At 39.8% G+C, this 266,091-nt stretch overlaps 3 protein-coding genes and 3 pseudogenes across 41 annotated transcripts in view; 4 read left to right on the forward strand and 2 right to left on the reverse strand.

Moving 5' to 3' along the window:
• The window catches only part of DENND6A (DENN domain containing 6A), a 57,504-nt gene extending 36,156 nt beyond the window's left edge, over window positions 1-21,348 (reverse strand). For 2 of the 3 annotated variants that reach the window (XM_032411549.1, XM_032411548.1), the window contains exons 1-4: window positions 21,061-21,348; window positions 7,009-7,047; window positions 6,869-6,911; window positions 1,849-1,961 (exon numbers count right to left, since the gene is read on the reverse strand). In XM_032411549.1, the coding sequence (XP_032267440.1) occupies window positions 1,849-1,961; window positions 6,869-6,911; window positions 7,009-7,047; window positions 21,061-21,300 (435 nt within the window). In that variant the 5' untranslated portion in view covers window positions 21,301-21,348. Of the gene's footprint in view, window positions 1-1,848; window positions 1,962-6,868; window positions 6,912-7,008; window positions 7,048-9,676; window positions 9,901-21,060 lie in introns of those variants that run through there. The other variant, XM_032411550.1, reaches the window with a different exon arrangement.
• Window positions 21,349-41,680: 20,332 nt separating this feature from the next.
• On the forward strand, window positions 41,681-42,452 carry LOC116637078 (annotated as a pseudogene).
• Window positions 42,453-67,821: 25,369 nt separating this feature from the next.
• LOC116636954 (translation initiation factor IF-2-like) lies at window positions 67,822-68,720 on the forward strand. The gene is made up of 2 exons (XM_032412148.1): window positions 67,822-67,837; window positions 68,063-68,720. Exons 1-2 carry the CDS (start codon window positions 67,822-67,824, stop codon window positions 68,695-68,697), a joined length of 651 nt encoding a protein of 216 aa, XP_032268039.1. The 3' UTR covers window positions 68,698-68,720.
• A 169-nt stretch (window positions 68,721-68,889) lies between these two features.
• On the forward strand, window positions 68,890-220,897 carry SLMAP (sarcolemma associated protein). Of its 37 annotated transcripts, none has more exons than XM_032411553.1 (24): window positions 68,929-69,148; window positions 135,211-135,364; window positions 152,026-152,098; window positions 155,534-155,570; window positions 157,208-157,270; window positions 160,723-160,818; window positions 161,072-161,143; window positions 162,451-162,591; window positions 163,707-163,844; window positions 165,137-165,305; window positions 165,392-165,442; window positions 165,925-165,975; window positions 170,537-170,599; window positions 183,903-184,016; window positions 189,097-189,177; window positions 189,462-189,521; window positions 202,466-202,588; window positions 203,639-203,713; window positions 206,378-206,698; window positions 207,144-207,261; window positions 211,355-211,526; window positions 215,410-215,544; window positions 217,513-217,602; window positions 218,984-220,897. In XM_032411553.1, the coding sequence occupies exons 1-23, from the start codon at window positions 68,951-68,953 to the stop codon at window positions 217,594-217,596; spliced, it is 2,589 nt and encodes an 862-aa protein (XP_032267444.1). In that variant the 5' UTR covers window positions 68,929-68,950; the 3' UTR covers window positions 217,597-217,602; window positions 218,984-220,897. The 37 variants fall into 37 exon arrangements, with proteins under 37 accessions (XP_032267466.1, XP_032267444.1, XP_032267451.1 ...); XM_032411560.1 differs by having other exon boundaries at window positions 135,211-135,358; window positions 183,903-183,962; XM_032411551.1 differs by lacking the exon at window positions 217,513-217,602.
• LOC116636887 lies at window positions 105,683-109,689 on the reverse strand (annotated as a pseudogene).
• Window positions 138,524-140,597, forward strand: LOC116636668 (annotated as a pseudogene).
• Window positions 220,898-266,091: the final 45,194 nt, after the last annotated feature.

Genomic DNA, 266,091 nt, shown 5'->3' on the forward strand with positions numbered 1-266,091 from the left:
TAGCTTGCCCAAAGGGGAAATAATTATAACTAAAGTACTGAAGTCAGATTTTTCCCACTATAATTTACTCAGCTTATGTTCTTTATTCATATTTGTACTAGTTAATGGAAGTCAGGAAACAATAAAATTCTGTTTCCCCCAATGCTGTATATATATATTTTTTAACTGTGCCTACAAGCATGAGTTAGGGGTCAGTCTTAATAAAATGAGGTATCCTAATATAATATTTCAAGAGAGAGAGAAAAAGGAGTTAAGTGCCTATCTGAATCTTACAAAGCCAGTTCTATTTTTACCTAATAAAAATGAAACACTGAAATGTTTATCAAAATATAATTTGAAAGTGACTACATTCCAAAAAACATAAGTTTTTGTATCCTAATGAAATAAACTTTGACCCAGTTCCTAATTGGATTGTTACTCTTTGCTCAAATATTTATTGACCACCTACTTTGAACAAGGCATTGTGTTAGAGAAGTTAAAAGATGCTTCAGATACAGTTCCTGAAGGAGCTCATAATCTAAAGAGGGATAAAAACAAAGCTCAAGGCGGGTATATAGAAAGCACAAAGTGTTACAAGGAGGCCAAGAGGGAAAGGATTACCTCTGTCTATGGGGATCAGTAAAGATTTCATGGAGGCAGCTGTTTTTAAATTGGGCATCGAAGGATGGATATGATTTAAACAAAGACAAAGACATTCCAGGTTTAGAGAGCCAGGAGTTTGAGCAAAAATAAGGAGAGACAGAAAAATACAAGCTACCTCAGGAAATAGCTCAGTTTGGCTAAAATATGGCACCTGTATAGAAAGGAGATAAAGCTGGAAATTGGAAAGGTAAAGGTCTTACTTTGGAAGGCCCAAAAAGTGAGGATGAGGAAACAGTACTATCATTAGCTCTTTATTCATTAAGCAACATAGTCATTTTATATTTATTTTTATATAATATATATGTATACTTTAGCTAGCAACACTGTGTAAAATACATCAAAAAAAACCCACAAAAGATGGGATATCTTTGGGCAAATTTCTTATCCTCAACAGCCCTCAATTCCCTTATTTGCACAAGGAACTCTCTCAGAACACTGTAAGGAGGATTAATGAGATAACACATACTTATTAATACAGTGCCTAGAACATAACAAGCTCCAATAAATAGTAGCTATTATTAACAGTTGAAAGAATATGTCAATACCAATATCAAAAGGTCATGGAAAGGAGTAGATGGCTATAAGACATTTCGAAGGTAGTATCTTTGCTAACTGGGAGAGGGTTCCTGTCATTAATGGAACCAGGGAGGTTAACTGTAAATGCTGATTTCAGGCAAATGATGTTATACTGGATGTGCTGATAGGATATCCAGACGGAAATGTTCCTCACGCAGTTAGAGATGGAAATGTGGAATACCAAACAGAGACCTACCTCTGATATCACCTGAATTGCTAAAATTGTCTTTAATAAATAATAACTGTAAAACAAACTCATTAAAAAATCAAAATGAGACAACTATAATTCTATCATAAAGTAGGGAATCTTCAACTTGAGTGATATTTACTGGTATAGTACCACCCCAACTCCACATCTAAGCAAAGAGTTATTAAAAATTGAGGGAAAATCACCTCAACATTCTAATCAATTTCTATACTTCACAACAGCATTATGTGTTTCAAGAACAGTAACTTTATAAAGTCCCTTTCTTTCACATGCTGAATCCTTATAAAATGGACTCACTTAGGAAATCTAGCAGTATAATATAGTAATAAGATAAAAACAAAATATTTCTGAATGCTATAAGAGGTAGCTGAGTTCTAAAGTTTCCTCTCACATGGACATTTTTCTATTACTACTTTTCCAACCTTTAAGTAAACTGGTAAATCTTTGTCATAATGATCCAGGAGACAATGCAGTGACACCCTCCTCCCAGAAGATTGTCGAAATCTAAAACAAAACTGGGTATCTCCAAGACAACCTAATGAAAACAAAAATGAAAGTAATTAAGAATAGCATAGTATAACATTTCTTTATCCAGATTCATCAAATGTTAGAGCCAAAAAGGTCCTATGAATTGTTTAAACCCATTTTATCATGTTTTAGAGAAAAACAGGAGATCCTGAGAGTTCAAGTGACTTGTCCAAAGCCATCTTTGCTGGTTAGAAGTAAAGCCATTAGCAAAACATACACCTTAACTCCTAGGTCTCTTTACTATTTTTCCTATTCCTATTTCCCTCATTTAATTAAAAAAATCTTTAAACTGTTTGCATGTAATGTTGACTCACAAACATAATAATGAGAAAAAGAAGCCAAATACAAAAGAACATATACTGTTCAAATCCATTTATATATATATATATATACACATATACATATATTTTTAAGCAGGCAAAACTAAACTATAGAGTTTAGGGATGCATGGTTGGGTGATAAAAGTATAAAGAAAAGAAGACACTTATCACTAAGAATCAGGATTGTGGTTGCATTTGGAGGGGGTGGGAAATAGTGCTTAGGAGGGGACATGAGGGGGCTTCTAAGGCGCTGACAATGTTCTATTTCTAGACCTTGTATGTGTTTTACATTTCACAATGAGAAGTTTCTTTTAAAAGACATAATATAGCAGAATCAGGAAGTCCCCAAGTAATAGATCCACTATTTTCATCATTTTAATTTTAAAAGTTTTTGATTAATAAAGTTTTTAAACATTAATCACTTCTAGCAAACCTCTTAAAACATGTAAACTTTACCTAAACTGTCTGGCAGTAATTACAAAAAACCATAAAGAGTCTTAAAAAGTAAAAGACACATTAAGTAGCTTGTCACTGAAATTCTTCCTGGTTATTATATTTAGAACTAATAAGATTAAACTAAATATGAAATGTGCTCAAGATTTTATTACTTACTATTATACAAAGAAGTACTCATATTTCCTTAGCACATGAAGTTCTTAACAAAGGAAGCAGAAACCTGATATGTTTAAGTTTTTAAAAAGCAACTCAGTATATAAACCTAAATGTAATCATAGAAATTAATATTTCTTTGGTGGTGGAGGAAAGAAACACAGGGGACTGGAGGATAGGTGAAGTCAGTTTCTTTACTTGTTACAGTAGTTTAAAAATAAGGAAAACATGTGAAACTGAGATAATGGAAAATACTTCTAGCATTGTTTTAGTTCAAGAGATGTATAAGAGGGTTCAATTTTTCCCTTTAGAAGACATTTAAGTATTGTTTAAAAAAAAAAAGAGCCAACAGACATGAAAAAACACTCATCATTCATCATCAGGGAAATGCAAATCAAAACCACAATACCACCTCACACCTGTCAGAACGGCTAAAATCAAAAACACAAGAAACAACAAGTATTGGTGAGGATGTAGAGAAAAAGGAACCCTCTTGCACTGTTGGTGAGAATGCAAACTGGTGCAACCACTGTGGTAAACAGTATGGAGTTCCTCAAAAATTAAACATAGAACTACCCTACAATCTAGTAATCACACTACTGGGTATTTACCCAAAGAATACAAAAACACTAATTCAAAAGGATATATGCACCCTTATGTTTACTGCAGCATTATTTATAATAGCCAAATACGGAAGCAGCCCAAGCGTCCATCAACAGATGAATGGATAATGAGGATATGGTGTGTATACATGCACACACATACACACACATACCACATCTTGCACATTTATATACACAGAATGGAATATTACTCAGCCATAAAAAAGAATGAAATCTTGACATTTGCAACAACATGGATGGATCTAGAGAGTATAATGCTAAGTGAAATAAGTCAGAGAAAGACAAATACCATACGATTTCACTCATATGTGGAATTTAAGAAGCAAAACAAACAAAGGGAAAAAAGAGAGGGAGAGAGACAAATCAAGAAACAGACTCTTAACTATAGAGAACAAACTGATGGTTACCAGAGAGGAGGTGGGTAGAGAGATAGGTGTAATAGGTGATGCGGATTATAGAATACACTTACATTGATGAGCAATGAGTAAAGTACAGAATTGTTGAATCACTATATTGTACACCTGCAACTAATACTATGCTGTATGTTAACTGTACTGGAATTAAAATTTAAAACTTAAAATATTTTTTATTTTTTATTTTTTATTTATTTTTTTTTTTTTTAAAGATTTTATTTATTTGACAGAGAGGGACACAGTGAGAGAGGGAACACAAGCAGAGGGAGGGGGAGAGCTAGAAGCAGGCTTCCCGCTGAACAGGCAGCCCGATGCGGGGCTCGATCCCAGGACCCTGGGATCATGACCTGAGCCGAAGGCAGACGCTTAACGACTGAGCCACCCAGGCGCCCCAAAACTTAAAATATTTTTTACAAAAGAAAAGAAAGAAAGAAAATTCCACCGAGAAGTATACACTAATTTCTCTGAGACACTTAATAAGATAGAGCAGGAAAATGCAATGGCTCATAGTAACAATACAGATTTATTTTGATGAGATTGTAGGGTATCAGGAGTGCCTTGCCCTTCCTAGATACCATTTTCTGCATGGCAAATGTAAAAAATCTGGTTGCGAATCTATAATGTCTCCTTTCCTATCGTGATAATGGTGAGGTCAGGATGGAGAACAGATAAGGAGTTGATATTTCTTTAGTAACCTTCAGTGTGTGAAGAGACAGACCCCTGAAACATAAAACAGGAACCATTTACCTCAGTTGACAAGGCTAACATGGCTAAAGCCTTTTTGACCTGGTGAACTATCTTCCTGACCAATTCTATACAGCTTGTGGGTGCAGCTGGTCAATGGAAAGTTCTCACAGCATACCCATGATTTGAGAATGGAGCCAGGTGGATAGGGATTTATGGCTATGGGAGTTTTATTACTTCCTTTTCACAAAATTCAGCATTCCTTGCATTTTCCAGATGCTATATATCTGTTTCTTAAAATCCAAAATTTGGCTCCTAAAGATAAAAGTCACTCAAATACAACAAGATATTGAAACCTAAAAACAAACCAAACAAAATTTTTTTGTGAGGAAAGTCACAGGATCTAAAGGTCTGTGTGGATAGCAGGTGGAGGAAATGGAGGATTGGCAAGTCATTCCACTGGGAATCCCAAAAGCATTCTTCTTTATCTGTATACCAGAGAGTCTAAATCTTGTTTTACTTTTTTAAAGTGTGCACCATGGAAACAAAACCTAGATTATGATTCTTTCCTAAAGACTACTCTACGTACCTGGATTTCCTTCCATAACAATAACAGCTATTTTGGGAAAAATTAAATCCACTTCAAAGTTGGCACAGGAATCCCAACATGCATTTCATAAATATATAAGTGAAACAAACTGGATAATCACAACTGAGACTAGCACTCTCAAATACATATAAAACTCACAGCCTATTGTTGTCTAGATTAATGTTCATCTCCTAAGACGGCAAGATGTCTGTTTTTAAGACCTTTTGTCAATTTTATTTCTAAGTATCCACCACACTTAAAGTAAAACAAACCCTATTTCATTTGATGTGCAGCTTATAAGGAAGGCATTACAAAACATCTGTACGTCACTCAAGTGCCTAAAATACTGAACAAATTCTGATTTACATGGATTACACTTCTAACAAAAAGGGACACAGGGAGAGACTGACTACAAAACTAAAAATAAAAAAGGCTACCCAAACAGCATGTAATTAGCTTCTTAACCTTGAAGATCATGAGGGGAGGTGAAAAAAAGCCATGAAAACCAGCTGTGATCTGAAAGAGAAGAGTGTTCAGTGTAATCCACCGTGCCTCCAATCACGTAAAATCAGTTCATCCTGTAATGCATACAACTCAGCTTACCCTGAGTCCTGGAAGTCCAATCCAACACTCACTATATTCAGAACTACATGTGTGGACTTTGTAAGGAAATGAGGAATGATCCTATAGGACCTCTCTATCGTTATTTCATTAATAGGCAAACATACTAAGAGATTCCAATAATTCCAGGTTAGAATAAAAGCCCTACTGGGATCTCTCAAAGGCTTTTTTTTTTTTTTTTTAAACCAAGACACCATTTCTTTTTTACATAATTCCTGAAAGCTGAGTTGCAAATGTATAGGAAAGAACTCTGGAAGCATTTATAAGGTAAGGAGAAAATATTTTAAAAAAATTAAAATGTCAAATCTCCCAAATCAGATTAACTAAACTAAAATGACAGGATATTAGAAGTAACCACAAAAGGAAAGGGAACTGGAGTGCCTTTGCTTCATAGGGTTCTAACTGTGTGTGGTCTAAGATGTGGAATGTTCTGGTCACTAGAAGCCTGAAAAGCTGTTTTGAAAGGGAAATATAAGGGGTAACCTGAAAGATTTCAACAATTAGGACCACACAAAGGGAGAGTTTGAAAAAGACCAGCAAAACCAAGCTTAGTAATAATAGCAAACACTTACATGTTGCTTTTTATATGCTAACCACTATTCCAAGTGCTTTACATATGTTAACACAAACTATTACAAGTAATTGATGGCCATGCTTCATAACCAGATTCACCCTGTTGTGTGTGTGTGTTTTTTTTAACTCACTGCTTTAACAGAGTTCTTGGTAAGCTTCCAAATCCTGAACTGAAAGTAAACTACTTACTATAAATCCAAACATACCAATGTTGCTGGTTTTCGATCTCTTCACTATTGCAACAGTTTATTGCTCCTTGATGTTTTACCTCACTACAACATAACAGTTATTTAAAAGTTGAACCAACTAAAATCAAAAAGACATGACTGGCATCATAAAACTAAGAATTGCAATCAATGACTTGTTAGGCTGAAATTGAGTCTGCATTCTAATATTCTATTTCAATCCATTTTCATATATTAAGGTATAATCAATATCCTTAGTATAAAATTCAACAAAAATACCACATGAAAAATAGTTACCTGAATTTGAATCTGGAAAAGACAAATAGCAAATATTGGTTTTCTGAAAAAGAAAACAAAAGCTATATATGCTGACACACACACCAATAAAGACAAATAGAATATAATAGCAGACTATACGGAGCAATATTTTTACTTACTTCTTTATCAGTAAGTTTGGAATGTTGAGGATAAATTACCTGGAAGAAAAAGAATTAAATCTTGTTAGACAAATATACTGAGTATATATTATAGACATTAGCAGGTACTTCTAATGCCAGTTGGCTATGGTCAAAAGTTTTAAGAAATAGTTCACAAACTTCAATAATGACACATGGCAGAAGCTGGGAGAACTAAGTGGGATTTACATTAGGAAAATAATTTTCTGAGTCAAAGTTACCTCTAAAAGAATGGTGAAATCTTGGTTTATCAAGAAAATTTACCACATGAATTACTAATAACTTAAAGCTTATTGCGTCTTTTCTTTGGAAACCTAAAATCTAAAGAGAATTTGATCAGCTGGGTGCTACTCAAGAAATAATGATTTTCAATCGATTCTAAGAAGTAATGTGAATCACCAGCTACTTATTAAAAGAAAAATTGAAAGGAGAAAATAATTATCCATAGCTTAAGAAATCTCAAAGACTATCTCCCACCATAAAGTCTATCCTAATTTCCTCCAATTCCTTTAAATAATCATTGCATTTTCTTAGGACAGGTCAGTAGTGATCACAACCACCTTCTGAGGGAAACTCCTGCCCCACAGCCCCTGCAAAGGAAGCAAGAATAGGCCAGAACAGCTCCTGTCAGAATAAGCACTAGTAAACACCAGACCCAAAGGCAGCAACTCTACAGGCCAGTCTACCAACTACCTAGATGTGGCTGGGTGTGAAAATTCTGCCCAAAAGAATACCAGTGCTCAAGTGGACCAATCCAGACTCTCTGGGGAATGTAAAGAAGAAATGAGATTAAGAGCAGCAGGTTAGTGGCTGATAACAAAAAGGGGAGAAAACAACACAAAGAGTAGCTAAATTATGTTAATGTTGGGTTGCTAATGTCGGGATCCATGACTTCCCACTTCTGGAAGAATTCATGAGTTCTTCCCATTTCCCAGCTGCCCAAGAGCCTAATAATCTTCCATTTCCAGATACAGCATATAGTAATATCACATTATAAACCGTATTAAAGTGGTTTCACACATTTCTTTCACTTAGTTAGTCCTCACAATAATAGACAAGGCCAATAGTGGTATCCCCTTTGTATATATAAGAAAACTAAAATAAGAAAAAAGATGGGGAGAACTAATACTTAATGAGCATCTTCTGGAGTTTTTAATTTTCACAACAATTCTGTCCATTTTCCCTGTCTTTACAGAAGAGGGGGCAAGTTCATAGTAGTTAAATAACTCTTCTGAAGTTTACCTGTTTAGTAAGTGCCAGAGGTAGGGCTTGAACTTGGGCCTGTCTGATTCCAAAGTACACAAGCCACCATTCTTCACTCCACCCTTAGCAGTGATCATTACTGGGCAATCACAGCCCTCTTTCCTTGCTAGCTAGGATGTGGCATATCATCTTTCTCAATCTGGGGCTACGGGGAGGGTCTAGAGAGCTGATATATTACATGAAAACCATCTACCATTTCTAGAATAGAGAATGACACCAAAGCCAATATTCTACTTACACTGCTTTCACATTCTGACCTACCTAAATTAACCTCTGTCTCCACAATTCATGAAGGCAAGAATCTGGTCTGTTTTGTTCACCACTCTATCTTTACACCTAGAATAGTCTCTGCTGCATAGTAAACACTAAAAATATATTTCTTCAATAAGTGGATATACCCTCAAATTAGTTCAACAACTCAATATTTAATATGTAATTCTTTTTCACGCGTACATAGATCTCCCTTGCTTCACCTTGAGACCATTTTACCTTGTTACCTTTAAAGTAGAAATGGCAAACTTATAACCTATTTAGCTTTATTTTATGAAAATCTCATTACATGTAAATTATACCAGAGTTATCATATTGGTAAATTTAGTGGCCTGTAGTAATAGCTTTATCTTAGACTCTAAACTCAGTTTTATGTTAGTGCCCTTCAGATTTTTCTTTCCTGAAATTAAAATATGAACTCAAAAGCAAATATACAAAATTTCATTTTTTTGTTACATAAAGACTTCACAGTGGTTACTTTGGACTTTGGTTTCCTATGGTTTAAAATACCAGCATGACAATATAGAAAAAAATGTTGGTAAATTTTACCCATATATATGAGTACCTTAAATATATATAACATGTGTGTATATATCTGTGTGTTTGTGTGTGTGTATTTAAGGGGCTTATGTATGCTATATATATTTAAGTAAGCTAAAAAGATGTTAGAACTACATAACCTATCAAGTCTGCCTTTTAAAAATTCTGTACTAGATTGTCAAACTATTCTAGAATTTCATTTTAATGTACCCTCTTAGGACTGCCCAGTGTTTTATTTTGGAATAGATACGATATTCAAAAAGAAGTAATGTATCTTTATATGCTATAGGTATGAAAATGTCCACAGAGTACTTAAGATCAAAAAATAGAAAAAAAAATCATAATTTTAAAACTTCAATTAAACTCCCTAGGTAAAAAATTTTTTTAAAAACATAACCACTGCCAAGTATCTCAAACTGCACAAATTGCCACAGTTACTAGATTATCTATGTACATACTTTATCTTGTAAAAAAAAAAAAAAAGTATAAATTTAAGTATGGGCAATCAATGTTAGTTTAGTCAGTTAGCTCCTGATAACTATACAGGCATTAATCAACTGTGGATTGGCCCCAGTACCTGGAGACGCCTCCCGCTTGAAGTTTCCTCTCTCCACAGCTCAAGTCCAGGCATCTCTGTCCCCCAGGCCACTGGCATTCCTGGGAGGCATCAAAGGGGGACAGAGAGCATCAGCTAATGTCACCCTGGTTCTGTTACCTATGTTAAGATCTTCCATATTATAAGAAATAAGGGAGAGGTGGCCAGGTAATAAGCCAAGAAAAAGTAAGTTTTATTTGATATCCTTATTAAGGCCTAAAAATGATGACATAGCATAAATATTTCACATCATGATGTAATAGGAAAAAAGTACCCCAGAAAAAAATATTAATATATCTACTGGAAAATAATATTACAAAATGTTTTAAATCAGGTTATTCTCTTCAAAGGTATGTCTACCTGCCACTTGCCCCTGCACACCCTAACATTCCCACCTCAGTGTAGGATTAATTACAGCCCCAGGAGAAAGAAAATTAGGAACACCAGTTAACTTACTGCTACCACTTGGACATGGGAAAAATTCATGCCTGCCATGCATCCCACTTATCTGTGAATGGGTGCCTGCCTTTCGCCATGTCACTCAGGGTCTGTTTCCATTGCACAACCCTACCTCGCATCTCAGGCCCAGCAGAGACTACATCCCAGGCCATCCCAGGCCTGCCTTGATCTTCTACATAAATATTAACTCACATATAAACATCATCAAAACATAATTAAAAAGAGGATTAATTCCAAACCTAATAAGAACCCTGGCTGGCTCTCAGTCTGTGGAGTGTGCAACTTTTGATCTTGGGGTTATAAGTTTGGGACCCACATTGAGTGCAGAGGTTACTTAAAAATAAAATCTTATTTAGTTACTTATTTTTAATTTTTTTAAAGTAGGCTCCACACCCAGCATGGAGCCCAATGCGGGGCTTGAACTCACAACCCTGAGATGAAGACCTGAACTGAGATCAAAACTTGGATGCTTAACCAACTGAGCCACCTAGGTGCCCAAAAATAAAATATTTTTTAAAAAATTATGTCTTCAAAGATTGGACAATAACACTCATTACAAACTGAAAATGGAAACTGTTAACAGGCAAAAAGATAAGTCTACATTTTTCAACTGGTTATGTATCATATAATCTTTAAAATCTGGCTGGAAAATATTTTAAGATATATTAAATATAATATCTCTTTTAAAAGGCTTTTTAATATGAAAAATAAAGCAATGACACCCCAGTAGCAGTAAGTACACCTAACACTGAGATGCTGATTGCTAAATACCATTCTGCAATAAAAAGAATCAGGGCTTCTTAGGGAGGTAGCTGATTACAGGGCTGGGACAGGAGAAATACAAGATGAGCCTGGAGCATCTTGTGGTGCCAGAAAGGAAAAGTTCAAAAAAAGGAGGGGGGCATGATTAAAGGACAAAGGAGCCAACCTAAAAAGGTACCAATGCTCAAAGCTGGAATGATTTGATTAACAAAACAACTAATGATAGTACTAGATTATAACCCAAATAATAAGTATCCTTGAGTCCATACTGATATAGATAAATGGATGGATGGATGAGAGAGAAGGGACAACTCTTCCTCATAAAAGAATTCCAACTAATAAATATAGGAGTAAGGAAAATAAAAAATCACTATTAGAACACCAGAATAATAATTGCTGCAGGTAAGATCCACTTATGGATGCTAAATTAGCAGGCAAAGTTTAGAAAACAAGATACTGCCCAGTTTCAATCTCTAACAAAATAAACACTTATTAATTACAAAGAGAAAAACAGTAACTTTATAGTGGATAAACATGGCAGACATCATCTCAACCAAGTGATCAAGGTTAAAATCGCCAATAATGACACATTTTAATTTTAACATCCTGTACTTCTTAATATGATGTCCTGAGAAGGGCACATCATATGTGGGGTATTCTTTTTTTTAATTAAAGATTTTATTTATTTATTTATTATTTATTTGACAGAGAGAGACACAGTGAGAGAGGGAACACAAGCAGGGGGAGTGGGAGAGGGAAAAGCAGGCTTCCTGCTGAGCAGGGATCCCAATGTGGTGCTTGATCCCAGGACCCTGGGATCATGACCTGAGCGGAAGGTAGACGCTTAACGACTGAGCCACCCAAGTGCCCCCATATGTGGGGTATTCTTCCCAGTAATTCATAACCTCAGACTAATCATGACAATGTACCAGAAAAAACAAAATTGAAAGACATACTACAAAACATATAAACAGTATTCCAAAGTATCAAGGTCATGAGAGACAAGGAAAGATTGAGGAACTCCACAGATAGAAGACGACTATGGAGATATGATACCTATATGCAATGTAGAAAACTGGACTGGATCTTCAAACAGATAAAGCACATTAGTAGAAAAACTGGTGAATCCCAATAAACTCTTGTTTAGTAAATTGTATCATGCCAATGTTAAATTCTTAGTCTTGATTATTGTACTATGTTTATGTAAAATGTTAACTTCAGAGAAAGCTAAATGAATTACTTATATAACTCTATGTAAGCCAAAAATTATATCAAAATAAGGTTTAAAAAAAGTAACACCTCTACTTCACATCATATATAAAAAGTAACCCAAAGTGGATTAAAGACCTAAATGTGAGAGTTAAAACTACAAATGTCTTAGAAGAAAACACAGGAATAAATCTTTATGGCTGTGGATTAGCCAATGGTTTCTTAGACATAATAAAAGCACAAGCAACCAAAGAAAACATAAATTGGACTTCATCAAAATTTAAAACTTTTGTGTTTCAAAGAACACTACCAAGAAAGTGAAGACAACCCACAGAATGGAAGGAACTATTTGCTAATCATGTATCTGATAAGGGTCTAATATACAGAATATATAAAGAATTCTTATAATTCAATAAAAAAGTTAAATAACCCAATTTTTAAATGGGTAAAGAATCTGATTAGACATTCCTCCAAAAAAGATATACAAAAGGCCAATAAGCATATGAAAAGCCACTTGACACCATTAGTCATTAGGAAAAATGCAAATAAAATTATAATAAGATGCCATCTCACATCCACGAGGATGGCTGTAATCAAAAAGACAGACAAGAACAAGTGCTGACAAGATATGGAGAAATTAGAACCCTCATACATTACTAAGGGAAGTGTGAAAATACAGCCACCTTGGAAAACAGTTTAGCAGTTTCTCAAAAAAGTAAACATAGTTACCTTATTACATAGCAATTTCACTCCAAGACAAGTGAAAACATATGTTCACACAAAAACTTATAAATGAATGTTCATAGCAGCATTATTCATAATATCCAAAAAGTAGAAAAAAATCAAAATTTTCATCAAATGATGAATGGATAAACAAAATGTCGTATTTCCATTTACTGATATAAAATTCAGCCATAAAAAGGAATAAAGTACTGATACATACTACAACATGGATGAACCCTGAAAATATTATACTAAGTGAAAGCCAGACAAAAAAATGCCACAGGCTGTATGATTCCATTCATATGAAATGTATAGAATAGGAGAATCCACAGAGAAAGTAGATTAGTGGTTGCCAGGGCCTGGGGGTAAGGGGCAATGGCTCATGACTGAAAGAGGACATAAGGGAAATTTCTGGGGCAGTGATACTATTGTTTCGTGATCTCTAGGGTAGTGAAATGGTATGCTCACTTTATGAAAATTCATCAAACTCAGGATTTATATGCTTTTCTACGTGTATGTTATACTGCAATAAAAATGTTTACAAAGTGGGAAAAAATGGCCTGACCATCACAATACCAACACAGACTGGGCCTCAGTCTAAGATTCCAGTTCACTCAAGATCTAAACTAAATTATGCTACTGGAAAATGTAATCAGTTTGAACATGGAATGGACCATGAAGCATTTCTCTCTAATAAGAGTGAAGTTTAGATACAATTGTCCATGTTTCACATCATTCATCATAGTAAATACAGAAAACATAAAGTACTTGTAAATGGACTAACTGGAGAGGGGAACATCCCAGATTTCTCCACATTGGGATTATATAAATAGAACCAGAGATCAGTAGCACTGAAGAAGCCCTTGTACAACCTGGGAGCCTAAGCTCAGATCACTAAAGTTTAACTCTCAAACCACAGAACTACGTCAAGCTAATATGAAGTGCTCCAAGTTCACAAGGAAATTTAAAGGCCATTATTAGTACCTGCAAACACTCCTATTATAACCCCCATTGTTTAATGGCCTACCGTCCATGCCAGACTGGAAGCTCAATGAAGGGAGGATTCTTCAAGGCTTTATCTCCGGAACACAAGAGTGTCTGGATATGGTAGTTGCCCAATAAATATCTGCTGAATTGATAGCTCAATGAGACAGTCTAGCAACATACAGTTACACAAAACATCCATTTTGATTAAAACAGTAAACTTGCTGAGGATCAAATACTGGGGTTATGGAGCACCCAGTTTAAGAGGGAAAGAAACAACCCTTCACACAACTGCCTTCACCCTTCTCAAAAAAAATAAACAGAAACTTTGCTAAGATAAAGAAAACTGTAGTGACTACCTCAGGCTCCACCCCGCTAGGGGATAAAGGGAATAGGCAAAAGGCGGAAGTGAAAAAGAAAGGGGAGGGGCGCCTGGGTGGCTCAGTCGTTAAGCATTTGCTTTCAGCTCAGGTCATGATCCCAGGGTCCTGGGATTGAGCCCCACATCGGGTCCCTGCTCCGCGGGAAGCCTGCTTCTCCCTCTCCCACTCCCCCTGCTTGTGTTCCCTCTCTAGCTGTGTCTCTCTCTCAAATAAATAAGTAAAAATCTAAAAAAAAAAAAAAAGAAAAGAAAAAGGGAAGTCAATTCTCCTAACTGCTCTTCAAAAAATGGCACAGAAGTTTGCCTTCACCCCACAGCAGAGCTGTATCTTCAATTTGTGTGTTTGCTTTTAAAGTGTGGGGCACCTGGATGGCTCAGTCAGTTAGGCATCTGCCTTCAGCTCAGGTCATGATCTTGGGGTCCTTGGATCAAGCCCCCCGTCTGACTCTCTGCTCAGCAGGGAGTCTGCTTCTCCCTCTCCCTCTGTGTTCTCTCCCGCTCAAATAAATAAATATAAATAAATAAATAATAATAAATAAATAAATAAGTGGGGGGGCTGAGATCAGTAATCCAAATGAAATCATGACTCACACAATATATTAATGATAAACTGTCCTGCTTTTTATAGATTAATTAGGCTGAAATTATTTTCAGCAAGAGGTGGAATACAATCTATATGTACATACAAATAGGCTATGTCATAGATTATCAGCAAATGAAACCTAATAAACTTGATTTCCAGGAACCGCTTTATTTTTAAGTTTGTTTTATTTATTTATTTATTTATTTTTAGTAATCTCTACACCCAACATGGGGCTCAAACTCACAACCCCAAGATCAAAAGTTGCATGCTATTGTGACTGAGCCAGCCAGTTGTCCCCCTAGAAGTGCTTTAAATACTTGTGATTCACATCCAAAACTGTGGGCTTTTTTTTTTTAAATCAATTTAAAGCAAAATAATAGGAGCAAGAAAATAGCCAAGAACAGTCCTACACTGATGACTGAACGTGCAAGGACACTATAATAAGGGACCAACATTTGGGCATGCATTAATTCTTACACGCATTCTCTCTTAGTACCTCCAACAACACTCTAAGGATATTATTTTTCCACTTTATAGTTGAGGGAAAGGAGACTCAGAAAATTGAAGAAACTGGCCAAAAATCAGACAACTAGCAGATGTTCAAAACCCCACAGCTTGTGCTCTTTTCACTAGAGGGAGAGGGACAAGCAGACTCTACACTGAGTGTGGAGCCCGACTTGGAGCTCCATTCCACCACCCTGAGATAAAGACCTGCATCGAAATCAAGAGTTGGATGCTTAACCAACTGAGCCACCCAGACGCCCTCCCCTTTTTAAAAAAAATTTATTTAAAAAAAATTATTTATTTAAAAATTATTTTTGTTTATTTTTGTTTATTTTTTTTGAGAAGGGAATGCAGTTGTGTGAAGGGCTGTTTCTTTCCCTCTTAAACTGGATGCTCCAAAACCTCAATTTTGGACTGAAATTGTCCAAAGAGTTGATAGGTAAAGCTTTCAAGGGCGAAAAACTACTAACAATGCCTCAATTCTTATAAAATCAAGGACTAGAGAGGTTCAGGAGGTGACCTCAAATTACAGAAATGTCAACTTCCTATGACATTCTATAAGTTCATGTGATTTTTTTCTTAGTTTTAGAGCAGTGTTATTTATTAATTATATAATCCTTTTTTTTTTTTTTTTTTTAGTTTCAGAGGTAGAATTTAGTGATTTATCAGTCACATACAACATTCAGTGCTCATTAGTTCCAGTGCCCTCCTTAATGCACATCAACAGTACATTAAAAGGATTATTCACCACGACCAAGTGGGATTTATTCCTGGGCTGCAAATCAATCAGTGTGATACACCACACTTATAAAAGACAAGAACCTGGGTGCCTGGGTGGCTCAGTAGTTAAGCGTCTGCCTTCAGCTCAGGTCATGATCCCAGGGTCCTGGGATTGAGTCCCACATCAGGCTCCCCGCTCCGCAGGAAGCCTGCTTCTCCCTCTCCCACTCCCCCCGCTTGTGTTCCCTCTCTTGCTGTGTCTCTGTCTGTCAAATAAATAAATAAAATGTTTAAAAAATAAATAAATAAATAAATAAAAGACAAGAACCAGATGATCCTCTCAATAGATGTAGAAAAAGCATTTGACAAAATATAGCGTCCTTTCTTGATAAAAGCTCTCCACCGTGTAGTTCATGTGATTTAAAGGCTCTCAAAAATTCCTCTCTCATTCTCTCTCAAATAAATAAATAAATCTTTAAAAAAAAAAGAGGGGGGCGTTTGGGTGGCTCAGTCAGTTAAGCGTCCAACTCTGATTTTGGCTCAGGCCATTATCTCAGGGTGGTGGGATGGAGCCCCAAATCAGGCTTCACACTCAGTGCAGAGTCCGCTTGTCCTTCTCCCTCTTTTCCTTCCCTCTTTCCAACCTCCCCCCTCAAATAAATAAATAAAATAAATAAATAAATCTTTAAAGGTTCTCAGAAATTCAAAACATTTCTAAGATGTGTGTACTGGTAGCAAATAACTCTCTACACTATAAAGAAAAAAGAAAAACCACTAAATATCCAAATTAAGAAAAATGGTTAAATAAATTGTTCCATAAAACTGTACTTACGAAGAGTCTTTAATGATCTGGCAAATTGTTTATGAGAATGTTTATCAATAAAAGCAGACTCTGGGGATGCCTGGGTGGCTCAGTTGAATAAGCATCTGCCTTTGGCTCAGATCATGATCCCAGGAACCTAGGATAGAGTCCCACATCGGGCTCCTTGCTCAGTGGAGAGCCTGCTTCTCCCTCTGCCTGCCACTCCCCCTGCTTGTGCTCTCTTTCTCTCTGACAAGTAAATAAATTTAAAAAAAAAAAAAAAAAAGCAGACTCTGATTGTAGACCTGTTTGGGGGACTGCTGCCCAGCCCATGCTTTGGAAGTGTCCCCTCCTTTTACAAGTGGCCACTACTGTCCCAAAACGCTGTCTCCTGACACAGATGACTGAACAAAAGGGAGCACCTGACCCATGCTGAGCCAATCAGATACTCCAGTATTTGAATTAAGCTTCAGCCTGGTTCCAGAATACAAAAGTAGAGTTTGGCTAAAATCAGTATCACAGTAATCCAAAGTCAAGAGAAACTGGGGAGCAGAAACTGAGACCCTTGCAGAAGAAGCCAGCCTCAGCACAGAGAATGGAACAGGCTTGCAGAGAGAAGCGGAGACAAAAGACCACACAGCTCCTGAGAAACAAAGGCAAAAAGCCTGAGGCTTTCCAAATCCCATGAGGTTCATTCCAGCTTCCTGCAACTGGGTTCCAAGAGACTCCTTACAATCAATCTTTTCTCTTAAATTTGAGAGCGTTTCTGTTCCTAACAATCAAATTAATTGACAGATATGAAATTATGTAAAAAAGAAAAAGCATTAACGAAAATGTCAACTATTAATAGCACTTGTTTCTTAGTATAATTATGAGTGATGTTTTCTAATGTTTATAATTTTCTTTCTTGCCAAGTTTTCAACAATGAGCATATTATTACTCAATCAGGGGAAAAAAAAACTTGAATAAATGAGGCAATTCTGGACTCAGATAATTAAGGCTTTACTACATAATCAGGTAATTTTAGAGCTGGAAATGACTTAAGAGTATATAAAATCCAGAGGATTTGTAACTTTGTTCCAGAGGACACACGGAATCTGTGGTGATGCTCTAGGGCCACTTTGTGGGAAAGGGAAGAAGCTGAGTACACCTCCTATAGTCAACACCTTTTATATTTTCTTTCCAACTTAAAAGATACCCTTCATTGTCCCCTTTACCAAGGACAGGGCCTAACAGACATTTTATGCAAAACGGGCCACTCCCCTAACCACACAGGTCATCGGATTGTTTGCCCCAAACCAGGCCTGAGTACCTTCCTCTGGTGTCTCTTCATTGAAGGGGCTGAAAAGGGCAACTTCTCTACCATAAAGATTATAGAAGCTAAGGAAATAAGTTGCAGGGAGCATGAAGCATGAACAAAATCCCATAAAACAAGAGCATAAGCAAGAGACTTCCAAGTTATGGGCTCTAGCCATTTTATGAAGCCCCAATAGGTTTGTACCTTGAGTATCTTGAAAAATCTATTGCCTTACAGCAAGTTTCCTTTTCTGCTCGAGCTATAGCTTAGTTTCTGTTGTCTGCAACCCCATACACACACACAGGCCCCATCTCAACCATGTTAGCCACTGAGGTCCCATATTAGATTTTTATTTACACAGGGAAAAAAGTTCCCCTGCTTTAAAAAAAAAAGAAAAGGTATTGCTTCTACTAGCACAACTTCATTTTACTAGTGAGAAAATTAAGGTTCAAAGGCCTTGTCTTTACAAAGCAAGTTAAGGATTCTCTCCACTGAAAATGAAAAAGGGAATTTCAATACTTCCCAAATACAGACTTACATAGGTCTTACTGAGTCACAGATACTGTTCCAAATGTTTCACCAGCATTAATTTATCTAATTCTCACAGCAATGTCCTGATGCAAGTACTGTTACAGAGGGAGTGTGACCCAAGCATAGTGATATGCCCAAAGTCACAGACTCAAATCTAGGCAGTCCAGCTCTGGAGTCTCAGTTCTTGACTGATATGCTATACTGTCTCTTTGTTAAGGATTTAAGCTTAACCAAGTGGTACTGTTTATGCATTTGTTTAAAATGTGCAAATGGTACTTTCTGTCACAACAGATTCTTACATCTCTTTCAACCCTAAAATTCAAAGATGTGATGTCACAGGTGGCTTCTAGGATATTATAGTCCAAATTTAGTTTTTACCTATTCTTTAATTAATTTCCCTTTTGAGTCTCCATGGTTATGCATTATAGGAATTGGGGCTAGAGCTACTTTATGTCACTTCTCCAACAAAAGTCTACGTTCACGTTCTTGTCCCATTACAGCCACCCCACCTGTCCATTTTTGGCCTGGATAGGGCCATATTACAAAAGTGACATGTATTTTTCAACTATTTCATTATATTCATTACTAATTTGTGTTCCTTTTTCTTCTTTTAACAGTGGCAAGGTACAATATTCTACATTTCTCACGAAAACGAAACAAAATTGTGTTGCAACCCATTTAATGTGTTTATCTTTCTTTGGATCCTTTATTAGGGAATCTTCCCCACCCTCATCCTATGCCTTCTAAAATCAGTGATTCTTAATCTGGGAACAGTGGAAGAGAAGATCCACAGATGACCCCCAGATAGTCCAGAGAAGTATATACACAATTCTGTATTAGCAAGCATTTTTGTAATGGAGTTCATATTTTTTAAAAAGATCCAGGATGCAAAAAAAGTCAAGAACTACTGACCTAAAGTAAACTGTTCAGTAGCATATCCCATGGGAAATGAAATTCAAAGTAAGTCCTTTAATGATTCACCTTTTTGTAGCACCTCAATTATGCTAAATATTGTTTATTTGGTCAGAAGAACATACTTATAAATTATGTCCCAAATGATGAGAGTCTACAAGGATCTTCTTCAGTTACTTTAAGATACAATCAACAACAACCCACTCCGAGGTTTATGGTTAAATTGTATTTTACTACATATATAACTTCAGGTTAACATGTCAATGTAAATGATAGATGACTTATAAATCTCTAATTCAAAGTCTTTGGAAACTGTTGTTTGCCTCAATAAGATAAAGAATTGTTCATGTATTCATTCATTCTATCAAGTACGTATGGAATACCACTATGTACCAGGCATGGCATTTGGCCCTATCTGCTTCTGTGATTTATTCTTGGTTCCCCTCTAAATTGTAGTCTAAATCTACAAATACAGGTTAAAGCATTTTGTTCATATTTGTATGCCCAGCAACCAGCATAATGCTTAGATCTTAGTGGAAACTTAATGTGTATTGAATGTGTGATGATAAAACAAAGACAGGTTGAATACAAAAGCAGTAGCTTCGCTTTAAGAAAAACCTCCCTGCCCAATTTTCATAGCTAACTCATGCCACTAAAGTCTGAATGAGGTGGTTCATTAAAATCTGTCATCATCACCAAAACAAACAGACAAAAATTTTCTAAACATACCTCCTTCTAATAAGGTTTTCCTTGGATACAATGACAAGCCATGTCTTATGCTACAAAAGGGACCCTAAACAATGTCAAGAATAAATAACATTCGAAGGCCTTTCAATAAGGCACCATAAAGATGTAAAACTTGAATGATTCACAAGCAAGATGAACTATGAAACTATGTTCATCTTGATAACAGCTTTCAAGCCAACTGTTTCAGAAGCAACATCAAGGAATAATAGAAATGATTTAAAAAAGAAATACTAGAAATGAGGAACAAAAGGGGGAAATGGAGAAAATCATGCTGAGATAAGCATTTCGGCTCAGGCTGAGTGCAATGCTCTCAGAATTACTGGAAATGGCCAAAACGGTCTCGGAGTCTAAAAAGTTGGTTGTGTGAGGTTTGGCTATTACAGTTCACCATATGTCAGGGGCATTATTCGCGTCTTCAGCAAGTCCCCAACATCCTGCCTGCAGCCTTCTCCGGGTGCCGCTAACCATTTTAGTTACTCCTGTGACACCGGGTTAAAAACAAAATCAAACAAAAACGAACCTCAACAAGTATTTAGGAGGGGCCTAGAGACTACTTTTCACCCCTAGCCGCAGCCCACGATCCTCCCACGGGAACTGCCAATGGACCGCAGCCCGGCCCGACAGGCGGAGGGGCGGCCGGCCACGCCCGGATGAGCGGCAGCCGGGGTCCGCGGGCCACACGCTCTGCTGGGGCCACCCAGGCAAGGGGACCCGGACGAGGCGTCAGGGGCAATGTGCGGCCGGGCCTCACCTCCACGGCTTGGCCCAGCTCCAGATCGAAGCCCACCACACACACGCAGTGCAGCCAGGCCGAGAAGCCGTCCCAGCGCAGCAGGCCCCGGCCGCGGCCCTCATCCTCTTCGTCGTCCTCCGGCGTGCCTCCCGCCGCCACCACCACGGCCGGCGCCCCGCGCTCCTCGGCCGCCGCCACCGCCTCGTCCAACGGCCCGCGGGAGCCAGGCCCCGAGGCTGCCAGGCCTCGCAGAGCCATCCGCCGCCCCCTTGCTGTTCGCGCCGCCTACACTGCAGACCGCGCAGCAGAGCGCCCCCGGCTCTGCGCAGGCGCAGCCGCCGCTGCCGCAGCCGCAGCCGCCGGGGACGGGCTCGGCCGGGGCGGGGCCAGGGCCGGGGCGGGGCCGTGGGCCACGTGACCCTGGGAGCCCGTCTCCGCGCTGGTGCACCTTCGTTCCCGGGCAGACGTGGGGTTATCTTACTGGCGCTTGACTGGGATTGTGAAGCCAGCCCTGGCATCCTTGTCTTAAAGCTCTTCAGGAGTGGTTTATGAATGCTGATACCCTTCTTCGCAGTCCAACGACCAGGGGAGGAATTATTCTTGGAATGACACGTTCATAATTATAAGGTATTATTAAATTACTACCCATGGTGGTAACGGTGGTTAACATTTCCTGAACACTCACTCTGTATCAGTTGATGTGCAAGCAAGTACTTTACAAATATTTACTCTGTTGACTCTTCGCATCATGACCAGTAGGTAGACTTCATTATTTCTTTTTTACAGATAAGGAAATTGAGATTCTGAGAGGTTACATGACTAGCCCAACAAGTACTACAACTTTGATGACGGCTTTCAGTTCACTCTCTCCGTCTGCTGATTCAGAGATCTGTGCCTTCACTTAGCTGTTCCCTCTCCACCAAGGTCCCACCCACCTTTCTTGGCCTGGTTTCCTGTGACTCATTCAACACTCACATATCTGCAGTGCTTTCTGAAGCACCAGGTTGGCCTCCACAGCAACCTGTAGATCAGTCTCTCTTAGCAAGGGCCTAGTCTCAGGCAGCTTTGTGGTTGTGGTTGGTGTTTAGATTTTATTTTATTTTTTTTCTAAAGATTGTATTTATTTATTTGACACAGAGAGACACAGCCAGAGCAGGAACACAAGCAGGGGGAGCGGGAGAGAGAGAAGCAGGCTTCCCACCGAGCAAGGAACCCGATGTAGGGCTCGATCCCAGGACCCTGGGATCATGACCTGAGCCGAAGACAGACACTTAACCACTGAGCCACCCAGGCGCCCCTAGATTTTATTTTGTTTTTTTTAAAGATTTTATTTATTTGTTTGTCAGAGAAAGAGGGCGCAAGCACAAGCAGGGGGAGCGGCAGGCAGAGGAAGAAGCAGGTTCCCTGCCAAGCAAGGAGCCTGATGCAGAACTCGATCCCAGGACCATGGGATCATGACCTGAGCCGAAGGCAGATGCTTAACCGACTGAGCCACCCAGGCATCCCCTAGATTTTATGTTTAAGTAATTTCTACATCCAACTGGAACTTACAACCCCAAGATCAAGAGTTGCACGCTCTACCAACGGAACCAGCCAGGTGCCCCAAGAAGCTTTGTATTCTCAGAGATCAGCACAGTGCTGAGCACCCAGGAGGCACTTGGTCTATTGAGTTATTACTGATTATTGGTCCAGTGTGATACTACTAATTAGGATTTTATTCAACACCTACCATGCAGAGTATAAACAGCACAATGAAAGTAAATAGGAAACACATAAGAATACCCCAATAGAAAAATGAGTAAAAGACAATGGATAATAACTCACAATAAACAATTTTTTTAAGAAAATCACAGTTTTCATGCTTTTACACACATTATCTCATCTAGTCCTCCTAGCAACCCAAAAAGGCAGATCTCATTATTATTCCCCTTTTTACAAGTAAAGATTCTGAGGCTCCATGAGATGATGATGATGCACAGCCAATAGGTGGCCTAACGGATTTAAACCCATATCTCTCTGAGTTAGCCTAAGCTCCTAAGCATTTTGCTGCAGTACCCAGTCAAATTTACCCCATTTGACAAACATTGTTCTGTATACATCCTTAAGATTTTTATTTGGAGGGGCGCCTGGGTGGCTCAGTCGTTGGGCATCTGCCTTTGGCTCAGGTCATGATCTCCAGGTCCTGGGATCGAGTCCCGCATCGGGCTCCCTGCTCCTCGGGGAGCCTGCTTCTCCCTCTCCCACTCCCCCTGCTTGTGTTCCCTCTCTTGCTGTGTCTCTCTCTGTCAAATAAATAAATAAAATCTTAAAAAAAAAAAAAGATTTTTATTTGGAGTGTTAGCATCAATATTTCAAGGAAAGGGTCAAGTATCCTCAGACATCAACAGTGATGTTTGCTAGAGCCTATTTTTAGTACATAAGTTGAACTAGGAACAGCATTAAAGTTAAAAGCCAAGTCTGTGGCCAAAGCAATCTGCCCTCCTACTCTAGAGAACCACTGTAGTTAAGAGAGAAAAACAATGTTCTGCATTTAAGTTAGTCTTTAAACCCACTATTAGGAAAGAACAGTAGCTTTTATTATCAAAAACAGAATTAGGGCACCTGGGTGGCTCAGTCGGTTAAGCGTCTGCCTTCAGCTCAGGTCATGATCCCAGGGTCCTGGGATCAAGTCCCACATCAGGCTCCCTGCTCAGCTGGGAGTCTGCTTTTCCCTCTCCCTCTACCCCTCCCCACTGCTCGTGCTCTCTCTCTCTCACACACACTCTCTCTCAAATGAATAAATAAAATCTTTAAAAAAAAACAAAATTAAAAAGAGCACTGGACTAACAGTCAGAAGTGCCAGGTCCACCCATAATCATGGTAGGCAAGCTGCTCTAAGACTCAGCTTCTGCACTGATGAAATAGGAATGATCATTCCCAGCCTACTCATCTCACTGATTGTGGGGAAAAGCCAAGCTATCTCAATGCACGCATTTTATGGGTGCTACCTCATATAATAATTAATAAGCTTTAAACACTACTTGTTCCACAGGGCTGGCTCTTCGACATGTGGATACAGACCGCCATTCCTTGAAATGCTGTTGCATAATTTGAATTAAGAGTAATCTTGTGAGGCGCCTGGGTGGCTCAGGTAGTTGAGTGTCTGCCTTCAGCTTGGGTCATGATCTCCAGGTCCTGGGATCGAGCCCCTTGTCGGTCTCCCTGTTCAGCGGGAAGTCTGCTTCTCCCTCTCCCTCTGCCTGTCTCCCTGCTTGTGCTCTCTCTGTCTCTGTCTCTGTCTCTCTCTCTCTCAAATGAATAAATAAAATCTTGAAAAAAAAAGTAATCTTGCAAAATGTAACAACATATTAAAATGAAAACAACATATTAGGAGGACTGTAAGTTTGATGAGAAAGATAGCACACCAGGGCTCTAAAGCATCTTAAAGGTGGGAAAAAAAAAGATTTGGTTTGCTTTGGAAAAAACTAGCAAACATCACTAAAATCCCCAAAATCCACAACCACTAGGAGAACAGAAATTGCCTTTTGCTTTTTGTTTCTTTTCATCCTCAAAACTTTCATATTTGACCTTTGCATCATCAATTTTAACCTAGTTTCTATGGTTAATACTTACATGGGGCCTAAGGGGAAAAGTGCTAATACTTCCTTCTTAAGGTTCTGCATTAGAACCTTTGATTCTGAAAGGATCTTGGATCAGGTCATCTCTCCAAACTTCCCATCCTATTCATGAATCTTTTGATGTTTGGTTAGCCAGCTGCCATTCTAACATCCCTTATTAAGATAAAGTCACTACCTTGCAAAGCTGCTATTTTCTGGATGTTCAAAAGGGTTAGAAAATTCTTCCTTTTATGGAGACAAGATCGATCAGCCACTTTGTAATGTATACCCCTTGGTCTAAGTTGTGCTTGCTGAAATTACAAAGAAGGATCCAACTCTTGTACGTGATAGCCCTCCAATTATTATTATTATTTTTAAAGATTTTATTTATTTATTTGACAGAGAGAGACAGCAAGAGAGGGAACACAAGCAGGGGGAGCGGGAGAGGGAGAAGCAGGCTTCCCGCCGAGCAGGGAGCCCGATGCGGGGCTCGATCCCAGGACCCTGGGATCATGACCTGAGCCGAAGGCAGATGCTTAACAACTGAGCCACCCAGGCGCCCCAGCCCTCCCAATTACTGAAAATGGTTATCCCACATCCACATGCCTTCTAGTTTCCAGGGTAAACTCCCCCAGTTCCTCCTACTATTCCTCAAAGGATGTAGTTTATAGGCCATTCATCATCCTGTTGCCCAACTGGGGCATACTCCAACTTGTTGACATCACTCTTAAAATGCAGTGCCCAGGAGGAAACCCCATCCTCCAGGTGTGATCTGACCACCGCAAAGTGTACTATGGGACTATTACCTTACTTGTCCCAGCCGCCAGCCTTCTATTAATTCTGGTTCAGATCACATTTGCTTCTTTTGGCAGGCAGGTCACATCACTGGCTCAGGTTGCATTCACTGTCAACTAAAGCCCTGGGTCTTTTTTCATACGAGGAGTACTTAAGTCAGGGCAGGCTGCTTTAGCCAAGAGTATGACTGGATTCATGGCTCTGCTGCTCTTCTAATATTACCAACAACACTGAGCACAGGATTAAAAACATTCCAAACTTCTCTATTCACCCCAACCAAAGTCTTGGCATTTCAGCAATTTTTATAGTTTAAAAAAAAAAAAAGAAGGGGTGCCTGCGTGGCTTAGTTGGTTAAGCGTCTGACTCTTGATTTCGGCACAGGTCATGATCTCAGGGTTGTGAGATTGAGCCTGCTTAAGATTCTCTCCCTCCCTTTCCCTCTGCCCCTTGCCACTCCCTCTCCGAAGGAGGGGGAGGAGGAGGAAGAGGAAGAGGAGGAGGAAGAAGAAGGAGGAGGAGAAGGAGAAGAAGAAAAAGGAAAGGGTGAGCTTCTTTAAATAATGGTGTGAATTGCAATGCCAGATATCTGGACTTAATTTTACCGAAAGGGAAGGAGTCCAAGTGCCCTACATATCCATCTACGTAGGCAACCAGAGGACTTCCCTCTTACTTTTGAGTTAAATGCTGCTGCAGCTGCTAGAGCATAAATACACTTGTGATGGCAAGAAAATACACAGAGAAGTACACAGAGGCTCAAGTGCCAGTGTGTTATCAACAGAGAATGGGGTTTACTGCCACACATCTCTGAGAGGCAATAATGCCTAACTACATGTTTAGAAGAGAGAATCCAGGCAAAGAAGACAATAAAATACACTGTTGGGTGCTTCCTAAGTAGTGTTGGTGAAAGCTTAGAAAAAGACTGTGAAGAGCTTTGGGTTTTGTCTTTACCTTCCCAGTATCTCCATGATGCCTAGTACATGAGAGGCACCCAGTAAATATTTACTGAATGGATGAATATACTTTAAAAATCTCTAATTGCTGATCTCCTCTTTTATAGAGTTTTCCTTTCATGGTCAGTATGAACACATGAGAAGTTAATAAAAAAATGTTTCTTAAATGTAGCTCACTCTAGCTTATGAGAAATAAAGATAGTAACATCTTGCTTATTTGAAGATTTACTTTTCCAACTGCCTGACCCAGTTCGTACCAGGAGACAGGTTTAGAAAGCCCAACTAGCAGTCAACATGCAAGACAGAAAAGGCAACCCGTCAAGTTCATGCTCTTTAATCAGAGGTGTGAGACCTTCACTCATAAATTATTTTGTCTTAATTCACACAAAATTCTAACAGGTATGCTTGCCTATCTTCCCAGCGTAAGCAGCAAATAAAGAAAGTGAGGAGGCTTGGGGCTGAGCATGAGGAGAGCAGAAAACAAAAGGCTTTTAGGATAATAGAATGGAAGGAAAAGGAAAAAAGGAATCAGAAAACAGAAGAGTTTGGAAGAATACACAGTAAACTATTAACAGTGGTTGCCTCATGGGGAATAACAATTGTGGGAAATACAAGCGCTGGTAAATAGAAATAGAGAACTTTGCTTTCTATCTTATACAACTCCATTTTTTTAGTTAGAGAGGGAATACATTGCTTTTGTAACTAAACATTAAGAGACAATAAGAGTGTAATAGAGCTGCTTATAAAAGTGAAAAATTGGAAATCACCTAACTGTCCAACAGTAGGGGATTGGCTGAAAAATATCATATATCCACTCAATAGACTAATATATAGTCATTTAAAATGTTACAGAAGAATACCGTATAGCAGAAAAATGTTCAACATATATATTTTAAGTAGAAAAAAGTAGGTCACAAAATGAAATACAGTGAATGATCCTGTTTTAATGGACTATATGCAAAAAAAAAAAAAGAAAAAAGACACTAGAGTTGATACAAAATATCCAGACATAGGAGAAATCTTCTGCTTGGAATTAAACATTTCTTTTTCTTCATCTGTGTAATATCTAATATCTCTATAACTGAAAGCTTTTCTATAGGTATAATGAGAAATCAGCTAAAACAGAAGGGAAATAAATTACAATGGTTTCACTAATATCTTTGTGGTAGAAACTGCTATGCCACTATGATGATTAATTTTATGTGTCAACTTGACTGGGCCACCGGATGTCCAGATAGTTGGTTAAATATTATTCTGGGTGTGTCTATGAGGGCGTTTCCAGATGCGATTAACATTTGAATTGGTAGATTTGAGTAAAGCAAAGTGCCCTCCCCAGTGTGGTGGGCCTCATCCAATCCATTGAAGGCCTAAATAGAACAACAGAGGCTGAGTAAGGAAGAATTTGCTCTCTGCCTGACTGTCTTTGAACTGGAATATTGGTCTTCTCTTGCCTTCTGACTCAGACTGAAACTGCATCTTACACCCTCAACTCTCCTGGTTTTCAGGTCTTTGGACTAGGAGAGAAACTATACTTTTGACTCTCTGGGTCTCCAGCTTGCCACTGCACATCATGGGACTTCTCAGCCTACACAAGCACACGGGTCAATTCCATATAATAAATATATCTCCCCACCCACCCACCCAGGATATATGTCCATTCTATTGGCTCTGTTTCTCTGGAGACTAAGACAGACTTTGGTACTGAGAGTGGAGTGCTACTATAACAAATAGCTAAAAATGTGGAATGGATAATGGGTTGAGGCTAGAGGAGTTTGGATGTGCAAAGAATATGGCTGTTAAGGGGAATGATTCTTGTGAGGGCTCACAAAGAAAAGAGGAGAGCTGGAGAAGAAGCTTCTGTCTTTTTAGAGAATATGTAAATAATCATCAAAAGAATGTTAATAAAATATGGATGGTAAAGGCCATTCTGGTGACATCTCAGAGGAAAATGAGGAACATATGGGACAACGGAGGAAAGGTGATCCTTCTTAAAAAATGGCAAAAGAACTTGGCTGAACTATATTTTAGTGTTTTGTGGAAGGTAAAACTTGCAACCTACTGAGGAGATTTCTAAGCAAAGTATTTAAAGGGTGGTTTGGATCCTCCTGACTGCTTATAGTAAAATGCAAGAGAGAAATGAATCAAAGGAATTGTTAAGCAAAAATTAACCAGAACTTAAAAGATTTGGAAAATTCTCAGCCTATTCATACTGGAAGGAAAAAAAAGACAGAGAAAGATTGTTCTGAAGAGAACACTAGCATGTGACCAAACAACAGTTTGATTAGTATGGATGTGAACCACAGACCTAATCAGTCACCCCAACACAAAGTGAAGGAAGCCTATCAGACTTCTTAGCTCCTACAGGGCTGGACCATAGAGCTCTGCAGGTGCGAACATGTGCTATTCTTTAAGACAAAGAGAATAACCACAAAGGTGATTCAGAGATCATTGGGGCTGCCTCCTCAGTTTCAGTGTGTGTGTGTTGGGGGGGTCGGGTGGTAGTGGCTACTGTTTCAGTTCACTACACCAGATAGCAGCCACCTGAAGCCTGGGGGCAGGGCCCCCCAGAGCTTAGGACATGCGACTCCCACCTGGCAAAACTGCAGAAGCACGACTACCACCTCATTAGGTCTGAAAGCAGAGCATCCACCAAAAAGGATTATTCTCAAGCCTCAAGATTTTAATGTTATTTGCTTTCCTGGGGGTTTTAGAATTACTTGGGATCTGGCACCCTTTTCTTCCTTCCAATTTCTCTCTTTTAGAATGGGAATGTCTATCCTATGCCTGCCCCACCATTGTGTTTTGGAAGCACATAACTTACCTGGTTTTGTAGGTTCATAGCTAGAGAGGAATTTTACATCAGGATGAATCATATCTCACCCACATCTGATTTAGATGATGTATTAATGCGTCTTTGAAGTTTAGACTTTAGGATTGATGCTAGAATGAGTTAAGACTTTGGGGGCCATGAGGATTGAATGAATGGATTTTGAATGCAAGAACATGAATTTGGGGGGCCAAGGGTAGAATATAAATGTCTGTGTCTCCCCAAAATTCATATGTTGAAGGTCTAACTACCAATGTAATGGTATTTGGAGCTAGAAGACAATTAGGTTTAGATGAGGTCGTGAGGTTGGGGCCTCATGATGGGATAGTGTCCTTACAAGAAGAGACCAGAGATCTCTCTCTGCTATGTGAGAACACAACAAGAAGGGGGTCATCTGCAAGCCATGAAGAGAGCCCTCACCAGGGAACTAAATCATTCAGCACCTTGATCTTGGACTTCCTAGCCTCCAGAACTGTGAGAAGTAAATATCTACTGTTTAAGCCACCCAGTCTATGATATTTTGTTACAGCAGCCCAAGCTGACTTACACAGCCACCCAGTATCCCTTATCCCCCTATTCCTTAGGAATGCAGCCTAGTTTAATTTGAAGTAGCACTGAGCACAACTAAAATGCTGTTTTTCTCAGCCTCCATAGAAGATATATGTGACCATGTGATAGACAAAATGTATGTAAAAGTGTTGATTGGGGCATCTGGCTATACTCTTTAAAAAGCACAGAGAAGGGGCGCCTGGGTGGCTCAGTCGTTAAGTGTCTGCCTTTGGCTCAGGTCATGACCCCAGAGTCCTGGGATCAAGCCCCGCATCGGGCTCCCTGCTCAGCCAGGAGCCTGCTTCTCCCTCTCCCCCTGCTTGTGTTCCCTCTCTAGCTCTCTCTCTCTCTCTCTGTGTCAAGTAAATAAATAAAATCTTTAAAAAACAAACAAAAAAAACCCACAGAAAAAAGTAAATAAACACACCAAGCATTTCTTGCCCTTTTGTACTCTTCTGTTTTCTCCTACTACCAACCTAGACACGAAGGTCAAAATTCCAGCAGCCATTTTGGGACAATGAAGAAAATATCAAGAGACTCACATCCATAAGGCACCAAACCAATGCCAGCAACAACCTGTCTCTGGACTTGTTAAAAATTAACTCTTATTGGGGCACCCTGGGTGGTTCAGTCAGTTAAGCAGCATCCAACTCTTGATTTTGGCTCAAGTCATGATCTCAGGGTCATGAGATCGAGCCCCGCATTGGGCTCTGTGCTCAGCACAGAGTCTGCTTGGGATTCTCTCTCTCCCTCTCAGTCTGCCCCTCCCTCACCCCCACTTGCATTCTCTCTCTTAAAAAAAAAAAATTAACCCTCATCCATTTAAGCCCCTGTAGTTAGAACTGTCACTTGCAGCTAAATGTAATTCATAACTGACATGAGTCAACTTTCACATTAAAGCTTTTACAACGTACAAAGCTACATCAGAAAGCTCAAATGGGGACGCCTGGGTGGCTCAGTCGGTTAAGTATCTGCCTTCGGCTCAGGTCATGATCCCAGGGTCCTGGAATCGAGCCCGGCAATGGGCTCCCTGCTCAGCGGAGAGCCCGCTTCTCCCTCTCCCTCTGCCTGCTGCTCTGCCTACTTGTGCTCTCTATCTCTCTGTCAAATAAATAAATAAAATCTTTAAAAATAAATAAATAAATAAAATTTAAAAAAAGAAAAAAGGAAGCTCAGATGTTAGAAACATATTTGTGTTTAGAGTTGACTTCTCAGTTAATTACTTTTATACAAAAACAGACCAAAAAATAGTTTTGTTTTGTGGAACAAGGCTTTGTTTTTTGTTAGTTTTGTTGTGGATAACCACTGCTCCCACTTGTCCATCATCCATTGTACCTTCTTCTGCCTGAGAGTCCCCAGTTTTTCTACAGGAAGCCACACTACCATCATTCTCAGTCCATGAGATTCAGGAGGAGGTAAATGCTATCCCTGAACTCCAGTGTGGACACCCAACCCAGTCCTAGCCAATCAGTGTATTCCATATACCTAGAACAATGATAAGTACAGGCCCATCCTCATGCATGACCCAATCAAACAGTGCAACTTAACGCTGGAAGTCGTTTGACCTGTTCTGAAAGAGGCACTGTCCTAACATCAGGATTGCTGAGAGGATAGAATGTAAGCTTGGAGCTGTTAGCTGCTTTATCACTATAAATGAAGAGCTGGACGCAGAATGGAGCCAACAGAGGAAAAAACAAGAAATGCAAAGAGTAAGACTAAGTCCTAATGACATCATTCAGCCCTGGATTCAGCCAAGTCTGACCTTTTCAGATACATGAGTCAAATATATTTTCTTTCTTGGTTGAACCAGTATGAGCTACATCTTCTGACATTTGCAACTATGAGAGTCCTGACTAATATAGTTACACATGGTAAATAATCCTGAATCATCATATTAGCCTTTTCCCAACCACATCAAGTGCTCATATGAAATCTCCCCTGTAGGTTTATTTACCAAAAAAGCAGTATTATGGCATACTAACATAATGCATTGCTTCTAGGTTTTTATATTATAAAATAACCTATAAATTATTTTTTTTAAGATTTTGTTTATTCATCTGAGAGAGAGAGAAAGGGAGAGAGAGAGAGAGAGTGCACAAGGAGGGGGAGGGGCACAGAGTGAAGGAGAAGCAGACTCCCTGCTGATCAGGAGCCCAATGCGGGGCTTGATTCCAGGACCCTGGGATGACCTGAGCCAAAGGCAGACGCTTAAGTGACTGAGCCATCCAGGCACCCCTCTAGGACCTTACAATTTAACAGAGCAGACAAAACATTAATGCTAATAACAGTTATACAACATTCTCTGAAAATTAGAGAATAATAAATAATATCTAGGGGAGTTTTAAAAAATTCTGTAATATTATTACAGACGCTGGAGTTCTTAGAGATCCAACAATTCTTTCAACACATGGTTGAGGAAGCTGAAACTCAAAGAGCCAGTGACTTAGTTCCCATGGCAAAATCCCGCTAGAAGCCAGACCTCCTTAGACACAGTCCAACATTCTTTCTTACTACCCCACCCTACCTCTGTTAGGAGAACAGCAAAATACTAAGAAGTTTCTCCAACTATAATTTTTCTTCTGTGTAACCTAAAGAGGAGAATCTCAAAGACCACACTAAAATAAGTTTGATTCTCTTTTTATCATTTACAGAGGCAAAATAGTAAGGCTCTGCCTCAGTTATCAGAGTTTGCCTTCAATTTCTATTGTGGTTTTTCTCCCATTGACTTTTGTTTTTTGTTAGACTAACCTTGAATGTGTAGCATTCCTGCCTGGAAAAAAATTCCAAACAGCTTGTTTTGAACATGTTTGTTGTCTTCTGTATTCTGGGCAAACTAACGGAGCCTGATAACCCATACTAAAGGAGTTACCTAAGTTAAAATTAATCCAGAAAGTCTTCTTGGCTGACTTCCCAGCCAGGCAGTACCAGCCTGCATAAAATATTAGGACACTGCAAACTCTAATTCTGTTGTAAGAGTTGTGTCTAAGGAAAATAAAGGAAATGCAATGATTCCAAACTGGACTGCAATTCCTAGACACCCAAGAATTTCCAAAGAATACTAGTTCTCATTAGAAATAATTGCTATGGCCTATGGCACTAGCGGCCTGATGGCAGCGCATCTCTTCTGCTCTCGGAAGAAATAATTGCTATGAAGTATGTATTTTTGCAGTGTCACTGAGGTGGGAACCCCCTATGAATAATTTGAGAAAGTGGATTACAAATTTTGTTTCAGAAAAGAACAAAGTCAGAGGACTCATTCCCTGATTACAAACCTTACTATAGAGCTACAGTTATCAAAACAGTGTGGTACTAGCTTAAGGACAGATGTATAGACCAATGGAATAGAATAGAGAGCCTTGAAATAAACCATTGCATATATGGCCAGATGATTTTTCAACAAAGGCACCAAGATCGTTCCATAAGGAAAGGATGGTCTTTTCAACAAATGGTGCTAGAAAAATTGGATACCCATATGTAAAAGGATGAAGGTGAACCCTTACTTTACACCATATACAAAAATACAGTTGACCCTTGAATAACACAGGTTTGAACTGCATGGGTCCATGTATGTGTGGATTTTTAAAATAAGTACAGTACTGTAAATGTATTTTCCTTAAGATTTTCTTAATAACATTTTGCTTTTCTCTAGCTTACTTTATTGTAAGAATTCAGTATATAATACATATAACATACAAAATATCTGTTAATCAATTGTTTATGTTATTGGTAAAGCTTCTAGTCAACAGTAGGCTATTAGTAGTTAAGTTTTGGGGGACTCAGAAGTTACATGTAGATTTTCAACTGGTACCCCTAGCCCCCATGTTGTTCAAAAGTCAACTGTAACTCAAGGCGGATCAAAAACTTAAACATAGGAGCTAAACCTATAAAGCTCTTAGGAGAAAATATAGGAAAAAGGCCTCATGACATTGCATTTGGCAATGATTTCTCAGATATGACATCAGAAGTGCAGGCAACAAAAGAAAAAAAAGTAAATTGAACTTCATCAAAATCAAGAACTTTTGTGCATCAAAGGACACCATCTACAGAGTGAAAAAGCAACCTACAGAATGGGAGGAAATGTTTGCAAATCATTTATCTGATCAGAGCTTAACATCTAAGAATATGGAAAGAACTCCTACAACTCGAACAACAACAACAAAACAAACAACACAATTCAAAAATGGGCAAAGGACTTGAATAGACATTTCTCCAAATAAGATACACAGATAGCCAATAAGCACATGAAAAGTTGCTCAAAAACATTATTAATGAGGGGAATGCAAATAAAAAACACAGTGAGAAACCACTTCACACTCACAAGAATAGCTATTATCAAAAACAAACAAAACCCAGAAAATAACAAGTGTTAGTTTTGGAACTCTTGTACATTGCTAGTGGGAATGTAAAATGATACAGCCACTATAGAAAACAGTATAGAAATTCTTCAAAAAAAAGAAAAGAATTACCATAATACATAATCCATACATAGTCCAGCAATCCCACTTCTGGGTATATACTATTCAAAAGAATCAAAAGCAGGAACTCAAATGAATGTTTGTACTTCAGTGTTTGTAGCAGCATTATTCACAATAGCCGCATTGTGGAAGCAACCCAAATGTCCGTCTATATGTGAAGGGATAAACAAAATGTATATATATACAATGAAATATTGTTCAGCCTTAAAAGAATAAAATTCTGGCACATGTTACAACATAGATGAACCTTGAAGATATTATGCAAAGTGAAATTAAGCTAGACACAAAAAGCAATGATTGTATGATTTCACTTAATAGGAGGTGCCTAGACTGATGGGGATGGAAGAGAGAGATTGGGAGGAGGAGGGAATGGGACATTATTGTTTAGCGGGTACAAAGTTTCATTTTGGGATGCTGAAAAAGTTCTAGAGATGGATAGTGGTAATCGTTGCACAACAGTGTGAATGGACTTAATGGCACTGACCTGAATGCTTAAAAGTGGTTAAAAGGGTAAATTTTATGTTACATGTATTTTAACCACAATAGAAGAAATTTGGGCTTTAGGCACATAAGTACACTGAAAATAATTTTTAAGAGCCAGATTTGCTAATTTGTAGGATTTTTTTTGGAGGGGGTGTCAAGCTTTAGTAGGTTCTTTGGAGTTCCATTCGTTCATTTTCAGTATATGCTTTGAAGTTCCATTCATAAATACTCATTGACAACTTGCTGAGTTTACAAAAATGAGCAAAGCAGACATCATTGCAATCACAGCAAGCTTACAGTTTATCGGGCGAAACAGGTAAAAAGAAAGTAAACAAACAACTAAAATAACGATGAGTTGGAGTGCATGGGTGGCTCAGTGGGTTAAGCGTCTGCCTTTGGTCATGATCCCAGGGTCCTGGGATCGAGCCCCACCTCAGGCTCCTGCTCAGCAGGGAGCCTACTTCTCCCACTTCCCCCTGCTCGTGCTCTCTCTCTCTCACTCACTATGTCTCTCTCTCAAATAAATAAAATCTTTTAAAAAATAATGATAAATTATGTTAAGTGTGAAGAAGTAAACATCATGGGAAGATGCAGATTAACGGGAGTGGGGGAAGACTTGCTTTAGATGGATCTGATGGTGTCTTTGTCTGCTAGCGCTGAGTGATATAATGAAAGTATTTGGTCTTTGTCCCTAGCTCCTGGCACACTGCTCCTAAAACCCTTGGAATCTCTGGCGTGATAAGAGTGTCTTCTGTGTGCTAAAGAGATTACTGGTGGCTGGGGTCCCTAGATAGCTTCAGGATGGGGGTTGGTTGCCAGAAAGGCCAAGGCATGATTAGAGGTTGGAACTTTCAGCCCTGCTCCCAGAGAGAAGAGGAGCTGGGTATTGAATTAATCACCAGCGGCCAGTGATTTAATCAACCATGCCTCCATAATGAAACCTCCATAAAGACCCCTAACTGGTGGGATTTGGAGAGCTTCTGGGTTGGTGAACACATGGACATGCTGAAAGGGTGGTGCACCCAGAGAAGGCATGGAATCTGTACCCTTTCCCCCATCCTTTGCCCTGTGCCTCTCTTCCATGTGACTGTTCCTATGTTGTGTCTTTTATAATAAACGAGGTCAAGAGTAAGTCAAGTGTTTCCTTGAGTTCTGAGAGCTGTTCTAGCAAATTGTAGGAACCCCTGATTTTTAGCCAGTTAGTCAGAAACACAGGTGGCAACCCAGGACTTCCAAATGACATCTGAGGAGAGAGAGGGCAGTCTTATGGGACTGAGCCCTTTAATTCCAGGGATCTGATGCTAACTCTAGGTAGATAGTGTCAAAATTGAATTGTTGAACACACAGTTGGTGTCTGGAGAGTTGGAGAATTGGTTGGTGTGAGGGAAAAAAAGCTACACATTTGGTGTTAGAAGTATTGTGAGTGAAAACAGTTCAGAGGCTGCCAGAACAAAATACCATAGACTAGGTAGCTTAAAAACAGAAATTTATTTTCTCACAGTTCTCGAGGCCAGAAGTCCAAGATTAAGATGCCATCAGGGTTGCTATCTGGTGAGAGCTCTCTTCCTGGCCTATAGACAGCTGCCTTTTAGCTGTGTTTCCAGTGGCCTTTCCTGTGATACAAGGAGAAAGAAATATCTGGCGTCTCTTCCTCTTCCTATAAGGATACGGACCAGTCCTGTTGGATTAGGACCCCACAGTTATGACCTCATTTAACCATAATTACCTCTCTAAAGACCCTATTACCAAATACAGTCACATTAGGTTTAGGGCTTCAACTGTGAATTGGGCCGGGGAAGGGGGGGCGGGGGGGACACAATTCAGTCTCTGACAGAGGGATGATCAGAGAAGGCCTTTCAGGGAGTTGACATTTCCACTGAGACCTAAAGGCTATAGGAGCTTGTTATGGGATGAGCCAGAGGAAGGTCACTCTACAAAGAAGAAACATATACAGAGGTATAACGTGCATTTGTTGTACTGTTGGAGAATATTGAGTTATGGTGTAGAGGAAAAGAGAAAATACAGGATAGATGAAACTCATAAAATATGTTAAATATAGAGAAGTAGTTAGTGGTAGTAGAGCACATGTGTGTTAAATGTAGGTAGAAAGAAATCAAGGACCTTGAATAATATTTGAGAGGCACTAAATATACATGAGACACCTAAGCACTAAATATTCGTGACAAATTAAATATATATGAGATATTTAATGTCCAGGATACACTAAATATACATGAGTACTTAATATTTAGGAGGTCATAATCCAGTCACTCATTAGTGACTTCCGCCCAAAACACATAAACCCATGGCTCAAATAAAACCCATATAGCTGTTTAGCAGGTTAATTGGCAAGCTGTAGCTATTGACAAGGTGTACTTGGCCCCATGTCTTTCTGGTAGGGCAAATGTAGGTCATTGGCCTAGGACACTTTCAGTTTGTAGGCTCCTGTGCTTGAACTTCAACTCTGGTCCATCAGCAGAGAAGGCTGATGCAACAGAGAGATGTAGGATATACAAACATTACATAACCCAGGATTTAAGTAGCATGATCTTTCACTTCTCTTGCACCCTTTCCTAATAGTGTGTTAATTTATCCCCCACCCCATCTCTTTTCCCTTGCTTTGCACCGTGTATTTTAAGTAAATAAACTGTGACTCAAGCATTTTAGTTTGATCTGTGAGCGCTTCTGTTCTATAATTTTTGGGATACCCTGCCTGATAGTATAATTGATGTTTACCATTGCCATCAAGGTAATTTCACATACAATAAAAGGCCTTAAAATAGGAAAAGCTCAGGGGTGCCTTGGTGGCTCAGTCACTTAAGTGTCTGCCTTCAGCTCAGGTCATGATCCCAGGGTCCTGGGATTGAGCCCCACATTGGGCTCTCTGCTCAGCAGGGAGTCTGTTTTTCCTTCTCCCTCTCCCTGCAGCTCTGCCTGCTTGTGCTCTCTCTCTCTGTCAAATAAATAAATAAAATCTTTTTTTTTTTAAAGAAAACCTCAGTGTGTTCTAGAACTGCACTGCCCAATATGGTGGCCACTAGCCACATGTGGCCATTTAAATTTAAAATAACTAAAATTAAATAAAATTTATTTATTTTTAAAAAGACTTTTATTTATTTATTTATTTGAGAGAGAGAGAGTGTGTGCGTACAAGAAGGGGGGAGGGGTAGGAGAGCAGGAAGTCTGATAAAAGGCTTGATCCCAGTGTCCTGAGATCATGACCTGAGCTGAAGGCAGACGCTTAACCGACTGAGCCACCCAGACACCCCCTAAAATTAAATATAATTTAAAATTCATTTCCTCAGTTGCACTAGCCATATTTTAAGTGCTCAATAGCTACATGTAGTTGGTGGACACCAATGGCAACTGGATGTTGCAGAAGAACACTTCTGTTATTGTAGAATGCTCTGTTGGGCAGTGATGTTTTAGAAACTTAGAGGAGGCCTATGAAGTCAGAAGGTAATGATGAGGAAGGCGGCCAGAGATGAGTTTGTGGGAGAAGGAGGTGTCAAATCATGCAGGGGACTTATGCATCATGTTAGAGTTTGAACTGTAGTCTAAGTACAATATACATAATTTGGTTTATATTTTCAGATGATTCCTTCTGGTTATTGACTGGAAAATAGATTGGAAGATGTGCAGAAAAGAGCATAGCCAGCCTGCTATCTTTTGAAAGTCTGGCTTACAAGATTGATCCTTGGCTCATGTTTGGCAACTCAGATTTTGGAAGGGTTCCCACCACACAAATGGTAAGAATGGCTCATTTTGCTTAAACTGTTTGTATAAACTATGTGCCTTCTGCTGGACACCTGCTTTCCTTTGAGGACTCTGGAATTTGTACCTGCTAGGCAGAGGATGCCTATGTGACTAGCCCTCAATAAAATCCCTGGTCACTGAGTTTTGTTTTTTGTTTTTTAAAGATTTTATTTATTTATTTGACACAGAGAGAGATAGTGAGAGCAGGAACACAAGCAGGGGGAGTGGGAGAGGGAGAAGCAGGCCTCCGGCTGAGCAGGGAGCCCGATGCGGGGCTCGATCCCAGGACCCTGGGATCATGACCTGAGCCGAAGGCAGACGCTTAACGACTGAGCCACCCAGGCGCCACCCTGGTCACTGAGTTTTAAACAAGCTTCCCTGATTGACAACATTTCACATGTGTTGTCATAACCCATTGCCAGGGGGAATTAAGCACATCCTGTGTGACTCCGGTGGGAGAAGACTCTTAGAAGCTTGGGCCTGTTTTCCCCTGGACTTTGTCCCATGGCCTTTTCCATTGGCAAACTTTGCTTTGAATTCTTTCGCTGTAATAAATCATAGATAGTCATGAGTACGACTATATTCTGAGTCCTGTGAGTCTTCCTAGCAAATTATTGAACATGGGGGGTGGTAGTCTTGGGGATCCCTAACTCAGAGGACGAGGAGACAACATTGAGGGGAAAAACCATTTAAGAAGCAATTTCAATCATCCATCCGGGTGAGATATAACGATGACTTGGACTGGAATGGTGGCAATTAATATAGAGAGAATCAAATCAAAATTTCAAAATGTTATCTTCATTGCAGAAATACAAACTTAAGGAGGGAATCCTCAGCTGATAATAATGTTGGGAAATTTGGTTCTTTCTCCCCAGTTCCCCACTTCTTTTTTGCGTTTTAACTTAGAATCAATTTACTAAATATGTATGTATCTGTCTATAACTTTCAGAGGGTGAAACCAGCTATATGTAACTCATGCATCTTCTTCATTATCCATATCCACCAAAATTTGTAAGTTTTCCCCTTAAATGATTTTTATTTCTGTCCCTTCTGTCTCTTCTTTCTCACTGCTGATCCTACCATTGTATCTCTTGAGTTCATATTAATGCATCAATTTAGGAAGTCAGTCTTCCTAATATCAGGTTCACCCACATGATCTAATCTTTCTTAATCACCAATCCCTTCCTACTCTCATTACATTAAATTCCTTTACCTCAGTTTCACAACTCTCCCATAACCTATCCCGACCCTATCTGGCTTAACTGCCCATCCGGATCCTCTCTGACACTTGTCCTCTCCTAAGGGCTCCACTGACCCAATGTGCTCATTCCTAGTCCAAGGCTTTAGTCATGCACTTTCTCTGTTTTCTCTCTCCTTATCTCTTTCTGACTTATTCAAGATCCCTTTTATTCATAAAGGCTTCCCTGATTGGCCCTGCCCCAATGGCACTCCTTAGTCCCTCTCAACCAAAACATTTAGAGTAGGTACCACATAACTTAGAATGTATGTATGTATCAGTTAGGACTTTTTTGTTTGGAAGTGACAGAAAACCCAATTCAAGTGGATTTATTAAACAATAAAAAAATTCAGTAATTCATGTAACTTAAATTTCAGGGTATATCTTCCTTTATTGGAGCTCTACCCAAAGGTTCCAACAATATCATCAAGATTTGGTTGTTCTCCATTTTTGGGTTCTACCTCCCATTGAGTTGGCTTTATTCTTGAGCTTTATCTATGTGATTTCCCTCCTCCTCCCCCAACACACCTCAAACCTCCAACTTCACATTTTCCCAGGTTCAAGTTCAACAGAAAAATAGCATTTCTTCTTGAAATTTTCAAGCTACTCTTGGAATTCACCTTTTCTATCTTGAATTGGTAATACCCATGCCAGAACCAACACTGTGGTAAATAGAATTCTGGGTGACAGTTGGTCAAACCTGGGTCACATGCTCCACTCCCAGAACTGGGAGAAGAGCCCTGTCTGAATCAAGTGGACTCAGAATGAAATAGGGAGAGTTTCTAAAGGAAAATTAAGATAGGGTTATCAGAAGAAGGGACACTGAGAGGCAAAAAAATTGTGATCACCAAAATTCATGTAACCTTATGAACTGCTTCGTAACATGCAGAAATTTCACCCTTTTTATTTTTTCAAATCAAATTAAATTTGGCACTGGCTTCACCTGCCTGGCTAATATTAATGACCAATCTTCAGGTGCCCCTCCCCACATGAACATAGATAAATCCTGGAAATTATGGAATTCAGGAAAATTGAACCAAGAGCTTTGGCCTTGGCTCATCATGATAGCTTGGAGATACTCACTGCCCTCATTTTCCATTTGAATATAAGCAGCTCTACTGAGGCCATCTGCTCTTTCTAGACCACTGGAATTTTTACTGTGGATCCTAAGGCTAAATTGCATAGTGTTGAGGCATCCATACTCTTTTTCAGTGGTCTTGCACCTCCCTGGACAGAACTGTATGGGATCAAAACTCACATCTCTAGTAGTCATATGCTTATATACTCTTTTAGAGTAATTGCTACAGTTTTGCATAAGTAATATTTTTCTTCCAGGCTAACCTCTTTGTTTGTAATTTATGCTTTTGTGTGCCTTACTTTGCTGAGCGTAGAGAACAATAAATACTTGTTGATATGTACAAAGAGGAGAATACACAGTTTCTGCCTGAGGGGATTTACAACCAGCCAAGGAAGTACAACTCAGAAGAAGACACCCAGATATGACCACAAGTCAAGGAAGAATAAGAGAGGGGCACCTGGGTGGCTCAGTTGGTTGGGCAAACAACTCTCAGTTTCTGCTCAGGAAACGGATCTCATGGGTTGTGAGATCGAGCCCTGCTCTGCAGGGATTCTGCTTGAAGATCCTCTCCCTCTGCCCTTCCCCCAACATATGCATGCACTCCCACTCTCTTGAACTCTTTCTCTCACTCTCTAATAAATAAATAAATCTAAAAAAAAGAATAAGAGAATTAGAAAACAAGAAAAGGACCAATGCAAGGCAGGAAAGGGCAGGCCGGGCAAGCAGGTGGACGGGCTGACCAGACAGCCGGCTGGCAACAACGAGCTAACTAACCTAGCAACCTACCGCTTACACCTCTAACCAACCGCCCACCAAGTCAACTCAGGTTCTCCCGGCCCGGCCCACATGCCACAACCGTGGTGGCAGCCCCGGGAAGTGCAATGGTGTCCATTTCCTTCGATTCTCAGGATTTGAAGATGGCTGCACAGTCAGTGCCGAAAGTTGAGCTAAAAAGCACCACCAAGATGTCTCTAAATGAGCGCTTTACTAATATGCTGAAGAACAAACAGCCGATGCCAGTGAATATTCGGGCTTCGATGCAGCAACAACAGCAGCTAGCCAGTGCCAGAAACAGAAGACTGGCCCAGCAGATAGAGAATAGACCCTCTGTCCAGGCAGCATTAAAACTTAAGCAGAGCTTAAAGCAGCGCCTGGGTAAGAGTAACATCCAGGCACGGTTAGGCCGACCCATAGGGACCCTGGCCAGGGGAGCAATGGGAGGACGAGGCCTGCCCATAATCCAGAGAGGTTTACCCCGAGGAGGACTATGTGGGGGACGTGCCACCAGAACCCTGCTTAGGGGCGAGATGTTGCTCCGAGGTCAAAACCTGCTCCAAGGGGGGCAAGCTGTAGCTCCCTGAATGGGCTTAAGAAGAGGTGGTATTCGAGGTCGTAGAGGTCCCGGGAGAGGGGGCCTAGGGAGTGGAGCTATGGGTTGTGGAGGAATCAGTGGTAGAGGTCGGGGTATGATAGGTCGGGGAAGAGGGGGCTTTGGAGGTCGAGGCTGAGGCCCTGGACGAGGGAGAGGTGCCCTCACTCTCCCTGTACTGACCAAGGGTCAGCTGGACAACCAGTTGGATGCATACATGTCGAAAACAAAAGGACACCTGGATGACGAGTTGGATGCCTACATGGCACAAACAGATCCAGAAACCAATGATTGAAACCTACCCACCCTCCTATGAGAGACTCTTGTTCAAAAGTCACCACATCTGTAAATGACCTTGAGATAAAAGATGGAGAAGAAACCTGATTTATGCTGGAAGGACCTATCACAATAGGCTATGGACCTAACTTGCCACCAGTTTGTGCATTTAGTGTGTTCCTTTTACTTTTCTGAAACTGTGTTGTATGAAACCTTTTTTCCTCTGAAAAAAAAAAAAGAAGAAAACAAGAAAAGGAACCACTATAGGGGCTCTAAAAGGATGAAATTAGATCTTGCTGAGGGTTCAGAAAAGGTTACATACAGATAGACTCATTATAGAATACCCTTGAAGTCTTGAACCCTTTTGAGAGAGAAAAGAGACTTTCATTTTTGATTTTCTAATTTTTTGAAAGAATGATTTTTTAATCTAAAAAAACACTGTTGGGGGTGGATACAGAAGTCTGGAATACAAATTATTCTCTCTTTCTCATTCCAGGTCCCTCTTCATTAAGATTCAGACTTCATTTAAATTTAATTTGCAAGAGGTGTCATTTTTATTAATTTAACATTTAATATCTATTAATGAAGATTCAAACTGTGTAATTTAATTTCATAATAGTTATGCAACCATAGTGCTACCACTCTTTCACCCACTCTATTTGACCTTCATGTCACTGGTAGGAGCCTTGATATGGTCTGTAGGGATAAGGAGGTAGACCAGCAAACTGCAGGCACCAGGTACCTATGTCAGCACTTGTCTCTGCCCCTTAGCTCCCAGGCCCTGGAGAATGGTATAGTGTTCAGGTATATAATATCACTAACTGGTGAGTAATATACCTGCCATTCCTCCCTTGCTTTTCCCAGGCACTCTTCCAACAGGATTGACTATGAAACTAGCTGGCCTGATATAAGATATTGGTGAAGAGGAACACAGTGACTTAAAGCATCAGACACAAGAAAAGCATTCTCTTTTATTACATAAGAAAATACTAAGGAGCAGAGAAATAAATATTATTTGATAGGAACATCTACATTTCATTTGTCTATTAGTGACTGATAACCAATAAAAAATGAAATTCTGGAATGCTATTTGTGTACTTTCAAAAAAGAGGTACCAGAATAGCATTTGTGTGAGACCTCTTACAGAATAGTACGAACAATAGGGTCGTTACTGCATTTCAAATAACCCACTGCAGGATTGGACGAGAGAGTGGGATCAGAGCTAGAAAGAGAATTCAGTATGGAGAAGGGGAGCTAGTAAAGTCAGAAACTGCATTTATTCCTGCCACTGGGTGTTCTCTGATTGTTCTTTGATGGTTATTATATATCAGATGTTAGTAGAAAAAGTGATTTACACTTCCCCTAAAGAGTCAGATTTAACAGAATTAAGATGGGGGGGCAGGAATCTGCATTTTTAACAAACCCTCCAGGTTATTGAAATGTAGGTGATCTGAGAATTGTACCTTGAGAAACACTGCACATTCAAGCAGTCAATGCTTCAGATTTTCTATACAGAAAGTCAAGTGTGGGAAGCTCTCTAGTTGGAAAGAGTGGTTAGGGAGACTCATCCAGAAAGTTTGTTTAGAAAACAGACACCCTGTATGTTTATTTAAGGTGATGAGGGGCTTCTGAGAGATGCTGGTGCAGGCGTTGGTTAAGGAATGCTTAAGGGTAGTGCTTCTTAAACTCTAATGTGCACACAGATCACCAGGGATCTTGTTAAAATGTGGATTCTAATTCAGTGGGGCTGGGTGGGTCCTGAGGATTCTGTACTTCTAACAAGCTCCCAGGTGATGCCAGTACTGATGGTCCCAGGATGGCCCTTTGGCAAGATTTTAACTGAAAGTGAGGTTATGTAATGGAGAGAGACATGGTCAGAAATTGCACGTGAAGTGGAAAAGTAAGACATGAAACACAGCCAAGGTCTGAAGAAAACTTAATCCAAAGGTTAAGCAAATCAGAATCACGAAAGAGGAGGTAGCTGGCAACTCAGACTGGCTAAGAGTGAATCACCAAGGCTTTTTTCCCCACATGGAGCATATTTTATGTGTGCATGAAAAGAGGGTGTTCTTAGATAGGGTCGCAGGCCAGGTCTTATTGGCCTATACCTCCCAAAACTTCAGCCGAATTTCTTAAAGAAACTCATTGTTCTCTCTGATTAGCAAACCCACCTCACACAAGCTAGAAAATGCAGCTTTGCAACACAGGATAACTGATTATCACCACAGGTTTCATAAATCAATATCTTATATCATTCTTTGCTGAAAATCTTGGATGGTTCCCCACTGTTAGGGACAAACCTAGGCTTCTGAGCTTTGAGTTCAATTTCCTCTGCATTCTGCCCCAACCCTGCATTTCCAGTCCTATCTCTCACCAATATCCAGTTTTCTCATGCACTTTTAGTGCAGGTTACACCTACCGCTAGAGTATTTCCTATTTATAGGCCTCTTATCTAGTCAGTTCTTTCCTGGAATGCCTTTTTTCTAATCTGTTCTTCAAAGCCAAGTTTAAACATAATGATGATGATGATGATGATGATGTATCAACAATCTATTTACTTAGTCTTTACTGTTTGGTAGGTACTGCATTATCAGAATGAATTCCTACCATGACTCTGAAAGGTAATGATTATTATGATTGTCCATTCATTTATTTAGCAAATATTTATTGAGCCCCTAAGGTGTGCCAGACACTACTCTAGGCACTTTAAAAACTAGATAGACAAATTCCTTCCTTCAACAGGTTTACATTGCAGTTTAAGAGACAAATAATAAACATACAGTATGTCAGTGGTAAGTGCTGTGTAAAAAAAAAAAATGAAGTAGGGCATGGGGATACTGGTAAAGGGAATGGTTTGAGCAAATGCCTGAATAAAGACAACTGCTACCCTTGAGGATAACTGGAAACAGAGAAAAAAGCAAATGCAAAAGGTTTGCTTGACATGATTTGCCAAGGAGAGAGTGACTGAAGAAGAAGATGGTTGGAGTTGAGGAGAGGTGGGGCTAAATCCTATAAGAGGGCTTTGTAGGTTAGTCTAAGAATTTTGCCTTTTCCTCTAAGTTAGATCTAAAACCATTGTCCTTTTTCAAGGAGTTAGGGGCTATTGCCTTGAAAATTGATCACAGGGGAACAAGAGCAGAATCAGGGAGATCTGTTAGGAGCCTACCACAAAGATCTAGGTGAGACATGACAGAGGTGTGGCTCGGGTAGAAGCAGGGGAGGTGGGGAGGAGTGGTCAGATTCTGAATCTATTTAGAAGGTTCAGGAGGCAGAATATAGGAGGCAGGGAGAGAATGAGAGGGGCTAAAGACAGCTAGGTATTTTGGCCTCTACAATTGGTGGGATGGAGTTGCTATTTGTTGCTATCTTATAGATAAAGAGTTTGAGGTTTAAGGAGGTTCAATAACTCCTCCAACATCAACTGTCTAGTTGTCTGTTACAGGTTTATCTGAAAAGATTGAGTGGAAGTTCTCCGTTTTCCCATCTCATCAAGAAAATAGACTTCTTATGTAAAGAAGCACTGAATATAGGAAGAGGTTGTGGGATTTTATGATTTCCAAGTGTTTCCCTCTCCCAGAACGCCCAGCAAAGGACAGTACTCAGGTTGGGACAGTACTGCAGGATGTCCTAGAAACAGGTTACAAAGCACTAAGACCCTAAATGCTGCGCTGCTTTGCCACCTGGAGTGGAAAAGACCTCTGGGGAGGGCTGTCTCTGGCCAGATGGAAAAGAATTAATAGCATATCCCCAATTCAGTGTCCCAGGACCATCAAACCCCAGAGGTCTTGTACAGTCCACTGCAATGGGGAAAAGAATACCAGAAATAAATCTTGCCTACCTTGATGAGTGGGGACTCTGAGCCATGTTTTATTTGAAGGAAGGAAGGAAGAAAGGAAATAATGAAGTATAATAGGGATGTTCATTATGGCATTGCTAACTAAAGGAAAACCTTGGGAACAAACTAAATGTTCAACAATGTGCGAATAGTTGATTAAATTATGGTATTTATATAGAGTATAATACTATGTATCTGTTTAGAGAGCTGGAACAGGTCTATATTTATAGATGTGGAAAGGTGTCCACAATGTGTTACAGAATGAAAGGATCAGTTTACAGAACAGAATGTAGAGTATGATTCTATGCAAGTCAAACCATGTGTACACATAAGCATACACAAATACATGAAGAGACTGTTGGAAGCAAGTTCACAAAATGTTAATAATGCTTATCTGTGGCTTGTGAGGTTTTTGTAATTTAACTTATTTCCTGCTTTTCTGGATTAACTGAATTTTTTTAAATGAGCATGTCTCAGTTATGTAATCAGTAAAAACATTTTCATTTTAGGAAAAATCTATTAAGATTCTGCAATTTTACCTTTAATTATGCTGTAAAACAGTTTTATCTAAAGCTAAATTTAAAATATTAATTAGACATTTTGTTCCTTGAAAAATTTTTATTAAGCCTCCATTTTTATCAATTAAATGTTGAAAAGTTAGGTACATGGGGTGCCTGGGTGGCTCAGTCGTTAAGCGTCTGCCTTCGGCTCAGGTCATGATCCCAGGGTCCTGGGATCGAGCCCCGCATCCGGCTCCCTGCTCTGCGGGAAGCCTGCTTCTCCCTCTCCCACTCCCCCTGCTTGTGTTCCCTCTCTCGCTGTCTCTCTCTCTGTCAAATAAATAAATAAAATCTTAAAAAAAAAAAGAAAAGAAAAGCTAGGTACATTAAGCGGTGTCTCTTCATGCTAACTGCTAAGCACTTTGGTAAAAACACAGCTCCATTTACTCATTTTTAGCATTACTTTCCCTGGGCTTCCTTGCTAGCAAAAATTAAGTGGTTATTTTTTTAAAACCACAGTTATTTCCACCAATAAGATGACATGAATTCCACTGATACTAATTTTTTTTACCGAGGCAGAAATATTTTTGAAACAACCAAAGAAAAAAGTACTGTTCAAGGTCTGGGATTTTATCACATTTTTCACAATAGTTCTTCTTCCCAACCTGATTACAAGATTATTTGACCTGTAAGTTATTTTTCTATAATCCTTAAAATGCTAAGGATATGGACACTGCATTTATCTACATGATATTTCTAAATACATGGTCCTTGGATAAGTAGATCAGGTCAAATCAGGTGAACTGGTTGAAATCCAACTCTTAGAGTGTTAGGTTCAAGACCATAATTAGGGGGCGCCTGGGTGGCTCAGCCGTTAAGTGTCTGCCTTCGGCTCAGGTCATGATCCCAGGGTCCTGGGATCGAGCCCCACATCGAGCCCCACATCGAGCCCCACATCGAGCCCCACATTGAGCCCCACATCGGGCTCCCTGCTCGGCGGGAAGCCTGCTTCTCCCTTTCCCACTCCCCCTGCTTGTGTTCCTGCTCTCACTAACTCTCTCTGTCAAATAAATAAATAAAATCTTAAAAAAAAAAAAGACCATAATTAGGTGTTAAAGATGAAAATCACTATATTAGTTGAAAAACAATTTCAAAGAATTAAAAGGCTATTGACAATGAAATCAAGACCTGTACCATGCCTGAAAAATACTGAATAAAGGAAATCAAGCCACACCTGTTATATATTTAATAAAGAGAGACATTTTATTTTCTTTTGTTCACAAAAAACAGGAAGAGGAAAAAGGAAGTAGAAAATCATGAAACTGATACAAACTTACTGGTAAATAAGCAAAGTAAACAGAAACATAATTAAATTTGAAAACACATTTACAACAGTGATACAGATGAGGCATAGACCAAAAGATATTAGAAGTGATGAAACAAGTAGATCTAAATAAAAAGGAAATTTATTTGGAAGGGCAAATAATAATTTTTTAGACTTTGCCCTATCCTTCAATCTCTATATCTAATCAGTCACCTGGGTCTGCTGATGGTTGAATTCCCAGCAAAACTGGAAGATATTCAAAAAAATCGTCTTCAAGGGGCTCCCACCTGGCTCAGCCAGTAGAGCATGCAACTCTTGATCTTGGGGTTGTGAGTTTGAGTCCCACATTGGGTGAAGAGTTTACTTAAAAATAATGGTCTTTGAGTTAACTCTTACTACCTGTACCTGGTTCTAACTCTCTTCCTTCAATCCTATCCCAGGTTCTTACTGTAGATCTTGTTTCTAAATAGCTTTGCTATCAGTGAAAACTAAACTTAAAACTCTGAATTTTATTGAGATTTTATTCCACCCATGGGCTTATTTATATTTTTATTAAGGGATGCTGGCATGAAAAAGCCTTCAAAACTTAAGTGTCCATCTTCAGCCTGACCTTGCCTTCTTTTGGGTTCCATGCCAGACCAGTGTTCCCAGTGGCCCACTGTACATACTTACCTGGACCACAGACCACTCAAACTCACCGACTCAAAACTTGCTCCTCCTCCTAGATTCCACATCTTCCTTCATCCCTCACATTCTAAAAATTATACCTCCTAAAAGCCCTCTAATCAATTCCCCCGTCTCTGTTCACAATGCTAAGGCCTTAGTTGAAGCACTAATCACTTAGTGCCTGGACTCGCAGTAGCTTTTTAAGTGGCCTTTCTGCCTCCAATCCACCTTCCATTTGACCATCACTCTAGAATGTACAATTTAGAATTGTAAATTTAAAAGTGATCATGTCAGTTACCTGCTAAAAAATTCTTCAATGGCTCTTCATTGCCTTCAGGATAAAAAGACAGACACCTGGGCCTAGCATATAAGGTTCTTTGTGAACTGGTTCCTATCTACTCTTCTAATCTCTCTCTATCTCATTCTTTAAACATACTGCACCCCAGTCATGCTGAACTGATTACTGTTTTTCAAACAAGTCATGCCCTCTTATGTCTGGCCTTGTGGCCTGGCTGTTCCTTCAGCCTTAAATGACTCCCCTTTACCTTACATCCACCTGCAAGCTCCTACTCATGCTTGAAGACTCAACTCATGTCCCTTTTTCTGAAGACTTTTCTGATTCATTTAGGCAGAGTTTCATATAGATATTTATGAAATGTATAGTATAGTGTTTTATTTATTGCTGCATAACAAATTATTCCAAAACTTAGTGGCTTAAAACAATAATAAACATTTATTATCTCTCATAGTTTTTACAGGTCAGGAATGTGGGAGCCACTTGGCTGGAAAGCTCTGGCTAGGGGTTTCTCATCCAGTTCAGTAGATGTTAGCTGGGGCTGCAGTCACCTGAGGGCTTGAATGGAGCTGGGCGATCCACTTCCAATGGCTTACTCACATGGCTGGCAAGTTGGTGCTGGATGTTGGTGGAGGTCTCAGTTTCTCCTCTTGTGGGCCTCTCCACAGAACTGCTTAAGAGTCTTCATATGACTGAATAAAAGGCACTTAAAGTTAAAAAATTTAAAAAAAAGAGTCTTCATATGACTGCTGGCCTTCCCCAAAGCAGGCAATCCAAGAGACCAAAGCAGAAGTTACAAGTCCTTTACAACCTACTCTTGGAAGTCACTGACTATGACCTCTGCCATAGTCTGTTGTTCACATAGACTAGCTCTGATTCACTGCGGGAAAAGACTAGCGAAGGACATGAATACAACAAAATGAGGATCATTGGGAGCCATCTTGGAGGCAGGCTAAGGCATACAGAGTAACAAATATAGATCCTATCTCACTAGCCAGTGATGACAAAATATCATACATACTTTTAGTGTTCAAATTATGATGGCAAAAACCTTCATAGAAACCTGTTCCTCTTCTGCATTTCTGATGTAGCTCTTGTGTTCCCAGGATCAAGCCTTTCTGTTCTTATGCCCCAAGTTTCTGGACCTCTATAGCCCTGCTGTGTCTCATCCCTATGAGGATGCAGCCCCGCTGGGCACCACTGTCTTGTACAGATGACTGTCACCATTGCTTCTACCACTAACTTTGGGAAACGCTTGATATTCCTCAGAGAAAGTGGAACAAACTTAAGGGCACAACTAAGAGCTGGCTGTGATGTTAACAAGTCCTTTTAGAAGGCTTGGGAAATACTTGAAAAGAAATGTAATAGAGTAACTTACACTGCTATTAGCAGGGGTAACTCTGAGAAGTCTACTGTCTAAACTTACCCTCAAATAGCACAAGCCTAGGTCCTCTGGAAACTCTATCACTGCCAGATGATGTTCTTTTGCCCTGTGTTCTACAAAAGACAAAGGACAACATAATTTGTCACCAGTCCAATTCTTAAGGTCCTGGATTTTCAGTCTTTAAATAACACAACAGGTGGAACGCAAAATCCACACCGTGGCATGCTGGGCCAAGCACTCTTTGTTTTTTGTTCATAGTCTCTCCTCCAGCACTGGCTAAAGGAAATAAACCTGTGCCCTCTCCCACCTCATCCCACTTCCATGACCCTCACAAACAATTGCCCAAAGAATAGTTCTCTCAACTCTGCAAAGATACTCTGATGCACAAGCATTGGACAGTCTAAATTCACACTTACAGGAATAATAATCTGTAGTGGCAGAGAACTGCTAAGAGATGTCTTATTAACAGCTCAAAGCATCTACATTTGCTTTACCTTAATTATTCTGGGCCTTTCCCAAGAACTAGACATGGATGAGTGCTTTACATTTACATAGCCCAAGAGATCACCTCAAGGTGTTTCCCAGAACTAAAGAAGAGTTAGTACCAAAGGGAAACTGGATCTTTTGCTCTTAGAGGGTAGTGTTTCCAGCTGCTTTACTCATCAAGGTTAAAAAATAAAACCCTGGCTACAGCCAGCCTGGTTATGTCACCTGCTGTAATTACTTCTTGGAAAGCATGCCTCCTCTTCATTAGAGAGCCCGGAGGTCAGACAACAGAAATAGGAGCTGAAAGAGATACTAGAGGAATAAGTGGTGCCTAGAGACAGAAAATAATGTCAAGCAGATTGTCATGTGGAAACAGTGGGTTTCAGTGAAATGATGAGAGATTTTGGAGTAGGGCAAATGTAGGACCACATCACGGTGATGGGGTAACTCATACTTCTCTGAGCCTTGGTTTCTTCACCTATAAAATGATGGTAACAATTATACCTTCCAGGGTTGAAGATTAAATGAGAATATATATATGTGTAATCAAACCTTGGCAGGCAGCCAGGCTGTGCTCCAGGTACAGCACTGGGTGCTGGGAATAGAGTGGTGAAAGCGAGCCACTGTCTTCACTTAGCTTCCAGTCCGGAAGGGAAGACAGGCATTAAAAAAAGAACTACCTAATTACATGTGTGATGAATGCTATAAAGAAGAAGCCTAGGGTATAATAAAAAGAGACCTGACCTAAATTAGGGTGTCAGGGAATGTGGCCTTGAGGTAGTAATGCCAAAGGTGGGGAGTGTGGATTAGGGAAGATCATCTCAGGTTTCAGTAAGAGCATTCTAGGCTCAATAAATGGAAACCGTTATTATTATTATTTATCCAATAAATATTTATTGAATATCTACCATGTGAACTGCACTACTATGTATAGTGAGGGTACAATAAATCTGTGAACTTGAACAAATAATTAATTTCTTTGAGCCTCAGTATGTTCATCTGTAAAATGGGGATATTAATAGTACCTACGTCTTTAGTCCTTTTTTGAAGATTCAATGAGATCATGTATGTAAAGTGATTGACATAATGCTTGACATAGGGAGAAGATAATATGTGTTAGTGATATTATTATTCTTCATTAGTCAAGACTGGCTACATAATTTGCAGGGCCCAGTGCAAATGAAAACTCAAGGCCCCATGTTAAAAAATTGTTAAGAATTTCAATACAGCAATAGCACAGCATTAAACTAAGCATGGGGCCCTGGGTGACTGTACAATGAATGCACTCATGAAGATAGCCCTGTCGCTAATTATGTCATATGTACATATATGTATTTATATAGCTTATCTATCCAAAAAGGTTGAGTTTTTCTTGGGGGCAACTTCCAGAACTCAATTTGCTGAATTCACTTTACAAGGATAAAATATATACCTATTCCGTATATTAATAGATGATTGGTGCTTATATTTTTCTTAACATTTTATTATGAAAAATTTTCAAACAGCAAAATTATAAGAATTTTATTATGAACACATGTATACACCCCACCTAGATTCTACAACTAGTGTTGTATTATAGTTGTGTTATTAGGTATCTATCCATCTATCCATTCTTCAAGCCATCTATTAATCTATCTTGTTTTTGGTGCGTTTCAAAGTAAATTCCAGACATCAATATCACTAACTGAAATCCAATTTATTTATTTTTTTCTTTTGTTATAAAATTGACATACAGGGGAATGTACAAATCTTTTTTTCCCTCAATGTTAGTAGGAATGCACAAATCTTGAGTGAATTTGTTGAGTTTTAACAAACACATATTATCTCTGTAACCCAAACCTCCAGAACATAACATCACCCTAACATGTTCCTTCATACCCCTTCCCGATCAATCTCCATCCCAACCTCTCCAAGAGACAACTATTATTCTGATTTTTTCCTGATGCTCAAGTTTTTAAAACTTAAAGCTACATTTAGTAACTACTTAACTTCAATATCTTCTCACATGGGCATATAGAAAATTCTGCAGACTGTAAAATAGGAAAGATAAGTCTAGGATACTCTGGTGTACTCAACAAATATGTATTGAATCAAAGAGTAAAACTAGGGAAATCACTTGAGCGCTTTTTATTCTTTAATAGTTTCAGTTTTTGGTAAAAGTGATACAACGTGGGCTCCAGAAGAAAATGTAAATAATATGAAAAATACAGAGAGAAAATTAAAAATCACTCATCATAGAGGAATAAACATTTTTAGTATTTTGATAGAATTTCTCCCAGGTATCCATTTATATATAAATATAGTGAAATGGTCTATGTATGAAATTTGATAAAAATGGGATCATACACATGTACAGTCTATCACTTAACAATATCCTATAGATATCTTTCCTCATCAAGAAATATACAGTGGAGGGGCACCTGGGTGGTTCAGTTGGTTAAGCGTCTGCCTTTGGCTCAGGTCATGATCCCAGGGTCCTGGGATCGAGCCCTGCATCGGGCTCCCTGCTCAGCGGAGAGCCTGCTTCTCCCTCTCCCTCTGCCTGCCGCTCCCCCTGCTTGTGCTCACTCTCTCTCTCTCTCTGTCAAATAAATAAATAAAATCTTAAAAAAAAAAGAAATATACAGTGGAATCATCATTTTTAATGGGCAGCCTAGATGGACATACCATTCTTTAATTAACCACTTATCTGCCCATGAACATTTCAGATTGTTTCCAGATTTTCAGTACTAACAGCAGCACGGCTATGAACATACTTGTGCATACATCTTTTTCTGAACTGTGTAATTATTTCCTTAGGATAAAATGCTAAGGATGGGATTACTGGGGTTACAACCTGAACATGTTTTACATGCTGGTTTATGATACCAAAATGCCCTCCAGAAAGGAGGCAGAAATTTACATCCACCGGCTGGCTAATCTTTAAATTCTTAAGAATACAAAATGAATATTTTATCTTTTTTCCTTTAGGATAGAAAAGAGGAAAACACACGAAGGGCTAATACACCTAGATTTAAACCAGCAAGTAAGAATGTATACAGAAGTGCCCCTAAAAGCCTACAAATCAATCCAATTAAACTCAGTTCAATGAAAAGATTACTGGGATGCCTGGCTGGCTCAGTTGGGGGAGCATGTGGCTCTTGATCTCGCGGTTATGAGTTCAAGCCCCACATTGGGTGTAGAGATTACTAAAAAAATAAATAAACTTAAAAAAATAAAAAAGATTATTAAGTGACTACTATATGCAAAGATAAGGCTAGCTTTTGTGGGAGCAAAAAGATGAGAAGCCATGAACTCAGTATTCAGAATACTCACACCCTAATAGCACAAATTCCTTGGCTATTTATCTTCACTTAAGCCTATATGATAAGAATGGGCCCTAAGGATTTACTCTTAAAGGGGCAATGACTCCTACATTAAATTTGGTACAAAACTCAAAAGATGTTAAGTGAAAAGCAAGTCTCTCTCCCATTCTTATTCCCCAGTTCCATACCTTCACCCACTGCTCTTCTCTTCAGAGGTTACCATTGTTATTAATTTCCTGTGTATCTTCCCAGAAAATGCTCTGCATATGTATATACAGGAATATGCTGAGCAGGCAAAAACATTGTCCACTCATCGCTTACTCATTCAAGCAGATTTTTAATACAATAGTATTATACTCACACATGATTTTACATGTTGCTTTTAAAATTATACCTTGGGGATTGTTCCATATTCACTCATACAGAATTGCTTCATTTATTTTTAACCTGAAGGTTGTTCCATAGTCACTTTAGGGAGCTGCTTCATTCTTTTTTACCATCAACACAATTTTTCATTGCATGAACGTATTTAACCAGTACTCTATTTAATGGACCACTAGGTTGCTCCCAACATTTTGCTGATATAATCCTGCAATGAATACCCCTCTAGATACTGAAATCATTTTGGAATAAGAAATGACTGTGTGGGGGGCGCCTGGCTGGCTCAGTCGGTAGAGCATGGGACTCTTAATCTCACGGTCATGAGTTCAAGCCCCACGTTGGGCATGGAGATTACTTAAATTAAAAAATAAATAAATGAAAAAAAGAAAGAAATGACTGTGTGAAGGTAGTAATATTTGGCTTCAAATCAAATTGGTAAGTACTTGGTAGAGACATTTGTTGGGTTATAAATGAGTCTTAAAAGAACAAAGCATTAAAGATATGCTGTGTCTGAAATATGTTCCCCCCAACAATTGTTACAACAACAGAAAAGCATAAAAGCCAACAGGAAATCTCCACCCAGTTAGACTCCTCAGGCGGAGTAAATAGATAGGCCTTACCCAGTGTCTTCCAGGTCCACAGTGGAGCTTTGTCCCACTAACAGTGGGGACTCCCTGTAGAATCCATGTCTTGGCACTAACAACTTTCCCTAGAGAGTTTGGATCCAGCAATATGGACACACAAATATTCATTTGTCACACAAATAATTCATCAAAAGGCCTTTGGACATGCAAGTGGAGGAGCAGAGTTCCTTTTGCCCTCTCCATTGGCTTTTTTTTTTTAAACTTCATTTTGAAATAATTACAGTTAGAGAAAAGTTTTAAGAATAGCACAAAGAACTCCCACTTTATTCAAAGTCATTACTTTTTAAAAAAGATTTTATTTATTTATTTATTTGAGAGAGAGAGAGAGAGCATGTGAGAGAGCATGAACAGTGGAGAGGCACAGAGCGAAGGAGAAGCCGACTCCCCACTGAGCAGGGAGCCAGACCCAGGACCCTGGCTAGGATCATGACCTGAGCTGAAAGCAGATGCTTAACCAACTGAGCCACCCAGGCGCCCTTCAAATCCATTACTTATAAAAAGTTTGGTCACATTCTCCTCTTTTTACATATATGTATATATATTTTTTAATATATATATATATATTTTTTTTTTTTCTCAATTATTTAAGAGTAGGTTGTATACATACTGCTCCTTTACCCCTTAATACTCCAGTGTGTGTTTCCTGGAAACAAGGATATCCCATTGATTTTATTGGGGGAAAGACTGACCTGGCTACTCCCATCTAAGAGCTAGAAGGAACCTAAAGGGGTCTACTTTATTTTACACAGGGAAACCCAAAATTGGCAAATAAGTCAGCCAAGGTCACATTGCCAATATCTGGGACGACACCCTCTCTTCTGGCTCTTTCCACTCTACAAGCCATTAGGAATCATCTGGTCCAAACTGTTCAATAGATTTTATAAATGAGGAAACTATGGCTCAGAGATGGTTTATGATTTGTCTAAGGTCACATAGGTTACAGGCAGCTAAACCTCTTTGCTAAGGGGCTCAAAGACAAGACTAATTTTCCTGAACGCACAGTCACTGAGTAAACTGGTAAGTGGACATCAGGAACTTTTGCCTGCCTAGCAATCCATCCCCTTCTCCTGACCACAACTTTGGAAAACCATCCCTCTTTCATTGGATACAGAGTTAGTGGGATGGTCCATCAAAGTGCCCCACCTTCTGGCCATGAAATGGGCATGTAACCTAACCTGGATCAGTGGTCTCTGTGGCATTTGGATCTCAAGAAGAGGGACTCAAGGACTGAGAAGAGGGTGAGTTGATTTCTCCTGAAGCTGGTGCTGAAGAGGCCTCCTAAAGACAGGCTGCCTATTGGCTCTGTTGCTGATTAGCTTTGCTTCCCATCCTTCCTGAGATTTGCTTCTTCAGCATTTAGTTCCATTCTCTGAGCTTCCCCCATGCCTTTCCAATAATTTCTATACGTTTAGGTTGGCCAGGGTTAGTTTCTGTTGCCTGCCTAACCAGCAACAGCTGACTAGGAAGGAAAAAAAAGTGCTTTCAGAAACACTTGCTCAAACAGAACTGTGACTTAGGTTGTATATTAAAAAAAATGGTGCCTGGGTACACCCTTCCTTCCTCAAAGCTTAGCGTGGAAGTACTTTCCAGGCTCATCACGCTGCTGTTCATTCTCACTAATGACGCTCCACTTTCACACCCGCAGAAGTGGCTGTTCCTGGAAAAACAGAGCAACCTTTCTGTTAGTTGTGGCTCTTAGAAATGTCTCTAGCAAGGGGGCTCCACTTAGCCAATATTTTAACTCCAGTGCCCCCAGACTGCTCCATCTGGGTGTTTAGCATGGTGAAATACAATCTGACTGGAGCACCGTAGCCCAGGGTCGGCTCCCTGCCTGATGGACTCTAGGGCCTGCTGCCAGCCGGAAGTGAAGACACCACTCTTTGTCTTTCCTGACAATCTGTTCCTGACCTCCTAAGAGGACTTTTGGAAGGAACTCACACATACACAAGAACACACCGATGTCTCCAGAATGACAGACAGTGCAGTCTGAGTCTGTATCCAGGAAAGAAATCTCCATAAAAGCATAATCATTGGCAAAGAGGTTCCCAAGCTCATGTTGAAACACAGCTTTTTTTTTTTTCTAAAAAAAAAAAGTTATTTTAATGTTATATATAATTGAACATTCTTTTAAATACTATTATGCAGAGCACTTTAGCTGCACATTAGCCACTCAAGAACCAGATCTTTCATAGCCAAAGATCCAATCATTTCGCAAATATGTTTGTCCTTTCTATGTGCCAGGCACTGTGTCGGTGCTGAAAAAACAACAGAAAGCAAAATCTGACAGACTCCTTACTCTTAAAATGCTTACAGCCCAGAGGGAAAGCAAACATTAATGAAGATGTTATACTCGTACCCCATTACAAATTGTTACAAGTGCTATGGAAGGCAAGTACAAAGATCCAGGAAAGAGATTAAGAGTAAACTGTTTTCCTCAAAACAAGTAGTTTCCATAATTCCAAGTAAAAAAAAATTTTAAGTAAACTCTACACCCAACATGGGGTTCCAATTCACAAGCCTGAGATCAAGAGTCCCATGCTGTACCAACTGAGCCAGCCAGGTACCCCTCCAAATGAATTTCTTAGAAGGACTATAGAATAATCCCTCCCCCTATTACATTAGTCTGTAAATGGACCAGCCCAGCCCTTATCAGAATCACCATAGGAGATTTAGTTGTCCTCTCAGAGCAAAACCAAGGAGTTCTGCCTTTTTTTTTTTTTTTTAGTATTTTATTTATTTATTTGACAGAGAGAGACACAGCGAGAGAGGGAACACAAGCAGGGAGAGTGGGAGAGGGAGAAGCAGGCTTCCCGCAGAGCAGGGAGCCCGATGTGGGACTCCATCCCAGGACCCTGGAATCATGACCTGAGCCTAAGGCAGACACTTAATGACTGAGCCACCCAGGCGCCCCAGGTCCTGCCTTTATTTTTCCATTGCATTAATCATTGCCATTTTCAAAGCCAAATGGAAGAGGAAAATCACTCAGACAAAAATGTCCTAAAGAATAAAAGATTATTATTTCAAAGGCAAATACAAATGGGGATATGTATTCATTTTCTACTGTTGCTATAATGAATTGCCATACATTCAGTGGCTTAAAACAACACAAATTTATTATCTTAAAATTCTGTAGGTCAGAATTCCAACTGGGTCTCTCTAGGCTAAAATCGCAGCATTGTTAGAACTGAGGTCCTTTCTGGAAGCTTTAGGAGAGTATCAGTTTCCTTGCCTTTTTCCAGCTTCATTCCTTACTTCATGGCCCGCTCCTTCCTCCATCTTCAAAGCCAGGAAGAAGGTGAGTCCTCATGTCACATCTCTCTGACCTACTCTTTGCCTCCCTCTTCTACTTTTAAGGACTCATGTGATTAAAAGTAGATCCACTCAGATAATCCACAATAATCTCCCCAGCTCAAGTTCTGTACCCTTAATCATACCTGCAAAGTCTCCTATGCCATGTACTGAACATATTCATGAGTTCTGGGGATTAGGACATGGATATCTTTGAAGGACCATTATACTGCCTACCACAGAAAGCATGAAAAATGTTCTTGTGAAGGGTGAAAAAAAGTAGAGGTGCTTCATTCTGTGTGGACAAAGCAATGGGTACAAGATGATGCCATTTTTCTCGATAGCACCAAACTGCTTATAGTGGTTATCTCTGGGCACTGGAATTATGGGTGGTTTTTCTTTATGCTTATGTTTTCTCAGTTTTCTACATTAAAAATAAGATAATTAAAAAAAAACCCAACCTCATATATTGTGATTATTTAGGATAATGTCTGTATTGTTAGGAAATGCATGCTGATCTATTTAGGAGTAAAGTATATTGGTGTCTGCAACTTACTGTCAAAAAGTTCAGAAAAACACATAAATAGGTAAAGCCAATATGGCTAAATGGTAACAACTTTGAATCAAGGAAGGATATATATGTGTGTTCATTGTAATTTTATTTCAATTTTCCTATACATTTGAAACTTTTTATAATAAAAAGTTATAATAAAGTGCAAAATTTTATTTTATTTTATTTTATTTTATTTTTTAAAGATTTTATTTATTTATTTGAGAGAGAGAGAGAGCACAAGAAGGGGGAGTGGGAGAGGGAGAAGCAGACTCCCTGCTGAGCAGGGAGCCCGATGCGGGACTCGATCCCGGGACTCCAGGATCATGACCTGAGCCGAAGGCAGTCGCTTAACCAACTGAGCCACCCAGGCACCCTAAAGTGCAAAATTTTAATGGGCAGAGATTCTATATTGATTCTATATTATTCTCATTATCATTTCCAGCCTAGAGTGAGAAGATAAGTTATAAAATCAAGGCAAGTTTTCTTCTGTAACCATCTTCACCACTGATACCAAGTTATATAGTTAGATCTCAGGAAATGGGGAGATGGACCTGTCTGGCTTCACTTAAAAAGGTCTCATTCCTTTAGGGATGCCTCTTCACTAATTTCTCCTACAGCGTTTCATGTGTTGTGCTAGTCAACATGCTAGACTTGTAGAGAGGAGACTGGGGGCAGGACCAGCTCCATAATTTGAAGGGCCTAATGCAAAATGAAAATGAGGGCCCCCTTTGCTTAAAAAAAAAAAAAAGTATTAAGAATTTCAAGACAGCAAAGTCCTTCTAAGTGTAGTCCCTGTGTAAGGCCACACACCCATGAAATTGGCCCTGCACAAAGCCAGCAGACTCCACAAATGGTCTCCCCACCAAGCCTTGGGCATACTTGGTGGGAATGACGGTGGAGGAGAAGCAGGCATTCTAGATTCATCTTCCTGCATGGATCTCTTCACTCCATTTCCAACAGTGTTCTTAGGGCTGCTTAAGACCAAAGATCTCTGAGGAATCTATCAATTCCCCAAATTATAGCCATTTGGTAAGATGCTGTTGATCATTATCTGTGACAGTGTTGGACAGTAGTAGGAACAATGCATTTGTCTGAAACAAAAGCTCTAATGAAACTTATTAAAAGGAAACACAAATAATTATATTAAAAAACGGTGATTCAAAAGTCATAGTTTTCCCAGAATAAAGTATATACTTAAAATATTTTTTAAAAAATCACTAGGTGAACAAAAACACCACGTATAAAGAATCTCTGATATTTTAATTGGTAACTAAGCTATTTATTATTTTTTATTTTTTTATTTTTTTAAGATTTTATTTATTTGACAGAGAGAGACACCGCGAGAGAAGGAACACAAGCAGGGGGAGTGGGAGAGGGAGAAGCAGGCCTCCCGCTGAGCAGGGAGCCCGATGCGGGGCTGGATCCCAGGACCCCAGGACCATGACCTGAGCCGAAGGCAGACACTTAACGACTGAGCCACCGAGGCGCCCCGGTAACTAAGCTATTTAAAAACAAACCCAGGGGCGCCTGGGTAGCTCAGTCGTTAAGTGTCTGCCTTCGGCTCAGGTCATGATCCCGGGGTCCTGGGATCCAGCCCCGCATCGGGCTCCCTGCTCAGCGGGAGGCCTGCTTCTCCCTCTCCCACTCCCCCTGCTTGTGTTCCTTCTCTCACTGTGTCTCTCTCTGTCAAATAAATAAAATCTTAAAAAAAAACCAAGATAACATTCTCTCTCTCTTTTTTTTAAAGATTTATTTATGTTAGAGAGAGAGAGAGGGGGGCATGGGGGGGAGGGGCAGAAGGAGAAGGAGAGAGAGTCTTAAGCAGACTCTATCCTGAGCGTGGAGCCCATTGCAGGGCTCAATCTCACCACTCTGAGATCATGACGTGAGCCAAAACCAAGAGTCAGTCGCTTTAACCAACTGCACCATCGAGGTACCAGCCAAGTAACATTCTTAAATTGATAATAAAAAGCAAGAGAACACTTCAAGTAATCAAAAAGGGACTTACACAAGATTGAGAAAATAAACATTTCTTCCCTTCCTTACCCCCCACCCCCCACCATACAGGCTTTTTACTATTGATTTAAAGTATTTATCACTTTTAGGAATAAGGCTCCTAGTATTGCTGTTCCCATTTCTTTTTTTTTTTAAGATTTTATTTCTTCTAGAGAGAAATAAAGAGCATGAGCAGGGGGAGGAGCAGAAGGAGAGGGAGAGAGAGAATCTTAAGCAGGCTCCATGCCCAGCCCCAATGCGGGGCTCCATCTCACCCCTATTATATGGTACTCTTAAAAGGCCATGCAGGGGCTCCTGGGTGGTTCAGTCAGTTAAATATCTAACTCCATGTCCGGTCAGGTTATGATCTCAGGGTAGTGAGATCAAGCCCCACCTCAGGCTCCGCGCTGGGTGTGGAGTCTGCTTGGGATCCTCCCTCTCCCTCTGCCCCTCCACCCCCACTTGCATGCTTGCTTGCTCTCTCTCTCTAAAAAAAGGGGGGGGGAGCATGCGTTGTGTGGCTTAGAAAAATATCTGGAAGGATATAGTTAATAAACTGTTAACAGTAGTTGGCTCTAGACTGAGGATTTGTGATGATGCTAGAGAGGACTTTTATTTTCCTTCCTTTGCTTATTTGAATATATGCAATGAATATGTATTAATTTTATTGATCCAAAAAAATCAGTAAAGATATTTTTAAAAAGAAAAAGAAAAAAACCCAGCATGTACTTCACATTTAGCATTTAGGATCAGTCATTTAATCTTTTTGAGCCTCAGTTTCCCTATTTATAAAATGGGATTAATACCACACAAAGATGTCATGAGAAAAATGCCTTACCACATGGTAAATACACATTCAATACAAGTCCCTTTTCTGAGCCTCAGGTTCCTTGCCTGCAAACTTAGGGAGCTGGATAAGTTGTCCATGATCCTTTTGAGAGTTATTCTGATTCCCTCTATTTATATTCACAGAAAAAGATTGCTAAATGAAAAATAAATGTATTTATTTGTCATTAGGCAATTATTTTTCTTCTATTTTTCTTCTATTTCCTGAAGAACCAAAAACAGATGAGCAGTACCTCTGGAATGTCTGGGCCACTCCACCCTGGGCACCTGGGAAATGACAGGGTATTTCCACTCATTAGCATCTCTCTAATGAGGAGAGCCTTCCTTATTGAAAAGAGGATGAAACTTTACTTTTAATAAGCCATTGTGTGCCATAAAAAAATATTATAGACTCTCAATTTTAATTTTTGACTACTCCAGGCCTCCTCTTTAATTAGTTTGCCTACCGATATTTGCAATCTAGATACTCTGTTTAAGCAGTTATGCAAATTTTCCATAATTCATTATATCATGTGTCATTGGTTAAAGTCTAATTAGATCACTATCACTTGGGAGGGTTGTATATTAAGTCAGTTTACCGAGTTGTCTCCTACACGTCTGAAATACTAATAAGGGCCTATCTTTCATGGTACCAGGGTAATGATTTTACAATTCTGTCTTTGCTTTTCTAAGATTGAAAACTATCGGGCCGCCTGGGCAGCTCAGTCGTTAAGCGTCTGCCTTCGGCTCAGGTCATGGTCCCAGGGTCCTGGGATCGAGCCCCGCATCGGGCTTCCTGCTCGGCGGGAAGCCTGCTTCTCCCTCTCCCACTCCCCCTGCTTGTGTTCCTGCCCTTGCTATCTCTCTCTCTGTGTCAAATAAATAAAATCTTTAAAAAAAAAAAAAAAGATTGAAAACTATCACGGATCATGGATCATAGCAGTGGTAATAGTTATCAGTCTATTAAAAAGGTAAAAATTTTAAAAAAGAGAGAAAGCTACAACATTGAGAAATACTACCATTCCAAATTTCTCAAAACATTATATATATATACATATATATATATATATATATATATATATATATATATATTTTTTAATGTAGGCTCCATGCCCAACATGGGGCTTGAACTCACAACCCTGAGGTCATGGGTAGCATGCTCTACTGACTGAGCCAGCCAGGCACCCCAAAACATGACCTATTTTTTATTTAATTAAAATATTGTATGGATACAGAATCAGAGAGAGGAACACCCACATGGCTTAGAATTCAAAATATCTCATGTATGAGATTTCTTAATTTAAGACTTTTCTGTGCCTGCCGAATACCAGTGGGTGAAGAATGCCTTCAATGTCATTTTGGCATTTCTAGTGCCCTGCATAGCTTGGTAGGATTCTTTACCCTTCCAGGTTACAGCAATCCCAGCTTTTCTCACAGAAAAAAACCCTATTCTTTTTGTTTAACATTAATTTTAAGAGATACTGTAGTAGAACTTAACATAAGGAGATACTTTTTATTTCTACATTTATGAACATGTTTCTCCATCTATGAATTAGGATAATACAACTTGCTCCTTACTGTACGTGGAAGGCTGGGGGAATTCTTACTAGTAGTAAGAATTAAAAAAATAACATTGATCTAAAATAACTATTTCTAGGCATCATGGAAGGATGGCACTTTGTCTTGCATTATCTTACTTAATCCTAACAAAACTCTGTGAGGTTTGTTTGTTTGTTTGTTTTTTAAAGATTTTATTTAGGGATGCCCGGGTGGCTCAGTTGGTTAAGTGTCTGCCTTCGGCTTGGGTCATGATCTTTTAAAAAAAGATTTTATTTATTAGAGAGAGAGAGAGAGAAAGCACAAGCAGGGGGAGCGGCAGAGGCAGAGGGAGAAGCAGGTTCCCCGCTGAGCACTAGATCCCAAGACCCTAGGATCATGACTGGAGCCGAAGGCAGACACTTAACCGACTGAGCCACCCAGGCATCCCAAAACTCTGTGAGGTATTATCTACTTTTTTCAAAGACTTAGAGAAGCTAAAAAAATTATGGTTTACAGTGCTGGTAAATGGTAATGCAAGGTCTGATTCTGAAACCTTGATTTTCATTACTCTACTTTAACTTAGGAGAAAGATAAAGATGTTGTGAAGTCCTTTATTTGCCCTCAGGTCCTTCAACAATTGAAACCCACTTCTGTGCGCCTCTTCTTGACCAATTCCCGCCCCTTCTGCTTCAGTAATATAGGCCCACATGTAATTTCTGTAAAGTCCTGTTCTCTTAAGTTTCTGGGTCTTTGTTTATGATGTTTTCTTGGCCTAAAATTTCATTATCCCGCTACTACCAGAGTAGCTGCCCTACTCCTACTCATTTTTCAAGTCTCAGTTTAAACTACTCCACACTGTTACATGGTCAATTAATCTTTGACAAAGGAGGCAAGAATATGCAATGGGAAAAAGACAGTCTCTTCAACAAATGCTGTTTGGAAAACTAGACAGCCACATGTAAAAGAATGAAATTGGACCACTCTCTTACACCATAACAAAAAAAAAAACCCTCAAAAATGGATTAAGGACCTAAATGTGAGACCTGAACCCATAAAAATCCTAGAAGAAAGAACAGGCAACAATTTCTCCAACATCAGCCGCAGCAACATTTCTCTAGATATGTCTCCCGAGGCAAGGGAGACAAAAGCAAACATAAACTATTGGGACCACATCAAAATAAAAAGCTTCTGCACAACAAAGGAAGCAATCAACAAAACTAAAAGACAACCTACTGAATGAGAGAAGATATTTGCAAATGACCTATCTGATAAAAGATTAGTATTTAAAATATATAAAGAATTTATATAACTCAACACCCAAAATGAAATAATCCAATTAAAAAATGGGCAGAAGACATGAACAGACATTTTTACAAAGAAGACATACAGATGGCCAACAGACATGAAAAGATGCTCAACATCACTCATCATCAAGGAAATGCAAATCGAAACCACAATGAAATATCACCTCATACTTGTCAAAATGGCTAAAATAAAAAACACAAGAAACAAGTGTTGGTGAGGATGAGGAGAAAAAGGAACCCTCATATACTATTGATAGGAATGCAAACTGGTACAGCCACTGTGGAAAACAGAATCGATATTCCTCAAAAAATTAAAATAGAATTACCCTACAATCCAGTAATCCTACTACTGGGTAAATACCAATAGTATTTACCCAAAGAATATGAAAACACTAATTCAAAGGGATATAAACATCCCTATGTTTATTGCTGCATTATTTGCACTAGCCAAATTATGGAAGCAGCCAAAGTGTCCATCGACTGATGAATGGATAAAGAAGTGATATATGTATGTGTATATATATATATGCATATACACACACAATGGAATATTATTCAGCCATAAAAAGAATGCAATCTTGCCATTTGCAACAACATGGATGAATCTAGAGAGTATAATGCTGAGCAAAATAAGTCAGTCAGAGAAAGACAAATACCATATGATTTCACTCATATGTGGAATTTAATAAAACAAATAAAGTAAAAAAACTAAAAAACAGACTCTTAAATATAGAGAACAAACTGATGGTTACCAAAGGGGGATGGGTGCAATAGTGAAGGGGATTAAGAATACACTTATCTTGATGAGCACTGAGTAATGTATAGAATTGTTGATCACTATATTGTACACCTAAAACTAATATAACACTGTATGTTAACTGTACTGGAATTAAAATTTAACAAATAAACTACTCTGCCATGTTCCCATCACTCTTGATATACTCACAACAGCAAGTATCTTACTATGTCATCACCTAAATTGTGAGCAGCTTGAGGGAGTCAGGGTTATTTTCACTGTTGCAGGGCTTTTCAAAGTAGCTGTTTCCCAGTTGGCATTCAATTAAATATTGATAGAATGAACAAATGAAACTATGCACAAATAACTTATGAATTCATTCACAGAACTCATTAAGGATTTGTGGAGGGACCTGTATTACTTTATTCCACATAAGCCTAAAAGTGACCAGAAATGAAAACTTTTCATCCTCTTATATTAAAACTTTTCAACATATCTTTATTATTTTTTTTTTCCAGAATAAAGTATCTGGAACACAGTAGTAGTTAAATACATATTTGTTGACTTAGTGAAGAGTCCTAGAAAAGTACACAAATATACAAAGTCTTTATAATCTAATGCATATTCTTCCCTCCAGACTCACTTTGTGCCATTTCTACTTTATCCTGTACTAATGAGTAACAGTATGTAATTTTCATTCATGCATCAAATATTTATTGTCACTATTATGTGCCAGGCACATTGGTCCACCGTTTCAAATAGCTTTGTTCCTTTCTTGCTATTCTCTCTTCCTGGAAACTTAAGAAGCCATTCAGCAAATACGTCATTTATTGTGGTTTCCCTACCTTCCTTCCTTAAGTTCAGTTAGTTACCTCCCCTAGAAGGCTGTCCCTGACATCTTTAGTACTCAGTGCTTGCTTCCATCTTAGCCCTCATTACATCAAAGTGAAATGATCTGTGTCTATGTTTGTTCCCCGCCCCCATCCCTATCCCACAATACCGAGGTATTGCTTTCAGAGGGCAGGGATGGAGGTTTTGTTCACCTATGTGTCCCCGGGGCCCGGCACAGAATTTAGGACAGGTAGGACAGGGCCAAAACCCTATATGTAAGTATTGAAAGAATTCCCACAATAAGTGAGTTATGTATTATCTCCAAATTATAGACGATAAAAGGAGGCTTGAAAGGGTTTAGAAAAGTTTTAGAAAAGCCCAAGTTCACACAGTGGTAGAGCCTGTTGTCAAAGGAATTTGAAGAATGAAGCCATCATTGGTTCTAAATGAATAAAACTCCTTCCCACCATCTTTTCTTGAAATTTTCGTTTAGATTTTGTATTCGTTCCTTCTATAGACTAATGACTCCTCGACCACCATAATATTATGAGTGGGGACAATACCCCCTTTTTTTTCATACTGAAAATTGTTTGACCTCTCTCTGGAAGCAACGTGATTTTAAACTTTCTGAACTCACACTCTTTCCGGGGTAGAATCTGCATTGGAGTCCTGGGGGGACGTGATAGGTCCCATGAGAAGGGTCATTCGAAATGGAATGCGGGGACTAAGAGTTTTTCTCTGGACAGGATTCACAGAAGTAGCAGGGGGAGGATGGATCTCATTTTTGATGCACAGATCCTGAGACTTGTGGGAATTCGGTTGTTCACACCTAAGGCGGCGGTAGGGGATTGTGTTGCCCACAGTTAAGATGACTGCAAATGAACATCTCCTTTGGATGGGTCTGTTCTCTTCGTTCATTGGTATTTTCAATGAGAAGTACAGTGAATAAAATTTAGTAAAAGTTGGTGTCTTCTTACCAAGATGGTAACGTAGGAAGTTGGCACGTTTTGTTTGGAAAACCTTCAACAGGTCAAATTTTCTCTTGCCCTTAACCAAAATGGTCGCAAAGGTTGTCCTATGGTTTGAAGCTTCCAGCCCTTAACTAACATGGCGTCTGGAGCCCGTTAAAAATTAGCTTGCCCTCTTTTATGCCCTTAACCATCATGGCCTCCACGGCGTCTAACACGTGACGACCCCGGACTACGGCGCGGGAGAGGGGGTAGGAGGGCCCTTGAAGGGTGCGCGTTCCCGTGGCGGTGCACCGGGTAGGTTTCAGTCAGAGTCACTATGGCGGCCGGCGCTGGCAAGGTAAGGTGAGGCGGCGGCAGCGGCGAGGGAGGCTGGACCCGTCGTGGTGTCCTGGCTCTAAATCCCCGCAGCTCGTCCGCGGAGAGGTTGGCCGAGGTCGTGGCCAGTCGCGGAGACTGGCGGGGGGCGGGTTGAAGGGGGTGCGGGCTAAGGCGGGCGGGCACCGGCGCCTGACGGCCGTTTGTTTTCATGTTTTCCCCACCAGGTCGGAAAGTTTCCTGCCTTGTCGGGCACAGCCTGAGCGTGTCCCACCGGCCGCGAGTGGTGGAGGCTGCGGCGGACCCAGCCCGGGGCCTCCAGGCCTCTCCCCTAATCTCCGGGCCAGCCTCCCTCCCCCACCTCCTCGTCCGCTGGGAGCTGTGGCTGCCGTCCCTGAGATGCGACCCTCGCGGGGGCGACCCTGAAAGAAGGCGGCCGGTGTGCTGAGCAGCAGCCAGGAGCCCAGGCGTTCAGGGACCAACTTCCTGCGGGCCGAGACCCCTGAGCCTCCCCGGGGTTGTGCCTCGCTCGGTCCGCACCGGCCTGCCGAGCCAGATCTCCGCCCTGGGCGCGGGGACGCCCGCCAGGTGCCCGGGAGTCCCGACTCGGCCGCTGCCCGCGCCTCTGCCTGTCCCCGCTCCTCGCGCCAAGGACCCCAGCTACCGCCGTCTCGGCTCGTGCCAGGGACCTCGTGCCACCTTCCGGGCGGCCTCCGCGCAGCAGGAGCGATGCAGACTGTCCCGCTGGCGGTCTAGACCCTCTTGCCGCCCCCCTCGCCTCTGCCTTTGCACTCCCCGAGGCCCTCGAAGAGGGGCGGTGGCTGCCCAGAGGTGCTCGGCTACACCTTCCTTCGGCCCGAGAGGACCTTCCTGGCCGCACGGAACCGACCGTTCCTTCATGCTGCAGTGCCGCAACATTTCCGCCACCGAGGGGGAAAAGCGGCCGCGATCCCAAACAAAACACAAGAATTGGTGTGTGACTCATCTGCTTGGATACCTCCAGTCCCCAAACTGTCTTCCAGGAGTTTTCTTGGCCGAAGCTGGCCGATGTTTGAGCCTTTTCTTCCCAGGGAAGAAGATGGACTGAAAGCTGCCCGCTGGGGACTTTGTGCGATCCGGGCGCTGCTGGGTTTTAAAGGAGGTGATGGGGCTTGCGCTGGCTTGTCTTCCCACTCAAGTGAAGAGTTGTTGATGTTCACTGGTTATGCTTAGACAATGCGCAGTTTGTTTTAATTTAAAATTTTGGGGGGGATAGGGGTATAGGCTTGTGAAGGGCAGTCCGGATCCGGTGGAACTCCGCTTTGTACCTTGGTAGGAGAGACACCCCCAGTCTGTCCTCGATGCCGTCAGCCTTGGCCATCTTCACTTGCCGCCCGAACTCGCACCCATTTCAGGAGCGCCATGTCTACCTGGACGAGCCCATTAAAATCGGCCGCTCCGTGGCCCGCTGTCGACCAGCGCAGAATAATGCTACCTTTGATTGCAAAGTGCTGTCAAGGAACCATGCTCTCGTCTGGTTTGATCACAAGACGGGCAAGGTAATGTCACTACATTATCTAACAATCTTTACTTTTCGTTTCCCTTTGCTCTTTTTGCATAATGTATGCAGGATCCCAGCGTTTGCACCCAGAGGAGACTTTCAGCAAGGCCATGGACCAACTTTTTGTGTGTCTGGTTCTATTGGAGATTAAGTTGAGGTGGTTGAATGGAAAACAGAGAAGGTATTGTAATTAAATGCCTCGGGAGGGCGATGGCATCTTGATAATGTGGTCATTCCCAGTGAAATCCCAAACCCTAATTCATTTAGGGAAAACTAGATAGTGAAACTTGGCTTCTTGCTTCCAGTCTTTTTAGAAAGGTGAATTTGCCGTTCAGTGCTTGAATAAGCAAGCAGCAGTTCCCAAAGCAATGCTGGGAATCTGTGGCGAGTATTACACTGGGGCTCAGGTGTCTCAGTGGTGAGATGTAGTTAACACAGCTTTTAGTTGAGTTCAGATCAGGGTCTTTCTAGCAAGGACAGTTGTTTGTGTAAATTTACAGTTTTGAAAGATTTGATACATATTTACCCATGAAGGAGTAATTTGCAATTTTCAAAGCCAATTTCATTAAGCATGAACAACTGTAACTCTACGTTTTCAGAGTTTTGTTTGCAAGTTGGGTGAACATGTATGTATTGCTTTTGAAAATCACTTTTTGATGTTCCCTGCAAGAACTTATTAAAAATACTTAATGCATACTTACAGAGGTGATATTTAAAAATCAGTGTTAGGAAATTAATTTACTTTCTGAAATTATATCCAATTCTATCAAATATTGCATTACCTAGATGTGATAGGATGAATTTAACGCCCTTTATTTTAAGTGTGACCCTTTTGCATTTTTAAGTTGGCACCCTAATTTACTATACATGTGGGTGCTTATATTTTAAGAATACAAGAAAAAAATTAAATAAGACCCTTTCAATTTTTAAAACCTTATGTGTGTGGAGAATATACTGAAGAACTCATTTTTGTGCTTTTACCTCAGGTTTTCATTGAGGTACTGAATCAGTTCCAACTTAGAGTAAGTTATGTAAGACTAATAGGAATACCTTGGGCTTCACCTCCTGACTTTTCGCTCCCTCTTCCTGAGTTAAATGATTAAGTCTTTTTTTAAAAGAAGAATTTAAGTTTTCAATAGTGGTATTTTGAAATGAAAGAAACCTGAACCTCAGAAAAAAGAGAGAAAGCAATACTTCTGTTGCTACAGAATTAAGGAATTATTACAGAAATCATTTTTCAAAGAAAGGAGGAAAAGATTGCACTTGCATAATACCTATGCCCTACTCTGTGTGTAGGATGAGAACTGAAAAATATGTTAATTTTTCTGTGTAACACCAGATGTTCATTTACCTATGGAACAGACCCTTTTTTTCTCCCTAGAAACTAAAGTTTGGGTGTCTGAAAGACTTCATAGATTACCCATAATCATTTAAAGTGAGTATTCATAGAACTCATCTTTCCAGCTATCGAATTCAAACATCAGTTAACTGCTAGTGCCTTAACTCAGCCAGCTTTGATCTTTTTGTCTAAGCTAAGGTCCAATTAATCAAATAACAGGTTTGCTTAAAGTACATAATCTGCAAATGCACCTGCTTTACTTTGGTACACTACTCAAAGGAGACTCAGACTTTTTTCTTCTACTTATTTAAAAAATAGGGCGCCTGGGTGGCTCAGTCGTTGGGCGTCTGCCTTCGGCTCAGGTCATGATCCCAGGGTCCTGGGATCGAGTCCCACATCGGGCTCCCTGCTCGGCGGGAGGCCTGCTTCTCCCTCTCCCACTCCCCCTGCTTGTGTTCCTGCTCTCGCTACCTCTCTCTCTGTCAAATAAATAAATAAAATCTTTAAAAAAAAAAAAAAAAAAAAAATAGTGATTACATGAGCAGTGCTTTTCATGGCTATACTAAAACCCCCACAGTAGGTTATTTTGAGATGGCTAAGGGTAGATCCATAGTGAGTATTGTATGAATTGAGATGACATGTTAAAATTTTGAATGGAATTTGTAATTAGAAAAACTTATCTTTAAAAGATACACAGCTCATTTCTACCATTTTCACTTTTTTTCTGCTTTAGCTAAAAACAGGATTTGAGGCCATTACTTAGGTAGAGATATAATTATTGATTATTGCACAACCTAATCTAGTAAAAACAAATCACCTGTCAGATTTTGCCATGTGATCAAATTGTTTTAGGAATAAAATTATTTAAAATTTAGGTTTGAACAGACAGGTTTTTATTGAGCACCTATTATGTTCCAGGTATCCTGAGGCACAATTCCAAAGAAAACCCACAGATTGACCAAATATCACTTACTGTTTTCTATGTGTGAAATTTCCAGTTTGAGGATTTCTGCTATAATTGTCTCATGACAAGTCATTGAGCCTAATATATATTCCCAGCAAATTCCTTTATACAATAATATAATCCCTTCCTATAAGCATCACCTCAGGCAAGTTTTTATTTTTCAAACATCTCATCTCTAAGCTTTAGTTTTCTGGGGATAATAGTGGTACCTACTATTGTTTTGAGGATTGAGATAATCATGTAAATTACTTAGCACCCTGTTTGTGGCCCTTATTAAGGGCTTAGTCCTTAGGGAGGAGGGTGTTTGAGGTGTGGGGAAGAGCGAACCATCTAGGCAGCTCTTCGCAATTTCTATAGTGCTGTGGAGTCCTAGGAAGGTAATGAGAATTGTTTTTTCTTTCATGTGATGGCATATGTAGAAGTAATCTTTTAAATTGAAACATATGAAGTTGAAAACTTTGTTCAAATTGGCACTTTCCCTGGGCGGTGGAGAATTGGAGTAATATATACCCTTTGGTTGACTTTTACCTTGTGATTTTTGCATTCTGCACTGGCCATTAATAGGAGACCCATTAAAAGCTGGAAAAAGTAATAAACACTTGAAACTTTCTGATTATTCAAGTAATACATATTCATTGTAGAAAATCTGCAAAACATAGGCACATGGAAATCTAGGTGACACTTTTTTTTAAGGTTTTTTTATTTATTTGACAGAGAGAGAGACAGCGAGAGCAGGAACACAAGCAGGGAGAGTGGGAGAGGGAGAAGCAGGCTTCCTGGCGAGCAAGGAGGCCGATGCGGGGCTTGATCCCAGAACCCTGGGATCATGATCTGAGCCCAAGGCAGACACTTAACGACTGAGCCACGCAGGCGCCCCTAGGTGACACTTTTTAATGCTAAGTTTGTGGAGTGTGTTATGGTACTGAAAACCTGCAGGTTGGAGGGTGACAGGTTTGCCATAGAGTGGAATTTAATACGTTTTCCCAAATCATCTACTCAGGGGTGTAGCAGTCCGTTATTGCCCTGCTTGGATGCTGACCCTGTGTATCATACTTCACTTCTCTTTGGAGGTCAAGCTCTTCAAATTAGATGGCATATAATAGAATGGTTATTAATCCTTCTTTTGACCAAGGTACCACTGAACAAGCAAATCTACCCATATGGTGGTTACATAGGAGTAGTGAGTGGACTGCCTCCTTCTGATTTGATTTGAGTCTCTGTGGACAGGTGATAGTCTAATGGTTGATACAGTAGTCTATTTCCACTCTCACTATAGTTTACTTAGTAATTAGGTATAAGTGATAGTAGTATTCTACTTCCATTTTCACTTTTTTTACTTAAATTCAATGCATATTTTTGAGCACCTGTTCTATAATGATCTGTTTTAATGGAGGGCACAGTGGTGAGAGGGAAGAAAACAACTGGTTAGAAATTGTTATTCTTTCTGGGAGCTTATATTTTGGATACAGAGGGTGACTATACACCTTAATAACAGTTGATTGAGAAGGGCGCCTGGGTGGTGCAGTCTGTTAAGTGTCTGCCTTTGGCTCCAGTCATGATACCAGGGTCCTGGGATCAAGCCCTGTGTCAGGCTCCCTGCTCAGCGGGGAATCTGCTTCTGCCTCTCCCCCAGCTCATGCTCTCCCTCACTCTCTCTCTCTCAAATAAATAAAATCTTAAAAAAAACAACAACAGTTGATTGAAATAAAATAGTATTAAGTAAGTTTAAATGGCAAGGGTGATGGTGTTTGAATTAGACTTTACAATAGAAGTGGATAGGTACACCTTAAGAAAAGGTCTTTTTGGGTGGTTTTTGTGTGTTTTGGGTGGACGAGAGTAGAATAAAACAGACAAAAGCAGGTAATTTTGAATGAGTTTGACATCTTCCAGTCACTGATGAAGTTGATTTTGTTGGATTGGAGTTTTTTGGAGAGTATCTATGTGTGAACGTCCATTCTGTGTGACGTTTTTATGTTTGTATCTCTTTTTTATAAGTAGTTGTCAGACTCTGGAAGAGAGGGTGTCTGCCTTATATGTCTGTTTCTTATTTTGTATAAAGCAGATGCTGAGTAGCTTAAACTGAGGAGATAGTTGTGAGTGCCTTGATTACCAAGCTAAGAGCATGGACCCATGTACTGTGGAAGGCCAGGGAAAGTTCTTTGCAGGGGACTGACACAGCAGAACCACCATTTAGAAGTGATAGAACAACAATATGTAGGGAGGCCTTGGAGCAAGGACAAATGGGTAACAGCTTAATTAATACTTGTTGTGCGCTATGTACCATACCCAGTTCTGAATGCTTTACATGTTAACTTAATCCTTAAGTAACTATTTAAGATAGCTGCTTATTTTTCCCATATTAACCTATGAGGAAATTAAGGCACAGAGATATTAGATTAGATTAACTTGCCCGAGTTCACATAGCTAATAAATGGTAGAGTTGGGATTTGAATGTTGGTATTCCAACTTTTGACTCTTAAGAGTCTAGAACCCAAGCTCTTAACTACTCTGCTACTGCAAGGCTTTTAACAGTTTAGATCTGATGTCATATTGTCAGGGCATTGACCCTATTCACAGTGGGAATAAAAATGATTAAATGCCAGAAAGTGAAAAAAGATAAGAATATTAACTTGCTCATTAGGACTTCAGCAAAAAGAGAGGTTCTGGGGGCGCCTGGGTGGCTCAGTCGTTAAGCGTCTGCCTTCAGCTCAGGTCATGGTCCCAGGGTCCTGGGATCGAGCCCCGCATCAGGCTCCCTGCTCCACGGGGGGCCTGCTTCTCTCTCTCTCACTCCCCCTGCTTGTGTTCCTGCTCTCGCTATCTCTCTCTCTGTCAAATAAATAAATAAAATCTTTAAAAAAAAAAAAAGAGAGGTTCTGTAAGTACTGGAGATTTTAGGATGGTTCATGGATAGGATACAATTTAAGTTAGACCTTACTTAGGACTTTTAAAATAAGGCAGATGTAAATAGAGTCAGTCAGGGGAAGGAGTTTTGGGTGGGAAGAATTGCTGAAGTAAGGGTATGAAAGCAGGAATGATATGTCACATTGCAAGGAAGTCATTGCAAAGGAAGAATCTTCAGAATTTGTCAGTCAAGATAGTTTTTTTTCTTCCCCTATCTAAACATGACAGCAAAGATCCTGGCCTCAGCTTTTGGGACAATAGCAGATTATTGATTTTATTTGTTTGTGTATTGTTTTACCAAATTTTTTTTGTTGATAGAAGTAAAAATGTCATTAAGAGGTGCTGGTTTTTGTGAGAAAGTAATATAATTGACAAATGTTATGTTTAAGGCACATTGATGTAAACATGTTCAGAAGGCCAGGTTGTATATCCAAAGCACACTTTCATTTCATACTTTTCACAATAGTGGAAAATTAATGAAATCTTTTACCTATTCAAGTTAAAAATGTGGATGGTGTATATACTTAAAGCTTTTTTTTTTTTTTTTTCCTGCTTAGATATTTGACTTTTCTCCTTAGGTTGAATTTACTCTGCCTTCTCAGGCTCCTATTTGGTTTTCTCAAGTGGTATTTATGTTAGAGCTTAGTATCTATTCTCTTTGGTAAATAGGGAGGAGAGTGTCTGTCATTTAGACTTTTAAGTGAAAAGACTGTGAGATTGGTTCTTAATGTGTTGTCAGTTACTTGAATCAAGAAAAATGATGGCATTTGTTAGCTATGGAAATGTTCTAAGGACTCTTCCTGTGCATGTTTCTCTCATTGCCACTATAAGTAAATGAACAGTTTACGTCTGCCCCCAAATCTTGGTTGTTGCCCCATTAATTTTTAACATGATGTACAAACCCCTTCAAAATCTGTCTCTTATTTCCCTTTTTTCCAGCTCCATCTTCTATTACTTTTTTTCCTTTGCCCCAAACTGTGCAGTAGCTGTGTGACAGTGCTCTCTGTTCCTAGAACAAGTGCCTTTTTTGCTGTTTTGTCTTCCAGAATGACCTTTCCCCTTCATCCCTTGAGGCCCAGTTTCAATGTGAAACCTTCCCTAACTCCCACTGACTAAAGAATTAATTGCTTCTTCCTTTATACCCCCATAGAACTTTGTATATAATTTCATTATGGGACAGACAACAAAATAACTATAATGCAAATGTGCTTGCCCTGCCAGATGTGAGCTCTTGAGAACAAGAGGATAGGCACTACATAAATGTTTGAATGAGTGAAATGTGAACAATGGAGTGGTCTGTACTTCTGCAAACCCTGAGGAGGGTCAAAGGGCAGAAGGTCATTTGAGTTAGTCCTTAATTTGAGATCATGGACTCAATTACCAATAAGTAGTCTTTGTAAAAATCATTACTTATTGAGAATTTGCAGTGTGCATGACAGTTTGCTAAGCATTTTGGGACTATAGATTATCTTGTGTTTAGTGACATTAATTTTGAGCTATTACATATATATCTATTCTCATGCAAAATAATACTTTTATTTTAAGGGTTTTATAGTCAGAGTGCTTTCTTCTTTCACTTGATCTGTATAACACTCTTAGGAGGTAGGTAGAGCAGCTACAGGCTGGGTACCTTTTATCCAAAAGAAGTTGGATGTTTAGAGGTTATTTGTACAAGGTCATCTATTAATAACTATGGGAGTTGGGACCAAAATCTAGATTTTTTCCCCCTTGAAATGACAGCCAACTATTAGACATTTATTCTAAGCTATCTTATTATGGACTGAACAATTACTATAATGAAAATCTGTCTTTTGCTCTCTTGAAAGATAATCTAAGCTGTTATTTTCTGGGTGCATAACTAAAATGCTTGTCATATGACAGGCTTCCAAAGACTGCAAGAACCTGAGTTAATTATTTCTCTGAGTCAACTAGCATTTTTTTTAAACATACCTCTAATACTTCCAGCAATAAATATATTTTTTCTTAGGCTTGCATTCAGGCAACTGATTCGGATTTGGGTGTTTATGCAAATGAATGAAACAGCCTTGGAAAAACTTGCATCAAGACTGCTGTAAAATTATCTCATTTAATCCTCACAACAAACTTTTGAAGTAGATAGTGTTATTGTCCTGTTTACAGATAAGAAGACAGGTTCAGAGAGGTGAAGGAATTTCAGGGTAACAAAGATAGATAGTGGTGGAGTCAGGATTCATATTCCAGTCATCTAATTGCAGAATGCACACTTTTCGCCACTCTATTTTTTGCTACCTCAACACTCTTAGTCATTATTAATCTCATCACCAACCTGTTAGTGAAAAGTATATCAGAAGAAAAAAAATGCATTGAAATAAAAACCTTATTGTCTATGAACTCTAAGATATTTTAGAGTTGTTTTTTTTTCTTTTTTTTTTTTTAAAGATTTTATTTATTTATTTGACAGAGAGAGACACAGCGAGAGAGGGAACACAAGCAGGGGGAGTGGGAGAGAGAGAAACAGCCTTCCTTTGGAGCAGGGAGCCTGATACGGGGCTCGATCCCGGGACCCTGGGATCACAACCTGAGCCGAAGGCAGACGCTTTAACGACTGAGCCACCCAGGCGCCCCTAGAGTTGTTTTTTTTTTAAATTTTTTTAGACGATTTTATTTATTTATTTGACGGAGAGAGAGACAGCGAGAGCAGGAACACAAGCAGGGGGAGTGGGAGAGGGAGAAGCAGGCTCCTCATTGAGCAGGGAGCCCGATGCGGGGCTCGATCCCAGGACCCCGGGATCATGACCCGAGCCGGAGGCAGACGCTTAACGACTGAGCCATCCAGGCGCCCCTATTTTAGAGTTTTAATTGAAGATTAGTTCCTCAAACAGTATTTATTAATCTTTTAACATTTTACAGGTTGAATAAAAACACCTCTTTACATGAAAAGATATTGGAGTATCACTGTTCAGATACTATAATATATGAAAAAAGATATTTTTTTCTAAGTTTAGTATGTTTGGAGGTTCTGTTTTAAGTAAAATGTGTGTATATATAAATACACGTATGACCCCCCATACATAAAATCTAATGTAGAAAAAATGACTATATTTTGTTTTTTAATTGTTTATTGAAATACTAACTATATTATTAGATGCTAGTTATAAAATTCCTTACATTTCAAAAATTCGGGGATAGAAAATAAGACCATGCTGTATGTTACCAGTATAGCTATGGTAGTTATGCTTGTAGAAGAGACAAATTTATAGTTCTGAATTGTTTCAGTTTGCTTGGTGAAAAGGAATGTTATAGAGTTACTATATAACCCAGCAGTTTTACTCCTAGATATATACCCAAGAGAAATGAAAGCGTATGTCCGTACAAAAACTTAGATGTTTTAATGTTCATAGTAGCATTATTCATAATAATAAAAAAAGTGGAAAGAACCCAAATTTACCATCAACTGATGAATGGGTAAATAAATTGTGGTATACCATATAATGGAATATTATTCAGCAATAAAAAGGAATTAAGTACTTATACATACTACAATGTGGATGAACCTTGGAAACACTATGCTAAGTGAAAGAAGCCAGACACAAAAGGCCACATGTTGTATAATTCTGTTTGTCTGTTTGTATGAAATGTGTAAGATAAGCAAATCCATAGAAAGTAGATTAGTGGTTTCCAGGGTTTGGGAGTAACAGTGAGTGTGATGGTTAATTTTATATGACAATTTGGCTAGGCCATAGTAGCCAATTTTTGGTTAAATGCCAGTTTAGATGTTGCTCTGAAGGTATTTTTAAAAATGTGATTAACATTGGGGTGCCTGGGTGGCTCATTTGGTTAAGCATCTGCCTTTGGCTCAGGTCATGATGTCAGGGTCCTGGGATCAAGCCCCATGTCAGGCTCCCTGCTCAGTGGGGAGTCTGCTTCTCCCTCTCCCTCTTCCCCTCCCCCGCCCCCGCTTGTGCTCTGTCTCTACCTCTCTCTCTCAAATAAATAAAATCTTTAAATAAAATAAAATAAAATGTGATTAACATTTAAATCAGTAGACATTGAATAAAGCAGATTACCCTTCAGAATGTGGGTGGGCCTCATTCAGTTAGTTGAAGACCTTAAGAGAAAAAACTGAGGTTCCTCTGAAGGAATTCTGTCTTTATAGAACCATCATACTCAAGACTGCAAGAGCAGTTCTTGCCTGTGTCTCTAGCCTGCTGGTCTGCCCTGCAGATTTCAGACCTGACAGTCATGTGAACCAATTCCTTAAAATAAATCTCTCTCTGTATATATACACGCATCCTGTTGGTCCTGCTTCTCTGAAGAACCCTGACTAATAGAGGGAGTGACTGGTAAATAGGTATGGGTTTTTTTTTCAGGTGATGAAAATGTTATAAAATTGATTGTGGTGATGGTTGCACCACTCTGAAATGTATAGTTTAAATTAGTGAATTGTGTGGCATGTCAATTATATCTCACAAAAGCTCTTCTAAAAAAAAGAATGTTAGATGGAGTAATAGCTTAGTGAAAGCAGATTAGGGTGTAGGAAGTAGAAGTGTGCGGAACAACCGTTCAAATGTGGGTGAGATTAGCAGAGCCACTTTTGAACTACCTGTAGCTTAATATTTGTCACTACTTCTTAGTGACAAATATTCTTACTATCTTATTGGTTAGATGTTCTAAAAAATTTAGTAGATGGAGAGTGTGTTTCCAATATTGAAATGTTTGTGAATAGGCACAATTTTGATATTACTGAGAAGCCGTAGTGCCAAGGTCTTAATGTGGGAGTTGGGAAATGGTGGAAAGATAGAGTTGAAAAGCCCCAATCTGAACCTGGGGAGCTTAAGATAATAATTTTATTCACCAGTGAATCTTTTTCTTTTTAATTGAAGTATAATTGACACACAATGTTACATTAATTTCAGGTGTACAACATAGTAATTGTACCACTCTATGTATTATGTTATGCCCACCACAAGTGTAGCTACCATCTGTCACCATACAATGCTATTATAGTACTGTTGACTATGTTCCCTTTGCTGTGTCTTTTATCCACATGACTTCTTCATTCCATAACTGGAAGCCTGTATCTCCCACTCCTCTTTACCCATTTTACCCATCCCTCCACACTCTTCCTCTCTGGCAACCATCAGTTTGTTCTCTGTATTTATGGGTCTGTTTCTGCTTTTTGTTTATTTGTTTATTCATTTGTTTTGTTTTTTTAGATTCCACATGTAAGTGAAATCATATAGTATTTGTTTTTCTCTATCTGGCTTATTTCACTTAGCATAATACCCTTAAGGTCTCTCCATGTTGTCACGGATGGCAAAAGCTCATTCATTTTTTTATGGCTGGGTAATATTCCACTGTGTGTGTGTGTGTGTGTGTGTGTGTGTGTGTGTGTGTATGTGTGTATGTATGTGTGTATATATGTGTACATATATCTTCTACATCTTCTTTATCCATTCATCTGTCAGTGGACACTTGGATTGCTTCTATATTTTGGCTGTTATAAATAATGCTGTAATAAACATGGGGGAGTGTCACCAGTGAATCTTTTGGGTATGTAGGCACATAGAGGGTAGTAAAATATTATGAGAATGAATAATGTTGTCTTGACTAGCAAAAAGTGTTCACTTAAATTATAGTCGAACTTAAACTTGGACCATTATGCATTCCTACTCTTTAACAAGTATCTGAGTGTCACATGCTTGCATTGTGGTATAATGCCCAGTAGGTAGTACTGAAAAATAGAATTATAACACAAATAAGTCCAACAATAGAAGTATCCGTGAATCATTGTTTCAAAGTAGCTAAGGGAGTGATGTATTCCTTCCCCCAGGATTGGAGGCAGAAAATGTGGAAGGAAGGAAGAGGGCTTCACAGAGAAAGTTGTTTTTAAAAAACACTGCTGTTTGAAGAGTGAATAGGGTTTTGCTAGCTGCATAGAAAAAGAGCAGGGCATTCCAGGGGTGCCTAGCTGGCTTATTTTGTGGAGCGTGGGACTCTTGGTCTTGGGGGGTAAGTTGGAGCCCCACATTGGGTATAGAGATTACTTAAAAATAAAATCTTTTAAAAAGTGGGGGGCAGGGCATTCCAGCCCAAGGGAACAGTATGTATTTGAGGCAGAAAAGCCTAAAAGAGAATGGTGTATTCTGGGAAATGCAAACCCAAAGTTAATGGAGTTGGGGAGGGGCAAATAGAACTATCACGTCTTTGGGGTAGTTGAGCACTGCTGGCAGGAGGGGCTAGGGGAGGCAGTGTGGCTAAAGGTTAAAGATTCTGGAGCTGGACTCCCTGAGTTGGAATCCTGGCTCCATTGCTTGCCAGATGTGTGACCTTAGGGAGTCTCTGTGCTTCACTTTCCCCCATCTGTGAAAGTAGGCTAATACTGGGATTCACCTCATAGAACTATTGTAGAGATTTAATGAGAATTCATGTAAAGCAGTTAGCAGAATGCCTGGCATAGAATGAGTACTCAATAACTTGTCGCTGTTGTAATTTTTCTTTATTTTAGTTGGTGTGTTTGCACAATAAGACCTGTATGCCTTTTTTCCGTAAGTGGGCTTTTTCATTGCTAAATAGTTTTCTCCTTTGAATGTCTGTCCTTAGAGTCTCCTGAAGTAACTAAATTATTTGCAACCTTGGAACTCTTTTTAAGGTGTTAAAGAAATAGTGTGATATAATAAAAAAACAAATATTCGGTCTTCATCCCAGGTTCTTGGTGTACTACTCCTAAAACTCTTGCAATCTCTGGAGTGATGAATGTCTTTTGTATGCTGATAAGATGACTGGAGGCTGGGGGGATCCTAGTAGCTTCAGGATGGGGGCTGGTCACCAGAAAGACCATGTGATCAGAGGATTGGACCTTTCAGCCCCATTTAACAATCTCCAGGAAAGGGGGTGTGGGCTGCAGATTGAGCTCTATAAAAACTCTTAACTATTGAAATTCAGGGACCTTTGGGTTTGGTGAACAGTATGAGGTGCTGGGAGGGTGGTTTACCGGGAGAGGGCATGGAAGTGCCTTCCCCCAGACCTTGCCCTGTGCATCTCTTCCATTTGGCTGTTCCCGAGTTGTATTCTCTGTAATAAACCAGTAATAGTAAGTAAAGCACTTTCCTGAGTTCTTCGAGTCATTTTAGTGAGTTTAGTGAGGCGTGAATTAGGAATCCTCTGAATTTATAGCTAGTTGGTTAGAAGTATCAGTGACGACTTGGGACTTTTGACTGGCATCTCAAGTGGGTGCAGTCTTGTTGCACTGAGCCCTTAACTTGTGGAATCTGACATTAATTCCAGGTAGATAGTGTAAGAATGGAATTGAAGGACATCCAACTTGTATTGGAGAGTTAGAGAAGTGATATTAGAAGACACCATGCATTTAGTGTCAGAATTGTTGTGTATAAAAATAGTTCAAATATTAAAAGGGTGCCTGGGTGGCTCAGTTGGTTAAGCATCTGCCTTTGGCTTAGGTTATAATCCTGGAGTCCTGGGATTGAGACCCATGTTGGGCTCCCTGCTCAGCTGGGAGCCTGCTTCTCCCTCTCCCTCTGATGCTCCCCCTGCTTGTGCTCTCTTGCTCTCTTTCTCTGTCAAATAAATAAATATTTTTAAAAAATAGTTCAAATAGTCTTATAATTAATATCCATTATCCAATACTACCAAGTTTGTAGAGTTTCCCTGTTAATAACAATAAAAATCAGTAGCATACTTGGTTTGCCTTACTTGAAGATTTGAAATGAAAGGAGCTGAATAAGTAATATGATGAGAATCTAGTCAGTCATCAGGGAATATGTAAAAGAGCACATGTCCTGTATTAGGCAACGTGGGACATAATGAAGGATTAAGATGTTACTTCAGTCTTTAAAGAGGTTAGAGTTTAATTTGGAAGCCAAAACTAACTTCCATAAACAATTAGGAAAGAATTAAGTTCTAAATGGAATTAAGTGCTCTATGTGATTAAGGTAGGGAAGGCTTGTTTAGGAAGGGGGACTTGAACTAGATCTTAAAGATTTAAGGTAGAAAATAACATGTCCTGGGTGCATAAAGGTCTACATAAAAAGGCATAAGCTCAGAAAGATAGGAGACAGTTGTATTTTTTTTTTTAAGATTTTATTTATTTTTTATTTATTTGTCAGAGAGAGAGAGCGATATTAGGGTGATTGGAAAGTGGTGAAGATTGGATTCATAGGTATAGTGAATAGGCAAGATTTAAAGGTTCCAAGGTATGAGTTCTTATTTTCAAGATTGTTTCTCTCTTGGCACATGAAAAGATTGCGCTGTGTGCATCGTTTTAAGGTGTAGTTCTTTTGTCAGTCATTTTAAATTCTGGAATACGTTCATTTAAATACCATTTCTGATTATGCCAGAAGTATAGATTTAATATTTTGAATGAACAATAAAGGAAGTTACAAAGATAATGATGAAAAAAATAATGCATGTGAATGTCAAAGTCAGAGGCAGGTGTAAAGTGATAGACCCTATATCAGACTTCCAGTAGAAATATGTTTTAAAGCATAAAACTTATGTGGAATTACTAAATTCCATTTTAAAGATTTTAAAAAGAGAGAATGTGGGGGGGGGGCAGAGAGAGAGGGAGTTGGAAAGAATCTCAAGCAGACTCTGCTGAGTTCGGAGCCCAGTCTGGGGCTCCATCTCACAACCCTGAGATCATGACTTGAGCCAAAACAAGAGTCATACGTTCAACCTACTGAGCCAGGCACCCCTTGCCATTTTAAATTGATACTCTAAGCTGAGTTTTTGGTTCATAGTTGCCAGTTGTGTGGAAGTGGTTTTCAGAAAAGCATCAGTCAAGTTTATTGGCACTGTACTTGGTTTTAATAATTCTTCCCTCCCACTTCCCTCACTAGTGACCTGATTTGAGAATTGTATCAAAATTTTATCCTTTGTTTTAGCTGCAGCTATTTTGAAAGCTGATATAATGATAGGTAAACTGTTAATGTGTGAGAAAGTGACTAAAAAGCACTTTCAAATATTAGGTGTTGTGTTATAAAAATTAGTAAATATTCCTTCCTACTTTTACTAATTTTTATTTATTACTGCTTTGTCATTGTAGTGGTATGGAGGCTTAGTTGTGCTAGTAAATTATAAATTTTGAGAATTATTTTCTGAAATGAGTGTTTTGTTATAGGCCTGCTGATTAACTGTTACGTTCTATGCTTCATATATAAAGTAATTCTGATATTTAAGTCCTGCTTCCAAAATATTATTCCCCTGAAACAAAATATTTGTAGTGTTGGTATCTGAATGTTGGGGCTGGAGAAAAATTCTTCAAGTTTTAAGTTCAGTTACTTTTAAAAAGACTTGCAAGAAGAGGGTCCTCTTTCTTTTTTCTGGAATCAGTGTCATAGCTCCAGTTTTATGACTATATAATACTCTGATAGTAGCAGTTGATTCTGTTATCCAACTCATTTAAACTGCCAGCTGTCTTTTGCTTTTGAATTTTGAATTTTCTGGTTGTGTGCAGAGTTGGGCTGGTTAAATCTGATTTATGTAAGACCCTAAGCACTATAATGTTTATGTGTGTTTTACATTGTTACTTATATTTTCCATTTTCTGTTACTGTCACATGCAAGCTTGCATTAATTCAGACTTTGTGGTTTTTATCTGTTGGCTATTTTATTATTTTATTTTATTAATGATTTTTTAAAAAATACTTTAATCTCTATGCCCAGTGCAGGGCTTGAACTCACAACCCCAAGACCCAAGCGTTGCATGCTCCACAGACAGGCGCCCCTCTGTTGACTATTTTATTTTATTTTTTTTTTTTAAGATTTTATTTACTTAGAGCACAAGCTGGGGTGGTGGGCAGGGGGAGAGGGAGAAGCAGACTCCCAGCTGAGCAGGGAGCCCGATGGGATGCGGACTTGATCCCAGGACCCTGGGATCATGACCTGAACCGAAGGCAGATGCTTAACCAACTGAGCCACACAGGCACCCCTAAAATATGGATATGTTTGGTTAAATTCTTGTTATTCTCAGTCAGAATTATTAAGTGAAGGTTTAATGCTTTTCTTCATGTAATTTTACTGAATGCCACAATTCTCACCGATTTATCCCTTTTCTTACTATTTTGAACGTTGATCATGTTTATCACAAAACTTAGCCCTTTATTATGTATTATTCTGGGTTAGCTCTTTAATTATTATTTAGTTTACAGTCTCCTTATAAGTAAGTGTAACAGCCTATGCTGCCTTATAACCCTACAATATAGGTGCAGTGCCTAGTATTTAGTAGGTAGTTAAAAAATTTATTGCCAACACTTTCTCCAAAGGAATTATAGAAGTACTAACTTAAGAAATTTGTCTTTTATTTTTTTAAGCCTCTTAGAGTATGGAGTATCTTTATGACCTTGGGGTAGGGAAGGGCATAAAGAATTCACAAAAAGTGCACATTGGAGTAAAAGATTGATAAATTCAAATATGTTAGAATTATTTTTTTCATTAAAATGAAAAAAGTGAAGAAGAAAAACAACTAGGGGAAGAAACTTGTAAAACATATGACTTGCAAAGGATTAGTGTCCAGAATATAGAAAGGATTTGTTCAAATTAATAAAAAATGCAACCCAAGGGGAAAAAATGGCTAAAAGACGCAAAAAAGAATTTCACAGAAGAAGAAAGAAGAATGACCAATAAACTAACACCAGATGTTCAACATAACTAGGGGACTGTAAACTTAAACCTTCAGATACCATTTATGCTCACTTACAAAGTTGAATAGGGGCACCTGGGTGGCTCAGTCGGTTAAGCATCTGACTCTTAATTTTGGCTCAGGTCATGATCTCAGGGTTGTGAGATGGAGCCCCAAGTCGGGCTCTGTCTGTTGGGCATGGAGCCTGCTTAAGATTCTCTCTCTCCCTCTGCCCCTGCCCACCCCCTGCTCATGCGGGCTTTCTCTCTCTCTCAAAAAATAAATAAATAAAATAAAACAAAAAAAGTTGAGTAATATTGGGGTGCCAGGCTGGCACAGTCAGTAGGGCAAGAGACTCTTGATCTCAGGGTTCTGAGTTGGAGCTCCACGTTGTATGTAGAGATAACTGGAAAAAAAAAAAAAACCAACACCTTAAAAAATTGGTTAATATCAAGTGTAGATGACACTGTAGAGCAATAGGAACTCATGTGCTCTGTTGTTGATTTGATGAGTTACAGTGATTGATTTTTGAATATTAAACCAACTTTACATTCCTGGGATAAACTCCACTTTATACTGTATTTTTTTTAATATACTGCTAGATTTGATTTGCTTATATTTTGTCAAGGATTTTTGCATATGTGTTTATGAAGGATTAGTTTTAAATACTTGGTAGAATTCACTAATGAAGCCATTTAGGTCTGTTTGTATTTTATTTATTTTTGTGTGGAAAGTTTTAAACTATCAATTGAGTTTCTTGATAATCGGGACTTTTCAAGTTACTTATTTCTTCTAGAGTTAACTTTGGTAGTTTGTATCTTTCAAGAAATTTGCCTATTTCATCTAAGTTTTTGGGTTTATTGGCATAAAATTATGCATAATGTTACCTTATTATTCTTTTTTTATGGTTTTTTTAAAAGATTTATTTACTTATTTGAGAGAGAGAGAGAACACACGAGCAGGGGGAGGGGCAGAGGGAGAGAGGGAATCCTTAAATACACTCCCTACTGAGCACGGAGCCCGATGTGGGGCTTGATCTCTGGACTCAGAGATCATGACCTGAGCCCAAATCAAGAGTCGGACGCTTCATCAACTGAGCCACCCAGGCACCCCTTATTATCCTTTCAATGTCTATGGAATCTTTAGTGATAGCACCTCTGTCATTTCTGGTATTGGTAATTTGTGTCTTTTCTCCTCTCTCTCTTTTTTTTTTATCACTTTGGCCAGAAGTTTATCAACTTTATTGATCTTCTTAAATAGTACGTTATTTTAAATAGAGCTTTCTCAGTTATTTTTGTTTTCTATTTCATGGATTTCTGATCTTACCTTTATTATGTTTCTTTTTTTTTAAGATTTTATTTATTTGAGAGAAAGAGAGCATGGGGGCGGGGTGGGGGGGCATGGGCAGAGAGAGAAGGAGAAGCAGACTTCCTGATGAGCAGGGAGCCTGATGTGGAGCTCGATCCCAGGACCCTAGGATCATGACCTGAGCCGAAGGCAGATACTTAACTGACTGAGCTACCCAGGCACTCCTATTATGTGCTTCTTTCTGCCTGTTTTGGGTTTAATTTCCTCTTCTGTTTTCTTTCTTTCTTTTTTTTAAAAGATTTTATTTTTTTGAGAGAGAGCGAGCAAGAGAGAGCATGAGCGGGGGGAGGGAGAGGAAGAAACAGACTCCCCTGCTGAGCAGGGAGCCCGGTGTGGGGCTCGATACTAGGACCTTTGGGATCATGACCTGAGCTGAAGGCAGACACTTAATTGACTGAGCCACCCAGGCGTCCCCCCCACCATCCGTTTTCCACTTTCTTAAATTGGAAGCTTAGATCATTGATTTAAAACCTCTCTTCTTCTTCTTCTTTTTTTTAAAGATTTATTTATTTACTTAAGTAATCTCTACACCAAACATGGGGCTTGAACCCACGACCTCAAGATCAAGGGTCACATGCTCCATCAACTGAGCCAGCTGGGCACCCCAAGACCTCTCTTTTTTAATGAAAGCATGTAATGCTCTATAACCATTTTGATAAAAAAGCTGACATTGTTAATATGCTAAACTGTGTATACCTAAGGAGACAGTAGTTCTTCACCTAAGTGTATACTCTAGAAAAACGTTTTTATATCTGCATCAGGAGACATGTTCAAGCAGTTTTTAGTAGTATTTTCCATAATAGCAAAAAACTGGAAGTAATCCAGATGTCCCTCAACAAGAATATATAAATAAATACTTCTGTTAATTTATATCATGGAATGAACATGAATAAACAACAGCTGTGTATATCAATGCAGATGAATCTCAGAAATGTTGAATGAAAAAAGGAAGTTGTAAAGGAGTACTTAGACTATGATGCCAGTTAAAATAAAACTTAGAAATCATGATACTTATTCATATATATATATGTTACTTCATGCATAGTAATAGAATAATAAACTATTTCTTTGAGAGGGAAGCCGAGAGTGAATACAAAAATAGCTAAATTTTACATAATATATGCTGGAAAGTGTTTTAAATACTTTACAAATACGTATTTATTTAATTCTCATAATTAAATGAGTACCTGCTATATGAAGCAGGCACTATTATTGTTCTCATTTATGAATAAAGGAACTTATAAATAAGAGTGCAGAAAATCTTAACTACTCTAAATCACTCTGCTAATAAGAGGTAAATCCTGTAATCAAACCCAGGCAGTCTGGCTCCAAAGTCTGCAGTCTTAACCATTAAGCCATACTGCTTACCCTTATGGCAGGGGCAGGGGTCTTCTCAGGCTGGCTGCTAGGTACTTAGAAGTTTATTTTAATACTCTTTAGTTCTTATTCCTATGTTTCTGTTTATTTTTGTATGTTTGATACTTCATTAAAATTTTAAAAGAGGGCGCCTGGGTGGCTCAGTCGTTAAGCGTCTGCCTTCGGCTCAGGTCATGATCCCAGAGTCCTGGGATCAAGCCCCACGTCGGGCTCCCTGCTCGGCGGGAGACCTGCTTCTCCCTCTCCCACTTCCCCTGCTTGTGTTCCTGCTCTCGCTCTCTGTCAAATAAATAAATAAAATCTTTAAAAGTAAATAAATAAATAAAATTTTAAAAGAAAAGTAACAGGCCAAGCTAACTGAAAACAATGTAAGAAACATAATCCCCTAAACTGTATCCCAAATGGAAGTTTAGGAAGTCAATATTATTAATTTTCTCTAACATATGTCCTAGATACTAATAGATCTTAAAATATTAAAAAATCAGATAGATGATGTATTATTAATGTTTTATATCTTGACATGGGTGGTAGTTATAAGGGTGTGTTCACTTAGTGGTGATTCATCAAGCTATACACCTTTGATTAGTTCACTTCTTTGTAGGCATTCCATACTTCAGTAAACTCTTTATAATAAAAATGTCAGTTAAGAGTTTTTAAATTCCAAAGATTTCCTATTGCAGGTACATTATGTATGTCTTTGTTGGGATGATCGTAAGGGGATTTTAAGATGAGTTATAAAGTAAAAGGACTTACTTTTTGAGATTCTACTTCATTGAAGAGTATAAAAAGAATAAGATATATTGTCAGGTAACAAAACAAATAAGGCATAGCACAATATATACAATAATCTACCTTTTATGCAAAAGAGGGAAAAATAAGAATTCATATTTGTTATTTATGCATAATGAAATCAGGAGGGATATATAAAGAGTTAGTAACCTGGTTATCTGGGAGTGGGTAGGGTGGAAACTGGGTCAACATGAGATAAGGATGACAGGAAGACCTTTTTAGTAAACTTCTGGAACCTTGAAACTATACCTCCTACTCTAAATAAACATTAACTTATTAATTTAAAAAGAAAATGGGGCGCCTGGGTGGCTCAGTTGGTTAAGCGACTGCCTTCAGCTCAGGTCATGATCCTGGAGTCCCGGGATCGAGTCAATCGGGCTCCCTGCTCAGCAGGGAGTCTGCTTCTCCCTCTGACCCTCCCCCCTCTCATGCTTTCTCTATCTCATTCTCTCTCTCAAATAAATAAATAAAATCTTTAAAAAAAATAAAAATAAAAAAAAGAAAAAGAAAATGTATTCAGCATAGCTCTTTTAAGTAGATTCAGATTTATGTCCTTTTGAGACTCATATTTATTTCCATTTTCAGGAGACTTGGTCTTGTATCTCTTGAAATAGAGAAATTTGGGGAATACTATACCATCAATAAGGGGTTATGTTCAGAGGACTTTTTCAGTTAAATTGCCAAAATCTTTTCAGAGTTCCTCCTTTTCCAATGTTACTTCAATTCTTTTTTATCTTCTGCCTTTTTTTGGATGTTGTACGTCTATAGGCAGAACTTTTTTTCTTTCCTTCTTTTTTTAAAATTATTTATTTACTTAGTAATCGCTATACCCAACGTGGGGCTTGAACTCATGACCCTGAGATTGATAGTCCCCTGCTCTTCCAACTGAAACTTCCAGCCGCCCGGCAGAACTTTTCTTTTAATGATAAAGCTTTTTGTTAATAATATGACCTTATATTTAAATAGTTTTGTAACTTAAAAAGTGCTTTGGTACTGTGACTTTGAGCTATCTGACATCATTTAATTTAAAGCAAAAAATAAGAAGAGTTAGTGTTTAAATGGCCAAAGTCTCCCTTTTTTTTAAAGCTTCACTTATTAAGACACATTTTATTTACTTATTTATTTTTAAAGATTTTATTCATTTATTTATTAGAGAGCGAGCGAGAGAGAAACAGCACGAGAGGGGAGAAGGTCAGTGGGAGAAGCAGGCTCCCCGCCGAGTCGGGAGCCCGATGTGGGACTCGATCCCAGTATTCCGGGATCATGACCTGAGCTGAAGGCAGTCGCCCAACCAACTGAGCCACCCAGGCGCCCAAGACACATTTTATAAGCATGACAAAAATTACTGTTTAAATCAAAATCCCCAGAAGTTGAAATAGGGATTAAGAGTATAAATCTATACCATTTTAAGGAAATGTTTAAAGCTACTCCCTTAAAATCTGGTCCAAAATTAAATTGAAGGAAAAAAATTGTTAGTTAATTTTTTGTAGGGACATTGAAAGAAAAAATTTACAATATGCAACCTCAGCTACATATTAGAATCATCTAGAGCTTTTAAAACACATTGATGCCTGGCCCAGTCCCCCAGAGATTATGATTTAATACTACTAAATCATTCATATTTTTAAAAATCTGTAAATTGTTAATATCTATGAAGATCATGTTGGCTGCATGACTATGCTATTTTGATGGAATATTGAGAAGTGAAAATACATTAACTTAATCATACACTTCTGTATTAAGTGGAATAAGGTGACAGTTTCTGTCATAGGCATTTATTTTCCTTTCAGACTGCTGATACCAGCTAAAATCCCCTACTTAAAAAAAAAGAAAGAAAAAGCCATATACAAAAGATCCTATGTGACTTTTGGTTAATGATGTTTGTAAACTGCCTATATAATGTTGTTATTGTGAAATTTACTTGTAAAATGAGTGTATAACTCATCTTGGATTGCTGTTATATAGTTTTAGATGCCTTAAAATAAAAATAGTATAAGTGTTTAGGAAAATCACAAAGATTGAGACTCTGTAGTATGAACTTTTTTTTTTTTAAGATTTTATTTATTTATTTGAGAGAGAGAGAGAACATGATCAGGGGAGGGGCAGAGGGAGAAGCAGACTCCCCCTCTGAGCAGGGAGCTGGACATGGGGCTTGATTCCAGGACCTGGGATCATGACCTGAGCCAAAGGCAGACGCTTAACCAACTGAGCCACCCAGGCGCCCCTCTGTAGTATCAACTTTTTTTTTAAAGATTTTTTTATGTATTTGACAGAGAGAGACACAGTGAGAGAGGGAGCACAAGCAGGGGGAGTGGGAGAGGGAGAGGTAGGCTTCCCGAGGAGTAGGGAGCCGGATGTGGGGCTCGATCCCAGGACCCTGGGATCATGACCTGAGCTGACGGCAGACGCCCAACGACTGAGCCACCCAGGCGCCCTACTGTAGTATCAACTTAATGTTAAAATTTCTGTTCCTATCACTGTGGGGTGTTTTTTTTTTTTTAGAGAGAGAGAAAGAGAGACCAGGGGGAGGGGCAGAGGGAGAGAGAGACTCTCAAGCTGACTCCACCCTGACTGTGGAGCCCTGAATCTGAATCTCAAGACCCTGAGATCATGACCTGAGCTGAAACCAAGAGTTGAATGCTTAACCCAGGTGCCTCTGTATGTGGTTTTTAATGCATGTACTCCAGTATAGAATAAAATGCTAGCAATATTTAGCAAACATAAGTGTTTACTTGATTTTGGGGGAATTTGAGGTACATATCAATCTAAATCAAATTTACAACTCAAATATATGGTAATAAATTAGGGATTATACCAATTAAAATTATGCCATTGTTTCCTGATACCCTGAGGGAATAAGTCAATTTAGAAAATAGGATTTTCTGATAAGTTGAAAGTGTAGACCTCTTCCAACCAAATCGTTTTTGGATGGAAATTTTTCTAAAGTGATTAATCATTTCCCTGTCACCTTAAATAGAGTAAAGGACAAAAACTTTACTTAATGACCTAATTATATTTACTAATAGATTTATGCACTTAGAGGTTATAAGTTTTTTACAACTCTGTGCTAGGTGACTTTATATTAGCATGTTTTAAAGTTACTGAATTATATATTTTTGTAATGTGTTCTTCCGGGTTGTTAATTTCAGTTTTCTAGGTCAGCCATTACTATAAGAACTGTTTAGAAACAAAATATATGTTTTAAATATATATATATATGTTTATATATATAAATGTATGTGTCTAAAACATATGTAAATATGGATCTGTGAGGAAACATGAATTTTGTAGTGCATGAACTTGGACATCGGCTCCCACACTTCTCTTCTTTCCTTCTGGTTATCAAGTGAATATGTTTTAAGTAAAGTGGTATTATTGGAATCTTTGATAAATATATTGCTGAAACCTTTAAGAAAAGTGTTAAGATATTTGACCTAGGATCAGGTAACAAATGGCCATGAAATCTCTTCAGCTTTTTACAATATAAGTTATTTGATCTCTTCAGCCTTTCTTTACAATACGTAATTTTTGTGTTACATGTTCAAAATTTTTGGTAACTGTATAGCTTCATTTATTGGAAAATACATAATGGGTACCTCTATAGTTCTTTCAGCAAATGTTTGTCAGTCTTCTACTATCAGGTGCTAGAGATGAAAAAACAAATGTCTGACTTCTTGAGATCATAGGTCTATTTGAATAAAACAATAAAAAACCTTTGAGTATATATAATATTTTTATAGTGATATATGCCTGGGTGTTATGATATTATAGAGGAGGAGCACCTAATTCAGTGGACCAGTTAGTTTATGCTAGTTATACTGTGGTAATGAACAATCCAAGACCTCAGTGATTTATTTTTTACTCATGTTATATGTTTAGGTAGATGGCAGCTCCATCCAGAGTTGTTTTCCTTTCTGGAATTCAGGCTAAAGGAGCTCCTCCTGTCTGGGCTATGTTTTAGTGGTAGAAGGGAAAGAGCTCTGCAGAGCCATGCGATTACAATTAAAGGTTCTGCTCAGAAATGGCACATGTCACTTCCATTTACATTTTATTACCCAAAGCAAGTCACATGGCCAAGTGTGACAAAATTGAACAGGAAGGTATAATTAATATTCATATAGGAAGAAGCAGTAGAATAATTGAGCAGTCATACATTTTACTACATTCAGCTTACTTCCTGACTCAAAGTGAAAATTATATAGCTTTGGGAACTATCAAATAAGAATTTATTTTAGCAAAAATAAAGTTGTTTTCTGGTCTCTTGTGAGCGTTCTAATATCCATAAGGTAAATGGTTTGTATTTCTCTCAGAGATAAGAAAATTAAGACATAAATTATAATTTGAAGTAGTGTTTTTGTTGTTGTTGTTGGGGTTTTTTTTTTGGTTTTTTGGGAGAGATCGAAGACTGTATCATTGATAATACTACTTACTTCGTATCTTTTGTGAATATTTCTGACAGCTGACATTGAATTATGGGATTTAGTCATAAGTGTTTTTTTCCAAACATCTCTTCAGTCTATCTTGCCTATTTGCTTTATCACAGACTGAATCCACATTAATCTTATTTTTAAGTAAAATACTGAGATATGTGAGTTCATAGGTCAAATATTAGAGTAGGTAGAGAGTGACATAAATTACATAGCATTTGCTTATTGAGCATCTCTTTATTAAGCATCTACTATATGGCATGTTTGCAAGCTGATAGGGATGTGGGGTGACAAGATGTGATCCCTGCTATTAGTGATTCTACATAAGTGGACATGTATACCGATAATTACAATACAGTGAAATAATTGCTAAGAGAGATACTATTCAAATGAACTGCAGTAGAAATGGATGAGGATGGAATGACCAATTGATAAGGCAATGAAGGAGGGAACAGAATGTCACCAGAAGTGACATCTAGAACAAGTCTTAAAAGAAGAGCAAGATTTTAGCATGCAAATGAAGTACATTTTAGGCAGCACCAATAAATAGCATGGCATGAGGGAGAAAAAATAGGTGGCTTGTTTGAGAAACTTTTTTTTAAAATATTTTTTATTTATTTATTTGACAGAGAGATAGAGAGCACAAGTAGGCAGAGAGGCAGACAGAGGGAGAAGGAGAAGCAGGCTCCCCGCCGAGCAGGGAGCCCGACGTGGGGCTCTATCCCAGGACCCTGGGATCATGACCTGAGCCGAAGGCAGCCGCTTAACTGACTGAGCCACCCAGGCGCCCCTTGAGAAACTTTTTTAAGAAAGTAATCTCTATGGGCGCCTGGGTGGCTCAGTTGGTTAAGTGACTGCCCTTTCGGCTCAGGTCATGATCCTGGAGTCCCTGGATCGAGTCCCGCATTGGGCTCCCTGCTCAGCAGGGAGTCTGCTTCTCCCTCTGACCCACCCCCCTCTCGTGCTCTCTCTCTCTCATTTTCTCTCTCTCAAATAAATAAATAAAATCTTTTAAAAAAAAAATAAAATGTTTAAAAAAATAATCTCTATGCCCAACGTGGATCTCAAACTCACTACCCTGAGGTCAAGAGTTGTGTGCTGTACCAACTGAGCCAGCCAGGTGCCCCTTGTTTGAGAAATTCTGAGTGATTTTGTGTGACATAATATGGGGGAAGGGACAGAAGATGAGGCAGAAGGGGCACCGGGGTGGCTCTCTCGATTAAGCATCTTCCTTTGGCTCAGGTCATGATCCCAGGGTCCTGGGTTCGAGCCCCATGTCGGGCTCCCTGCTCAGTGGGGAGTCTGCTTCTCCCTCTCCCTCTGCTCCTCCCCGCTCTGCTTGTACTTTTCTCTCTGCCTCTCAAATAAATAAATAAAATCTTTAAAAAAAAAAATGAAGCAGAAAAGGTAGTTTAGGACCAAATCATGAAGGATTTTATTTTATTTTTTTTAAAGAGTTTATTTATTTATTTGAGAGAGAGAGAAAAAAAAAGCAAGCACAAGTGGGGGGAGGGGCAGAGGGCGAGGGAGAAAGAGAATCTCAAGCGGGCTCTGTGCCGAGCATGGAGCCCGATGTGGGGCTCAATCCCACAACCCCGAGATCATGACCTGAGCTGAAACCAAAAGTCAGACGCTTAACTGACTGAGCCACCCAGGTGCCCCCAAATCATGAAAGATTTTAATGTCATACTGCTTTTTCCTTTAGAACTGGTAGTAAGGAGTTCCAAAAGATTTTCAAAGAATCACATGGTTAGATCTTTTGTTTTTAGAGGAGCAGTCTTGGTGACAATGTGGAAGACATTGGAACTGTACCTAGAGTCAAGGAGACCTGGTAGAGTGATTTAGTAGAAAGGACAGTTAGAAACAGACTGGAATGCAACAAAATCATCTGCATGGAGGGAGACAGATTTGGGAGTCATCAACCAAAGTAGTGAAGGCTGTAGGAAATATATTCCCAGGGAGGTTTGTACATTTCTAAAAAAGTAGAGGCTAGAGAAGAACCCTGGGGATGATAAACATTTGAACAGCTGGTAGGGAAAAAGAAAACAGAGTTGGAAGAACAGCCAGAGAAGTAGGAAGACCAGGAAAGACCGGATTTGTGAGAAACAAGGCAGGGGAGAGTTTTTGAGAAGATAATTGTTAACAGCACTCAAATGTCACTTTATAAGGAGTGAAAGTAGTTTGGGCTATTCACCGGAGTAGTGAGTATGGAAGCTCACTAGCAGTGGGTAAAGGGCTATAAATTAGTGAGTGATATAGCTCTGAAAGTGCTTGAATAAGTGGATGCAGAGGGTAATTAAGAACATTTCCATGTAAAAGATATGTTTCTGTACACTTCTGTGATGGTAATTTTTTTTCTCCAGTTTTAGTTGTTGCTAATTCCATGGAGCCTGTGGTGGTTGCCTACATGGGTGGGGCAGGTGATGTGGAAGAAGAAAAGCCTTATAGGTTAGGCATTCCCTATCCAGATTAATTTTTCAATAGACTTAAATGTAAGTTGAGATCTTATTGGATTAAATATAATTTGTGCAAATGGGACATGAATCACAGATGTCAAAAATGTATAGGAATGTTAAAATGTTTTAATTCCACACATTAGAAATTCAGTAGCATAGATGATATTCTCTGGTACTTTTTTGATGTTCTGAATTTTTAAAGCTAGGAATTTATTTTTCCATTTCTCTTGGTACAAAAAAAGTCTTTCTCTGCAAAGTGTGTGTGTGTGTGTGTGTGTGTGTGTGTCAGCTCTTGCTGTGTCCAAAGTGTATGAATGAGAGACTCTTTGAGGACTCCTTAATCTGGGGATGATGGATAGTTATTTTATATTTGGCCAAAATGAAATTTTTAGCATAAATCCTATAATATTCAACAAAAGGGTTAAATATTTTTGCATCTACCCTGATGAACACTTAACTATTAAAGAATGGTTATAGGACCTTATAAATCAAGATTTAAAAAAATGAAACACTGATGAAATTTGGATATTTTTGCAGTGAGAGATATATTTGATGAATTATCAAATTCTTTTACTTAATTTTATGTTACTTTGGTCACTTCTTTTCTTTTTTAATGAGTTATTTATTTATTTAGTTAGAGAGACAGTGCGCACATGCAGAGAAAGGGGCAGAGGGAGAGGGGGAGAATCTCAAGCAGACTCCCTGCTGAGTGTGGAGCCTGATGTGGGGCTTAATCTTACAAACCTGAGATCATGACCTGAGCCGAAACCAAGAGTTGTACACTTAACCGACTGAGCCACCCAGGTGCCCCTGGTCACTTATTTTCCATTCATATAATTTTATAATAGTTTTTAAATTTTGCATTCTTGTTGTTGTGGTAGGTGCTGAATATGTGACTTTTATTTTTTAGTTTTTGAGAGAGAGAGAGCATGCATGTGTGCATGCATGTGCAAGGGGAGAAGGAGGGAGAGAGAGAGAATCTTTTTTTTTTCTTTTTTTGAGAGAAAGAGAGGGAGAGGGAGAGCAGGGAGGGCAGGGAGGGGCAAAGGGAGAGAGAGAATCTTAAGCAGGCTCCATGCCCAGTGTGGAAATCATGACCTGAGCTGAAATCAAGAGTTGGTCACTTAACCGACTGAGCCACCCAGGCATCCCAATATATGACTTTTAAAAACATAGTTTTAACATTAAGTAAAAATGAAGATATCAAGCAATTATTAATTAAACATGTAAGACTAATAATTCCTCTGAATTTATACTATATAAAATGAGGTCCTGTATGTGAAAATGTTTTTATAAACTGGGTAGTTAGAAATTAAGTAGCTAATTTTGAATATAGGAGAAATATTTAAAATTCACTCTAAATTTAATAGAAAAACATAATTAAATTACTCTGGAGCAAAGGGGTCAAATGAAATATTTCCAGTTTCAGAGACTTTTATCCATGAATGTAAAGATAATAAAGATATACTGAACTATATTTTAAAAATACATTTTATAGGAGTTCTAGGATAGAAAAATTTATTTTGAGTGGGGAGGGTAGAAGAAGACGACTTTGGAGGAATGGCTTTTTTGTGAGTTTTGGTCCACTGTAAGTATATAGCAGCAGTCTTACTTAAAAAAAAAAAATGTACTATTTTATTTAGCATGTGTTGCAGTTCTAAACCTTAGTACTCTTACTTGCACAATGTTTTCTCTTGTAAAGCATGAATGTCAAAACCCAGAATCTGCACTGTCACTTCCTTGTTGTAAATCCGGCTCTGCTAATAAGATAACACTCCTTAAACTGAGTGTAAATTTCTCAGGGTCTTGAAAAACAGTTTGAGGGTGAAATAAAAGTTCAGGTATGATTAATTTCCTAAGTTATGGCTATTTAAAAGTTCATTTCAGGGGCGCCTGGGTGGCTCAGTCGTTAAGCGTCTGCCTTCGGCTCAGGTCATGATCCCAGGGTCCTGGGATCGAGCCCCGCATCGGGCTCCCTGCTCAGCGGGAAGCCTGCTTCTCCCTCTTCCACTCCCCCTGCTTGTGTTCCCTCTCTCGCTGTGTCTCTCTCTGTCAAATAAATAAATAAAATCTTTAAAAAAAAAAAAAAAAAAGTTCATTTCAGTATTTTCAAAAAACTACTCCTGTATCAACAGAAAACTCCAGAAACTGCTTAAGTTTTTTGGCATGGCATCTAAATTTACTCAGATTGAGTACTCAAAAATTGTAATTATAGTTAGTAATAGAGATATCTTATACTTGAACCAATTTACGCTCTTTACTAAACTTTAGAGCTGAAACTCTGTAAAGACATTTCATCTCAAATTTTGCTTGATATTTTAGATTGTAAATAAAGTACTTAATTGAGATAAATCCAAAATAGTATTCAAATGTGAGAAGTATAACAGGACTTTTTAGTGGATTATCTTTTTGGTGTGTTCAGAGGGAATTGTTTGAACTTAAACTACAGCTTTAATTACACATCTATTGCCTGCAGGTATCTTTTTTAAAAGGAAAAGCGAAGTAAACTAGTGACATTTGTCATTCTAACAATGGAGTACTTTGATTTAAGAAACAAAGTTTGTCATAATTGTGTTAATTAAATATTTAAATGCAAACTTGCTAGTGATATTTTTATATAAAATACCTTTTGTGGGTATTGATTTTATTATTTATGTGACAAGCCTAGAAACTTTCTATAAAACACCAATGCTTAACAATAGGATGTGGCTTATTTTATGCTCCATGTAAACTTGTAAGTAAATTAGCTGAATTGGTCATTGTTAGAAATTGTCCTCATCTCTGTTATGACATTATCGTTGTAGTTTCTTTTTGTCTATTATCTTGAATTGAATTCCTTTAAGGTGGGGAACTTTTGTCTTACTTCTGTGCTCCATGTTCTAGGTTTAGCTAGTATTGAATAGGTTTTAATAATAATTAGGGTTTATATTTTTTTCTTAGATCTTGTAGATACTGATTTTGTGTATTTTATTTTACTTAAATCATATCTTTTGTCTTTAGAAGGTTTTATTTTCGTATCATGTGTTTCTTTTCCTTGACTATGATGAATTCTAAGTGTCTATTGTTATTTTTGTCATTTAAATAGTTAATTCTTTAGAAGTGTATGTTGCCATTTATATTTTCCATCATACTGATGATGTAAAAAATAAAGGAAATATATGACTATGTTTAAACATTTAACAACAACAAAAAACCAAACATTTAACAACAGCAAGCAAGTTATGTAGGTTCTTATCTGCCTCCAGTGTGGTATTTATTTATTTTTTATTTTATTTTATTTTATTTTTTTTAAAGATTTTATTTATTTATTTGAGAGAGAGAGCACAAGAGGGGAGAGCGGGAGAGGGAGAAGCAGACTCCCTGCTGAGCAGGGAGCCCGATGCGGGACTCGATCCCGGGACTCCAGGATCATGACCTGAGCCGAAGGCAGTCGCTTAACCAACTGAGCCACCCAGGCGCCCTCCAGTGTGGTATTTAAAGAGAAATTCTTTCCTTCCCTGAAACTCTAGTTTTACATCTCATATATCTCTGGCTTTTTTCATCCATTAAATTCCATTTCTAGATGTGTAGAATTCCCTAACCTAGATGTGAATTCCTAAAACATATGCATAATATTCTACAGATTTCGAAGTCCTGTTGATTCATTCAGCCATCATTATTGAGCACTTCCTATGTCCTGAGCACTATTCTAAACAAAACAAAGTCCCTGCCTCCATGAAACTGGCATTCTAGCATGCAGATACCATCAATCATCTTTCATTATCAACTCAGCCTATTTAGGACAAATGGGAGTGCTTCTGGTTTATTGACAGGGAATCCAACATAGTTCAGTTCATCTTGTCCTATAAATTAGCTGTGTGAGAGCAATGCTATCATATGGCCCCAAAGTATTCTGGGTTAAATTTGAGTTTTGTTCTCAATTATCTGCATTTGGTGAAATCTGTACATACCTCCTTTAATTTTATAAATTTATATCATATATGTATCTTGTTGACCTCTTCTATACTACCAGGTAAACCTTACTTAAATTATTTTTGAAAGTCATCAGGGTACTGCTTAGATGAGTCATTGAATGATTTTGTTTTGGTAGTTGTTTTTTTTGTTTGTTTTCTCTCTACTCTGAAACTCACTTTTCCATCTTCTTCAATATGATTTTTTTTAAGATTTATTTATTTATTTTAGAGAGAGAGAGAGAGAGAGTAGGAGCAGGAGGGGCAAAGGGGGAGGGAGAGAGAATCTCAAGCAGACTCAATGCTAAGTGTGGAGCCCGACTCGGGGCTCGATTTCAGGACTCTGAGATATGAGCTGAGGCAAAACTAAGAGTCAGATGCTTAACTGACTGTGCCACCCAGGTACCTCCCTCAATATAATGTTTACTAGAACTTTTATAACTTTTGTTTGCATGACATTGTACTTTTCTAGTTCTTAATTTTTTGATAGTTTTTATATTTCTATCTTTATTTCCATTGTCTGTGGTTTCCATACAGACTTTGTCTTTATTCTTTCAATTTCCCCACCAATTTTCTCAAAATTCACATACTTACAGTCTTAAATGACCACTTCTAAGAACTTTATTTCAAAATTTATTTATCATGAATTTCATAACCATATTTTTAATTTAAATTGTTTAAACTGTATACTCTAGTGGTCTATAGTGTACTCACAAAATTGTACAGCTGTTACCACTATTTATTTCCAGAACATTCTTATTGCCCTCCAAAGAAACTCTGTGCCCATTTAGCAGTCACTCTTCATTTCCTCCTCTCCCAGCCTCTGGCAGCCATTAATCTACTTTCTGCCTCTATAGATTTGCCTGTCTGGGACATACTTCATGTAAATGGAATCATATAATATGTGGACTTGCGTATCTGGCTTCTTTCAGCATAGTGTTTTCAGGGTTCATCCATGTTGTAGCATGTATCTGTACTCTGTACCTTTTGTTGTCAAATAATATTCCATTGTAGGGATATACCACATTTCATTTATCACATTTACCACATACTCAGTTGATGGACATTTGGGTTGTTTCTATTTTTTGGCTACTATGAGTAATACTGCTCTGAACATACATGTACAAGGTTTTGTGTGGACATATGTTTTTAGTTCTCTTGGTGATGTACCTAGGAATAGAATTGCTGGGTCATATTGTATCCATATTTAATGTTTTAAGAAACCACCAAACTGTTTTCCAAAACAGCTGTACTGTTTTACATTTCCACCAGCAGTGTACAAAGGTTCAGTTTCTCTACTTCTTGGTCAACACTTTTTTTTTTTTTAGAAGATTTTATTTATTTATTTGACAGAGAGAGATAGCGAGAGCAGGAACACAAGCAGGGGGAGTGGGAGAGGGAGAAGCAGGCTTCCCACCGAGCAGGGAGCCCGATGTGGGACTCATCCCAGGACCCTGGGATCATGACCTGAGCCGAAGGCAGACACTTAACGACTGAGCCACCCAGGCACGGTGTCAACACTTGTTATGGTCTTTTTTACTGTAGCCATCTAGTATGAAGTGATAGCTTACTGTGATTTTGGTTTGCATTTCCCTAATAACTAATGATGTTGTGAGCATCTTTTCATGTACTTACTGGATATTGGTTTATTGTTTTTTGAGAAATGTTCATATCCTTTTCCCACTTAAAAAATTAGGTTGTTTATCTTTTTATTGCTGAGTTATATATTCTAGATATAATTCCCTTATCAGTTGAATGATTTACAGATATATTTTTTTTCATTCTATAGGTTATTTTGATGGTGCCCTTTTTTGTTATTACAGTAAAATATACATTACATAAAATTTACTATTTTTTAGCATTTTAAGTGTACATTTTCAGTGTACAATTTACAATGTTGTGCAACTATCACCTTTATTTATTTCCAGAACTTTTCCATCATCCCAGACAGAAACTCTGTACCCATTAAATAGTAACTCCCCTTCTTCTTCTTCTCCCCTAGCCCCTGATAACTGCTGTTTCTACTTTGTGGCTCTATGAATTTGCCTATTCTAGGTGCCTCATATAAGTGGAATAATATATTTGTCCTCAAGGTGTCTTTTATAGCACAAAAGTGTTTAATTTTGATGAAGTTCAACTTACCTATTTTTTGTATTTGAAGTAATTTTTAATAATCTTAAAATTCTTCATTTATATTGTCATTTGTGCTTTTGATGTCATATCTAAGATGCTGTTGCCTAATCCAAGGTCATGAAGATTTATTTCAATCATTTTTGAGTACTTGCTTATTTGGCTTTTTCATCCATATTCAAAACATCAGTATAACTATCAAAGGTTTTATGAGAATGGTTTATTAAATAGTCTTTTTAAAAATTTTTAGATTGGGGCGCCTGGGTGGCTCAGTTGCAGGGGCACCTGGGTGGCTCAGTTGGTTAAGTGTCCAACTCTTGATCTCAGCTCAGGTCTTAATCTCAGGGTCATGAATTCAAGCCCCATATTGGGCTCCATACTGGGCATGGAGCCTACTTTAGAATAGAATAGAATAGAATAGAATAGAATAGAATAGAATAGAATAGAATATCTAGATATTCTTACCTAAACTACAGGTTCCTCAGAGGATTTGTACAAAACATTTGTACAAAATCCAATTTTGTACATCTGTAGTAAACTTGTAGGAGACTTCATTATGTTGAAAAAGTGTAGAAGTAAAATAGGCCAGCATAATGATTAAGGGCCGGAACCTGACTACCTGGGTGTGGATCCTGGCTGTCCTTTTCTAGCTGCATGATCTTGGGCAAGTCGCTCATTCTCTCTGGACATTCATTCCCTCTCTTATTGGGTCCCTTGCTCTCTCTGTTGCAAGGATTAAACAAGCAAATATCTGCAAAGGGCTTAGTCAATTTGGTAATAGTGTTAACCACATACATGTTAGATACTGTCATACCCTTTAACTTTAGTAATGTCATTTCTAGGGACTTAATCTAAGAACATTATCAGAGATGTTGCATAAAGATGTAGGTATAACAGTTTCATCACAGAAATTAATTGCAAGAATTTACCATATGTACTCTAAATTTATGAAATTTATGAAATATCATTTGCTCTTTTGTCATATTTTCAAAAAATATTTAATGCCATGAAAAATAATGATGTAAGCGAAAAAGGCAATTACATATACAATGGTATATAAAGTATGTCTCTAAACTTCTTTGAAAATATGGGGCAGGGAAGCAGAGTGTTGGTCTTACAGTACATATAAAGAAGTATGTTAAACTGTTGATCGTGGTTATACTTGGAAGCTTAGGAGGAGTGAATTTAATTTTCTTCTGAACTTTATTGAAGTCTCCTGCCTTCAACAATAATAAGTACTTTATATTCAGAAAAACAATTATTTTTTTAAAAAGACCAAATATGGGGGAAAGCCCATTGTAAAATGGGAAAAATGACAGGAAAATAGGAAAAGCCCAGTGTGAAATAGGAAAGCATAATGTAAATAGGAAACCTGAGTCCTCCTACTAGTATTGCTATTAAATAGTTTCAGGTCTTGGGGCGACTGGCTGGCTCAGTTGGTAGAGCATGTGACTCTTGATCTTGGGGTTGTGAGTTTGAGCCACACTTTGGGTAGGCAGATTACTTTAAAAAAAAAAAAAAAGTTTTGAGCCTTGAATGAATTTTCTCTCTTCCTTGGGGGACACAGTTTCCTCATCTGCAAAATGAGGAGTTGGGATAAAATTAAAAAGACAGTGTGCAGAGTGGTTAAGAGCTGGGAAGTGAGAGAGGAGAGTTAGGGACTACAGTTGAAGAGAGATCACTGTGGGTTCATGTCCTGCTTCTTCTTCCTGTTCACTTGGTGACTTCTGGCAAGTAATTTAACCTCTCTGTGCCTCAGGTTTCTTGTTTATAAAGTGGGGATGATGATGATGATTATTATACCTCATGGGGGATTGTGAGAATTAAATGAGTTAATAATACATGTAAAGGACTTAATAATATAGAGTCTGACACACAGTAAGGACTCAATAAATGTTAACTGTTTTTACTGGTATATAAGATTCTTTCTAATGGAGTCATTTATTTCCAATAATATTGTTAGTCGAGTGAGTGATTCTTAAATTTGTCTATCATTTGGAAATTTAGCTAATTTTTTATTTAGATATTTTCGAGATGGTGGAGACTATTGATTTGTGAAATTGAATATTTTGAAGTCCCTGTTCCTCTCCCCCAGCTTTACTTGTCTTGTGTCTTATTACAGGCAACTTCTTTGGGGCCCTAAGTTATCTCATCGTTGAGATTTTGTAGACCTTTTCAGCAGTAAAAATCTCATTTGATTTTATAGAGTTTTTTTCTAACTCTTTTTGTTCTGAAGCTAATGTATGTGGCTTAATATATTTGTAATTAAGTTGTATAGGCTGTTAGGTTGTACCTGTATTTCTTCAACTGGTGTTTCAGTTTTAAACTTAGGAAATGGCATAAAGCCCAATGGAATGTTATAGACTAGTCCATTCTAGGAAAAGCTAATGTTATAAAGTCAACTGGAAGTTGTTAGAGCATGACCTATAGTGTGACTGGATTGATGCATAGATGTTACTTAATTTAATCCCAGAAAAAAAATGTATCCAAATGCTTTAAGAGACAAATCCAAGTATGTGAAAATCACTTTCAGAGTCAGCAACCGTGTTAATTCATTTTGGAACTCTGAACACAGACTACAGAAATAGATGACTTTCATAATATATCATTTTCTTTCACTGACTGAGATACTTAATTAAGTCTTTGTTGAATAGTGACTCAGCTAGTCCATTGCTTTGGAAATTTTTGTCTGTGAGCAAGTCACTGTATGGTACCTCAGTTTATAATGGCAGTCATAATGAAGATGATTACATTTTTTCCATACTGGGGATATAAGAATGAAAGCTGTATTTTAATACATTTATTCTTAGATCTTTAGAAGCTCTCCCCTTCTCTGCAGGGTTGTAGCTGTAGTAGGCAGCCCTACTACAGAGGTCATTATTTCTGTGTTAGAGAACAAATTAGTGAGTAACATTGCCAGGAAACAAAAGGCAAGAGTTTGACTTCCACAGTTAAGGGATACAGTTTGTTACTTAAAACAGATTAATTATAATAACTTTTGTTTATAAAACATACCTAGCTAATTCCCATAGCAGGAGAAAAGTGCTGTGTCTAGATAGACAAAATCGGTTCAAGACAGCTTTGTGACTCACTGACGGAAGAGGGGAGAGTTCTTTTTGCCTTAGGGATTGGATTTTAGTTTAGGATGAATTCTTTGTCTAAGTACAGATATGAGAGAATTCCCATCCTACCTGTCAAGTATCTTATTCTGTCTTCCTGAGATTTAACTCAATGCCTCCAAGTTCCCCAAGTGTATACTTTTGTAACTTCTGCTACTTGGTTCATGTTAATTACATAGTTTTTATATTTCTCCCTCCATATTTCTCTTCCTGAATGTAAGAATTTGTGAACTTTTCCTTTAAACATTTTGAACTGTGTTTTTGTGTTTGTTGGTTTGTTTCAGTTAAAAAATCCATTTTTTCATATAGAAGAGACTGGTAACCTGTTTTCTTCTGTGGAGGAGAATTAGGAAAACTGTGGGACATAGGAAAGAAGTTGTACTTTTCACTGCACCACTGGACCTTTGGAACCCATTACATTTTTCCCCCAAAATTTTAAACTTAATTTTATAGCATGGCATAAACATTCATAAAATTTTTGTTTGTTTTATGGGTTTTATTTCTTTTAAAGTTGAGACCACAAAATTTCTTAAAGTTGATCATGAATGTTCCACTGAAGGCATAATGATAAATTTACAGTCTTCCTTTAAATGATCCCCTTAAACTTGATTCACTGATTTGCACCATAATCTTTATTTTTTTTTTAAAGATTTTTATTTATTTATCTGAGAGAGAGAGCATGAGCGGTGGAAGAAGCAGATGGAGAGGGAGAGGCAGACTCCCTGCTGAGCAGGGAGCCTGATGTGGAACTCAATCCCAGGACCCTGGGATCATGACCGAGCTGAAGGCAGATGCTTAACCGACTGAGCCACCCAGGCGCCCCTGCACCATAAACTTTGAAAGGTGGATTGTTGGGGCGCCTGGGTGGCTCAGTCAGTTAAGCGTCAGACTCTTGGGTTTTGGCTCAGGTCATGATCTCAGGGTTGTGGGATTGAGCCCCAAGTCAGGCTCCACACTCAGTGTGGAGTTTGCTTGAGAGTCTCTCTCGCTCTCTCTCTACCCCTCTCTGTTTGCCCCTCCCCCCGCTTGTGTGCTCACACCGTGCTCTCTCTCTCGCTCAAATAAAAATAAATAAATAAATAAATATTTAAAAGGTGGATTGTTGCTGTAGATAGATGTCTTAATTCTTCTAAAATTGGTTCATAATCCACTGCTGCAAACTGAACTGTATTTTCAGTTTTTTTACCCACCTCAACATCAGTTTCCTTTAATTCTTCAACACTGACAGTATTGCTGTCTACTATTCTATCTTTGAGAAGCATAATGAGGTCACTCTTGAATTTCTTCTTGGGTATGATAAGTGACTCCAGGATCACTCATACTGCGTCCTTGATAGTGGTGAGTCTGCAGCTCCATCAGCATGGCCCCCTTTACAGATCTGTAATAGGCAGCTGCAATCTTTGTTGCTTCCTGGACACATAGAACATACATTCCATCTGCTCTTACCCCAGGAATAAAATTGTCTCTCTTGTAGTAATCAGTGCTGGCTGCTGCTCTCTCAGCAGATGCTCCCATTCCATAGCGGTTATTCTTACGATGAAAATAAATGGTGATTTCCACAAAACTGCCATATCGTAATTTTCAGATATAAAGTCAAGCAGAACTCCTCTTTTCCATTGTGATTATAGGCCAGACCAATACCAGCAGCCAGGGGGACCAGATCTCTGACGATGCCATTGCCCCAGTAGCAGTTCTTGGTGTACGTGTGCCTTGATCCTTCCTTTTCTTTAGTACAACCTTCTCTTTGTCCTATAAACTCTATAGATTTCTGGGACAGAAGGTCCACAAGTAAAGTTAAAGCAGTGAGCCCAGTAAGGCTGAGATGAGATGGTCCATGATATTTATCCAATCTCAAGTTCCCCACAACCTTCCTGACATTTCACAAGTGACAACAACCAGGAATAATGGTCTGTTAATGCTCTTGGCAGACAGTCCGTATCATTCTGTACTATTTGACTCCCTTTTCCCTGCCGAGCACTGTTGTGATAGGAGGGCCCTCTTTTAACCCATGAAGGTCACATTTCTTGATTTCAAATGTAGCATCATTTGCAAAGTTATAGGATATGCCACTAGCAAGCACTCTGCTAGCCGTGCCAGGCAGGAAATAGTGAGTATCTTCCTCTTAGAGCATCTTCCTCTTGAGTGCAGGCTGTGGTGGTAGCTGCAATGGTGGTGATGATGTCCTTCTCTACACTGGGCCATAGGACCACAAACATTTTTTTAAGGGTGTACAATATTCATGAATGGGCTGTAAATTTCTTAACCATTCTTCCTCTGGTGAATAACTGTGTAACTACATAGTTTCAAGTTTTTGAAACTATTATAAATTTTGCTTTGCTGAATATCTTTATACTTAGATCTTTATTCATATTTTTTCTTTAGACTGAATTTTTAGAAGTAAATCAAAAGGCACATTTTAAGGGGCGCCTGGGTGGCTCAGTTGGTTAAGCATCTGCCTTCAGCTTGGGTCATGATCCTGGGGTCCGGGGATTGAGTCCCGCGTCGCTTCTCCCTCTCCCTCTGCCCCTACCCCCTTCTCATGTGCTTGCTCTCTCTCTCTCTTTCTCTCAAATAAATAAATAAAATCTTTAAAAAAAAAAAAGAAAGGCACATATTAAGAGCTTCCTTGTATATTTTGCCAAACTGCTTTCCAGACTGGTTGTGCCAATTTATACTCCCATGATCAGCTTGTGAAAATGTTTCTCTTATGTCACTCTTGGAAACACTGAGTATTTATTACTTAAGATACTTACTGCTACTTTTATCAGTAACAAATTGAATCCCTTAAATTTTTATATTTCAAGGTTATTTAATATGTGTGTGTATATATTTATTCTTCTTATCCTTCCTTTATTCATTGGCTTTTCAAAAACAGCCTTATTAAAGTATGATTTACACTCCATAAAATTCTGCCATTGTAAATGTAAGTTGAGTGTATCTGAAGTTAAAGATTTTTAGTAGATCTATAGTTTTGCAACCATCACCATAATCCATCTGTAAAACATTTTCATCACCCAAAAATTTCCCTTTGGCCCATTTGCATTCAGTCCTTGATCCCACACCCAGCTTTAGGCAACCACTGATATGCTTTCTATCTCTGTAAACAATTTGCATACTCTAGAAATATCAGATAAACACAGTCATATGCAATCCTTTGTGAATGGCTTCTTTCACTTAGCATTATGTTTTTGAGGTTCATCTATGTTGTAGAATATATCAATAGTTCATTTTTTTATTATGTTAATTTTTAAAAATTTTACTATGTTAGTCACCATACAGTACATCATTAGTTTTTGATATATCTTATTTATTCAGTAGTTGATAGGCATTTGGTTTGTTTCCAACTTTTGATTATTATAAACAATGCTACTAGGAACATTTGTATACATTTCTCTGTGTCTTTCATTTCTCTTGGGTAGATACCTAGGAACCCTTTAAATTTCACATCATTACTTAGCTACAAAAATGTTTTTTCAAAAGGATAGTAGCACTAGATTTGAGAAGAAACACAGTTATATAAAAGAATTAAAGTGGAATGATTGGCATGGGCAAGTGAAAAGTTCAAGACATATAGTATGACTATGTAATAATGGAAACCACTTCAGGATTTTTTGGTGGATGAGCAACTATCAGAACCTAAAGCCAAGTGAAGGCAAATAAAATCAGTGGGCGTCAAAATAAACATTGAAAACTTTGGCTCCATGAAAAATGAGAAAAATGGAAATGGGACATCATTTGCATTCATTATGAGAGAAAAATGAAAATATGTAACACATAAAATACCCTTTTTAACATAAAAGAAGGCCATTAAGTAAGACTATTGTAGATAAACAGGCCAACGAAACAAGCAGTACATTCATTCAAGATAAATATACGTAGCAAATAAACATTCATTCTTACTAGTGATCACAGAAATAAGTATTGTACAAATAGATTATATTAAGTTAGCAAAATTGATAGTGCTAGAAAGATTATGGTAGTGATGTTGCTTCGTACGTTGATCTAGTTCACGTGCAAAGCAACGTGGAAAGCCTGTCCAGATCTTTGGAATCGTAAGATTTTGAGTTAACTTTCATTTTAGCTTCCTTGAATGTAATTAAAAGTTTTTAATAGTAAATTACTAAGGGAGGGAATAAATCAAAAGATAAGAAAACAGCCGCAGATTTTCCCCATGTGCTGAAGTTGAGTCCGGTTGTGCTTTCCTCTCCACTCTGTGTCTGGGACTCATTCCAACTCTGGAGGCACTAACCCAACTCAGCTTTTTGTCTTTCTGGCCCAGAGAGCGCATGTTTGCTCTGCTGTAGTCTGAATCCTGCTTTTACAGCTTTGGCTAAATCCTGGATCCAGTTGTTCTTTAATCCAATGACTCACACCTTGGGAGTTCCCCACCCCACTGCAAGAGAAAATGCTATAAACTTTCCCATTTGGAGTAAATCTATCACGTTCTTTCTTAATTTTACTGATTTTGCTTTAGGCTCTCATATGAAAATATGCTTCCTGTTGATTTTTTTTTTTAAGTTCCTTGTGGAGTTCTTCTGTATGGGTGGGACCAAACACTTGTGTCACTCCCAGTTAGTACACTATAGTACAGTTATCCAACAATATGTGATTTTTTAGTTTGACAAATTATCTACCTAAAAGTGATAAAATCAAGAAATGGAAATTGACCCTTGCTCTATTTATTTTCCCCCTGCATCTTTCAAGTTATCTTTTTTCTTCCAACATCAAAAATTCTTTCCATTTCTGGTAAGTTTATTTATTGCATTGATAATATTTTTCCCTAATTACTGACATTATAGGTTTCTATGTCATCTATGCTTATAAATACTTTTCCTTGTTATATAAGGCTGTAAGATTTTTATATTGTTGGTTGAGCTTATGTGAAGTCATAGGTAATGTGTAACAATCAAGAAGTTAGGAATGATAAAAAGCAAAAAAAAATCTTAATCATTTTATTAATGCTTGACAGTGATTTTGGTTTATTAAGAAATATATTACCAATTTTCTGTATATAGAGCAACCATAAATACTCTTCTACTACAACTGGAATAGTCTCTTCTGTAGGTAGTGGTGTAGCTGTCTTTAGTCTCTTTAGGCATTTCCACTCAAATTGGCTTGACTACTTAAGGATATCAGGAAGAGAGGGCCCTGTAGGTTCTATTAATTTTTGAAAAATTAATGCAACAGAATCAAAAAGTTCAGACTGTTATGTGATTTGACTTCTTGATCTCTGGTTTCTGCCAGCTTATTTAGGTCACTTATAGCGTCTCTTGTTACATTGGGAGAGGTATATTTCCCTAGCCTCTTGGATGTTTCTTTCCCTGATTTTTCTTATACCTTTCTGACTGTCCTATTTGATATTCCTTCAAGCATTTTCTTCATTAATTTCTCCTTAAATGCTTGTGTTCCTAAAAGTTCAGTCATTGTTTTCCCTGTAATTGTTACTTTTGGATCATCTCATACATCACAATAATTTTAATAACCACTCAAATGCTGATGCCTTTCAGATATCTTGAGCCGGAAGGTCCAAGTTTTCTATCTTCTGCCTGCTTACGTTTACTCACTTGGATATCCTATGGAGACTCCAAAAGCAATAGACCCTAAACTGAAATGAATCATTCACTCACCCCCCCCCACATATTTCCAAATATAGATAATGGCATTATCATCTGCCCGGTAACCCACACTAGACACTGCTGCCTTCAACACTGAGCCCATAGGTTCTATCACTAAACCCCTTTTACTACTAACGCTGCCCTAGTTTAGAACATTATTATTTCTTTATTTTAGTAGCCTCATAACTGGGCTCCCTGCCTTCAGTCTAGTACCCCTCAAGCCATCCCCTCCCCGTGTGCAATGTCAGTTTGATCCCAGTACTTTCCTTCCTAATCCCTATAGTGGCAAGTCCCTTATCATCATGCAATAAAAGTTGGTCTGCTATATATGTCTTAAAAGGCTTGGTGACTGCTTACCTCTCCAGCCTCAGTCCTGTACTTCACATGCCAGGCCCCCTCCTCAGTCTCCCCCCACACCGTGTTGTTTCTTACCTCTCTCTGCTCACTGTGTTTCAGTCCCTTCTCTACTCATCTTGACTCACTCTTACTCACCTTCATGACTCAGGATGGACAGCTCCTTTAGGAAGTCACTTCTGAATCTTCAGGGTGCCCTTCCAAGTGTCCTTCCTCTCTACTGGATTATTATTTGCTAGTATATGAAACTGTGATTTTTCTCTTATTTAAAGAAAAAATTATCTTGACTTCACTTTCCCTTCTAGCTATTGCTCATTTTTTTTATAAAATTTTTTTTTTATTGAAGTGTAGTTGATACACAATGTTATATTAGTTTCAGGTATGCAACATGATGAGTCAGTATTTGTATATATTGGGAAGTAATCACCACAGTAAGTCTAGTTAACATCGATCATCATACATAGTTAGAGAATTTTTTTCTTGTGATGAGAACTCTTAAGATCTCTTGTAGCAACATTCACATATACAATACAATAGTCACTATGCTGTACATTACATCCCTGTGACATATTTATTTTATAACGAGAATTTTGTATGTTTTGACACCCTTCATCCATTTCTCCTGACCCCCAACCCCTGCCTCTAGCAACCACCAGTCTGTTCTCTCTATGAGCTTGTTTTTTTTTGTTTTGTTTTTAGATCCCACATGTAAGTGAGATCGTATAGTATCTGTCTTTCTCTGATTTATTTCACTTAGCATAAGTGAAATGTGTGTATCACATTTTCTTATCTATTCATCCATCAGTGGACACTTAGGTTGTCTCCATATCTTGGCTATTGTAAATAATGCTGCAATGAACATGGGGGCACATATATCTTTTTGAGTTAGTGTTTTCGTTTTCCTCAGGTAAATATCCAGAATTGGAATTCCTGGATCATATGGTAGTTATATTTTAAGTGTTTTTGAGGAACCTCCATACCATTTTCCATAGTGGCTGCGCCAATTCACATTCCCACCAGTAGTGCACAGGGATCTGTTGTCTCTGCATCCTTGCCAACACTTTATTTCTTGTCTTTTTGATAATAGCCATTGCAACGGTATGAAGTGATACCTCATTGTGGTTTTGATTTATATTTCCCTGATGATTGGTGATGTTGAGCATCTTCTCATGTACCTGTTAGACATCTATATGTCTTCTTTGGAAAAATGTCTGTTGAGATCCTCTGCCCATTTTTTAATCAGATTGTTTCTTCTTTTTTTTTTTTTTTTTGTCTTGTGTTGGATGAGTTCTTTATATATTTTGGATATTTACTCCTTATTAGATAAATGATTTGCAAATATTTTCTCTTATTCAATAGGTTGCCTTTTTTGTTGATGGTTTTCTTGGCTGTGTAGGCTCATTTCTTTGCTTCCCTTTAGAGCAAAACTTCTTCTTTTTTTTTTTTTAGAGTTTATTTATTCATTTGAGAGAGAGAGCACGAGCAGAGGGGAGGGCAGGGGGAGAGGGAGAAGCAGACTCCCCACCAAGGAGGGAGTCTGACGTGGGGCTCCATCCCAGGACCTGGAGATCATGACCTGAGCCAAAGTCAGATGCTTAACCATCTGAGCTAGCTAGGCATCCCTAGAGCAAAACTTCTTAAAGGATTTGTCTATATGTGTGGTTTCTCATTCGTCTCATTTATTTTCTCTTGAATCATTCTGGTCAGGCTTTCTTTCCTTTTTTTTTAAGAGAGGGAAAGAGAGAGAGAGGTGGGGGGAGGGGCAGAGGGAGAGGGAGAGAGAGAGAATCTTAAGCAGGCTCCACGCCCAGCATGGAGCCCAGTATGAGGCTCCATCTCACAACCCTGAGATCATGACCTGAGCTGAACTCAAGAGTCAGACATTTAACCTACTGAGCCACCCAGGTGGCTCTTTCCGGTCAAGCTTTCATTCACTGCTACTTCCATACAGTTCTTGTCAAGGTCATTAGTGGCTTCCAGGTTGCTTTTCCAGAGGTCAGTTTTTGTGTTTTTTTATCTTACTTGATTTTCCAGTATTATTTGACATAGTTGATTTCTCCCATATTCTTGGAAAACAATATTCACATAGTTTTGGGGACACACCACTTTCCCTTGGTTCTTCTCATATTTCACTGGCCAACTTTTTTTTATTGTTATGTTAATCACCATACATTACATCATTAGTTTTTGATGTAGTGTTCCATGATTCATTGTTTGTGCATAACACCTAGTGCTCCATGCAGAATGTGCCCTCTTTAATACCATCACCGGGCTAACCCATCCCCCCACCCCTCTCCCCTCTAGAACCCTCAGTTTGTTTTTCAGAGTCCATCGTCTCTCATGGTTTGTTTCCCCCTCTGATTTCCCCCCCTTCATTCTTCCCCTCTGCTATCTTCTTCTTTTTTTTTTTCTTAACATATATTACATTGTTTGTTTCAGAGGTATAGATCTGTGATTCAACAGTCTTGCACAATTCACAGCGCTCACCATAGCACATACCCTCCCCAGTGTCTATCACCCAGCCACCCCATCCCTCCCACCCCACCCCCTACTCCAGCAACCCTCCGTTTGTTTCCTGAAATTAAGAATTCCTCATATCAGTGAGGTCATATGATACATGTCTTTCTCTGGTTGACTTATTTCGCTCAGCATAACACCCTCCAGTTCCATCCACGTCATTGCAAATGGCAAGATCTCATTCCTTTTGATGGCTGCATAATAGTCCATTGTATATATACACCACATCTTCTTTATCCATTCATCTGTCGATGGACATCTTGGCTCTTTCCACAGTTTGGCTGTTGTGGACATTGCTGCTATAAACATCGGGGTGCACGTACCCCTTCGGATCCCTACATTTGTATCTTTAGGGTAAATACCCAGTAGTGTAATTGCTGGATCGTATGGTAGCTCTATTTTCAACTTTTTGAGGAACCTCCATACTGTTTTCCAGAGTGGCTGCACCAGCTTGCATTCCCACCAACAGTGTAGGAGGGTTCCCCTTTCTCCGCATCCCCGCCAACATCTGTCGTTTCCTGACTTAATTTTAGCCATTCTGACTGGTGTGAGGTGGTATCTCATTGAGGTTTCGATTTGTATTTCCCTGATGCCGAGCGATGTTGAGCACCACCTTTTCATGTGTCTGTTGGCCCTTTGGATGTCTTCTTTGGAAAAATGTCTGTTCATGTCTTCTGCCCATTTCTTGATTGGATTCTTTGTTCTTTGGGTGTTGAGTTTGATGAGTTCTTTATAGATTTGGGGTACTAGCCCTTTATCTGATATGTCATTTGCACATATCTTCTACCATTCTGACGGTTGTCTTTTGGTTTTGTTGACTGTTTCCTTTGCTGGTGCAAAAGTTTTTTATCTTGATGAAGTCCCAATAGTTCATTTTTGCCCTTGCTTCCCTTGCCTTTGGCGATGTTTCTAGGAAGAAGTTGCTGCAGCTGAGGTCGAAGAGGTTGCTGCCTGTGTTTTCCTTTAGGATTTTGATGGACTCCTGTCTCACATTTAGGTCTTTCAACCATTTGGAGTCTATTTTTGTGTGTGGTGTAAGGAAGGGGTCCAGTTTCATTCTTCTGCATGTGGCTGTCCAATTTTCCCAACACCATTTGTTGAAGAGACTGTCTTTTTTCCATTGGACATTCTTTCCTGCTTTGTCAAAGATGAGTTGACCATAGAGTTGAGGGTCCATTTCTGGGCTCTCTATTCTGTTCCATTGATCTATGTGTCTGTTTTTGTGCCAGTACCATACTGTCTTGATGATGACAGCTTTGTAATAGAGCTGGAAGTCCGGAATTGTGATGCCGCCAGCTTTGCTTTTCTTTTTCAACATTCCTCTGGCTATTCGGGTTCTTTTCTGGTTCCATACAAATTTTAGGATTATTTGTTCCATTTCTTTGAAAAAAGTGGATGGTATTTTGATGGGGATTGCATTGAATGTGTAGATTGCTCTAGGTAGCATTGACATCTTCACAATATTTGTTCTTCCAGTCCATGAGCATGGAATGTTTTTCCATTTCTTTGTGTCTTCCTCAATTTCTTTCATGAGTATTTTATAGTTTTCTGAGTACAGATCCTTCACCTCTTTGGTTAGATTTATTCCTAGGTATCTTATGGTTTTGGGTGCAGTTGTAAATGGGATCGACTCCTTCATTTCTCTTTCTTCTGTCTTGTTGTTGGTGTATAGGAATGCCACTGATTTCTGTGCATTGATTTTATATCCTGCCACTTTACGGAATTCCTGTATGAGTTCTAGCAGTTTTGGGGTGGAGTCTTTTGGGTTTTCCACATAAAGTATCATATCATCTGCAAAGAGTGAGAGTTTGACTTCTTCTTTGCCGATTTGGATGCCTTTGATTTCTTTTTGTTGTCTGATTGCTGTGGCTAGGACTTCTAATACTGTGTTGAATAGCAGTGGTGATAGTGGACATCCCTGCTGCGTTCCTGACCTTAGGGGGAAAGCTCTCAGTTTTTCCCCATTGAGAATGATATTTGCTGTAGGTTTTTCATAGATGGCTTTTATGATATTGAGGTATGTACTCTCTATCCCTATACTCTGAAGAGTTTTGATCAAGAAAGGATGCTGTACTTGGTCAAATGCTTTTTCTGCATCTATTGAGAGTTTCATATGATTCTTGTTTTTTCTTTTGTTAATGTATTGTATCACGTTGATTGATTTGTAGATGTTGAACCAACCTTGCAGCCCAGGGATAAATCCCACTTGGTCGTGGTGAATAATCCTTTTATTTTATTTATTTATTTATTTATTTATTTATTAAAGATTTTATTTATTTGATAGAGAGAGACACAGTGAGAGAGGGAACACAAGCAGGGGGAGTGAGAGAGGGAGAAGCAGGCTTCCCGCCAAGCAGGGAGCCCGATGCGGGGCTCGATCCCAGGACTCTGGGATCATGACCTGAGCCAAAGGCAGACGCTTAACAACTGAGCCACCCAGGCGCCCTGTGAATAATCCTTTTAATGTACTGTTGGATCCTATTAGCTAGTATTTTGGTGAGAATTTTTGCATCCATGTTCATCAAGGATATTGGTCTGTAATTCTCCTTTTGGATGGGGTCTTTGTCTGGTTGGGGGATAAGGTAATGGTGGCCTCATAAAATGAGTTTGGAAGTTTTCCTTCCATTTCTATTTTTTGGAACAGTTTCAGAAGAATAGGTATTAATTCTTCTTGAAACGTTTGGTAGAATTCCCCTAGGAAGCCATCTGGCCCTGGGCTTTTGTTTGTTGGGAGATTTTTGATGACTGCCTCAATTTCCTTATTGGTTATAGGTCTCTGGCCAACTTTTAAATTTATTTTGCTTGGTCTTTTTCTCCCTGACCTGTAAATTTTAGACTGCTCCAAAGCTCTGTCCTTGGTCTTCTTGTCTGTTTTCTTGCTGTCTTGGTGATTTTATCCTGTCTCTTGACTTTAAATTCTTTGTATTTGCTAATGACAGTCAAATTTTTATCTCAAGCCCAGACTTCTTTCCCGAGCTGTAAGCTCATATCCAACTGTTTTTTGACATTTCCACCTGATGTCTAACAGATACCTCAAATTTAATATGTCCAAAGCCAAAGTCCTAACCCCTCCTTCAACATCAATAAAAAAACAAAAACAATGGGGTGCCTGGGTAGCTCAGTTGTTAAGCGTCTGCCTTTGGCTCAGGTCATGATCCCAGGGTCCTGGGATCGAGCCCCGCATCGGGCTTCCTGCTCTGCGGGAAGCCTGCTTCTCCCTCTCCCACTACCCTTGCTTGTGTTCCCTCTGTCGCTGTATCTCTCTCTGTCAAATAAATAAATAAGATCTTTAAAAAACAGCAACAACAACAAAAAACAAAAATAAGAAACAAAAAACAAAACCTCTCACCTTCAGCCCTTCCAACTCACATAGAGGCAACTGCATCCTTCTAAGTTGCTTGAGTTAAAAACTTTGGTATTGCTCTTGACTCCTCTCTTTCATATTGTACACCCGATCTGTCAGGAAATCTTGTGCTGTACAAATTGCATTTCATTGTACAATTACAAATTGTACAAATGTGCTGTGTTGTGTAAAAGGTTAATGTTATGCTTTTTCAGCTTTACAACACTTTTATTTTAAGGGCAGGAATCCTGAAGACCATAGTTTTACCAAGTCTCTTAGTTTGAATTACCCCAGGTAAAGAATTCTGGTGGGTTGCTGAAGCTATTCCATTCAGAATTGAATCCTATAATATGAAAGAACAAAAAGGAAGTGAACTGCAAAAACTCTTAAATACAGTTCAGAAGTCAGTGATTTTACCTCCGAAGTCTATTCTTCACGTGTGCAAGATATGACTAGTTTACTAACCCTTTTGAATTTATTGAACTTCTTTCCTCTTTGATCTCCCTTGATTGTTTAATTCTTTTCTTTCTAGCAGATTCTGTTTTTCTCTCATGTAGTTAAGTGTGTATCCCTGGTTTTTTTTCCTTCTTTTCATCTTCCTTTCACTCTCTTCCCCTAAATGACTATAATGTGGAATTGAAAATTTGCTAGACTTATTTAATAAAATTTTATATCTTTCTTAATTTTAAAGTTTAACTATTTAGGGTTCTTTTTGTTGAGATAAGCACTATGAACATTTTATATACATTCTTTCAGATTTTTGTTTTCTAATGGTGTATTACCATTAGAATCTATTCATTCTTTTTGTAAAAGTATATATCATTTTTGTAAAAAGGGATCACTGTACATCATGATATATTTTAATTTCAGTACCAATAACTCTACCTCATTTTTTGATGATTGTGATATTGTGATTTTGATGTCTGATATTTCATCACATCAGCATAATGTAGTTTGGTTAGGTGTTAGCTATTTCCAGTTTTTAACTTCTATTAAACCTTGCTTAGTAAACATGCTTATGCATTTGCCATTGTACATGTGTGTGTGAATATTTCAATGTTTCTATAGGTTTTATTTCTGGATGTGGAATTACTCAAAGAGTATAAGCATTAAAAATCTTCATAGGTATTGCTGAATCATTTTCCAAAAATGTTGTAGCAGTTATTCTCATCCCAGTGTGTGAGACTGCTGTTTCTCCACATTCTTGCCCGAGCCAAGCATAACACTAGTTTTAATTTTTGCCAAACTGATATTGACCACTCTGTTAATTGCCCATCTTCCTGAGCTTTTAGGTCTTTTGAGAGTTTTGGAGTTAAACATGCTTATTTACCCCTTCCCATACATGTCTCTCTCTCTTTTTATTTTATTTTATAAAGAGATTTTTATTTATTTATTTTAGAGAGAGAATGCGAGGGGGGGGCTGGTGGTTGCAGGGAGAGGGAGAGAGAGAATCCCAAGCAGACTCCTGACTGAGCACAGAGCAGGATGTGGGGCTCAATCGCACGACCCTGAGATCAAGAGTCAGATGCTCAACTGACTGAGCCACCCACACAACCCCTTCCCCTTTTTAAACAGAAAATTCAAATAGTATAGGAGGGTGTAATGGAGAGACCTCTCCGCCCCGGTAGTTTAAAGGGTGTCCAAGTGGCATTTTGAGTTTTGAACTGAGTGAGTTACAGCCTTCTATTTGCATTATTCTATGACTTGACTGTGTTTCCAGCCTGTGACTCAGAGCCAAGAGTATAGTAGGGCTCTTGTTTAGAAATGGAATTATGACATCTGCTAAATATCTTGTGGCTTAACTTATTCATAAGTTAGTTCACAATGTTAGTTGAATTGTATGTAGATTGCTAATCTATGTAATATTTTCTAAGTTTATTTACATATACCTGAGAGTAGTATTTTCCTTTTGATTTAATTTTGATTAGGGAATTCCCTGATCCATATTGTGATATGTGTTTTACATTTTTCATAAAATGTTTTTAGTTTACGCTGTGAGACAAAGATTTAGCTGCTTTCCTTCTGTGCACAGGTTGTCGTTATTTATGGTAATAGTCACATGTAATGGGGGCAATGGCATTCTATTTTTAACACCTGTATGTGTTAGAGTTCAGCTGTTACTGATCTATTTATATCTCTATCAGCTGTTTACTATTTAATTAATTGACAAAGAACTTTATTTTTAAGAACTTTAACTAATAAAGGAAAGTCTTGCATCAGTTCCTTTGACTAAAGAAAGTAAAAATTGACTACATATTTATGTATCTTCTGTGGATTTAATAGTAATAGTTGCCATTTGTTTATTTTTTTATAGCTTAAATATGATTTAATGTGGTATATTAATCTATAATTATCAGAACTGATCTGGCTGGTTGACAATGTTTTATATGTATATTTTTTTCCCTCCCATTTGTTTAGTGTGTACAAATACTGTGCTTAGTGCTTTACATGCTTAGCATAACACTTAGCAAACACTCTGAGCTAGGTACTGATATTACCCTCAATTTATAAATAGAGACTTTTTATAAGCACCTTTTTATAACTAAAGGGTGGCTCAGAAAGGTTAAGTAACACTAAGTAATACTGAAGGTCAACACAGTAAGTTAGAAAATGATAGAGGTGGAATTCAAATCTTTCACGTATGCTCTGTTTTCTATAGCATGTTGTTATTTGGATGTAATACAGTTTGGCCTATCCTATGTAAATCAAAACTTTTTAGCTTCCATTGTAGAGTATGAATTATTTAATGTATTCTACATTTAAAAAAATCATTTGTGACTTGTGCCTGTGGGAACTTTCTGACAGGCAATGAATGTTATAGATTAGAAAAGATGGGATAATAGTGCTATTCCAAGTGTGATTTGGACATGAAGGTTTGGGAGTTAGCTGCTTAACTTAGAATAAAGCCTCGGGGCGCCTGGGTGGCTCAGTTGATTAAGCGACTGCCTTCAGCTCAGGTCATGATCCTGGAGTCCTGGGATCGAGTCCCACATCAGGCTCCCTGCTCGGCGGGGAGTCTGCTTCCCCCTCTGACCCTCTCATGCTCTCTCTGTCTCATTCTCTCTCTCAAATAAATAAATAAAATCTTTAAAAAAAAAAAAAAAAAAGAATAAAGCCTCAAGTCTCTAATTTAGGTGTTTATTTAGTGAGAAATGTTATCTGAGCAAAATCTTATTTGTTAAAGTGTTTAAACTGGGCTTCAGAAAGAAAAGGAGGCTTTTAACAAGTGAAGAGTGTGGGTGGGTGGAAGCAAGGGCTCTTCAGGTCCAAGAACAGCATAAGCAAACACACAGAGGCTTAGGGCTTGTGTGGGGAATTGCTAGTAGTTAAGCAAGGCTGGAATGAATAATACTTTTTTTTTTTTTTTTTTAAGTAGGCTCCACATCCCATGTGGGGCTTGAACTCACTACTCTTAGATCAAATGTCACATGCTCTACCAACTGAGCCAGGCAGGCGCCCCTGGAATGGATGATACTTTTAGGGAGAGTGGAAGACCAGGTTGGATAGAGTGATTGATGTCATTTTGAAAGTTATCACAGCTCTTGGATTTGATTTTGAAGACAGTAGAGGGTCAACAGCCCTTTTATAAAGGGAAACAAAGTGATCAAGTTTGCATTTTAGGAAATAACTCTAGCATCAGTGTGAAGGATGGAGAGTGTAGAATCACAGTCCTCATCTTATGGGCTCAGGTTATGGGCCTGGGTTAGAAGGACGGTAATGAGAAGGAAAAGGCAGGGTGGAATTGAGAGATTGTTCTGAATCACAATTCGTAGGAATTGGTGACATATTAGATGTTTTACGGGGTTATTGGTATTATTTATTGTTACTAATAGTATTTGTTATTTCTACTGTTTTGTATTTGCTCTAAGTGGCTTCTGATAGTCACATTTACTCTATTATTAGTAGGCTGATGGCTGAATTCTTGTCCAGAGGTGCTCAGGAAATTGTGGGTAAATGATGGAATGACTCTGGGGTGTAAATATTACATTCATGAAATATTGATTTAAAATACAATTTGGTGTTGGGGCACATGGGTGGCGCAGTTAGTTGAGCCTCTGACTCTTGGTTTCTGTTCAGGTCCTGATCTCAGGGTCATGAGATCGATCCCTACATCAAGCCCTGTGTCAGGCTCCATGCTCAGCGCAGGGTCAGCTTGAGATTCTCTCTCCCTCTCCCTCTGCCTCTCCTGCTCGTGCTCTCTCTCTCTCAAAATGAATAAATAAATCTTTAAAAAATACTATTTGGTATTTATTCAGCAGGCATTTTGTTAATGTCTAGGGATATCACTGAGAAAAAGGGATACCACTGATCCTGATCTTCACAGAATTTGCCAGAGTGATGAGGAGTCTAATAGAACTTATTTGCTGTCCTTACTTTCTGTGTAATCCTTGGGCATATGATTTAACTCCGGATCCCGTCTGATCATGTGGGATACTGCTTATATCATAGTGTTCTGAAGTTTTGATGAGGTAATGTGTGTAAAGTGCCTAGCATAGTCCCTGGCATAAGCAAATGCTTGTTCTCTTTAATCTCCCATGGACACAGAAGCTAGGAAACACAATTTATTAGGATTGTTTGTTAAGTGAGTGACAATAGGTAGCAAATGCATTTTTGAAAGAAATTTTACCTGTCATGATGATTTGGTATCATAAAACCTAATTGCTGTTTTATTTTCTCCACTATAAGTGTAGATAGGTCACTTGGCTTGTGTGTCAGCCTCGATTTGCTGATCTATAAAATGATCAGAAGCATTCTTATTTCACAGGGTGATTGGGAGAAATATTAGATAGTGGATATGAAATTACCAGTCAAACATAAGTACATAGCTGAATGGGTGAGGTCAAAGAGTTTAAAATGTACATCTCTCCCAGCTACTAGCTTGGGAGGCCCTTTGGCAAGTTACTTAACCTCTCTTAGTTCTAATTTATCTGTAGTACAGGGATAATAAAACATGTATCTCTATAAGATTGTAAAGATTAAGTGAAAGAATGCATAGGAAGTAGTTTATCCAAGCACATGGTAAGCACTCAAAAACTTGTGATTATTGTATATTATGTGGTCTCCTTTTGACACTATTGAACAGTGAACTCTTCTTTGTTTGGCTTTGCTCTGTAGTTGAGATTTCTATATAGCTGAATTCTGAGTATAAGCATGTTACCATTCATGGTAGTGAAAGAAATCAATGATCCTTTTCAAAGTAAACTTCACTTTGGCCCTAAAAGTTTCCTAGGGAAAAACATTTTAGGCCCTGTGTTTAAGTCATAAATGGAGGTAGAATTTGAATGTGATGCTAAATTTCAGTTCAAAATAAAAAAAGAATTAATAACTCTTAACTGGGGCATTACCTACCCATTTCCAGGAGCATGGATGTCATGAGGGATATTGGGAGTAGATGGAGTTTCAACATCTGAGTCATGTGACAGCAGACAAACTAGAGCCTCTGGATTATACTCAACCCTGTAAGGGGTTTATTTTCTTCGGTCCCAATATTATTTCCCATCTTAGTCAAAATGATTGTTCCATAAATTACATTGTTCTTATTTCTATTTATTCACTTAATCCTCAGTTAGTGACTTTGTTTTCTTTTCTCTTTCCAAGTAGAATTATTATAATTTTTAAAGAACTCAGCTGCGAATGTGTGACTTGTCAAAACCTTGAGGCGATAAATCTCTGGAAGAATTAATTATCACTAAAAATGAAGAGACAAGGGAAACAAATAATGCAATATATGTTAAGAAAGAAAAAAAAGAAGAAGAATGTAGCAGGAGGGGAAGAATGAAGGGGGGGGAAATCGGAGGGGGAGACGAACCTGAGAGACTATGGACTCTGAGAAACAAACTGAAGGTTCTAGAGGGGAGGGAGGTGGGAGGATGGGTTAGCCTGGTGATGGGTATTGAGGAGGGCACGTTCTGCATGGAGCACTGGGTGTTATGCACAAACAATGAATCATGGAACACTATATCTAAAACTAATGATGTAATGTATGGGGATTAACATAACAATAAAAAAAATTTAAAAAAAATGAAGAGACAAGGGGCATCTGGGTGGCTCAGCTGGTTACGTGTCTGCCTTCTGCTCAGGTCATGATCCCACCATCTTGGGATGGAGCCCCACATCAGCCTCCCTGCTCTATGGGGAGTCTGCTTCTCCCTCTCCTTCTGCCCCTCGTGTGTGTGTGTGTGTGTGTGTGTGTGTGTGTGTGCGTGTGTGTGTGCGCGCGCGCTTTCTCTCTCTGCACTCTAGGTCTCAAATAAATTAAATCTTTAAAAAAAAATGAAGAGACATGATTAAAGACCAAGGTGTTCTGACCGTTGTAATTATATGCCAGGGCACCTGCTCAGTTGGAAGAACATGTGACTTTTGATACTGGGGTTGTGAGTTTGAACCCCATGTTGGGTGTAGAGGTTACTTAAAAATAAAATCTTTAAAAAAGATTATATGCCAGTCTGAGTGGCTGTGTCTAAAGGATGGAAAAGGCCATCATGGTTATTTTCATTACCTTATTAAGCATTTTAAAAAGCTATAAATGGGGGTGCCTGGGTGGCTCAGTCAGTTAAGTATCTGCCTTTGGCTCAGGTCATGATCCTGGGTCCTGGGATTGAGTCCTGCATCGGGCTCCTTGCTGAGCAAGGAGCCTGCTTCTCCCTCTGCCTGCCGCTCCCCCTGCTTGTGCTCTCTCTCTCTGACAAATAAATAAGTGAAATCTTTAAATAAAAATAAAAATAAAAATAAAAAGCTATGAATGTTCTTTTGGGGGGTAGATGTGTTATTTTATCTTTCAACATTTCCATTGAATTTGTTTGCCAAATAAAGTGTTTTATGTGTGGGTAGTTTTATATATATATATATATATATATATATATTTTTTTTTTTTTAAAGTAAGATCTAGATTCCTGTATTTTCCAATTTTGCCAGTCTTTAATGGAAACTTTTTTTTTCTTAGTTTCTTCCTCTCCCCCACCTCTTATGACTATATACATTAATGTCAGCTGTCCTTAGACTGAGCCTATTGTGTGCATTATTAAATAATATAAGCCTACATCCTTTAAACCTAGTGACCTTGTTCAGTATTTCCCACAAATGTGATCACAGTGGTTTACTTTTGTGGCAAACAAGGCTGTTATTCTATGGGTGAGGTTTTTAACTATCAGAGATGAAGAGTGGAGGTGCAATTATTTTGTTGTTTCAGCTGATCTCAGGGTGATTTAAGGTAACATTTTGTGAGGAAAATAATGACCTATAAAATATAATCAGAGTATTGTGTATTTAAAATATCACAATATCCCCTTGTTCTATCTCTACTATGCTAAAATACATGTTTTTGTTTTTGTTTTAAGATTTATTTATTTGAGATAGATCGAGCACAAGTTGGGGGAGGGGCAAAGGTAAGGGAGAAGCAGACTCCCAGCTGAGCAGGGAGCCAGAGGATGTGAGGATGTGGGGCTCAATCCCAGGACTCTGGGAACAGGACCTGAACTGAAGCCAGATGCTAAACTGACTGAGCCACCCAGGCACCCCCATGGTATTTTTTATAAATACCTACTTATTTTATATTTTAAAAGATCTCATTTATTTATTTTAGAGAGAGAGAGAAAGAGCTAGCATGAGTGGGGGAAGGGGCAGAGAGGGAGGGAGAGGGACAAACAGACTCTGTGCTGAGTGGGGACCCTGATGTGGGGCTCAATCTCATGACCCTGAGACCGTGACCTGAGCTGAAACCAAGAGTCGACGCTTAACCAACTGCGCCACCCAGATGCCCCAATACCCACTTATTTTAAATATTGAAATAAAGAATTTGATTTTTTTTGAGGTAATTGGAGGCTTCTTAGGGTCTAAAAAATTGAGTTTGGGATCAGTATCTGTTCTTTAATACCAATTACCATAAGTAGGAGCCTCAAAGACAAAGTTGAATGCATCTTGCTGGGATTAACATACCATGAGAGGAGAAAATAATCAGGATTTGCTTGTCAACCTATCAGTTTTGGGATGTGGGAAATAGGTTAATCTCCTTTGGATTAGAATTTGTTGTAGGCTTTCAAAAGCCTCACCTCTCAGAACTAATATGATGATATATTTATTTTGTATCTTCCTGAGCTTCAGAAATCTAATTTACTTTGTCCTGAATTCTCAGTGAAGGATTGTCACAATTTGCATATTTAAGAAGGATGTAGTCATTCTAGCTTTATTTTGTATGTTTTGTAATGTTCTCATTAAATTTTTAAAAATTTTTTCCTTCCTACCTTCTCTGTTTGTTCTTCATAATCTTATCTCTGTTCCTATGTAGAGAGATAGAAATATTTTTTCTTCTTTCTCTTTTGTGAGCTGTCTCCATAAGAAGAAATTATTGTACAATGAATGTGACTGGAATACCACTTGGAGATGAAAAATATCTTGGCAAGTTCATAACATTTGCAAGACGTTTGGGTTGGGACAACTTCATTCTATTTTTTTTTTTTTTTTTTTAAGATTTTATTTATTTGACAGAGAGAGACACAGTGAGAGAGGGAACACAAGCAGGGAGAGTGGGAGAGGGAGAAGCAGGCTTCCTGCGGAGCAGGGAGCCTGAAGCGGGGCTCGATCCCAGGACCCTGGGATCATGACCTGAGCCAAAGGCAGACGCCCAATGACTAAGCCACCCAGGCGCCCCTGGAGAAGTTCATTCTAGTTTACATGTGAGATTTCATTTTGGTGGAGAACATTTTGCCACTTTTCTATGTGTTTTCCTATAGCGTATGAATAAAACTTTATATTTCCCCCTTCAGTGGCACAACTTAAAAATTTCAGCCGCTGAAACATGTGGTTCTTTGCTAGTCAGGAAGCCAAGAAGGTTATATAAACAAAAAAATATATAAAATATATAAACAAATTCATATATAACATCCATTATGTATTCTAAGAAGTAACTAAATTGTTGGTGGCAAAAAAAAATGTATAAGTCATGGATCTCCCTATTTCTAGTTACTCCCGCTACAAATCATCCTACACACAGCTGCTAGGTTATCAGAGCTGTTAGAATAATCTCCCTAAAACAATATTTGCATCAAATCCTTTAGTAGTGGCTTCTCTTAAGAAACCTCAACTCCTTAGTACAGTGTGGAAGGCCCTCTCTTACAGCTTCACTTGATCTTGCATTTCCCCACTTCTTACTTTGTTTGATTTTGTTACCCTCTGGGGCTGGGCATTAACTATATATAAATGTGCTGTAATACCTGTTCCTCCTCCACCTCCTCTTTCTCCTTGCCTTTAATTCAGATCACCACCCCCACTTGTAAGTGCCTTCTTACCAACTAACTGTGCCTTACTGTTCTTTTCAGCAGCCTCTCAGGATTTTGGTACTTAATTCATACCCTCTTATTCTCAGTGTAGAGGTGCTCTGCATTTGATTTTATGGATTTGCAATCTTTCCAAGACAGGTGCCAAGTAAATGATTTGCCTTAATGGTGAAGTTAGAGTTGACATTTATAATAATAATAAAATAATAAATAATAATAAATTCTTATTATTCTGATTGCTTCAGGAAAACTTCATAAACAAAGTGATATTTCATAAGTTTGTACTCAAAGACCAGAGAGTGTTTAATCTAAGTAGGAGAGGAGGAAGGCAGCGTGGATGTTTTAAAGGAATAAGAACGTCAAATCTGCAATAGCTGTGAGACCATGGCAAGCTACTTAATATACCTGAGCCTCAGTTTCTTACTCTATAAAATGGAGATGCTAATATCTACTTAGTAGGATTGTTGTAAGGATCAGAAGTACCTGCACATAGCAGGCAGTCAGTAAATAGTAGCTATTATTATAGATTAAGGATTTGTTTGACTTGGCCCTAGAAAAAATTAATAGATTGAAATAGAGCTAATGGGGGTGACGTCATGGAAAATGGCAGAGAAGGGAGCTCCAAAAATTGGTTCTCTCACCAAGACAGCTATTAAGCTAGCTTGCAGCTATTAAGCTAGCTTGAACTGTCCAAAGCAATTATTTTAGAATTCTTCAGTCTAGTCAAGCACTTGCAGCATCCAGTGGAGTGCTTAATGAAGAAAAAAGATGGTAAATTTCTGAGAATTTTGGTGTTTTGTGCAGTGACTACCATTTTCTATCCCCCAGCCTTGTGGCAGGCAGCTGGTGGTAGGGTGGCCCATGGTTCCTGATGTGACTTCCTTGCCCTTCAAAAATCATGGTTGTATGTTTTGACTGCTTCTTTTGATTGCTGAGGGGCCAGCACAGAGACTGGCCATTGTTCCAGACCTCACAGGCTAAAGTGGCTTCCCTGGCATCTACCAAGGGAATTTAAAGAGACGAAATACCCTTTTTTTCTGACTGAATCCTGGCATTTAAGGAAATCTCTGTCAGGACTCTGGCTGACCACAGAAATAACAGAACAGAGACTTCCATGACAACACACAACCAAAGAATATAGACTTCGCAAAAAAAAAAAAAAAAAAAAAAGGTTGGAAGTCACTAAACAGACAACTGTATACTTCATCAAATAATAGCAATCCCTAGAAGAGAGAACCTAATTTCTAGAATTACCACATTACAATATTTAAAATGTCCAATTCTCAGCAAAAATTACAAAACATATGAAGAAATAGAAATTATGGCCCATTCACAGGAGAAAAAAGAAATCCCTGAAGAAGCTCAGACAATGTTACTTAATAGACAAAGAGTTTAACTACTTTAAATGTGTTCAGAATGCAGAATGGACAAAGAACTAAAGGAAATCAGGGAAACAATGTGTAAAAAAGTGGGGAATATAAATAGAAATTATAAATCGTATAAGAGCTGAAATAAAAATCAGTGGCAGGTTTGGTGGCAAATTTGAGCAGGCAAAAGAAAGAATCAAAAAACTTGAAGATAGGGGCGTCTGGGTGGCTCAGTCGTTAGGCATCTGGGTGGCTTAGTCGTTAAGCGTCTGCCTTCGGCTCAGGTCATGATGCCAGGGTCCTGGGATCGAGCCCCTCATTGGGCTCCCTGCTCGGCAGAGAGCCTGCTTCTCCCTCTCCCACTCTTCCTGCTTGTGTTCCCTCTCTCGCTGTCTCTCTCTCTGTCAAATAAATAAAATCTTAAAAAAAAAAAACAAACTTGAAGATAGGGCCATTGAAATACCCTGTCTGAGAACTAGAAAGAAAAAGATGAAGAAAAATAAACAGTACCTAAGGGACATCATCAAGTGTACCAACATGCACATTATGGAAATACCAGAAGGCAAAGAGAGGGAGAGAATGGAACAGAAAAATTTTTTTGAAGAAATAAAGGATAAAAATAATTTAATGGTTTAGCTCTTATATTTAAGTCTTTGATCCATTTTTGAGTTAATTTTTGTATATGGGATAAAGTAATTTTATTTTTTTGCATGTGGTTATCCAGTTGTCCCAGGTCCATTTATTGAAGAGACTATTCTTTTCCCATTGGATGGTCTTGGCACCTTTGTTGAAATTCAGTTGGATGTAGATGTACAGTTTTATTTCTAGACTCTTAATTTTACTTTTACTTAAGTATGCCTGTACTTATGCCTATACCACACTGCTTTGATTACCATAGTTTTGTAGTAGGTTTTGAATTCAGAAAGTGTGGATCCTCCAACTTTGTTCTTCTTTTTCAAGATTGTTTTGCCTATTCAGAGTCCCTTGCAATTCCATATGAATCTGAGGATTGACTTTTCCACTTCTGCAAAAAGGCTGATTTGAATTTTAATAGGGGTTGCATTAAATCTGTAGATCACTTTGGTTAATATTGACACCTTAACAATATTAAGTCTTTCAATCCATGAACATGGGATGTCTTTCTATTTCTTTAATGTTTTGTAGTTTTCAATGTATAAGTCTTTTACCTCTTTAGTTAAATTTATTCCTAGGTGCTTTATTTAGGTGCTCTTATAAATGGAATTTCTTTCTTAATTTCCTTCCTGGATTGTTCATCGCTGATGTGTAGAAACACAACTGGTTTTTGTGTGTTTGTCTTGTAAGCTGCAACTTTGCTGAATTTATTAGCTCTAGTAGCTTTCTTGTGGGTTCTGTGGGATTTTTCCATATATAGAATCATGTCATCTGTGAATAGACATAGTTTACTTCTTCCCTTCCAATTTGGATGCCTTTTGTTTCTTTTTCTTGTGTCTGGCTAGAACTTCCAGTACAGCATTGCATAGCAGTGGTGAAAGTAGGCTTTCACCTTTCCTCACGTTCCTCAGGTTCCTCATCTTAGGAAGAAAGCTTTCACTCTTTCACCATTGAATATTAGGTTAGCTGTGGGATTTCCTTTATCATGTTAGGAAGTTCCTTTCTAATCCTAGCTTTCTGAGTTTTTTTTTTTTTAAATCATAAAAGGGTGTTGGTTTTTGTCATGTGCCTTTTCTGCATCAGTTGACATGATTGTGTGGGGTTTTGTCTTTCTTTCTATTAATGTGGTATGATACATTGATTGACTTTCTTATGTTGAACCACTTGGGATAAATTCCACTTTTCAGCCAGTCTCTGCTTTTCCAACTTGGGTGAATTGCAAGTTAGGCTGAACAGAGTTAAGGGCATTGCGTCAGTCCTTTAGGTAGCCCCAGTCAAGTTAGAACAGATAGAAAAGATAATTTTTAATTTAGGTCTACTGTGCTCTCTCTGGAACCAGGTACCAGGGTCCCACACTAGGAATGTAAGTGTAAGACTTCTGTTGTACTGGGGAAAGGGATGGGATAAGAGTAAATAATGCCACAAAGATGTCCTACCATTTTTAAATTGCCTTTTTCCTGATTCATTGTTAAGTTGGTTGCTGTAAGACTGTTTTCCAGAGTTCTAATTCTAACAAAGTTGGTTCTGACAGTTTCTACTTGTTTTTCAATGTTTCTGAAGGGGGATGGGAGCTCGGAGCTGCCTACTCTGCCATTTTGCTGATGTCACTTTCTTCATTTCTTTTTGATTTTTAAAAATTTCTTCCTTTTCACCTTTTATTTCTCTTAATGGATTATTTGTTATAGTTAGTCACTTGTGTCCAAATTTTATGTTCATTTCTGAAATGATTCTTTTCCTTTTCTTTAGTTCTTTCACCTTTTCTGGAGTTTTGTAATTGTGATTTATATTTCTTTTTATGTCTTTTTCATGTCTTGAATTATTTTCTTAATGTCTCTTAGCTTGTTTTGAAATAGAGTAATTTTGATCTCCTTTCAAGGTTTGCCATTCATTATCTGTAGGGATGTTATTCTGTTCTTTGTCTCATTTTTCTTAAAATAACTGTATGGGATGGGACTTTGATATTTTTTTGTTGCTCATTTTTATGTGAAATTTGTTTTCCTGAACTTTTAGAAGGGGGTCATAGTTCAGGAGAACTTTTCTAATGTCACAGAGCTCCCTCTCCTGTTGTTTTTGTAAAATATTCAAAAAATGATGGCTTCCTTTCCCCTTCTCCATTTTTATCTGGATCTTTTCTTTGTCTCTGTTGTCCCTGCCTTGCTCAATTTTGGTTCCACATCAACTTCCCTCACTGTGTAGCCCTATCTTGGAAGGCAGTTTTTATTGGTAGGTTGATTTTAAGAATTTATATGGCTCATACCGCTCCAGTCTTTTTCAGAACTTAACTCATGCTCACTTGTTATTGGATTGGGCTAAACCTTTTCCATTTTCAACTTCTCCTCTCAAATTGGCCATCACACTGTCCAGTGAATACCTCGTGACTGTTTTGATGTTCTCTTCAAGTCCCTCAAATGCGCCATTGCTTCCCTACGCACCTCCTGTGCAGGTGCTAGTTTCATGTATGTCTGGTGGCTATTGATGTTTTCCTCACTCACTTTTATTTTGAGATTCATGTGAATACCTTGTCACCTGCTTTTGTTGTAAATATTATCCATGGAATTTTGGTTTTGCTATTTTAGTCAGTCTGTTTGGTTTAAAAATCTGTGACGTAGCATCTGCCATCTAGAGTTCATAATCCATTCTGTGTTCACATTTTAAAAACTCTCCTGTATGGGCTTAGAATTTCTGGCCCCTGGGCTATGGCATGTCTAGTATATAGTGCTTTGTTCTGAAGTTTTAGTTCAAATGTGTTTGGATATTGCAAAACCTATCAGTGTAGAAGCGGTCAGAAAAAAGCAGTTTAACTACTGGGTATTTACCCCAAAGATACAAATGTAGGGATCCGAAGGGGTACGTATGTGCACCCCGATGTTTATAGCAGCAATGTCCACCATAGCCAAACATGGAAACAGCCAAGATGTCCATCGACTGATGAATGGATAAAGAAGATGTGGTGTGTATATATATATATATATATATATATATATATATACACAATGGAATATTATGCAGCCATCAAAAGGGATGAAATCTTGCCATTTGCAATGACGTGGATGGAACTGGAGGGTATTATGCTGAGTGAAATAAGTCAATCAGAGAAAGACATGTATCATATGACCTCACTGATATGAGGAATTCTTAATCTCAGGAAACAAACTGAGGGTTGCTGGAGTGGTGGGGGGTGGGAGGGATGGGGTGGCTGGGTGATAGACGTTGGGGAGGGTATGTGCTATGGTGAGCGCTGTGAATTGTGTAAGACTGTTGAATCACAGACCTGTACCTCTGAAACAAATAATACATTATATATGTTAAAAAAAAAAAAGAAGAAGAAGATAGGAAGGGAAAAATGAAGGGGGGAAATCAGAGAGGGAGACGAACCATGAAAGACTATGGACTCTGAGAAACAAACTGAGGGTTCTAGAGGGGAGGGGAGTGGGGGGATGGGTTAGCCTGGTGATGGGTATTAAAGAGGGCACATACTGAATGGAGCACTGGGTGCTATATGCAAACAATGAATCATGGAACACTACGTCAAAAACTAATGATGTAATGTATGGTGATTAACATAACATAATTAAAAAATTTTTTTAAAAAGCAGTTATTGTAGTGGAAATGAAAGTATTTACAGATTTTAGTAAAGTTGAAAATGATGCAAAATGTATTTGTTTATGGAATGAAGAGCAAGAACTTTTTGAAGGCCAAAGAGCAAATTATGCAACATGTGGAGTATAGTGCCTGTGTCATTGAAAGTAATCAGAATCAACAAGAGATGGGGAAAAGTGTTGGGGGCAGGGAGAACCTTTTAGTTCAAGGACAACTATCAATGTCAGATTTCTGGGAGCTTAACATTTATTTAGGGAAAAACAAGGGGTTAGTCAGAGATTGAGTCTGAAAACAGTGTAAATTGAACTTTGGCCACAGGCTACAGAGGGTTTTATAAGTTCAGGGCTACTTAAACACCTGCTCAAAGTGAATGAATGCCTGGTGGCCAGTGCAAACACTAGAGCTACTTGGGCATTCCTTACACTACTAGGAAATAAAGATAGTTAAAGCTTCAACGGGATTTGAAAAACAATTTTAGAGTAGCCAAAACTGATCTCTTTTAAGGGAAAAAAAAGAAGAAGAAGAAGCCTGATGGAAGGTTTATCATCATAGAGGAGAAAAATATTTCTGGTTTAAAAGTGACAAAGGACCAGCTAACGTATCTACTTATGGGAAATGCATAAGCACAGTAAGCACAGTCCCTTGCAAACAAATAGACTTCTTTATACCTTCAGGAACCTAACCCGTACATAGAATAGCTTCTGTACAATTTAGACCGAATAATAGCAGATTGTTTCATAGAAGATGCACAAACATCACTTTTAATATCAATCTTCAGAAGGTTAAAACATATCAATAAAAACAGTTTTGCAGGGAAGTGGTCTAGCTAATGTGGTCTAGCTATACACAAGTGCAGAGGCTCAGGCGCATGAGTGCACGTTAGTGTGGCTGAGAGGGATGAGTTTAGAAGGTAGTGGAAGTTAATGAGTTTGGAGAGGGAACCAAGAGCAAGATCATGTAGGGCCTTATAGGTTATAATGGTAAGAACTTCAGGTTTTATTCTAAGGTGTTTGGAAGCCATTAGCAAGTTGAGAGCAGAGAAAGGGTGAACAACTACCATAAATGATACGTTCATGCTAAATGGAGGCTGTGCTTTGGGCAGTGATACACATGTGTCAGAATGAAAAGAATCTGGGTTAATGTTGACTTTAAATTTTTTTAATTTGAAAATTTGTGGTTGTAGAGTTATGTAAGAGGTACGTAAGAGGTGTTGAAACACACACACACACCTTTTTGTTTTCCAAAGTTTGCTAACAGTACTGAAACTCATTTCTTATATTCTTATTTCTATTCTGTTCTTTTTACAGTTTAAATCAAAATGCTAGCCACAGACTACTACATGACTTCATAACACACTGATGAATCAGAACTTGAAGTTTGAAAAACACCGTAAATCTAGTATAATTCCTTTATTTGGCTTGTCAAGGCACACAGTACTACAAATGACCAAGCCAGAATCCAGATATTGCCACATTTCCTATGAATATGTTCATTAAGAAATAAAAACCAAATTCCTCTATACAGTGTAACAGTAGGTTCCAGGGTAGAAAAAAATTGTGAGGGTAAGTGTTCCTACTTGAGTGTATTACCTGTCCTTCTCTCCCTGGTGTGAAATGGTAAGGCCTATGAATTTCAAATGGACTTTTAAAGTATCAACACAATTTTCATCATTAACGGTCTGTAATTAAGTATACAAATTGCTAGCCAAAGTAACAGTTGGTTTCGAATTATAAACAGAGAATAAGTCATTTATAGACAGCTTGGTGGCCTTTAAATTGTCACCTAGGAATTAGTGAAAAGAAATTCCGCTTTCATATTTTCTTCAAGTTGTATATTCTTTTGCTCTGTTTCATTTTGGAAAAGAGCTTGTGGGAGGAGTGAAGGATAAATGAAACATAAAGGTCAGTGTGAAGTAATGGGGAAAAATGGCCCTTTCAATTCTATTATATGAATCCTTGCTTTGGATCTTTGACCTTTGGAAGATACTTGCCTGTGCCTCATTTTTCTCATTTACATATGGAAATAATATCTGCATCATAGCTTTAATGTTAAGATTAAATGAGGACCTGGTGGTGTAACATATATTTTAATAAATATTAGTTTTCTTCTTTCCTTTCTTCCTTAGGAAGGAATTCAGTGAAAATATGTTGCTAGAATAAGCAGGGCTGGAGAGTGTAGAAAAATGCAAAAAGAAAGGTACATCTTTTTTTTATTGGTTGTTCTCTTCCTAGTAAGTCTGTTGTGCATGATCCCAATTGTTCCTAATTTCTTTTAGAATAGGTAGGCTTTCTGTGCTTCTTGCTACCCCTCCGCTTTTTAAAGATGGAAGTTACCCAAGTGATGAAAGGCAAGTTTAGGAGGCCAGAAAATAGTAGCTTCATAGCTGATTCCAGTATTTTAGTTCCTAGTGTCTCCAATTTGCTTTATTACAAAGAAGTTACTGAAGATATGTCATTCCTGATACCAAGTATGTTAGTTAGCTGATAGCTGTTAATTATAGGTGTTACCTAAAACCAATTGCCCTCGCCTGTGCAATAAACACTTCCTTTGATTTAACTCAGATATCCTAGGAGCAAGACTACAAAGAATGAGATGGAAAGATAGAATTTTGTCTAGCTCGCTTTTTTTTTTTTAATATTTTATTTGTTTATCTGACAGAGAGAGACACAGTGAGAGAGGGAACACAAGCAGGGGGAATGGGAGAGGGAGAAGCAGGCTTCCCAATGAGCAGGGAGCCTGATGTGGGGCTCGATCTCAGGACCCTGGGATCATGACCTGAGCGGAAGGCAGATGCTTAACGACTGAGCCACCCAGGCGCCCCTAGCTGGCTTTTTTTTTTTTTTTTAAATAACAGCTTTATTGAGATATAATTCACATACTATAAAATTCACCCTTGGGGCGCCTGGGTGGCTTGGCTGGTTAAACGTCTGCCTTTTGCTCAGGTCATGATCCTAGGGTCCTGGGATTGAGCCCCGCATTGGGCTCCTTGCAAAGCAGGGAGTCTGCTTCTCCCTCTGCCCCTCCCCCTGTTTGTACACCCATGTGCTCTCTTTCTCTCTCTGTCAAATAAGTAAATAAAAATCTTTTAAAAAATTCATCATTTTAAAGTGTACAATTCATCGGTTTTTAATGTATTCACAAAGCTATGTAACCATCACTATTGTTTAATTTTTAGAACGTTTTAATCACCCCCAAAAGAAACCTGTACGCATTAGCAATCATTCTCCACCATCATTCTCCACCACGACTCTCCTGCCCCTTTACCCTTTCCCCTGGTATCTCAACCCCTTGCAACCACAGATGTGCTTTTTGTCTCCATGGATTTGCTTATTCTGGACATTTCATATGAATGAAATTATATAGTATTGGTCTTTTGCGACTAACTTTTTAGTGTAATATTTTAAAAGTTCATCCATGTTGTAGCACAAATCAGTACTTCATTACTTTATATTGCCAAATAATATAATATAATATGAATACACTGCATTTTGTTATCCTGTTCATCAGTTGATGGACACTCAGGTTGTTTTCACTTTTTGGCTATTATGAATAATGCTGCTATGAAGTTCATGTACAAGTTTTCTGAGGTCATATGTTTTCAGTTCTCTTGTGTATATACCTCAGAGTAGAATTGCTGGGTCATATGCTAACTTTTTGTTTAACATTTTGAGGACTTTATAAACTGTTTTCCAAAGTGATTGCACTATTTTGCCTAGCTGGATTTTAAATCACTTGGTGTCCAGGTTCTAATTTCCTATATATTAAAGGAGAGCCTTAGCTGAAACAAGTAGTTTGAATTGATAGGGGAAAAAAAAATCCACCTGTAGTAGTTTGCAAAGGTGGAAGTCCTTTTTCTTAAAGTAGGTTTGGAATTATTAGTATTAATCTTTATTCTTTCTTTTTTTTCTTTTTTTTGCAGTTTTATCTCCAAGACACTAAAAGTAGTAACGGTACCTTTATAAATAGCCAGAGATTGAGTCGAGGCTCTGAAGAAAGTCCACCATGTGAAATTCTTTCTGGTGACATTATCCAGTTTGGGGTAGATGTAACGGAGAACACACGGAAAGGTACGGGTATGGATCAATTTTTCCTATTATTTGTCTTTTTAAGTTTAAAAAAAATTCTGTTTAATGTTATAAAACATTTCATGTTTGTAAAAATATTTAAATATAGCATTATATGCAGTGAAAAATTAAAAATCTCTTACTTCCTCTTTTGCTTTTCTAAAGTTTTAAATTCTGAAATGTTAATAAGTGAATTTATAATTTTTATCACAGTATGAAAATACAGGACACTCCTGTGCTAGTTTAGGAAACAGTTGGCTGCAGTGACAGCATACCCAACCAACAGGAGCTTAAATCGTAAGGATATTTATTGTTAACAAGAATGCAGGAGGGTAGGTCCAGACTTTGTTCACTTGACTCAGTGGTGTTATCAGGAATCCAGGGCTTAACATGTTGGTTCCTTATGCTTTTGCTTATCTTAGGTTTTTGCTTGCCGCCTCATGGTTAAAGAGGGATGATTGCAGCCCCAGGCCTTATTTTCCTCATGCCAGTGTACTTGGCAAAAACTGCGAGGCAGGGACAAAATGTCTTCCTGTATGGCTCTTTTTTTTATGTTGAAAGCACAGTCTTTTGTAGAATTCTCTCAGCAGATTTACATTCCTCTTGTCTCAGTGGCCACATACATACCTATCTATGGCTACAAAGAAGTCTGGGAAGTTACTTACCTTGCAGAAGGGATCAGGACATCCATGATTGTCATATGTCAATTATGACTTATCCCTTCCAGTTGTGCATACATGTTGTCCCAAACAAAATCAGAGTTCTGTAGGCAGTTAATAGTACGTATCAAGATATAAAATTTCACCTCTCATAGTTTTTGAAACTAGAAGTTCTTTAGCTAAATAAATGTAGATTGTCTTCAATTTTACAATTCTAAAGCTTCCTGGCTTTACCTGCTTCACTGTCTACTTTATGTCCATGAAATTATATGGCTGGATCATAAAACTAAGTGAATAGGAACCGAAAGTATGCAGCTCCTCTTAGTTTAATATGGACAGTGGAACAAATTGACAGGTTTCTCCTTTTGCTTCTCTGAACATACTTTGATCTGGTGATGACCTAAGTCATCAGTATGTGACATTTTGCACAGTAGACATGGGGATGCGGTTGGGCGGGCAGTGATGCTGCTTCCATGTGTGTGCATGTGCATATATGTTTATATACTTTTCACTGGTTGTTGGAACTGCAGTATTACTTTTACTGGGTTTTGATGGCCTTCTCAGGGAGTTAAATTTTGATATTTGAATTTGGGTAGGATCATACTCTTAGGAATTTCCATTCACAATTGTAAAATAGAAAGTTTGTATTTTGATGCAAAATATTGAGTACTCCTTACTAAGAGAGCTCACCTTATGTGTGACCATACTAAGAATAGCCCTGTTGGACACTGTAGCATCTGTTGCCGCTCGCACCACCTCTGGTACCAAGTCATTCAGCAAACACTGAGCCCCAGCTGTGAATAACCCACAGAGAAGACAGAGAATTTGATTACATGTTTTCTCCAAGGAATGTCTGTCTTCTTGGCTTGCATTTCCCAAAGAGAATTAATGGGTGTTAATTAATAAAAGAATGAGGTTGTCAAATACACTTAGGAAATGCTTAGTTAAGCAAAGGTAAACAGGACTTTTCAGAGTCCTTAATATGCTAACAAATATGCAGATCTCCAGGGAGGTGACTGTTCTAGAATGCAGCTCTTTCCAAACTCCTTCCCACTCTTCTTTCCCATCTAGCTGTGAGAGACATTCTTTAGAACATGCTGTAGGAAGAAGCTAAGAGGACAATCCTGAAATTCAGGGTTATTATTAGTGCACTATTATTTTAGCAACATTTGATTCTTGCAGGGTTCTTTGAATATTTAACTGTCTTTTATGCCAACTTTAAGGAAATTAAGTAAAGAAAAATTTCTTCATCATTTAAAATGTTTCTTTTGGTATTTATTGCTTTCAAAAAGTTGACTTATGCCTGGGCTCTTGGAATATAGCTCTATCACTAGCTGAGGACGACCTGTTTAAGCATATACCAGGGAAAAAGTTAGACTTTGTCCTATGCTAAACAGTACTGTGATAAGCTTTACATCACTTAAAATCCTACTGAAATTATACAACACTACAGGTTAACCCCTGGTTCAAAGAAGAAATCAAAAGGGGAATTTTAAACTATGTAGAAAGGAAAAGAAAGGAGACTTTTATACCAAAATGCAGTAAATCCTTTACTCAAATAAAAATTTATAATCTTAAATTCCTTCTGTACTAAAGAAAAAGGACAATGAAGGAACTTGGCATTTAGGAGAAATTAGAAAAAGAGCAAGAAAAAAGAAGCTGGGAAATAAAAAGCAGAAATTAATGAAATAAGCAAAAAAAAAAAAAAACCCATAGAAGGAATAAACAAACCAAATGCTGATTCTTTGAAAATCATCCAACCAACAAAAAAACAGGTAATTCATAAGCCTTGATTCCCTTATTAGGTTAAAAAAATACTAGCAAAAATATACAAGATAAGGAATGAGAAAGGAGACATAAACAAAGGTACCGGATATACTAAAAGAATTTTGAGAAACTAGTGCATGCCAACCTATGACAAAGAAAAAAGCTGGAGTAAATTGTTTTCCCAGCAAAATTATCCCAAGATGTAGAAAACTTGAGTAAATTGATTTCCTTAAAAGAGACTAAGAAGTTATTAAAGATTGACGAGAAGCAGAGGCATTCATAGCTGAATATGATCTTATTTTTAAAAGCAGATAAATCCAGTTATTTAAATAATCCAAACATCCATAAAGGTGGAAATCTGTCAGAATCCTTTAGAGAAGCCAGCAGTATATCATTAATGCAAATTCTGTTAAAGACACAGTTCAAAAATAGAAAACTAGCACTAATTTCACTTGTGACAATAGATGAACAATTCTGATTAAGGTATTAGTAAATTAACTTCAGAAATGAAGCTATAATAAACAAAGTAGGTTTTAGGGGCGCCTGGGTGGCTCAGTCGTTAAGCGTCTGCCTTCGGCTCAGGTCATGATCCCAGGGTCCTGGGATCGAGCCCCGCATCGGGCTCCCTGCTCCGCGGGAAGCCTGCTTCTCCCTCTCCCACTCCCCCTGCTTGTGTTCCCTCTCTAGCTGTCTCTCTCTCTGTCAAATAAATAAATAAAATCTTTAAAAAAAAAAAAAAAAGTAGGTTGTATTCTAGGAATGCAAAAATGATTCAGTATTGGGGAAATCTATTAACATCATCCACAAACTAAAAATGTTACATGAAAAACATGTTACTTTATAACCAGTAGGTATTGAAAAGGCATTTGATCCTTCTCTTCCCATCTGACATGGCAACCAGCCTCCTTCCTCTCCAGCTCTGGCTTCCTTTTTCCATCTAGCCAGCCTGAGCTCTTCCCCTGTTCTTCAGGTTGGCCCTATAGCCTCTGGTCCCTAGAGTCCCTGTGCTTTCTCCTTTCTTGGGGCTTAGGTCCTCACCCTGCCCCGCTATGAATGAGGAGTATGCAGTGCTCCTACTGGGCACAAGCCTGACTGAATATATCCTGTCAAGTATAATATCAGTGAATGGAAAGAAAGTTCTTCACATGGATAGAAACTCATACTATGGAGGAGAAAGTTCATCTATAACACCTCTGGAAGATTTATACAAAAGATTTTAAATACCAGGAGCACCACTACCATCAATGGGGAGAGGAAGAGACTGGAATATTGGCTTAATTCCCAAGTTCCTTATGGTCAATGGTCAGCTGGTTAAGATGCTACTTTATACAAAGGTCACTTGCTATCTGGTTTTCAAAGGACTGAAGGGAGCTTTGTCTGTAAGGGAGGAAAAATCTACAAGGTTCCTTCCATTGAAGCAGAAGCCCTGGCATCTAGCTTAATGGGACTATTTGAAAAATGTCGCTTTAGAAAATTCCTAGTGTGTGTTGCCAGCTTTGATGAAAAAGATCCCTGAACTTTTGAGGGCATTGATCCTAAGCAGACTGCAATTTGGGAGGTGTACAAGAAATTTGACTTGGGACAAGATGTCATGGATTTTGCTGGCTATGCCCTGGCATTTTTTTTTTTTTTTTTTTTTTTGGCAGAGTGAAAGAGAGATCACAAGTAGGCAGGCAGTCAGAGAGAGAGGGAGAAGCAGGCTCCCCGCCGAGCACAAAGCCCGATATGGGGCTCGATCCCAGGACGCGGAGATCATGACCTGAGCCGAAGGCAGACGCCCAATCGACTGAGCCACCCAGATGCCCCTTTGCCCTGGCATTTTATAGAACTGATGACTATTTGGGGTGCCTGGGTTGGTTAAGCATCTACCTTCGGCTTAGGTCATGATCCCGGGCTCCTGGGATCGGGCTCCTGGGATCGAGCCCCGTGTCGGGCATCCTGCTCAGCAGGGAGTCTGCTTCTCCTTCTCCCTCTGACTTCCACTCTGCTCATGCTCTTGCTCACTTGCTCTTTCTCAAAACGAATAAACAAAAAATCTTAAAAAAAGATAATAATTAAAAGAACGGATGACTATTTAGATAAACCATGTTGTGAAACCATTAATAGGATTAAACTTTACAACAAGTCTCTGGCAAGATATGGCAAAAGCACATACCTTTATCCACTCTATGGTCTTAGAGAACTTAGCCTGGGATTTGCAGGGCTAAGTGCTATTTATGGTGGTACGTACATACTCAATAAACCGATTGAAGAAATCATTGTGCAGAATGGAAGAGTGATTGGTGTGAAATCTGAAGGACAGGTTCCTTACTGTAAGCAGCTCGTTTGTGATCCCAGCTATGTAAAAGACCAGGTAGAAAAAGTGGGCCAGGTGATCAGTTATCTGCATCCTCAGCCCACCCCATCAAGAACACCAATGATGCCAACTCCTGCCAGATCATCATTCCCCAGAACTAAGTCAGTCAGAAGTCAGATATCTATGTCTGCCTGAGCTCCTCCGTACACAGTATGGAAGCACAAGGGAAGTATATCGCCATAGTACAACTGTGGAAGCCAAGGAACCAGAGAAAGAAATCAGACCAGCTTTGCAGCTTTTGGAACTGACTGAACAGAAATTTGTTAGCATTAGTGACCACCTTGTACCAATAGGCTTGGGAACAGAAAGCTAGATCTTTATTTCCTGCACATGCAATGCTACAACTCACTTTGAAAAGAACTTTTGATGACGTTAAAGACATCTGTAAGAGGATGACCGAATCTGAGTTTGACTCTGAGGAAATGAACATAAGAAAAATAACATCTATGGGGAAGACTAACAGCAGTACATTTTATTATCTAATTAGGACAAACTTAACTTTTGGCAAATGATGTATACTGTATAAAATCAATATTATTGATCCCAGGGTCCTGGGATGGAGTCCCACATTGGGCTCCCTGCTCAGCGGGGAGTCTGCTCCTCCATCTCCCTCTGCCCCTCCCCTGGCTTGTGCTCTCTCTTGCTTACACTCTCTGTCAAATAAATTAAAAAAATCTTTTTTGAAATCAATTTTTATAAGGCCTGCTTTTGTAATCAAAACTGAGATTGCCGAGCACTATACCAGTAAATATTCCTTCCCTTTCTAACATCATGTATTAACTTGTTTTCATGGAGTGGCTATTCAAAATTGGCAGGTTACCATATTCTATTCAGTTTAACCAATACTGGCTTTTTTTTCCCCAGTGAAGGATCAGTTTTAAAAAAACACTGTGACACTGATATAGAGCACTTGATACAGTATTTGTATCTTTTAATCAGTGTAGCCTTTGCAGTCCTGTGCTTCTGCTGTTCAAGAGCTGGATCAGTACAATTTTTCATGCCACTGTCCTCTTGACATTAAAGAAATTAGGAATTGAATATTCCACAATTTGGGAAGGAATCCCTACATTTTCCCTACACCTTTACATTTTGTGTCCTGTCAGGTATTATGAGTGTCCATGTAACACAGCTATAAGTTGGGGTTATGTGGGCCTAAAATTCTAACCCAACTCCAGACTATGAGAGTCATTTTGGAGGAAGCCTGTGTGCAGTGTTTTAACCTTATAAAATTGATGAGAGCAAAGAGAAAGAAACCTATCATAAACCAGGTAAATGTAGAAGCTTCTTTTGTTTTCTAGATGTGGCTTCTTCAGTGGACCAAGCTATATTACAGTATTTGACAAAGCCTCCACTTCAATGATGTCTGTCTCAAAATGGCCCCAAATGATTTCTTTTTTTTTTTTTTTAAGATTTTATTTATTTATTTGACAGAGAGAGAGAGAGAGAGAGAGAGAGCACAATTAGGTGGAGTAGCAGGGGGGTGGGGCAGGCCCCCCGCTGAGCAGGGAGCCCGATGCGGGACTCGATCCCAGGACCCTGGGATCATGACCTGAGCTGAAGGCAGTCGCTTAACTAACTGAGCCACCCAGACGCCCCTCCAAATGATTTCTGTACTGCAAAATAAAGCCAAACTCTGGAAACAAAAAAAAAAAAAAGGAAAAGAATAGGCATTTGATCAAGTTTAGTAGGAGTTTCCTAATAAAAATTCTAGATAAACAGGATAATAGAAAAAACTAAATAAAATAAGAATTCTAATTAGAATAAAAAGGGGCATCTGGATGGCTCAGTCATTTTGGTGTCTGGCTCTTGATTTTGGCTCAGGTCATGATCTCAGGGTTGTGTGATCGAGCCCCGAGTCTTGCTCCACGCTGGGCATGGACCCTGCTTAAGATTCTCTCTCTCTCTCGGGACGCCTGGGTGGCTCAGTTGGTTAAGCATCTGCCTTCGGCTCAGGTCATGGTCCCAGGGTCCTGGGATCGAGTCCCATGTCGGGCTCCTTGCTCAGCAGGAGGCCTCCTTCTCCCTCTGCCTGCAGTTCCCCCCTGCTTGTGTTCTCTCTCTCTAAGAAAACCTTAAAAAAAAAAGATTCTCTCTCTCCCCCTCTCCAGCCCCTCCCATGCTTGCATTCTGTCAAAAAAAATAAATAAATAAAAATAAAACAGAATAAAAGCACAAATACTATACAGGTGTAAAAATGTATGAACTAAATTTACATATATCAGTAAGGATAAGTCTCAAAAACATCTCAAGCAAATTACAGATGGATGTGTGTGGTACAATACTATTTACATAAAGCATGAATTAATGCAAAACAGTACTACATCGTGCTTTTGAATACATTTATAGCAAGAATATAAAATCAGACACTTGAAATGACAAAAAATAGTTTCTGAGGATGTATGAAAGGATTTTTTTTTTGCATCACTGTGCATAGAACAAAAACAAAGGAAGCGTAATTTTAAAATTACCCATTGTGTAGCTATTAAAAAGAATAAATTAGGATTATATGAATTGCAGGGATTTCTATAAGATATACTGCTGAGAAAAGAATTACTATTAATAATTTCATTATTTTAAAAAGTCTCACCAATCCCTATAAATGTACACATACATGTATGTGTTTGTATATGATTATATGAACACGGAGAAAAAAGCATGGAAGGATGCATGCTAAATCATTACTGTGACTTATCCTGGAGTGGGGTGGAGGAGAGGAGTAAAAGAGAAGAGGGAGCCAAATTAAAAAGGGTGGGGCTAATAAGACTACAATTAAAAACCTTCCACTATCTGTGTCATTTATGTATTTCTGTGAAATAATGTATGTGTAAAAGGAAACTTCAAAAAAGAATATATAATACATAAAAAAATTTTTTGTGTGTGTGTATAAAATGATTTTGTTAAAAAGGTGATAAGACCCTGATGTCATTCAGCATATCCATTCATATTAGTGACTCTTCTACTCTAATCTCTCCAAAACAAGCTGATTTTGATTTTGATGTTTGGCTTTCTACATAGTGCGACTCCAGGGAGAAAACTCACTGGTCAGTACTATACAAATAACCTACCCTATAGATGTAAAATATCATTGTAAACAAATAGGATGATAGTCTAATAGATTTTTCTTTTTAAGGAAGTGAGGAAGAGAGAAAGCCAACCTATCAGATCCTCCTGGAATGGGGGCTTTAGGAACCCAATGCTATCTACTCCTCTGTTCCCAAGCCCACAAACTGCTCAGACAGGGCATGAGTTTCCTGGGTCACAGAACATTACAGTAATCCTCTGCTGCAAAACTTGGGACCAGCTAGTGCTATAAACTTGACATATAACTCCAGTCAGTTCATCACTGAGGTCTGCTTTACCAATATCTGTTCCTAGGTAAGCCCTATGAACAAGGGGCCTGTTATGAGCAAAGTCAGTGGTATCTTCCATTTGCATTGTGCTCAAACTGCCTTCAGTTACTTTTACTTCCCACAATAGATCTTGTCTTTTCTGGTCTTCAAGCCCTTGCACATGCTTTTTCCTTTGGCTAGAAACTTTTCTAGGCTGGAAAAGGTGCCTTTCCATGTCCCTATTGCACACTGCACGCCCCTTTATGTGTTTGCCTCCCTCACTTGAACTACCAGCTACGCAAGAGCAGCCAGTGTGTATGTCTTCATTGTAGAATCTCCACACTCAACCTGGCACATACTGGTTAAATAAATTTTAAAATGTCTTATGAATCTTCCTCCACAATGTTATAAAAGTTCTTTCTGCCACCTTATCTCAACTAAGATTTTGACAACCTTCCTTCTAATCCAGAAGCTTAATATGAGGATTGGAAACTGGCAACCTTCTTGTTCACCACCACCCTTTTTATTTTGCTGTCATTCAGTTACCTCTCCTTAACCTGTCTAAACTTTAATTTGTTCATCTAATAAAATGGAACTCATGATACTACTACCTAATTCAAGGTTGATGGTATGATGTTCAGTGTTCACATTGCAGCACGATGTTCTATGTGAACATTGATAGAGTGTATACAGAGTTCTCATCTCAAGGCCAGTCATTTGTACCTTCTTTTCTTGCCATTAAATTTGCTCCTCTTTCACAGTAGCTTTAGCCCCAGGCTCCTTTACCTGTGTATCCTTTGGAAATTATCATTGGCCGTTTCAAAGGTACTCTCGCTAACTTCTAGACTACTTCTTGACTTTTGGCTTTGCTGTCCTTGCTCATTCCTAGCTTTTGGTAACTTTCACCAGAAGCTTTACTTTCTTCCACTTTCTAGCTGCTAGGGAAAATCACAAAGCTGATTCAGCACAGGCTGTGCCAATTTTGCTGGGGTGACTAAGAGAATCTTTCTGATAGCATGGCAGTTTTTTGTTCTTTTAAAAAGTGGATTCTTGACCCAGGAATTATCTGCAGAATTTTTGAAACTACAGATGTCTGGATCCCACTTTTCAGTCCTAAGGAGGAGATTTGCAAGGTGTGGGGACTGAACACACCTATTTTTTAAAAACTTTGGTTGTTCTTTGGGAAACTAGGCTTAAGAACCCTATTCAATTAAGTTCCTGGCAGCAGCTGTTTTATATGCTTTCCCTGTCTTCAAGCCCCTTAAAATTACTCTGTACAAAGCTTAATTTCCCCTTCAAACTGGAGCATTCTACTGACTTCCCAATTTCTTTAATTGCTCCATCATTCTCCCATACACTAGCTCAGAATCCTGAGCTAGGTGTTGTTTCTGACTCTTGTCTCTTCTTTACCTCTAGTCATCCAGGTCATTGGTCTCCTTTCCTTGCTCCTGCTTGTTTCTCCTTTGTCAACGTAGAGCATCATACTACCTCTCCACTTCTGGCCACCATACGCTGCCAACCCACTATCTCCAGAATATTCTTCTGTTACAGCTTTGTTATTCTCCTGCTTTTAGAAGGCTGTACCATACTGCAGAATAAAGTCTGAAATGCTTAGTTGTATGCTTGAGGCCCTCAAAAATGTGGACTCAGTTCAAACTTTTGATTTTGTTTCCCATTCCTTTCCTTAATATATGTTAAGCTGTTAAGCTAGATTAGAGGTAAGATGGTGTATAGAAAAGATTCTTTTGAATCCTAGCATTGCCAGTTGCCAAGGGTATGATCTCAGGCAAGTTACTTTAGCCTCTTTGACCTTGTCTTATCTGTCTCATCTGTAAAATAAGACATAAAAACGACGATTTAGATGGTTTATCATAAGTAGTTAGTTAACATATATAGTGTGATTAGTGTCAGGCCTGGCACCTAGAAGGCCTGGAAATATATTCTTTACCTGTTCTCTCCAGTCTTCCTCCAGCTGCCCTCCTAAGATGTGCACTCTCTTATATCCTTCTCTTTCTGTTTCTTCGCTTATGCCATTCTCTCAGCCTTTCCTTCCATTTCCAGCTTTTGAAATCTTACTCTTTTTTTTTACCCTCTTTATAAATCCTTCCCCTGCCCTTGTCCATTCCAAATTCCCATAGTGTTTTGTACCTTTTGTAGCATTTGTGAAAAATTTCCTCCTTTGTTGTTATGTTAGATATTTCTTGTTCTCTCTACAAAATAAATTGAAATCTCCTCAAGGACAAGGACCTAGTCATAATCATCTTGGTTTTCTTCATCTTTACCAGCATACTGCTTTGTAGCCAGCAGGTTCTCAGTGAATATTTAGCAAGCAGGTAAACCAAAGAACCACTACTCCTTGTGCATAAATCGAAAAATAAGCTAACAAGCAGTATTGCTCCATTGTATGCTAGAGAAATAAAGTAGCAAATGAATTCACATACCTAGAGAAAGGATTCCTCCCACTGAATAAATAGCTAGGAACAGGATTCCTGGGAGAAATAGCTAATTCTGAGTCTAGGCAGGAAATGTACAGGTTGAGCCTAGAAGATTTTGTCATAGTATATATAAAGCAATGAAGCTATCTAAGACTGATAGGGTTCTGTCAGAAAACTCACAAATTAACATGAAGTTCTAGTTGATCAAAGATGAGACAGTTTGAGGATCAATAAAAACAACAGCAGTGGATTGAAATATATCAACTGTGCTTAAATCCATGAACTTAAATGATACTAAAATGAAAACAAAAAGATTTGATCACCCTTGGAAGAACCTAGATAAACCATCCTGAAAACATGTAAGTAAAGGGAAAGAATAAAGCATTTATGCTACCTTTCCTGGAGGGAATTATTCCTGACATAAACAAGTAGTTGAGGAGGGAAAGCTTTTTATTACTGAACTCCAGCTCATAAATGAAGACAATGATAGAATATCAATACAAAAACATTTTTTTAGAATTAAAATGTATTTGTCTAGGGCGCCTGGGTGGCTCAGTTGGTTAAGCGACTGCCTTCGGCTCAGGTCATGGTCCTGGAGTCCCGGGATCGAGTCCCACATCAGGCTCCCTGCTCGGCGGGGAGTCTGCTTCTCCCTCTGACCCTCCTCCCTCTCATGCTCTCTGTCTCTCGTTCTCTCTCTCTCAAATAAATAAATAAAATCTTTAAAAAAAAAAAAATGTATTTGTCTATTCATTTAACTTTTCCTGCCTCTTTTCTGACTTTAAAAAAAGAAAAGGGGGGCACCTGCTTGGCTCAGTTGGTTAGGTGTCTGCCTTTGGCTCAGGTCATGATCATGATCCCAGAGTCCTGGGATCGAGCCCTGCATCGGGCTCCCTGCTCAGCAGGGAGTCTGCTTCTCCCTCTGCCCCTACCCCCTGCTCATGCTCTTTCTCTCTCTCTCTCTCTCTCTTAAATAAATAAATAAAATATTTAAAAAAAACAAAAGGTCTTTGAGGAGTGCTTGGGTGGCTCAGTCAGTTAAGCATCCAACTCTTGATCTCAGCTCAGGTCTTTGATCTCAGGGTCCTGAATTCAAGCCCCACATTGGGTTTCACGCTGGGTGAGGAGCCTACTTAAAAGAAAATCGGGGCAGCTGGGTGGATCAGTCAGTTAAACGTCTGCCTTTGGCTCAGGTCATGATTTCAAGGTCCTGGGATCAAGCCCTGGGTCAGGCTCCCTGCTCAGTGGAGAGTCTGCTTTTCCCTCTGCCTCTTCCCTCGCTCACGCTCTCTCTCTCGTAAATAAAATCTTTTTAAAAAATTTTAAAAATCTTTGAATCAAAAGCTTTATGAAACGAAAAATTCAGGGATGAAAGTTTGGTAACTCTTTTATCTTAGATTGCAGTCAAAAGACAATTAAGCAAATAATTTCCCAGTTTGGAAATGTTAACACCTCTCATTGAGATCTTGGTTTTTTAGATGTTTCTTGTGCTTTTATGGTCTTACTCATTATACTTCCTATTACTGCCAGTCATTTCAAGGGATCCTTCAAACTACTCAAATATAGAGTAGTGTTGACCTTCCTACTCAATGCAGGAACAGAGATAGAACCAGACTGCGACATACCCCAGAAGTTTCAGTCTCCCAGTCCAGGGCCTTAAATAGCTTTTAAGCTAATCACAGTGAACATGGGTCCTTTAAGTAATGTTTATATGAAGAGGCAATAGAAAAGACTGACTTCATACCATGAAGTAAATATATTAACTCAAAAGCAAAATAAATAACCTGTATAAGATAATAGAGGAAAAAAAACAAAAATGACAGCTTGGGTAGTCATTTTTATTTTTAATAAAGTCTCATAACTATAAGTAATTGCAGATTTTTCTCCATAGATACCTTGTTTTTTTGATTCAGACATACCTGTTCTTAATGTGTAAACATTTCTGAAATTTGCAGGTAGCTTACAATGCATGTGTACAGGTTTCCTTGCTGTCAGAAAGTAGATCATTCCTATGAAACCTTTTTTTTTTTATTTAAGTAGGTGCCATGCCCAGCATGGAGCCCAACGCAGGGGCTCAAGCTCAACGACCGTGAGATTGAGACCTGAGCTGAAATCAAAAGTCTGATGCTCAACCGACTGAGCCACCCAGGTGCCCCCTATGCAACCTTTTAAAATTGGTGTAAAGTGAAGAAACAATTACCATTAATTTATATGGAAAATTTTTTTAGAGTTCCTAGACCCAAAAAGTCACCTCTCTTAGGCTTTTCTGATACCTAAGGACATATCTTGCTAATGGATACACAAAATAGATCAAAATAAAGCACAGATGCTCACAAACACAGTTCAAAGCCATAGCGGCTGGATGCTGAGATGCTGAGTGCAGTTTGTGGAGGAGGAACTTGGCGGGGCCACTCTTAATGCCTTTGTAACAGCTCGTGGCAAGACACACTGAATGCTATTTGCGCTTTTCACCTTTTTTCATAATAAGCAAAAATCCTCTTCGGATTTCTTCTGGTTAGAAAAACAGGTACTAATGTAGGTCTTTCATAAAAGTGAAGTGATGTAATATAAATTTTTAAAAAGCAAAATGGGGGGCACCTGGGTAGCTCAGTTGGTTAAGCCTCCGACTCTTGATTTCAGCTTAGGTCATGATCTCAGGGTCTTGAGATCGAGCCCCACATCTGTGCTAGGTGTGGAGCCTGCTTAAGATTTTCTCTCTTCCTCGCCCTTTGCCCCTCCCCCTCTCACGCTGTCTCTCTTTTAAAAAAAAAAAAAGCGAAGGGTACCTGTATTTAATGAGGCAGTGATCCTGCAGCCTTCTTACCCTGCCCAAGAAACTTATAAATTGTGTGTTTTACAATCAGTTTTGTCTTTGAGTCTTGGAAATATGGTAAATAATGTTTCTGGGTAAATTTTGAGAGCAAAATTTGTTTACAGAGTGACTCATAGAATATTTGAGAGCAGTATTTTCCGAAGCATTTTTTTCATAATACCATATATATCATGTATATAATATGGTACTATCAGTTCCTGTGTTAGTGTTCTGAAAACGGGACAGAGATGCTCAATGGTTAAACAAGTTTGGAAAATGCATCTTACTTTTAGAGCCTCATGATGGATAAAAAGCCCATTAGGCTCTGAGAAAGACTGGTTTAAAAAATCAAAACTCTTTCAAAAATCTCTTTTAACCAAGTATTTTCTAAACTTTTCTGACCCCCAAATCTTTTTTTTGTTAACACTTGCTAGCACTCCATTTTGGAAAATACTGCTAAGTATTAGAACAAAACATTTTTATCAGGTCATTTTAAATACTTGCCCATTGCAAATTAAAAAGACAACTAATAATTCTCTGCATCTGTGTATCTAGTTGTCACAAGAACCTTTTCAAAGGCAGGGCTGGCTAGACTAGATTGTCAGCTTAAAGCTGTGGTCTTTAACTGCCTTCAGTAGTACAGCAACCTGTGCTGCCCCGTCAGTATTAGCCCTTGATTCATTTCACAGATTTGTACATCAGTCCAGTTGCTGGACTTTGGAGTCATGTATCTGAGCAATGGAAATTCTGATGTAATATATCACAACTTGTCCATTCTGGCACTGCAGTTTTATTCTGTAACTCACCGCACCTACTTTTTTAGACTTTATTATCAATTTAAATATATTGGTCAAGTGTCAGAACTGCTGGATCTTCTTGTACTGTTCTCCTGTATTTATTATAGCCTATTTATAGTAAATCTCTGGGGGAGTCATAGAGCTGGGATAAATCTGCCCCTTCCCTGTGTTCTACTGGGGAAAGGAGGGAGTTAGGTAGTTCTTACAAATGTAGGTGAACCCTACTGTCCTCAAAGTAAAAGACATCTTCACCTTGGGTAATGGAAGCTGTAAAATATTAACCAGACATGTTTTTTTCTCACATTCAGTAATTCATTAAATGCCTAGTTTGTACCAGGTAACTCTTCCAAGTGTGGGATTTAAAAAGTGAAAAGCAGGGCACCTGGGTGGCTCAGTCGTTAAGCGTCTGCCTTCGGCTCAGGTCATGATCCCAGGGTCCTGGGATTGAGCCCCACATCAGGCTCCCTGTTCTGCGGGAAGCCTGCTTCTCCCTCTCCCACTGCCCCTGCTTGTGTTCCCTCTCTCTCTGTGTCTCTCTCTGTCAAATAAATAAATAAAATCTATAAAAAGTGAAAAGCAACCAATCCTTTCCCCTCTCACAGAGTTGACTCTAACTGGTGAGACACGGTTGTATAAATGATAAGTATTCACAACGCAGTGTGCTTACTATTTTTTTTTTTTTTTTAGTGAGTAAAGCGATAGAAGTTTATTAAGTGAAGATACAGAAAAAGCTCTCGAGTGAGAGGGGTCCCAACAGGGTTGCCCGCAATGTGCTTACTATTATAAGAAGTAGATATAGGAGGCTCTGGGGACCTGTAACTCAGATAATGAGTTTGGTGAAGTAAGTAGAAAGTCTGAGCCTAGAGGGTAAATAGCATTTGGTTATGCAGGCGAGAGGATAAAGGACATCACTGACATAACAGCTTGTACAATGCACGGAGTTGTGAAAAGTAAAGAATTTGGAAGTGCAGGTAGCTTGGTCTTGCATAGGGTATTTATGGTAACAGGATAGAGGATGAGGCCTGAATGGAAGGAAGGAACCCAGTGGTTCATGGCTGTAATTGCTGTGTTAGGCAGAGTTTAGAAGACTGTCCCAGAGATGGTTCTTGATCTGTATTAACACTTTTCAAATAATAAGTTAATGAAAATTGAGTAAACTTCACTAAATTCCTTAAGTTTACTGTGTATTTCCAGATGACAGAATAATCATATTACTTCATGTTTATAATCTCATTTTGATGATTCATGGGCCTGATCACTTAATAAGTTACTCTTACATAACGCATTTAGCTCTATTCCTTTTTTTAAAAGTTATTATTTATTTTTAATCTGAGAGAGAGAACGCGCGTGTGCACACAAGCCAGGGGGGGGGGGGGGGGGGGCAGAGGGAGGGGAAGAAGCAGATTCCTCGCTGAGCATGGAGCCCGACATGGGGCTCCATCCCAGGACCCTGCGATCATGACCTGAGCCAAAGTCAGATGCTTAACCAACTGAGCCACCCAGGCACTGCCCCAGCATTAGCTTATTCTTAATCAGTTTTATTGAGATATAATTTACTTGCAACACCAGTTTTATATGTAGAACTCACTGAGTTTTGACAAATGTATAGTCACATAACCACCACTCTTCTAATCATGAGATAGTATATTTTCATCACCCTGCATTAGCTTTTAATTAGATTTTGATAAACTAAATAAATTAACTCTTTGAACCCTAACCCTGGAAGATGTAATCTTGGAAGAACAGAGAAATAAAAACCCATCAACCCATAAAACCCAATCATAAAGAGAAGCTCTGTATAAACGCTCCTTTTGGGGGTTTTGTCTCTTGAAATCATCAGAAGGAAAAGGAGGAAGTAAGAAGCAATAGTAAGAAGTTGTCTACAAAGTGATTGGTGTAATGTCATGTAAAAATGTTTGAGGGTGGAGGAAGAAAAAGCACCAAGAACACAAAACCACAATTTTAAATACTGAACTGGAAATCTCAGACTTGAGTTCTAGCAAACAGCTCTGACACTTAACAGAGTTCTAGAAGCAGTTTCACTTTTCTGAGGTCTTGGTTTTCTCACTCATCAAATGGGGGACTTGAACAGCATATTCCAAGCTGTATTATGCAGAACTAGAGTTTTGTGAGGCGTGGACAGGAGAATTAGGAATTAGGGCTAAATATTAAATTGGGGAATAGTTAGGTTTTGATGCCAGCAGATAGGGGAGAAAGTGCATTTCCTCTCCTCAATTGTATTTCCATATATTCAACTGACCTTTTATTGACGGATTGCATTGAAGGTTAGGACACTTTTGAAAAACTATTCTATCTGTAATTTTGCCTTGCAACTGTGATTCAGTATGAAGAGGGATGACTTTCTCCAGGGGAGTGAATATTGTCATTAAACCACCAGATTTCTTACCTGGAAGTTACTGCATTTAGGAGTAAAATATATGTTGGATATGAGAGATATGAAGGTTTGAATTTTTAAACAATTATTTAATCCATCTTATTTGTTTGTTTTAACCAGTTACCCATGGGTGTATTGTTTCCACAATAAAACTTTTTCTACCAGATGGTATGGAAGCCCGACTCCGCTCAGAGTGAGTATAATTTAGTGCTATGAACTTTTTGTATTAATTACCTTGGTTAATAATATTCTAGGTGATGGTATACTGTTACACTTCAGGATTATTCTAATAATGGTAGAAAATTGATGCAGTACTTTTAGAATATAATATACTTCATTTTAATTCTTTTTCACATTAGCTACAATTCTATTAAATAATAATGTATAATGAGGTACAGATTATTTTGTTTCCAAATTTAACTTTACAATTTATATTTTGATGGATAATTAGTTGTTTTTCAAAATATTTAGGGTATGTAAGTTACTGGTGAGTGATAACTGTATTTTGATCTGCATTTAATATAGGACTTCTTAAACTGTGATTCCCTGTGAAGTTAATGCCGGTGTCATGATCTTTTAGGACCTTGAGGATGTTGATACAGTTAGTAGCCTGTTTTGGTGGGAGTTTTGGAGGGATTTTCCAAGGCTGTATTTTTTTTCCCCCTGAAGCAGTGGAAAGATCACTTAGAGGAGGACAAACTTGAAAAGGAAGAATTACTCATAAAATGTAAATGTTAAAATCTAAATATAAGTACATTTTAATCTTGTGCTTTTCACAGATTATCATTATGTAGTAATTACTAATTAAACCTAAGCATTTTTTATTTGGGGGGCAAGAAGCTTGTTTCTATACCCAACATAATATTTTTTATCCTTAAAAAGTAAAGACAAAGATCTGAGGGTGGGAGGTTAAGATAAGCAGTAAGTTTAAGGCAAAGTAGAACAGTGAGTAGAAAAGAGAGAATGAAAAAGAAAGCAGAGAGAGGCCCTCCTATTACTATGATAGTCTGTGCTTTCGTTAGGCTTACTATATATTTTGCTTCAGTTAGATGCTACCAATTTTTTTTTTGGCTTTAAGCATATCTGAAGCAAAGCAAAATTTTTAAACATTTAAAGGTAAAACAATCTGTTCCTATTCTATATCATAGTTTAATTATTTTTTTTCATAGTTTAATTATTAAAAATACAGTTAACTTTGGGAACTTTAATGTGACTCAGGAGTCAAGGGTTTTTAAAAATAAGAGTAACTACTAATCAACTAATGATGTGTGGCTTCTTAAAGACCTTGATGTTTGTGTGTGATAATGAGATTTTTCTTTCATGGAGTTAAAAGCTTTGAGCAGTTATATAAAGGGTTATCTGTGATCTCAGGTTCCATCTAGGAGGACATGTAAATTTTTCAAAGTCTATGTTAGTGAATTGTGTCCTTATCCTTCTTGTTTCCCCAATGCTTTTCATCTTTACCCCGTTTCCTTCTCATTGTTTGGTTTTTCCTCATGTGGTTAAATATTAGTATTATTTAAAATTTTGCTGCCAATTTCATTTTACATAGTCTGACTGACTTTCTGGAGAAGATGAATTTTGGACAGACAGTTCTCTAGAGCTGGTAGAAGATCAGAATGGTCTTTAGAGGTGGATAGTCTAATTCAAAGCCCAACTCCACCTATTCTGTGTCTTGAACAGGCCTCCCTTTCATTTGAAAAATGAAGATAACAATAGTACCTACTAAGCAGGAATTTTATGAGGAGGTTTAAGCAAGGTTATGCACTTAAAGAGTTCTGTGTGGTACCTGGCATATATTAAGCACACAATGATCATTGGCTGTTTCTGTTACTGCAATCTTTTTTGGGTATGCCAGAATGCTTAGAATTTCACGTATATTATATACATAGCATTTAATACTTTTAAGATCCTCACTAGCTAATTCAAAAAGCTAGTTCTTTTTTCTTCCTTGACTTTATTATTATTGCACAAATAATTTTTTTTAACTTATCTCTATACCCAACATGGGGCTCAAACTCACGACTCTGAGATCAAGAGTCACATGCTCTACTGACTGAACCAGCCAGGCGCCCCTGCACAAATAATTTTTAAATGATAACAGAGAAAAATTGCCTATAATCCCACCATCCTAACACTAAATAATGGTTTTCCTTTTCTGTATTCCCTTGTTGCATATGAACTTTTTCTATAATTCAAACAAAATACACCTATATCCAGGATAGTATCTGTAAAATACATATATATATATATATATATATTCCTTATGGAATGTTTAGCTAGATTTTTAGCCTTTTGTTAACCAAATTTTCATAAGAACAGAAAATTTTGTACTTGGGTCACTAAGAAAACTGGATTAAAAAAAACATGAATATTGTTTGCTTCTATTTAGATTTTAAGTTCATTTGCCTATATGTGCATATCTACAGAGAAAAATATATCTCAAATGGTTATCTCTAGGTGCTGGCATTAGGTAATTTTTAGTTATTTCCTCATGCTTTACGTCACACATTTTCTATAATCAATATGTATTGCTTGTAGAGCCAAGAAAAAGAAGGTTGTGTTCAAACTGTCTATTCCATATTTATAGGGTAGAGAGAAAAACTAAAGTTGGTGTAAGTTTTTAAACCTTCATTAGGTGCCAGCTTTGCTAGGGCTTTGTGATAGGTTCTCGGGATCCAGAGGTAAATTGGTCACAGTGCCTGGCTTCCTTAGCTGCTCTGTTCTCATGGGAGTGGTAGTAGGATCAAGTGCTACTATGTCCTAGGTACTGTTGAAAGCTATTTCTATTAACACATTTAATGCTCACAGTTACCCCATGGGGTTGTTTTTGTGACTACCCTCATTTTATGGATGAGGAAGCTGAAGACCTGTAGTGCTTAGGTAAACTTGCCCAAGATTACACAGCTGGTAAGTAGAGCCAGAATTTGGGGCCAGTCAGTATGGCATCTGAGCCTGCATGCTTAACTGTTATACTACACTGCCTGTCTGTCATTAGTACTTTATAAGGCCCAAAAAGCAATTAGTACCAATTATACTGTTTACTGCTTAGTTTTAAAGAGATATACCGAGTTTAGTTTCATACCTACATCTAAGCTTTCAGTAGTTTGTGAGGTGGCTGAGTAGAGAGCAGTAATACTATTTGGTTAGCTAAAGTTGTTCTCCACTAGAACAAGTTTCCAAATTATAGCTTTCTTTCTAGTAGAACTTTGGTTTTTAAGACTTTGTGTATAGGAATCTTTAATTTTAAAAAGACATAATTTGCACATTCCAAAATTAAAAATGGATAATTTAGGGAGTGCTTCTTTTCTATATAGAAATTCTATAGCCATGGAATTCACCAGAGCCCTCATTAAATAGTGGATCTTCAAAGGGTATTTAATACATTTTGAATTTTGAATTTGTGTTTAGAAATATATTATGTGTAAAAGGTAGATTTGTATATTTATTACCTTGTTTTCTAAGAATTCTATGTATTTATGAAGAATTAAAAAGTAATTCACAGTCTTTTAATTATATGACAGCAAGTGTATCAACTTTGGGGTTTAAGATATTCATTCTGGTACTGTCATACTGTTTCCTCTATTGTCAGGAAATTAGATAAAAAATTCTAAATTTTACTTTTCAGTGTCATCCATGCTCCATTACCAAGTCCTGTTGACAAAGTAAGTTACTAATGATTATTTTTTCTAAACTAACTTGGTTATATTGCTTTGGAAAATGTTTTTGTTTGTTTTTAAGATGCTCTTCCTAGAAACTTATTTTTCTTCTGTAACAAATTATATACAGTGTATGTAGGTATTTGGTTATTGTGGTCTTCTGGAGAATTTAGGATGGATGTTTCTGAGGAAGAAACCTTTATTATCTCAAGTAAATGGCCGATTGTATAGACTAGGAGCACTTGCTTTGTGCCTAGCCAGAGAAGAAGTGTTAGTTACTACTTTTTATTCTGGAATACAATTCTGTTTAGAAATATCTATTGAAGTTTTCTGCCCAAATAGTTCACCCAACATACACTACACATAGAAATAACAGAAATACGGGTTTACAGAAATTGCTCTTTTATTGTCCTTGAAAATTAGTTTTAACCTGATTTGGTCAGAAAATTTGCAGTAATTACTTGTTAGTATTTTTCCCTTTGTTCAGAAATAATGGTGTAATAAACTGTAGATATCATTGCTAAATAGCAAAAAAATACATCTATATCTTTTGACATTAATGTGAATGGTTTTTCTTAGTGTACTAATTAAACTATTGGAAAAATATTTTACATTTTTTTCTTCCATTTGGATAAAGACTGAAAGCCTGCCAAGTGGTTGATCATCAACCTCGGTAATACCAAGAATTATTTCAGAAGTAAATAAAGGCCTTGCCAATTTAAGACTAACTTTTAAAAATAATGTCACTTCTCTGAATTCTAGTTAGCATATGAATAAAAATATACTTTCTGAACTTAATCAGGAATGATGCTATTAACATCATTAATGTTAATACATAAGGCTTGGTAGTATTGAGGATATGGGTAATCATAGTTTCTTCTTTTTTGGGGAGGGTGAATAATGCCATGGTTCTATGTTCCACACTTGGGAAGAACCCCTTATTGAAAGTATTTCTTCTAATACGCTTGAGTTCTAAGTATTTTTTCTGTGATTTGTAATTTAAACACCATTATTTCCCATCTTTTTCTTCTTAAACCTACCTGTAGTTTAAAGAAGAAAAAAAAAGAAAGCTATTTGCTTGCTTGCTTTCTCTTTCTTTGTTTCTACCTTCCTTCCTTCCTTTTTTTAAGACAAATCTATTTTCATTGCCTCTGGCCATTGGACAAAGTGTTATATTTCATGTCCTGTCTCTCCCTGCACCCCCACATACAACTCCCATTTTGAGGATGGCTACTTCTAAAAGAATTGTGACTTGTTGGCCTATTGAAGAACTATTTAACAATGAATTTTAAAGGGGATAAATATATGTTCATTGATTTAGGACGTATTATTTCTGAATTAAGAAAGGGCTGTATTGCTGTTGTGCTGTGTTTGTGATTTGGTTTATCAAGGAATGTTTGCATGAGTGGTACTCGTTCCACCACCCTGCTTATAAATCTCAGACTGGTCAGCAAAAAATAATACCATTTACAAATTCTGGACATGAGACAGAAATATTTTGAAAACGGAAGGAACTCATTAAGCTGAACAATAATTTTTGTTTTGCATATTTCAGTAAATAGAAATTTCAAGGACTTGGTTTGGCTTTAATGTCTTTTATAAACGTTTGTGTGACTATTGGTACTTGTGTCATTTGTTTCTAGGTTGCTGCTAACACTCCAAGTATGTACTCTCAGGAACTATTCCAGCTTTCTCAGTATCTACAGGTAAAAGTAAATCTTAAAAATTCTTAGTTTTTAAAAGTAGAATTAAACAACTTAGATTTGAATTTGCTAGTTCACAAATATAGCTAAAGAAATATTGCCTGGATACAAATACAAAAGAAGTATCTCTCAAAGTTAAAAAAAGGATTTAAACTAGGTCTTGTGGGGGCGCCTGGGTGGCTCAGTCGGTTAGGCGTCTGCCTTCGGCTCAGGTCACGATCCCAGGGTCCTGGGATCGAGTCCCATGTCGGGCTCCCTGCTCAGCAGGAAGCCTGCTTCTCCCTCTGCCTGCCGCTCCCCCTGCTTGTGCGCTCTCTCTCTCTCTCTCTCGGTATATAAATAAATAAAATCTTTTTTAAAAAAAAGAATCAGGATTATTAAGTCTAGTAAAGATAGGGGTCTGTACAAGAGAAGTTTTTTTTTTACTCAAATATGAGGAAGTTTCAAAATAGTTCTTTATTCATAGATGACTTTTAAATAAAATTAAACCTGGAGAGATCTTGGGTGCTTAGTATAATATTAATAGCAAATGGTTATATAGCACTTACTATATGCCAGACTCTAGGCTAGCACTTTACCTCTATTCATTTAATCTTCAGAACAATCCCATAAGGTACATATTTTATTTCCATTTTTATAGATGGAGTAACTGAGAGCCTGGAAGGTTAAATAATTTACATAGTATTACACACCTACTCTGTGGTAAAGATGGGATTTGAACCCAAACAGTCAGACCTCAGAGTCCATGCCCTTAACACTATGCTATGCTACTGATCTGATGGAATGGGCTCCTGAAGAAGTTAATGCTGTATTTAAAGAGCCATAGAAATCTCCAAAAAGGAAATAAGTGGCTTTTTTTTTTCTTCTTGATTTTGGGAGATTTGCGCTGGATTATGGTTCTTATTATTCTGGTGAGGGAGCATGGTGAAGAAAAACCCTAGATCAGGAATTTAGAGATTAAACTTTTTATCTTGGCTCTGCTGCTGAGTTCTGTAACTTTGGGTAGATCACTTTACATGTGTAGATCTTCAGTTGCTTTATAAAAACGATAGGACTAAACCAGTGATCCTGATTCCTACATTCTTTTATGGGAATCAGTCATTAAGAGCAGTTCTCCCTCAGTTAAGAATGTACAAGTCTGAAAATTGTTAGAGTATTAATCAGATCCTTCCTTCCACTGGTCATTATGTAATGATGCATAGAAAAGCCGTTTTACACATTTGCAGTTTAGTAGAATGTCTAAAAGCATAGACTCTAGCCGGAATTCCCTGGACTTGGTCTGTGGCTTTAACGTCAGACCTTTTCAGACCTTTAACTTCAGAGCCTCATTTTCTTCATCTATGATGTGGGTATAATAGCATGTCCCTCACAGAATTGTGAATCAATATATGTAAGGCACTTAGAACAGTGTGTCACATACATGTATGCCATACATGTTAGCAGTTGTTTACCACTCAGTAGAAAGGCACACTAGTTGACCTAGATCTCTCTTATTTTTAGAGGTAGAAGAAAACTTTGAGATTGATCTTGTCTAACCTCCATTTTTTTTTAACCTCCATTTTTCTATGAGAAATATGAGGCTTATTATAGGTAAAATGATTTCCTGAGTCTATACCCTGTATAGTTAGCAGTCATCATGGACTGTGGGTCTAATGCCCTGACTCACTCCAGTACTTTTTCCAATTTTGTCAGTTCTTTGAATATTCATAGTGGGCATCATCTTTCACTGTTCTTTTCTGGTTTTTGAGAGATTATACTGTGCTGTCTTTTCTGTATACATCTTTTTGAATTGCTAAAGTTCTAATGTAAATCTTTTGAGTAAAAACTGGAATAGATACATTTCATGCCTTAGAACTAAAAGGTATTCCTGGAAGTATTAGATTTCTGTTAGCATGTGGCTCATGGAATTATGAAACTCTAAATGGAATTGAGTTTAAAAAGGTGAAATTACACCATCTAGTGGAAGTAGTGATTGTTTGGTGGTTTTGTTTTTAAGTAAAACTTTTTGCAGCATTTAATGTTAATTTCCTGGATATTAGTAGTGTTTTAAGAGCTTAAAATAAACTTGGCAACCAGTCTCTTGTAAGTGTAAGCTGTGTTTTATGGCTTTTGTTAGATTCCTTAATTTGTTTGTTTATTTTAAGGATTTTATTTATTTGAGACAGTGAGAGAGGGAATGCAAGCAGGGGGAGTGGGAGAGAGAGAAGCAGGCTTCCCGCTGAGCAGGGAGCCCGATGCGGGGCTCGATCCCAGGACCCTGGGATCATGACCTGAGCAGAAGACAGACGCTTAACCAACTGAGCCACCCAGGAGCTTTAATTTAATTAAAATTAAATTAAAATTTAATTTTAATTATAAAATTAAAAATTTTATATTTTTAAATATAAAAAACGGTACCTGTAACTCTAATTAGATCGGATTTTCTTTAATCATTATTCACCAAGGATGTGGAGAAAAATAAATGCATACTTTAAACCTCAAGTACTGTCTTTGAAGCATATCCTTCTTTTTTGAGGTGGCTCCAGAGGTATTAGGGTAGTAAGTGTTCTTCTTTGGCTAATGACAGGAATAGAAGAAAGTGAAATTTAAAGATGTTCCATAACCACAGCTCATGCTGTGTGAGCATTTTCACCTTGACTTCTAGTGAAGGAGACCCTCTTAACAGCTATCAAATGTTAACAAGTGACCTAGAGATAAGGGTTTGCTTGCTAATGTCCTTCTCTGTAAAAATATCCCTTTGGAGCTGCCAAATGGTTATAGAACTCCTTGACCCCTTATTACATTGGTGGACTCTTACTTATTTTTGGCATATTTGATTGCTGCTAAGTGGTATACAGTCACAAAGAATCAGAACACCTGAAAATGCAAGAGATTGTGAAACAACAGTCTCTCTCCTTAAATATATATATTTATATATATGTAACATTCTTAAAAGGAAAAATTAAAAGACATTTCTATTTTAGATGTCATACTCATGCAGCTAAGCCATTGAGAAATATCTTTGCTACTGACCAGATTGTTTGGCTTAGTTTGAAATGAGTTTGTTCTGAAAAATATGTATATATTTTTTAAAATTTACATATATACATATATATATAATTGGAAATGGAGGGTTTTATATAGATATATAAAATGTAGGGTTAAACATTTGTTGGATTCTTCTATTCTGGGTTTCCTTTTTTTTAAAACTCTTGTGAATTATGACTAAAAGGAAAACAAAAACAGGGCACTTGTTTTCTGTTAATAGGGGAAGGTGCAGCTCAGTACCCCTAACAGTCCAGGAAATGAGACTAAAATGACATGGCTTATATATATTTTACAAGGTAGATTTATCAGGTTTGAAAGTAAGATACAAAGTGGGATATAAGATGAGAATATTTTCAGAATGTACTTTGATTTCTCTTCAAGGATCATGCTGAGTTTATTAGAATCTCTTTTGTGATTTGTACTATTAGGAGGCCTTACATCGGGAACAGATGTTGGAACAGAAGTTAGCCACACTTCAGCGGCTACTAGCCATCACCCAAGAGGCTTCAGATACCAGTTGGCAGGTATTCCAGTTGCCTTTATATACAAGAAGCATTTAAGTGTAGTTTAATATCCCTTAGATGTTGATTAAAAGTGAAATTTTTTAGCAGGCAAAGGCAAACTTTTAATGACCAAATATTGAAAATTTAGCATTTTACAGTGGATGTTGGTCAGTTTTATGATTTCATATCTTTTTTTGGCAGTAGCAACCTTTTTGATATGTGTAATTTTTTAATTACCCTGGGATTTTATTTATATTTAATTTTTCTTCAACAGGCTTTAATAGATGAAGATAGACTCTTATCACGGTTAGAAGTTATGGGAAACCAATTACAGGCATGCTCCAAAGTAAGTATTAATCTCAAGTAAAGATCCATAAAGAAAAATGCATTAACTATGCATGAAAATGCATAGTTTTTTATGTAGCTTCATTTCTTTGACTGTCATTTTGAGTACATGCTAAAACGTTTATATGTTTTCACCATTCTTTTAAATTTTTTGTCATTAGAGGAAATTTCAAACACACATTAAGGAGAAAGAATTGTATATTGAATACCCATATACAACTCTTCCTTTTTTTTCTATCACAGTTGATATTTGCTGGAGAAACTGGGTCATTTGTCCTCTATAATTTCCCTAAATCTGGATTGTTATTTACACATTCTTCTAGCTCTCCTCCCATACCATAAACTGGTAGTTTGATCTAGAGATTTGATCTGATTTAGGTTCAACTCTTTTTTCCAACAGTACTTCATGAATAGTATTGTGTACTTTCACCAGAAGGCACCATAATATCTAGTTGTCTTTCTTTTTGAGATATTAGCAATCTTTGATGATCCTTGCCTAGATCCATTATTAAGGCTTGCAAAAATGGTCATGTTGTAGTTGTTACTTCTTCATTTATTAGCTGGATTACTTCTATAAATACTTCTATTCCCCCTCATAAACCATTTTGTTACCCTGAAGTCATTTTCTTTGGGAAAAGGATAAGTGATTTTCTCCATTTATTTACTGGATTTCAAAATAATGAGTTGGTTCCTTCTCATCTACCAAAGAATGACCATGAAGTGTTTTTTTTCTCCAAACTTAGATTTAAATATATTTCATGTGTTTCAGCCTGTTCCATTTGTTGTGGTTATTGATGCTCAAATTATCCCATCTTTGGTTCCTAAGTCCTTTTGGTAGAACCCCAGCAAACTTTGATCGCCTCCTGCTGTCATTTTAGACAAGGTGTTCCAGACTCATCTTGTACATTTCCTGCCTCAGAGCTGGAGTCAGCTTTTTCCTAAGGGTGCTCTTATTCCTTTTGGTTTAACCATTGTTTTAAAATGCTTGGCCCCTTTGAAAGTAAGAGATTATTTTTACCCACAAATGTAAATATTGTGGCTTACAGAGAATATGACAGATAGGAGACTTAATTCATTTTGTACATTTGAAAGAAATTCTCAATTTCCTTTGACATTTTTTTTTCTATCAGAAGTGTGGATTAATATATTTGTGAAGGCATAATTTACAGTGCAATTTTTAAATACATCATTTGTATTTGGAGGTACCTTAATGTAGAATTCAAAGAACATCATAATGTGTTATTTTTTCAAATGGTAAATACTTAAAAAAATTACTTGGCTATAATTATAAATATCTTCTAATCCTAGAATCAAACAGAAGATAGTTTACGGAAGGAACTTATAGCATTACAGGAGGATAAACACAACTACGAGACGACAGCCAAAGAGTCCCTGAGGCGGGTTCTTCAGGAGAAAATTGAAGTGGTTAGAAAACTTTCAGAAGTTGAGGTATTTCATTTTAACAAATACAAAATGGTAGTATGATTTAAAATTTTTAGCCTAAAATTGCTAATATTTTAGGACATTTTAAACTTGAGTATTATATAGTTAGGAAATATTTCCTGTCTATCAAATGGGAAGGGATAGTAGGCTGTTTTCATTGTTAGGAATTTTCATTGTAATCATGTGAGTCTGGTGCTTGTGGTTTCTACTCGGTGACTGAGCAAATAAAAACCTAATCAGAGGGAGTCTTAACCATGTGCATTCTGCTTAGGATTTGGCCTCTCACACAGTGGACTGTGATACGTGCCAGGGAATTGATCTCCTGTCACCTAGTTTTTGCTTTTCTTCTAATTGAGAGGATAGTTAGTGGAAGGTGGAGAACCTTACCACTGTTCTTATTTACCCATCCTCTAGAGAAGAAAACTGTGTCTAACTTTGGAGGTCAAAGGGAAAATATCTCTGAGGTCCTTTCTTGGTCTTTTAGGAACAATCAAAATGTGATTCTCATTGCTTTAAAAACAACCTCATTGATATTGTAGGTCATTCGTTGAACCACTGCTAAATTACCACAGAAGTTATTTGTTAATGGATTTAGTTAAAATGCCCATTGTAAACAATAGTAAAAATACTATAGTATATAGTATATACTCTAGAATATGGTATAGTAATGGTTTCTATAATAGCCTCATCCCATAGTAACTAATTCAGTGTTGTGTCATTAATTTGACATGCAAGGAAAGAAAATTGTTAGCTGTCTTCTAATTTTCTTATTAAGTTGATTGTGCCTATTAGTAACTTGCTTTCAAGAATTGATAAGCTTAAAATATTTTCAAGTCTAAAAGTCATACCCAGTGGCCTTTTAAAAGAGTAGTTATGTAGAAGTAACATCCTTTCCTCCCCTGCTCCCTTTCTGTTGTTTTGTTTCGTTTTTCAAATTTTTTGTTGTATTTTCTGTTTTAGCATGTACCTAAAGTAAATTAAAATTCTTATGTCGTTTAACTCTTATATAAAGGCCAGGGCAGATGTTAATTTTGAACAGCCCATAGAATTAACACTTTTTATAAGTTGAATTTAGAATGTGCATTTATTCTAAATCAGTTATCTGTAAACTTGAATTACAGCGAAGTCTGAGTAATACTGAAGATGAATGTACCCATCTTAAAGAAATGAATGAACGGACTCAGGAAGAATTAAGAGAATTAGCCAATAAATATAATGGAGCAGTTAATGAGATTAAAGATTTATCTGATAAATTAAAGGTATGTATTTACTCAACCTGAAAGTGTGTTAATAGTCCCTAACACACTGGATAGATTAAGAGGTTAGGTATTGCGGAATAGTTGTTGATGTAAAATTTGGTAGTAGTTGAAATTTGTAGTAAAAATAAGGTGTCATTTAGCCCAAACCCCATTGCCACAGATAATTGAAAGTCTGTAAAAGCTGACATATTTTCTCTAGATGGAAATAAATAGTACTTCGCAACAGGCATCTTTTAATATATAACAGGAAGTAGATGTAAATCAGCAAACCGGGGCGCCTGGGTGGCTGAGTCATTAAGTGTCTGCCTTCGGCTCAGGTCATGATCCCAGGGTCCTGGGATCGAGCCCCCGCATCGGGCTCCCTGCTCAGCGGGAAGCCTGCTTCTCCCTCTCCCACTCCCCCTGCTTGTGTTTCCTCTCTCACTGTGTCTCTCTCTGTCAAATAAATAAAACTTAAAAAAATAAAATAAAATAAATCAGCAAACTCCAAGATATTTAGACTTTTTAAAAACTTGAATCTGCTTAACCGTGGGCAGCCCCAAAGGCAGAGCCCAACTACGTTAGTTCTGGATCAAGGCCAGAAGTAACCTTGGAGTCATCTGTATGGACCCTCGTAGCCTCCAGGGATGCTATTAACTGCTTCAGCTGCAGCTCCCTATAGCTCTAGGGCATTTAGGATAAGGACAGGTGAGGCCATACGTAATATCAAGTTGGTCCTTTAAATGTTATCACTGAGTTTGTGAAGACCCATCTTTAAATAATTCAAACCATGGAATGAGTGGCTAGAAGACACATATTTGTTAGAGAAGACCAGGGCATACCTCCCTCTGTGTGGTTGGTGAACCTGTAATAGTTTTAAAGGTTGGTCTTATTAAAAGGAGGTCATTTTGAAAAGTGCTTATTATCATCATTCCTTCAACTAAACACAGTTTTGTTTAAAATATCAGAGTAAGTTACATTTTAGAACTTACAGGCTAATTTAAACAATAGTAATTTCAAGGGAAAACCTTACATATTTCCCTCTTGAAAACTGTGGAGTTTTTCATTTTGACCCCCTTATCTGTATGTATTAGGCCTGTTTGCCTGCTGCAAGTTTTTTTTCCCTAGGTGATAGGGAAGCATGACTTCAGTGCAGACCACTTTTGACATTATTTTGACATTTACAAATATGTTCTATAATATTGAATATTCTCCTTAGAAGTTTATGGTGAATAAAAGCAGTCCTGCTTTAGGCCTCTGAAAGCAAGTTCAGACTTTAGGAAATAACTGAAATTTTTTTTCTTTCTCAACAGGTAGCAGAGGGAAAACAAGAAGAAATCCAACAGAAGGGACAAGCTGAGAAAAAAGAATTACAACATAAAATAGATGAAATGGAAGAAAAAGAACAGGAGCTCCAGGCAAAAATAGAAGCTTTGCAAGCTGATAATGACTTCACCAATGAAAGGCTAACAGCTTTACAAGGTAAGTTGCTAATCCAGAAGTTGATTTGATTTGATTTTTTTTTCTTTTATCTGTGAAATATCTTTTTCTTGGACTTTTATTTACAGTACGGTTAGAACATCTTCAGGAGAAAACTCTTAAAGAATGCAGCAGTTTAGGTAGGTGTGTTACCCAGTTTCTTATTTAAAGCTGAATTTTATCATTGGACTTTTGATGTTTACTCTCTCATGGGGTACTTATTTTAAGAGGGATATTTTATGTTTTAGGTATAAAGTATCTACAGTCTTTCAGAAAATTTCCTTTAAAAATATGCTTCATTGCCACCAGTGGGCACCATTGTTTAGTCCTTGAGATAAATGAAATTTCTGCATCTGAGATGCTCTATTTAGAGATATTTAAATAAGAAAAATAAATGCACAGCAGGATCCTTTTTCTTTTGAGGTTCGTTGGAAGGCAGTTGTAGCTTTTTCTCTGAGTCGATAGAAAATGTCCAGTTGAACCCTTCTTTTAAAAACAAATTTAAAGTGTGCTATACTGTCTTAATGTTAAGTAGGAATACAAAATGCCATGGTTACACTTGAGACCAGTTTTAAAGTAACACTTTCTTTGATCAGGCAATGATACACTGTCTTAATCCTAGGGATACAAGTTGATGACTTCTTACCTAAAATAAATGGGAGCACAGAAAAAGGTAGTGTAAAAAACTTAAATGTTTTTCTTTCATGATATCCTTTTACTATTTAAGCAGGATAGAGAGATCAGCGTTTTAAGGTTTTAAGTGTTTGGAATGAAAAGCATGCAGTTCATAGACCCTTGAATCCCAGCTTTAAAAAAAAAAGCTTCCCTTTATTTTGTAATTCTTAATGCTGTGATTTTTGTTTAGATATCCCTTATTATGTGGAAATTTTAATTATTCAAGTAACAGGAAAATGATAAAGTTCAACTTTAGCGTTGGTTTATACAGCATAGTATAGCTTTCTCCCCAGTATATTTTTCAAAGAACTCGACTACAATTTTCTTCCATCAAGTACTGTTTCCTGAGGATATTGGGCCTCCATTTTTAATGTTTGTATCCCGCTGCATTCCCGGCCAAGAGTTTACTTAACAGCGCATTGAGCTCTTGGATATGTCATAGAAACTGCTTTCTTTACACTGTACATCTGTTTCTTTAATCAGAAAAAACAGGATCAGTCATTTCTGCTGTCTGAAAAGTCATTTATTAGTTAATGATTAGTTTATTGGGACCCTTCTTTCTGGATAGCTTGCATTATCTCTTGCCAAAAATGTATAGCTACTCTTGGTTTTCCTGTTACTGACTGCATGGGGTACTTTTTACCCAATGGCTTGTACATACCTTCAGTTGTGAAGATCCCCATTCATCCTCCCCCATTTCCATCCATCCAACATTAATTGAGCACTAGCTATGTGCCAGATCCTGCATTAGATTCTTTAAGTACAGAATGAATAAAATTATTTTCTGTGTTTACAAATCTATGTACCTCTCATCTTAGTTTTTATACAGAAGTTAGTAGAAGATATCAAGGTCAATACTCAGAACTTCTTATTAAATATTTTTTTCATGTATCAGGGGATATCTTTATAGTTCTTGGGGCAGCAGCCAACTCTGATAAAGTTAGGAGGTGCTTTTTTGTTCTTGTTTTTGTGTGGTTGGTTTTCAATCAGGAACCGGCAAGATAGGCTCAAGTAATCATGTATATGTGAGCTGTAAGCTCAAGACCTAATATTACATATATTCTATAACAAATCTTGAAACTCTAAATTAAAAGTTATTGTCATTCATCATTGTTACTTGACTATTCTATATGTGTTTTATAAAATACATCTACATTTTAGAATTCCAGTTTGAGTTTCAATTCGAGAATTTTTTAAAGGTGTAGTTTATATTCATTACTAATATTACTAATTTCTGTTTATTAATTATATTTAGCAAACATATATAAAACGACTTAATCCTCATCTTCTAAAAGCTTGTCATTGTTAAATGAATTTTTATTTTTTGTTGTCATTATTTGCTTTTTTTTTTTTCTCTCTTTCTGGCACGAGCACTTTTTATCCCAATTCATCACCATTTTATACTCTGGTTTCTCTTCAGATCGCATAAATCTTTCGCCTTTTACCAATTCATCACCATTTTGATTTAAGCATGTATTTATTAATAATGTATAACTCAAGCTCGGAACATGCTTTTCCTTCAGTTAAGAGAATCCCTTTATATACACTAAATCATCTTTATACTATTTTAGAGTTGTGAGATTACTGCTTAAAATTTTTTGCCAATTCCAGTTGATTTAGATGAGAATAGTTGTAGACAACTCCTTGATTTAAGACTGAATATTTTGGATACTTTAAGGTACTTCTTACCATGATTGTTTTTTCCCCGCTGGTGTGTTTGGATTTTTAGTGGTGATAAATTGAGTGGTGTGAGAGTGACCTACAGTATATCTTTAACAAAACGGGATAGTAAATATCTTGATAATGCATAAAAACTTCATTATACCAGATTTAGTACAGAGTGACTTTGGAATAAGATGAGTCTGTTCTGAATCATTTGTTATATAATAACAAACCAGTTATCAAGCATTCCAGTATTACCAAAGCCCATAGCCACAGTATGCTATCAGATATGACTTTATCTAAAATTACTCTTTAAATAGTAGAGAGAGAACCAAGTATAGTTTTAAGAGAATATTTTAAAAATATCTGGAGATGTTAAGATTAATGCTGTTTCTCTAGTAAACTCTATTTTTGAAATTACTTAAATCTAAAGTAGCTGCTATAAGCACAGGTTTTATACTATAAATTTTTTTGTATCTTATCTGATAAGCATAATTTGAATATGTCTTAGTATAGAAAAGCACTGTCTAATAGAAATATTATGAGAACCAATATATATAATTTAAAATTTCTGGTAACCACATTAAAAATATAAAAAGAAACAGGTAAAGTACTTTAGTTAATAATGTATTTTAATAATGTTTAATAATATATTTACTTTAACCCACTATATCAAAAATATTATTTTAACATGTAATCAATAAGTATTTCACATTCTTTTTTCCTTAGTAACTCTTTGAAACCAGTATATATTTATTTTACACTTACAACATATCTCAATTCAAACTAGCCATTTTTTCAGGACTCAGTATCCACATGTGTATCGAGCATGTGTATTGGACAGCACAGGTAGTATAGAAAATCAAAATTTATAGGAAACTCATGTATAAATAAAACACATTTTAAGTATCACAGTTCTCTCTTTTATTTCTGTATCTGTCTTTTCTTTACATTTCCACAGCCCTATTTGGGATCTTAGACATGCCTCCACCTTCCCCCCTACCTTAAGTATCTGATTCTTTTTGCATTATCAGGGACATCTTTTATAGTTGGCAAAGTGAATTCCCAAGGGGCTGAATTCAAGTAATGAAGTATTAAAAGTGTCATGATCCAAATCTTTTACATATACTATCTGAAAGACTTTTCTCTCATATCTTAGAAAATGCCTTTGTAGAAGTCATATATATATATTTTTGTATTAATCTTGCATTTTATCTAAACTAGTATTTTAAATATTTTAATCTAGGGTCCAGATATTAAAATCAGAGTAGATAAAAGGGTGATTTGGGGCTTAGTGAGTGATGGTGGGATGTACTGCATTAATAAATGTCATCTAAAGTCCTGTGATGATAGTCTGAAATTTTTGTTTCAAATAAGTTCTATTAAGTCCTTTAGGTTAAAATTTGGTTTCAAATGAGTTTTCTTATTTAACCATATTGTTGTATAGTTGGAGTTCTGAAAATATTACCATAGCTTAGGTAGGATTTATATAAAACAACTTTTGATCATGGTAATTACTATTTAACTGAGGGCTCCTGTTTTGGATTTCTTGGCTCCAATCAGCAAATGCTATTTATTAGATTTTTTTTTTTTAATTACTGTTGCAGATAGCCTTTTTTTCCTTTTTCTTTTTGGGGCTATATTGTATCTCTGTGTAGTGTAACTATATACAAATATATACAACTATACACACCATATTACATGTGTGTGTGTGTGTGTGTATATATATATATATATATATATATGTAAAACTGTTGACTGGAGGCTCTGTACACCATGTAAATAGATAAAGGAGAATGACAGATTTCAGTAGGAAGGTAAAGGAGGTGGCATTAATAAGGATATCAAGAGAAGTTGTAATGTGATCAGAGTAGGAGATGCCTGCCTCTCAAACAAAAGTTGAGATGATGAAGGGTGAGGTGGGTTGAAATGAGGAGAAAAGAGGCTTTCACAGTCCAAGTGGTACTAACTCATGTCCTCTTTGACAGCTTTTAGTGCTTTCACACCATCCAGATAGTCATCCTGGGATATATTTTTAACATTGAACTTCCAAAGTCTATTTAGTAGTTTTGAAAGATCCAGAGTTATAATTGAAGGATGTTATCCAGATTCAGAAGGTAACTCTTTGGATCAATGTAAATAAAGATTATTGTAAGAAAAGGGTTGAAACTTTTCTTAACTCCTGTTAGGTTTTGATTCTCTCCCCTCATTAAAACAAAACAAAACAAATTCTGTTTGACCTGAGCAAAACCATTTTCCAGGCTCTTATTTTAAAATGTATAGGCATTGACTTTAATCATTTGGGTGGAGATAAACAATGTAATATTTTGAGAGTATATAAAGTACAGATTAAATGACTCAAAGGGAAAGGTTATTTGTGAAATGAAAGTCTAAAAATTGAAGTGTTGCATCATTGTCTTAAAAATTTTAAGGCATTATTTTATGGTATTCTTAAAATATTTATCTTTTGCCTCTTAAGAAAAATAGCTTTGAAGAGAGACTTTTAGAAAACAGTTATCAGTTAGAACAAATAATAAAATATAAACATTATTTACAGGTATTTATTAAGCTGTCATGGAGAAAGGTGTATTTTAAAAGTGGGAGAAGCTTTTTAAAGCAATATATCTATGGTTTTCTTGAGCTCTTTGGATAGAAACTGTACTTTTAAAAGCTAACCATTCAGAGTACAAATCAATGATTATATAATAACAATTTTCAGTCATTTAGCTTTATTTAACTCCTAAATATGTCTGCTATTAATATTAAAAATATATTAAACTTTTATGAATCTTATTCAGAGTTACTTATGTTAATACATTTCAGTTTTCCTACCTTTGCTGTTGGTTTTCAAAAACAGCAACAAACTATATCCTTAAAGGTGTTTCTTTCTTTATTAGAGCACTTGCTTTCAAAGAGTGGCGGGGACTGCACTTTTATTCATCAATTCATAGAATGCCAGAGTGAGTACAGAGTATTTTTCACATTGATTTTAATGAAGCCAGGGGCAAAAATTGAAAAATGAGAGGAAAAATGAAGATCTCAATGTGTTTGTTATGGTAGAAGTGCATTGAGGGCCATCTTCAGACAGCAGCGATACTTTTCATACTGTTTCGGCTTCTCTCTTTGGAGAAAATTATTATTATTTTTTTAAAAGATTTTATTTATTTATTTGAGAGAGAGAATGAGATAGAGAGAGCATGAGACGGGGGAGGGTCAGAGGGAGAAGCAGACTCCCCGCTGAGCAGGGAGCCCGATGTGGGACTCGATCCCGGGACTCCAGGATCATGACCTGAGCTGAAGGCAGTCGCCTAACCAACTGAGCCACCCAGGTGCCCCCTGGAGAAAATTATTTTTGTGGCATTTGCCTTCAAAGATGGATTTCATATTGCCCACAAAAAAGAGGAAGTTTCAAGCTTTTAAATAAAAAATTCTTGTTGAGCAGGGAATAAAATAGAATGTCAAGCACCTAAACTTTCTGTGTGGACACTTAAGAGGTAGTAGTAACGTTAGCCTGTTTTATTTAAGTTCTAGTTCTATCACAGATTTGCATTTGAAGTTCTTAAATAAATTTCTTAAATGATTAAATGAAGTCAGGAAAACAGTGGTTTCGTTTGGGCACTCAGATCTGAAGATGGCCCTTAGGGTAGTAGGACCTTTCTAGGGAAAGAGTAGCAATAGATTGTCCTACAGTCTGACATCAACTGCCTACCCCTGGAAGGCTGTCTTTAATAATAAGGATAGATAGGTTGGCTTTTGAGGTGATTTGGACCTCTGCTGAATTCTGAGTGAAAGTATCATGAATTCCCTCTTACTTGAAAAATCACGTGACTGCTTATTTTAAATCATGAGGTTGTGATAATTCTTTTGGTCTTAGTGATAATTAAAGGTCACTATGTGTAATAAAGATTTATTGATGACATCTGTACTTTTTCCTACCAGACATACAATACACTTTGTTGAGCATTTTTCTCTCCCTTTTCACTCTCTTTTTGAAATGAGTGACTTCCCATTTTTTATGCTCATGAGTTCATCTTGTAGACAGGCAAGCATATGTGGTTCTCTCTCCTCCCCACACACACAATCTCAGGAGCACTTGAGGCTTGTAAGTGTCACACCTGGTAATTATAGCAGACAAACTCAGTAGATCAAATGTTACACTCCTTAGAGATGCCTTAAGGAAACCTGGAATTTCATTTAATAGTTTTAGAAGAGCTTCTATTTTTGTCCATTTTAGAGACTATGATGTTGAATGTCAGTTTGATATTATTTTGAGGAAAACTATTTAATAAATATGGCATATTTCTTTGTCTTTTAAAATTTTTTCATAGAGCAAAGATTAATCCAAGTTTTTGTTACCTTCTGATTACTAAATTTCACTTTTATGGGAAATTGGCACAGGGATTTGGATCAAAATAACTGGTACCCACTGAAACCAACTAAAAACAGAATATAGAGTCTAAAATATAAATCTTTAGGAGAAGGATTTTATATTAGTTTTATTACATATGACCATTTTTTAGTAAGTTATTTTTATATTAAATTTTTGTGACTTGTATTTTGAGCCCAAAGAAATAAGAACAGAGAACTATCAAAAAAAAGACTAAGTTACAATTTGAAAAAATCATTTAAAATATTATTATAAAATATGTAAAATATTTAGCTGTAGTTGTAATATAGAACGATATTTGTTTTACATTAAGAAAAAGATATTTGGAGGGGCACTTGGGTGGCTCAGTTGATTAAGCGTCTGCCTTCAGCTGAGGTCATGATCTCAGGGTTCTGGGATGGAGCCCCACATTGGGCTCTCTGCTCCTCAGGGATCCTGCTTCTCCCTCTCCCTCTGCCTGCTGCTCCCCCTGCTTGTGCTCACTCTCTGTCTGTCTCTGTCAAATAAATAAAATCTTAAAAAAAAAAAAGAAAAAGATGTTTGGAGATTTTTATTGTGTCATAGTTATGAGAGGCAAATGGACCAGTAAACATTCAGATATAGAGCAGGAGTTATGTAAATTATAGCAGTCCCCTCAATGGGGATATTAACTAATAAAATTATGTTTATAAGAACTATGTAATAGCATGGGAAAAATGTTAAATGTGGTACATAGGGAAAAAATTATAATATAAAATCCTTTTCTTGTGGATGAAGAATAAACCAAAGAACAAAAAATAAAATTAGAAATAAATAAATAAAATTCAAGTATTCCTGATGTCTGAATCCATTGGGTCTCTAAGTGCAAACAGAGGAAGTTTGGACTATAAATTCATATAGCTAGGGATATAGCCCATTATCTGAATCTGTTCAGTTCCTGAGTTTTGGTAACAAGTAGCAAGGGTTTGGTTAATGAGGTTACCAGTTCTATCTCAGAAATTTCCAAATCTGTTGGCTCCTTAAATTTGGATAGCCAGAGTTGGCATACTAAGAGTTAACTCTGATTTGTTGTCAGAGGGGATGTTTTCATTATTTTATAACAAGCTGCTGGTATAGAAATTGTTTTGTTTAATAAGTATTATGGCGAGCAAGACAAATTCAGCAAAAATCATACTCAAGTGAACTTTTGAAACAACTTTGGATTATTTTTTGATAATCTCACACAAATTTTTTTGCCATTATTTTCATTGATAGCCATCTTGAATTGATTTATAATTTTGACATGAAGTTTATATTCAATGAGCAGTGACACTTCATATTCTTATTTCCAGTCTTTTGTTTATTTTTTTTTCAAGATTTTTTTATTTTTAAGTAATTTCTACACCCAACATGGGGCTCAAACTTACAACCCTGGGATCAAGAGCTGCATGGTCTACCGACTGAGCCAACCAGGTGCCCCTTATTTCCAGTCTTTTAAAAAGCAGATGTTAAGTACCTAGATTTCATTACTTACGGTGCTTGTTGTATAACCCAGTTCACCTTGTTTTTTTAAAAATTAGAAAGCAGGGGTGCCTGGGTGGCTCAATCGGTTAAGCATCTGACTCTTGATTTCGGCTCAGGTCGTGATCTTAGGGTTGTGACATTGAGCCCCTGTGTTGGGCTCTGTGCTAGGTGTGAAGTCTGCTTCAGATTCTCTCTGTCCCTCTCCCTCTGCCCCTCCCCCTCTCCCTCCCCCTCTCTCTCTGTCTCTCTCTGGAAAAGAAAAAGAAAGCAAATAATTCACTTCATAGGATTCATAATGTCTATTTTTAATATAGTAACAGATTTTTTCAGTTTATGTGTATGAATCCATAAGAGAACGGTTTAGTTGTTGGCTGTCTCCATTTATAAGGTGATTTTGACGAAGTTAAATGAGTTGGAACACATTTCAATTTGTTTTCCTTTTATAGTAAAAGAGACTTTTTTTTTTTAATTCTCTTTTAGGAGAAAAGCTTTTAATCCAGGCAGAGAGATTGGATTTTGAACAGATTAAAATACAACCTTTTACATAATTCCAGAACTGTGAAGTAAATTTTCTTTGTAAAAATATACCATATAAAATCTAGAATTAACAATTAACTTTAATAAAACTTGCTAAAAAGCTCTAGCAATATTTTCTCTTCAGGGATTTGGGCATGAAGTTTGATTTAAGCAGAATTCCACATTCCATGTTCCCTGCAAATTTTAGTTATTCAAGGTTTACCATGTAAACTTAACAAATAGTTGAGACTATTGTGTTCTGCTAAAGATGCTTTTTGAGTTAACAAATTGTGCACCTCTAAATCTGTTTCATATATATCCTGTGAACTCTGTCACTTGATTGACTTATATGCTGATTGCAGAGATAAAGGATAAAAGGTGGAGAATCTCAGGACATGGAGATTCACCTCATGGGCATAGAGTGGAAGACTCCCTTCTCTGGACTGCTGTCTGCACTTTTAATTCCTTTTGCTACTGTTTGGGTGAGGGCAGAGGCATCACAGTTGGGTACCAAAGAAACTTTCTTCTGAGGTCTGCTTTGTACAAACAAACTGTCTCCACCCCAACGGGTATCTTCCTTTTGATGATTGAGTTAACAAGTGCCCTGAAAGAAACCTCATGTCTTCGTATTCTTAATCCATGGTTACTATGAGATTTAATGGTTTTTATTATTAGGCAAAAGTCTAATTCTCTTAATATTTCATGTCTTACTATTTTTTTTCCTGATTTAAAAAAAAAAAAATCCTCTCCCCGCCTCCAACTCCCCTTTTGAAATTACAGTCATTATCTGTATATGTTTGTCTCATTCCCTCCTTTCTCTTAGGGCTTTGCTCTCACATAAAAATTGCCTTATTTGGAGTAATGCATTGAATCAGTGTTGCTCTGTGACTGTTTACTTTTCATCACTCTATGAGATCAGCCTCTGAACAATCTCAGGAATAAGCCTGATTACATATTCTACTTGAAACAGATTTTTAAATTTTCATCTTTTAAACTTTTATTTCTGTAAGCCAAAGCAGTTTATTTATAACCAAGAATAAGAAACACTTGGTGTGGTTCCCTGCTCTTAGTAATTTATGTCCCCATTATAGGAAAATTCTTTTTTTTTTTTTTTAAGATTTTATTTATTTATTTGACAGAGAGAAAGCACAAGTAGGCAGAGCAGCAGAGGGAGAGGGAGAAGTAGGCTCCCCACTAAGCAGAGAACCTGATGTGCGGGGCTCAATCCCTGGACCCTGGGATCATGACCTGAGCTGAAGGCAGACGCTTAACCGGCTGAGCCACCCAGGAACCCTATAGGAAAATTCTTGAATTTAAACTAGATATTGCTAATTCTTTATTTCTTTGAATTTGGAGTCGTTGACCAATCTAAGATATATGGGAGGGTTTTTGTTCGGTGTTTATTTGTGCCAGTCATTTTTCCCAGTCGGCTAGCTTTCCAACATTTCTACGAGGTTTTCTCCCAGCATAACTGCACAGAAGATAGTCTTAAATTTATGCCAACAGTGTTCTGACATGTAGATTGTTCCTTTCTTTAAAAAAGAACTGTTTCTGTATTCTTGAAATTGGTTCGTTTCCTTTAGTTTCAGTCTGTCCTTAATTCTCAATTTTTTTTTTATAAATACCCCGCGCTAACCGATATGGACATTAAGGAGGGCATGTGGTGATGAGCACTGAGTATCATATAAGACTGATGAATCACTGAACTCTACCTCTGAAACTAATAATACACTGTATGTTAATTTATTGAATTTAAATTAAAAAATCTACCTGTCACTCTAAAAATAATTCTCAATTTTTTTTCTTTCGTTCTTCCTTATTCTCAGGTTTTAGAACAAGTAGCTTCTGAAACTGTTTTTATGAAAAGGTAGACTATCTTCTATAGCAGGACTTGCTTTAACTAATTTTATTTTGATGCAGAAACGAATCACCTTGTGAAAGTCTGTATTATTAAAGTTAGGCCTCCCCTCTAAGGTTCTAAAGTTCTATTTCTACTTTTTGAACTACTACTCTGTGAAGGAAATAAATAGTTGGCTTGATGTTGAATGCTGATTGTTAATTTTTACTTTGATTGTATTTGATGTTAATTCTAATCTCAGTTTCTTTGCCGTATTTCCTTTTAATGACCTTTTAGCAACTGTAACTCATTTTCATCTATGATGTTTAGAATTGGATCAGAGGATTCTTGACATAAATTCCCATTTGGTCCCTCACTGGCAGTAGGACTCTGGGCATTTTAACCTCCTTAAACCTCATTTTCCAGGCGCCTGGATGGCTCAGATGGTTAAGCATCTGCCTTCAGCTCGGGTCATGATCCCAGGGTCCCAGAATCGAGTCCTACATCGGGCTCTCTGCTCCTTGGGAGCCTGCTTCTCTCTGTCTCTCTCTCTCTGTCTCTCATGAATAAATAAATAAAATCTTTAAAAAATAAATAAATAAAATAAACCTCATTTTCCTCAATTGTAGAATGGGATGGTAGTACCTATGAAGTAGGTCAAGATAGTAGTTACCTTTATGGGGTTTTCATTGGAACAGGAATTGTAGGAAGCTTTAGGGGGTTGTGGTTAGGTTCTGTTTCTTGATTTGAGTTGTAGCCATATAAATATTTGCTTAAAAAAAAATTTATTAACCTGTACCTCTGTGTTATGTGTCCCTTTCTGTGTGTTATTTTTCACAATAAATAAGTATGGTTTAGGGCCCCTGGGTGGCTCAGGTGGTTAAGTGTCTGCCCTCAGCTAGGGTGGTGATCTCAGAGTCCTGGGATCAAGCCCTGCCATCAGGCTCCCTGCTTAGCTCTGCCTCCCCTCATGCTCACACGTGCGTGTGCGCTCTCTTTTTCTCTCTCTCTCTAATAAATGAATAATTTTTTTTGAAGTATGGTTTTAAAATAGCAGAAAATGAATAATTATCTCTCTAGAATATCCCTCAAAAAGAGGGAGTTTTTAAAAAGAAAGAATATCCTCTACTTTATCTTTCAGTTGTGCCAAGCCAAATAGCTCTTTCAAGACCTGCTTTTATCATTACATGGAGGTTCTCTTCTGAGTCCCAGAGTGGCCTCTGACTTTTAGTACTCCCAAAGAATTGAGGTGTCCACCCCAAGTTTGAGAACCAGTGGTTAGAAACTTTTTTTTTAAGTAGGCTCCATGCCTAGTGTGGACCCCAACGCGGGATTCGAACCAACAACCCTGAGATCAAGAGTCAGGCACCTAATTGACTGAGCCACCAGATGCCCCAGAAGCTTTTTATAAAAGTGTTCTTTTCGGGGTGCCTGGGTGGCTCAGTCGTTAAGCGTCTGCCTTCGGCTCAGGTCGTGATCCCAGGGTCCTGGGATCGAGCCCCGCATCGGGCTCCCTGCTCGGCGGGAAGCCTGCTTCTCCCTCTCCCACTCCCCTGCTTGTGTTCCTGCTCTCGCTAACTCTCTCTCTCTGTCAAATAAATAAATAAAATCTTAAAAAAAAAAAAAGTGTTCTTTTCCTCAATTATTTATTTTTTTAAAAATATTTTTAGAAGATTTTATTTATTTGAGAGAGCGAGCACAAATGGGAGGGAGGGTCAGAGGAGAGGGAGAAGCAGACTCCCCACTGAGCAAGGAACCTGACACAGGGATGGATCCCAGGACCCTGAGATCATGACCTGAGCCAAAGGCAGATGCTTAATTGACTGAGCCACCCAGGTGCCCCTTTTCCTCAATTATTTAATTACAGGCCACTAATGCTTCACCAGATTTGAGAATATAACCTTAAATAACTTCAATAGTGACAATAGCAGAAGGTAATTATTATTTAGCACTTTGATATTAGTACTGTGCAAAAACATTTTGCATATTTAATTCTTAGTTTTTTAGAATGAGGAAAACATTCAAATAATTTTTCCATATTTGATCCCTTTAAAAATGTTCAATTCATTCATTCCGCAAATCTGTATTAAGCATCTGCATTGTATATACCAGGCCTTCTTTTAGGTGTTGGGGGTATAGAAATGAACAAGACAAGGAAAACTTTGCCTTCATGGATTTCACATTCTTTGGAGCAAACAAAAACTAATGAACTAATAACATGTCAGGTAGTAATAAGTCCACTGAAGAAAAATAAAAGAATGTAAGACCATAGGTAGCCAAAAGGTACCATGTGGGATTTGAACAGATTTGGGACTAAGCTGAGTAAGGTGTACATGTGTCTTGGGAAGGAGTGTGTGAGATAGAAACTACGAAAACCGGGACTGGTCTCAAATTGGAGCTTTAGAACAATAAAAATGTCTTTTGTGTGTGTGTGTGTGTGATAAAGGGCCAGATAGTAAATATTTTAGGCTTTGTGGGCTATAACGTCTCTCTGTTACAACTACTAAACTCTGCCGTTGTAGAGGAAAGCAGCTGTGGACAATACGTACATGAATGGACCTGGCTGTGTTCCTCTAAAACCTTATTTACCCAACAGGCAGCAGGCTGCATTTGGCCCTGTGGGATTGTAGTTGGCTGACCCCTGGGCTAGATCATGTAGACTTTGTAGGTCATGGTAGGGACTTCAGATTTTGTTCTAAGGGTGAGCATTTTGAGCAATAAATTACTCCTAAGGTGTGGTTAGAATTTTTTAAACAAGGTGGTGCTTAGATCTTCAACATACTAGAGAAAGATTGTAATGGCTTTCAAAGTCTGCATTTATATTATTTTATTATTTGCTATATTCATGTAACAACATTTGTAGAACCTGTTTTATGTGTCGGCATTGTGTTGGGAATTAAATTATTGATGAGATACCTCCCAGCTTCCACTAGACTCTAAATTCCTACATTTAACACGTTTATCTTGGTAATAATCCATGAGGAGTACCTAGTATTTTACCTGTACAGAGTAAATATTTGAAGGAATGAGTGTATTCCTCAAAGAGTTCGTAGTATGTTGGGAAAGGTAGACAAAAATAGATAGCTGCAGTGTAGCTTATTAGAGATAGGAATGATGGACTATGAACGAGAAGAGATACCAAATCCATCCAAGAGAAAGGAAGAGAAATTCCATTTTAGACATGGTGAGATGAAGTTCCCAAGGGATTTCTGGATGAAGATGTTTGGGAAGTAGTTAGACAATAGTGTTCTGAGACCTAAGAGAGAGAGCTAGACTAGACATCAACATTTAGAAATTATGCAAATGTAGTTAATACTATTTAAAATGAATTTTTGTTGTTGTGACAGAGATCTTGAAGATTAATACTTTCTTTTTTCTTGGTAGAGCTATAAAAATTTTGTATTCCACTCCCTCCCTAAATACAGACAATGCTGCATTGAAAATCTTTGTACAGTTGTCTCTTTCCTGAGTAATACACAGAATAGGGGCTGTGGGTCAGAGGACATGTGCTTTCAACGTTTGGATAAGTTCTGTCAAAATTGCCCTCTAAAAAAAAATGATACCAATTTACACTCCCACCAGAAGGACACAAGATTACTCACTCACCCCTCCTGGTATTGAATGTTTGCCAAACTGATGAGCGAATAATGCCACAGCATTGTTTCAGCGGATAGACCATAAATTTCACATTTACTGGACATTTGCTTTTCTTGGCCTGTGAATTCAATGTTGTTATTCTTTGCCCCTTTTCCGCTGTGTTGTTTGACTTTTTCTCATTCATTTTTGGAGGGCCTCACATCTTTGCCATCCACATGCTCCCTTTCCTTCTTCCGTGCTTTATTTTTCTACATAACCTCCATCTGATATACTACTTGTTTACTTCTTTATCATCTCTCCCTCCTCACCCATTAGAATGTAAGAACCAGGAGGGCAGGAATTTTGTCATTTGTTCATTCTAATGTTTCTAGCACCTAGGAGAGTATCTGGCACATAGTAGGTACCCCCTAATTAGTTGTTCAATGAATGAATAATAACCTTTTATCTGCTCTTTATTCTTTAAATATTTTCTCATTTGTCTGTCACTGGCCCTTTACCTGTGTTGATAGTGAGTTTGATCAGAAAATTTTAATTTATATGAGGTCAAATCTGTCTGTCCTTTCACATATGGCTTTTGTGTTCTGCATTATGCTTAAGGTCTTTTTTTTTTTTTTTTTTTTTTAACCTTTTGATCCCCTTCACCCATTTCTCTCAGCCCCATGCCTCCTGCCTCTGGCAACCACCAGTCTGTTCTCTGTATGTATGAGCTTGTTGTTTTTTTTTAATTCCACATATAAGTGAGATCATATGGTATTCGTCTTTCTGTGTCTGACTTTTTTATTTCACTTAGTATAATATCCTCAGGGTCCATCCGTGTTGTCCCAAAAGGCAAGATTTCATTTTTTTTATGGCTGAGTAATATATATATTTCTTTATCCATTCATGCATCACTGGACACCTAGGTTTTTTCCATATCTTGGCTACTGTAAATAATGCTGCAATGCACATGGGGGTGCATATATCTTTTTGAGTTGGTGTTAGAAAAGAAAGTAGAAGAACTATTCCAGAAAATATAACAAAAAAGACAAGAGTTGGCTTGAGGTTTTATTTAAGAAAAAAAAAGGGTGGGAAATTTAAGAAAATTAGGGAATTGGTCCTGGAGCTCTAACATCTGAATAATAAGATTTCCAGGGTGTGGGAAGGGAGAGAGTAGGAAAAGAGGAGGAATGAAAAAGAGAAGAATTTGTCAGTGAAATAGAATAGAAGGTAATTCCCCGGGATTGAAGATAATGAGCTTCTAAACTGAAAGGACGCACTGAACGCTCAACACAATATATTTTAGAACACACACACTAAGCCAGACACAGAAGTTCACATATTGTGTGATGGTATTTATATGAAATATCCAGAATAGGAATTCACAGAGGGAAAGCAGACGAGTAATAGCTGGGGCTGGGAAGGGAGGATGGGAAGTAAATTCTTAATGAGCATGAGGTTTCCTTTTGGGGTGGTAAAAACGTTTTGGAACTGGATGGAGGGTGTGGTTGCATAACATTGTGAATGTACTAAATGCCACTGAATTGTTCTCTTTAAAATGATTATTTTGTAAGAGGGCACGTATTGAATGGAGCGCTGGGTGTTATATGCAAACAATGAATCATGGAACACTACATCAAAAACTAATGATGTAATGTATGGTGATTAACATAACATAATAAAATAAAATTTAAAAAAATAAAATGATTATTTTGTGTTATGTGAATTTCACCAAAAAAAGAAAAGAAAAAGACCATGTTCTGAGTATATGAAATTTAAGAACACCAGGGATAGGGCGCCTGAGTGGCTCAGTTGGTTAAGCGACTGCCTTCGGCTCAGGTCATGATCCTGGAGTCCCGGGATCGAGTCCCGCATCAGGCTCCCTGCTTGGCAGGGAGTCTGCTTCTCCCTCTGACCCTCCTCCCTCTCATGCTCTCTGTCTCTCATTCTCTCTCTCTCTCAAATAAATAAATAAAATCTTTAAAAAAAAAAAAAAAAGAACACCAGGGATAAAGAAACGATTCTGAAAATTGCCAAAGAGAAACAAAGGCTCTCATACTCTATTAGTCATAATAAACTAAACTATAATATAGCAATAAATAAGCTTCTGAAATCTGAATGGCTTAATTCCACAAATATTTTTTTGCACTTATGCTACATGTCCATGGTGAAGGAGAGAACACTGTTCCATGTTGTTATTCAGGGATCTAAGTTCATGGAGGCTTCACCATCTTATGATAAAGAATTTTGCCATCTCAGCACATGGTTTCTAGAATGGAGGGAAGATAGAAGTATAGAAAACTTCTACTCTTTCTTAAATGCTTTGGCCCTGGCTAGAACCATGTGGACCTTCGTTAGTGCTAGGGTGTTTGGAATATTCAGTCCCCCAGGTGCCCAGAAAGGGCAGGCACAACAGGCTTTGCTGAACACAGGAAGTCTCTACCATGCATACTGAGGAACAGGACTCACCTTCTCATTTGAAGCTAGAAGACAGTGGAACAATGCTTTCAAAATTTTGAAGGAAAATTATTTCCTGTAGAATTGTGTATCTAGTTAAACCATCAGTCAAATGTGAGAGTAGAACACTAACATTTTCAGAGGAACAAAGTCAAAGCATTTACCTTCTGTCAGCCCCCTTTCAGGAAATTAACTGAGGATATGTTACACTAAAACAAGGGAATAAAACAGGATGAGAAAGATTTGGATTCCAGGGGTAGGGGATTTTGGATACAGCCCAGACTGGAGCAGGAATATTAAAGGGCTGGGGGTAGGGACGGACGGGGATATATAATGTGATGGATTACCTGGTATGTTTGACAGTATTGAGAGTTTTTATGGTTCTATAAGAACTTGGGCAAAAGAAAAAAAAACCAACTTGGGCTATGTTTGAGATAGATATATAAAAAGTTAGCAAAATAAAACAAGGTATTACAAGGTATTGCAAGCTCCAGAATCACTACATATTGTATAAGAAGGTACAAGCAGAGAAATATAATTTTAGCATATTATATGACTCAAACATAAATAATAGTCATATTATACATACTGAGTATAGATGGACAAAATGTAACTCTTAGGAGGATGATAGTAAAAAAGGACTTTAAGTCCTTTTTTAGTCATCTGTAAGAGATTGTCAGTAAATAATGTCTAAAATGGAAAAGTGAAGAAATAGCAGTATTTTACTTAGAAATATAAATATGAATACCAGAAGAAATGGCTTGAAGTTAAAAGTTGTTGCTTAAAAAAAAAGAAAGAAAGAAAAGTTGCTTCTCTGCGAAGTGAATTTCAAGAATGGAGTAGAGTAGGACAGAAGATGGGAAGGACAGCTTACATTATACATCTTGTAGGACTGCCTTTTAAAATTATCTAAATCTATTACTTTGACTTAAAAGAAAAAGATTTAAGGAACAGGGGCAAACAGTGCCACATACTGCAGAGAGCCTATACAAAGTAAAAATTATGAAAAGGAGCCATGGCCTTTGGCAGGGAGGAGGTTATAGTGATCTTGGAACAGTTTCGGTGGTTGAGTGGGGGGCATAAACCAAACTGCATTGGGTTGAAGAGTGAAGGAATAGAGAAATGACTTCACATACTGCAAAAGTGTAAATTCAAGGAGACCAACCGACATACAGGATTAAATAAGGGGATATACAGAACAGATATCCTTCTCAGTAAAATATAGAATATGGAGATCTGAATTTAAATGAATTATAAAGAAGCTACATTATACATTTACAGAGAATCCCCTATAAAACAAAACAAAACAGTATTTGTTTTAATATCTTTACAAATGATTCATTTTAAGGGTGCCTGGGTGGCTCAGTCGTTAAGTGTCTGCCTTCGGCTCAGGTCATGATCCCAGGGTCCTGAGATCGAAACCATGCATCGGGCTCCCTGCTTGGCGGGAAGCCTGCTTCTCCCTCTCCCACTCCCCCTGCTTGTGTTGCCTCTCTCGCTGTGTCTCTCTCTCTCTCTGTCAAATAAATAAATAAAATCTTAAAAAAAAAAGATTCGTTTTACTGAAGCAACTCATATGTGCATCTCTGCTGAATTGTATCAATAGGGAAAAGTAAACTATTGGTATAACATAATTTATATTACTTCTTTATTTAAATAAATACTTTTTCAGAATTCCTTTATTTCAACTTCATATCCTTGATTTAAAGAGGATTTCTTTGTTTATTCTGAGTCCTTTTTTAAAAGGTCTAGGCTTTTTAGATAAGGTAAAAAACTAATGAAAATTAAAGGCAAATTGTCCCCCTACCCCCAGATTTCTGCATTAATCTCATTGCTCTATTATAGTTTGAGTTTTCTTAGTTCTCCTTCCAGCTTCAAGTTTTTGTCCAAGCCTAGTCATGGGAGTAATATTATCATCTTTAAATTTGGTCATGGAATGTGTTACACTGCCCCGCTCAGGGAAATGCTACTCGGTTTGGGCTTGGATAGTAACATTTGTTTTCTTTGGCAGAGAAGCTGATCGTCGAGGGGCATCTAACCAAAGTGGTAGAAGAAACAAAGCTTTCAAAAGGTTCGTTTTCTGTTGGTTTTCTGTGGGTTTTGACCACTCTTTTGGATAATGGAGGTTAGTGTACATTTCCAAGGTCATAGTATTTTAACCATCAATTTATTTCTTATAGCTCACCAGATGGCAATCCAGTAACAGTATTAATATAAAATCGTTGGAGTTCTGTCTTAAGAAGGATATCTTAATTAGAAAGTTTCTTTTTAAATGGGTATATATATGTATTTTTTCTTAAAAGTGCTTGAAATATGTTTTGTTAGGTTTTAAAAGATTTGTTCTGATCTGTCTCACTTCTAGCATTATTTTCAGCTTTGATATTTGGTATTTGTTATATTTGATAAAAAATTTTAATTAAACACAATGTAAATCTTTTTTGAAACAACAGGTGAAAAATGCTTGCCGTTCTATTTCTGTGATTTTCATACCTTTAACGTTCCTTATGAAATTTAATATTATCTTAATTTTTGGCATATCAATTTGATTTAAACAAAAGTGATTATGTAGCGTCTTCTTATATTTATAATGGGTAGTCTTAAAATTGCCTGAAATAGTTTATTCTATTAGTTCTCTTCTGTTACAATTGTCAGAGAAGAAAAGTGTGTTTTAAAGCATTATATTGTCAAGTCACTCTTATGCATTAGGGAAATTGGACAAATAAATTTGGTATGATATGCTCATTATAATTTTAGGACTTTCATCAGAACCTACTAGCATAAAGTTTATAAGTAGATTCACAATCTTTTTGGTCAGTTAAAACAATGAGTGATAAAAGTTTGGAATACTCCATTTCAGTACATTCTGTTTTATGAAACTAACTGGATCCATTTTGGCTTTTAACAATATTTAAAAGGAGAATGTTATTTCAAGTATCTGGTGGCTTCCATTCTGAATTATGTGCATGGCAGATGCCATATTTGGGGAAAGAATGCATAGAATATGCATCACTAATATTGTTCTGGCAAACAGGCATTGGGTTTCAGAGCAGTGAACTATTTTTAGTACATGTGGCAATTTATTTCATCTAATTAAAGTGAGATGAGAACAGATTTTAACATAGCTTTTACTTCACCACCCAAATGCCTATGCAGATTAGTTGAGTAGCCAGCACACTGAAGTGGAAGTAGAGCCTTAGAAAAAAAATCAGTCCTTTAATTAAAAAAAAATATCTTGCTACTTTAGTGCTTCTATTTAATGCATTCTGAATTAGAATATATTCACTTGAAATTATGTGATGTCATTATTGAAAAAGATTTGTGCCATCTTTACTGATTTACTTTTGAAACCTGGATATAAAATATGTGTTAAAAGCTTTAAAGAGCATGCATTTTGATCCAGCAATTCCACTTCTGGGTTTTTATATTAAGAAACAAATTGGACAAATATGCAAGGGTATTTGCTTCAGTGTTTTAAAAGCAAAAAGAGGAAAACATAAATGTCGAGTAATGAGGGCATTTATTAAATAAATAATAGCAAGTAAGTCCATGCAAGTGAATAAAATACATCCTTTAAGAATGATAATACAGATCCAAGTTTTATATACCCAGAGATTTTTCTGTCAGCAGTCAGCATTTTTTACAAGCATTTCTCAAAGTTAGCATGCAGAGGTACACTAATCCTTGTAATAAACTAGATGGCTGAGATAAGTTACATTTTAAATGCTTTGTATCTGGCTATAAAGTATTTCTTTTGGATTTGTCTAAGTTGTTTTATTTTTAAAAGCCTTTCATGGGTGATGTTTTTGATAGAATTTCTTTTCTGTATTGAAAATAACAGTTGCTAGAGATAGCCAATTACCAGGTATTATAAGTCTTAGTATTTCAGATATTTCACCTAATGCAAAATGTAATCATAGGTTGCATGTGCTTTCTGTTTAAACCCTCACTCAACTAGCAGTCATTGTATGTTTACTGAGGCCTTAGGGTAGAAGTAGAAAGAATACTAATAGGTAAAACAGATGGTTTCAAATCCAGGTTCCACAACTAACTAGCTATATGCCCTCAGGCAACTTACGCTTTAAACTTCAGTTTCCTCATTTGTAAAATGGAATTGACAATATTTAACTTGGGAATTCCTGGGAATTTAATGAAATGTTGCTTTTATAAAGCAAGAAGCATTATTCTGGTATTTGACAAATGTTAATTCTCATTTCCCTTCTTGCTTTCTTTCCAACTAATGGTTCCATTGGTGTAGGAAGTGGTCTGTGGCCAGTATGTTTGTTTTGCCCATCCATCATTATGTGTTCTCAGAGATACAGTGAAAATACTCACGTTGTTTTAGACTTTCCAGTTTGGGAACAGTTTTGGTATTGATGTTGGTAGCTATTCTTCTGTTTCCTTCTATATATTATTGGTATGTATCTTAATGATTAAGTACTGCATAGAAAATCAACCAGTAAGGATTTTCTTTTTTTAATTTTTTTTTTTTTAAGATTTTATTTATTTGATAGAGACACAGCGAGAGAGGGAACACAAGCAGGGGGAGTGGGAGAGGGAGAAGCAGGCTTCCCGCATAGCAGGGAGCCCGATGCTGGGCTCTATCCCAGGACCCTGGGATCATGACCTGAGCCGAAGGCAAACGCTTAACGGCTGAGCCACCCAGGCGCCCCAAGGACTTTTTAATACTAGAAAGTTGGGTGCCACTTCATAGCTAAAGAATTGATGTTTTGAAAAGGAAGAGATACTCTACCTCTCATTTGTTGTGTCCTGTGTTTCATTCTTGAATAGATTTGGTTCGCCTCCATATAACAGTTATAATTTCAGGACATAACAATGATAGGCCATGATTTGACTTGTCTTCTTACTCAAAATAGATTCTTGCCTTCAAACATCTCTTTTTGGAGCACCTACTATGTACTATGTACTGTACACTGTTCTCTGCAATGAGGATATAGCAGTCAACAAAACAGACAAAAATCCCTGCCCTCATGGTACTTATATTCTAGTAAGATCTTAATGGAAGATTTGGTCCCACCTTTAATTTTACCTTTCTGGCTAATACTCTAAATATAAAATAAAAGTTCCTCCTAAGCCAGAAGAATCCTTTTGAGAACATATTCTTCTTGGTTTACCTCAATATCTTGATCATAAAATTGCCAAGAATATTAAAATCAGAAGAGAGTCATTTTTTTATTCTCTGAGAATGGTTCCTTTTCCATCTATGTGTAGATTAGATGTATTAGCCTGGCTTGTTTGAGACTGTAACTTTGTGATTAAAACTAGAACATTCAGAAATGTCTGATTATAGCACACTGAATGCGCCAGAGGTCACAGATTGGATTCCCATGGGTCTCCATGGTCAGTGACTTCACTTCTAATCTAAGCTCTGTGTCTCTCAGCAGTTGGCCTTTGACTAGAAATGGCAGTGAAAAAAAGAAGCAAAAGGCTTCTTGTAATCTATCACCTACTTCAAATTCTAGGGATGTTCTTAATGAAATAGCCATAAGAAGTTATATTTTAATATTGTATTAAATATATTTTAATATTAATTAATGGTTTTAGATACGTTTCTGATTACTTTCAAAATGGAAAATATCTCTTGATTTAGTTGGTTATAAAACAATATATATTAACAATTTTCAAAAATGTATGACAATATGAAGTTAGTAAATATCTGCCATGTCCCCACCTCCAGAAATGACAATTGGTATCTCTGTTGTGGATCCTTCCAGACTTGAGTAAATATGCACAGCTGAAAATTCATAGCTAAATATATACCTATTTTCAATCTAAATGGGATCACATTATACATACTGTTCTTTAACAACCTTTATTTTTACTCAATAGTAAGGAATATATCTCGAGTATTTTCCATTCCATAATGAACAATGCTGCAGTGAACATCCTTATATATACTATATGTAGTCTGTTTTTCCTTTGGAAAAGTCCTAGAAGTGGATATGCATATTTAAATTTTTGATGTGTGTTACACAAACAACAGCCATAAATTATAAAAAATAATCATATACTCAGTGAATTTATAATCTAAAGAAACAAGATACATAAATACACATAGAATGATATAAAATAGAACATGATTAATTACAAAATCATAGGACACAGAGAAGATACAATAAAAAGGAGCAGCATGCTGGAGAAATGAAGACTCCCTTAGAGGTGAAGGGGCTTAAGCTGTATCTCACAGATTGAATAGGCCAAGTAGAGAGAATGGTCATTGAGTTTAGTGAATTATCAACTCAAGCAAAGAATTGGAGATCATAGTGAGCCAGCATGTCTCAGCCCTGTAAAGAGGCTAGCCTGACTGAAACGGAGCTCATGTGTGAATTAATTCAGGGACCAAATTATAGCTAAATCCTGGGATGTAAAGTTTGGCTGAGCCTTGTGGAGAATGGGGAGATGCTGTAGGATTTTGGTCAGAGAAATGACCATCTCTGTAAATGCTATTCTAATGCATGCCATAATACACACAGGTGTGCAATTGTAGATAAGGATCAACAGCCTAATTAATTGTCAGTCATCTTTAATAAATTGTTGGGCTAATAGTTAGGATATTTGAGAGCAGCTTGTTGAAAACGAGGCCTAGGATGTCTTCATCTGCTAGGCAGCGCACCACTTGCAAATAATCCCAAAACTTTTTTTGAGTCTTTCTCAATGTGGTTCAGGTACAGTTATATTTTTTTAAGTTAAAAAAGGTTGTGATTTTCTTGTTTGAAATGTCATTTTTATAACAGTTGTGATTTTAGAGTTTTATATAAATATAAATATTACTAAGTATAACTATTGCTAAGGCAACCTAGCTAATGTTTTTATATAAGAGAGCCATTTCCTTGCATCATCTTCATACAGTGTCCACATTGTCTTGGAATTTTGCTATATTTGTTGCAGTTCTCTGAATACTTTAGCAAAGCTTGCTTCATTTTTGTTTCTGGTTGGCCAGTGGACAGCCTTGACAAAAGCCCCAGCCCTCTGCACAGCAGACATGATCCACATTATAATTTAATATGAGCCACGTGTAATAACCAGCATTCCATTTTGGCCTAGAGTGGTGAAGAAGTAAGAGACTCAGTGACCTCAGTTAATTTTAAAAGTATTTTGCATATCAGTAGATTTAGAGCACTCAAAGCCTAAAGCAGTTTTATTGATACAGTTGTAATGAGATTCTACTTCCATTTTTTTCTTGGTAGCAAATCAGGCAAGAGCAAAAGAATCTGATTTGTCAGATACTCTGAGTCCAAGCAAGGAAAAAAGTAGTGACGACACTACAGGTGAGTTGTAAGCGAATATTTGCAAATCTTACAGATGTTACTGTTACTGGCTGAGCAGTTTAGATACGCAGGTTAATGTGGGTGGAGATTTCAAAGTTTGTGTTTGGGGGGGGGAACAGTCTCCATTTTCTAAGTTAACTCCCTTGAATCTTGGATATATTGTTAAAATTACTTTCAACTATCCAGGTACGATAGCTGTATAAGTTTCAGTTGTTTATTTTGATAGTGATAGCTTGAGGATGGAGCTAACTACTGTTTGTAATTATCTTTTTTGCCCCCTGCAGACGCTCAAATGGATGAGCAAGACCTAAATGAACCTCTTGCTAAAGTGTCCCTATTAAAAGGTACTTTAACATGTTTTTATGACATTTTAAGCCAAGACATCAGATTCACCCTTTGCCACATGTATAATGTGAAGTTTTAAATTTAGTTAAGAGATTGACAGGTTCTCTAAAGTAGCAGGAATTAAAATTTAAAATGTTGGTGTTGGTGCCAGTGCTTCAAACAAAAATATTTAAATTGTAAAATAATTTGGATCAATCAAGGTTATAGAAGGGCAGATTGGTAAGTGGTAGAACATGAAATGCAGCTGTGATTTTTTTTGTGTTTACCTTGAAATCTCTGATAGAAGCGCATTACCACTTTTAACATAAATTAGAAAAAAGTGAAAATTCTAATATTCTTGAAAGAACTGCCTGTTTATTCTGTTGTAATATGGTAGCAGTTGTAAATTTCCTCATTTTCTGGTCCTCCTCATCCTCCAGTAAATATCCCCAAGTTCTTAGGACACTCTTCTAGAAATAGGTGGGGCTAAGATAAGCAGTGCATGTAATAAACTTTTACTTGTATCACTTCTAAATGAGAACTACATTTATTACTTGATATTTACTTGTTGAGACTGAAATGGGTAGTAAATAAATCAGCATTTATAGAAGTGTTTTTAAAATAAAGTACATTGGATGGCTTATTGATAAATTTGTGATTGTCAGCATTTAGTCTCTTTTATGTTGCCTTTTGTACACAAGGTAAGTTGACATAAAAGTTCAGCCCAGTGGTTGAACATGTTGTTAGCAGTGGAATAACACCAGGCAACTGTCTGGAATCAGCAAAAACAACCTATGGAAGTTTCTCTATGTAGAGATGCCTATGCTTCTGGCTGGGCTTTTAAGGAATCTCTTAGTCCAGACCCCGGGTTTTGGATTATGTAAGAAGGAAGCCTTAGTTTCACCCTGCATGACCCTGCTGCTGGCCTACTTGTCAATGATGGGAATTGGGGGAGAATCCCAGATTCTCTTAGAGGTTCTTACTCTGGGCATCTTGGCCTTCTCTTCTCCCCATGGAAACTGAAGCTTACATGGCTCTTTGAGCCACCTTTGACTGAATTCCATTACTAAGGGAAGCACTGAGCATTACTGGCCCAGGCAGCACAATTGTCACCCTGTCTTTAAGTATGATCATGGTTTCCAGCACTTTTCTAGCACTCTTACTGATCTGCACTCTTCCCAGGTGACTTTTGGTGTTGATGAGGCATGCTTTTTTTCTAGTATTTTAATAGTAAGTCTAAGTTAATGTTTGCATAGTCCAGAAATCTCATCTTGGAGCATTTCTGATTCTTCTCAGAAATGCAATATGTTACTGTTTAAAATGTTACTGATGCTGAAAAACTGTCAGAACCCCTGGGCCTTTGTGGGAACATAGAGAAACAAGAGGGGAGGTGAATGAGTAATGAGCACCTGTCATTCAAAGTTAGCTGTTTTTATGGTCTTTCTTACTGTAGAAATCTCCCAGAAATCTTCTCAGCAGCCAAGTTCAGATTGATTTATAAGTAACATTTATGCTTGTGTTAATTATATTCAACTGTTATTAGTGCCCTTGTGATTTTATATGTCAGTCTGTTTTGGATTTTATTTTTATCCCATTGCTTACCACAATGCCAGATGTTCAGTAAAACTCAGTTATTTGTTGAATGAATTAATAATAGACCTCTTACATCAAAGTTATAAAACCATAAGAGCATTAGGAAAGTAACACACTCTATGGGGCGCCTGGGTGGCTCAGTTGTTAAGCGTCTGCCCTCGGCTCGGGTCATGATCCCAGGGTCCCGGGATCGAGCCCCACATCGGGCTCCCTGCTCCACAGGAAGCCTGCTTCTCCCTCTCCTACTCCCCCTGCTTGTGTTCCCTCTCTCACTGTGTCTCTCTCTGTCAAATAAATAAAAATCTTAAAAAAAAAAAAAAAAAAGGAAAGGAAAGTAACACACTCTAGCCAAGAAGCTAAAAGTCAGAGAGCTCTGGGTTCAATCCTGGCTCTGCCATTTATTTATAATTTGCCCTTGGGCAAATTGCTTAACCCCTCTATGCTTCAGTTTTTTTTTTTCATTTGTCATATTGGGGCCTATTGTGAGGATTAAATGAAATAAAGCATGTAAATCACTTACTGCACATAACATGTTATGCATCATAATGAACACCCTGCTAATAATAATGATGTTGGTAATTGATAAAAGCAGACCTATCCGTTAAAGAGTAGCTTTTCATTAATTAAATAAAATCATGGAGTTTAAAAAATATATTTCCTACTATATCTTTTAGGGAAAAGCAGTTGTTGGTGGTGGATCTTTTCCGATTAATAATGTATTTGTTTGTTTACTCTGACAGATACCAGGGAAAACTTTTTAATCCTTGAGTCCCACAGGAAGGCTAAATCGTATCTATAAAAGTGCCCATGCTATAGGCTGAGGAGTCAGACTCAAGGAAAAGGGAATGAGAGGGGGAGTTGTGGGAGGAAAGAAGACTAGAAAATATGGGGTGCCTGTGGAAGGAGAGTGGATGGACGGATGCTGCTAGTGATTGCTTGGGTGCCATTGGTGAAAATGGGTCAGAGTTTTCCTAACCTTACTTGAAGTTAAGGTGACAAAAACAAAAATGGAACCCTAAAACCTTCCTTACATTTCTATATGATTGCAACTTTTGTTAGTGAAGTAGTATCTTTACCAACACCCCTTAAAAGATTTTGCAGCTTGGGGCGCCTGGATGGCTCAGTCGTTAAGCGTCTGCCTTCGGCTCAGGTCATGATCCCAGGGTCCTGGGATTGAGCCCTGCATCGGGCTCCCTGCTTGGCAGGAAGCCTGCTTCTCCCACTCCCGCTCCCCCTGCTTGTGTTCCCTCTCTCGCTGTGTCTCTGTCAAATAAATAAATAAAATCTTAAAAAAAAAAAAAAGAAAAAAGATTTTGCAGCTTGATTTTAAGAACAGGCTGTTAAGTCAGTCAGTGATTAGATATAAAGAAAAATCACCCATTAGAAACAGGCATATTTCAGGGGCGCCTGGGTGGTTCAGTGGGTTATACATCTACCTCCAGCTCAGGTCATGATCCTGGGGTCCTGGGATCGAGCCCCACATCGGGCTCCCTGCTCAGCAGCGAGTCTGCTTCTCCTCTTCTTCTCCCTCTGTAATCTCTCTCGCTCTCACTCTCTCTCAAAGAAATAAATAAAATCTCAAAAAAAAAAAAAGGCATATTTTAGAAGAGTCTCCAAGAAACAGTCACCATAGCCTTAAATGGTTGTTTTTCTAGTGTTTTTCTTTTTAAAGATTTTATTTGAGAGAGAGACAGAGCATGAGCATGAGCAGGGGGGAGGAGGCCGAGGGAGAGGGAGAAGCAGGCTCCCCACTGAGCAGGGAGCCTGATGTGGGGTTCGATCCCAGGACCCCAGGATCATGACCTGAGTCGAAGGCAGACGCTTAACTGACTGAGCCACTCAGGGGCCCTGTTTTTCTTTTGTAAGAATTGTATAAATTCTTAAAAATAATATATTCACTGGCACTTATTAGAAACACTTGGGTTGTGGTTGATTGTGTGTGGTTATGCATTGTAATCTCTATAATTAGGTTCAGTAGGCTGATAGAACTTTTCTCTTAAATGAAAAATATCAATTATTCGCCACGGTGTTAACCTTGAGAGTTGTAGAAAGTAGCCCCTTTATTTTCCTCATTTAAACCCTGTGCCTGACTTCTTGAACCACTGTTTTTAAATTTTATTTTCCCTTTTAAAAAACAGCCAATCTTTGGGGCACCTGGGTGGCTCAGTCATTAAGCGTCTGCCTTCGGCTCAGGTCATGATCCCAGGGTCCTGGGATCGAGCCCCACATCGGGCTCCCTGCTCCGCGGGAGGCCTGCTTCTCCCTCTCCCACTGCCCCCTGCTTGTGTTCCCTCTCTCACTGCGTCTCTCTCTGTCAATAAATAAATAAAATCTTAAAAAAAAAAAAACAGCCAATCTTTATTTAGAATTACAGTGTGCTACTTTTCATGTTAGTCATCTAGGATTAGGAAAAGAATCTGAAATAGATTAAATATTCACCATGAGATATAAATAAAATGATGATAGCAATAGTATCTTTTTCCTGAAATATTAGTTATGTTCAATTAATGCTATTTTTGAAGGAGAATCAAAGATGTGGCTTGAACCACAGGTTTTTATATGCTTAATCATTTCCCCAAAAAAGGTAAAAAAGAAAACTGGAGTTCAGTCCAAGTAGTACCTAATGCAAGTTTGCTCTATTTAAGGAACTGTGCCAGGGACTCCTGTGGTTTCAAACTCTGATAAGACTCTCCTTGGGGTTTGAGGAGTTTCTAGTCAGATTGGTGATAGGAGAGGTATAGATAGTAAGCTGCTTTGTGGTTGTTGCCATGAGGAGTTCAAGAAAGGAGAAAGAATGTCCAGTTTTTATGTTTCCTTTTGTTTATCTTGGAAGATGGGCAGGAAAGACAATTTGAGCCTCATGAAAGAAGTATCATTTGAGATGACCCGGAAAGTGTGTCATACCACATACGGCCTATTTAGTGACAAACAATCCTGAATCTGGTTGAGAATCTAGATCCAACTGCCAACTTGCAGGATGTGTAAAGAACTAGAGACATATTCTAAATGAAAGTGATGGGGATACAACAGCAAAATCCAAAAAGCGGAGAATTTTGTAGAGCACACAAAAGTAAATTGCAGGAGGGGGTGCCTGGGTGGCTCAGTCAGTTAAGCGGCTGCCTTCTGCTCAGGTCATGATCCTGGGGTCCTGGGATCGAGCCCCACATCCGGCTCCCTGCTCAGCAGAGAGCCTGCTTCTCCCTCTCCCTGTCTGCCACTCTGCCTACTTCTGCTCTATCTCTCTGTCAAATAAATAAATAAAATCTTTAAAAAAAAAAGTAAATTGCAAGGTTTGTGAGAAAAAAGGAAGGAGGATGGGGAAACCTATCAATTAGAAGAGACTTAAAAGATGTTTCAACTAAATGCAATGTGTGAACCTTGTTTGGGACTTCATTCACACAATCCAGCTCTAAAAGAGTTTAAGACAGTGGGAAAATTTTAATACTGACTAGATACTTGATATTAAGGAACTGCTCATGATTTGCAATGTGAAAATAGCATAGCATTACAGTTATTTATTTTTTTTGTTTTTCTTATCTTTTAGAGATCATCTAGATATAGATAGATTTTTTAAGTAGGTAGGATTATAAGAAGATCGAGATACATTCTTAGAAAAAGGAAATATTAACCACAAGCTTAGATAATATTGGTTGTGTTTGACAAGTATAATGAAAGTCTGTTCACATAATCATTTGAGTGTTTTGTAGGTTGGGGTGACTCTTTTGGCAGAATTCTGTAGCATCTGAGTGCAGAAATGATATGGTCAGACCTGGATTTTGGGGGTGATTTGTCGGATGAACTGGAATGAGTAGAGGCTGGAAGTAAGGCAACCAATTAGGAGGCTTAGGTAATCATTGAGAGTCTGAGCTAATAAGATGACTGCTGTGGAAGTTTAAACAGAAGAACAAAATCCAATTTGGGTCCCTGTTGTTCTGTTCTTTATCATCTTTCCTTTGGTAATCTTATCTCAAATCCATAGGCCTAAGGAACTGAATATGAGAGATAAATGGAAGTTAGCTATAATTCCAGCCTTTGACATGGAGTTACTGAAAGGATGGTAGTGTTACTAACAAAAATCGTATTTCTGGAAGAGTGGGTGTCCTGGTGGGGAAAGTGATGGTTTAAGTTTGGCACACTGTTGAACAGGAAGGGTGACTTGACCATAGGTTCTGGTTTGCCTGGAACCATTTATGTCCATTGTCCCAGCACAATTATTAAAAGCACTTTCTTTCACATTCAAAGGTGTGCTAGTTTTGTATTGTCATCCTAGGGACCAGAGATGCAGTTGGAGATGCAGGACAGAAAGTAGGACTAGAAAGTCATTTTCATTTATTTCTAAGACATTTACTGACCCAGGAGATACAGAGATAAGACACAGGAGGAAGCTGCAGTCTTCTGGAGAAAGGAGATATGTGGATAGTGTAGTTAAGTGTTTTAATGGGTGTGGTAGAAACTTTGGAGAGCACAGCTAACTTCCTGGCTAGGGGCAGGGATGGGGTAGAGCAGTAGTCAGGATGGATTCCCAAATGGGGTGTTTAAAGATAAGTGAGAGTATGCCAAGAAGGGAGAGGGAGCCATGCATTTCTTTAAAATACTACTTACATTTATAAGTAGGAATAATGTTTAAAGTCGGAATAGCATCAGGGAGCCATGCATTTGTTTAAAATACTACTTACATTTGTAAGTAGGAATAATGTTTAAAGTCGGAATAGCATCTGTCAGGGAGGAAGTGTACAAGAACACAAGTGTGATGGAGCACAGACTGTGTGGGACAAATGTGATGAAAGGTAAGACTTGGTCAGACAGAAGGCAGTAACATGTTTGGGAATTCTGTGCATAAGGGTAACAATGATAGCAGGGGGAATTTATGGAGAAAGAAAAGGACAGTGGGGTGGATAGAGGAGCCAACAAAAGAACCAGTTGTCAAGAACCTGGCTGGTCAGAAGGAATGGCAAAGGGGTGAGAATCGACAGTTAAAGGCTGCTGCCAAAGTTAAATTCATAGTTAGGGTGCCACCTAGAACTATCTCACATGACTGCATATACCTATGATGGAAAAATGGTCCTTCTCCTCTGTGATGGTTATTCTCATCAACCAAGCCTGCAACTACCAGACCTTCCAAAGGGAGGAGTGGTCGTAGTAGCCTGCCTCAGACAGATCACTTCTTTTTTAAAAAAAATAATAAATTAAATTCATTTAGCCAACATATAGTTCATCATTCATTTCAGATGTAGAGTTCAGTAATTCATCAGTTGCATATAACACCCAGTGCTAATCACATCACATGCCCTCAGACAGATCACTTCTGTTAGTTGATGAGGTAACATACATGGCTACAATCAACCTTCAACAAACATGCAGGTGTAAAATAAAACAGGAAGAAGTGCTTTGATTTGGCCCTTTTCCAAATGGTTCAGAGTATCTCAACCATGTTTAGAGCAAAGGTCAGAATTTAAGTTAAACCTCTAGTCACTTTTCTGAGGAAGTAATGACACGAAATTCAATTTAGGGTATCTTGTAGGGGGACACCTGGGTGGCTCAGTCATTAAGTGTCTCCCTTCGGCTCAGGTCATGATCTCAGGGTCCTGGGATCAAGCCCCGCATCGGGCTCCCTGCTTGGTGGGAAGCCTGCTTCTCCCTCTCCCACTCCCCCTGCTTGTGTTCCCTCTCTCGCTGTGTCTCTCTCTGTCAAATAAATAAATAAAATCTTAAAAAAAAAAAAAAGAGTTTAGCCTTATTCTGAGAAAAGCTGGCCCGTGGCCGAGACTGTATACACCAGGCAGTTGTAAGGATACAGCATTTATGTTAAGGATAAAACAGATTCTGTTCATCTTAACAGCTTATCATGGTTCCTAAAAACCATTTATTTCTGTGTGACTTGCACATCTAAATAAAATGGATTTAGCTCAGAAAGGCTTTTACTTACCTTCATCTAAACACTTTCCACCAGTACTCATCACAACACTTTTCCCAAGATTGTGAAGTAGATTGATACAGAGATTCCCTTCCCATGACAAAAGTGAGCACCGTGAGAGTAGACCCAAGCCATAGTAAAGTAATGCATTTTCCCACATAGCCATATGAAATACAATGTGCCAACCTTAGCACAAAAGGATTTGCTCATCGGTCTTGGATAAAAAATTAGCACTTGGTTTTCTGAAAAGAGGATCTGCACACTAACTACTTGATTAGTTTGAATAGTAATTGTGTGTATTAAATTTAATTTATAAAGATTTTTGGCCAGTATCTTCATTTCTATGATCAAACACTATGTAGAGTTTGTGTGTGTCCATTATTTGATTTATGGCATCTTATTTGCTCTAATTAAAATGCTGATCCTTTTTATTATGTGGTACAAAGAACTAATTTGCAAATAGTAAATCTCTACGTTATCACAATTTATTAATGCCTAGATTATATTTTGTTTCCTGAAGCATAATTACTTACCATAAAATCTGTTCCATTGTTTTTAGTTTAAAAAGCAAGTATTAGTTTTGCTTCATAACATGACTGATCAAGGGAATTGTTCTGCTGAAGAATTGTCTGCTTTCATAGACCTTAAAGATGGATTATATATGATTCTTCATTTATAAAAGGATCCCCTTCCTCAAAATAAAATAGTTCTGTAGTTATTGTATTAATTCATTTGTGATTATTATGTTTATTTTTTAAATCTACACATTTTAGATGCAAATCTTTGGTTATCTTGTTTATTAATCAGTTAAGTGCTCACTGTATGTCTAGCATTGTATTAGATGGAGTATAGTATGTCCCATGTAGTATGGAACATAAGTGTGAAACATATATGCTTTTAACATTTGTTACTAAAAAGAAATCAATGATAGGAATTCTCTTATTTCTGGAGAAGAAGTAAGAGTTGTTGTTAGGAAAGTATGCTAATTAAAGCTAATTTCTATCATATAACTAAGAAGTTACTATGATTTATGGGGAAGACAGTTGGGCTAGAGTGAGAATTCTAGTCCTATCTCTACCACTTTCCAGATGTGTAAGCCATTTCAGATCTTTGAACCTTTGTTTCTTCATTCATCAAATGAAAGGAGTAAGCCTTCCAAAATTCTGTGTATCTGTATGGGTTCATGCTCCTTTTAAAAATAAAGCTAAATGCTATTGAACAATTAGAGAACTTGCAAAGAGCTTACTGGTTTGCTTGGGTTTGACTATCAAGCTCTAGAAATCAGGCAAGAGACCAATGTGTGCTACTGGGAGTTAGATGCAGTCAGGGGGTTAGATGCAGAGACTTCAGCCTGGGCTTTAAAGGATGGGCAGGCTTAGAGGAGTAAAGGAGATGGCCTGAGCAAAGATACATGAGGAAAGTAGTCTGGTGACTACTACAGAGCTACTAAGGAGACTAATAGGAATTGAGTGTATTAGTGAGTGAAATATTAGTGAAAATAAGTAATGACTGGATTATGGAGAACCTTAAAAAGTCAGATAAAGATGTCTGCACCTGTCATAAGAGGGAGTCAAGATAGGTTCTTTATTATTTTTTTAATTCAATTAGCCAGTATATAGTACGTCATTAGTTTCAGATGTAGTGTTCAGTAATTCATTAGTTGCATGTAACACCCAGTGCTCATTTAGATCAGTTCTTGATCTGAGTTAAGAGAATTGCTTTAGTATTCCAATATAGGATAGAATGCAGAAGGGCAGGCTAGGTTAAGGGCAAGAATTTAGACAGAAATGATTGGGGCTTATTCTAAGATTGTGACATTGGGATTGGTAATTTCAGGAGACCTTTTTTAATTATGAAAAATTTCAAACACAAGAAAATTTGAAGAGTACCAAAAACACTCATATATGCCTACCACCTAGATTCAACTATCGTTAGTATTTTGCCATATTTTCTTTCTTTATATGTGTACCTACGTAGAAATTTTTCTTTTAACTTTTTATTTTGATACAATTTCAGACTTAAAGTTGCAAGAATAGAACAGAGAATCCCATATACTCTTCATCTAGATTCTCCAAATGTTAACCTTTCACTCCATTTGCTGTTACTATTTTACAGAATTTCATTTATCCATTTCCCTCTCCCTCCTCCATGTGCCTTCCTCTCTCTCCCTGAGCCATTGAGAGTAAATTGCAGACCTGATAGCCTTTACTCCTGAATACTTAAGTGTATATTTTCTGTTTCTCTTCAATAGCCACCGTACAACTCTCAGGGTTAGGAAAGTAACAGTAATGTATTACATTATCACATCCACAGACCTCATTCCCATCTTGTCAGTTGTCTCAATAATGTCTTCTATAAAAGAAAAATAATGTCATTATAAAAGAAAATCTTGAGTCATACAGTGTATTCACTTGTCCACATGTCTTTGGTCTCCTTTAATCTGGAACTGCTTCTCAGTTCTTTGTTTATCATGATATTGACATTTTTGAAGAGCACAGTTATTTTGTAAAATGTCCCTCAGTAATAATATTGGACATCATATCAGGAGGCAACTGATGTTGAATTGTTCTGTCACTGGTAATGTTAACTCTGTATAAATATCCTGTTACTTCTCAAATTTTATCTAGTGTTAGCATCTATGGAGGATTCTTGCTTGAATCAGTTATTACTATAATAGTTGCCAAATAGTGATTTCCTAATTCTATCATTCCCTCTACATTTGTTAGCTGGCCTTCTACCATTAGGAAGGGTTTTCTTGTGCCCTCCCTCCCTCATTCCCTTCCTTCTTTCTTTCCTTCCTTATCTATATCATTGTGAATTCATGGATTTATGTGTTATTCAGTGGATTATAACCTTTCACTATCATTATTTATTTTGATGCCCACATTCTCCCACATTTGGCCAGTGGGAGCCCCTTGTATCTTTTCAACATGAACCATTCTTTTAGCCCTTTGTTACTTTCTGACACAAAAGGTGTTCTACATTCATTTTGTGCTTTCCCACCCTTAGTTAGCACTGAAATCAACAATTTCTCCAAAGAGCTCTAGTTCTTTTTTAGTGGAGAATAGTATTTAGAAACCAAGATCTGAGTATTTGGTGTGCTTATTACTTCTAGGCCCACTCAGTAGACATTTAAGAAATAGATGTACACATATACTTATGCCCATACATATATGTGTATCTATATACAGAGTCTCACATACCTATATTTAATTTCTACATCTGCATTTGTCTATACGTTCAGATCTATTAGAGTTCATACTCTAATCCTACCCTATACCACAGGATTAATTCTGTCTTCCCTATTTCCATATAGTTAATTCTGTTCTCCAACAGTAAGAAACCTGTCTCTCTTTATCTACAATATATTTATTTATTTGATCACTTTTAGAATACACAAAAAGCAGTTTCAGAGCTACTAACCAGTGCTTCTGTGGAAAAGAGGTCTACATACAGATTTTTTTTTTCTTGGTTATCAAATTATTAGCCTGGAACAGTAGTTCTCAACATGGAGCAGTTTTACCCCCAAAGGGACATTTGGCAATATATGGAAACATTTTGGTTGTTACAACTCAGAGGGAGTGCTGCTGGCATCTAGTAGGTAGGGACCAGGGAAACTTCTAAACATGCTGGAATCCACAGGACAGCCCCCAGAACAAAGAATTATTCAGCCCCAAATGTCAAAAGTGCCAAGGTTAAAAAAACACAAATATACTACTAAGAAATTATCTATTGAAGGATGTTATGTATGTATGTTTTGTTTTTTTGCTAAACCGCTTGAAAATAAGATGTAGGCATCATGACACTTACTTCCTAAATACTCCTGATAATAAGGACATAATGACAAATCCAGAGGTGGGCAGCTAGGACTTTTGCAGACTCCAATGTGTGGTGTTGGAAGAGAAGTGTTGTAGTTGCTGTGACAGTTCTCCTGCCACTGGAAAATCTCTCTCTCTCTCTCTTTACATGCCTCCCCCCTTACCAAGAGACCATTTGAAGGAAGAATTGATAGGTTGACTACAATAAATGAAACCAGAGTCAAATTTACTTTTTCCTGCAGGAAAAAGTTAGATTTAGTCTGAGTATGAAAATATGTGTATGTAACATCTAAGACCTGCTGTGATCATATTGTGAAATTTTATTCTTAGCTCTTTCTTTTAAAGATTTTATTTTTTTTTTAAGATTTTATTTATTTGAGGGCGCCTGGGTGGCTCAGATGGTTAAGCATCTGCCTTTTGCTCAGATCATGATCCCAGGGTCCTGGGATTGAGTTCTGCATCGGGCTCCCTGCTCCTTGGGAGCCTGCTTCTCCCTCTGCCTCTCTCTCTCTATGCCTCTCATGAATAAATAAATAAAATCTTTTTTAAAAAAAAGATTTTATTTATTTGAGAAAGGGAAAGAGAGCATGAGTTGGGGGAGGGGGAGAGGGAGAGAATCTCAAGCCAACTCCTCACTAAGCCTGGAGCCCGCGACAGGCTCAGTCTCACAACCCTGAGATCATGACCTGAGCCAAAATGAGGAGTTGGACGCTTAACTGATTGTGCCATTTAGGCACCCTTAAAGATTTTATTTTTAAGTAATCTCTATAACCCAACATGGGGCTTGAATTTACAACCCCAAGATCAAGAGTCACGTGCTCTACCAACTGAACCAGGCGCCCCTCTTAGCTCTTTTGTAATAAAGTTGTTATGCCTGAGCTACTTGTAAACCAAAGTAATAGTCAAATAGAATGCACTAGAAGAATATGGCCTAACTGATGATATATTTATTTCAGGCAGTGTTCAATAGCAGAAGATATTAATACAGTGAAAGATGAGGGGAGTTACAAGAGAGTAAAGAAAGACATTAGGGGAGGGGGCATTTTTGAGATGTAATGTTGGATCTAATTTATTTAGGTCACATTATTTAATAATTGAGCAAATATTTGTTATGTGTTTAGTGTTGGAGAAATACTGATGACGAAGTGAGCATGGTCTATTTCAGCCTGGTTTTTATTTTGTTCTCCACAAGGGGGAAATAACGCTAAAACACTTTTTCCTGAAGAAAAGTTTGTGTTTGTTTTTCCATTTCCAGTTAAGTTCCAAGTGAATTTTTTTCTAACTTGATATCAAGCAATTTCAAAATTGATGAAGAAGAATGCCATATGCCCATTTTACTGAATGTCAAGGCTTACATAAGCTCTACATGAGTGAAATGTATAATTAGTATTTATTAATATATATTTAATAATACCATTGCCATGAATTACTAATATATATTTAGCTGTACTTGTGTTCTTTCTCCAGGGTAAAATGACTAAAATGCTTAATATAATTTGCTTCTAAATTTTATTTAACTCAGTTGTGCTGTGTTCTTTAACTATGCATGTCTAAACATGAAAGAGATGGCTAATATTTGGTTGCAGAGATTATAGTGTGATACTAACTCTTGCTTTTAAAATAAACGTATTTTTGTCAGATGACTTGCAGGGTGCACAGTCAGAAATTGAGGCAAAACAAGAAATTCAGCATCTTCGCAAGGAATTGATTGAAGCCCAGGAACTAGCTAGAGCGAGTAAACAAAAATGCTTTGAACTTCAAGGTGAGATCAAGATTACATTGATTCTTTAGGGGATGCGGAAACAATGTGACATAACTGAGTCCAGAGGCATAGTATCTTGTTCAGATCCACAACTTTATTAGCTATGTGATCTTGGGACATTCACTTACCCTCTCTGAACATATGTTTCAGACAATATAGTGGGGAGAGTTACAGTTGCTCTACTTCCTTCACCTTGTTGATGTGAGTGAAGATCAAGAAGGACCTGTACCAGTGAAAGATCTTAACAGTTAATTACATATTAAGTACAACAAAAGGAAAAAACAATGTATTTCAATTTCTAAGTTTTAGTTACACCTAATGTTGCTCCTCAGTATAAGATGACGGAAATTTATATGCCCTGTGATTTTATAGTGTATTCTTCGGTAAATGGAAACAACCAGGCAAGGTAAAGGTATAGAATCTTGAAGTTTCCCAACCACTTTCTTTTCTAGTAGTTTACTTATCCATAGTGTCATAGGCTAGTGGAGTTGGTGATATTTATTCCCTAGAGCTTACATTTCCATATCATTCACAGTAACTACCTAGTTGCAGTCACTTGGTACCGTACAAAGTCTTAGAACAAGGAGAAAGTAAATGGCCTGTGGAGTCCTCCTGTTCTCTAAGATGGACAACCTTCCTGATCAGGAGGAAGATTCACATCCCCAGGAGGAACTGGGAACTTTCTGTTAGTTAGTACTCACTTGGCTGTAAACATGAGGGTTTTAAGTCTGTTTTTAAAATTTAAGGTCAAAATGCTGATTAACAACTATCAAGAATGCTCCTCATGTAAAGAATAACACATATAATCTTGGTGATATAAGGTCTAGAAAACTCTGCTACTTGATTGAATAGATTGATTACTTACTACTGTTTTGTGCTCCTAAAATCTTTAAACTTTTAACTGCTAATACTGATAATATTTACTGCTTAGCTTTTGTTTCCTTCAATAAGCTTTAGGTGAGAATTTCTTAGAAATTTCCACCCGCTCAATTCTGAATACTTCCATTAACTCACAAAATTAGATATACTGTATTTTATTTTTATTTTTAGCTCTTTTGGAAGAAGAAAGAAAAGCCTATCGAAATCAAGTTGAGGAATCCAGTAAACAAATACAGGTTCTTCAAGGTATGGAACACCCCAGGGCTATTTGGGATTATTATTGTTTGTAGTGATTCAAAAGGAATGGAAAGTAAGAGTATAGAGAGTTCCCATTTTTCATGTCTTTGGTTTGTCCCTAGAATCTGAGACTATAACTAGGCTCTTGGTGGGCTTTTTGTTTTGTTTTGTTTTAAACACAATTCCCTAGTACTCTGATAGTGGACACTTGGAGTGGGAGGAGCATGGGTGAAGACATGGGTTTGGTAAGACTCTGGGTTATACAGTGAGTTGCTACAGAGGGGGCCTTTGGACAGGAAATCAATTTGAGCTACTCTGTGCATCAGCACTTTTAACTTGGTGACATTATTTCTAATGCTCATAACATACTGCATTGAGGGGCACCTGGGTGGCGCAGTCGGCTGAACGTCCGACTCTTTGTTTCAGCTCAGGTCCTGATCGCAGGGTCATGAGTTCAAGCCCAGTGTTGGGCTCTGCACTTGGTGCGGAGTCTGCTTGAGATTCTCTCTCCCTCCTTCTGCCCCTCCCACTCGTGCTCTCTCTCTTTCAAAGTAAATAAATAAAGCTTTAAAAAAACAAACATACTTGCATTGCAACAAAAATTATGTATCACATGGAATAGAATAATAATCCCTGCAGTGCCTTCATTGGTAGAGGCTGCTCTTCATACCCACCATTTTGCTATCCCTTTGTGTGAGCTATCACAGGTTCATTGCAGAAAAGACCAGAGAGATCCTTGCCTGCCAAGGGTTTACTTCAAATCATAGTTCTGGTACTGTTAGGCTCGAACTGTGAGAGCCCTAGGGGAGATCTTTCTTTCCCAGGCTATTGTAAAATTCCTAAAGCAAAATTAATTTGTCTTCATTGTCAAAGAAGGAACTAATGTTATTTTTAAATTGTAGTTTGAGATGTAGGGTGAGAAGAAATTAAATAGACAATCTCAGTTCAGAAAAAACGGGGAATCATTGTATGAGGCCTATGATATTTGCCCTAAAATATCCCAGAGAAAAAGCAGTCTTTGGTGTTTTCTTTCTTATTTTTGAATGGGACATATGAGTTATTTATATATTTATTTTTAAGAGAGCGAGAGGGAGGGAGGGAGGGAGTGAGAGTGAGCCCGGGAGTGGGAGGGAGAGAGAGAACATTAAGCAGGCTCCATGCCCAGCATGGAGACCAACACAGGGCTTGATCTCATGACCCTGGGATCATGACCTGAGCCAAAATCAAGAGTCAGACGCTTAACCAACTGAGCCACCCAAGCTCCCCTACGGACGTTTGAGTTATTTAAAAATTTAAATTTTATTATGGTCAAGTTAGAATTTCTGGGGTATATTATATGTCTTTTTGAAGAGAAAATTCTTTAAACTCTTATAATTTAATGCCTTTATCCATTAGCTTATGTAAATCTGATTTCAATCTATATTTGCATTCTGTAGTGCGTATGGGCAATTTTCCCTGAAGGTTCTGTAACATAGGGCTGCCTTTTATCTTAAAGCGGTCTTATCTAGGCATCATTGAGTGCCCCCTAGTGCCAGCATGTGTGTTTTATGACTTTATCCATAAGTGTATGGTCCTGTTAATCTCTAGCCATTGTGTCTTCAGATTCTGAACTTGTTAACCTCTCAGTGTTTCCTGCAAACTGCAAAGGCCTCATATTTTTTTTAACGCTTATTTATGGAGCAGCCTTCCCCTTTCTCAGCCTTAAATTCTCTTAATTATTTTAATTACTCTTTTCTACCTAAGGAACTTTTCTTACCTATAGTTTTCTTGTGTTATAGTAACCAAGACTGTTTTTCTAGTTCTGAACCAAGTATTTTATACAAATTGTTTCCAGCTCAATCCTTGAGGGCACAGGACCAGATCTGTTAAAAATACACCTCCTTGATTAGGCATTATTGATTAATGTTGTCAATTCATTAATTCAACCAGTAATTCTTGGTTGTTTGCTAGTATTGAGGATAGAGTATGCATGAGATGTACAGTCAGTGGAAAAGATAAACCACAGGCAAATATAAAATGTGGTGTCCAATAAAGGCAGAGTAATGGGCTAGAAAACGAGAGGGCTATTTTTAGATAAGACAGCAGAGAAAGCTTCTTTAAGGAACTGACATTTAAACTGCAAATTGAATCAAGAACATCAAAGGTTTTACTAATGCATACCATCTGACCAAGCAATTCTGTGTCTAGGAATTCACTCTAAGAAAAAAATCAGGATTGCATTATAAGCAGTACTTTTTATAGTAATTAAAAACTGAAGAGCCTAAAATGTCTAAAATAAAGGATTAGTCAAAGAAGTAACAGTGTAATTTTTTTGTTATTAAAAGATATTCATCACCAGGAGGATAGAGAACATTATATATATTACAATCCCTCCCTGTTTTTGCTTTTATATGTGTATAAAATGCATATAAAAAATCTAGAAGAATAAATTCCAAATGCTAGAAGCAACTTTCTCTGTGAGGGAGAAGTAAAAAGATCACTTTGGTTTTTTACTCTTTGTGTTTCTGTGTTTTGACATTTTCTGCATTAAACATGGATTGCTTGTACTATTTAATCAAAAGCAACAAACAGCTCCTCCAGCCTGGTCTAGGCAGTAACTATAATCCCATTTGGGCAGTTCATTTATTTGTAATTGCTTTGGACAAAGAGTGATGGATCAATATACTTTTATAGCCCAACTACAGAGGTTACACATCAATATTGAGAATCTCCGGGAGGAGAAGGACAGTGAAATCACAAGCACTCGAGATGAACTGCTTAGTGCCCGAGATGAAATTTTGCTCCTTCATCAAGCAGCAGAAAAGGCTGCTTCTGAGCGGGACACTGACATTGCCTCGTTACAAGAAGAGCTTAAGAAGGTGCGAGCTGAGCTTGAGCGGTGGCGGAAAGCAGCGTCTGAATATGAGAAAGAAATCACGAGTCTGCAAAATAGTTTTCAGCTTCGATGTCAGCAGTGTGAGGATCAGCAGAGAGAGGAAGCAACAAGGCTACAAAGTGAGTGTGCATATTTTACATAAAGCTCTTAATTCTTGACAATGATAACTTTATAGCTTGCACAAAATAATGATTTGGGCTGTTTTTCTCTTTGATAACAGTTTGGTTGTATAAAGCAATGTTTTTATATTGGGGCTATAAACATTCTTCAGGTCCACAAGTTCTACAATAAATTGAAATTTTTTACAATTTTATATTTTATTTTAATACTACTGAACTGTTTTATAAAAGTGAAGTGGGAAGAAAATATTGCTGAAGTTCAAGGTGATGGAACTTACCTGAGGTATAGAGGCCAAATAAACAGAAACCAAAGAATAGTCATGTAAAATCTACATGTTTTTAAGGGGGGGCAAGTATGTTTTCCTTTGAAATATTTCCCTTATCCTTTGAATTATTATGGAAGTTATGTTCCTATATTAATGAATATGTTTTGGGACTATTTTAGGTGAACTAGAGAAGTTGAGAAAGGAATGGAATGTATTGGAAACCGAATGCCATTCTCTAAAAAAGGAAAATGTTTTGTTATCATCAGAACTGCAGCGGCAAGAAAAAGAATTGCACAAGTATGCAAGAACTCTTTTAGCTTCAAAATACTTCTTTATCTTAAATTTTCATCTAAATTAAATTTAAATTTGATACTTAAATACCTTTTTAAAGCAAAATGTTCAGCCAGACTTTTTGGCTGTTTGACAGGTTAAGCACACTAACAATACTTCAGCGGGGGTTTTTTTTCTTTTTTTTTTTTTTTTTTTGGACTTCCCCCATCATCCTACATGTCCTTTCCTTTTGGTGTACTCAAGGAATACACATTCGTGGACTACAGCACCCCCACCAAAGCCCTAAACAAACAGCAAAGATCTATACTTAGTGATTGAATTTGTCCTATAAACTAAATGATAAAAATTTCAAATATAAGTTGTTTTTCTTTCGTGTCAGTGATTCCATCTGTTAGGGTAATCAGGAAATGACTATAATAAAGAATTTATACCATTGAAAGATACAAATTCAGCTTTTGAATTTCACAGAGTTATATAAAGAGTAATAATATATAAAATCAAAAACTCTCCAAAACCAGTTATGTCTTTCTAATATCCAGTACCTTACAAGCATACCAACGAATGCAATAAATTTAGACCAGCAAATTTAGCCGAGTCCTGTTTTCCCACCAACATTTGTTGTATAGTTTAAAATTGATTTTTTCCTTAAAAATTTGATCCATTCCATATTTTTATTTGAACACTATGTTCTAATTCAGAATATGAAAGTAGTACATGTTTATTATTGAAGCCACTCTTTTTTTTTTCCCATTACAAAACAATCCACTTTTATTTTGGAAAATATGAAAAATTTTGAAAAGGATAAAAAGCCAATATCACCCATAATCCCAAAGTGTTGTCTGTGGCTCTTTCACATCCAAGAAAGTAAAAATAAAAATATTCTCCTCGGATACATATAGAAATGTTTATAGATATGTGTATATACAGAGCTTAGTATGCACATATATTTCCTTATTTTGTCAGCTGAGAAGGCCTAAAAGTAACAACATTCCAGTAACCAGGAGCACACTCAGCACCCAGAGCTTGGTTTCTTTCTTTTTTTTTCCTCAGAAACTTTATTGGTTATTTTTCTTTTATTTTCTTATTTGAGAATTATTTTTCCCTTTTTTTTCTTTTTTTAATTATGTTCAGTTAGCCACTGTATAGTACATAATTAGTTTTTGATGTGTTCAATGATTCATTAGTTAAGTATAACACCCGGTGCTCATCACAACACGTGCCCTCCTCGATACCCATCACCCTGTTACCCCCTCCCCCCACCCTCCTCCTCTCTGAAACCCTCAGATTGTTTCCCGGGGTCCCTAGTCTCTCATGGTTCATCTCCCTCTCTGATTTTTCCTCCTTTGAATTTCCCTCCCTTCTGCTATGGTCCTCCGTGCTATTGCTTATGTTCCACATATGAGTGAAACCATATCATAATTGTCTTTCTCTGCTTGACTGACTTCACTTAGCATAATCCCCTCCAGTTCCATCCATGTCGATGCAAATGGTGGATATTCATCCTTTTGATGGCTGAATAATATTCCATTATATATATGTACCACATTTTCTTTATCCATTCATCTGTTGAAGGGCATCTCGGCTCCTTCCACAGTTTGGCTATTGTGGACATCGCTGCTATGAACATTGGGGTGCATGTGCCCCTTCTTTTCACTACATCTGTATCTTTGGGGTAAATACCTAGTAGTGTAATTGCTGGGTCGTAGGGTAGCTCTATTCTTAACATCTTGAGGAATCTCCATACTGTTTTCCAGAGTGAAGCCACTCTTAATTAATCCATTTCCCTCCCCACAGTACACCAGAAATGGGAGTCTTTACTCTCTTGTTAGCCTCTGTTTATACTCCTAAAGAGCATCAGGGTTAGCAGAAACTCAGTGAAGGTCAAGGTCAGTTCCCATAAAAACAAGCTTTAGGAGGAAACAAAGGACTAGATCCATCAGAAAATAGTAAGCCTCATTATCTGCTTAAAACAATAAAATTGTAATAGATTATACATTTTTAAAAATCAACTAGTTGAGGGTGCCTGGGTGGCTCAGTCGTTAAGCGTCTGCCTTCGGCTCAGGTCATGATCCTGGGGTTCTGGGATCGAGCCCCGCATCGGGCTCCCTGCTCCACGGGGAGTCTGCTTCTCTCCCTCTCCCTCTGCCACTCCCCCTGCTTGTGCTCTCTCTCTCTCTCTCTCTCTCTGTCAAATAAATAAATAAAATCTTAAAAAAAAAAATCAACTAGTTGAAGGAACAAGGTGCGCTGATTTTTTCTCTGAGATGCCTTCTTATAATACCATGTATTAACAATATTTATTGTGTCCTGTTTTTCCAGTCTTCTTATACATTTATGTGTAGTATGTTTTAAATGTTTAGAGATAATTAGTAACAAAGAGTAAACATGTTTGTAACATGTAAAATTTTGTAACAAGAATTCCAGAACCTGAATAGGACAGAATAAAGGCCCAAACACAACTGTATACACATGTGAATGTATATGTATGTACCAACTGATTGTGTTGACAGCACATTTGGGCAAATTGTTTGGTTTAAAATGAGTGTAAGATGATGCAGACATTCAAATTCTTCATATTTGGAATCTTAGGGAATCCATTTAGTTTGATATTCTATTAAGCAAGAAATAGTGATCTTTGATTACTAGTATTGATTATCTTACATTATTCCTGCCTTGGGATTATTGATATTTTAAAGATTTAAACTTGATCCTTCTTTTTTGAGATGTAATTAATTAGAATCTGGCAGGTTGTTAAATGCTGCATTTTGAATTACTTCAGATTTGTTGAAGTGTTGAAAAGCAGCAAACTCCTTATGAGTTAGAAGCATACAGTTTAAAAATATTAGGTCCCAGAAGGGTGGAATATATTATATCCTTAGTCAAAGTTGTCTGCTTAAACTCACATAAACTGTTTAAGACAAATTCTGTTTCCTAAACTTTTCTGGTTTAGTGGCACTCTAACTTTATTTGGCAAGCCTCCTCAGCATTTAAGTAGTATTTAGAAGTTAGTCTTTCTTTACAGAGTTTCCTATGCCATTTGTATATTGGACTGACGTCACACCCCTTAAGAATTTGCCTGGCATACAATCAGAATGGGATTTATACTCCATAGTTCCTTCGCTAACAATATTGAGTCTGAGTCTTATGTTCCATTCTGAGAAGCATAAAACTGTCATCTTGAAAACTTTATTCTCCTTTCTATTTCTGTTGTAGATGGGATCCACATTCTTTCAAACAGCTACACTATGTAGGTCTTTTGTTTTTTGTTGTTTGTGATGTAGAAGGAATTGAACAAAGAATTCTATTCCTGCCTATTAAGCTATTTTCCTAGTGTGTAAATTGGATTTTTTTACATCAAGTTATAAAAGTAATTATAGAATTTAAGCCAAAGATCAGCCTCAGAAATTACTGCATTCAATCTTCTTACTTGACAATGGAGGGCACTGAGACTCTCCTTGTGTTATTTGTTTCTGTGTAACATGGTGCCTGGCACAGATCTCCAAGCTCAGGAAATGCTTCCTCAGAGAAGGAAACTGAACCAGTTAAGTGACTTGCTCAATGTCCCACAACTGAATAGCGGCAGCACTGGGGTCTAGAACCCCGCCTCCTGGTTCTTTGTTTCATGCTTTTCCCCCAATTTGGTGTGTCTTTTCATTTGAGTAGGTTTATCTTTACTTGAATAGACAGTGGCTCCTAAGCTTTAAGTTTTTGTCCCCCATCCTATTTGTCAAATACTTAAACTAAATAAGAAAATAGTTGAAATATGTGCTGATTTCCTGGGGAAGCCCCACTCTGAATCTTTTTATGAAACAATTAATATAATGTGATATAACAAAATATACAATTAGTCATCTACTTCCACTTTTAAGATTTCAGTCTCTGTGCATATTTCAATCTGAAAATAGAACACAGCTTTAAACATGTAATTTTTTAGTATTTTAATGCTTTTTATTTATTGAACATATCTTATTCTCTTTTATGTATTTTTCCCTCCTCTGTAATTTACTCCATCCCTCCTAGTGAAATGTATAAGAAATTAGACTTCCTGCTATGTCTAGTTTCTACATGAATTGAATAACTGTCAATATTTATGTTGCAGTTCTCAGAAGCAGAGTTTAGAGCTTACCAGTGATCTCAGCATCCTTCAGATGACTAGAAAACAGCTTGAGAATCAAGTGGGATCCTTGAAAGAACAGCATCTTCGGGATTCAGCTGATTTAAAAACTCTTCTCAGTAAGGCTGAAAACCAAGCAAAGGATGTACAGAAAGAGGTAAAGCGAAAAGACATTATGAGCCCAATTATGGTTGGACTTAAAGCCAAAAGCAAATCAGATATTCATGCTAGTTAGAAATAAAGGGAAGCAGAAGTCACATTACCTGTCACAAAGTTGATACTTGGAGGATCTCTGCTTGATGATTTCTAGCTATGTATCATGGTCCATATATAGAGAATTCATCAGTAGGATTTGGTCTCAAAAATACAAATATACAAAATTACATTAAAATTTTTTCTCTACCAGTTAGTTGACCTATATGAGAAGCCCTTTGTATACCAGATTACTCAATTCATTGTTTATCTTTCAAAGACAGTATCATATTTAACTTAGAATACTTTCGAAAAGCAAACTGGGGCCACACCATAATGCTGTCTAAAGCCCTCAGTAACACTGGCCTGAAACGTAAAATTTACCTCATAGCCAGCCAGCCAAACACAAGTTCTGTGACCTTTTACTTTCTTCTCCTGCACTCCCACCCCATTTTCCCCTTCTTCTCCCCTTCTTCACAAATATGCATGCTCACTTTTCATGTCATTTTGCTTAAAACCTTGACTTGGGTGGCTTTTAAAAAAAATCATGTTAAAAATGGTGAGGGCTGATTTTGGAGTAGAGACCCCACGCAGCTTCTTCTGAGCAAAACCTTGAAGTTGACAACGGGGCAAGGAGAGCTGCGTTCAGTCCTGCTGCCTTATCCTACTCCCTGCATTGAGTCCTGGCCAGCTCAGGGGACAGAGAAGGCTGGTGCATCTTGACCTTCTGGTCGGGGCCCATCCCAGTTGTAGACTCTCTTAAATGAAGGATTCATTATACATAGAAGGAAGTTGAAGACAACTTTTTGTCTTTAATAACAAATTTCCCCAAAATTATTTTTAGAAAATCTGTTCAGTCAATGCAGTTTTTCTTTGCACTTCCCTTTCCTTGTAGTATCCTGAACGTGGACATGATTATTGTTCTTCTGTCTTCATGTTTGTTCTTAACGAAAGAAAAAAAAAAAAACCTGTAACATTTTTTATTTATGTGTGGCCATATTGATTTTGTAATATGTTCGTTTCTATCTTCTTGCTAAGGATATGCGTTCTGGGAGCAATCTCATTTTATTTAGTTGGAACACAAATTTTGTGCCAAAGTAAATATCCTAGTATTTAATACTGTAAGCACTTTGTGTCCTTCCAGTCCGTATGCCATATTTCTTTCAAAATCTGGGAAGAATGCTGTGGTTGGAAGATGATTCTGTTGTATGTTACTCTGAATGCATTGGCCGTTTTGTTGCATTATTTGTTTGCCTGTTTTTGGTCACTGAGCAATCAGTGAGAAACGCTTTAACTGCTTCCACAAATGGGCGGTGGCATGTTGTCACAGCGTCTAAATTGTTGATAGCTTTGGATTGCATTAAATGCAGCACATTTAAAAATATGTGTGAACTTGTCAATATGTTTCTTTTCTACTTTCTTGTTCAGTGTTTTCCATTGTGAAATGATGTGTAGTCATCACACTCCTTTGTAATGTAAGATTGCTTCTCTTTCTGTTTGTCCTGATGTTAACTATTGGATACTAGTCTGTAACTAAAATGTTCTTTAATGAGGTTCTTATATCTGTGTAATCCACTGCAAATGAATTACTACCTTTTATTAATGCACATATATTCTCTTTCAACATTTCCCCTTTGTTCTCCTTTCTCTCATAGAATCATGCTTAATGTGCACAGTATCATGTATCTTCAGCACTGTAACAGGCTAAAATATTACAAGCTAAGCAAGCCAGATATGATTATTTTTATGAAGAAGAACCAAAGGTGTTGGTAATATTGTGTGGTATTTTCCTCTTAATCAGAACTGAGCTCATTTCTCACCTTCGAGTTAGAAAGCAAGATGGGGCAAAATTGCTATCCAAGCCAGGTGTGAAACTAAGGCTGCAGAAGGTGACCTTTTGTTCCAACAATTAAATTTTATATGTATGGCAACTTGTATTTGAACATTTAACCAAAAAAAAGTACATGAGAAAGTAAATTTTAATCCTCAAGTATTAAGAGAAAAATAATGGTATATCACCTTTATATCTGACTTAAGAAAAGCATCTTTATACTTTAGTAGGTATATCTATAATTTAAGAATTCATAAAACGTTGGTACACAAGTCCACGGTGCAAAGACTGACTCAGGAAAGCTGTCTGGCTTCACCACCTTGCTGTGGGCCCAGAGCCCCTCCCACCCTGCTCACAGGCTGAAGGTAAACAGCAGGCTCTTCCTGACTGAGCTGTCTTCCTGTCACTCTGCTTCACAGCCACTGGAACGGAGAAATGATTAAGTGCTTTGGTGTAAAGGGCAGGCTGGATGTAAGAATAGTGGAAAAGGAAAGTAAGGGAGCATTTAGGTCAGCAAAGCAGTTTTCACTTACCCTTTATTAGTCACTGTTAAGAATCAGATCATTGAGAACTGATTATGTTCTAAGAGACTAGTCTAGGCACACTGAATTTGTTTTGGCAGCCTGCTGGCAACCTTCTGCCTTCTGGAAGGAAGTCCACAGACCCCAGAAAAAAAGCTGTCATAAAGTCCATGAATCTTATTCCATAGTTCATTGTCTGGCATACTACCCAGACTTGTTCTGGGAACACTATTAGGTAACAGGGAATTCCTTTTACATTTTACCTCCCTCTCAGTACCCGTATCTTTCTTCCCACTTACTGGTGGTCTTTCTGCTGATGCTAATCCCCCTGCTCCCACCTCTTCTGATTAATGTTTTTATACATTCGCATCCTCCTTAGTACTTCTCTTTGGAGTACATAATGATGAGCTCCTAATTGATCTTTCCAGAGTATTTGCATTATTCAGAAGCACCACGTAAAGGTGTCCTCTACTGAGAAATTTCTTGGAGATAGACTGAAAGAGGAAAAACCTTTGTGGTACGCTGGTCCCATGGTATATTTATATTATATTCAGTCCTTGTCTTTCTTCCTTCTAAAACCTTCAGAGGTGGCAGAGTGGGGCAGTGGAGGCTGAGACAGAGGCATAACCAACGGCAGAACAGTTTTTGCTCTTTGACTGAGAGCCCAGCTTGCATGTAAGATGCAGTATCTAGAAATAGAACCAGTCAGAATTCCTGCCTCCTCAGCACCTAAAGTAGAGGCAAGCCGTACTATGTCTTGCATTGACCTCACCTGTATTCAAAGGAGAGCTTGTCTGTCTGAACGTCAGATTATATTCAATGAACAGTTTTTCAGAGCAGGAAGTTTCATGTTTCACTCTAGAAAAATATTTGTCAGGAACAGATTCGTAAAAATTACTTACTGATGCTTATAAGTTTTAGGTCGAAAAATAGAAATGTCCCAATCATAGTGGTTAGTACCTTAGATATATTTCTTTACATCATTTGGCTAGAAATTCATTTATCTGGAACACTTTACTACCCAGTGATGCCTGGGTGAAGAAGAGCCTGATGGGAGTTAGTTAGTACTTCTTACTTTAGAACTAAAATAGCTTGGCGGACATTTGTTACCAGGATATAAACTCAGACTTCATAACCTTGCCATTTAATTAGCTTACAAAGTTTTTCTGTACTTGCTTTTCTTTTCTCAGTTTGAAAATTATTTTACTTTTCTCCTCTAACTCACTCAATGGAAAGAGTGACCCTTTATATTAGAAACAGATGACACAATGGTGATTTCTCTTTTTTTTTTTTTTAAACTCCAGGGCCAGAAAGTTCTTACATAGAATAAACTTAACATTAAAGACTTCCTATTATTAGTACAAATGATTCTTACAAAAACGCTTGACTTTGGTGTTGCAGGTGGCTAAATAAGGTCTGGTATTAAGCCTGACTAGAACCATAACTTCATACCCATTTTAAGTTGAGTCTGCACACTCTTTTTTCTTTGCCTTTAGTATGAAAAGACACAGACTGTACTCTCAGAACTGAAGTTGAAGTTTGAAATGACTGAGCAGGAAAAACAATCAATCACAGATGAGCTCAAACAATGTAAAGACAACCTGAAGCTGCTCCGAGAGAAAGGAAATAATGTAAGTCTTTGCAAACTTGGCTTAGCTTTGACTGAGAGGCAGGTGAGAGCCCTGAAATGGATTTTTCAGAGGACTTTATTGCTGATTTGAGAAATTAAGGCCTATAGTACATGAACTGAGCTTTTCATTATGAAATTCCATGATGGAATCATTGTGCTGTCAAATTTCTGAGTAAGAATTTGCCCCTTTAACTTGTATCCCTAGAAGAGCCTGAGGACTGCCTGGAGGAAGAGCCTTGTTTGCAAGAAAATAATTTACCTAAGAACTGTCAGATTTTCCCAGATGAATCTGAAGTTCTGTCACTAAGCCATTGTCTGGCACTTCATTTCTCCTGCTGAGAAATGAAACACTAAACCACCAGGGACCCACCTAAGAAAGAGTAGTACACGTTGATTCCTTAACATTTGGCTGTATCAAAAATGGAAACTTAATTATGGTTTTCATTTTATACTAATAATGTTCTCACTAAGGTATATTCCTAAAAAGCTTAGTGTCTTTTTGACCTCCTATAAATATTTGGGAGTATTTGTTGAGTTTCTGTAGGGCTGTGTGTGTGTGTGTGTGTGTGTGTGAGTGAAATTGGAACATTTTCATATAAATTGAGTTTACTATTTGTTTTTCATTTATTAGAAAGGCAGATGGTCTTTAAAAAGATGTTATACTAAATAAGTGTTGTGTTCTACGTTTTGGTGATCATTGCCTTTGTGGGCCCTAACTGATGGCTGTTCAGTGTAGTTGGTTGTGCTCTGACTTATTTCAAATCCCTGTCATGGCTTGGACACTGCAGTGGCGTAAGCCATACTCTTCCTACAGAGGAAAGCACTCTGCTTGACTTTGCCGCACAAGTACAAAAGAGTGATGATGCATGGCCATCCAGTTACACAGTTGCACACAGAATGCTCATGAGTTGTGTCCAACTGTCCTTCACTAAAGAAAGTCTTAGTTTTTTAGAAAATGAAGGCTTGTTGCTTAGGTGGAAGCCCTTCAGAAGTTGATAAATTGGGTATGGAGGCTTTATGCTATAAGCAAAATTGATTGTATTTATTTTGAAAATGTAGATTACAGAACTCTTCTGAAATCAGATCATAATGGTTTGGTTACTTCTCTCTTTTGTGTTAATCATATCTTTCTGAGTATGGAATTTCAGTCCACCTTCTACTAAATTAACCTATGAAGACATCTAGCATAATCAGAATGGATCCCTCTGTACTATTTAGAGCCTTTCAAAAGTAACCTGGCTATTATTATTTATAGTTGTACCAATAATTGACCTTAAAGGTGAATTTCCTTTTTCTATGGTATTAGACTTAAGGTACTAAATTTTTCTCTGTAATAAAACTCATTGTAGTAACTCCTTCCAATTTTAAAAAATTAATTATATTCTGGTAACATAACTAAAAGCCCTGAGACTCAGCTGCCTGTCTTTATATATCAAATGTTTATCACACATTGTGTCAGATCTCTTGCTTGGTTTAGGAAGCAGGTATCACAAGGCATTTTATTTTTAAGCTTGAAAGCAGTACCATCTCAGGCAAGAGAGTTTTGGTTTAAAAAAAGGTTTCAGTAGAGGGATAAAATAAACTTTAGCCATTTCCAAGGGACTACATTATCAAGTAATGGATTCCAGCTATGGAACAAAAGTAATGTAAGGTCAAGCAGAGCATCAGTGGTGAAGTGCTGCTGATGCAATGTCTTAAAAGTGCTACATTTCATTAGGGTATTAGGGGCACCCACATTGTCCACTGCCTCCAGCTGTCCCTTTTAAACTGGTAGTTACATACCACAGTCCCATCATTCTGGATTGTATTAGATGTCTTTAAAATGTTTGAATCAGTGCAAAACCTGAGTGCTATTACTTCTGTTACCTCAGTCTTCTTACCCTCCTTCCCACCCCCCTGGGGTCTAAATCATCTTATCTGATTTTTTTTTATAGCATAAAATGATTTTAATATCCCTTCCCTTCTTTAGCCTTCCATATTACAACCCGTCCCAGCCGTATTCATCGGCCTATTCCTGGCTTTCCTGTTTTGGTGTTTCGGTCCATTGTGGTAGAGAAAGGTACAAGCACTACTGTTGAGTCCTTGTCTGTTTGTCCCCGTCACCTGTTTGTGCCATATTTGTAATATAGTGCATGGCAAAACCACACAGGTATTTCGTTACCTGAAGCAAACCCTTCATTTAGTATGCCATGTATTGTGTCATACGAATGAATTGAACAATCAACTAATCACATAACATTTTGTCTTGTTTCCTTTGTAGTGCTGCTAACCATGAATTAATTCCAACCTAATCAGTTGTTAATGTGCTGCCTTTAACTGAGTCTTTGTCTCTAGCAAACTGGAGTAAACTAAGAATTGCTGCAATATTAGTACCCCCCTCCCAATTACATGTTTAAATGGATTTGAATGAGAAATGAAGCGTTTGCCTCTTTGAAGTTTTCAGCCAGCTTTCTTCCACTCCTCCTCTCCTTCTTCTTTTCCATAGTGTAGAGCTTCTTTTTTCAACCCTTCGCCTATATTTACACTGTGGCTATGAAGATGAAAAAGGATGAGATTAGCATAATGGGCCATTGGCTCACAATCTCAACCCCAATGTGCATTTACTTATGAGAGTATAAACCTATCCCATATCTCTCTGAGCCTTGATCTGCAACATCACAATATTTCTTTAAAAGCCAGTTTTCTAAATAAGACTCTCAGTATACTAGTGAAAATAAAGCTATCATCCAGAGCACGTTGATTTTATAATGCCCTCTGAAAGTTAACAGCGAATCGCCCGCCCATGCTTGCCTGCAACAGGCATGCGTGTCAGTAGAACATATGAGATAATCACATGACATTACTACATTGGACATGGTCTTTACCAAAAGTATCAAAGAGGCAAGGTCCTAATAGCACTTCTCTATCTTAAACCCCATCTGATCTTGTCTTCTGTGGTTTCACATTAGAGAATCAAAGCTTTGGCCATTTTCTTTGTTACCCTACCCACCAGCTCCTTGTGTAAAACTACCCCAACATACAAATCTGGTTTTTATCAAGAAATAAACATTTTATGCAGACATGTATTCCAGGCATCCATGTACATCAGTTAGTTGTAATGTATGGATACTGGAGTAAGTAAAGCAGGCTAAGCCCACAGGGTTTCTTAGAAATCACTATTAGGTTTCAACTGTAACAAAATTGAAAACTGCCCAAGACTTTTCTGAGCTGTATCAGGCTTCCACACAACCATCCTCGAAAAGTGTTCCTGCTGTCATGGCTCTCCTCACACCTGCACTCCCTCACCTTTCTTTCCTTTCTTTTTAAAATGTATTCTTATGCAAAGACAAGGTTTTTCTAATATTCTGTTAAATATTCAGGACTCTCTGGAACCAAGGGGTTAATAGGTATGAAAAGAGAGGGAAGAATGTGATATTGACTCTTGGTTTCTTTCCACACAGAAACCCTGGCCCTGGATGCCCATGTTGGCTGCCCTGGTTGCGGTGACAGCCATCGTGCTGTACGTGCCAGGTCTGGCCAGAGCTTCTCCATGAGAGCGTTTCTTGAGTCCGTACACCGTCCTCCCTTTAGAAGCTGGCATCACACTCATGCTGGGGACAAACAGAACCATTTTCTTCCTTTTTACCTCTTAAGACAGCAGAAGTGCAAGAATACAGCTGTAGGGTCATTGCTTTAAATTATATAAAATGTATCTATCTATAAAGAGGATATAAAATTGTGACTTTATTCTACTGTAAGCAATAATTTGCTTGCAATTTTTCATGTAATTTTTAAATTAGTATGTTGAGATTCTGAATATTATGGTGGCCTAAAGTAGGCTTCTTGGTACACCAAATTATTTATAACATTAAATTTATGGGTATTTTACTCTGAATTCTAATGGCCAGATAATTCATTTTTCTGATTCGATAACTACCCAAACCAAACAACCAATACATACATGGGAAGAGAGGCCCTGTGTGCTCAGTGCCTATCAGTTTGAAATATATACACATATATATATATTTTTTACATATTTACGCCATTTTTACTTGTTATAAAACCACTGAGCTATTGGGAACAAGACTTAGAGACAACTATTTGCGTGGACTTTTCTTTCTTTCTTTCTTTCTTTCTTTCTTTCTTTCTTTCTTTCTTTTAAGGAGAAATACACTTGGAAAATATTCTGTTCTAGTGATAATTTGGGGAATATGTGCACGCTTGTTCAGCCTTAATGTGATTTGACGATGTGGAGGACATCAACTTTGAAAAACTTTCCATGAGAGTGTGTATTTTCTTGAGCAAACTGAAGTATTTCTGGGAGCAAAAACAGTAATTCTACAATTTCAGTGCAGTAAACCAAACTGTTGAGTCAATTGGAATGTAATTTATTAAACCTCATGTATTTAAAGAGATATTTTCTTTAAAAGCCAAGTTACTTTCTCATATACAGCATTTTAGGAAGCATGATTTTTTTTTCTATCATCTCTTCCTCCAAGCATGTTTAATTGAAGAAAGAATTAATATCTCTTTAGATAAGCTTTTACTGACTTAATTTGGTTATGATATTTCAAAGCTAATTCATGTTCAAGGTGAGCTGTTGTTACCTACCAACAGATTTCCTGGTCGGGTATGCAAATGGTTATTTTCTTTTTACTGTTGTTAATTGGGACTTTCTGTTTATGAGAAGCATTATTCCCAAGATTAATAGTGTTCCATGCACAGTGAAGCACCTAAGCACTGCTTGATGTTATAAATTTAAAACACAGAAGTGAAAGTTTAGCTATGGTTTTGTGCGGCACCACAGTTATGTCAATAAAATTTATTTAGGTCATAGAATATCCTAAAGTATCACATAGTTAAATTTTTCAGTCAATGAAGACTGGGAGGGAATGTCAGTGAATTGGCTTGAATGTTCTGTGGCAATCCACAGACCTAGCCAAATGTTGAAATAGAAGTTTAGGATATAATTTGCCTTGTGATGTTTGGCAGTCGTTGTTTATACTTTAAAGGTTATATTTTAAGCTATTTGGGATTTGCTGTTGGGAGGATCACTAGATTCATGGAGGAATTAGTCACAAATGACTTGTAGAAAATGCTGTCGTATAGTTCATTTCATCATTTTCTGTTGCAGGAAGCCACTCCACCACAGAATGCTAATATGCCAGTGGTACCCAGTACCTCTTGTATATAGGTTATTGCAAATATTGTTCTGAAATGCTTAACTTCAGAATTACATTTTTTAAAGTAAATAATTGTTTTAAATCTATTTTGTAAAGATATAAAGTACAATAGAATTTCTGGAGTACAGATTAAACTATTTGCACTAACACACGTGATGTGCATGATTTAATAAAATAACTTTTCTCTCCCTATGCATTTTTGAGTTGGGTATCATTGAAATTCTTAGTGTTGACTCTACTATTAGATTGTTAATAATCTTTTCTTGAAATGACTCCTAATGCAACATAATATATATTTGGTGTTCTTCAGGGTTTACTGAGCTGTTTCCTTCAAGTTTTATTAGCCTTTTATTTAACTTACTGCTCTAATTTTTTTCCCCTTTTACGATGGTTATTGTTAAAACATGACTCACTTGCCAGACAAGTCTCTTTAAAAGTAAAGTCTAGTATCAATATTTACTTTATTCAAATTGAATTAATGGGTTTTTGTAGTTACTGCCGTTTTTCTTAAGAATATAAATGAGCCTATTCATAAGCAATACCTCCAGTTTCATTCAGTTCACTTCCAGGTTAAATAAAGAGTACGATTATTCACTGGTAGTGATAGTCATTAAGAAATTTTATTGTATTTTATTTTAGATTATTTATTTATTTGAGAGAGGCGGAATGAGAGAGAGAGAGAGCACAAGCAGGGGGAAGGAGCAGAGGCAGAGGGAGAAGCAGACTCCCTGCTGAGCAGGGAGCCCGATGCGGGACTCGATCCTGGGACTCCAGGATCATGACCTGAGCCGAAGGCAGTCGCTTAACCAACTGAGCCACCCAGGTGCCCCCATTAAGAGATTTTAATCATAGTAGTTAAGATTGAACAACCCTATAATGATACATTTAAGAATTACCCAGAGGTGCTACATGGCTGGCTCAGAAAAGGAAAGGAACGTGGCATGTGAAGCTAAACAGATCCTTCCTGGCATCCTGGCTGTGCCTGTTAGCAGCGTTTGCCTCGGGCAAATCCCTTATCTTCTCTCAGTCTCCGTTTCCTCGTTTATAAAATGGAGAGAGTAATATCTATATGTATGAGAATTAAAAAGGTAACATATGTGAAGTGTCATTCGAGTGGTAAATAAGTGTTTATGAGAATGTCACACTGGAAAAACTGCAAATATTTAAGTTTTAGGGGAACCAGTACAGCTGTTTAAAATGAATTGGTTGACTCAACTGTTGAGACTTTCTACTTGTGTGAATGAGATGTAACTGCAGTATAATGAATCCCGAGAAAGCATCATCACCTAGCTCTGTTCGTCCCCTTCATGATTGTGTCTTTGGAAAGTAATATGCTTAGTTTGATAATGAGCCAAGGCTTACAACAGTTTGGCATTCTTGTTGCAACTGCCTTCAGAGTCACTCTGGGTCACATGTGAAAACCAGTCACACTGCTGAATAGTCAGAGGCTTGTGACTAAAAATAGTATTGCCTCGCTTGATCTCTCACTTTAATCACCAGATTCGACCCCCAGTGATTCTCGGCTCTTTCCAGTGATTATATCTACTGTCAAAAGGATGGAAATCTGCTACATACAAACTACATACAAATCAACTTTGATAAAAATGTACAGCCTTGTTTGAAAAATTCACTTCTGGAAATTTTGAAAACATAATTGTGTGCACTAAATTTTGACTACCAGGACATTTAATGTAGCTTTTTTTTTTTTTTTAATAATAGTAATGGGTAAATAACCTGAATATCCAGCAGTGGGTCGTTGGTTAAATAAATTAATATTGCCACCCTACAGATTACTGTGCTTGCAAAGTATATGGGAAGATATTCATAAGGTATATTAAGGTAAAAAGGTTGCCGGTGTAGAATAACCTTGGTTTTAAAGAAAAAATATAGACATATAGGATATGTTTATAGCAGGAGGACTCAGATTTATACTCAGGCTTAAATAAGTAGTGCTTCTGTCAGTATGATTGTGGGTCGGTTATCTTCTCCTTTTATAATTTCTGATTTATTTTTAGTAGTAAATATATGTTGCTTTTGTAAATTTTTTTAAAGTTTTTTGGTTTTGCTTTAAATTAGAAACAAAAAGTATTTTGCAGAATTCCAAATTGGTTTCCATAATCAAATGAGTAAGTAACTTGTCAGTACCTACATTTAAAGGGACTGGTGTTCATTTGCACTTAATGAATTCTGGTGTGTTCATTTCAAAATCAGACTTATACTTTTAAACATGCTTTGTGCATATGTGTACATAGAATTAGAATCCTAGAAGAGGCCTTAACTATCCATTCTCACCTTTTTGCCTATCAGGGAAAAAAATCCAGGGAATTTTTGACTCAGAGTAAGAATAATTGTTATAAAATTGAGAATTAAGATGATTACTTCGTTTTTTGCTACGCCACATTGTATCCCAGGCTTCGATGGTTTTATATCCATTCATTTAGCAAATACTTACTGAGTGACTGGTATGGGGCACTGTGCTAGGTCCTGACATTACTCTGTCCCTGTGGTCACAGAGCTTTTGTACAGAGGAGAAATAGAGGCAAGGAAGTTGGCATTTACAATACTGTGTAGTAGAAGATGACATAGGAGCCAGTGGGACCATAGAAAAGGGATACATTTCCTCTCACTTTCAGCCACCCAACCACCCAAGCCAGAGACATCTGGAGCCAAAGGTAAGTTTCCCTTCTAGGAGGACAGGGTAACAGGACTGGTTTCTCTCAAAGTACCTGGCTTTGCAAACCATTAAGATCTGAGATTGATTTTCCTAGAAAAGACATTGTGATTGGAAAGCATTTTTTAAAGATTTATTTATTCTTAGAGAGAATCTCAAGCAGACTGCTGAGCACAGAGCCCGACATGGGGCTCAATTTCACGACCCCAAGATCATGACCTGAGCTAGAGTCGAGAGTCAGACGCCTAACTGACTGAGCCACCCAGGCGCCCCTGGAAAGCATTTTTAAGGCATTATGGTCTGTCTTGGAGTTTTGCCCTGTTAAATGGTCTGAACTATACCTTGCAAGTAACAGGTTAGAATTAAGGTTTTTTTGTTTGTTTGTTTGTTTGTTTTAAGCCAGTGAAGTGTCATAACCAGACAGGTTCTTTGAAAGGCATCTCCCATTAATGGGCTGAGACATGGATTGGATGGAGCCCAAAATCCCTTGCACATGGAGGCACATGTTCACCATATCTTACTGCATGTGTTTACAGTGCTGCTCATCCAGGAGATTAGGCAGCTGCATATTTCTTCCTGAAAAGCATGTTTCAGGACGCCTCGGTGGCTCAGTTGGTTAAGCATCTGCCTTTGGCTCAGGTCATGATCTTGGGGTCCTGGGATGAGCTCCGCATTGGGCTCCCTACTCAGTGGGGAGCCTGCTTCTCCTTCTCCCTCTGCCTGCCGCTCCCCCTGCCTTGCACTCTTGCTGTCTCTCTGACAAATAAATAAAATCTTTTTTTTTTTTTAAAGATTTTATTTATTTATTTGACAGAGAGAGACACAGCGAGAGAGGGAACACAAGCAGGGGGAGTGGGAGAGGGAGAAGCAGGCTTCCCACCGAGCAGGGAGTCCGATGCGGGGCTCGATCCCAGGACCCTGGGACCATGACCTGAGCCGAAGGCAGACGCTTAACGACTGAGCCACCCAGGCGCCCCCAAATAAATAAAATCTTAAAAAAAAAAAAGATTAAGCATGTTTCAGCCCAGATCTTATAATACATCGTTTACTACCCCTGTCATGCAAGGACACCAGATCAAGTCTATGAAAAAGAGAACATTGAAAATAAGTAAAAGCAAAAGTGTCTGGGGGTGGAGGGTGGGGATGGAGTAGTAAAGGAATTTTTGCTGGTAATGCTTCTGCTGTCTACAGATGCTGTTGACTTCATCTTTTCATTTTGACTTCTTGAATTGGCCCAAGTACATCTAGGTAGCCAGATTTCATTTAGCAGAGATTCAGACTTTCACTCTATGAAATTACAGACTAAGGGTTTTTTTATCCTGCATTTTTATGTATGTCCCATCATCTTGTTCCACGTAGAATTTGAAGCAGGGCTGCCTGCTTGAACAGCATACCTGTCCCTCTTAAGTTGGCAGGGATCCATTTCTGCAAGACTGAGAACACTTCTTGGTGGCAGGCTCTTCAAGCATCTAAGGAAGGGGCATCAAAGGCACGAAAAACCTGAGCCATTTCCACTTCTTGAATCCCAGGTTTCTGTTGTAAATTACTTCACCGTTGATCAGATCTTTGCATAATTATGCCATTCCAGTTTTGGCTGAAAACTTACTCTGAGATAATTAGCCTATGCTTATTTAACCACCCCCATCACAGAGCTGTCCCCATCCCCTGTCATGTACTCCATAACTAACTTTAAAGAGTTAACATGTTTTGGATATTTGTAACCAAATTTTTATTTTCCTTATAAAGTCAGTGTATGTAAAGCTGATCACATTTTCTTCTACGAACTAAATTTGGAATCGTTTTAAAGTTGGACAGTCTATCTTAGCACTTCATGTAGTTAATAAAATCACATTTAAAAAAAAAACATGAGTGGACTTGTGGGAGCCAGTGCTTGTTGGAGGGGCACCTCTGCTCCTCCCCACAGCCCCATTTCCCTCTTAGATGATCCTAACACACCAAGGGTTTTTCTTCTCAGTGCTTCAGCATGTACATGTTTTCATCCACGCAACACCAGCTAAATGTTTAACCCCCAATGTCAGTTAATGGTCTGACTTTCAACTAGACCATATTTAAGTTTCAAGCAGTTTGAGATGAGTGTTCAAATTGTACTTGTGGGGGCACCTGGGTGGCGTAGTCAGTTAAACATCTGACTCCTGGTTTCGGCTTAGATGGTGATCTCAGGGTCGTGAGATCCAGCCCCGAGGCAGGCTTTGCACTCAGCGTGGTGTCTGCTGGAGATTCCCTCTCCCTCTCTCTCTGCCCCTCCTGTTCATGCTCTCGTGCTCGCTCTCTCAAGTAAATAAATAAATCTTTTTTAAAAATTGTACTTCTGGGGGCGCGTGGGTGGCTCAGTCGTTGAGCGTCTGCCTTCGGCTCAGGTCATGATCCCAGGGTCCTGGGATCGAGTCCCACATCGGGCTCCCTCCTCGGGGGGAAGCCTGCTTCTCCCTCTCCCACCCCCGCTGCTTGTGTTCCTGTTCTCGCTATCTCTGTCTCTGTCAAATAAATAAAATCTTTAAAAAAAAAAAAAATTGTGGGTTAGTGCTCCGTTTGAATGTGTATGCCCTACCCTGGAGCCTGTCCCTGACCCTCCCAGGCAGAGATGGGCACTTCTTCCTGGGCTCCACCTTTGTGCCTTTTGTACCATGGCTTGCTTCATCTCTTATCTGTTTACATGCCTGCCTTTCCTGCTGGGTCTTGACCTCTTCCACAGCAGAGGCCGTGTTTTGTTTATCGGTATATCCCTGGTGTGCAGCACCATGTCTGGATCTTAAGGGGAGCTCGATAAACATTTGATGCAAAAAAAACCCCACAAAAACCAAAACCATGAGATGTTTATCCTGTTATTTTCTCAGAATATTTCTGTCTCTCCATCTCTCTCTCCGTAAATATAAAATGGTTTGCTTACGAGGTCATTTCTAGGATTTCTAACTCTGCAGAAAGAAACTAAGGTGTCAGGTAAGAGTAGGTAGATAGTATGATGGGGTGCTCATTGGTCTGAAATAAAATCAATTAGTCGCAGCAAACATTCTGTTACCATGGATGTAAATTTGTGGAAGAAGACCTTCGTTTTTTTTTTTTTTACAGATTTTTGGCCTTTTTTTCAAGTATACACTTAAATGCTACAATGAGAAAAGCTGGATCTTGTTTTCACCAATTACCAAGTAGAAAGGTACTGAATACGCATTTATTCCCTGCTTTGTCTCAGTGAGGCTTTAAAGTGGCCTATACAGATACCTAAAGTATGGAACAGCGTGGTTGAAATGAGTACGGGAGGGGGAAAGAAGAAAAATAAGAATGAGGATATAAAGTGGAGTGGAAACTGAGAGAGAAAAAATTATTCTATGCCACCCTGCACATATGGCTCTAAGCTTTCTGATAACCAAGACAAAATCCTAGTCAGTTACTGGACAGTCCATGTCCATAAGATTAATAATAAATTATTGAGATGTATGAGCACTTAATAGGAATTTCTCTCAGGGCTTTTTAAAAAATGCATGGTATGGGGGCGCCTGGGTGGCTCAGTCGGTTAAGCGTCTGCCTTCAGCTTAGGTCATGATCTCAGGGTCCTGGGATCAAGCCCCGCATCCGGCTCCCTGCTTAGCAGGGGGCCTGCTTCTCCCTCTCCCTCTGCCACTCTCCCTCCATAAGCTCTCTCTCTGTCAAATAAATAAAATCTTTAAAAAAAAAAATGCTGTGAACCTAAAATTGCCCCAAAAAGTAGTCTTTAAAAAATGTATTCTAGGGACGCCTGGGTGGCTCAGTTGGTTAAGCAACTGCCTTCGGCTCAGGTCATGATCCTGGAGTCCCGGGATCAAGTCCCACATCGGGCTCCCTGCTCAGCAGGGAGTCTGCTTCTCTCTCTGACCTTCCTCCCTCTCACTCCCTCTCATGCTCTCTGTCTCTCGTTGTTCTCTCTCTCGCAAATAAATAAAATCTTAAAAAAAAAAAAAAAAAATGTATTCTATATGATATAGGGAGTCCTGGGTATCTTCTTTTCAAAAGTATTCAAAGTAGATGAAAAAGAATAACACCATTTGGGGCGCCTGGGTGGCTCAGTCGGTTAAGTGTCTCCCTTCGGCTCAGGTCATGGTCCCAGGGTCCTGGGATCGAGCCCCACATTGGGCTCCCTGCCCCGCAGGAAGCCTGCTTCTCCCTCTCCCGCTCCCTCTGCTTGTGTTCCCTCTCTCGCGCTGTTTCTCTTTGTCAAATAAATAAATAAAATCTTAAAAAAAAAAGGAAGAATAACACCATTTTTCAAAACTGGAAAGGGTAAGCAGAGATTTATTATACTATTTGCTCTATTTTTATATATGTTTGAAATTTCCCACACTTTTTTTTTTTAAGACTTATTTATTTATTTTAGAGAGAGTGCAAGGGACAGAGGGAGAGAGAGAATCCTTCAAGTAGACTCCCTGCTGAGCGTGGAGGCCGACTCAGGGCTCGATCTCACGACCCTGAGATCATGACCTGAGCAGAAGAAACCAAGAGTCAGATGCTTAACCGACTGTGCCCAGGCGCCCCCACGATAGTTTTTAAAGTGTGTTTTAAAATGTGCAGCAATCATCATACTTAATGGGCATTTTTTAGTAGCATTTTTATTAAAGTCAAGAATTGGACTTAATATTCATTCTCACCCCAAATCCTCAACATTGTATTAGCTAATGCTATACGGGATAAGAAATGCAATATAGGGGCGCCTGGGTGGCTCAGTTGGTTGGGCGACTGCCTTCGGCTCAGGTCATGATCCTGGAGTCCCTGGATCAAGTCCCGCATCGGGCTCCCTGCTCAGCGAGGAGCCTGCTTCTCCCTCTGACCCTCCCCCCTCTCATGTACTCTCTCTCATTCTCTCTCTCTCAAATAAATAAATAAAATCTTTAAAAAAAAAAAAAAAAAAAAAAAGAAATGCAATATAGGGCTGGAAAGGAAAAGATAAATTTGTCATTTTCAGATCTTTTAATGATCTGTACAGAAAACCCAAAGCATCTATGAATTATTAGGATTCTCAAGCATAGAATAAAGGTTGCTCAGTATAAAATAAACATACAAATATCAAGAGTGTTTCTAAATACAATTAATTTTAAAATATAATAGGAAAAAAGAGAGCCTATGTATGATAGCATCAGAAACTATGAACTGGGGTGCTTGGGTGGCTCAGTCGTTAAGCGTCTGCCTTTGGCTCAGGTCATGATCTCAGGGTCCTGGGATCGAGCCCCGCATCAGGCTCCCTGCTCAGTGGGAAGCCTGCTCCCTCTCCCACTCCCTCTGCTTGTGTTCCATCTCTCGCTGTGTCTCTCTGTCAAATAAATAAATAAAATCTTTAAAAAAAAAAAAAAATGTGAACTACCTGGAATAAAGGTTTGAATTAATAGAGAAATATGCTATGATCATCAAGGGTAAAGCTCAGTATCCTAAAGATGTCAGTTCTCCCGAAATTAATTTATAAGTATAATGTAATTCCAATGGGATTTTTCTTTGACAATATAAATAAAAGAACTGATATATTTATGAGGAAATTTAAAGTTTCAAGAATTGCCAAGAACTTCTGCAAAAGATAAAGGACAGACTTGCTCCATCAAACTTAAAGGCTTCCAAGAAAGCTATAATGATTTATTATTACTTTTTAAGATTTTATTCATTTATTTGAGAGAGGGGAAGGGCAGAGGGAGAAACAGACTCCCCGCTGGGCAGGGAGCCCATGCAGGACTCGATCCCAGGATCCAGAGATCATGACCTGAGCTGAAGTCAGATGCTTGACTGACTGAGCCACCCAGGCGCCCCAAAAGCTATAATGATTTAGAACATAGTATTAGAGCAGAGATAGACACATACATCCACATACAGCAGAACAAAAGAGCTCAGAAATCAATCCAAGCACGTGTGGAATGTTGGTACGTTGTAATATAGATCTCATTACATTATAAGTCATGGAGAAATAATTAACAGTTTGAGGACAGTTGGGTTTCTGTATGGAAAAAGTAAAAGCCAATCTTCTATACAAAAAAAAATGAAGGCCAAGTAAATTAAAGACAAATTATTAGGGGAAAAAAAGAGGATGGGACAAGTAATTGTTTGACCTTGGTGTTGGGTCAATTTACAAAGGTAAAAATAAATTCAACTAGGGTGCCTGGGTGGCTCAGTCGTTAAGCATCTGCCTTCAGCTCAGGTCATGATCCCAGGGTCCTGGGATCGAGTCCCGCATCGGGCTCCCTGCTCAGCGGGAAGCCTGCTTCTCCCTCTCCCACACCCCCTGCTTGTGTTCCTGCTCTTGCTGTCTCTCTCTCTGTCAAATAAATAAATAAAATCTTTTAAAAAATAAATAAATAAATAAATAAATTCAACTATATTAACATTAAAACTTATACAATGAAGGGCGCCTGGGTGGCTCAGTCAGTTAAGCGTCTGACTTCGCCTCAGGTCATGATCCCAGAGTCTTGGGATTGAGCCCTGCATCCGCTGGGCGGGGAGTCTACTTGTCCCTCTCCCTCTACCCAACCACTGCTCATGCTCTCTCTGTCTCTCCCTTAAATAAATAAATCTTTTTTTAAAAAAAGTATGCAATGAAAAGTATTTAATAGACAAACTGGAAGATATTTGCACCATATATATAAATATATATAACAAAGGACTAGTATCTCAAATTTATATGTAGCTACAACCTGGTAAGAAAAATCCAAAAGAAAAATAGTCGAAGATATGACCTAGCAAGTCTCAGAAAAAGAATCCAGATGACCGATAAAATATAGAAAGACCATTCAGACAAATACAAATTAAAGCACCAAAGAGATATCCTACCGTAAAAATCACCATGTTTATTTTGCTTGTTATTATTCCTTTTTAAAACTTTAGATGATTTACATGCATCTTCACACTGAAAAAAAATGAAGGCCTGACAATGCTAAGTGTTTGTAAAGGTGTAGGAAAACGGTATCATTCATTGTGGGTGGGACTGTAACTTGATAGGGCCACTTAGGAGAGCAATTGAACAATATTTAGTAAATGTTGAAAATGTGTAAGACTGGGGCACCTGGGTGGCTCAGTCGGTTAAGCATCTGCATTTGGCTCAGGTGAGGATCCCAGGGTCCTGGGATCAAGCCCCGTGTTGGGCTCCCAGCTCAGCGGGGAGTCTGCTTCTCCCTCTCCCTCTGCCGCTCCCCCTGCTTGTGCTCTCTGTCAGATAAATAAATAAAATCTTCAAAAAAAATACGTAAGACCAGCAGTCCCCCTTCTGACTATATATATTAGGGAAATTCAGATGTGTGTATGCGAGGATCCTTGTTCATGGAAGCATTCTAGATCATAGCAAAAATTGAGAAACAACCTAAATGTCCATGAATAAGGACACAGATAAGTTGTGGTATGGGGCTGTGTGAAGGAGCACTATCCAACATTAACTGTTAACAACTAATAAATGGGTTTATATGTATCAGCTCTGCTACAGTTCAAACAATATTGAATGAGAAACAACCATCACTCTTGTCGATGTAGGAAAAGTGTAACTGTGACAGTAGGAATACCAACTTGGTGTATTTGCTTCTGGGCTGGTGATGGAAGGGAAATAAGACTTAAGTGCAGGAGAAACAGAGAAAGGACACCAGCTCTAACTGAAATGAGCGCTTTATTTCTTTAAAGAAAAAAAAAGGTTCATTTTTGATGATGGGTACATGGGTGTTTTTTATATTGTCTTCCAGGCTTTGCATTATAAGAAGAGTTCCATCTGTTTCCATTGAGCAGACTGTCCCTGTAAGAAAGAGAAGCGTATTGTCCCCGTGCAACTGCTAGCTAGCTCTGGCGGGGCAGGTGTAAGCTGAGTAACCAAGACTCATTCTCTCGCTTGATACTGTGCCTTTTTAAAAGAGGTGTTTTAAATGCACTAATACCATCTTCTGAAGCTGTTTCTTCAGAATACTGCCATCCTTATGGACGTAGGACCATATTACACACAGACTTTCAGCAGCTCAGCCTCAGGCAGGCTGTGACAAGATTCCTGAGAATTGCAGCTTCCTCAGGAGTTTCTGTGAAAATGAGAAGGAATTCCTAGTCAGTGCAGGAGCTCCCTGAGCCGGGCTAACTGCTGGAGGTCCCCTCTCGCCCCGGCGTTCCCTCCTCGTGTCGTGTGGAGGTATTGGCTGGGACCCGGTCCTGCACGGGGCTGGTGACCAGCTCTCCTAACCAGGAAGGGCCGCCCAGGGCAGTGAGGCTAGCTGCACATCCCAGTCCGTAGAGGGCTTGGCTGGAAAGCATCTCTCGGCTCCAGCCATGCAGGACTGCGGTCAACATCCTCTGCATTTTCAAGAGACACCGACAACTGGCTTCATGTTCCCTTCCCAGATTGAAGGGGAGGGAAGTATGCCCCGTGTGAGGCAAACAAAACACGTCTAGAGGCTCACTTGGGCCAGTGGGGCTCCCAGCTGGCAACCTCTGTTCTAATCAAAACTAGATTTATAAAGAACCAGAAGTGCCTTATGCCAGAGTCAGACTTCACAGAACAATAAAATGTTCCAGAAATCTTGCAGCTAGGCATAGGGTGCCAACTTTTTATTTTACCAAGCAATAACATTTTTTGTTTTGTTTAAAGAAAAAAAAAAGCTACTCTTGACTTTAACCATTTCATTAAAGAAAGCCCGTTCTACACCTAAAAAGTAGGACGCACCTACCTAATAGTGGTCCACAATTCCTTATGAAACTCTGGAGGCCAAATGTGTTTTGGGATCAAAAGGTTTTTTTACATTTTTGAAAGGTAGTATGGTACATGTAACAATCCATAATAAAATGTAAAATTTCTGCAGTGAACCGTATGAATATTAAACGAAAGGAATAAGTAAAGGCTATATATAACCATATGTCAGTTCAGGACAGGATTTCCTGCCAACTGAGTTTTGATGCCAAACCAAAAAACTTGGTTTCAGAGCTTTTTGGATTGTGGACTTGTATCAAAAAAAGGAAAAGTACTTTAAATGGACAAGCTTTATGAAAACCTCAGCATGTTGCCCTGATTTCTCTCAGGTCACCCTAGACCACTGGAGACTGCTCTACTGGTTGGACATTTGGGAGCTTCTGATGGAAGCCAAGACAAATCTTGACATGCCTCCCCACCTTCATCTGGCTCCCTCCTATGGCAGCATTTTATAATGGCAAGTGCTTCTTGCCACTGGATCGTAGGTCCTTGTATCTCTGACTGCATTGGTCCTTGTTCTGATCTACCCAGGACTCCTCCTCTCATGAGGGCGCTTCCGTTACCGGAATGCACCTCTCCACACTGGCACAAGGCCCCGTGAGCTTGGCTCCCTCCGTTCTCAAGTGACAAAGTTGCCCTCCATATGCTCAGTGCCTTCTGAAGCAACAGTGGTCTGTCGGGGTTTTCAAGGATGGTTCCCAGAAGGATCTGAGCTGTAGAGCATAGTGGGATTGGTCAGTTCAAAATAGCTTCCTGTCCACGCACCCTGAGGGAACGTTACCTGTTTGAAAGACCAAATCGTACTGATGGCTCCCATTGTTTCAGGAACAAATGACTTCTCTGGAGAGCAGCTTGAGATATTGGAAGGGGGCAAGACTACGCAGACAGGCTTGAAGGGCAAGAAAGCTTTTACTGGGGGCCATAACAGAAAGGCATTGCAAGGGGAAGGCAGGAAAGCGTATGAGTAGGTTCATGTAGCCTGGAGCTTCCCTGGAAGGAGAGCTGGGTTTGGGAGCACACCAGGAAGAGGGGATTGATTTCAGGTGGCTGAAGTGGCTGAAACAGAGGGACCTGGGTGTGGCCCTGAACCATGCACAGGTCGCCCCACCTTGGGGGAGGATTCATGCTTTTGGTCGTGAGGAGCCAGCAAACTGGCCTCAGCAGAAAGGGAATTTATCATGAGGCCAGACCACAGGGCATTTGTTTCTGCTGCTGTGTCCCTGCCGGTCTCCAAAAATCCCCTCGGCAGGCGCCTGGGTAGCTCGGTTGGTTAAATGTTCGACTCTTGCTCTCAGCTCAGGTCTTGATCTCAGGGTTGTGAGTTCAAGCTCTGAGTTGGGCTGCACACTGGGCGTGGGGCCTACTTAAAAAAAAAAAAAAAATCCCCAGGCAGCATTCCCGCTCTCAGCCCCTGAGGGACTTTTTCTGTGACCCTCCTCCTCCCCCAAGCACTTCCCATCCCAGGAGTCACCTGAGTGTAGCTTCTTTCCCTCCCAGGGCAGGGCTGTGCCTCCCTCACCGCCCTCCAGCCCCCACGGCCCCGGGAAGCATGTCCTGTGAGTTTCAGATTTTCTCCATGTTGGCCCTGCCTTGGCATCCCCATGGGGAGGTACCCAGGTTCCCCTTCCATGTTGTCTCCCATAGTCCCTTGCAAAGATCCAGCCTCAGGTGGGGCATGATCACAGCTCTTTGTCCAGGCAGGATGTTTTCCATTCCAGGAAGCTTAAGAGGGTTCAGAGTGACCCATGGGAAGAAGAATGAGGTGATCACAAGTTTCTCCAGTTCTTGGGTGGTTCAGCACAAGAAAAGGAATTGGACCCTTTGCTTGGCTTCTCCAGACACCAAGCTGAGCGCCGTAGTTGACTAAGCACAGGTGTACTTCCTTTTCTTTGCACCTTTTTATTTTGATGGGACTTGAGACTTAGAGAAACGTTGCAAGAATAGCACAAGGAGGGGCTCCTGGGTGGCTCAGATGGTTAAGTGTCTGCCTTTGGCCCAGGTCATGATCCCAGGGTCCTGGGATCGAGTCCTGCATCGGGCTCCCTGCTCAGCGGGGAGCCTGCTTCTCCTTCTGCCTCTCTCTCTCTGTCTCTTATGAATAAATAAAATCTAAAAAAAAAAAGAATAGCACAAGGAACTCACATCACCCTTCACCCAGACTTGCCAATTGTTTACATTCTGCCCCATTTGCATTATCACTCTGTTTTTACACACCCTTTTTTTTTTTCTGAACTGTTTGAGAAAGTCAGCTCCTTCACCGTGTTTCCTTCCCCCAGTAAGCTTTAGTGTGTATTTTCTAAAAACAAGGACATTCACTTGGCTTTTGTACTTCTTACCAGGAATGTGGTTTCTTGGCTCTGACAGGTGTTCACTGAGAAATGGGGGGGTGGTTCTCACGGATTTGAGGAATTCAGTTGCACAGTTGTCACAGTGGTCCCTTTCCTCCCGACTAGACCCTTCAGTGACAGAAGCCCACACCAAGGTGTGGGGCCGGAGCATCTTCGTGACTTGGAAAAGTCTGCCCGTTGTTTCTGGGTGAAAACCGGAGCCTCGGCACAGCACGGAAGCCGGCCGTGACTAGGGAAGGTGGCAGCGCTCAGCAAGCCGGTCTCGGCCCCTGCAGCGCGTTTGCTGTCCGGGCAGGGCCGGAGGCCGGGAGGAGGGGCTCAGCTGCTCTGATGGAGGCAGGTTTCTCTTCACCTCAGCCCTTGCCGCCTCTGCTGGTCCGTGTCGTCCTCTCGGCCTGGAAGCTGTCTTCCTGCCGCCCTCGTCTGTAGCCGGGGCTTCATATCCCCCCTGCTCTTAACCAGGTTCCCAGAGATTCTGGGGTTCAGAGGCTCCTGGGAGAGCTGTGGGCAGCCGCCAGACACCAGAAGTACAATAGTAGTTTTAGCATCCCCACGTTTTGCGTGATGCCTGGTAGATACATGGACAGACAGATCAACCTTTTCTCTGATTATAAAAGTGATACCGGCTTATTGCCAAAAAAAAATTCATAAATGTAGAAAAAGAGGAAGAAGGGACACAGGTCACCTGTAAGCCTATTGTAGTTCTGGTGTCTGTCCTTTGAGCGTCCTGGTGTCTTGGAACAAATGTGTGTAGCTAGGAATCCACACGCTGGGGTTGTCAGAACTAGACCTATTTCTGGCTCTGCCGTTACTACCTGAGGAAGGGGACCAACCTTTGAGAGCCACTTTCCTCATCCATGACATGGGGTAATAATAGTACCTGGTTCAATAAGAATGCACGTCAAGGGCTTAGTCCAATGCCTGGCACAAAGCAATTGCCAACAAATGTTCATGCTAGCCAACCCAGAATGACTCATGCCATGCCGCTGAGTGGCAGCCAGCTCTTTTCTCCTAACAGTGGTTTATTCATTCAACAAATATTTTTCTGAGCACCCACTGTATGCCAGGCATAGTGCTAAGTACTAGCCAGTTAACCAAACAAAATCCTTGCCCTCATGGGACTTGCGCTCTAATGGGGAGAAAGCGAGTTAACAAACTGGTATATATGATAAGGTATGTCATGGTCCGGTAAACCATCTAGAGGAAGGTTCGGCGTGGTACTGCAGCTGGGGACGCCATTAGCACGTTGCTATTTTGTATCAAGTGGCCAGAGAAGGCCTCTTGGAAAAGGCAGCATTTGAGCAGAAGTCTGAAGGAAAGGGGGGAGCTGCGTGAATTATCTGGCAGCGGGAATAGCACGTGCAAGAGCCCTGGGGCGGGAGCATGTTTGTCGTGTTTGAGGGCAAGCGAAGAGGTCAGTGTGGCCAGGAGAGTGAGTGAGGAAGAGAGGGGCCGGAGAGGAGGTCAGAAAGGTAGTGGGGGCCCAACACAGTTGGCCATTGGAAGGATTGTAACTGTTCCTCTGAGATGAGGACCCAAGGGAGAGTTGAGGGAGAGGAGTGCTATAATGTGACCCTCAGGAGATCTCAGTGCTGTGTGTCATGTTAAGGTGAGCGGTTGCACACCTCCCTGGTCTCTGCCAGCCCCCCAACCTGGAGCACCACTCAATCCACAGCCTGCCTGATGTGAGCTGCCCACCCCCCACCCCTGACACCCCACATCCTGTTTTTCTGGCTGGCACTTACATCTTGGCAACATCCCCCACTGCTTTCAGGCTAAGGCATATGCCCAGCCTTACCGCCCACCTCTCACTAGCGGTGCAGTGAATGGCCCACCATCGCTTGAGGTCTCGCCGGAAGCCAGGCGCCCCCAGCCCCGCAGGAGCTCGTCTGGCCCCCACAGCCATCCTGCCGGGCCGCCACTCTCATTCTCCCTTCTGAGGCTGGCACCACGATCCAGTAACTCACACACGGTCCTGAGCTAGCGGGCACGGGGGCCAGGACCCCAGCTCAGTCTGCCAAACTCCCAAGGACGGGGACAGTGATGGGCAAAGCGGCAAAACTGCAGTGCGCAGCACACCACTACCACCAGACAGCGAGAGGAGGCTGAAGTGTTCTTTGTCCCTCCCCAAGTGCTCGCTCTGCTGAGAAAATGTCTGAGAAAGCATTTTGCAAGTTTGTGTAAAGCATTACACAAACAGGAGAGCAGTTACAAAGATCATTAGAGCCTAAAATCCCAGGTTCTGGTTGGGCTCCCGATTTTTCTGACAGCAGCCTCCTCCTAGGCGTTGGCATGTCGACCCCAAACGCCTGAACGCCCCCAAACCTGAGCATATCCCCCAGCTTCTCCTTTGCTTTCCTTGAACAAAGCAGTCATTTATAAAGCGAGGGGGGGTGTGTGGCAGCCTTGCTTTGGGGGAACATGCTTTCACCTCCTTCCAGTTCATTGTTTTCATACAGAATTCCAGACGCACGGGGCAGGCAAACAGAAGTCTCATTCATAGCCCGCAGGCCCCCAGGCTGCTGTGTCTCCCGCCTCCCTCCCCTCGCCTCTCATTTCAGTCTTCCAGGGCAGCTGTAATCTGCGGAAGGCCGCGGAGCTAGACTCAGGGCAAAGCAGATTTTGTTCACCGCTGATGGGGGGCGGGAGGGCCTCCCCGGGAGGGCCGCGTGGCATAGTGGGAAGAGCCCTGGATTTGCTTGCCGGTAGACTAGACCGGGCACCTGGCCGGTTCTGCTGATCACTAGTCAACTGACCTTGGACTGGTCACTTTCCCCTTCTCCTTTGAAAAGTGTGGTTCTCAGACTCTTTCCCTGCTCAGTGCTCCCGACAGCCGCCCCCTTTTCATCAGAGTTGACGAGTGCTTCTCATGCCACTCTGCGTCTCCTTTTACCCAGTTCAGCTACACGGCGTAGAGCTGAGCATGAGGGCGCCTTGGGGCTTCTGCTAAATCAGATCGTGGGTAAAAAAGACACACGTTTGTGATTTGCCATGGCTTTCCCTCTTCAGGCCCCACACCTCCCTGATTTTTGTCACTTGCAAGTAGTAAAATTACAAGCTGCACCGCACATACCTTAAAAAAAAAAAAAAAAGCTTAAGTCACTGACTCCCTGAGCCCCCAACACCTTGTCGTCGTCATCGTCGGCACAGGGCACCGCGCTCCAGACGGGGCTGGGCGGCAGGGGAGGCGCCAGCCACGTGGAGTGGGGCCGGGGGTAGAGAAGGTGTCTGATCCCGAAATCCACACTTGTAACGTGTTGCCGGCTTTAAGTGAGCGTTAATTTGGCTCTGGCGCACTGGAAGAGGTGTTGGCGACTGGTCGGGGGAGATTTGCTAGCAATTAAAGGGAATGAAAACAGCAGTGGGCCCTTTCACACAGCGTGCCGTCTTAGGGCGCGGGTGTTTTCTGGAGAACGCGGTGCGGGGGACCTTTATTATATATACTTCTGTGTGTCTAAACTTTACACAATGAGCACATACCAATTTCACACATTTCATAAGGCTCAGATGCCGTGGATTGAAAGACACCATTATTTTATACAGTACCATAAAGGAAAGCTGCTACCAATTAAACTATAACCTGTCACCAATTAGTAAGACATCTGGGTTTTTGAGATGTTAAAATGTAAAAACAAAAAACAAAAAACAAAACTTAGAATTAAAGGAATGTAGTAGTTTTTTAAAATTAAAATATATTTTCCATTTCTGGGAAAAAAAAAATAACTTCACTTGCTTTCACTTCCCATCCTCCTGCTCAGTGGTTTACCCCCAGAAGCCAAGGGAGTTGTGTTTGAGAAGGACTTAATGTTAATTTTTTTCTTTTTTGCATTAATGCACCAGTTAGATGCCAGGCCCTGTGCTGGGGGCTTTCTCATCCCTGAGTCCATGGAGGCCTCCTGGGTACTGGTGGGAAAGGTGGGCACCTTCCAAATAAGGCAGCCAATGGCCAGACTCTTGTTCCTGATCACACAGTGAGTGACTGAGGGAGATGAGGTAGCCAGCCCGCCCGCCTCCCACCGCATGCCTCAGGTGGGAAGGGGTCCTGAGAAAGGAGACCGATGAGCACCTGGGCCTTCACCCAGAAGACTTGGTGAGCTCGGCGAGAAAGGGCCAGGCGCCCCCTCCCAGGCCCACTCTGCACCCCGCTGGTTTCTGGTTCAGGGGAAGCTGACTTCCTCCTTGCTCGCTCCTCTCTGCCAATCTGAGTGAGTCAGCTTCAGAATGACCTCACTGTCCTCAGTGGGCTGTTTGGCTGTGTGTTTTGTGTCACTGAGCCCCCAGCACCTCTGGTGTGGGCTTGTAAGTGTTTTCTCTGCCTCACTCCTCAGATGTGGCTAGATTGGAAAAGGTCATGCCTGCCCTAACCCTCCTCCACCCCTCAGCCTTCTGTTGCTGGCTGGCTCGGCCCTCGCGCTGCTAAAAATGACCAAGGCCGGAGGGCTGTTTTCCTCCTGCTGCCACCTGGGTGGCCCACGATCCGTGGGGAGCCGCGGGCTCAGCCCGGCTCTTCCCAGTGCCCGGGACCCCGGGGATGGGCAGCTGGGGGACACCGCTTACCAGAGGAAGCTGAATAACAAACAGCTCTGGGTCTGCTGTGGCCAAGTACACTTTTCAAAAGGATTCTCCTGCAAAGAGTGACTACGCGTCAAAGCTGGGTGAAGGAGTTGGAGAAAGTGACTATATTAGTTTGCTCAGGCGGCCCTAGCAAATTACCACCAACTGGGGGGCTTACACCCACGGAAATTTATTCTCTCCCAGTTCATGAGGCCAAAAGTCCGAAATCAAGGGGTGGGCCGAGTTGGTTCGTCCCGGCGGCTCCACGGGAGACTCTGTTCTCTGCCCCTCTCCTTCCTGCTGGTAGCTGTTGACAATCCTTGCTACTCCTTGGCTTGTAGACACATCCCTCCCCGCTCGCCTCTGTAATCACACAGCCTTTTCCTTGTATGTGTATCTGCAGTTTCCAAATCTCCCTCTCCTTATAAGGACACCAGTCATTGGATTCAGAGCCATCCTAATCCCGTATGACCTCATCTGATTGCATGTGCACAAGAACCTATTTCCAAATAAGGTCACATTTCCAGGTACTGGGGGGTTAGGACTTGCACATCTCCGCCCCGGGGGACACAGTTCAACTTGTCACAAGTACTTCACCACGTTCGGTTCTCATTACTCAGCATCATGGGGCAGTAAGGGGCCCTGGAAGGAGCAGAGGTGCGGGCACCTTGGGTGTCAGCTGTGCTCTGGTGTTCTAGGATGGGCTGTCCGCCTATTAACCAGGCTCGGGGAAAGGCAAGGCGTCTCCAGGACGGAAGTCGGTGCTGTGCCAGGGCATAAAGAGAGTCAGCTTTGAGGGTTCTGCCTCCAGCTCCAGGCCCCTCCAGGAGTGTGGGACTCCTGACATTTCTTCATGTCTCTGGGCCTGGGTTTTGTCATCCGTGAAATGGGGGTGACGGGGGTACATACCCCATAAGATAGTACTTAGAACAGTACATAAGAAGCTGTCAATGTTCACTATTATTCTATTTTTTAATTTTTTTAAAAAGATGATTTATTTATTTGAGGAGGGAGGGGCAGAGGGAGAGAGTCTTAATAAGCACAGTCCACACTGAGCACGGGGCCCAACCTGGGGCCTGAACTCACGACCCTGAGATCAACACCAGAGCTGAGATCAAGAGTCGGATGCCTAACGAACTGAGCTATCCGGGTGCCCCCATCCTTGTTATTCTAATCACTCCCACTCCCAGACTGACAGCTTTGCTCTTCTTTGGGTCAGAAAGGCTGCCCTGGGGCGCCTGGGTGGCTCAGTCATTAAGCGTCTGCCTTCGGCTCAGGTCATGGTCCCAGGGTCCTGGGATCGAGCCCCGCGTCGGGCTCCCTGCTCCGCGGGAAGCCTGCTTCTCCCTCTCCCACTCCCCCTGCTTATATTCCCTCTCTCGCTGTCTCTCTCTCTGTCAAATAAATAAGTAAAATCTTTTTAAAAAAAGAAAGAAAGGCTGCCCTACGGGAGGTACTGGAAAGTTCCCTTTCCCTCCTGGGCCTCGTCATTGCAGAAAGAAAACATTTATAGGCTGCCTCCAGTCTCCAGGAAACACAGTAAGTCCCCGATCAGGACAATGATGGCCCCTCCCCGCTTCCCACCCGATTTTCATCTACCCAGGTGATTTGTAGGCAAAAGCCAGACCAGCCCCCAGCCTTGCTTCCCAAAATTGCCCTGCTTTTCTGAATGAGCTCTTTTTTGGCTGCTTACTCTGGGTCTCCTGGTCACTTATACATCAGTTCAGGTAGTGATTTCCTTTCTGAACACTCATAACTCATAGTAAGCTTGGCAGCGGTGGGGGTGAGGGGGGCGGGGGGGAAGGGGGCGGGGGCGGGGGGGGGGGGGGGGCCCAGAGGCAAAGGTTGGGAACCGGAGTCTTTCTGGCTAGAACTAGAACTGGCTGGGCCAAGAGAGCAGCGCGCCCCCTGGGCCCAGGAGGCCACGCTAGGGGCCTGTGCAGACACACCAGGCCCGGCCTTCGCCATCCAAGCCGGGTGGGGCAAGACTTGTCTGCGCTGAGTGAGCACCCCACACGCTGGTCCTTGGGGAGCACTTGCATCCAGACCTATCCTTTCTTCTTGGGTGGGGGCCAGGTCGGGCCCTGAGTTGCAACCATTGCGCTGACACTTTGCTTACCCTCTGAGGAATGAGGGCTCGGGCAGGACCATGCAGGCCCTGCCCCACCCAGGCCTCTCTGACCCAGAATTCTCCTGGGAGTTCCCGGAGTTCAACCAGGAGAGGCCAGGCCCTGCATGCATGGACGCATCTCCAGGCCCCCTTGTGGACACAGCCATTTTGCCCTCAAAGTCTTCCCCTTCTCAGGCCTGGGAGAGAACCCTCAAGCAGGGTTCTTCCTGGGGCTTTACTTTTTTTTCCTCTTTGTTTTAAGAGGGTGGGGATTTATAGAAAAGGCAAAATTATAGAGACGGAAAGCAGACCAGTGGTTGCCTGGGGCTAGAGGTGGAATTGACTGGAGATGGGCAAATAAGGTGATGGGAGTGTTTGAAAATTGGTTTGTGTTGGCGGTTGGACTGCTGTGTAAAATCACTAATCAGGGGCGCCTGGGTGGCTCAGCCGTTAAGCATCTGCCTTCGGCTCATGTTTTGATCCCAGGGTCCTGGGATCGAGCCCTGCATCGGGCTCCCTGCTCCGCGGGGAGTCTGCTTCTCCCTCTCCCGCTCCCCCTGCTTGTGTTCCCTCTCTCGCTGTGTCTCTCTCTGTCAAATAAATAAATAAAATCTTAAAAAAAAAAAAATCACTAATCATACAGTCTACTTACTGTGGGTGGATTGTGTAGCAGGTACATTACTCTTCAATGAAGCTGTTAGAATACATACACACACACACATATATATATATAATGAACTCTCTTAAAACCACAATTGGTGAGAGAGAACTATCTTCCAGGTTCTCTATAGATAATGTCCTCTGTCAATGGTTGTGAACTTGAAACACTGGGGGAGGAGCTGAATTGGAAGCCATGGCCTCCAAGATGAGAGGGGGCCCGTGCTCTCACAGCCCGCCCCGGCTGGCTCTCTAGGGGCTGCAGAGCCTCGGCTCATACCAGGCACCACTGTGAGCTTTGCTTTTGCCACAGAGCACCTCTGCTTTCCTGTCTTTGTGCAGAGAATTTCCTCCCACCAGCAAGGAGCAAACATGCAGCCAAGAACAATTGGAAAATCCGGGTTGGCCTGGCCTCTGGGTTCCCTGCCCGCCCCCTGCTTCCCCGACCCTGGCCCTTTCCCTTGACCCAGACCCAGAAGCAACCAAAAGACTGACCCAGAGAAAACCCCCTCACAGATCAAATGGCTCAAGCACTGGGCATTTATTTATACACTTCGCAGGCTTTCCTCTCCCCTGGCAGCCCTGAAAGGTGGTCTCAGCCTGCTTTACGGGGGAGATCAGGGATAGACACTTGTCCAAAGTCACATAGCTGATAAGTGCTGAGCTTCCTGCTCTTTCCACAAGAACCCAGTGCCTGGAAAGAAGCCAGGCTCCTTGCTCAGGTGGCAGCTGGGTGAATTGTGGAGTTGTTGGCTTATTTGGGAATCACCTGCCTTCCTCTCCTTCTGCCTCTCTCGTTCTTGCCAAAATACCAGGACAGCTCAAATGCCACCTTCTCCAGGAAGCCCGCCCTCATACCTCCACCCACCTGCCCAGGAAGTCCTGACACCCCCCACCTCTGGGTCCCGGCAGCAGAGACCCAGAAGTGTGAGAAGGTCCTTTCTAGAAACTGTGTGAGTAGCCCCATCTGGAGCATGACAGGAGTGAGGCTTTGGGAGTCAGAAGAAAACCTGACCTCTCCCCCCAGGGCAGTGGGGAGCTACAGCAGGGTTCTGAGCAGGGTTGGAACAAGCAGATGTGGCTTAAAAAAGGATGGTTCCAGTTGCTGGGTGGAGGATAGTCGGACCAGAGTGGGGCTGGGTGGGAGGCTGAGGGGCCACTGAAGGGACTGCCGATGGAGCTCCTCCCCATGGAGTGCTCCAGCCAGAGGGCATGGGCCCACCCCTCCCTTCACCTTCTCCTTCCCTCCTTGCACTGTTCCTGCCCCCTGCCCCACTCCCAGGGCCCCAGAGAGCCTGCCTATCTGATGAGCTGCAGGAGTAGCCCACCCGCCGGGCCCCCTGCTGCTCGGAGATCCTTTTCAGCCCGTTTCTTCTGCAGCTGCAGCTGCGGGGCAGCCTGGCTGGGAAGGAGAGGATAGAAGCGGAGGGGCTTGAGCCCCCAGGTTGGGCTGGGAGCAGGCCTGAGGCCAGGGGAGTCATGCAACAGCTACTCCCCGCTGACTCAGACCCTGTTGCCCTTCTTATCAGGCCTGAGGAGTGATAAGGGGCTAGTTCCTGGACTTCGGGGTCTAGGCTTTTGTTTGGGGCCGCCAGGAAGTGACTTGTGGGTTGCTGTGCCTTAAGGAGTGGGGCTGACTCACAGGGTGGGGGGCTGGGTGTGCCCGGGGGAGACCCCCACCCCAGGCCCTGCACCGCCGAGCACCAACTGGCCAGGGAGGGAGGCCCCCGGCAGGAGTGCGTAGGGCCTCTACACCCACCTCCTGAGGGCCGGAGTGCCCCACGAGCTTAGGACAGGAGGGGTGGCCCAAGGCGGCTCTTCGTTACTTTTCAAACAAAATATTTCCAGATTATGATTCCCTCAAAGTGTTGCCTGCCTGCGACGTGGCAGACACTAAGGGCTTTGCCTGTACCCACTCCTTTAATGCACCCAGAAACGCCCCTGGGGCTCACATCCACATTGTGCAGATGAGGAGACAGGCTCAGAGGGAGGAGGTGCACTGCTCAGATTTACTCAGCCAGGAAGCAGCAGATTCAACAAAATTCATCCACAGCTCCCTTGAAAAACCAAAAGAGCAATGTAAGGGCAGGAAGTGGACGTTGGGAGTGTCATGAACCCTGAGGGAGCGGTCTCTAGGTTACACCAGGTCCTCAAAGGAGCCCAAAGAGACCACTGCCCCAGGGGATCCTACGGGGTGGACGTGGTTCTTTCCCAGCCGCCCTTCTCTCATCCGTGTGATGGGATGAGACACTTGGGTCAGGTCGTCCCCACCAGCCAGACAGTAGGTGAGTAACCTGACTTCACAAATGAGTGGCTGGATGACCCTGCGGTGGGGTCACTGGGCTCTCTCCCTTTCTCCGAAGGGGAGGAGGCCAGGCGTGGAGCTTGGGTCAGAGATAAAAGAACAGGAAATTCCCACCCCAGTGGGAGAGACAGGGCCTTATTAGTCAAGACCAAAAGCAATTCCAAAAAAGGGAAGGCTCTGAGTCACTCCCTGAAGCATCCATTTGTCGTCAGCACTCTGCTCCCCTCAGCATTGATCAGCAGGTCTGCAGGGTTCTCCACCTGTCCGCATCCACCAGATGCCCCTGTCCTGCCCCTGTCCTGCCTGCTCTCGGGCCCTCCCTGAGAGAGTCTTTGCAGAAACATCCCAGAGAATATTCTGACTGGCTCACCTCAAGCCACGTGCCTCCCTGAATGCCTCAGCGTGGCCTGGGGAAGGGGGTGTTCTGACTGGCCAGGCCTTGCCTTTCTTGCCCGGCTTGGCCTTGGATCTTGTGGGGCTGGGAAAGCGGCAGAACCGCACGGAATGGATGGGAGGTCGAAGGGGAAGAAGTGGAGCCAGGCAAAAGCCGGGGGATGCCAGGGTCTGGGGCCCTTCCCAGCTAGCCTTCGCACACCCAGGCTCTGGGAGGCCATTCCCGTCAGGCTAGGATGCTAGAGGGTTATCACCAGCAAGGGGCCACTCGGTAGCTTAGCTCATAGTCAGGGAGTTTCAACCTCAGCACTCTTGACATTTGGGGCCAGATAACCCTTCACTGTTGGGACCGTTCTGTGCATTGTAGGGTATTTAGCATCTCTGGCCTCTGCCCCCAAGAAGCCAGTAGCATTTCCTCACTCTTTCAGTGTGACAATCAGCAATGTCCCCAGACCGTGCAGATGTCCCTGGGGGCAAAACCACCCCTGGTTGGGACGATGATGAACCTGGTTTAGATGATCCCAGAAGCAGATCTTGAGGTGAGGCTCTCAGGAAGTGGAAGCAGGGGTGGGGAAGTGGGACAGGGAGGAGAGGGTGTGTTAATGAGCAGGTTATCACTGGGGGCAGCCGGGGTCCCAGCAGCACCGCTGGGATGGCGTGGCTCGGGCAGACGGAGGGACCTGGGAGCTGGACTTTTTATCTCCATCTCCCTTCCGTGCCCTTGAGGGCACCGGGATGGAGGGGTGTTAATTCCAGGGAGCTGACAGCAGGCACTGAAGTGGTAAGGGGCCAGGGGATGTGGGGCACACTCAGTAACCCCAGAGTTTCCTGCTCCGTCTTCCCTTGCTTTTCCCCTTCCGTCAGTTAGAAGCCTGACCCTGCTATGTCCAAGCTGGGTGACCTCAGGGAGATTTCTTAACTTCTCTGGGCTTGGATTTCTCCTGTATAAAATGGGGCCTGACACATGCTTTAGGGGGTTATGAGGCTTACAAGAAATAATGTGGTGACACACTGGTTTCAGTGTCCCTCCTCTCATTAGTGACTGAGGGAACCTGGGGGCAGCTGTCCCCCTAGGCACTCGTACTGGAGCTCACAAGCACCTCCTGTTCAGGGAGGATGGCCACAGGGAGGAGGGCTGAGTCAGCAGCCTTCGGACAGGGAGTCAGAAGCCCTGGGAGCTGTTAGCTGATGGAAGCACCCGAGGCCGTCGTCCCAGCCTGAGCATTAGCATCAGCACACCCCGATTCTTCATCAGAGCTGGGGCGGGGGGCCGGGGGGGGCGCACTGATGGCACAGCCTGAGGACCCTCAGCCAGGCCTTTTCATGGAGGGGCTTGGGGGGTTGTCCTCCACCTTTTTGTGCTTTTTCCTTTCTGAAAAATGGAGACAATTAAGAGTTTTTTGCCAGAGCTGAGCAAGACCATGACGAAACCTGATATTTATTAAGGACCTGCTGTATGCACGTTTGTTACCGAATCCCGACAACACAAGGCAGGCGGCCCCTCCTGCCTATTCCTGTTCCACGGACACCTCAGCTGAGGCTCAGCGCAGGCGAACTGTCGGCTCCTCGCAGGCGCCTGAGAGTCGGACTCTGGCATCACCCACCCCGCCGAGCAGCAGCGCCGCGCGGCCCCGGCAGCCAGCCCCCCGCCCCCCGTGCTCGCCGTGGCCGGGCACTGTGCTGAGCGCGCGGCCTGCCGGCCTTGTTTCTAAAGCCTCCCAGAGATACTGCGACGTCAGTTCTACCGACATCCCGTTCTAGAAAAGAGGAAACAGGCTCAGCAGGGCAAGCCGATGTCATGCTTGTAAAGGAACCGCTGTAGGACTTGGACCCAGAGCCACACCAGCCATCGGGCAGCATGAGCTGACCAGTCTCGGCTCCGGCCCAGCCAAGGAGGAGCCAGTGGCCTTGACACGGAGAAGCCACCCTCTCTGTCAGGATCTGACACTTGGTCACTGTCCCTGCCCCGAAAGTAAACAGCAGCTGGGCTGGGTTTCTGCCACTCAGGAGGCTCAAGGCATTGTGTTCCCCTGACTCATCGCCTGCTTGGCTCAGCCGAGCGGCCAAGGCCAAGGTCTGGGCTGAAGTACCAGCTAGGACAGCCACACGGGCAAAGCAGACTGTGAGCAAGGGCACCACCTCCCTGTGAAACCTGCCTCCTGCTGTCGTGGGAAGGTGGCTGCACTGCTGAACCCTGGCTGAAGCCCTGGAGAAGCTTTATGGGTTTAAGCTACCACCTCCATGAAGCTCTACTGGACTGTCCCACTGGCTGAGCCCCTCCATTCTACTCCTACTAGTACTTAGAATACCCAGCTTGCATGGAAATCGTCCGTGCCCATTACATGGATGTGTAAGTTAGTTTGGTGTGTGACAGTTCTGTCCTCCTAGAATGACCTGGTACGCTTAGAAAGGCCTGGGGTCTTTTCCTGGGATTCCCCGTGCCCCCCCGGACCCCATCCCCTGCACAGGGCTCATTCCACACACAGAAATGTTGACAGACCGATGCATTACCCCAGCAGGTGTTAAATATAGAAAATGATAATCCCATTGTTTCTCTTCACTCATGGAACGGGGGGCAGGGTACGCCGGAGGCTGGCACCCAGGCTCTGGTATGAAATCGCCACTGGCCAAGTCTTAGCTCTGCCTCTCGCTGGCTGGGTGACCGTGAGGAAGTTACTGGACTCTTGTGTGCCTCAGTCTCCCCACCCGTAAGATGGGAACCATAATATTATCTAGGTGGTAATTATCTAGGTGATAACTAGACAGTGGATGTAAGGCCTGGAAAGAGCTCAGTGCTTGTGAGCTGTTTTCATCCTCAGGATTCAGCTGCTCCTCACGTGCTGCGTGTCATGGACTCCAAAATGTTTTCGATCATAAGAACACATCATTATGTCCTGTGCCGCTAAGAAAAAAAAAAAAACCCTGCCAATTAAACTGACAGAAAGCTATTCTCACTTAGGATGTTTATCTTTTTCCTCATTGGAAAAGTTCCTTTATCTCATGACCTATCATCTCTGTGTACATAAAAAGAAAGGTGTAGTTGAAATAAATGGATCAAGATATTTTTCAGGCAATGACAATTTTATCACAACTGTCACCTTGCCGACAGCAATTGGGAGATTTATTGACCCAATTGCAGGTGGTAAAATGTGGAAAGTGTACTTCCTATGATGGGCAAAATACGAAATACGGTAATACAAGAGAAAAAAACCAGGGTGATGTTGAGAGAAAAGGCTATATATTTTCCTCCTTTTGTTCGCTCACTCACCCATTTGACAAATACTTGCTGAGCACATACTCTGCCAGGAACCGCCCCCGAGGAGACCTAGGAGCTGTAAAGCAGGAAACCCAGGGAGCGGGGTGGGGGTCCAGAGTGTGGACCCCTGTTTCCGGAGCCCTACACCAAGGTCTCTCCCAGTCATTGGTGCCTAAGGTGCTGGGGAGGAAAAAGTTGCTCTAGGTAGGTCCGCTGGTCCATTATGCACAGGGACAGGAAAGTCTAGTGCCTGCCTGGGTCTCCCCGACTCTTAAACCCCGCCAGGGCCCAGCTCCCAGCCCCGGGGAGGCAGCAGAGCCCATGGGTGCGCAAGAACACAGGGCTCAGCCTCAGACACGTCAGGCCTCAAGTCCCAACTCTGCCCGTGTCCAGCAAGCGACGCGGCCTCCCTGCGTGCCTCAGCTTTCCTATCTGTAAAATGAGGACGATAATAGTACGTCATTACTTTGGTTGATGTGAGGAGACAGTCGCATCCCATGTGAAGGACCTGGCACGTGGGAGATGCCCACGGCATGTTGGCTGCCATTCTGTTTCTGACTGAGCCGCCCCCGCCCCTGGGTCCCCCGCTGGGTCCGGCCGACTCCCCTGCTCCATCACGCGCCCCCCCAGCTCCAGACTCTTCTGCCTCCATCCCGCCAGTGGGCATCCACTCTCCTCCGGTGGATTTAAGGTGACCTTCCCCGTATCATTCCCAGAGTGGGAGGGGACTGCCGTCTGCCCTCTTCCATCAGGAGACAGCGCATGGGGGTTTTCAGGCTCCCCCCCCCACCGAGGCGCTGGACACCTGCACACGCATGTGCTTCTTGTGCGAAACTGCCTTGTGCCATTCCGCAAGACGTGGCTCTCGTCACACCAGGCGCTGGGGCTCCTTGGGCTCCGTCCGAGCGAGGCCCGGGCCGCCTTCGGGGGGAAGGAGGGGATGCAGCGGGGGGAGCCCGTGGGCAGCGGCAAGGGGAGAGGCCAGCTGGGCGTAGCCGGCCCTACAGGGAAGCGGGCGGCCCTGGGTCACACAGGCCTGGGGTCAAGGGCTGGCCCCTCCACCGATGGTCCTGGGGCCTTGGCCAGGTCTCCGTTCTCCACCTGTCAACACAGTTAAAATGATAGCTGTGTGGCCAGGACTTGAGGTCCCCACCACGCCCCCGGTCGCTCCTCGTGCACACCGGCCAGAAGGCCTTCCCCGGTCCCCTCGCAGTGTGTGACGTGTGGCTCGCACCGCCCCCGGAAAGTGAGCCCAAGTCCCAAGTGCCCCTTCCAGGCCTGGCCCCAGATACACCCACACACGAGCCACATCCTCTTCTGTCTCCTGCTGGCTCGCCGAGAGCGTCCGGGGGGCTGGGAGAGGTGCAGCCCCACGGTAGAAGGAGCCCTAGGCCTCTGGGCAGAGCCCTACCCTGGACCATGAGACCATGATGTGCGCCAGACAGAAACTTCTCTTCTGATGAGCCACGGGGACGGGGGGGGCTATCATCCTTAATGAGACAAATAGTGACAATAATACGAAACGGAGCGCTTCGTCGGTGCCTGGCACCGTCCCCTGGGTAAGTAGTAACTCAGGCGTCATAGCAAACCCTTCTCTATGGTGGGGGAGACGACCAGAGAGAGGCAGACGCTGCTCAGGCTGGTAGAGCGGCTCCAAGGACGGCCAGAGCCACGGAAAGCACCCCACAAACGTTTGCTGCTGCTGGATGTGACCACCACTGTTAATGTGGCCCCGACGAGACCAGACGCTCTAAGGTCAGCCACATTTGGGTTTGAGCTCTCCCTCTCCCTTCGAGACATGGGACCTGGGAGAAGGGTCCTTACGTGTCTGTGCCTTGTTCCCTCCCGTGTAAAATGGGGTCCGTAATAGTACCCATCTCACAGGGCCGTGGTGAGGGTTAAATGAGCACACACAAAAGCTCAGTACAATGGATCATTGCTCTATCATTATTGCTGTTATTACTGTACTATTATTACTATTTTTACTTTTATTAGTACTACCGTTGTTGGCTGCTATTTGAATCGAGGAGATTCAGTTCACTTCCCCGACCTCGTGTTCCTCCTCTGCAGAACCAGGGTACCAGGGGAGGTGAGAAGTTAGCAGTAGCAGCCACACGATGCTGGGCACGTGGTGACCACCTGGTAAGTCCTCCTAGTCCCATGTGGGCGAAGTCACCCTCCTGCCTGGCTTCCAGCCCAATGCCCAACTGGTCAGGAAGGAGCTGATCAGAGTTTCGAACAGGGTCTACTCGCCGGGGCATAAATCTCTTGGGTGGGTAAGAAACTAGAATGGCTTAAGGGAGGAAGGAGGGGGTTGTGCTGGTCTCTACCCATGTGCTAAGCTAATCATGCACCCCACATCTAGAAAAATCTGGAAGAGCAATGCCCCACACTTCCAGCGGCTGCCCAGCTCCATTTTTCTGGAACTCTCTTGGTTTCAAATATTCTCTCTCACCATCTGCATAAATCTTCCCAATGGCCTAGAAATCCCAACCCCTTGGTATCCACACCTGTGTCCTCACTACCATTTTTTACCCATATGTGGCACCCACCACACACCTGAAATCGTACTGTTGATACCTAGATTGGAAAATGTGGTGGCCATCAGGAAGAGCTCTCCTTGGGTTTGGTTTTGGTTTTAACTGAGATACAATTGACATAACATTATATTAGTTTCAGGTATACAACATAATAATTCAATAGTTGTATATCTCCTTGGTTTTTATTTTTTTTAAAGATTTTATTTATTTATTTGACAGGGAGAGACACAGCAAGAGAGGGAACACAAGCAGGGGGAGAGGGAGAAGCAGGCTTCCTGCTGAGTAGGGAGCCCGATGCGGGGCTCGATCCCAGGACCCCGTAAGTCCAAAGTAGGTGTATCACTTTTGGATTCCAGGACCCAAAAGTCCAAAGTAGGTGTATCACAGCTCGGAGCCCAGCTGGGGACCTATCTGTAGTCAGTCAGTCTCAGGGGCCTATTCCAGATCTAGCCTCTCTCCTGACCTCCTCTTACTCTGATTTTCATTTCATCTTCTCTTACATACTTAATTTTAATTTATTTTATCTTGTTCAATTTCATGCAGGTATATTTTCAGATTGCCCTAAATGATTCATAAACTGATTCATTTAGCCAATATTTACTGAACCATCCAGTACAGGCCAAGCACTGCTCTAAGCCTAAGGATACATGGGCGAACAAAGACTCCAGCCTCTATGGAATTCATAGTCTAATGGAAGCAGACAGAAGAAAAGTAATACACATAATAACCTTTGTAGTAGAGTAGAAAGTGAAAAATAGCACAAGGTATGACTGTGATTACAAGGAGCTGCAGATATAATTTTTAAATCCTCCAAGGAAAAGAGAATATTGTTCATTGTATTAAGTGTGATTAATACAATTGAGGTTACATGTGAAGATGTTCCCCCGCTTTGTGAGAGATGAGTGCTGATGTAGGGATGAAATGACATAATATCTGGGATTTGCTTTAAAATACTTTTAAGGGGTGCCTGGGTGGCTCAGTCAGTTAAGTGTCTGCCTTCGGCTCAGGTCATGGTCCCAGAGTCCTGGGATCGAGCCCCGCATCAGGCTCCCTGCTCCGTGGGAAGCCTGCTTCTCCCTCTTCCACTCCCCCTGCTTGTGTTCCCTCTCTCGCTGTGTCTCTCTCTGTCAAATAAATAAATAAATAAAATCTTTAAATAAATAAATAAATAAAGATAAAATACTTTTAAAAAGGGGCGCCTGGCTGGCTTAGCTGGAAGAGCTTGCAACTCTTAATCTTGGGGTCATGAGTCTGAGCCCCACGTTGGGTATAGAGATTATTTAAAAAATAATAATAAAATAAATAAGTAAAAAGTAAAGACAAGCTTAAAAAAATAAAACACTTTTAGAAAGAAAACAAGAGAAAAGAAGGGTAGATGAGGCAAGTAGGGCAAAAACCTTGATGGTTGAGGGGCGCCTGGGTGGCTCAGTTGGTTAAGTGACTGACTTTTTTTTTTTAAAGATTTTATTTTTTATTTATTTGACAGAGAGAGACACAGCAGAAGAGTAAACACAAGCAGGGGGAGTGGGAGAGGGAGAAGCAGGCTTCCCGCTGAGCAGGGAGCCTGACACGGGGCTCGATCCCAGGACTCTGGGATATGACCTGAGCCGAAGGCAGACGCTCAATGACTGAGCCACCCAGGCACCCTTAAATGACTGACTCTTGATTGAGCTCAGGTCTTGATCTCAGAGCCCTGAGTTCGAGCCCCGCATTGGGCTCCATGGTGATCATGGAGCAGGGCCACCTGGGTGGCTCAGTCGGTTAGGCACTTGCCTTCAGCTCAGGTCATGATCCCGGTGTTCTGGGATCAAGCCCTGCATCAGGCTCCCTGCTTGGAGGGGAGTCTGCTTCTCCCTCTCCCTCTGTGTGCTCTCTCTCTCTCTCTCAAATAAATAAATCTAAAAAAAAAATTTGTTTTTCAATAAAAAACTAAAACAAAACAAAACCCTTGAGAGTTGGAGCTCGGGGAGGCATATATGGAAATTCATGGGAACATTTTTTCTATTATTGCATGTATTTGAAATTTTTCATAATGAATTTATTTTCTTTTTTGTCTTTTAAAAAAAATGTAGTAAAGGATAATCCTTATCATTTTAATCCTTCCTGAGTATAGTAGAATTGAGTCCATTCATGTTGTTGGGTGACTATTACCACCATCCATCTCCAGAACTCTTTTTAATGAACTCTTTTTAAATGAAACAACCAACCAAAGAAGGTTGTTTATAGAAGCCGGTATCCAGCTGAGATGATTTGGGGCCGGGATAGGAGGGGGCAGAATAACGATGCCAGATCTGTAAAAAAACCCAAATTAGGGAGGGAAGGGGCCCCAAATGTAGATGGGATGCCCCCACCATCATGCTCCAGCTTGGGGTCTCTGCGTAGTCTCAGGCCATTAAGGTGGCCAGGCCTAGAGGGGAGGATCCTGTGACGTCACCTTGTCCAGCCCTCAAATTCCAAGCCGGGCAACACCTAAGCCGGGCCCAAGGCTGACTCACCCTCTGCTATTCACTGGAAAGTTAAAGCAGCTCCTTCCTCATCCTGCCGTCTAGGAAAACCCGCCTTTCCGGAAAACTGGGGGGGAACTAGAGCTTGCCTCTTCTAGCCTGAGGGTTGGGGGGCTGGATAGAGGGTTGGTAGGAGGTGCTGGGGGGCGGGGGCAGCTCACTCTGACCTCATCACAGTCTTGGAGCCAGGGAGAAGGTAGACCATCTCTCTTTCAGCCTCCCAAAGTCCGCTGCTGCGGTGATTTATGAACTGGCTTCCAGACAGAAGGAGAGCCCAGTGGGCCCCAAGGACCGGCTGTTGGAAGGGACCTGTCTGCTTCCATGTGGGAATGAGGGCCACCCAAACCTGGGGTCAAGTCCCCACCCTGCCATGTCCAACGTGTGACCTTGAGCAACTTACGTAAAAGCTGTCTGAGCTCAGTTCCCATCTCTGAGTTGAGATGGAGGTAACAATGAGAGCCTGACTCAGGGCTGCTTTTGAGGGTGAAATGAAACACTTTCTTTTTTTTTTTTTAAGATTTTATTTATTTATCTGACAGAGAGAGACACAGCGAGAGAGGGAACACAAGCAGGGGGAGTGGGGGAGGGAGAAGCAGGCTTCCTGCCGAGCAGGGAGCCTGATGCGGGGCTCCATCCCAGGACCCCGGAATCATGACCTGAGCCGAAGACAGATGCTTCACTGACTGAGCCCCCCAGGCGCCCCTAAATGAAACACTTTCATCTTCTGCATAGTACCTGGGGCGTGGGTTTTGCTCAGTAAATATTAGCTACCTGGAAAGCTAAAAGTATTTATTTATTTATTTATTTTTAAAAAGATTTTATTTATTTATTTGAGAGACAGAGAATGAGAGAGAGGGGGGAGGGTCAGAAGGAGAAACAGACTCCCTGCCCGGCAGGGAGCCCAATGCGGGACTCGATCCAGTGACTCCAGGATCATGACCTGAGCGGAAGGCAGTCGCTTAACCAACTGAGCCACCCAGGCACCCCAAGCTAAAAGTATTTAAAGACAAAGGGCTTTGGGGCACCTGGGTGGCTCAGTCAGTTAAGCGTCTGCCTTCGGCTCAGGTCATGATCCCAGGGTCTTGGGATTGAGCCCTGCATCGGGCTCCCTGTTCAGCGGGAAGCCTGCCTGCTTCTCCCTCTCCCACTCCCCCTGCTTCTGTTCCCTCTATCGCTGCCTCTCTCTGTGTCAAAAAATAAATAAAAATCTAAAAAAAAAAAAAAACAAAGGGCTTTTTCCTTAGGCAGTGGGGGCTCCCAGCACCGGGGCAGGAGAGGCTGGTGGCGGTCGGCCCAGGCTCTGGGGACAGGGGCAGTGTGGTGGCGGCTGAGGGCTAGCGCAGCTAGTGGGTACAAGAGCTGCAGCCAGGCCGCCCACATGCAAATTCCACCTGCACCTTAATGTGAGCAGATCACTTAATAACCTGCTGAGGATCTCCGGTTCCCCTCTATATAACGGGGAAAATAATAATCCGAGCCTCACAGGGTTCTCATGAGGATTACATGAGTCCCTCGTGGAGCACCTAGAACACTGCCCGGAGCACCGTAGGCCCTTGGGGGCTATTACCTACCGCCGTGGTATTTGTGTCTGTCCAGCGTCGTCCTCATCCATCCTGTCAGTCACAACATTAACATCAGCAGCCACAGTTTGTGCTCCCAACAAACCCCGGACACCATCCTCCCCTTAGAGGAGGGGAAACTGAGGCTCAGAAACTCTGGGTGAGGTGCCCAGGATCACCCTGGTGGAGCCAGGATTGGAACTCGGGTCTCTCTGACTCCAGCACCCACACCCTTAGCCCTTTACTATGTTGTACTAACGGGCATCACGGAACTTTCAGGGGGCCTGGGGGGAGGTGGACACCCAGTACATAAACCCTCGTGAAACAGACCTTGAGACAGTGGCCTGGCGAACACCCACTGTGCTGTCGTCCTGCAAGCTGCAGAAGCCTGCACAGGAAGAGGTCTGACCTTGGCCCTGAGGACTAGGGAGGATTTGGACTGGTGCTTTGGGAGGGGCGTGCTTTCAGGTGGGGGCAAAGGTGTGGTGGTGGGGTGCTGGGTGGGGCCCAGTGGGCTTGGCTAGAGGCCGTGCTGGGACAGTCAAGGGCAGGGGAGAGCCTGGCCGGCCTCCAAGTGGAATTCAGGCCCAAGGCAAGAGGGCTGAGGCCCAGGCCACGATCCAAGCCCTCTCCTTTTCCTGTTAGCCAGATGTCCTTCCTCAGGGATCCACAGCTGGAAACTACCGTCCCTGCCTCTCCAAATCCGAGGATTTGGAGACGCGAAGAACTAACCGATCCCTCCCGCTCAGGCTCAGCCTGGAATAGGGATGAAGAGAGTGGGTGGGGGCCCTTTCAGCTCACTTTCCTGGTTCGCCCCTCTCTCAGGGTGAACACATCCGACACGGCAGCTGGTGGGCAGTGCAAACCCAGTCGAGCTCTTGGCCTTCCTCCCCGGCAGGACGAGGCGTGGGATGCAGTCCTGACTCAGACCCACTCTCCCTCCAGAAACAAATCCATCCCACTGCCAGAAATGGAAGTTCTGAAGGTTTCTTAATTAATTAAAATTATTAATTTTATTTTTTATTTATTAATAATAATTAATGAAAAGGCAAGGTTCCTAGTACCGGAAGACTTCCTGAGAATCCTACCTCCCCTCCCAGCTCTTTCCCTCAGAATTCTTCCCCCCTGGAGGCCACAGCCTCCTCTCTGCCCCTCTGCCGCTCCTTCCCTCCTTGTCCTCAAAACCCCAGGTGGCTTGCGGCTCTCGCACACACATACACGCTGAGTGAATGCCATCAGCAGGACTGGCGACATAATTTGCAGCGCCTGGTATAAAGTGAAAATGCGGGGCTCCTGGTCCAGAGACTATGAAGAATTTCAAGATGGTGACAGCAGAGCATTAAATCAAGTTCTGGGCCCTTCTGAGCACAGAACCCTGTCACCTGCATGGGTCGCATGCCCGTGAAGCTGACCCTGGCCCTTCGTGCATGCCTAACATGGACGAGATGTCAGGTTGTCATGAAATCTGAGATCCCATCTCTACCCCAAAAGCATATCTTGAGGACGACTGCTCTGGATTACACCAACCCCCACCCTCAGCCCCTCACTATCCATCCTGCCCTTAGGCCCACGGTAGAAAAGTTTGAGGTCTTGTATTGGAACCTACCATACCGTTTGCAAAGTGCTTTCACATGTTCTTTGAGAGGGAGAAATTATCCCATTTTACAGCTCGGCAAACTGAGATCCAGAAACTCCCCACCGAAGCTGGCACCTTGATGGCCATTAGAATCTGTGACACCAAAACTCTGGCCTCTAGACCCCCTCCGTCTGGAGCCATTTCCACCAAAGAAAGAACCCGGACAACCATCTGAATGCACAAATGATTCAAACCTCAACATCAAGGGAATTTATTTTATTTATATTGTTGTGACAGCAATTTCTCCTGTTGAAACAAACTCACCAAACCCCAGACAAACACCAGGCCCGAAACGGATCCCCATCAGTAAATGTCTCCATTCTTCCCTGACTCAGCACACCCAGTGCTCCTGAGACCACAGACAGAGAAGAAAAAAAAAGAGGACCCAAACTTTTCTTCCAAAAGGTTTATGGTAGGGCCACCTGATTCGTTTTATCCCTCATGAGAACTTGGGAAACCTTTATTTTTTTAAGTGAACTTCAGATTTTGCAATCATTTTAGATTTACAGAAAAATTGTAAAGATAATATAGAGAGTTCTTTCACCCATTACTCCCCTCAGTATTAACATCTTACAATGTTAATATAAGATTAGCATTATTCCTCAGGGACGCCTGGGTGGCTCAGTTGGTTAAGCGTCTGCCTTCAGCTCAGGTCATGAGCCCAGGGTCCTGGGATCCAGCCCCGCATCGGGCTCCCTGCTCAGCAGAGAGCCTGCTTCTCCCTCTCCCACTCCCCCTGCTTGTGTTCCCTCTCTCACTGTGTCTCTCTCTGTCAAATAAATAAAATCTTAAAAAAAAAAAAGAAAAAGACCACCACAGAGGTGAGGTGCCTTCTTATCACATCCTGTCAAGAGGCTGTGACATGCCCATGACACCATCGGTGAGCTTCACCTTGAACTTGTGGTCAAGGTGGTATCTGTTGGGTTTCTCCACTGTGAAGTTACTATGTTTCACCTTCCAAACTCTACTCTTTGCAAGTGAGTCCATAAGCCCATGCAGGTGGGAGAGGGCAGGAACTGGTCTCCGCCTCCAGGAGGACACCTTGATTTTTATTAAAATGTGAATTTAATTATCCTAAAAAAAATTCACACTCCTGGTTTAAAATGCAAAAGATGCCAAAGGCTACAGGTGCAAAGTCTCTTCCCAATCTCCCTCCCCCAAAGTAACAATGTCACCATTTTCTTGTGAATCATTCCAGAGGTATTTTATGCACAGACAGGTAAATATATATATACTTCGCTCCACCTATTTACACAAAGACCGCACACCAGCCACACTGTTCCGCACCCGACCACAGCATTGCTTGGGCTAGTGAGACCCTATAAACCACCCAGTTGTCTGACAGTGACGGATGGGTAAGTAAATCGCATTACTGTGTAGCAAGGGCCTGGCCATGGCCACCGGCAGTTATACAAATAAATAGTATCTGGTATCATGGAAAAGTAATATGTCAAGTGAAAATCAAGTGCAGAGTACATATGATTTCTATTGGGTGGATGTTATCTTTCAGGGGGATAAAGTTCAGAAGAGGTCACAGGAAGCTAGAAACCCCTGAGATAAAATAGAAGACTTGTGAGTATAATGCTTTGCTCTCTATATAAGAAAAAATAAAAAGATGGGGCTGTGAACTTTGGGGGAACACAGTCTCGAGGATCCCGAAGCCAACCACAGGTGGATGGCGAGAGCCCGTCACTCTCTTTCTGGTCAGGAAGGGAAGGGCTGTTTGACTTTATAGAATCTGTCTCTCTGGACGAAGAGTGTTTTCAGTTAACTGCATGGTAGAAGTAAGAGTAGAACAAACACCCCACCCAGGGCAGAGACAGGATGTAGATTCTTCAGGCCTGAATTGTCAGGCTTGAGGCCGCACACTTATGGATGCCCCACACCCCACGAGGATGCAGGATGAAGTGTTGTTGCCTTTCAGTCTGGCACCTGCTCATTCATTCTTCCTTCCATTTATCCATTCATCCATTTATTTATCCATCTACCCATCCACCCATCCACCCACCCTCCCACCCCATCCACCCATCCACTCATTTGTTCCCTTCATTCACTCAACATTTACTGTGTGGCTGACCCCAGGGCAGGTAGGGGGATGCAGCTGTGGCTGAAATGGACGTATACCCCTCCTTGTTCTGACCTGGAACTGAACCAGTGTGGGGAAGGACATCTAAACCCTGGGGTATTTCAAGGACACAGAAGAGGGGACCAAGCCAGCCTGGGGCACAGGGCTGTTTCATGGAGGTGGGGACAACCAAGCTCAGTGGGAGTTAGCCAGGCTTGGGGGGCTGAGGGGAGAAAAGGGACACTCCAGGTGAAGAGGACAAGAAAAGGCCCACAGACAAGCACCAGCCCCAGTTACCAAGCCCTTGTTTCCGTCTGGGCCCTGTGCCAGGCGCTGGGTGGTCAAGAGCTCATTTCATCCCACAGTAGCCCCTATGAGGGAGATATTATGAACTCCATTTTTTCCAGACCTTCATTGAGATATTGATATACAACATATATAAGTTTAAGGTGTACGATGTGATGATTTGATACACGTATGTACTGGGGAATGGTTACCACATTGAGGTGATTTAATACCTCCATCCCCTCACATAAGTACCATTTTTTTCTTTTTTTGTGGTGATAACATTGAGGATCTACTCTTTTAACAACTTTCAAGTAGATAATACAGCATTATTAATGATCGTCACCATGCTATACACTAAATCCCCGAAACTTACTCATCTTATAGCTGGAAGTGTGTATCCTGTGACCAATATCTCCCCATTTCCTCTACTCCCCAGCCCCTGCCAACCACCAGCCTACTTTCTGTTTCTATGAGTTCAGCTGTGATCGATTGTACATGTAAGTGAGAACATACAGTATTTGTCTTTCTCTGACTTATTTCACGTAGCATAATGCCTTTAAGGTCCATCCATGGGGTCACAAATGGCAGGGTTTCTTTCTTTATTATGGCTGAAAAATATTCCAATACAGATTTTCTTTATCTGGTCATCAGTCGACGGACATAGGTTGTTTCTATGTCTCAGCTATTGTGAATGACGCTGCCGTGAACACGGGGTGCAGATATCTCTTCAAGATAGTGAATTGTGTTCACTTTGGATAAATACCTGGAAGTGGGAATGCTGCATCACAGGGTAGTTCTATTTTTAGTCTTTTGAGGAACCTCCATACTGTTTTCCACAATGGCTGCGCCAATTCACATTCCTACCAACAGTGCACGAGGGCTCCCTTTTCTCCACATCCTCACCAACACTTGTTGTTTCTTGTCTTTGTGATACTAGCCATTCTACCATGTGTGAGGTGAGAGCTCATTGCAGTTTGAGTTGAATTTCCCTGATGATTAATGATGCTGAGCATGTTTTCATGTGCCTGTTGGTCATTTATATGTCTTCTTTGGAAAAATGCATTATCTCCCTTTTAGAAATGAGGAAGCTGAGTTGAGAGAGGCTGGGTGACTACCCCAGGGTCACAAAGGAAGTAGACAGGAGAGACAGGACTTGGGCCAGGAGCGTCTGGTTTCAGAACTTATATATATATATTTTAAAGATTTATTTATTTATTCCAGAGAGAGAGAGAGAGGGAAGGAGAGAGAGAGCATGAGTGCACAAGGGGGGGAGGGGCAAAAGGAGAAGGAGAGAATCTCAAGCAGACTCCCCAGTGAGCACGGAGCCTGACGCAGGGCCAGACCCCATGACTCATGAGATCATGACCTGAGCCGAAACCAAGAGCCAGATGCTCAACGGACTGAGCCACCCAGGCGCCCCCAGAGCCTGTACTCTTAATCTCCATGGTGTTCTGCCTGACATTCGCAGGGGTTTTCTTCAGCCTCCGCTGATCTCCTCGCTCATTACTCTCAGAAAAGAATCCTTAGTAGTCCCTGACCATTTTTTTCTCCCCTCCACACCTTCATCCGTGCTGTTTCCTCTGCCTCAAATGCGCACACTCATTTCTGCACCGTTTAAAAAGTCTCACCTTTAGTTGAGGGCAATTTCAGACGTAGATTTGAATCGCAGTCCCAGTCCAAACAGTTCTCCACAGCTGCCTGGCCTCAGGAGGTCACTGCTCCTCCCAGAGCTTCATTCTTCTAGTCTCGGAAGTGGGCCTGGGAGCAGCACTGACCGTGTAGGGTGTTGTGAGGATCCACTGAGGCTACGGTACTCCTGCCCAGGTCATAGCTCAACATGTCGCGGACTCTTACTCCACTCTCAGCTGTAACTTCCTTGTCTTATTTTATTCATCGATTCAACAACTATTTCCTGGGATCCAGGTTGAACCAAAAAGGTGAGGTCCCATAGGTAATGCCCTGTGTACCCTAGACTTTGTTGGATTTATTCTCACTGCAAGACTGTGAACTCTCCAAGGACAGGGCTGAGGTTTAGCTGCTTTTCTCGGTCTCTCCCCGATGCCTAGCCCACGGCCTGACCTACAGAAGGCACTCAAGAACTGCAGACGGGACAGGATGGCATGGACTGGACTCGATATGTTGGATCCCCGCATTCCTGGGGAATCATGAATATGGCCCCGAAACCCACCACCCACAGCTTCCTGGTCTGTAAAACAGGAATGCTTTTGAAATCAACATTTTTAAAATATTTGTGTGCTGTGCTGGGAAAAATAGCAAACAAGGTAGTGTTCTTGGCTCAGGGAGCTTCTAGGGAAAGGTCTGAAAAGTTAGCAGAAAGTTATCATCTATTAAAGCAAGGTGGTTTGCTCTGATGGGACATACAGGGGGCTGGGCAGGCACAGCTTGGGGTTTCAGAATTAAATATTAGGTGGAGAAGTGGACGGTTTCCTCTATGCCAGGTACGGCTGAGTGGTTGACAAGAACTAACTTGTCTAGTCATCATAATTCTATCAGATGGCTACTATTACAATCAGCCATTTACTGGGAGGGGTGCCTGGCCGGCTCAGTTGTTAGAACATGCAACTCTTGACCTTGGGGTTAGGAATTCGAACCCCATGTTGGGCATAGAGTTTATGTAAAAAAAAAAAAAAAGAAAAAGAAAAAAAGAAAACGGGTGCCTGGGTGGCTCAGTCGGTTAAGCATCTGCCTTCAGCTCAGGTCATGGTCTCAGGGTCCTGGGATTGAGCCCCATGTCGGGGTCCCCATTCAATGGGGAGCCTGCTTCTCCCTCTCTGCCCTGCTCGTGCTCTCTCTCATATAAATAAATCTTAAAAAAAAAAAAAGGGGGGAGGGTGCCTGGGTGGCTCAGTCGTTGAGCGTCTGCCTTCGGCTCAGGTCATGATCCCAGGGTCCTGGAATCAAGCCCCGTATCGGACTCCCTGCTCCACGGGAAGCCTGCTTCTGCCTCTCCCACTCCCCCTGCTTGTGTTCCCTCTCTCACTGTGTTTCCCTCTGTCAAATAAATAAATAAAATCTTTTAAAATAAAAATTAAAAAAAAAAGTGTTTAAAAAAAAAGAGAGAAATCAACCGTTCCCCAAGAGAAAGGTCGTGAAGGCTCAGAGAGGTCAGGTAACTTGCCCAAGGTCACATAGCTGGTGAATGGCAGAGCTGGAATCAAGAATCCAGGCCTTCTGACCCTTGACCACAGGTTCTCTTGAATCAGGGAGACTAACAGGTAACACTGAATTTTCCTCTTCTACCTCTCAGAGGACAGATGAGGTCATATCTACAGATTGTGGGGTCTGGGGAGTGGGGGTGTGGGGGTTCCAGGGTTGCAGAAGCACCTCAAAAAAAAAAAAAAGGCCTCTTTTTGGAATCTCAAATGAGGTCAAGGTCTGTCTTGAGTCCCGAGCTCTGAGCAGTTGGGCACATCGTATCCGCTGGGCTCCTGCAGGGTTAGAGCAGAGAGGGGACTGGGAAGACGCAGGGCCTGATGTCCATGCTGTTCCTGTGGGCTCAGCTTCTGCCATGAGATACCTGCTGGTTCCCTGAAATGGGAGGCGACCTTCCTCCCTCACCGCAGAGGGGAGGCCCGTTTGGGGCATTAAGTGGCAGCTGCTACAAGGTAGCTGGCCCGGCCCCGTCTCTTGAGATTTCTCCCCACTTTCTTTTGTATGTCCACCCCTGTAACCGAGCATTATTCATGTCTGAAATACCTCAGCAAGTTACAACAGCCCTGCCCTCCACCCAAGACGACACAGCCTCTTTTAGAAGGTCATCTTCCTCCCTACCCTCACCGTTTGACCTCCCCCCCCCCCCCCCCCCCCCCCACCCCGGGCCGTCATACCCCCCTGCTGCCCTGGAGAAGGCAGAGCCGTGACCAGTGTTCCGGCCTGGAGGCGCGCACCGGGAATTCACCCACAGACTCCGTCTTCCTGTCAGCCTTTGGGGCCCCGGGCTGCCCAGCCCATCTGTCAGCCTCGAGCCTTCAAGACCTCCCCCAGAACTGTGGGGATCTGTTAACGTTGACACTTCAGTCTGCCCTGGACAACACCTGCATTTGGGAGAAAGTGAGCGATGGTGAGTAAGAGCCTCTCCTAACGGCCCTGCAGGGCCCAAAAGGCTCAGGCCTCAGACCTGGCCGGCCCATTTCCAAGGCGGAAGGAGCCACACCCTTCTGGGGAATGCCTCCTCGTGGACAGTCCCAAGGATCCGGGCTCTTTGGTGGAGATGACCTTGTGCACACACTGGGGCCCGCCCACGCCCCTTCAGCCTGGGCAAGTCCTGTTGCCCAATGGCTCCCTGGTCACCTGGTCACTGGGTGAGTGCTTATCATGAATGAAGTCATGACTAAGTTTAGTCATGACAAGCCCATGTTCTGCCGGCACACGTGGTAGGCCAGAAGGCCACAGGGGAGCGCCACCCCCCACCCCCCAGCCCCGCCGTGGACCTGGTAGTAACACTGAGGGCACGTCCCCCAGCCCCTCCCCCTTCAGCGCAGGCAGGGGCAGCCCCCCCACTAACATACCGTCCGGGGGCTTCCTTCCTTGCCTGTCTCCCCTCCCCCGTCCTCTGCCCAGGATCATTTCCTGAGAAAGACTGTCTTGCATTTGAATTCTGAGTCTGCTTCTGAGGAAACTCAACGAAGACAGCAGTTAACTGCCAACGTTTATCCAGCACTTTCTCTGTGCCGAGCCCCCTGCTCAGTACTTCCCATGTCTTGACTCAATCCCATGACAGCCAGGGCTGTGAGGAAGGGACCGTTACCCTCTGCATTTTACAGACACAGAAACTGACTCAGAGCTGAGGCTTGATGCCAAATGACTCCTCCCATGACCCGTCCGCTAGCAGCCTGAAGTGCTCTCAGTTCCTCAAACTGTTCACCTCCTGCCCTCTGTGGCACAGGGAGGTTCTGTCCCGTGGTCCCACAGCAAGTTAGAGGTTAAACCATCCTCTGGTTCAAGAGCAGGCCCCCAGGCCTCGAGCCCTCACACTTCATCCCTGCGGTAGGCCGAACAGTAGACCCTCTCCACGTCCCCATCCAGAACCCATGACTGATCCTTTCTGCGGCAAAAGAGGCTTTGCAGATGTGATTAAGTTAAGGATCTTGAGATAGAGAGGTTATCCTGGATTATCTAAATGGGCCCGATGTAATCACAACAGTCCTCATAAGAGGGTGTCCTCCTGTCTCTTTCAGATAGACGATGAAATGGTAACGACACAGAGGGACAGAAAGAGATTCAAAGATGCAGCACAGCTGCCTTTGGAGATGGGAGGCAGGGCCATGAGCCAAGGGGTGCAGGCGGCCTCTGGCACCTGGAAAAGGCAAGGAAACAGGTTCTCCCCTGGAGCCTCCAGAAGGAGCCAGGTCTGCCGACACCTGAACCTTAGCCCAGCAAAACTGATCTTGGATGTCCGGCCTCCAGAACCGACAGAGGACACATTTGTGCTGTGTCAAACCTCTGCTTTTGGAGTGCTTCATTAGAGCAGCCAAGGGACCCAGGGGACCAACCGCTGAGCAGCGCGTCCCCCACCGCCTGCCCAGCTGCGGTGCGTTCCCGGCGACAGCAGCGACCAAGCCACCTCGTGGGGCTATCACCTGGCAGGGGACATCATCAGGCTGCAGGTGAGTGTGACCTATCACAGGGGACACCCCGGGGCTGAGGGACGGCGAGGGGCCCTGCTCAGTGTGAGGGGTCAGGACTTGGCCCCCTGCACGAGCTGCTTCAGCAGAGGCGGGAGGGTGAGGGGGAGTTCACCGGGAGGGACGGGAAAGGCCGGCGCCCGACAGAGGAAGCCGTGCCTGCCAAGGCCAGGGGACGGGAGACGGCTCAGCCATTTGAGGAGCTGAAGCGATTCAGTCTGGACAGAGGACACGGGTGCAGGGAGAAACGGTGGGCGCCGTGTGGTGCAATGGCGGGGAGGGCGGGCTCTGTGAGCCTCGCTAGCTCCCAGCTGTGCGATTAGGGCAAGTCACTTGACTTCTCTGTGCTCCAGTTTCCTCGCCTGCCTGATGGGGATGACACATACTACAGACCTCACGGGGTTCTGTGAGGTTTAAATGCCTGTCCAGCACCTGGAACAGTGTCCCGCACACAGGAGGGGCTCAGTACATCTGCTGTTTACGCCTCCTCACAGCAAGGGCTCATGCAGGGTGAGCCTGCAGTCCAGGGCCGGCCACTGCGAGCCCACATCCCTCTGACGGTGGGACTGGGACGGAGCCACCAGAGCCAGCTAGCATCAGCTCTGGACTTTGGCTAGAAGTTCTGGGAAAGCAGGTCAGCCTGGAGGGGCTGGGGGGCATCTTTATCACCATGTGGGGTGGGCCTGCCTGAGAAGGAAGCCAACAGAGGGAAAGGCAGGGAGTGAGGCAGATCGTGATGGCATCACCTAGGGCCCCAAGGCCAGACATGCCTGAACCACCCCCTGGCACTGTCTGGTTACAGGGTCCAATCAGTTCTCTTTTTTGCTGTAGGAGTTTTAGCTGAGTTTCTGTCACTGGCCTCCAGGAGAGTCCTGACTGATAGATGCGTGCTCAGTGAACACACATTCACCGACTGAGTGAACACTGAGGGCTCTGGTACTCTCTATAAGTTTGGGGGTGATTTTGGGATAAGGGCCCCCCTTCCCTGTGGGCCCATAGGGACGGGGGAAAGCACTCTCTCTGTTCTCCCCACCTGCACGCCCTGGCAACCACGTCTAAGGTTCCCTCCAAAGGAAGATGAGGCTCTGCTCAAGGCAGGGGTGCACCCCACCCAGAAGCTGAATCCCTGTTTTCCTCTCCCTGACTCAAACCTCCCCCAACAGGGAAGCTCTCCTGCCTCACTGAGAAAGGAACAGGAAAGGGACCCGAGTGCAAGAGTCCTAGGAACAGGCCAGGGGGTCAGTGCCTTTATTAGTCCCATTTTATAGATGAAGACACCAAGGCCAGGGAGGTTCAGTTACCTGTCCTCAAAGCTCAGGCCCACTGAACAGAATTCTTTTCTTGCCTCCAAACGTTACTTCTGCTCCCTTAGCCATTTTCCATCTGGTGTCCTAATTTTTTCTGGCTTTCTTGCCCTCTCAAGTCTAGATTCTCTAATTCATTGCAATTATTCATTCCTCACTCATAAAGAAGAATGCTTGGCCACCCCTGGGTTTGTGTATTTGCTCCATGTGGTAGAAGCTGTGTGTCCTTGGGCCAATGTCTTTACCTCTCTGGGCCTTCGTTCCTTCAACCATGGCAGTGGAGATGGCAAAACATGCTCTTAGGCTGTTTATAAGAACTAAGTAAGTCAATACATGTGAAATGCTTAAAACAGTAAGCCCTTCAGAAGTACTCAATAAATAGCAGCTTTCTCATTCATTTCCTTCAGAAATTAAATCGTGTTGTATGTCTTGGAATGAAATAGAGAGAAAGAGCCCCCAAATAAGTAAATAAATGACACAACTTTGAAAATTGCGATTTCACCTAATTTTTTCTTTTTTTTTTTAGGGGGTGTGGGGAGGCGAGGAGCAGAGGGAGAGGAAGAGAGAATCCACACCCAGCGTGGGGCCTGACGTGGGGCTTGATCTCATGACCCTGAGGTCATGACCTGAGCCGAAATCAAGAGTCAGACACTTAACTGACTGAGCCACCCAGGCGCCCCCTAATTTTGAAGTCTGTATCCGTGTTGGCAGAAGGGCAGCAACAGGAGGGTGGGGTGGGGGTGGGGGTCCCGTGCCTCCTGCTTGTCCCCCTGGCAGGTGCATAGTATCAGGTCAACCTTCCCATTGGGAGCACCTAGAAAAGGCCCAGAAAGAGGCGCCTGAAATTGGGAGTTGCTTTCCCCTCAAGCCCTCA

The sequence above is a fragment of the Phoca vitulina genome, unplaced genomic scaffold, assembly GCF_004348235.1.
Source record: "Phoca vitulina isolate PV1807 unplaced genomic scaffold, GSC_HSeal_1.0 scaffold13, whole genome shotgun sequence".
NCBI classification, from domain to species: Eukaryota; Metazoa; Chordata; class Mammalia; order Carnivora; family Phocidae; genus Phoca; species Phoca vitulina.

What these genes read in the sequence shown, in the direction of transcription:
- SLMAP (XM_032411551.1), top strand. Translation starts at nt 68,951, where the DNA reads ATGCCGTCAGCCTTGGCCATCTTCACTTGCCGCCCGAACTCGCACCCA. An exon ending in AAAATGCTTTGAACTTCAAG is followed by an intron (nt 202,589 to 203,638) that starts GTGAGATCAAGA and finishes TTTTATTTTTAG; the next exon opens with CTCTTTTGGAAGAAGAAAGA. An exon ending in CAAGAAAAAGAATTGCACAA is followed by an intron (nt 207,262 to 211,354) that starts GTATGCAAGAAC and finishes TTTATGTTGCAG; the next exon opens with TTCTCAGAAGCAGAGTTTAG.